Source organism: Heterodontus francisci, chromosome 21 (assembly GCF_036365525.1).
Source record: "Heterodontus francisci isolate sHetFra1 chromosome 21, sHetFra1.hap1, whole genome shotgun sequence".
NCBI classification, from domain to species: Eukaryota; Metazoa; Chordata; class Chondrichthyes; order Heterodontiformes; family Heterodontidae; genus Heterodontus; species Heterodontus francisci.
This window is the reverse complement of record NC_090391.1, coordinates 25262335-25550692: the sequence shown is the minus strand read 5'-3', so window position 1 is coordinate 25550692 and position 288358 is coordinate 25262335.

The following is a 288358-nucleotide window of genomic DNA, read 5'->3' as shown; positions in this document are numbered from 1 at the left end:
CTATTTCTTCTGTGCTTAACAGGCTCGAGGGGGTGAATTACCTACTGCTGTTCCTGTGCATCAAGTTCGAGGGGCTGACTGACCGCCACTTGTTTCTATGCAACAGATTCAAGGGACTGAAGGGCCTCTTCTTCCAATGTAAAAGAGTGAAGGGTTTGAATGTCCCCCACTCCTCCTCTTACTACTCGTTCACTATGTATATGTCTGTAGAAGATCTTTGGGTTCCCTTTTATGTTGACTTCCATGTGATTTTCATATTCTTGCTTTGCCAGCTCCTCAAACTACTGGATCAGCTCAAACTAATACAGTTACAGGTCTGTGACCTTTCTTCAGAACTGGCAAAGATTAGAAATTCATTTGGTTTAAGCAAATGAAGGGCGGGGAATGGAGGGAAGAGAACAAAAGGGAAGGTGTGCGATAGGGCAGAGGGAAGGAGAGATTAATTGACAAAACTGTCATGGGACAAAGGCAAGAGGAGTGTTAATAGTTATTGTGAAAGACAAAACATTAATCTGGAGAGAATGTTCATGGCAGAATAATTAATATGTTTCAGTTTTGCACAGTTGGTCAGCACACGGAAACTGAAACAACAGCAAGTCTCTGTTAAATCCGTGTTCTAAAGATGTATACCTAACATTCAGCTTTGCGTGTATCAGTTTATAAAGATATAATACAATATGATGGCAGAAGTAATGAGCATTGATCAGCTATTGAAAATGAAAATTCAAGTCAGATGCCATACTTGAAGCATTGTGACTGGATCACAGCTCTCCGGCCAGGAGAGTAACAATGTGAGTAGTGGTTGAGGGCGATTTGGGATCACGATCTGTTTTGATCTGAGCCGGCAAGAAAATTATGAGTAGTTTCTGCTGCAGAGATCAGTGCAGCGTCGTGCTTTGGCATAGAGCTCTTCCCGCAATCACGGCACGTGCACGCCATTAGCCGACCCTGACACCAGCGTCCCTCCCGAATACAAGCCCACACTGCAGGGAAACAGCTCTGGGTGCGGCTTCTGCTGAGCTCTGTAGAAATTGCAGGTTGCTGTAACTTTTAAAGCAAGGTTTGCTCCTCGGGGGGATAAATGGGCAGAAGGCTTAGACAATGGCAGCCTGATGTCCAGAGGTGGACTGGAAAGCACCAGATGTCGCAGGCGACTTCAAATTGTTTAGACAAAGGATTGAATTATGTTTCCCAGACCACGATGCTGTGGATGCAGAAAAGAAGGTAAGAGAAACTAGGATCACCATAGGAAGCAAAGGTCTGTGCATGATCAATAACTCTAGTTTGTCTAATACTGACCAGAAGGAGCCATCAAAGCTATGGGCAACATTAAAGAGTCAGATTAAGATTAAACTTAATTTCAGAATGCACTGCCTTGAATATAATTGGTCATCAAGACCAATTTAATAATGAAACTTTAGTCTCCTATGTATTTCTTATCTATTCAAGAGCGGAAGGAGTAAGAAAGCAGGGAACTATAGTCTAGTTGTCCTGAAATGTGTCAGAGTGAAAACCCTAGAATCCATTATTGCGGAGGTAATGGCAGGCTATTTAGAAAATCATAACATAATCAAGCAGAGCCAGCATGGTTTTGCGAAAGGGAAATCATGTTTGACTAATTTATTAGAGTTATTTGAGGAAGTAACACACAAGGCAGATGATGGAGAACCTGTAGATGTCGTGTACTTGGATTCCCAAAAAGCCTTTGGGAAGGTGCCACATTGAAGCTTGTTATACAAAATACTCATTTAATAGGGGGTAACATATTACCATGGAGAGAGGGATTTGTTAGAAGACAGGAAACAGAGAGCAGTGATAAATGGGCCATTTGCAGGTCGTAAATCTGTAATTTGTGGAGTTCCACAGAGATCTATCCTGGGACCTCAACTATTTACAATCTATATCAATAACTTGGATGAGGGAATGAATGTATGAGAGCCAAATGTGTTGATGACACAAAGATGAGCAGGAACTAAGTTGTCAAGAGGCTCTAAATAATCTACCATGGTTTTAGATAGGTTTAGTGAAGACAGAAAATTGCAGATAGGTTATAATGTGGAAAAATATGAGGCTGCCCATTTCGGTAGAAAGAATAGAATAACAGAATATTATTTAAATGGAGAGACAGCAGAAATCTGCTGTACCGAGAGATTTGGATGTCCTGGTACAGGAATCACAATAAGTTAGTATGCAGGTAGAGCAAGTGATTAGGTTTATTGCAAGGGGAATCGAGTATAAAAGTCAATATGTGTTGCTGGAGCTGTACAGGACCTTAGGAAGACCGCATCCGGAGTACTGTGTACAGTTTTGGTCTGCTTAATTGCTTTAGAAGCAGTTCAGAGAACGTTCACTCAAATGCTGTCCGGCAGGAAGAGTTTATCTGATAAGGAAGGGTTAAACAAGTTACGTTTTTAACCATTGGAATTTAGAAGAATGCTGGGTGACCTTATTGAAACATATAAGACCATGAGGGGACTTGACAGGATGGATGCTGAGAGGATGTTTACCCTTGTGGGGGAGCCCAGAACTAGGGGACACAGATTAAAAATTAGGTGTGTCCCATTTAAGATTTTGATCAGGAGATACTTTATCTTTCAGAGTGTCATTCGTCTGCAGAATTCTCTTACTTATAGAGCTGTGGAGGCTGGATGATTGAATATATTTAATGCTACGTTGGATAGATTTTTGATCGGCAAGGGAGTTAAGGGCTATGGGGGCAGACAGCAAAGTGGAGATGAGGCCACAATGAGATCAGCTATGGTCTTATTAAATGGTGGAGCAGGCTTGAATGACCATATGGCCTATTTCTGATGAGAACATAGACCATAGAACATTGCAGTGCAGTACAGGCCCTTCGGCCCTCGATGCTGCGCCGACCTGTGAAACCATCTGACCGACACTATTCCATTTTCATCCATATGTCTATCCAATGACCACTTAAATGGTATTAAAGTTGGCGAGTATACTACTATTGCAGGAGGGCGGTCCACGCCCCTACTACTCTCTGAGTAAAGAATCTACCTCTGACATCTGTCCTATATCTATCACCCCTCAACTTAAAGCTATGTCCCCTCGTGTTTGCCATCATCATCCGAGGAAAAAGACTCCCACTATCCACCCTATCTAACCCTCTGATTATCTTATATGTCTCTATTAAGTCACCTCGCCTCCTCCGTCTCTCCAACGAAAACAACTTCAAGTCCATCAGCCTTTCCTCGTAAGACCTTCCCTCCATACCAGGCAACATCCTAGTAAATCTCCTCTGCACCCTTTCCAAAGCTTCCACATCCTCCCTATAATGCGGTGACCAGAACTGCATGAAATACTCCAGGTGCGGTCTCACCAGAGTTTTGTACAGCTGCAGCATGACCTCGTGGCTCCGAAACTCGATCCCCATACTAATAAAAGCTAACACACCATATGCCTTATAAACAGCCCTATTAACCTGGGTGGCAACCTTCAGGGATTTATGTTCCTGGACACCAAGATCTCTCTGCTCATCTTTACCACCAAGAAACTTCCCATTAGCCCAGTACACTGTATTCCTGTTACTCCTTCCAAAGTGAATCTCCTCACACTTTTCCGCATTAAACTCCATTTGCCATCTCTCAGCCCAGCTCTGCAGCCTATCTATGTCCCTCTGTAACCGACAACATCCTTCGGCACTATCCACAACTCCACCGACCTTAGTGTCATCCGCAAATTTACTAACCCACCCTTCTACACCCTCATCCAAGTCATTTATAAAAATGACAAACAGCAGTGGCCCCAAAACAGATCCTTGCGGTACACCACTAGTAACTAAACTCCAGGATGAACATTTGCCATCAACCACCACCCTCTGTCTTCTTTCAGCTAGCACATTTCTGATCCAAAGCTCTAAATCCCCTTCAATCCCATACTTCCGTATTTTCTGCAATAGCCTACCATGGGGAACCTTATCAAACGCCTTACTGAAATCCATATACATCACATCCACGGCTTTACCCTCATCCACCTGTCTGGTCACCTTCTCAAAAAACTCAATACGGTTTGTGAGGCACGACCTACCCTTCTCAAAACCGTGCTGATTATAGCTAATGAACTTATTCTTTTCAAGATGATTATAAATCCTATCTCTTATAACCTTTTCCAACATTTCACCCACAACCGAAGTAAGGCACACAGGTCTATAATTACCAGGGCTGTCTCTACTCCCCTTCTTGAACAAGGGGACAACATTTGCTATCCTCCAGTCTTCCGGAACTATTCCCGTCGACAATGACGACATAAAGATCAAGGACAAAGGCTCTGCAATCTCCTCCCTGGCTTCCCAGAGAATCCTAGGATAAATCCCATCTGGCCCAGGGGACTTATCTATTTTCACACTTTCCAAAATTGCTAACACCTCCTCCTTGTGAACCTCAATCCCATCTAGCCTAGCAGTCTGTATCTCAGTATTCTCCTCGACAACATTTTCTTTCTCTACTGTAAATACTGACGAAAAATATTCATTTAACGCTTCCCCTATCTCCTCTGTTTCCACACACAACTTCCCACTACTATCCTTGATTGGCCCTAATCTAACTCTAGTCATTCTTTTATTCCTGATAATCCTATAGAAAGCCTTAGGGTTTTCCTTGATCCTATCCGCCAATGACTTCTCGTGTCCTCTCCTCGCTTTTCTAAGCTCTCCCTTTCGATCCTTCCTGCCTAGCTTGTAACTCTCAAGCGCCCTAACTGAGCCTTCACGTCTCATCCGAACATAAGCCTTCTTCTTCCTCTTGACAAGCGCTTCAACTTCTTTTGTAAACCACGGCTCCCTCGCTCGACAACTTCTTCCCTGCCTGACACGCAGTCGCTGCTCCTTGAAGAAGCTCCACATTTCGATTGTGCCGATCCCCTGCAGTTTCCTTCCCCATCCTACACATCCTAAATGTTCCCTAATCGCATCATAATTTCCTTTCCTCCAGCTATAATTCTTGCCCTGCAGTATATACCTGTCCCTGCCCATCGCTAAGGTAAACCTAACCGAATTGTGATCACTATCACCAAAGTGCTCACCGACATCTAAATCTAACACCTGGCTGGGTACATTACCCAGTACCAAATCCAATGTGGCATCGCCCCTGGTTGGCCCGTCCACATACTGTGTCAGAAAACCCTCCTGCACAGACTGGACAAAAACTGACTCGTGTTCTTGTGTTTATCATGTCCAATGAAACAATTAACTTTAACGATATTCCCGTATGTTATAGTTAACAAGCCAAATTTAACAATTAACTACAAATTTATTCCCTTTTGCATTGGTCATCAAGTCTAATTTCTCTATTAACTTTTGCTTTGTTCCTCTATGTCGTAGTTATTGAGCCCAATTTACATTTTATTCTAATTTCATTCTCTGTGTATTGATATCAAGCCTATCTAACTATTATTCTGTTCCCCTGTGCAGTCCTTATCATGTACACATTAACAATTAATTATGGTGGGAAGTGAGGCTGGGCGTGTGCCGATATAATTGTGGGGAATCGCATTGGCATCAATTCCCTGAACTGTCCCTTCACTGGAGAGACTTCTCAGCGCTGGGCACGAAATAGGGTTGGGTGTGGATTCGTTTCCTCCGCCACAGATGCAGTCAACTGATTACAGCCCCGTTTAGGGGCCATTAAGCAGAACCAGTGGCATTTTGCCAGCGTTGGCAAGGCCACCAGCCACCAGCCTGCGGCTACGCAGGAACACTATCGGAGCGAGAGCCTCCAAGGCCCAAGGAGAGGATCACAGGCCGGGAAGGAATCCCTTTCGGCCCACGTGATACCCCTGGAGGGCTTTCCCCGCCAACACTCTGCCACAATTTATTTTAAATTTACTTATCTGCAGATGCCCAGAGATCTCTGATTTGCATCAAAAGTGACAACCTCTTTGGAGGCTGCCTGCGATAAAATCGCCAATCACTGCCTCCCTAATGCTGGCAAGTGGCAAGCTCGGGACCTGCATTCTGCCCCTCCCAGTGTCCTGAAAGTCATTGCAAAATTTAGCCCTTTATCCCCCCGTATTTTACTAAAAGTGGACAAAGTCACTGTTAAGTGTAACTTTATTACCCTGTGTAGTGGTGATCAAGTTCAATTTAACAATTAACTCTCATTTTATTCATCTTTGTTCGGATAAAAGATAAATTAAGCAATTAACTGTGAATCTATTAAGCTTTGTCTTCCTTACTGTGTTTAACTGAAATAATTAACTGTAATGTTAAACATAGAATACAGAACAGTACAGCACAGTACAGGCCCTTCGGCCTACAATGTTGTGCCGAACCTTTAACCTGCTCTAAGACCAAACAAACTACCTACCCTTCATTCTACGATCATCCATGTACCGATCCAAGAGTCGCTGAAATGCCCCTAATGTATCTGCTTCTACTGCCACCGCTGGCAGCGCATTCCACGCACCCACTACTCTCTGTGTAAAGAACCTACCTCTGACATCTCCCCGACACCCTCCTCCAATCACCTTAAAATTATGCCCCCTGGTGATAGCCCTTTCCACGCTTGGAAAAAGTCTCTGGCTATCCACTCTATCTATGCCTCTCATCATCATGTACCCCCTCTATCAAGTCACCTCTCATCCTTCTTCACTCCAATGAGAAAATCCATAGCTTCCTCAATCATTCTTCGGAGGACATGCCCTCCAGTCCAGGCAGCATCCTTGCAAATCTCCTCTGCACACTCTCTGAAGCTTCCACATCCTTCCTATAATGAGGCGACCAGAACTGAACACAATATTCCAAGTGCGGTCGAACCAGGGCCTTATTGAGCTGCAGTATCACCTCGCAGCTCTTAAACTCAATCCCCCTGCGAATGAAAGCCAACACACCATACGCCTTCTTAACAACCCTATCAACTTGGGTGTCAACTTTGAGCGATCTATGGGCATGGACACCAAGATCAAAAAGAGCAGAGGTCCCAGAACAGATCCTTGTGGAACACCACTGGTCACCGAGCTCCATGCTGAATACTTTCCATCTATTACCACCCTCTGACTTCTATGGGCCAGCCAATTTTGTATCCAGACAGCCAACTTTCCCTGAATCCCATACCTCCTTACTTTCTGAATGAGCCTACCATGGGGAACCTTATCAAACGCCTTGCTAAATTCCATATACATCACATCCACTGCTCTTCCATCATCAATGTGTTTTGTCTCATCTTCAAAGAATTCAATAATGCTTGTGAAGTATGACCTGCCCCTTACAAAGCCATGCTGACTGTCTCTAATCAAACCATGCTTTTCCAAATAATCATAAATCCAGTCTCCCAGGATCCTCTCAAATAATTTGCCCACTACTGACGTAAGACTGACTGGTCTATAATTCCCAGGGTTATCCCTATTCCCTTACTTGAACAAGGGAACAACATTTGCCACCCTCCAATCATCCGGTACTACTCCAGTGGACAGTGAAAATGCAAAGATCATCGCCAAAGGCGCAGCAATCTCTTCCCTCGCTACCCGTAATAACCTTGGGTATATCCCATCTGGCCCTGGGGACTTATCTGTCCTCATATCATTCAAAATTTCCAGCACATCCTCCCTCTTAACCTCAATCTGTTCAAGCATATCAGCCTGTTCCACGCTGTCCTCACCAACGACCAGGTCCCTCCCACTATTGAATACTGAAGCAAAGTATTCATTTAGGACCTCCCCTACCTCCTCCGACTCCAGGCACAGTTCCCTCCACTATCCCTGAATGGCCCTACCCTCACTCTGGCCATCCTCCTGTTCCTCACATAAGTGTAGAACGCCTTGGGATTTTCCTTAATCCTACCCGCCAAGACTTTTTCATGTCCCCTTCTAGCTCTCCTAAGTCCATTCTTCAGTTCCTTCCTGGCTACCTTGTAACCCTCTAGAGCCCTGTCTGATCCTTGCTTCCTCACCTTTAAGTAAGCTTCCTTCTTCCTCTTGACTAGCTGTTCCACATCTCTTGTCATTTAAGGTTCCTTCACCCGACCATCCCTTCCCTGCCTCATCGGGTCAAACCTATCAAGCATTCGCAGCAGGTGCTCCCTAAACAACTTCCACATTTCAGTCGTGGATTTCCCTGAGAACATCTGTTCCCAATTTATGCTCTCCAGTTCCTGCCTAATAGCATTGTAATCCCCCCACCCCAATTAAATATTTACCCACCCCATCTGCTCCTGTCCCTCTCCATGACTGTAGTAAAGGTCAGGGAGTTGTGATCACTATCACCGAAATGCTCTCCCACCGATAGATTTGCCACCTGGCCTGGTTCGTTGCCAAGCACCAAGTCCAACATAGACTCCCCTCTCTTCGACCTGTCTATATATTGAGTCAGAAAACCTTCCTGGACACACCTGACAAAAACTGCTCCATCCAAACAATTTGCACTAAGGAGGTTCCAATCAATATTAGAGAAGTTGAAGTCACCCATGACAACAATCCTGTTACTTCTGCACCTTTCCAAAATCTGCCTCCCAATCTGTTCCTCCATGTCTCTGCTGCGATTGTGGGGTCCATACAAAACCCCCACCAAAGTGACTGTTCCTTTCCTGTTTCTGACTTCCACCCATAATGACTCAATAGACAAACCCTCCTCGACGCCCTCCCTTTCTACAGCTGTGATCCTATCCCAGATCAGCAATGCCACTCTCCCACCTCTTTTATCACCATTCCTATTCCTTTTGAAACATCTAAACCACGGAATATCCAACATCCATTGTTATCCCCTTGTATTTTGGTTAACATGTATAAACTGACAATGATCTTTAACTTTAATTGCCCTGTGCACGGTTATCATGTCCAATTGATTAACTAACTGTAACTCTATTCCACAGTGTATCAATTGTCATGTTTAATTCACAATTAGCATTAATTTTAATCCCCGTCTCTTGATTATAATCATATATTCACCAATTAACTTCTAATTTATTCCCCTGAGTATCCGTTACACATGTATTTAACAAGTATTTGCAATTATATTCTTCTTTGCCTGAGTTATCAGATCCAATTTACAAATTAACAGTGAGTTTATTTCCTGTGTACTGGTTCTCAAGTCTAATTTAAGAATTAACTTTCTTTGCAAACTGTTCCTCTTAACATTGCATTTCAAGGCGAACTTACAGTTAACTGTATCCTGATATCCCTGTATCTTGGCTGTCCAGCCCAAATTACAATTAACTGCATTTTTGTACCCCAACACTTGTTATCAAGATCAGTCTCACAATTCGCCATTTTGTTAGCCAGTGCATTTTTGAATTCAGTCGAACAATGAACTGTAACGTTTTTCCTGTGCATATCGCTGATCATGTCCAATTTAACATTGACCTGTAACGTTATCTCCATATTTATTGGTTTTCAAGTCCAACTTTAAAAACATGCTGTAATTTTAATGCTCCTGTGTATTCATTATCAAAATGCATTTTACAATGAACTGCAGCTTTTTTCTGGTGTGCATTAGTTAGAAAGCCCAAATTTCACAACTAGCACTAATTTTATTCTACTTTATTCCTACCTGGAGGGAGGCGGAAGAGGCAATGGACCTGTGAGGAACCAATTGCAAGGGAGCGTGCAAAGAGTGATGCAGTGTCCAGGCCTTCACATACCTGGAGGGAGTTGGGAGTGGCGGTAGCGGCAGTGGTGGATCTGTGAGGAACCAATTACTGGGGAGTGCAGAAACAGAGACTCAGGCTCACAAGAAGACAAGAAATAGGAGCAGCAGTAGACCATGTGGCCCATCGAACCTGCTCCGCCATTCAATATGATCATGGCTGAATGTTGATCTTTAATTCCACTTTCCTGCCCGCTCCACATATCATTTGATTCCCTGAAAGTGCAAAGATCTCTCTATCCCAGCATTAAATGTATTTAACGATGGAGCATCCACAACCTTCTGGGGTAGAGAATTCCAAAGACTCACAACCTTTTGAGTGCAGTAATTTTTCCTCATCTCAGTCTGAATGATCGGCGCCTTATCCTGAGACTGTGCCCCCATGTTCGAGATTCCCCAACCAGCAGAAACAATCTCAGCTTCTACCCCATCAAACCTTTTCAGAATCTTGGATGACTCATGGAGAAGACTCGGAGGGTGAAGTTCCGGACCGGTGAGTATAAAAAACCTACCTCGGAAATTCTCAGCCTACATTCACGGAGAAGACTCGGAGGGTGGAGTTCCGGGCTGGTAAGTATAAAAAACTTACCTCGGGGATTCGCGGTCGACATTCAGGGAGAAGACTCGGAGGGCGGAGTTCAGGATCGGTGAGTATAAAAAGCTTACCTCGGGGATTCGTGGCCTACATTCATGGAGAAGACTTGCAGGGCGGATTTCCGGGCAGATGAGTATAAAAAACTTACCTCGGGGATTCGCGGCCGACATTCACGGAGAAGAATCGGAGGGCGGATTTCCGGAACGGTAAGTATAAAAAACTTACCTCTGGTAAAAGAAAAACTGAAAAGTGACGTCATGGAAAGCTGTGACCTGATTGGCTGGTAGGGAATTTGTACTGAATTTGAAAATAAAACATTGATAAAAATTGATTAAAACTCTAATTAACTAATTAATAAGTAGAACAACTAAACCAGAGGGAGGAGATTACTGTATTTAGTCAGCATTTAATATTTATAATAGGAATTTTGCATTAGGGACTATATAGTTAATTATAACAATTTAGTAAGGATTCAATAAGTATTCATTTATTTCAAATTAATTTATTAATTAGTGCTCGAAATGTCATTTAGAGGGGTGAAGTGCGTCACCTGCGAGATGTGGGACGTCCGTGATGCTTCCAGCGTTCCGGACGACTGCATCTGCAGGAAGTGTACCCAGTTGCAGCTCCTCACAGACCGCATGGATCGGTTGGAGCAGCAACTGGATGCACTTAGGAGCATGCAGGTGGCAGAAAGTGGCATAGACAGTAGTTTTAGAGAAGTGGTTACACCCAAGGTGCAGGCAAATAGCTGGGTGACCGCTAGAAGGGGCAGGCAGTCAGTGCAGGAATCCCCTGTGGCTATCCCTCTCTCGGTAACATGTATACCATTTTGGATACTGTTGGGTGGGATGGCCTATCAGGGGAAAACAGCAGCAGCCAGAGCAGTGGTACCACGGCTGTCACTGTTGTTCAGCATTGAGCGACAAAGCGCAGAAGAGCTATAGATAGAGGGGACTCTATAGTCAGGGGCACATTTAGGCGCTTCTGCGGACGTGAAAGAAACTCCAGATGGTATGTTGCCTCCATGGTGCCAGGGTCAAGGATGTCTCCGAACGGACAGGGGCATTCTGAAGTGGGAGGGTGAACAGCAGAGGTTGTGGTACACATCGGTACTAACGACATAGGCAGGAAGAGTGACGAGGTCCTGCAGGGGGAGTTTAGGGAGTTAGGTAGAAAGTTAAACGACAGACCTCTCGGGTTTTAATCTCGGGCTTACTGTCTGTGCCACCTGCCAGTGAGGCTAGAAATAGGAAGATAGCGCAGCTATACGCGTGGCTGAACAGCTTTTGTAGAAGGGAAGGTTTCAGAAATCTGGACCATTGGGATCTCTTCAGGGACAGATGGGACCTGAACAAGAAGGACGGGTTGCATCTAAACTGGAGAAGCACAAACATCCTGGCTGCGAGGTTTGCGAGTGTCACTTGGGAGGATTTATACTGGTATGACAGGGAGGTGGGAACCAGAGCATTAGGACAGCAAGTGAAATAAATGAGGGGGAACTAGTAAATATGGCCAGTAAGACTAAGAGGAAGAGCAGGCAGGGAGATGTTGCTGGGCACAGCGGGACTGGTGGTCTGAAGTGGATTTGTTTCTATGCGAGAAGTATAACAGGTAAGGCAGATGAAATTAGAGCTTGGATTAGTACTTGGAAATATGATGTTGTTGCTATTACAGAGACGTGGTCGAGGGAAGGATAGGACTGGCAGCTAAATGTTCCAGGATTTCGAAGCTTCAGGCGGGATAGAGGGGATGTAAAAGGGGGTGGGGCAGTTGCATTACTGGTTAAGGAGAATATCACAGCTGCACAGCAGGAAGACACCTCAGAGGGGTCATGCAGCGAGTTAATATGGAGCTCAGGAATAGGAAGGGTGCAGTCACGATGTTGGGGGCTTACTACAGGCCTCCTAACAGCCAGCGGGAGGTGGAGGAGCAGATATGTCGTCAGATTTTGGAAAGATGTTAAGGTAATAGTGTTGCAGTGGTGTGTGATTTTAACTTCCCCTATATTGACTGACACTCACTTAGTGCTCGGGGCTTGGATGGGGCAGAATTTGCAAGGAGCATCCAGGAGGGCTTCTTGAAACAATACGTGGATAGTCCAACTAGGGATGGGGCCGTACTGGACCTGGTATTGGGGAATGAGCCTGGCCACGTAGTCGAAGTTTCAGTAAGGGAGCATTTCGGGAACAATGACCATAATTCCATAAGTTTTAAGGTAGTTTAGTTTAGTTTAGAGATACATCACTGAAATAGGCCCTTCGGCCCACCGAGTCTGTGCCGACCATCAACCACCCATTAATACTAATTCGGCACTAATCCCATATTCCTACCACATCCCCACCTGTCCCTATATTTCCCTACCACCTACCTATAGCAGGGGCAATTTCTAATGGCCAATTTACCTGCCAACCTGCAAGTCTTCGGCATGTGGGAGGAAACCGGAGCACCCGGAGGAAACCCACGCAGACACAGGGAGAACGTGCAAACTCCACACAGGCAGTAGCCGGAATTGAACCCGGGTCGCTGAAGCTGTGAGGCTGCGGTGCTAACCACTGTGCCACTGTGCAGGTACTTGTGGATAAGGATAAGAGTAGTCCTCGGGAGAAGGTGCTAAATTGGGGGAATGCTAATTATAACAATATTAGGCAGGAACTGAAGAATTTAGGTTGGGAGCTGCTATTTGAGGGTAAATAGAAATGTGACATGTGGGAGTTTTTCAAATGTCAGTTTCTTAGAATCCAGGCCCGACATGTTCCTGTGAGGAAGAAGGATAAGTTTGGCAAGTTTCAGGAACCTTGGATAACGCGGCATATTGTGAGCTTCGTCAAAAAGAAAAAAGGAAGCATTTGTAAGGGTTCTCAAATCCATTGAGAAATATAAAGACAGTCGGAAAGAACTAAAGCAAGGAGTCAGGAGGGCTAAAAGGGGTCATGAGAAGTCATTGGCAAACAGGATAACAGGATTAAGGAGAACCCTAAGTCTTTTTATATGTATACAAAGAGCAAGAGGGTAACCAGGGAAAGGGTTGGCCCACTCAAGGACAGAGAAGGGAATCAATGTGTACAGTCAGAGGAAATGGGCGAGGTACTAAATGAGTACTTTACATCAGTATCCACCAAAGGCAAGGACTTGGTGGATGATGAGCCCCGGAAAGGGAGTGCAGACAGTCTCAATCATCTCATTGCAAAAAAGGAGAAGGTGTTGGGTGTCTTGCAAAGCATTAAGGTAGATAAGTCCCCAGGTCCTGATGGGATCTACCCCAGAATACTGAGGGAGGCAAATGCAGAAATTGCTGGGTCCTTGACAGAAATCCTGATTGGCTACAGGTGAGGTCCCAGAGAACTGGAGAATAGCCAATGTTGTTTCTTTGTTTCAGAAGGCTAGCAAGGATAATCCAGGAAATTATAGGCCGGTGAGCCTTACGTCAGTCGTAAGGAAATAATTAGAGAGGATTCTTCGGGACAGGATTTGCTCCCATTTAGAAGCAAATGGACTTATTAGCGAGAGGCACCATGCTTTTGTGAAGGGGAGGTCTTGTCTCACTAATTTAATTGAGTTTTTTGAGGAAGTGACGAAGATGATTGATGAAGGAAGGGCAGTGGATGTTATCTACATGAACTTCAGTAAAGCCTTTGGCAAGGTCCCTCATGGCAGACTGATACAAAAGGTGAAGTCACATGGGATCCGAGGGAAGCTGGCAAGATGGATACAGAACTGGCTCGGTCAAAGAAGACAGAGGGTAGCATTGCTTTTCTGAATGGTGGGATGTGACACGTGGTGTTCTGCAGGGATCAGTGCTGGGACCTTTGCTGTTTGTCGTAAATATAACTGATTTGGAGGAAAATGCAGCTGGTCTGATTGGTAAGTTGCAGACGACATAAAGGTTGGTGGAGTTCCGGATAGTGATGAGGATTGTCAAAGGATACAGCAGGATTTCGATCGGTTGGAGACTTGGGCAGAGAACTGGCAGATGGAGTTTAATCCAGACAAATGTGAGGTAATGCATCCTGGAAGGTCTAATGCAGGTGGGAAGTATGCAGAAAATGGCAGAACCCTTAGGAGTATTGACAGGCAGAGAGATCTGGGCGTACAGGTCCACAGGTCACTGAAAGTGGCAACGCAGGTGGATAAGGTAGTCAAGAAGGCATATGGCATGCTTCACTTCATCGGTCGGGGAATAGAGTATAAAAGTTGTCAAGTCATGCTGCAGCTGTACAGAACTTTAGTTCGGCCACAGTTAGAATATTGCATGCAATTCTGTTCGCCACACGACCAGAGGACGTGGAGGCTTTGGAGAGTGCACAGAAGAGGTTTACCAGGATGTTGCCTGCTCTGGACAGCATTAGCTTTGGGGAGTGGTTGGATAAACTCGGATTGTTTTCACTGGAACGACGGAGGTGGAGGGGCGACATGATCGAGGTTTACAAAGTTATGAGCGGCATGAACAGAGTGGATAGTCAGAAGCTTTTTTCCCAGGGTGGAAGAGTCAGTTACTAGGGGACATAGGTTTAAGGTGCACGGGCAAAGATAAGAGGGGATGTGCGAGGCAAGTCCTTTACACAGAGGGTCGTGAGTGCCTGGAACCTGCTGCCGGGGGAGGTGGTGGAAGCAGTTACGATATCGAGTTTTAAGAGGCTTCTTGACAAATACATGAAAAGGATGGGAATAGAGGGATACGGTCCCCGGAAGTGCAGAAAGTTTTAGTTTAGGCAGGCATCAAGGTTGGCGCAGGCTTGGAGGGCCGAATGGCCTGTTTCTGTGTAGTACTTTTCTTTGTTCTTTGTTCTTTGTTCTGGTCACTGACATTCTGTCCTTCCTTTTGCAGGCAAAGGAGGCCCACAACTGGCGGGTAAACCCCGGACAGGGGAAATCTCAGTCTCCACGATGAATAATCAGAGCAGATACCACAGAGCCAGTGGCACCCGGTGCTGGCGAGGCCATCGAGGATGATGGTTAGTTGCTGCCTTATGCAGCTTCTCCACTGTTTCCTCACCCTCATCCTGAAAGGTGCCATGAAATAGAAACTGCAGATGGTGTGACCCTGGAAATCTTGTTTTCCTCCCCACCACACTGTCCCTCACCCCAACCCTTCTCTTCTGCATTTGTGCTTTCAGATGGTCAGGAAATGATCTTTGCTCGCCTTCCAAAGAGCCAAGAGGAAGAGGAAGAGCAACCCCACCATAGTGAAGGGGAGGCACCGTCACTTCACCTTACACTCACAGACACCAGCTCTGATACTGGCACTGAGTGAACTTTAGAGGCTAGTGTAGAGTCATGATCAGCACGAGGTGAGTCACTGGACACGAGTGGACTGCAGCCAGGCCAGGAGGATAGGACAGCTCGTGTGTGAACTCCCCGGAGGGTGAGGTTATTGTCGGGTTTTGCTGCAGGGGACACAGATAAGGAGCTTGTTGGGTTGGACTACAAGAAACACTGATGATGCACACTGAGGTACTTGGTGCATTGACAGGCCTGCCAGCCAACCTCCACTCACTGTCAAGGAGCATGGATGAGTCTGGCTCCAACATGGCAGTAGGCATCCTGCAGTGCTTGGAGCCCATCCTTTCCACCGTGAAAGTGGTGGGCACCTCCATAGCAGCGCTGCCAGACCGACCCATGAAGGAGCGTCTGCTGTTTCAGCTTCCACAGTAACACTGGCGGAGGCACCCAACATCTTTCAGTGGGTGGTGGTGGTCTGGAACTCACTGTCTGAAAGGGTGGCTGAGGCAGAAACTCTGAGCAAATTTCTGAAATCCTTGGATATGCACCTGCTGTAACCTACAAGGATATGGAGCGAGAGCTAGATGGTAGGATTAGAATGAGTAGTTTTTTAACTGTTACATAGTGTCATAGATTCACAGAGTCATTTCCGGCACAGAAGGAGGCAACTCGACCCATCAAGTCTATGCCAGCTCTTCATGGAACTACTCAGTCCCATCGCCCCATTCGATCCTCGTCGCTAAACAAGTTTATTTCCATCAAGTGACCATCCGATTACCCCTTGAAGTCATTGACTTTCTTTGCTTCCACCACCCTTTTGGGCATTGAGTTCCTGGTCATTACCACCCGCTGTACAGAAATGTACTTCCTCACATCCTCCTGCATCTTTTACTCACAACCTATCAATCTGTGTCCAATAGTTCTTGTACCGGTTTCTAATGAGAACAGTTTTTGCTTCTCTAACTTACCAAGACGTCTTTCAAACGTCAGTTAATTGGAATCCAGGACCGGCATGTTCCTGTCAGGAAGAAGGATAGGGTTGGCAAGTTTAGGGAACCTTGAATAATAAAGGATATTGTGAGCCTAGTCAGAAAGAAAAAGGAAGCATTCATAAGGGCTAGAAGGCTGGGAACAAACGAAGCTCTTGAGGAATATAAAGACAGTAGGAAGGAGCTTATGCAAGGAGTCAGGAGAGCGACAGGGGGGTCATGAAAATCATTGGCAAACAGGAGTAAGGAGAATCCCAAGGCTTTTTATACATATATAAAGAGCAAGAGGGTAGCCAGTGTATGTGTTGGCCCACTGGAGGACAGAGAAGGGAATCTATGCATGGAGCCAGAGGAAATGGGGGAGGTACTAAATGAGTACTTTGCATCAGTATTCACCAAAAAGAAGGACTTGGTGGATGATGAGTCCAGAGAAGGGGGTGTAGATAGTCTGGGTCATGTCGATATCAAAAAGGAGGAGGTGTTGGGCGTATTGAAAGACGTTAAGGTAGATAAGTCCCCAGGGCCTGATGGGATCTACCCCAGAATACTGAGGGAGCCAAGGAAGGAAAGTGCTGGGGCTTTGACAGAAATCTTGGTATCCTCATTGGCTACAGGTGAGGTCCCAGAGGACTGGAGAATAGCCAATGTTGTTCCTTTGTTTAAGAAGGGTAGCAAGGATAATCCAGGAAATTACAGGCCGTTGAGCCTTACGTCCGTGGTAGGGAAATTATTGGAGAGGATTCTTCGGGCCAGGGGTTACTCCCATTTGGAAACAAATGAACGTATTAGCGAGAGGCAGCACCGTTTTGTGAAAGGGAGGTCGTGTCTCACGAATTTGATCGAGTTTTTTGAGGAAGTGTCAAAGATGATTGACGAAGAAAGGGCAGTGGATGTTGTCTACAGAGACTTCAGTGAAGCCTTTGACGAACTCCCTCAATGCAGACTGGTACAAAAGGTGACATCACACGGTATCAGAGGTGAGCTGGCAAGATTGGTACAGAACTGGCTCGATCACAGAAGACAGAGCGTAGCAGTGGAAGGGTGCTTTTCTGAATGGAGGGATGTGACTAGTGGTGTTCCGCAGGGATCAGTGCTGGGACCTTTGCTGTTTTTAGTAAATATAACTGATTTGGAGGAAACTGTAGCTGGTCTGATTAGAAAGTTTCCAGATGACACAAAGGTTGGTGGAGTTACGGATATTGATGAGGATTGTCAGTAGATGCAGCAGGATATAGATCTGTTGGAGACTTGGGCGGAAAAATGTCAGATGAAGTTTTATCTGGACAAATGTGAAGTCATGCATTTTGGAAGGTCTACTATAGGTGTGAAGTATACTGTAAATGGCAGAACCCTTAGGAGTATTGACAGGCAGAGCGTACAGGTCCACAGATTACTGAAAGTGGCAATTGAGGTCGATATGCTAGTCAAGAAGACATAAGGCATGCTTGTCGTCATCGGTCTGGGCATGGAGAAAAAAATTAGCAAGTCATGCTGCATTTGTATAGAACCTTAGCTAGGCCACACTTGTAATATTGCTTACAATTCTGGTCGCCACACTACCAGAAAGACGTGGAAGCTTTGGAGAGGTTACAGAAGAGGTTTACCAGGATTTTACTTGGTCTGGAGGGTATTAGCTATGAGCAGAGGTTGGATAAACTCGGATTGTTTTCACTGGAACGACGGAGGTGGAGGGGCGACATGATAGAGGTTTACAAAGTTATGAGCGGCATGGACAGAGTGGATAGTCAGAAGCTTTTTCCCAGGGTGGACGAGTCAGTTACTGGGGGACATCGGTTTAAGGTGCGAGGGCAACGTTTAGAGAGGGTGTGCGAGGCAAGTTTTTTACACAGAGGGTGGTGAGTGCCTGAAACTTGCTGCCTGAGGAGGTGGTGGAAGCAGGTACGATAGCGACGTTTAAGAGGCATCTTGACAAATACATTAATAGGAAGGGAATAGTGGGTTTTAGTTTAGACAGGCATCAAGATTGGCGCAGGGTTGGAGGGCCGAATGGCCTGTTCCTGTGCTGTCCTCTTCTTTGTTCTTTGTTCTTTAATCTTGTACATGACTATTAAATCTCCGCTTAATCTCATTTGTTCTATGGAGAACAACCGCAGTTTTTCTAACCTAACATTGTAACTCAAATCCCATCCCAGGATTCATTGGAGTAAATCTCCTCTACAGCCTCTCAAGGACCCTCATATCCTTCTTAAACTGTGGTGACCAGAAACAAGGTGCAATCTCCAGTTGGGGCCTAACCAGTTCTTTACAAAGTTTCAGCGTAATATCCCTGCTTTTCTACATAATGACTCTGTTTATGAAGCCCAAGAACCCATATGTTTTATTGACCACTCTCAATATGACCTTCCAACTTCCAAAATCGATGCACATGGAGCCCAAGGTCCATCATTTCCTACACATTCTTTAGAACTGTACCATTAAGTTTATAATGCCTCTCCCTATTCTTTCTGTCAAACTGCATCACTTCACACGTCTATGTGTTAAATTCCATCTGTCACCTCTCTGCCCATTCTGCCATTCTATGTATGTCCTGTTTCAGGCAGTCCATATTAACCTCACTGTTTGACGCACACGCAGTTTTGGTGGCATCGGAAAATTTTGAGATTCTACTCTATGTTCCATTATCCAAGTAAGTAGTAAAAACAGCAATTGACCCAGCACTGAACATGGGGGAACACCATTGACTATCATTCTCTCATCTGAAACAACCAACACGATTCGCTGTTTTCTGCCCTTATGCCAATGTTTCATCCAATTGGACACTGACCCTCCTATTCCATGAGCCCCAAATTGTGTTAACCAGCTGTTTATGTGGTACCCTTATAAACGGTTTGCTAAAATCCATGTAAAGAACATGCACACATTCCCTTCGCACCGCAGCCTCACAGCTCCAGCGACCCGGGTTCAATTCTGGGGACTGCCTGTGTGGAGTTTGCAAGTTCTCCCTGTGTCTGCGTGGGTTTCCTCCGGGTGCTCCAGTTTCCTCCCACATGCCAAAGATTTGCTGGTTGTTAGGTTAATTGGCTTTTAAAAATTGCCCCTAGTATAGGTAGGTGGTAGGGAAATGGAGAGACAGGTGGGGATGTGGTAGTAATGTGGAATTAGTGTAGGATTAGTATAAAATGGGTGGTTGACGGTCGGCACAGACTCGGTGGGCCGAAGGGCCTGTTTCAGTGCTGTATCTCTAAACGAAACCTTCCCTGTTACTTCATCAAAAAGTTCAATTGGATTATTGAAGCATGATGTCCCCTTTTACAAATCCATACTGGCTATCCTTCATTAATTCGAACCTCTTCAGATGCCTGCCTACTTTTCCCTGATTACAATTTCCTCACCTTACCCATCACTGTTGCTAAACTAACTGGCCTGTAGATGCCAGGACTGTCCTTACTCACTTTATTGAATAAGGGTACCACTTTTGCCACTCACAAATTCTCTGGCACCTTCCCCATATGCAAGGAAGATTTGAAGATTATGTCAAGCCCTTCGACAATCTCCATTCCCACATTCTGTAGCAAACTGGAATGCAAGCCATCTGGAACAGACGACTTAACCACACTGAGCATAGACAGCCTTTTTTCTACCCGCCTCTCTAATTTTACCCTATCTATTGCCTCTACTCTCTTTGTTTCTGCTGATATTTTTGCCATATTCCACTGCCTTAGTGAACACTGAAACAAAATACTCTGTTACGACCAGCTGAGGAAGGAGTCTAGGGCTCCCCTCTCAGCCTTTTCCTGGCTTGGCTGTAACAGAGTTTAACTTTTAAAAGCACAGTGTTTTTAACTTCCCCTCAGTCAGCCCTTGCTCAGTGCTCTCCAATTGTAATGGTAAATAAATCAACCAGACAGGTTTTCTCTGATTTAAAGAAGAAATGTGTAAGTTTATGAACCTTAAAACTCCATTGCATTAGTTAAAACTACTAAAAATACATGACGCGACCACACTAGCATGCATACATGGTAAACACACACGCAAATAGCTACAGAGGCGGAGAAATAATTAAAGGGGGGAGGGTTTAATGTAGTAGGTGGAATTTAACTACTGGTTTTGGATTAGATGTAAAGTCTTTGATTGAAGTTAAGTCTTGCAGTTGTCACTGGAGCCCAATGCACACTTTCAAACTTGTTTAGCTCAAACCGAATGGTTGGAGGAGTCTTCTATCTTGAGGCTTGAGTAACTCTGGGGTCCATGGAACATTGCGCGAGAGCGAGATGTGCTCTCTTCTTGTAGTCCAATTGCAGTCTCTTCCAAAAACTGTTCAGTCTCAGGCACAATTCAAAAAACCCCAGGTTGGCCAGCAGGTTAGTCATGGACTAGCTCCTTGTTTGGAGCAGCTCCGCCTGCCAGATTTGTGGATTTTTCCAAGCTCACCAGACAATCTCAATGGGGTGTAATGCTGGCTCAGTGACTCTCAATGTCCCTTGATCTCACTATTGACAAAACCCATCTGGCTAATTGAATCAGGGAGTACTCCCATTGTCTTCTTCATGCAACTGTCTTTTAGAATGCAAATGTGCAGCCATATTGGCAGCCACTATTGTGGTCTTTTTTAAACAAGATATTTCAATATTCAGTAACAGTTAAAAAAATAATGTTCCATATGATGAAATTAATATGTCTCATTTTGGCAAATGTGGTTGCTGTCGCTCCTCCACATCCAGCAGAATGAAATGCGACATTAGGGGGGTCATTTGATTATAAAAATAGAACGAAGAGTATGTTCCAGTATTACATCCCTGGTTTTGTATTCGATACGTCTCCCAATAAAGGAAAGCATTCCATATGCCTTCTTCACCACGCTATCTACCTGTCCTGCCACCTTCAGGGACCTGTGGACGTGCACTCCAAGATCGCTCACTTCTTCTACCCCTCTCAATATCCTCCTGTTTATTGTGTATTCCCTTTCTATTTTTGCCCACTCCAAATGCATTACCTCACACTTCTCTGGATTGAATTGCGTTTTCCACTTTTCCACCCAACCAAAACATTGATACCATGCTGGATTCTACAGCTGTCCTCTTTACTATTACCTACATGACCAATTTTTGTATGATCAGCAAATGTCCCGTAAGTTACTAGTTTCGGGTCTGTATAAGTTTGAGTGTCTGTTTTATTTTGATGGGATGTGATAATTTTAGGATCTGTATAAGTTTGAGGGCCTGTATTTGTTTGCAGGGCTGCATCAGTTTGAACATCAATTTTCACAATTTCCTGAATTAATTATTTAACTGAATCACCACTGTAGGGAGAATACAGCTTCATAGTATTATGAAATAAAAACAAAAAATGCTGGAACCACTCAGCAGGTCTGGCAGCATCTGTGGAAAGAGAAGCAGAGTTAAAGTTTCGGGTCAGTGACCATTCATCGGAACTGACAAATATTAGAAAAGTCACAGGTTATAAACAAGTGAGGTGGGGGTGGGGCAAGAGACAACAAAGGAGGTCTAGATTGGACCAGTCCACATAGCTGACCAAAAGGTCACGGAGCAAAGGCAAACAATATGCTGATGGTGTGTTGAAAGACAAAGCATTAGTACAGATTAGGTGTAACTACACTGAATATTGAACAGCAGCAAGTGCAAACCTGAAAAGAAATAGTGGGTAAGCAAACTGAACAAACTAAGATGACATGAAATAAATGCAAAAAAAGATTGTAAAAAATGTAAAAAAGAATGTAAAAAACAGGAAGAAAAAATAACTAAAAATGAAAGTAAAATGGTGGGCTGTCATGCTCTGAAATTATTGAACTCAATGTTCTGTCCGGCAGGCTGTAGTGTGCCTAATCGGTAAATGAGATGCTGTTCCTCGAGCTTGCGTTGATGTTCACTGGAACACTGCAGCAATCCCAGGACAGAGATGTGAGCATGAGAGCAGGGGGTAGTGTTGAAATGGCAAGCAACCGGAATTTCACCAATGTTGCAACTTCAATGTCCCCATGGAGTTCCTGCAAAGTATAAATAAAGTTTCTGGGGCTGTATCATCCTTACGGAGAGAATGTCTGCTGCACAAAGGTGACAGATCACTTCACACAGAATATGCATCAACCAATTGACATTATCCAGAAAATATATTATATTATCATTGCTGTCATTGTTGTTCCTGGTAGGTGACTGCAACTATTGAAGTTGTGTCAATCGATGTGTCAACTGGTCTCTGCATTTACTCTGTGGCTGATAATGCTACATGTTCGTTTACTGGTAACAGTTATAGAAACACAGAAACATAGCGAAATAGGAGCAAGAGCAGGCCATTCGGCCCAACGAGCCAGTTCCGCCATTCAATATGATCATGACTGATCATCCAAACTCAGTACCATATTCCCGCTTTCTTCTCGTATCCCTTGATCCCATTGGCGCAAAGAACTATATACAGACACCCGACTAGTGATATCATCTCATTAAGTCAAATATCTTGAATTATCTCTGCAGTTTTGTTCCATTAATTCAACTGAAATTAAGTCACGATTTGTATCTCACTGTCTTGCTGCCTCAAGTTATGACCTTTACTCTAATATTGTGGACTGTTGAGTAACACCTCAACACAAGCACATTTCTGAAGGAAGGTCCTACTGGGAGTATCTGTCAGTGTAGAATTGTACTGAGGGTGGGTCATTAACTGAAGTGGAGCACCTGATCCCAGTCAACATGTCTTCCTGTGAGTATCTGTCAGTGTAGAATTGTACTGAGTGTGGGTCCTTAACTGCAGTGGAACACCTGATCCCAGTCACCATGTCTTACTGGGCGTAATGGTCAGGGTAGAATTGTACTGAGTCTGGGTCACTAACTGGAGTGGAACACTTGATCCCAGTCACCATGTCTTGCGGGGAGTAACTGTCAGGGTAGATCTGCACTGAGTTTGGGTCCTTAACTGCAGTGGAACACCTGATCCCAGTTACCATGTCTTACTGGGAGTATCTGTCAGTGTACATTTGTATTGAGTGTGGGTCACTAACAGGAGTGGAACACCTGATCCCAGTCACCATGTCTTACAGCGCGTAACGGTCAGGGTAAAATTGTACTGAGTGTGGGTCACTAACTGGAGTGGAACACTTGATCCCAGTCACCATGTCTTACAGGGAGTAACTGTCAGGGTCAAATTGTACTGAGTGTGGGCCACTAACCGGAGTGGAGCACCCGATCCCAGTCACCTTGTCCTACTGGGAGTATCTGTCAGTGTAGATTTGCATTCAGTGTGAGTCACTAACCCGTGTGGAACAATCTGTTCAACTTTGAAATCATTCTTTCAGGTGACTGATCTCTCCACTGCACGGAGCTGCCTCCACAAGAATGCAAGATCACAAGAAATAGGAGCAAGAGTAGACCACATGCCCTGTCAAACCTGCTGCGCCATACAATATGATCATGGCTGATCTTCGGCTTCAACTCCACTTTCCCGCCCAATCACAATATCCCTTGATTCTTGAGAGGCCAAAACCCAGTCTATCCAAGCCTTAAAACTATTTAAAGTGGAGCATCCACAACCCACTGGGGTAGAGAATTCCAAAGATTCATAACCCTTTGAGTGAAATAATTTCTCCTTATTTCAGCCCTAAATGATTGGCGCCTAATCCTGAGACGGCGACACAGTGTTTTCGGTTCCCGAATCAGCAGAAACAATCGCGGGGGAGGATCCCGTCGTCCTGGTCCATGTAGGTATCAACAGCATAGGCAGGACAAGGAAAGAGGTTCTGCATAGTGAGTATGAGTAGCTCAGCGACAAATTAAGAAGCAGTACTGCTGCAGTCCATATGGGGTAGGTACACCCACAGTGCTGTTAGGAAGGAAGTTCCAGGATATTGACCCAGCGACAGTGAAGGAATGGTGCTATAGTTCCAAGTCGGAATGGTGTGTGGCTTGGAGGGGAACTTGCAGGTGATGGCTTTCCAATGCATTTGCTGCTCTTGTCCCTCAAGGTAGTAGAGGTCGCGATATTGGATGGTGCTGTCTAAGGAGCCTTGGTGCATAGCTGCAGTGCATCTTGCAGATGGTACACACTGCTGCCACTGTGCGTCGGTGGTGGAGGGAGCATATGTTTGTCGACAGGGTGACAATCGATCGGGCTGCTTTGTCCTGGATGGTGCCGAGCTTCTTAAGTATTGTTGGAGCTGCACCCATCCAGGCTCGTGGAGACTATTCCATCACAGTCCTGGCTTGTGCCTTGTAGATGGTGGACAGGCTGTGGCGAGTCAGGAGGTGAGTTACTTGCCGCAGGATTCCTAGCCTCTGACCTGCTCATGTCGCGACTGCATTTACATGGCTACACCTGTTCAGTTTCTGGTCAATGGTGATGCCCAGGAAGTTGATAGTAGGGGATTCAACGATCGTAATGCCATTGAATGTCAAGGGTAGATGTTTAGATTCTCTCTTATTAGAATTGGTCATTGCCTGGCACTTGTGTGGCGCGAATGTTACTTGCCACTTATCGGCCCAAGACTAGATATTGTCCAGGTCGTCCTGTATGTCAACACAGACTGCTTCAGTATCTGAGGAGTCACGAATGGTGCTGAACATTGTGCAATCATCCGTGAACGTCCCCACTTCTGACCATATGATTGAAGACAGGTCATTGATGTAGCAGCTGAAGATGCTCAGGTAAGTACCCTGAGGAACTCCTGCAGTAATGTCCTGGAACTCAGATGATTGACCTCCAATAACCACAGCCATCTTCCTTTGCGCTAGGTATGACTCCAACCAGTGGAGATTTTCCCCCCTGATTCCCATTAACTCCATTTTCGCGAGGGATCCTTGATGCCATACTCGGTCAAATGCTGCCTTGATGTCGACTGCAGTCACTCTCATCTCACCTCTTGAGTTCAGCTCTTTTGTCCATGTTTGAACCAAGGCTGTAATGAGGTCAGGAGCTGAATTGTCCTTGCAGAACCCAAACAGAGCATCACTGAACCGGGTTATTGCTAAGCAAGTGCCGCTTGATAGAACTCTCGATGACACCTTCCATCACCTTCCTGAGTAGACTGATTGGGCAGTAATTGGCTGGATTGGACTTGTGCTGCTTTTGATGTACCTGGATAATTTTCCACATTGCAGGGTAGATGCCTGTTTGTAGCTGTACTGGAACAGCAAGTTCTGGAGCACAGGTCTTCAATACTATTGCCGGAATGTTGTCAGGACCCACAGCCTTTGCAATATTCAGTGCCTTCAGTCGTTTTTCGAAATCACGTGGAGTGAATCGAATTGGCTGACTTCTTGCATCTGTGATGCTGGGGACTTCAGGTGGAGGCAAAGATGGATCATCAGCTCGGGACATCTGACTTGCTGCAAATGCTTCAGCTTCATCTTTTGCACTGATGTGCTTGACTGGCCCATCATTAAGGATGCGGATGTTTGTGGAGCTACCTCCTCCCGTTAGTTGTTTAATTGTCCACCATCATTCACGACTGGATGTGGTAGGACTGCAGATCAGTGATCTAATCTGTTGGGTACGGGATTGCTTGGCTCTGTCTATTGCAGGCTAATTGCGCTGTTTGGCACACAAGTCGCGCTAGGTTGTAGCTTCACCATGTTGACACCTCATTTTTAGTTATGCCTGGTGCTGCCCCTGACATGCCCTCCTGCGCTCTTCATTGAACAAGGGTTGGTTTCCCAGCTTGATGGTAATGGTGGAGTGGGAGATATGCCGGGCCATGAGGTTACAGATTGTGGTTGAGTACAATTCTGATGCTGCTGATGGCCCACAGCGCATCATGGATACCAATATTTGCATTAGCAGATCGGTTCGAAATGTATCCAATTTAGCACGGTGATAGTGCCACACACCACGATGGAGGTTATCCTCATTGTGAAGGTGGGACTTCGTCTCCACAAGGACTGTGTGGCTGTCAGTCCTCCCAAAACTGTCTTGGACAGATGCACCTGCGGCATGCAGATAGGTGAGGACAAGGTCAAGTATATTTTCCCTCTTGTTTCTCTCCCATCTGCCGCATACCCAGTCTAGCAGCGAACACCTTTAGCACTTGGCCAACTCGGACGGTAGTGGTGCTACCGAGCCACTATCGGTAATGGACATTGAAGTCCCCGACCCAGAGTACATTCTGTTCTCTTCTCTCCTTCAGTGCTTCCTCCAAGGAGTGTTAAACATGGAGGAGTACTGATTCATCAGCTGAGGTGTAATCAGTAGGAGGTTTCCTTGCCCATTGTTGTCCTGATGCCATGAGACTTCATGGGGTCTGGGGTTGGTATTTAGGAATCCCAGAGCAAATCCCTTCAAACTAGATACCACTGTGCCGCCACCTCTGCTGACTCGGTCCTGCTGGTGGGACTGGACAATCTCAAGGATGACGATGGTGTTGTCTTGGATATTATCTTTAAGGTATCATACGGTGAGTATGACTATATCAGGCTGTTGCTTGACTGGTCTATGGGACAGCTCTTCCATCTGTGGGACATGCCCCCAAATGTTTGGAAGGAGGACTTTGCAGGGTCAACAGGGCTACATTTGCCGTTTTCATTTCCGGGGCCTTTGTCGATGCCCAGTGGCCCGTCTGGTTTAGTATTTTTTTTATAAACTGCATAGCGGTTACATAATACTCAGTGGTTGCTGGACCATTACAGAGGACATTTAAGAGTCAATAACATTATGGTGGGTCTGGAGGCACATGTCGGCCAGACTAGGTAAGGACAGAAAATTTCCTTCCCAGAAGGATATTAGTGAACCAGTCGGGTCTTTACAACAATCGTTTCATGGTGGAACTATATAACTCATTGGTTAGGCCACAACCTGAGTACGGTATGCAGTTCTGACTACTTCATAGCTATCTTTAGACTAACTTTTAATTCCAGGTTGCATTCGTTGAATTCAAATTCCACCTTCTGCTGTGGTGATATTTGAACCCATGCCCCCAGAGCAATATGCTGGGTCTCTACGTTACTAGCCCAGTGACAATACCACTTTTCCACTCCCTCCTCCTACAGCCCTTGAGGTGCATATCCAGACTCCTTCTGAATTAGTTGAGGGTCTTTGCCTTCGCTCCGCTTTCAGGCAATGAGTTCCAGGCCGTCACCACCCTCTGGGTGAAAAAGTTCTTCCTCATCTCCCCTCTAATTTGTCTACCAATCACTTTAAATCTATGCCCCCTCTTCACTGACCTCTCTGCTAAAGTGAATAGGTCCTTCACCTCTACTCTATCCAGGCACCTCAAAATGTTGTACATTTCAATCAGATCTCCCCTCAGCCTTCTCTGTTTCAAGGAGATCATCTCCAGCCTATCCAATCTTGCCTCGTAGCTGCACTTATCCAGTTTTGGTGACATCCTCATAAGTCTCCTCTCTACCCTCTGTAGTGCAATTCGATCCTTTCTGTAATGAAGCGATCAGAATTGCACACAGTACTCAAGTTGTGGCCCAACCAATGAGTTATACAATGCCAGCATAACCTCCCTGCTCTTGTATTCTGTCCCTCGGCTACTAAAGGAAAGGATTCCATATGCCTTCTTAACCACCTTACTGGCCTGTCCTGCGACCTTCAGTGATCTGTGGATATTCACAACAAGTTCCCTTACTTCAGCTGCACTTCTCAATATTTTCCCATGAATTGTGTATTTTGTGTATTCCTTTACCTTGTTTGATCTCCCCAAATACATCACCTCTTCCTTCTCCGGGTTGAATTCCATTTTCCACTTTTTTGCCCTGCTGACCAGACCATCAATATCTACCTGCAACCTGCAGCTATCCTCCTCGCTATGTAATACATGGCCATACTTTGCATTGTCTGCAAACTTCTTGATCATGCCCCCGACATTTACGTCCAAATCAATAATGTATACCACAAAAAGCGGGGGACCCAGTACTCAGCCCTGGAGAACGCTATTGAAACCGGCCCTTGAGTCACTAAATCACCCGTCAACAATTACCCTTTGTTTGCTGCCACGGAGCCAATTTTTTATCCACCTTGCTGCATTTCCCTGGGTCCCAAGGGAGTTTATTTTTAACCATTCTACCATGTGGGACTTTGTCAAAAGCCTTGCTAAAATCCATGGAGCCCTCATCAACGACACTACCCTCATCTATCTTCCTTGTTACTTCTTCAAAAAGTTCGATCAAGTTAGACAAACAAGATCTTTCCTTAACAAATTCATGCTGACTCTCCTTGATTAACGTATGCCATTCTAAGTGACAGCTTACCTGTCTCTCAGAATAGATTGCAATAATTTTCTCATTTCTGAAATTAGACGGACTGGCCTGTAATTGTTCAGTCTGTTCCACAATCGCTCTTTCAACAGAGGTAAATCGTTAGCAGTTCTCCATTTCCACCAGCACAACACCGACATCCACTGAGGACTGGTAAATGGTGGTCAGACATTCCACTATTTCCTCTCTTGCTTCTTTAAACAGCCTGGAGTATATTTCATCCGGCCCTGGTGATTTATCAACTTTCAAGGATACTAATCCCATTAACTCTTTCTCTCTCCCAATACTTTACACTCGTCCTCTTCAACTACAACATCTGCATAAAGGCCCTCATTTGTGAAGTCAGATGCAAAGTATTCATTGAGAACAATACCAACATCTTCTGCCTCGACACATAGGTTACCGTTTTAGCATTATCGTGGGCCCTATTCACGCCTTCGTTATCCTCTTATTCATAATATATTGGTAAAACATCTTTGGGTTCACCTTGATTTCGCTTGCCAATATTCTTTCATGCCCTCTGTTTCCTATCCTCATTTCCTTTTTGATTTTACCCTTCCAATTGCTCTATTCCTCTCAGCTTTCTGTAGTATTGAGTTCTCCGTGTTGGACATGAACAATGAGAACAAAGAACAAAGAAAATTTACAGCACAGGAACAGGCCCTTCGGCCCTCCAAGCCTGCGCTGATCCAGATCCTTTATCTAAACATGTCGTCTATTTTCTAAGGGTCTGTATCTCTTTGCTTCCTGCCCATTCATGTATCTGTCTAGATACATCTTAAAAGACGCTATCATGCCCGCGTCTACCACCTCCGCTGGCAATGCGTTCCAGGGACCCACCACCCTCTGCGTAAAGAACTTTCCACGCATATCCCCCCTAAACTTTTCCCCTTTCACTTTGAACTCGTGATCCCAGTAATTGAATCCCCCACTCCGGGTAAAAGATTCTTGCTCTACACCCCGTCTATACCTCTCATGATTTTGTACACCTCAATCAGATCCCCCTCAACCTCCGTCTTTCTAATGAAAATAATCCTAATCTGCTCAACCTCTCTTCATAGCTAGCGCCCTCCATACCAGGCAACATCCTGGTGAACCTCCTCTACACCCTCTCCAAAGCATCTACTTCCTTTTGGTAATGTGGCGACCAGAACTGCACGCAGTATTCCAAATGAGGCCGAACCAAAGTCTTATACAACTGGAACATGACCTGCCAACCCTTGTACTCAATACCCCGTCCGATGAGGGAAAGCATGCCATATGCCTTCTTGACCACTCTATTGACCTGCGTTGCCACCTTCAGGGAACAATGGACCTGAACACCCAAGTCTCTCTGTACATCAATTTTCCCCATGACTTTTCCATTTACTTTATAATTCAATATTGAATTGGATCTTCCAAAATACATCACCTCGCATTTTCCCTGATTGAACTCCATCTGCCATTTTTCTGCCCAATTCTCCATTCTATTTATATTCTGCTGTATTCTATGACAGTCCCCTTCAGTATCTGCTACTCCACCAATCTTAGTGTCGTCTGCAAACTTGCTAATCAGACCACCTATACTTTCCTCCAAATCATTTATGTATATCACAAACAACAGTGGTCCCAGCACGGGTCCCTGTGGAACACCACTGGTCACACGTCTCCATTTTGAGAAACTCCCTTCCACTGCTACTCTCTGTCTCCTTTTGCCCAGCCCGTTCTTTATCCATCTAGCTAGTACACCCTGGACCCCATGCGACTTCACTTTCTCCATCAGCCTACCATGGGGAACCTTATCAAACGCCTTACTGAAGTCCATGTATATGACATCTACAGCCCTTCCCTCATCAATCAACTTTGTCACTTCCTCAAAGAATTCTATTAAGTTGGTAAGACATGACCTTCCCTGCACAAAACCGTGTTGCCTATCACTGATAAGCCCATTTTCTTCCAGATGGGAATAGATCCTATCCCTCAGTATCTTCTCCAGCAGCTTCCCTACCACTGACGTCAGGCTCACCGGTCGATAATTACCTGGATTTTCCCTGCTACCCTTCTTAAACAAGGGGACAACATTAGCAATTCTCCAGTCCTCCAGGACCTCACCCGTGTTTAAGGATTCAGCAAAGATATCTGTTAAGGCCCCAGCTATTTCCTCTCTCGCTTCCCTCAGTAACCTGGGATAGATACCATTCGGACCTGGGGACTTGTCCACCTTAATGCCTTTTAGAATACCCAACACTTCCTCCCTCCTTATGCCGACTTGACCTGGAGTAATCAAACATCTGTTCCTAACCTCAACATCCGTCATGTCCCTCTCCTCGGTGAATACCGATGCAAAGTACTCGTTTAGAATCTCCCCCATTTTCTCTGACTCCACGCATAACTTTCCTCCTTTATCCTTGAGTGGGCCAATCCTTTCTGTAGTTACCCTCTTGCTCCTTATATATGAATAAAAGGCTTTGGGATTTTCTTTAACCCGATTTGCTGAAGATATTTCATGACCCCTTTTAGCCCTCTTAATTCCTCGTTTCAGATTGGTCCTACATTCCCGATATTCTTTCAAAGCTTCGTCTTTCTTCAGCCTCCTAGACCTTATGTATGCTTCCTTTTTCCTCTTAGCTAGTCTCACAATTTCACCTGTCATCCATGGTTCCCTAATCTTGCCATTTCTATCCCTCATTTTCACAGGAACATGTCTCTCCTGCACGCTAATCAGCCTCTCTTTAAAAGCCTCCCACATATCAAATGTGGATTTACCTTCAAACAGCTGCTCCCAATCTACATTCCCCAGCTCCTGCCGAATTTTGGTATAGTTGGCCTTCCCCCAATTTAGCACTCTTCCTTTGGGACCACTCTCATCCTTGTCCATGAGTATTCTAATATTTACGGAATTGTGATCACTATTCCCAAAGTAGTCCCCTGCTGAAACTTCAACCACCTGGCCGGGCTCATTCCCCACCACCAGGTCCAGTATGGCCCCTTCCCGAGTTGGACTATTTACATACAGCTCTAGAAAACCCTCCTGGATGCTCCATACAAATTCTGCTCCATCTGGACCTCTAACACTAAGTCAATCCCAGTCAATCCCAGTCAAACATTCCCTTTCGGCTTTATCTGATCGTGTCAGCTCCTTGACATCCACGGGGCTCTAGATTTGGCTGTCTCACCCTATTACTTTGTGGGAACATGATTACTCTGAACCCATTGAATCTCCCCTTTGAATGCTCCCCACTGCTCTGACACTCATTTACCTTCAAATAACTGTTCCCAGTCCACTTGCGTGGAATCACTCCTCAGTTTAGTAAAATTGACCTTGTCCCAATTAAGAATTCTAACTCTGGTTCTTTCGCTGTCCTTTTCCATAATTATGTTAAAACTGACTGAATTATGATCACTACCAGCAAAATGCTCTCATACTGCCAGTTCTTGCACCTGCCTACCTTCATTTCCGAACACTCAGTCGAAAACTGCACTCTCTCCTGTTGGATTTGCTAAATACAGACCAAATAAGCTAATCGGAATGCACCTCAAGAATTCTGCTTCTTCAATTCCTATCACACTGAAATTATCCCAGTAAATATTGGGGTCGCTAAAATTCTCTAGTATTACTGTCCTATTCTTCTTGCACTTCTCAGAGATTTGTTGACAAATCTACTCTTTGGAAAAAAATCAACAGTGACATCACAGGAAAGCTGCAAAGTGATTGGTTAGTGATTAACTGCTGTTAGGGAATAGCTCTAAACAGCTGGCTGAGTAACTCGGTAAGAAAGGTCGACAGTTTAATTTTATATATGGTAAGCATTATTTTAAGTCATCTGACATCAGTGGTAGGCAAAATTCTCGAGTCCATTATCAAAGATTTTATAGCAGAGCACTTGGAGAACAGTGGTAGAATTGACAGATCCAGCATGGACCTACGAAAGGATAATCATGCGTGACAAAACTACTTTAATTCTTCGAGGATGTAACTAGTAGAGTAGATGAGGGGAAGCCAGTGGATGTGGTTTACTTGGACTTTCAGAAGGCTTTCGACAAAGGCCCATGTAAAATTAAAGCACATGGGGTTGGGAGTAGTGCATTGCGATGGATAGAAAATTGGTTGGCAGACAGGAAACAAAGAGTAGGAATAAATTGGTCTTTTTCCTGAATGGCAGGCAGTGGCTCGTGTAGTATGGCAAGGATCGGTGCCAGGACCCCAGCTGTTCACAATATATATTAATGATTTAGATGAGGGAGCTAAATGTAATATCTCCAAATTTATAGATGGCACAGAACTGGATGGGAGAGTGAGTTGTGAGGAGGATGCAGAGAGGCTTCCGGGTGATTTGGGCAAGTTGAGTGAGTGGGCAAATGCATGGCAGATGCAGTATAATATGAATAATTGTGACGTTATCCACTTTGGTCGCAAAAACAGGAAGGCAGATTATTATCTGAACGGCTATAAACCGAGGGAGGGGTATATGCAACGAGATCTGGGTGTTCTTGCACACCAGTCGCTGAAGGTAAGCATGCAGGTGCAACAGGTGGTAAAAGGGCAAATAGTATGTTGGCCCTCATAGCGAGAGGATTCGAGTACAGGAGCAGGGATGGCTTGGCGCAATTTTACAGGGCCTTTATGAGGCGACACGTGGAATATTGCGTGCAGTTTTGGTCTCCTTATCTGAGGAAGGATGTTCTTGCTATTGAGGGAGTACAGTGAAGCTTTACCAGACTGAATCCTGGGATGGCGAGATTGACGGATGAGGAAAGATTGAGTTGGTTCGGATTATATTTGCTGGAGTTCAGAAGAGTGAGGTGGATCTCATAGAAACCTATAAAATTCTAACAGGACTTGACAGGATGTTTCCGATGGTGGGGGAGTTCAGAACCAGGGGCCATAGTCTAAGGATACGGGGTAAATCTTTCAAGACTGAGATAAGGACAAATTTCTTCACCCAGAGAGTGGAACGCCTGTGGAATTCATTGCCACAGAAAGCAGTTGAGGCCAAAACATTGTATGTTTTCTAGAAGGAGTTAGATACAGCTCTTAGGGTGAAAAGGATCATAGGATATGGGGAGAAAGCGGGAACAAGTTATTGAGTTGGATGATCAGCCATGATAATTATAAATGGCAGAGCAGGCTCGAAGGGCCAAATGTCCTACTCCTATTTTCGATGTTTCTATGTTTCCTTCTCCCTCTGACTGCATGTGGGTCTATGGTACACTCCCAGCAGTGTGACTGTCCCTTGTTTGTTCCTAAGTTGAATCCATATGGTCTCATTTGATGAACCTTCCAGCGGATCATCCCTCCACACTGCTCCAATAGATTCCTTGACCAACATTGTCACTCCCCCTCCTTTCTTATCCCCCACCCTATTTCATCCGCCTCTCATCATAGGACAGCCCTCTAATCCCAGGCACTAATTGAGTGAACCTTCGCTGCACTGCCTGCAGTGCAAGTATATTTTGGCTTAAATGTGGAGACCAAAACTGCACACAGTACTCCGGATGTTGTCTCACCAAAACCCTGTACAATTGTAGCAAGACTTCTTGATTCATCTGCTCCAATCCCCTTGTAATAAAGACCAACATGCTATTTGCCTTTGTAATTGCTTGATGCACCTGAAGGCTAACCTTTTACTTTCCTTGCACCAGAACACCGAAGTCTCTTTGAACAACACTACATACAGGTTTCACACCTTTCAAAATATTCTGTTTTTCTATTTTTATGACCAAAGTGAATAACTTCACACTTCCCTGCATTGTAGTATTATTGAGACTGTTTTATTCTGATCAACTGTATTACTTTGAGGTGCTGTATTAATTTGAGCGACACGAGAGGCATAAGTGTATGTATTGGTTTCAGTTGCTGTATTCATTTGAGAATCTGTTTTATTTCGAACTGCTGGAGTAGTTTGACTTGCTGTATTAGTTTGAGGTTCTGAATTTGTTTGAGCTGCTGTATTAGTTTGAGGTGCTGTGCTGGCTGGAGAGATTTTATTTGTTTAAGATGCTGTATTAGTCTGAGGGACTGCATTAGTTTGAGGTGATTTATTAGTTGGAGCTGCAATATTAAATTGAGGCAATGTATTTGTTTGAGATACTTTTTTAGTTTGTGGTTATGTTTTTATTTGAGCGACTGTATTCATTTCAGGGGATTTATTAGTTTGAGGGACTGTATAAACATGTGATGTTGTGTTCATTTGAGGGAATGTATTAATTTGAGCTGCTCCTCACCGTTTTCTAATGTATTAAGGCTTTTGTGACTGCCATAAGCTTTATTTCCCTGTAAGCTTCTAGATAACTGGTGCTCTAGATTTGGCCCTACCACACTTTATCTTTATGGTGACAAGTCAACATTGTGCCTGTAGAATCTCACTTTGGAATTCCTGCCAATAGTTTGCGACAGATTTTCCTTCCAGCTGTGGCTAGTCCGCTTTCGCCAGATCACCTCTCAGCTTTGTCATGGCTGTGCTCCCCCAATTTAGAACTTTCACACCAGCTTTATCTTTAACCTGTCACGAACACTTTGTAGCTTTTCTGTGTCATCCCCACAGCTTACCCTTCCACTTAGATTTGTATCATTAACAAACTTAGATGCAATACTCTCTGTCTCTTCATCTAATTCATTGACATACATTGTAAATGGCTGATGCCCTGCACTGATCCTTGCAGCACTGCACTATTCACTGCCTGCCAACTGGAAAATGCCCCGTTAATGTCCACTCTTTCCTTCCTGACCGTTAAACACTGCCCAAGTTCATATATTACCCCCATATCCATGAGCTCTAATCTTGTCTATTAAACTTTTGTGTGGCACCTTATCGACTGGCTTTTTGGAAATCCAGGTATACTACATCTACAGGTTCCCCTTGATCTACCCGACTAGGTACATGCTCAAAAAACACATAATAAGTTTTTCAGGCAGAATTTTGCTTTGGTAAAACCACGTTGACTTGTTCCAATCATACGGTGCTTTCTCAGTGCCTTGATAAGACTGCCTTAATAATAGTTTCCAGCATTTTCCCAATGATGATGTCAGGTTAACTGGCTTGTAGGTCCCTGTTTTCTCCCTTCCTCTTTTCTTGAAAAGCAGTGTAACATTTGTAAACTTCCAATCTGATGGGACCGTTCCCAAATCTGAGGCATTTTGGAAGTTCATAGCGACTGCATCCACTCTCTCTGCAGCTGTCTCTTTTAGACCCCGAGGGTGTAGGCCATCAGGTCCTGGGGATTTGTCAGATTTTATTCCCGTAAATTTCTCCAATACGTCTTCGCTGCTGATATGAATTTTCTTAATTTCCTCACTTTTGTAGCCCGAGGTTGCCGACTATTTCTGGTATGAAACCTATATCTTCTATTGTCAGAACAGACACAAATTATTTATTCAATGTCTCCGTGTTTTGTGAATGGAATCTGTGATGAAGGGGATGTTTTTTTCTGCTTGTTGAAGTTGTTGTGCGATGTGAAATGCATTGCTGTTTTTCGGCTTGTTATTGAACTGCACCAACTGAAACAGATGTTAACTATTAACTGACAGGTAAACAGCAGCACAGCACTGTTACAGTATTTCAATCCTCTAGATAATAACTTATTCTTACTGTAAGTATAGTCACTGTAAACACTGTCTGGTGCCGATTCATCTCCTTCCCTAGCACGGTCCTGAGAATCTGTGTGTCATGGTATTATCTTGCTGTTACACAGGATGAATGTTTGGCTGTGGTTAGTGACTTTTCCAATTCTGTAATAGAGTCAGGTTTGCTGAACCAGCTTTTATCTGTGATTCAGAGTCTTATCACATATAACCTGTAATGCTCTCTAACCTGAGCTCTGTGAGGTGTGTTCCTGTGAAGAGGGACACATGTAACTGAGGAACATGCATTTTGGGTTTCCATAACACACTGATCTATCCGTCTGCTGTAAATAATATAATCAGTGAACTGTTAATAATGAAATAAATAGTGCTCTGCATCAATACATAACCACTTCAATATCTGTAATATTATTAATGAATTAATGAATAGGATTTATAAAGACATGTCACAAAATCATTCCATGTATCCTCTCTCAAACTTAATAATTCTTTTAATGGCGTCTATTCGCTCATCCCTCAGCCTTCTCTTATGTCGAGGAAAGACCTTTCTGCTTGTATTTCTCTTCCTTCACAAATGACTCCCTGTGTTTTGATCGTATTTCCATCGTCTTGTAACCTTCCATTCTAATTTAAATCATGTGTGAATCTATAGCCCCTTTGATTAATTTATCAAATATCTGTCCTCTTTCTACATTACATTTCCTGGAGTTGGCTAATGTAATCTTGCAATTATTTCAGTTATTTCCTCCCCTCTCATATTCCTCACACTTCTTCAGTCTCTGAATCCTCACCAACAGCTCCATTCTGCCCCTACTGTCCCACAACATGTGTGACTTCCTTCCTTCGGAGCTCGGAGCTGCTCTCCAGATGTCCATTTATATTTCTGTCCATGTCACTCTACCCCTCTCTGCTCCAAAGTCCAGTAAACCCGAGCTGTCCTTTAAATCACAGCAGATGGGATCTTTCCTGCCTCACAGCAGTAGGTCATTTCCTGGCCAATTTCCCTTGACCGTCTATTGTGGGTACATGCAGAGGGGGCCATTTTGGAATTTATTAGTTTGCCTCCACTGGAATTCCTCTCTTTCCCACTCGCTCTGAAGTACACAGACACTGGGATGCTGCAAATCCCTGGCAGAGCGTACCTTGGTCCAATCCTTTTCTTTATTCATTTCATGGGATGTGGGTGTCGCTGGCCCGGCCAACATTTATTGACCATGCTTAATTGCCCATCTGAAGGTGGTGGTGAGCTGCCATTTTGAACTGCTGCAGTCCATGTGGGGTAGGTACACCCACTGTGCTGTTAGGAAGTGGGTTCCAGGAATTTGACCCAGAGACAATTAAGGATCAGAGATTTCGTTCCAAGTCAGGATTGTGGTGGTGTTCCCTTGCATTTGCTGCCCTTGTACTTCCAGGTGGTAGAGGTCGTGGTTTTGGATAATGCTGTTGAATGAGGTATGGTGCATTGCTGATGTGCATCTTGTAGATGGTACACACCGCTGCCACTGTGCATCTGTGGTGGAGGGAGTGAATATTTGTGAACGGGATGTGAATCAATCGGGCTACTTTGTCCAGGAAGGTGTTGAACTTCTTGAGTATTTTTAGAGCTGCACCCATCCAAGCAATTGGAGAGTATTCCATCACACTCCTGATTTGTGCCTTGTAGATGGTGGACAGGATTTGGGTTAATAGCCACAGGATTCCTAGCCTCTGACCTGCTCTTGTTGTCATTGTAATTATATGGATTCTCGAGTTCAGTTTCTGGTCAATGATAACTGTCAGGATGTTGCTCGTGGGGGCTTCAGCGATCGTATTGTCATTGAATGTCAAGGCGAGATGTTTAGAATCTCTCTTGCTGACGACTTTCATTGTCTGGCACTTGTGTGGTGTGAATGTTACTTGCCACTTATCAGCCCAAGCCTGGATATTTTCCAGGTCTTGCTGCATTTTTACACAGAGTGCTTCAGTATCTGAGGAGTCGTGAATGGTGCTGAGCATTGTTCCCCCACCCCCACTCCCGCATTGTGACCAAACGATTGAAGGAATGTCATTGAAGAAGCAGCTGAAGATGGTTTGGCCTAGGACACTAACCTAAGGAACTCCTGCAGTGATGTCCTGAAGCTCAGATGATTGACCTCCAACAACCACAGCCATCTTCCTTGGTGCTCAGTACGATTCCATCCAGTGGAGAGTTTTCCCCCTTATTCCCATTGACTCCAGTTTTGCTAGGGCTCCTTGGTGTCATATTCGATCAAGAACAATCACTCTCACCTAATTTCATGAGTTCAGCTCTTTTATCCATTTTTGAACCAAGGCTGTAATGAGGTCAGTTGCTGAGTGGCGCTGGCGGAACCCAAACTGAGCGTCAACGAGCAGTTTAATGCGAAGCAAGTGCTGTTGATAGCAATGTCCCTGACACCTTCCATCACTTATTGATGAATCAGAGTAGACTGATGGTAATTGGCCGGGTTGTATTCTGCTTTTTGCGTACAGGACATACCTGGGCAATTTCCACATTGTCAGTTAGATGCCAGGGTTGTAGCTGCACTGGAACAGCTTGGGCTAAGGGCGCAGCAAGTTCTGGAGCATAGGCCTTCAGTACTATTGCCAGAATGATGTGAGGGTCCACAGACTTTGCAGTATCCGGAGCCTTCAGTCGTTTGGTCATATCACATGGAGTGAATCGAATTGGCTGAAGTCTGCATCCGGCATCAGGAGGAGGCCGAGATGGATCATCAACTCGGCACTTCTGGCTGAAGATTGTAATAGCAAATGCTTCAGCCTTACCTTTTGAACTCATGTGCTGGGCTTCCCCATCATACACATCCTTGCCGTGTCTGATCCATGACCAACATATGGGAGTGTCAATCCGGTGTTTTGATTCACTGTCAGATCACAGAGGGATTCCAATCCTGGGAGGAGGGAGGCGATTATCAATTCAGAGTGCCTTTGTGAGGAGGGTAATGTCTGATGGAGAAACCTGCCCCGTCAATGGTAAACCTCATATTTATCCACATGATCTGCCTCCTGGATTTGATTGGCGTTTCCCCCCTGTCCCAACCCTTTTAATCCTTGAAATTGGCAGTTTTGAGGTATTGAGCTCAGGCACGGAGAATTATCAATCAATAATTTCCTGTCTCTTTTCCTTCTCTCTCTGACAGTTAACTTACTTGCGATTGTGATCCTGTCCCGGGGAAAGTGCGGACTCTCCAACTGCACCACTCGCTATTTGGTGGTCATGGCAATGGCGGATCTACTGGTCATTATCACTGATGTCATACTGTGGAGGAGCAGTTATTATTTTTTCCCGGGATCTTTCCTGAACATCACCACTGTGTGTAGTGTCATCGCTGCCCTCCGTTATGCAGCCTCTGACTGTTCTGTCTGGTTCACCGTCACTTTCTCCTTTGATCGATTTGTGGCCATTTGTTGCCAGAAGCTGAAAACTATATATTGCACCGAGAAAACTGCGGCTGTGGTTCTTGCGACAACCTGTATTCTGTTCTGTACACAAAACATCCCCGTCTGCTTTCCATATGAGCCTGGAGAGATAATTGACAATGTACCATGGGGCTGCTACCTTAAGCCAAGCTATTATACTGAGCCCGGCTGGATGGCATTTGACTGGTTTGATGTGATTTTAACCCCATTTCTCCCTTTCGCTTTAATTCTGTTGCTCAATACTCTGACAGTCAGACACATTTTAGTGGCCAGTCGAGTCCGTAAGGGACTAAGGGGTCAGAGCAAGGGAGAGAATCACTGTGACCCAGAGATGGAGAGCAGAAGGAAGTCTGTGATTTTACTCTTCACCATATCCGGCAGCTTCATACTTCTCTGGTTGATGTATTTTACATATTTCTCAATTTGCAACATCGCAGGGAAAAATATCGAGGATTACACTGATCCTTCCTATGTCTTTGGACAGATTTCTTTCATGTTGCAGGTTCTAAGTTGCTGCATAAACACATTCATTTATGTGATGACACAGTCCAAGTTCAGAGAGCAGATCATGCACATGGCGAAATATCCAGTTACATCAATTATTCAACTAATTAATAAACAACGCAACTGAGCATAGCCCAGAAGCGGGTCACAGTATTTGCACTCCATGAATGTACAGGAGCTGGCAGCCCTGGTGCCTCAGCTTGGTTTTAGCTCGGATGGAGGAGGCCGAGTACCTACCTGGTCCCCATGTTAGCTGATAATAATTCTCTCTCCTCAACCTCTGTCAGTCTATCCCTGAAAATCTATTGTCGTTGCACCTGCCCTCAATAAAACAACCTTAACCCCTCTGTCCGTGGAATCACCCAATCTCCCTCTTCTCTCCTATTTAAAGTCTTTGAATATTTTGCCATCTCACAAATCCATGTTCGTTGTTCCTGGACGTCTCCATTTGAATCCCTCCAATCATGTTCCAACCTGCCATGTTGGAAAATGGCTCGTATTATCGTCCCAAGGCCTGTGTAAGAGGATAAGTGTGTGTCTGGGTGTGACGTAGTGGCGTGGCGGGGCGGGGGTGGGGGTCACTATCGGGTTGGTAACTGCTGTGTGATGGGTTTGTGTGCTCACACTGCTGGAAATGAGGATGGGCCGTCATCAAGGTTGTGCTCTGTGGACCATCAGTGACTCCACGACAGAATTGGTCTGTCCTCAGTTGCCAAGTCAGGAAGCCGGATGTGTTCAATAATGTGCGAAGGAGGCAATAGACAACCTCATAACGACTCATTTAGTGCCATCCTGGTGTCCATTCACAGAGTGAAATAAAGAATTATCTTAATGCCTCAAATCTGTCACGTCCTTTCCATGTGTGGTCCCTTGCGAGCGGTTGCAATGCCGCTAGTGACCCGAGTAGACCATATGTTAATGAGGGCTTTCGTCACATTGGAATGTTAATGAGGACTGTGGTCACACTGGCATCACACTAAGGGGAAAGGGGGAGGTCAGCAGCTCACCATTAATGTATAATGGTGCAGCGATTTCAGACAATGAGGCTAAATTGTTTGAACAAAGGATCTGTTAATTATTTAACACAAAGCGTGTAAGATTCACCCGTGAGACCCAATGTCTCCTGGACTGGTGCAGGAATCTCCTCAGGCCTTGAGGAGCTAGTGTTCACACTTGGTGCACCCTGAGGGAGCCGCCGGTTCTGGATGGCAGCTTCTCCTCCTCCCTTTGAAGTCACTCTTGTGTCTCTCTGCTCACTACAGAAGGACCAGGAGCTGCAGAAGCCTCGGGGCTCCTTTTCCTTCCTTCATCTTGCCAGTACTGCATTGAGATCATGGTCAGGTTGATGGTGTGCAGGTCTACGCGCATCTCTGGGATCTGACTCTCCATGAAGGTCGCCAAACTCTTAATGAGGAAGCCATGCCCTCATCGGCCTGAGACATGGCAGCAGTCATGGCATGGATAGACTCCTCCATCGTCTACTCATGGCTGCACATGAGCTCTGGCATCTCTGCCAGATGTTGCCTTACCTCTCTCTGGAACTCCATCTCGTCCTGTGTTGTCCGCACCAGAGAGTCGTGATCATCCTGTGTCTCGTCATGGGCCTGGCCACCCACAGGCCTCTAACTATTGGAAGAATCGGCACGGGTGCCTTTGTGGTCCTCTCACAAGCTTGTGACCCTGATTGTGATACCAAGTGGGTGAAAGTATCTGCTGGTGGAGGCTGCAGGAGGCTGGTGGGATGGTGCATCCTCATCCTCAGTGGTGAACGACTTTCCCTTTGTGGTTGTGAACCCCTGCGAATGGCTACCTGCATGAGAGAAGACAAACATATTCAGGTTCAAATGTGCAGATCTGCTGATTCACAACTGTGTTGTCTAGCTCTGCAATATTTATGCCAATGCTGATGGGATGCAATCCTCACTCTCTTGTGCAGAAACCCCAATCTCCCCGTTCGATATTGCCCCGGTCACCCTGGATGCCCACCAGCAAAAAGACCTCTTCCTCGGCGGAGATGAGTGCACATCGACCTGGGAGTTCTCTTCCTGTCCGGGACATTTCCGTCCTGTCATAGCCCTCTAGTCCTGCAAGAGGAAGGATGGAGATGTTTCAGAATGGCATGGAGATCAACATGACAGTTCTGCTCATTTCAACCCCTCATCCCCTTCTGCGGAATCTGATGTCTTTCATGCCGACACTCATTTTCAGGGGGATTAAGGTGGGTGAGCTATGAATGAAGGTGGCCTGTGGCCGGGAGACAGCCATGCATCCGTCAGGAAGAGGCAAGACCTGAGGCACTCAGCCAGCTCCGCGCTGCTACCTTCCCCATGTTGTGCAACCTCCCCCATAGCCACATGCAAAGCTCAAGAAGCTGATTGGAATGCAGCACTCGCCTTTGCCGTCCCTCTTCCTGCACTGGACCCAGTTGCTACCCTCCGCTGTGATGTCCACCCAAGCTTGCTTGGTCAGGCAGGCCTTTTCTTGCCATAACAGGGAAAAAGAGCCTCCTGCCTTTCCCGAGCATGCTGGAGGATAATCTGCCAGTGAGGCCACCCTGTTTCTTCGTTCTGACATCGTCTTCGGCTCTCCTCGGGCATTGGAAGCAGTTCAGAGACGGTTCACTGGGTTGATTCCTGGGATGAAGGGATTTTCTTATGAGGAAAGGTTGATCAGGTTGGGCCTATACTCATTGGAATTCTCTGCGCTATTGAATTTCAAGGTTCATGACCCTTTGAGAAAGAAATTCCTCCTCATCGCTGGCTGAAATGGGCGACCCCATACCCTGAACGTTGCCCCATAGTTCAGATTACCCGACCAGGGGAAACATTCTCTCAGTGTTTCCAATGTGAAACCCCTCAGAATCTTATCTTTCAGTAAAATCACCTCTTTTTCTTCCTAACGTCAAAGTGCAATGGCCCAAACTGCGAAAGCTTTCCTTACATTTAAAATTCTCTGGTACAGCAAGAACGAATGAACAATTTGATATAGGAAAATTGGAATGTTCAGGAACTGATCTTTGGGAGAATAGGATTGTCCTGATTGTCATTCCTAAATATATTGTGATGTCCAATAAACACGGGGCAAATAAGGCCTGTTCTTGCTGTGTGCAACTGACTGGCACTAATTTGATAATGTAATCTGAGAGTCTCTGTGCACGTTTCAATTGAAGCACTTGAAAACATTGTTTGTCACAGAAAAAGCTGTGTTTGATATATTATTTGACCATATCATTGACTTCTCATCTGCAGCCAGGACAAATTCAGATATCACTGAATTCATCGGTACTCTAACTACCCATCTAGATATATCACTGACCACACTTCTACAGTCATCTCTGCTGCCACATTACAGAGGTCAATTCCAAGTGTTTTCCCCACAACCAGCTGTACAACTTGTTCTTTCTGCTCTTCAAAGGCCTGTCTGAGCAACAGCCCAGCTGTTCCAGTGCAGCCACTGTGCTCATGCAAACCATCTTCAAATAACGTGACAGTGAACTTCGGGGCCAAGTCTTGGACATACTTGAGATGCCGAGGGTTCATTTGCAATCAGTTCCTCATGAGCAGGTGAAAATTTCAGTTCAGCTGAGTGTCTCCAAACTGGCCTCACAGGCAGCAACAGTTGTGTCTTGTCTCCTCACTTACCCAGTTCCTTTAGACAAGTATGTCAGTGACGTCTGACGATAACTGGCCGAGGACACAGAATGTGCTATGATCGCAATGGGAGAGCTGCTGGACACGCTGAACAAACATTTACCATTTGGAATCAGCAGAATCTGTCCTGTCAGAGAGAACATGACACAGGATTCCATTCTTCAATCCCTGGATACAGTCTGTCGGCTGCACCAGCTAATAACTCACCCCACGTCAGCAAAGGCAGTGACTTCATTATTCCCACATTTATTTAGCGCCTTCCTCAATCATCTGAACTCCGGGATTAATCTTTCTCTGCTCAGTGGATTTGGTCCTGATGGACAATCAGAGCAGAGAGAATTTACAGTTGCTGCTCAATCATCTGAAAACATCAGCGTGTGTGCGAAATGTGTGGAGGCATGAAAGGAACTGATTGCTCGAACAAATTATGAGTCCGTGCTTAATAACATGGTGGAAAGCGGAGGATGGGACCTGATGATGGATCTCTGCAAGACCCACAAGGGAGTTTGTCCTCCTGGTCAGGGTAATGGTGAAATATGCTTGCCCTAGTCTGACCGGCATTGTTAAACAGTTGGCAGGGGGGATGTATATCATTCAAGACTGTCAAAGAGTCACCATGACTTCGTTCCTTGGAGAGAGAGCTGTTAAATCTCCACTGGTTTCACAGCTGCAGCTCACAGACACTCTGACAAGCAGATTGTTAATCCGCCAGTGACCTAGGCAGTGGAAGCAATAAGGCAAACCCAGTCCTGTCGACCCCGAAAAGCCCTCCTTACTAACATCTGAGGGCTTGTGCCAAAGTTGGGAGAGCAACAGCGTGACATAGTCATAATCATGGAATCATACCTTACAATGTCCCAGACAGCACAGTCGCCATCCCGGGTATGTCTTTTCCCACAAGCAGGACAAAACCAGGAGAGGTGGCGGCACAGTTGTATACACTTCGGATGGAGTCGCCCTGAGAGTCCTCAGCATCGGTTCTAGACCCCATGAAGTCTCATGACATCAGGTAAAACATGGGCAAGGAAAGTTCCTGCTGATTACCACCTACCGCCCTCGCTCAGCTCAGTACTCCTCCATGTTGAAGACCACTTGGAGGAAACACTGAGGGTTGCAAGGGCACAGAATGTACTCTGGGTGGGGGACTTCAATGTCCATCACCCAGAGTGGCTCAGTAGCACAACGACTGCCCGAGCTGGCTGAGTCCTAAAGCTGCTAGACTGGGTCAGCAGCAGGTGGTGAGGGAACCAACAGGAGGGAAATACATACTTGACATCATCCTCACCAATCTGCCTGCCGCAGATGCATCTGTCCATGACACTATTGATAGGAGTGCCACCGCACAGTCATTGTGGAGACAAAGTCCCAACTTCACATTGAGGATACCCTCCTTCGTGTTGTGTGGCACTACCACCGTGCGAAATGGGATCAATTGTGAGCAGATCCAGCAATGCAAAACTGGGCATCCATGAGGCGCTGTGGGCCATCAGCAGCAGCAGAATTGTTATCAACCACAATCTGTAACCTCATGACTCGGCATATCCTAACATTACTATCAAACCAAGAGACCAACCCTGGTTCAATGAAGAGTGCAGGAGAGCATGCCAGGAGCAGCATCTGGCATAGCTCAAAATGAGGTGTCAACCTGTTGAAACTACCAGCAGGAGTACCTGCGTGCCAAACTACATAAGCAGCATGCAATAGACAGAGCTAAGCAATTCCATAACCAATGGATCACATCTCAGCCCTGCAGTCCTGCCACATCCAGCCGTGAATGGTGGTGGACAATTAAACAACTAACTGGATGAGGTGGCTCCACAATATCCCCATCCTCAATGATGGGGAAGCCCAGCACATCAGTGTGAAAGATAAGGTTGATGTTGATGATCCATCTCGGCTTCCTCTGGAAGTCCCCAAAATCGCAGATGCCAGCCTTCAGACATTTCGATTCACTCTGCATGGTATCACGAAATGACTGAAGGCACTGGATACTGCAAAGGCTATGGTTCCTGCCAACATTCCAGCAATATTACTGAAGACCTGTGCGCCAGAACATGCCAGACCCCTAGCCAAGCTGTTCCAGTGCAGCTACATCATTGGTATCTACCTGGCAATGTGGAACGTTGCCCAGGTATGTCCTGTGCACATAAAGCAGGACAAGTCCATCCCGGCAAATACCCGTCCCCCATCAGCCTACTCTCAATCATCATTAAAATGATGGAAGGAGTCATCGACAGTGCTATCAAGTGGCACTTGCTGAGCAATAACCTGCTCAATGACGCTCAGTTTGTGTTTCTGCAGGGCCACTCAACTCCTGACCTCATTACAGTCTTGGTTCAAATATGAACAAAGAGTTGAACTCAAGAGATGAGAAGAGAGTGACTGCCCTTGACATCAAGGCAGCATTTGACAGGGTATGAAATCAAGGAGCTCTAGCAAAACTGAAGTCAAAGGGAATCAGGGGGACAGCTCACCGCTGGTTGGAGTCACACCTAATGCAAAGGAAGATGGTTACAGTTGTTGGCGGTCAATCATTACAGCTTCAGGCCATCACTGCAGGAGTTGCTCAGAGTAGTGTCCGAAGCACAACCATCTTCAGCTGCTTCATCAATGACCTTCCTTCAATCACAAGGTCAGAAGTGTGGATGATTGATGATTATTGCATAATGTTCAGCACCAATCGGAACTCTTCAGATATTGAAGCAGTAGGTGTGGAAATGCAGCAATATCCAGGCTTGAACTGATAAGTGGCAATTAACATTCGTGCCATGCAAGTGCCAGGCAGTCACCATCTCCAACAAGAGATAATCTAAGCATCTCCCCTTGGCATGCAATGGCATTACCATCGCTGAATCCCCCACTATCAGCACACTCTGTGTTTTTTGCCAGCCAGCCAATCTTCTATCCTTGCTAATATCCATGAGCTCCTACTTTGCTCAATAACCTTTTATGTCGTACCTTGTCAAATGCCTCCTGGAAATCCAAGTACAGTATGTCAATGGGGTCCCCTTAATCCACAGCACATGTCACTCCTTCAAAGGACTCCAACAAATTGGTTAAACATGATTTCGCTTTCACAAAGCCTTGCTGACTATATTTTTTATTCATTCATGGGATGCGGGTGTCGCTGGCCAGGCCAGCATTTATTGCCCTTGAGAAGGTGGTGGTGAGCTGCCTTCTTGAACCGCTGCAGTCCATATGCGGCGCAGTGGTTAGCACCACAGCCTCACAGATCCAGTGACCCGGGTTCAGCTCTGGGTACTGCCTGAGTGGAGGTTGCAAGTTCTCCCTGTGACCGCGTGGGTTTCCGTCGGATACTCCGGTTTCCTCCCACCGCCAATGACGTGCAGGTGGATAGATAAATTGGCCATTGTAAAGTGTCCCTAGTGTCGGTCGGTGGTAGGAAATATGGGATTAAAAGGATTAGTATAAATGGGTGGTTGATGGTCGGCACAGACTCGGTGGGCCGAAGGGCCTGTTTCAGTGCTGTATCTCTCTATGACTCGATGACTATCAACTTCCTTGGGGTTAGCATTGACCAGAAACTGAACTTCAGTCGCCATATAAATACCGTGGCTACAAGAGCAGGTCAGAGGCCAGGAGTCCTGCGGCGAGCAACTCATCTCCTGACTCAGCAAAGACTGTGTACTATCTAGAATGCACAGGTCAGTTGTGTTATGGAATACTCTCCACTTGCCTGGATGGGTGCAGCTCCAACAACACTCAAGAAGCTCGACACCATCCAGGACAAAGCAGCCCACTTGATTGGCAGCCCAACCGCAAACTTTCACTCCCTCCACCACTGACGGACAGTGGCAGCAGTGTGTACCATCTACAAGATACACTGCGGCAATACACAAAGACTCCTCAGACAGCGCCTTCCAAACCCGCGACCTCGACCAACTAGATGGACACAGGCAGCAAATGCATGGTAACGCCTATTCCCCTTCAATCCAAACACCATCCTGATTTGGAACTGCATCGCCGTTCCTTCACTGTCGCTGGGTCAAACTCCTGGAACACCCTTCCTAACTGCACTGTGGGTGTACATTTAATGTTGGACACTGTGTTTTGAGTTTTGCAATCATGGGCTGGTTGGGTAAGGCTTGTACTTTGCCTGTTGTGAACAGCAGAAGTAAGATGTTAAATAAAAACAAGAAATGCTGGAACCACTCAACAGGTCTGGCAGCATCTGTGAAAAGAGAAGCAGAGTTAACGTTTCGGGTTAGTGACCCTTCTTCAGAAGTAAGATGTTGTTTGATACGATCCACTCGTCTTTGGGATCTACGGCCTATCCCTCTGGTATCTTATCAGCGGTGGGTAAGGATGCAGGCGGCCTGCCCGCCCTTAGGCCAATTGAGGCAGTTCCGTTAATGGCCACTTAAAGGTCACTTCCCACTGGCACTGGTACTTTACCCGCAACAGAGGTGCACTTTGTCATCTGATCAGTAACAACTGGCAGCTTCCCTGCCGGCTGTGGGGGCACCGATTCGGACACCCTGTACCACATGGAGATCCCAACAGGGGCACGGGCTGCGCCTGCTGGAAAGCACTGGTCGTCTCGATTGGCCCCATTGATCCCCAGTCTCTGCTTCCAACACCAGCGTCCACGGTGCCTCTTCTCGCTGGGTGCAATTCCAGCAGTGGCCAAGACTTCCAATGACGCTGCTAGGACTGAAGAGCTGCCGGCCCTTTGATTGTCTGGTAACTCTTGGAGCCGGGAAATCCCACCTTGATGGGCCGGAGGCCCCGACTGTAGGCAACTAATTGACTGATCCACGTAAAATACTGGCATGCCTTCCAGGGCCCGACGAATGCTTTCCCACCAGGAGATGGAGCCACCACGTCCTGGTGAAATTCCAACCATTAACTCTGTGTCTCTCTCTCCGCACATGCTGCCTGTTCACTGCTTTGATCAGATTTAAAACAGGGTCAGTATTTAGATTTTTCTCAAATGCTTAGACATGGATATTAACAGCAGCAAATATGTTGGTAGCTGGGAGATGTTTCAGCATGTTATGATGCTTGAATGTGTGTATTTGGTTTCCTCACTCAGAAGTAAGAAGGTCGGTGGGAGGGGAATAAAGGGACAGGTGGGGATGTGGTAGGAATATGGAATTAGTGTAGGATTAGTATAAATGGGTGGTTGATGGTCGGCACAGACTCGGTGGGCCGAAGGGCCTGTTTCAGTGCTGTATCTCTGAACGAAGTAAGTCTGATAGGCAGGTTTGGCTTCCAGTCGCACGACGTGGACAGTGGAACAGGCTGCAGGACAAAGTATGTCATAACCATAATCCCGAGGTGGGGTTGTCCAATCGGGGGCTGTCCAATCTCCAACCCCTGGGTGTTCTCCTATCCTGAAGGAATTGTCCCAGTCTGCTGGGAACGTCCAATCGAAGGCGTTTCTAACCCCAGATTCTGGGGTGGTGCAAATCCCAGGCAGGGTGGAAATTTGTTAAACCCTTTGGATGTCTGATCTATAATCCAATATAGGGTTGTCGATCCAGGGTTTCAATTCACCACAGATCACCGAGGGATTCCAATCCAAGGAGGGAGGAGGCAAATGTTAATTCTGAGTGCCTTTCTGCGGAGGGGAGTACCTGATGGAGAAAGCTGCCCCGTCAATGGTAAACCTGTAAAGCAGGTTAAATCAGAGGTTTGAAGCCCCATTAAAATATTTAACATGCTGACCCGCCTCCTGGGTGCTGTTGTTGTTCCCCTCCTGTCCCTCCTCTATTAAACCTGAAAGTGGGCAGTTTGGAGGCAGGTTTAGTTCATGGTTGAAAGTTTTAAGTTTTAACACCTACCTGATTCCAACCTGGTGGTAAAATCCTGCCCGTACTCTCGGACTCCGAAACGGAGAATGTTTGATCAGTAATTTGCAGTCTCTTTGCCCTTCTCTTTCTTACAGTTAATTTACTGGCGATTGTGATCCTGTCCCGGGGAAAGTGCGGTCTCTCCACCTGCACCACTCGCTGCCTGGTGGCCATGCAACGGTGGATCTACTGTTAATTGTCACGGATGTCATATTGAGGCAGATCAGTTATTATTATTTCTCGATATCTTTCCTTAACGTCACCCATGTGTGTAGTGTTATCAATGTCCTCTGCCATGCAGCCACAGACTGTTCTGTCTGGTTCACCATCACTTTCTCCTTTGATCCTTAGGGAAGGGCTGTCGATGTCATATCCATGGACTTCAGCAAGGCGTTTGATAATGTTCCCCATGGCAGGCTGATGGAGAAAGTGAAGGTGCATGGGGTCCAAGGTGTACTAGCTAGATGGATAAAGAACTGGCTGGGCAACAGGAGACAGAGAGTAGCAGTAGAAGGGAGTTTCTCAAAATGGAGACGTGTGACCAGTGGTGTTCCACAGGGATCCGTGCTGGGACCACTGTTGTTTGTGATATACATTAATGATTTGGAGGAAAGTATAGGTGGACTGATTAGCAAGTTTGCAGACGACACTAAGATTGGTGGAGTAGCAGATAGTGAAGGGGACTGTCAGAGAATACAGCAGAATATAGATAGATTGGAGAGTTGGGCAGAGAAATGGCAGATGGAGTTCAATCAGGGCAAATGCGAGGTGATGCATTTTGGAAGATCCAATTCAAGAGTGAACTATACAGTAAATGGAAAAGTCCTGGGGAAAATTGATGTCCAGAGAGATTTGGGTGTTCAGGTCCACTGTTCCCTGAAGGTGGCAACGCAGTTAAATAGAGTGGTCAAGAAGGCATACGGCATGCTTTCCTTCATCGGATGGGGTATTGAGTACAAGAGTTGGCAGGTCATGTTACAGTTGTATAGGACTTTGGTTCGGCCACATTTGGAATACTGCAGACAGTTCCGGTCGCCACATTACCAAAAGGATGAAGATGCTTTGGAGAGGGTGCAGAGGAGGTTCACCAGGATGTTGCCTGGTATGGAGGGCGCTAGCTATGAAGAGAGGTTGAGTAGATTAGTATTATTTTCATTAGAAAGACGAAGGTTGAGGGGGGACCTGATTGAGGTGTACAAAATCATGAGAGGTATAGACAGAGTGGATAGCAAGAGGCTTTTTCCCAGAGTGGGGGATTCAATTACTAGAGGACACGAGTTCAAAGTGAAAGGGGAAAAGTTTAGGGGGGATATGCGTGGAAAGTTCTTTACGCAGAGGGTGGTGGGTGCCTGGAACGCGTTGCCAGCGGAGGCAGTAGATGCGGGCACGATGGCGTCTTTTAAGATGTATCGAGACAGATACATGAATGGGCAGGAAGAAAAGAGATACAGAACCTTAGAAAATAGGCGACATGTTTAGAGAGAGGATCTGGATCGGCGCAGGCTTGGAGGGCCGAAGGGCCTGTTCCTGTGCTGTAATTATCTTTGATCGAGTCGTGGCCATTTGCTGCCGGAAGCTGAAAACTCAATATTGTACCGAGGAAACTGCGGCTGTGGTTCTGGCAACAACCTGCATTCTGCTCTGTTTAAAAAATGTCCCCTTCTACTTTCCATTTAAACCTGCAGCAATAATCAACAATATACCGTGGGGCTGCATTATAATGTCAATCTATTATACTGAGTCCGGATGGGTGGAATTTGACTGGTTGGATACGGTTTTAACTCCGTTGCTGCCATTCGCTTTAATTTTATTTCTTAATGCTCTGACAGTCAGACACATTTTAGTAGCCAGTCGAGTCCATAAGGGACTGAGGGGTCAGAGCAAGGGAGAGAATCACAGTGACCCAGAGATGGAGAGCAGAAGAAGATCTCTGATCGAACTCTTCACTATATCTGGAAACTTCATACTTCTGTGGTTGTTGTACATTATATATTTCTTAACTTGTAATATGACAGTTATATATCTAGAGGACGACATTCATCCTTTTTTTTGGAATGATGCTGCAGGTTCTAAGTTGCCGCACAAACACATTTATTTTTGGGGTGACACAGTCCAGGTTCAGAGAGCAGCTCAGGAACGCGGTGAAATATCCAGTTACATCAGCTATTCAATTATTTAATAAGCTAAACCACTGAAAGCAGCACAGCAGTGGATGCCAGTGTTTCCAGTCCATGCATGTGTAGGAGAAGACAGCCCTGGTGCCTCAGCTTGGTGACTGCTCTGATGGAGGAGGCCGAGTCCCTACCTGGTCCCCATGTTAGCTGATAACAGTTGTCTCTCCTTCGCTTCTGTCAGTCTCTTCCTTAAAATCTGCTGTCTTCGCACCTCTCCTCAATAAAACAACCCATAACCCCTCTGTCCATGGAATCACCCTATCTCCAACTTTTCTTTCCTGTCCAATGTCCTTGCCAGTATTGCTTTTCCACAGATCCATGCTTGTTGTTCCTGGACGTAAATATTTGAATCCCTCCAATCAGGTTCTGCCTGCCACATTCACAAAATGGCTTTTATCATAGTGTCATGGTCTCTGCACGTGGTTCCGATTCTTGGGGACTCTACAAGGGGATCTGGGTTCCTGGGGGCTCTGAAAAGTGTCTAAGTGTGGGTTTGCTGTAGTGGCCGGTCAGTATAGGGTAGGCAAACTGCTGCGTAATGGGTCTGTTTGCTCACTCTGGGCTCTGAGGACCATGAATGACTACGCCGACAGAATTTGCACGTCTTTGGACATCAAGACAGGAGGCCAGATGGGTTTAGCAATGCACGAAAGAGGCAAGAGATAAGCTCATAACAACTCATTTGCAGCCATCCTGGTGTCCATTCACAGAATGAAATAAAGGTTCACCTTAATGCCTCAACTCTGTCATGTCTTTTCCATTTGTGTCCCTTGCGAGTGGCTGCAATGCCGCTAGTGACCAGAGTAGATCATATGTTAATGGCGGCTGTCATCATATTGGCATGTTAATGAGGGCTGTGGTCACATCGACATCGCCGTAAAGGCTAAGGGGGGAGGGAGGTGCCAGCAGCTCAACATTAAGGTATAATAGATCATGAAGCCTAATGATTTGAAGAAAAGCATTTTAAATTATTTAACACAATAAATATATGCCCACCCTTGATGCCAAGAGTGTGGCTATGGTCTATTCTTAATAAATGTTCAGGTGCAGCTGGGCTGGAGGCAGGCTGCTGATAATGATACTCTTGGCCTATGATGACTTTGGTGGATGTCCACTGGCTTTCTGAGGCCTTTAAGGCCCCGGCTGCCTGGAGGGTGTCCTGGACGGTGCAGAACTCTCCTCAGGCTTTGCACTTGCTGGAGCTGGGCTCATTGGCTGAGGGTTTGAGGAGCCAGTGTCCACACTCGGAGCGCCCTGAGGGGAACCCCCAGACGTGGACGGCAGCCTCTCCTCCTCCCTTGGAAGTCTCTGTTGTGCCTCCCTGATCACCAGAGAAGGACTAGGAGCTGCAGAGGCCTCCCGGCTCCTGTTGCTTCTCTCGCCTTGCCACAGCTGCATTAAGCTCATAGCCATGTCTCAGGTGTGCAGGTCTGCGCGTATCTGAGGGATCTGGCTGTCCTTGAGGGGGGCCAAACTCTCAATGAAGAAGACAAGTGCTCATAGGCTTGAGACATGGAAGTAGTCATGGCACGGATAGACTCCGTCATCGTCTGATCATTGCTGAGGAGAAATTCCCATGCCCTCATAATATCCGGGTTATTATAAGATGGCTGAAAATTGCTTAAAAGGCTATCTGGAAGATGCTAATATTCTCAGCTGGTTCATTTCCTTTGAGGATGGTCAGATCAGTTCTTCAGACCCATTGAAGTGTCTGCTCAACCTTAATTTGAGAGTGATCATCTGAGAAGTATGCCTGATCCTGCAAAGCCCCAATAAGGGGCTAGGATTGTACTCCATTACACAACACGGTGGTAGATAAAGTATAATGTGGGGAAATGTGAGGTTAATCATTTTGGTTGTAAGAGCAGAAAAGCATATTTTAAGAGGTGTAAAAATTTAAATGTTGATGGCCAGAATGACTTGGATGAACATGTACAAGGAACATGGAAATTAACCATGCAGGTACAGCAAGCAATTAGGAAGGCAAATGGGGTGTGGGCCTTTATAACAAGGGGATTGCGGTACATGAATAAGGAAGTCTTGCTACAATTGTGAAGGGCTTTATTGAAACCACACCTGGGCTACTTTGCACAATTTTGGTCGGCATATCTAAGGAAGGATGTTTTTGCCTTGGATGCAGTACAGTGAATGTTACCTAGATTGGTTGTTTGGGATGAGAGTTTGCCGTATGTTGAGAGGATGAGTAAATTGGGCCTATGCAGTCTGGAGTTAAGAACAGTGAGAGGTCATCTGATTGAAACTTCCAAGATTCTGAAAGAGGTTGACAGGGTAGACACTGAGAGGCTGTTGACTCTGGCTGGGGAATCTAAAACATGGAGATACTGTCTCAGCACAAGGGGTCAATTATTCAGAACTGAGACGAGGAGAAATATCTTCACTTAGAGGGTTGTGAAGCTTTGGAATTCTTCGCGCCACAGGGTTGTGGATACTTCATCGTTGAATATATTTAAGGCTGAAACAGACGGATTTTTGTACTCTCAGCAAGCAAGGAACATTGGGAGTGGGCATGAAAGTGGAGTCGGTGTTGAAGATCGGTAATGATCGCATTGAATGATGGAAGAGTACGAAGGGGCTAAATGGTCTACTCCCGCTCATACATCTTATGTTCTTAAGGGGTGAATGATCTCTATATGTTTCTATGCAACAGACACAAGGGGCTGAATGACCTGCTCATCCAGTGTAACAGAGTGAAGGGCCTGAATGGCCACACCTTCTCCTGTATGATTGAGTCCAGGTTACCTAGACAGGGGAAACATCCTCCCAACATTTACCCTGTCAAACCTCTCAAACCTTATGGGGTGAAATTCAATTGATTCAATTGTTGCGCAGCCTACCTCAGGGTTCCTTGTGTGCGATTCTCTACTGGTCATTTCCTGCATGGCCTGCGCAGTGTTAATGAATTGGAACGATGAATGCAGTGAGCCTGAAGACCTTGAATGGACATTATACTGACATCAGTGATCCGAGCGGGCTGATGCAACACCAGGATCCCAAATATGGTCAGCGAATTCATTAATCCGTCGTGAAACAACAAGTGTTACGAAGCAAGATGGACCCTGTTCTATTTGAAGGGACAGGCAACAATTTACAGATGAGGTGTTTTATACTTAATTGCGCTGCGGTAAAGTTTTTCGAAGCACTGTGGGGACTTCCTGCAGCAATTTGGAGAGATTTGCTGTCCACAGTAAGGGATGAAAGACCAGTGCCTTGCACAGTTGCAACTCTACCACATGTTCTGCATCATTAACTGGACATGGACAGAAGGAGGCAGAGAGGCGAGGAGAAGGAGGTCTCTCCATAGAAGGCCGTACCCATGAATAGTGTTATGGGATCAGCACTCCTACTGAGCCATGAGTCAGGAGCATTGCCTGAGGAGATTATGGTGTTGGGTCACCTCCTTCATACTAAACTGGAGCCTCAAAGCTCTAACGGCCCTCTAAGATACACCAGAAGATGGATGCTCAGTGACAATGGAAACCCCTTTCCACGTGGCTGATGACTCGCTTCCACCATACCACAACATGAGGTCAGCGGGCCTTCAATGAGAGTAATGGAGTGTCCCGCCACAACATCGAGCAACCTATCAGCCTCCACAAGCAATGTTTTCACTGCCTAGATTAGTCAAAGGGAATCTCTGCAGTACACGCCATAGAGGGTATGCATTTTGCGGTGGTGTGCAGAGTCCTCCAAGTCCTATACGGTCTGTGGGCCCAGAAACTACCTCTTGGGATCTGGAGACCAGCTCGGCAGGAAGAGGATGTAGAGGGAAAGAAGAGGTGGCAGTGAGGTGACCACATCCACCACGTTCAACTGACGGAGATAAACGGACCGGATTGTGAGGCTTGGCTTCAGTTAAAAGCAACCTATTCACTCCAACTTGGAGCAAACACTTTCAGTCAACAACTTTATCCAGCAACACATCGATGACACAAAAGAAATCTGAACTAATACCCATTGCACATCCTCTTAGTGCCTATCCTGTGGGAGATGTTGCCTGCCCTAGTGCCCCTACACAGTCCTACCCCAGTGGCTGCAGCATAGTTTTTGGAAGTCTGCAGACTTTCACTGGGGGACACTGCAGATTTTCTTGCCAGACGCCAACAAAGAGCTCAGGACCTTGAGGGTCTGGATTCTGACTGCGCCACCTTGGCATGGGTGGCATTAGCCTGGGCTAGCTGACTGAAAGGCAACAGCAAGGGCACTGGTGGAGTGGCAGTGGTGGGAGCACGAATGCTGTCATCCTGAGAGAGGATAGCAGGTTCATGCTCCACGGAGCCATTGGCATTCCCACGGGACAGCACCTCAGTAATCCTCATAATCTACTGGAGCACAGATTGCTGGCCTGATATGTGAGCCTGTGTGTCCCTTCGAGCACTGAGATTCACAGCAATGATGGCAACAGTCGAAGCCTGCATGGCAACAACCATGGGTCTCATGAGTTTCCACCGCAGCACTCAAATAGAAAAATAGAATTATAGAAAATTTATAACACAGGAGGATGCCCTTCGGTCCATCCCGTCTGTATGCTTAGAGGAGCAGGGCAAGGCCAATAAAATCAATGAATATTTTGTATCAGTGTTCATTAAGGAAGTGCAATCGGACAACAATATAAAAAAGAGAGTAGAACCAATGGGAAGGGTAAAAATTGAGAGGTGGGTACTATTATGTTGTTTATACTTCGTGTAGATATGTCACCGGCTCCAGAAGGCTTGCATCCGAAGTTGCTCAAGGATGTGGGGATTGAAATAGTGGAATGCTTTGACATATTCTTCCAATCTTCCCTATATACGGGCAAGGTGTCAGAGAACTGGAGGGTGGCAAATGCAACAGCCTTATTCATGAACGTGTGTAAGGACAGGCCCAGCATCTACAGGCCAGTTAGTTTAACAAGAGTATTGGGTAAGGTTTTAGAAATCATGATCAGGGAAGTCGGGAATTAATTAAGGCTGTCTAGCATGCGTTTGTAAAAGGCAGATTATGCTTAACTAATCTATTTTGACATTTTTTGATGAAGTAACAGAGAAGGTTTATGAAGGGAATGATATTCATGTTCTACATATGGATTTTAAGAAAGCGTTTAATAAGGTACCACATAAACGGCTGGTTAACAAAATTGAGGCTCATGCAATAGGAGGGTCATTGTCCAATTGGATAACACATTGGCTTAAGGGCGAGTCGTGTTGGTTGTTGCAGACTGGAGGATGATAGACAGTGGTGTTCTCCAAGGATCAGAGCTGGGACCACTGCTGTTTTTGCCACATGTAAATGACTTGGATTGCGGAATACAGAGTAGACTCTCAGAATTTGATGATGACACCAAATTTGCAGGTGCGGCAAACCGTGAGGATGATATGAGGTGCCTGAAACAGGATATAGATAGGCTAGCAGAATGCGTATGCAGCTGGCAGATGGAATTTAATACTGACAAGTGTGAGGCGGTGCATCTTGGCAGAAAGAATAGCGAGAGGCAATATCGATTTAATGGTACAGTTCCAACGAGTGTACAGGGACTGAGGGACCTGGGTCTGCATGTTCGCTGATCTTTGACGATGGCAGATCATATTGAAAGAGTAGTTCGTAACACATATTGGATCTGTGTTTCAGAAACAGAGGTATTGAGTACGAAAACAGGGAAGTTATGTTGAACCTTCATGAAGATCTCATTGGGCCCAAACTGGAGATTGCGTGCAGTTCTGGTCACCACACTTTAGGAATGCTCCGAGGATCCTTGAAGGGTCCAGAGGTGATATACCCGTATGAGTCCTGCATGTGGATTTTAGTTACAAGGCTAAGGTGGAAAAACTGGGGTTGTTCTCCTGAGAACAAAGGAAATTATATAAGTTAGAGACAGAAAAAATGTTCACATTCGCAACGGGTTCAAGAACTATGGGAAACAGATTGATGGGTTTTGAGCAAAAGATGCAGGGGGAATAGGAGGAAGCAGCGAATGGTAATGACCTGGAACTCACTGCCCACAAGGGTGGTGGAAGTGAAGATAAATAATGACTTCAAGTGGAAATTGGATGGAAACTTGATGGAAATAAACTTGTAGGGCTACAGAGATCGAGTGATGAAGTGGGACTGAGTAGTTCTGTGAACAGCTGACATGGAGTTGATGGGCGAAGTTGCCTCCTTCTGTGACTCTATGTAACAGCTGAAAAAGAGCTATCCAGTCTAATCCTACCTTTCAGCTATCGCTCTGTAGACTTGTAAGTTACAGAAAGTGCATACCCAAGTGATTTTGATTAGATTAGGTTAGAGATACAGCACTGAAACAGGCCCTTCGGCCCACCGAGTCTGTGCCGAACATCAACCACCCATTTTATACTAATCCTACACTAATCCCATATTCTTACCAAACATCCCCACCTGTTCCGATATTTCCCTACCACCTACCTATACTAGTGACAATTTATAATGGCCAATTTACCTATCAACCTGCAAGTCTTTTGGCTTGTGGGAGGAAACCGGAGCACCCGGAGAAAACCCACGCAGACACAGGGAGAACTTGCAAACTCCACACAGGCAGTACCTGGAATCAAACTCGGGTCCCTGGAGCTGTGAGGCTAACCACTGCGCCACTGTGCCGCCCAAATGTGATGGGGTTTTCTGCCTCTACCACCCTTTCAAGCAAAGGGTTCCAGACCCCAACCACCGTCTGTGTGAAAGATGTTGAGAGTCCTCCGTCTCTGTTGCAGTGGAAGCTGAGAACGCAGCCAGCAGACGCTCCATCATGTGTCACTCTGACAGTGCTGCTATGGAAATGCCTTCCACTTCCATGGTGGAAAGAATGGGCTCCAAGCTCTGCCCACTGTCATGTTGGAGCCGGACTCTTCCATTCAATTTGTTAGTGATTGGAGGCTGTCTGGCAGGCCTGTCAATGTATCAACCATCTCAGTGTGCACATCATCAATGTTTTACTGCAATCCACCCCAACAAGCTCCTTATCTGAGTCCCCTGCAGCAGAACCCGTCTGTAACCTTGCTCTCCGGGGAGTTCACAGACGAGCTGCCCTATCCCCCTAGCCTAAATGGAGTCCTCTCGTGCCCAGTGACTCACCTCGTGCTGATCCTGACTCTACACTAGCCTCTAAATTTCACGCAATGCCAGTATCTGAGCTGGTGTATCGGAGAACTCGGGTTGTCGATAAGATTTTAACTTAATTAGTGGGGGAAGGGTTCAATTGAAGTTAAGTTTAAAATATCAAAAATAAACTAGAGAGCAGAGGTGCAGCGTAGTGAAGAAGAGAACGGTAATCCACGTGTGACAGAAAGGGACAGACAGTATAAGCAGAAAAGTGTAGTAGAAATTCGAACCAAAATGAGTTATAATGGGAAAAACTCAAAGCTTAAGGCTTTTGATTTGAATACACTCAGCATTTGTAACAAAAGAGATGAGTTGCCAGCACAAATAGAAATAAATGAATATGACTCGATAGCTATTACAGAGATGTGGTTGCAAGGTGACCAAGACTGGGAGCTCAATATTCAAGAGTGTTTGACGTTACAAAGAAACAGGCAAAATGGAAAACGAGGTGGGGTAGCTTTATTAATAAATGAAGGTATCAGTTTGGTGATGAGTAGTGATTATAGGTGCCATCGATCGTGATGTGGGATCAGTTTGGGTGGAAATAAGGAATACCAATGGGAAGAAGTCAGGGGTGGGAGTCCTCGATAAGTTCCCGAAGAGTTGCCTCACTGTTGGACAAAGTATAAATCTGGAAAAAATGGAGGTGTGTAAGAAGGGCGTTACAATTGCCATGGGTGATTTTAATCTGCATATTGACTGGACAAATCAGATTGGCAGAGGTGACATTGAAGGGGAATTTGTAGAGTGCATCAGGGATTGTTACTCTGAGCAATACGCTGCCGAACCAACCCGGGAACAGGCTATTTTAGATCTAGTAATATGTAATGAGGTAACATTAATAAGAGATATCATAGTTAAGGATCATCTAGGGGGTAGCGATCACAACATGGTAGAATTTCAAATTTAGTTTGAGGGCGAGCAACTCGGGCCTCAAATCAGTATCCTCAACTTAAACAAAGGCAATTACAGAGGTATGAAGAAAGAATTGTCTAAAGCCGGCCGGCAAAATAGACTAAGGGAAGGTCAGTGGATGAGCAGTGGCAGACATTTAAGCAGATATTTCGTAACGTTCAGCAAAAATTTATCCCGGTCAAAAAGAAGGCCTCAATGAGAAGGATGAACCACCCGTGGTTAACAAAGGCAGTCAAGGAAAGTATCCAATGAAAAACTAAAGCATACAAAGCACGGAAAAATAGTGGTAGGCCAGAGGATTGCGATATTTTTAGGAACCAGCAGCGGATGAATAAAAAGCTAATAAATAGGGAGAAAATTTAGTGTGAAAGTAAATTGGCAAGAAATATTAAAAACAAATAGCAAGAGTTTCTACGGGTATATAAATAGAAAGAGAGCAGCTAAGGTGAGCGTGAGACGTGGGAGGTGTTGGGTGTCTTGCAAAGCATTACGATAGATAAGTCCACAGGGCCTGATGGGACCTACCCTAGAATACTGAGGGAGGCAAGGGAAGTAATTGCTGGGGCCTTGACAGAAATCTTTGCATCCTCATTGGCTACAGGTGAGGTCCCAGGGGACTGGAGATTAGCCACATATGTGCCTTTGTTTAAGAAGGATGGCAAGGATAATCCAGGAAATTATGGGCCGATGAGCCTTACGTCAGTGGTAGGGAAACTATTAGAGAGGATTATTCGGGACAGGATTTACTCCCATTTGGAAAAAAATGAACTTTTTAGCGAGAGACAGCATGGTTTTGTGAAGGGGAGGACGTGTCTTACTAATTTGATTGAGTTTTTGGAGGAAGTGACGAAGATGATTGATGAAGGAAGGGCAGTGCATTTTATCTATATGGACTTTAGTAAAGCCTTTGACATGGTCCCGCAAGGCAGACTGGTACAAAAGGTGAAGTCACACGGGATCAGAGGTGAGCTGGTAAGATGAATGCAGAACTGGCTCAGTCATAGAAGACAGAGGGTATCAGTGGATGGGTGCTCTTCTGAATGGCGGGATGTGACTTGTGGTGTTCCGCAGGGATCAGTGCTGGGGCCTTTGTTGTTTGTAGTATATATAAATGATTTGGAGGAAAATGCAGCTGGTCTGATTAGTAAGTTTGCGGATGACACAAAGGTTGGTGGAGTTGCGGATAATGATGAGGATTGTCAGAGGATACAGCAGGATATAGATCGGTTGGAGACTTGGGTGGAGAAATGGCAGATGGAGTTTAATCCGGACAAATGTGAGGTAATGCATTTTTGGAAGGTCTAATGCAGGTGGGAGGTATACAGTAAATGGCAGAACCCTTAGGAGTATTGACAGGCAGAGAGATCTGGGCGTACAGGTCCACAGGTCACTGAAAGTGGCAACGCAGGTGGATAAGGTAGTCAAGAAGGCATAAGGCATGCTTGCCTTCATCGGTCCGAGCATAGAGTATAAAAATTGACAAGTCATGTTGCAGCTGCACAGAACCTTAGTTAGGCCACACTTAGAATATTGCGTGCAATTCTGGTCGCCACACTACCAAAGGACGGGGATGCTTTGGAGAGGGTACAGAAGAGGTTTACCAGGATGTTAACTGGTCTGGAGGGCATTAACTATGAGGAGAGGTTGGAAAAACTCGGATTGTTTTCACGAGAACGACGGACGTGGAGGGGCGACATGATAAAGGTTTACAAAGTTATGAGAGGCAAGAACAAAGTGGATAGTCAGAAGCATTTTCCCAGGGTGGAAGAGTTAGTTACTAGGGGACATAGGTTTAAGGTGCGAGGGGCGAGCATGCGGTGTCCGCCGGGACGCTTGAGGCCTTCCGCGACCGGTGGGCACCGCAGGGACTGGAGTGCATCGTCGACGCCGAGAATGGCAATTTAATTTGAGATTTTTGTTTATTTATCTGGTTTTAATAAAGTTATTTTAAAACTGTAAATATGTACATAACGGGGGCCTGAGGAATAAAGCCACCCCCCCCCCCACCCCCCGACGTGAAAAATATAAAAGGGGCCTGGGGTATAAAGGCCACCTTATATAAAAAAGAAAAAAACGACAAAAAAAAAGGTGCGAGGGGCAAAGTTTAGAGGGGATGTGCGAGGCACGTTTTTTACACAGAGGGTGGTGAGTGCCTGGAACCTGCTGCCAGGGGAGGTGTTGGAAGCAGATACGATAGCGAGGTTTAAGAGACATCGTGGCAAAAACATGAATAACAAAGAACAAAGAACAAAGAAAATTAAAGCACAGGAACAGGCCCTTCGGCCCTCCAAGCCTGCGCCGATCCAGATCCTCTATCTAAACATGTCGCCTATTTTCTAATGGTCTGTATCTCTTTGCTTCCTGCCCATTCGTGTATCTGTCTAGATACATCTTAAAAGACGCTATCATGCCTGCGTCTACCACCTCCGCTGCCGACGCGTTCCAGGCACCCAACACCCTCTGCATAAAGAACCTCCCACGCATATGCCCCCTAAACATTTCCCCTCTCGCTTTGAACTCGTGACCCCTAGTAATTGAATCGCCCATTCTGGGATAAAGCTTCTTGCTATCCATGCTTTCTCTACCTCTCATGATTTTGTACACCTCAATCAGGTCCCCCCTCAACCTCCGTCTTTCTAATGAAAATAATCCTAATCTACTCAACCTCTCTTCATAGCTAGCGCCCTCCATACCAGGCATCCTGGTGAAACTCCTCTGCACCCTCTCCAAAGCATCCACATCCTTTTGGTAATGTGGCGACCAGAACTGCACGCAGTATTCCAAATGTGGCCGAACCAAAGTCCTATACAACTGTAACATGACGTGCCAACCCTCGTACTCAATACCCCGTCCGATGAAGGAAGGCATGCCGTATGCCTTCTTGACCACTCTCTTGACCTGCGTTGCCACCTTCAGGGAAAAATGGACCTGAACACCCAAATCTCTATGCACATCAATTTTCCCCAGGACTTTTCCATCTACTTTATAGTTCACTCTTATATTGGATCTTCCAAAATGCATCACCTCGCATTTGCCCTGATTGAACTCCATCTGCCATTTCTCTGCCCAACTCTCCAATCTATCTCTTTTCTGCTGTATTCTCTGACAGTCCCCTTCACTATCTGCTACTCCACCAATCTTAGTGTCGTCTACAAACTTGCTAATCAGACCACCTATACTTCCCTCCAAATCATTTATGTATATCACAAACATCAGTGGTCCCAGCACGGATCCCTGTGGAACACCATTGGTCACACGTCTCCATTTTGAGAAACTCCCTTCCACTGCTACTCTCTGTCTCCTGTTGCCCAGCCAGTTCTTTATCCATCTAGCTAGTGCACCCTGGACCCCATGCGACTTCACTTTCTCCATCAGCCTACCATGGGCAACCTTATCAAACGCCTTACTGAAGTCCATGTATATGACATCTACAGCCCTTCCCTCATCAATCAACTTTGTCACTTCCTCAAAGAATTCTATTAAGTTGGTAAGACATGACTTTCCCTGCACAACACCATGTTGCCTATCACTGATAAGCCCATTTTCTTCCAAATTGGAATAGATCCTATCCCTCAGTATCTTCTCCAGCAGCTTCCCTACCACTGACGTCAGGCTCACCGGTCTATAACTACCTGGATTTTCCCTGCTACCCTTCTTAAACAAGGGGACAACATTAGCAATTCTCCAGTCCTCCGGGACCTCACCCGTGTTTAAGGATGCTGCAAAGATATCTGTTAAGGCCCCAGCTATTTCCTCTCTCGCTTCCCTCAGCAACCTGGGATAGATCCCATCCGGACCTGGGGACTTGTCCACCTTAATGCCTTTTAGAATATCCACAACTTCCTCCCTCCTTATGCCGACCTGACCTAGAGTAATCTAGGAAGGGAATAGATGGATATGGGGCCTGGAAGTGCAGAAGGTGTTAGTTTCGGCAGGCATCAAGATCGGCGCAGTCTTCGAGGGCCGAACGGCCTGTTCCTGTGCTGTACTGTTCTTTGTTGTTTGTTCTTTGACGCTAGGAGGATTTGACTGGGGAATTGATAATGGGGAAAAGAGAAATGGCAGATAATTTAAACCAATAATTTGCATCGGTATTTACGCTGGAGGACATTTTAAACTTCCCACAGATGTCAGATAAACAAGGAGCTAATGGGAGGAAATATATTGTAACATGCTCTATCACGAGGAACAAAGCATTTGACAAAACTAATGGATCTAAAGGCAGACAAGTAGCCAGGGCCTGGTGGCCTACATCCAAGGGTTTTGAAGGAAGTGGCTGCAGAGATAGTGGGAGCCTTGGTCGAAATATTGCAGAACTCACTGGATTCTGGAAAGGTCCCAGCGGATTAAAAAACTGCTAATGTAATGCCCCTGTTCAAGAAGGACAGGAGACAAAGATCAGGAAACTATAGGCCAGTCAGCCTAACATTGGTCGTTGGCTTAATGCTGGAGTCCGTTATTAAAGAAGAAATAGCAGGAAATTTAGAAAAGCAGAACGCAATAAAACAGAGTCAGTATGTTTTTGTGAAAGGGAAATAATGTTTGACAAATATGATGGTGTTCTTTGAGGCTTTAACAAGCAGAGTTGATAAAGGGGAGATGTCGTGTATTTAGATTTCCAGAAGGCATTAGATAAGGTGCCGCATAAAAGATTATTACGCAAGCTAGGAGCTTATGGAATTGGGGGCAATGTATTAGCATGGACTGAGGATTGGTTATCTCACAGAAGACAGAGAGTCGGGATTAATGGGCCTGTCTCAGGTTGAAAAGATGCAACTAGTGAAGTGCTACAAGGATCAGTCCTCGGCCTCAATTATTTACTCTCTATAATAATGACCTGGAGTAAGGGGTAAAGTGTTAAATATGTACATTGACTGACGATACAAATATAGGTGGAAGGGCATGTTGTGATGAGGACACATGGAATCTGCAATGGAATATAGATAGATTGAGTGATTGGGCAAAAATTTGGCAAATGGAGTTCAATGTAGGAAAGTATGAGGTCATGCACTTTGGTAGGAAGTATCAAAAGGCAGACTATTATTTAAATGGCGATGGACTCCAAACAAGTGCAGCACAGAGGGATCTGGGTGTTCTTGTGCATGAAACACAAAAAGTTCGCATACAGGTGCAACACTTAAATAAGCAGGTAAATGGAATTTTGGCTTTTATTAGCATGGGGTTGGAGTTTAAAAAAAGGGAAGTCTTGATCCAACTGTACAGGGTGTTGTTGAGGCCGCACCTGGAGGACTGTCACAGTTTTGGTCCCCGTATTTCAGAAAGGATATATTGGCATTGGAGGCAGTTCAAAAGAGTTTCACTCGGCTGATTCACAGGATGAAGGAGTTGACTTATCAAGAACAGCTATACAGGTTAGGCATTTATTCATTAGAGTTTAGAAGAATGAGGGGTGATCTTATTGAAACGTAAAAGATTCTGAGGGGACTTGACAAGGTAAGTGTTAAGAAGACGGCTCTACTAGTGCGGGGATCTTGAACTCGGGGACAGAGTTACAGAATAAGGGGACACTCATTTAAAACATAGATGCAAAGGTATTACTTTTCTCAGAGAGTGGTGAATATTTTGAATTCTGCACCCCTGAGAGATGCGGAGGCTAGATCACTGAAGGTATTCAAAGAGGAGATAGATTTTTGAAATATTGGGGAGATAAGGGCAATAAGGAGCTGGCACCAAAGATGAGTTGAGGTCTGGGGCAGATCATCCATGATTCTATTGAATGGTGGGGCAGGATTGAGGGGTCGAATGGCCTACTCCTGCTCTTATTTCTTCTGTTCTTATGTTCTTATGGTGGCTGTTTGTGTAAGGTCAAGTGATCATGCCATCTCTTCACTATGGTGGGGTTGCTTTACGTCTTCCTCTTGGCTCTTTGGAGGCTCAACAGACGTCAATTCAAGGAACAAAGAACAGTACAGCACAGGAACAGGCCATTCGGCCCTCTAAGCCTGCGCCGATCTTGATGCCTGTCTGAACTAAAACCTTCTGCACTTCCGCTGTCCGCATCCCTCTCTTCCCATCCTATTCATGCATGTGTCAAGATGCCTCTTAAATGTCTCTATGGTACCTGATTCCACCACCTCTCCCGGCAACAGGTTCCAGGCACTCACCACCGTCTGTGTAGAGAACTTGCCTCGCACATCCCCTCTAAACTTTGCCCCTCTTACCTTAAAGCTATGTCCCCTAGTAACTGACTCTTCCACAGTGGGAAAAAGCTTCTGACTATCCACTCTGTCCATGCCGCTTATAAATCTAAAGCCCTGGTTCGACCACACTTGGAATATTGTGTTCAGTTCTGGTCGCCTCATTATAGGAAGGATGTGGAAGCTTTAGAGAGGGTGCAGAGGAGATTTACCAGGATGCTGCCTGGACTGGAGGGCATGTCATACGAAGAAAGATTGAGCGAGCTAGGGCTTTTCTCACTGGAGCGAAGAAGGATGAAAGGTGACTTGATAGATGGGTGCAAGATGATGAGAGGCATAGATAGAGTGGATAGTCAGAGACTTTTTCCCAGGGTGGAAAGGGCAATCACTAGGGGGCATAATTTTAATGTGATTGGAGGAATGTTTCGGGGAGATGTCAGAGTTAGGTTCTTTACACAGAGAGTGGTGGGTGCGTGGAATGCGCTGCCAGCGGTGGTAGTAGAAGCAGATACATTAGGGGCATTTATGCGACTCTTGGATAGGTACATGGATGATAGTAGAATGAAGGGTAGGTAGTTAGTTTGATCTTAGAGTAGGTTAAAGGATCGGCACAACATCGTGGGTCGAAGGGCCTGTACTGTGCTGTACTGTTCTATGTTCTATGTTCCATGTCGCTCTCCACCTCCGTCGTTCCAGTGAAAACAATCCGAGTTTATCCAACCTCTCCTCATAGCTAATGACCTCCAGACCAGGCAACATCCTGGTAAACCTCTTCTGTACCCTCCCCAAAGCCTCCACATGTTTCTGGTAGTGTGGCGACCAGAATTGCACGCAATATTCTAAGTGTGGCCTAACAAAAGTTCTGTCCAGCTGCAGCATGACTTGCCTATTTTTATACTCTATACACCGACTGATGAAGGCAAGCATGCCGTATCCACCTGCGTTGCCACTTTCAGTGACCTGTGGACCTGTACGCCCAGATTTCTCTGCCTGTCAATACTCCTAAGTGTTCTGCCATTTACTATATACTTGCCAACTGCATTAGACCTTCCAAAATGCATTACCTCACATGTGTCTGAATTAAGCTCCATCTGCCATTTATCCGCCCAAGTCTCCAACCGATCGAAATCCTGCTGTATCCTTTGACAATCCTCACCACTGTCCGCAACTCCATCAACCTTTGTGTTGTCTGCAGACATGCTAATCAGACTATCTACATTTTCCTCTAAATTATTTATATATACTACAAACAGCAAAGGTCCCAGCACGGATCCCTGCGGAACACCACTAGTCACATCCCTCCATTCAGAAAAGCACCCATCCACTGATACCCTCTGTCTTCTGTGACCGAGCCAGTTATCTATCCATCTTGCCAGCTCCCCTCTGATCCCATGTGACTTCACCTTTTGTATCAGTCTGCCACGAGGAACCTTGTCAAAGGCTTTACTGAAGTCCATAAAGGTAACATCCACTGCCCTTCCTTCATCAATCATCTTTGTCACTTCCTCTAAAAACTCAAACAAATTATTGAGACACGACCTCCCCTTCACAAAACCATGCTGCCTCTCGCCAGTAAGTCCGTTTGTTTCCAAATGGGAGTAAATCCTTTCTCGAAGAATCCTCTCTAATAATTTCCCTACGACTGATGTAAGGCTCACCGGCCTATAATTTACTGGATTATCCTTGCTACCCTTCTTAAACAAAGGAACAACATTGGCTATTCTCCAGTCCTCTGGGACCTCACCTGTAGCCAATGAGGATGCAATGATTTCTGTCAAGGTTCCAACAATTTCTTCCCTTGCCGCCCGCAGTATTCTGGGGTAGATCCCATCAGGCCCTGGCGACTTATCTACCTTAATGCTTTGCAAGACACCCAACACCTCCTCCTTTTTGATAATGAGATGACTCAGACTATCTGCACTCCCTTCCCTATGCTCATCATCCACCAAGTCGTTCTCCTTGGTGAATACTGATGCAAAGTATTCATATAGTACCTCGTCCATTTCCTCTGGCTCCACACATAGATTCCCTTCTCTGTCCTATCGTGGGCCAACCCTTTCTCTGGTTTCCTCTTGCTCTTCATATCCGTATGAAAAGCCTCGGGATTTTCCTTAATCCTGTTTGCCAAAGACTTCTCATCACCCCTTTTAGCCCTCCTGACTCCTTGCTTAAGTTCCTTCCGACTGTCTTTATATTCCTGGTCATCTGAAAACACAAAAGCATAAGGGGACGGTTGGAGTGAGGGAGGGGTGGTGGGGAGGAAAGCAGGAGATCCACGGTCGCACAGTCAGCAGTTTCCATTTCATGGCACCTTTCAGGATGAGAGTGAGGAGTGAGTGGAGAAGGTGCATAAGGCAGCACCTGACCATCACCCTCGATGGCCTCGGCAGTACCGAATGCCACTGTGTCTGTGGCATCTGTCCCGATTATTTGCTGCAACATTTGCTCGAGCATGCTGAGGGTATACAGGCACCCGCCACCTGACCTCTAGTTTACCCGCCTGCTGTGGGCCACCTTCCCTTACAAGAAGGGGACTGCCTTTCCTCTAATCAGGAATGTGTCTTTAAAAAGGGAACACTGCCTGGAGCGCGTGGTTTGTTCAGAACGCTTGTCGGCCTCCTGCAGTGTCCAGAGGCGGCCAGCAAGGTTACATAGAGGAATACAGCACGGGATCCGCTCGGGGCCGCAAAGGGGAAGCTGCAGCAATGAACTGCAGGCTGCTGGATAACCACTGTGGAAGACTCAGGCTGAAGGGAGATGTGACAGTTCACCAGGGATACAGTTCCCCAACTCAGTGACGCAGCCTGGTAGCATTGGAGGCACAATTGGACCCCTGGGAAGACGTAATGTTTCCAACAGGGGGACTCGAGAACATCATGGAAATGAGGCGGGAGACCAATTTTACATGTTGCAGTCGGAATCGGCACGGGCAGGTCATGAATCACCATAAATCACCCAGACACACCAGCTTCTAGCCCAGAGTGCTTTTTAAAAAATTAATTCATGGCATGTGCGGGTCGCTGGCAAGGCCAGTATTTATTACCCATCCCTAATTGCATCTGAGGAGGTGGTGATGAGCTGCGTTCCTGAATATAACTGAATGCCTTACTCAGCCATTTCAGAGGCAGTTATTTTCAACCATATTGTTCTGCGTCTGGAGTCACATGTAGGCCAGACTGGGTAAGGCTGGCAGATTTCCGATTGGCATGTGCAGCAATGTTGAAGACCAACATAACGTCAGATCAGGAGATCTGCACAGTCTAACTCACATATGTCTCTGTTCTCTCATGCATGTAGCTATTCGCAGGCTGCGATGGTCACAGAGGGACAGGCGTCCACCTCTGAGGAGGTGGTGATGAGCTGCGTTCCTGAATATAACTGAATGCCTTACTCAGCCATTTCAGAGGCAGTTATTTTCAACCATATTGTTCTGCGTCTGGAGTCACATGTAGGCCAGACTGGGTAAGGCTGGCAGATTTCCGATTGGCATGTGCAGCAATGTTGAAGACCAACATAACGTCAGATCAGGAGATCTGCACAGTCTAACTCACATATGTCTCTGTTCTCTCATGCATGTAGCTATTCGCAGGCTGCGATGGTCACAGAGGGACAGGCGTCCACCTCTGAGGAGGTGGACCACTCAGAGCATGCACCGTTCCATGACACCAGCGCAGAAAATTTCACCTCAGTGGGTATTTACGCGCCATTAGAATCAGGGTCACAAGCTTGTGGGAGCACCACAAACATGCCCGAGATGGTGGCTGAGGCTGAGACAGCCAAGGCCTTTGACATTCGGAGAACTGTCGGTGGCCAGGCTCATGCTGAACCCCAGGATAATAATGGGCATCTGATGTCGACAGTGCAGGGCATGCTGGAGTGCCAGAGAGAGGTATGGCAACATCTGAAGGAGATGGCAGAAGTCGTGCGCCACCATGAGAGGATGATGTAGGAGTCTTTCCATGTCATGTCTCAGACCTATAAGTACATGGCGTCCCAGTGAAAGGTTGGTGACCCTCATGGAGCCCGGTCCCACTGATGCGCCTAGACTTTCGCACTATCACCTGGGCCATGATCTCAATGCAGCAGTGGCAAGGCGAAAGTAGGAACAGGAGCTCGGAGGCTTCAGCACCTCCTCCTCCTTCTCCAGTGAGCAGGGAGGCTCACGAGAACCTTCAAAGGGAGGAGGAGGAGTTGCTACCATCCCTATCTGTGGGCTCCTCTCATGGCTGTCTGAGTGTGGGCACCAGCTCCTCAGCTCCTAAGCCAGCGTGCCCAGCTCCAGCAGTGCGATGCCTGAGGAGAATCTTGCACCTGTCCAGGACACCGCCAGGTAGCCGGGGCCTTCTAGGCCTCAGGCAGCCAGAGGACGCCCGCCAAATTCATCACAGGCCAAGGTCATCCTGATCAGTCCAGCTGCCGTCGCCGGGATCACCCCGTGTATCAGCACCCGCAAATGTATTAAGAAGACAACAGAGCTTTGGGTCTCACGGGTATGTTTTGTGTTGAATAATTAAAAGGATTCTTGGTTGAAATCATTCGGCTCATTGCCTGGAAGCTATGTGCCAATAATTATGAGCTGTTGACCTCCGCCTGCCCCCTTATGGCGATGCCAGTGTGACCACAGCCCTTATTAACATACCAATGTGATGGGAGTCCTCATTAACCTATGATATACTCTTATCACTAGCGGCATCGCAGCCACTCGTAAGGGGCCACAAATGGAAAGGATGTGACAGAATTGAAGCATTGAGCATGGTGCCTGAGATGTGCCAATTCTGTCCGCAGAGGCACTGACGGAGCTCAGAGCCCAATCTTGACGATGGCCCACCCTCTGTTACAGCAGTATCAGCAAACAGATTCATCACACCGCAGTTGCCAACCCTACACTGATACCCCCTTGCAGATCCTACAGGACGCCAGATCATCTTGCAGAGTCCCAGGAACCCTGACCCCCTTACAGAGCTCCCGGGACCTGAGATCCCCTTGAAGAGCTCCCAGGTCCCCAGATCCCTTTGCAGAGCCCCCGGGATCCCGGGACCCACTGCTGAGGCCCTGCCAATGCAATAAGAGTCATTTTGCAACTGTGCCCTGATTGGAAGTATTCAGGTATTGACATCCTGGAACAACAAGCATGGTTTACATGTTTTATTGAGGAGAGGTGTGATGACAGCAGATTTTAAAAGAGAGACTGACAGAAGCTGAGGCGAGACAACTGTTGTCAACTAGGGGTAGGTGGTGGTGTAGCGGTATTATCATGAGAATAGTAACCCAGAGACACAGGGTATTTCTCTGGGGACATGGGTTCGAATCTCAACACAGCAGAAGGTGGAATTTGAATGAATAAATCTGGAATTAAAAGCTCGTCTAATGATGGCCATGAAACCATTGTCGATTCTTGTAAAAACCCATCTGGTTCACTAATGCCCTGAAGGGAAGGAAATCTGCTGTCCTGACCTGGTCTGGCTTCATGTGACTCCAGACTCAAAGCAATGTGGTTGACTATTACAGGTCCTCTGAAATGTCCTGGCAAGCCACTCAGTTGTACACAACCGCTACGAGGTTAATAAAAAGGAATGAAACCGGACGACCACCCAGCATCGACCTAGGCACCGGAAACGACAACGGCACATCCAGCCCTGACAACTCTGCAAAGTCTCCTTGCTAACATCTGGGGGCTTGTGCCAAAGTTGGGAGAGCTGTCCCACAGACTAGTCAAGCAACAGCCTGACATAGTCATACTCACGGAATCATACCTAACAGACAAAGTCCCAGACGCTGCCATCACCAACCCCAGGTATGTCCTGTCCCACTGGCAGGACTAACCCACCAGAGGTGGGGGCACAGTGGTATACAGTAGGGAGGGAGTTGCCTGGGTGTCCTCAACCTCGACTCCGGACCCCATGAAGTCTCATGGCATCAGGTCAAACATGGGCAAGGTAACCTCCTACTGATTACGACCTGCCGCCCTCCCTCAGCTGATGAACATCACTTGGAGGAAGCACTGAGGGTGGAAAGGGCACAAAATTTACTCTGGTGGGCGGGGGATTTCAATGTCCATCACCAAGAGTGGCTCGGTAGCACCACTACTGATCGAGCTGGCCGAATCCTAAAGGACATAGCTGCTAGACTGGGTCTGCAGCAGGTGATGGGGGAACCAACACGAGAAGAAAAGATACTTGGCCTCGTCCTCACCAATCTGCCTGCTGCAGATGCTGCTGTCCATGGCTGTATTGGAAGGAGTGACCACCACACAGTCATTGTGGAGACAAAGTCCCGCCTTCACATTGAGGATACCCTCCATCGTGTTGTGTTGCACTACCACCGTGCTAAATGGGATACATTTCGAACAGATCTTGCAATGCAAAACTGGGCATCCATGAGGCGCTGTGGGCCATCAGCAGTAGCAGAATTGTACTCAGCCACAATCTGTAACCTCATGGCCGGCATGTCCCCCACTCTACAATTACCATCAAGCCAGGAGACCAACCCTGGTTCAATGAAGAGTGCAGGAGGGCATGCCAGGAGCAGCACCAGGCATACCTCATAATGAGGTGTCAACCTGGGGATGCGAGAACACAGTGCTGCCTGCGTGCCAAACTGCATAGTCAGCAAGCGATAGACAGAGCTTAGCAACCCCAAAACCAAAGAATCAGATCTAAGCTCTGCAGTCCTGACACATCCAGCCGTGAATGGTGGTGGACAATTAAACAACTAACTGGAGGAGGTGGCTCCACAAATATCCCCATCCTCAATGATGGGGGAGCCCAGCACATCAGTGCGAAAGATAAGGCTGAAGCATTTGCAACAATCTTCAGCCAGATGTGCCGAACTGATGATCCATCTCGGCCTCCTCCTGAAGACCCCAGCATCACACATGCCAGACTTCAGCCAATTCGATTCACTGCGCTGATATCAAGCAATGACTGAAGACATTGGATACTGCAAAAGCTATGGGCCCTGACAATATTGCGGCAATAGTACTGAAGACCTGTTGGCAATAAGTGGCAAGTAACATTCGAACCACACAAGTGCCAGGCAATGACCATCTCCAATAAGAAAGAATCTAACCATCTCCCCTAGACATTCAACAACATTACCATCGCTGAATCCCCCACTATCAACATCCTAGTGGTTACCATTGACCAGAAACTGAACTTGAGTAGCGGCACAGTGGCGCAGTGGTCAGCACGCAGCCTCACAGATCCAGCGATCCGGGTTCAATTCTGGGTACAGCCTGTGTGAAGTTTGCAATTTCTCCCTTTGTCTGCGTGGGTTTTCTCCAGGTGCTCCGATTTCCTCCCCACATGCCAAAGACTTGTCGGTTGATTGGTAAATTGGCCATTATAAATTGCCCCTAGTGTAGGTGGTAGGAAAATACAGGAACAGGTGGGGATCTGGTAGGAATATGGAATTAGTGTAGGATTAGTATAAATTGGTGGTTGCTGGTCGGCACAGACTCGGTGCTGCATCACTGAACTCAACATATAAATAGCAGGTCAGAGGCTAGGAATCCTGAGGCAAGTAACTCAACTCTTGACTCCCCAAAGCCTGTCCACCATCTACAAGGCACAAGTCAGGAGTGTGATGGAATACTCTCCACTTGCCTGGATGGGTGCAGCTCAAACAACACTCAAGAACCTCGACACCATCCAGGACAAAGCAGCCCGCTTGATTGGCACCCCATCTACAAACATTCACTCCCGCCGCCACCGACGCACAGAGGCAGCAGTGTGTACCATCTACAAGATGCACTGCAGCAATGTCCCAAGGTTCCTTCGACAGCACCTTCCAAACCCGCGACCTCTACCAACTAAAAGGACAAGAGCAGAAAATCCATGGGTACACCTCCACCTGCAAGCTCCCCTCCAAGTCGCACACCATCCTGATTTGGAACTATATCGCCGTTCCTTCACTGTTGCTGGGTCAAAATCCTGGAACTCCCTTCCTCACAGCACTGTGGGTATATCTACCCTAAATGGACTGCAGCGTTTCAAGAAAGCAGCTCACCACCACCTTCCCAAGGGTAATTAGGGATGGGCAATAAATGCTGGCCTGGCCAGCGTCGCCCAGATCCCATGAATTAAAAAATAATAAAATGGGGACCAGGCTTCCTCCATCCGAGCAGCCAGCAAGCTGAGGTACCAGGGCGACAGGCTACTGCACATTCGTTGGTTGGAAGCACTGGAGCCACCTCTGGGCTTCTCTCAGTTGTGTTCTTTATTAATTAAATCAATAATGGAACGAACTGGATATTTCACCTTGTTCTTGACCTGCTCTCTGAACTTGGATTGTGATGCCCCATAAATAAATGTGGTTGTGCCGCAACTTAAAACCTGCAGCATCCATCCAAATTTCCCAAAGGTATAAAGTGGATCAGTGTAACCCTCGAGATTTGTCCCTTTAATACTGCATGTTAAGAAATATATAACATAGATCAACCACAGAAGTAAGAAGTTGCCAGACATGATGAAGAGTAAAATCATTGACTTCTTTCTGCTCTCCATCTCTGGGTCACTGCGATTCTCAGCCTTGCTCTGACCCCTCAGTCCCTTACGGACTCGACTGGCCACTAAAATGTGTTTGACTGTCAGAGCGTTGAGCAACAGAATTGAAACGAATGGGAGCAATGGAGTTAAAATCAAATCAAACCAGTCAAATCCCATCCATCCAGGGTCAGTATAATAGCTTGCTTTTATATAACAGCCCCTCGGTACATTGTCGATTATCTCCCCAGGTTCAAATGGAAAGGAGAAGGGGGATGTCTTCTAAACAGAGCAGAATGCAGGTTGTTGCTGGAACCACAGCTGCAATTTTCTCGGTGCAATATTTAGTTTTCAGCTTCTGACAACAAATGGCCACAATTAATCAAAAGAGAAACTGACAGTGAACCAGACAGAACAGTCTGTGGCTGCATGACGGAGGACAAAGATAGCACTACACACAGGGGAGATGTTCAGGAAAGATCCCGGGAAATAATAATAAATGATCCGCCACAGTACGGCATCAGTGAAAATGACCAGCAAATCCGCTGTTGCCATGGCCACCAGATAACGATTGTTGCAGGTAAAGAGGCCGCACTTTCCCCGAGACAGGATCCCAATCGCCATTAAATTAACTGTAAGAGCTAGAACAAGGAAATTACTGAACAAACATTCTCCGTTTCTAAACTCAGAGTAAGGGTTCAATTTTAACAGCAGAAATGAATGGGTTGGAAAAGAATTGGCCTTTAAAACTTAAAAAATCTCAACCATGTAGTCAACCTGCCTCAAAACAGGTTTAACAGAGGAGGGACAGGAGGGGAACACCAACCGCACCCAGGAGGCGGGTCAGCATGTTAAATATTTAGTGAGGTGGTTAAGAGACTTCTAGCCTCTTATTTAACTTGCTTTCCAGGTTTCTTCATTGACGGAGCAGGTTTCTCCATCAGACACTGCCCTCCACACGAAGACTCTCCAAATTATCAATCGCCTCCTCCCTCCCGGGATTGGAATCTCTCCGTGATTTGGGGTGAATCGAAACCCCAGATCAACACCCACACTGTTGGGTCATGGATCGGATATCCCAAGAGTTGAACCAACCTCTACCATGCCCGGGATTTGCATCATCCCAGTGCACTGAATAGGACTCTCCTGGGGTTGGACGTTCTCACAAAAATGGGACCGCTCCTTCAGTATAGGAGTATACCCAGGGGTTGGGGATTGGACAGTCCCAAATTGAACAACTCACCCCCGGGATCATGGTTAGGACAGACTTTGTTCTGCAGCCTGCTCCATTGTCCACGTCGTGTGACTGGAAGCCAAGCCTGCCGATCAGACTTACACCCGAGTGGGGAACACAAAGACACACATTCGAACATAATAGCGTGCTGAATCTCTGGACTGACTTCCTCCCATCTGCCAACATATCTGCTGCTGTTAATATCCAGGTCTAATTATTTAAGCAAAATCAAAATACGGAGCCTGCTTTAAATTTGCCAAAAGCAGTGAACAGGCAGCATCTATGGAAAGAGACACAGAGTTAATGGCCGGAATTCCAGCAGGATGCGGTGGTCACAATCATCAGCTGGAAAGTCTCTGCAGGGTCCTGGAAGCCACGACTGTATTTTGTGTGGCTCAGGCAAATAATTCCCTGCAATCTGGGCTTCTGGCCCTCAATGGCAGGATGTCACGTCCCCAAGAGTTACTGGCCAGTCAGAAAGCCAGCAGTTTTTCAGTCCCTGCCACGTCACCGGCAGTGATGGCCACTGCTGGGACTGCACCCAGTGAGGAGAGCGACCATGTATGCCAGCGTCGGAAGCAGAGGTCTGGGCTCACCAGGGCCAATCGACCAGGCCCCAGCGAGGTTAGGAGGTCCATCGAGAAGTCCAAGGCTGTTCTAGCAGGCACAGCCCGAGCCATTGGGAGCCTTTAATTGGCGTAGTGTGTCTGACCAGGAAGGTTACCCCAGCCCGCGGTGGCCGCCAGGTATTACTGGTCAGCCTCCCCACTTTGCAAAGTGTCCCTCTCTCACTGGTAAAAATATAATTGACTGTGGGAAGTGACCATTAACTCAAGGGCCTTGATTGGCCTCAGGGTGGGACCCCGGCTCAGCGTGGGACCCCCGCCTGCCACAATACCAGCTGCTGGTAAGCTATCAGCAGGGGTGGGTAGAGGATGGCCACAGCACCCCCTCACCACCCTACCCCCATGCCATCCCAACTGATAATAAATCTCCCCCACATCTGAATCCACTCCCAGGTGGGGTCGTAAAATTCCAGCCAAAGTTGCAGCTCGAAAAACCTTCATCCGAATTGGAAGTTATTAAAGATTAAAAGCTTTGAATCCATGATTGGATCAAAGAAAAGTTGCGTTCGGAGCAAACAACAAACTGTGTGATCCAGTGGAGGGCAGGAGTGATTCAATGAGAAATGATCTGATGGTGCAACGTGAATGGGACAATTAAAGACAGAGACGATAGGTCCACAGGAAGTGTAAATGGTTACAGCAGATAATCAGAGGGGGATCAACGCTTGAAAAAAACGACAAAGTGGAGAAGGTCTCCATAGCCCAGGAAAGTGACAGAGAAAGTTGGTTAGGCTCTGGGCCTGAGGACCAGCCAGCCGGCCGTGTACAGAAAGGGGATCCTCACCCTAAGCAACAGCCCACACCTCATTCCAGTGACTCTGATGTAGCCACCACCCATTCCAAGCACAGGCCTTCTGAGAAAATAGCAGTGGTTGTGATCGAAAGCTTTTAATCTCAGTGTTAAGTCTAGAAGCTTGGAAAGGGGACAAACGAAAAATACAGTGCTGTTCGTCATTGAGATTAAAAGTGGAACAGTGCAGGAGGCCGAGGATACAGAGGTCAGAGCGGGATGTAGAATTAAGTGACCCGTGAACAAAGGCTGAGGTTCCTGATTGCAGACTTAAATGTAGTGTTCAGGAAGGCAATCACTAAATCTGCATTTTAACATTTCTGACTACATGGTGGGCAGTGAATGCAGCACCTACATTGGAAGAAGTACAGAAGTAAATCCCTGCTTCACCTGGGTGGAGTTTTTTGGGACTCTCGATGGTGGGTAGAATGGAAGTAAAAGGACAGGTGTTGCACTTGCACGGGAACGTGTTTGATGGTGGAGGGAAGCTGGATATTAGGGGTGACAGAAGTGTGAACCAGTGTGTTGTACGGGGCAGGGGAAAAGGAGTGGAGTGGAAGATATGTTTAATGTTGGTTTTAGCTGGACATGGTTGAAATGGCAGAGGATGATGTACTGCGTGTGGATGCAGTTGGAGTAGAAGATGAGAAGGGCAGAATGGAATAGAGTCCAACAGGAAATGGGGTGGGAACAACTGACAGTCTGTGGGATTATAGTAGATATTGGTGGACAGCTGATACCCTCAATTGCAGATAATAAAGTTGAGGCATGGAAGGGAAGAGTCACAGAAGGGCAAGGTGAACGCGAGGGAGGGTCGACAATTAGAAGCAAATTTGATGAAATTTTTCAGCTCAGGATGAAAGAAGGAAATAGCCAGATCACTGTGATAAAAGCATAACATTGTTGATGACGTGATAATAAGATTGTAATAAAATTATTTTATGTTGACTGATACAACATAAATGAGATGTGTGGTGTCCAGTTGCTTAAAGATCTCAAGCAGACTTATTGCAGCTAACGGTTTTATACGATACCTAGCAAACTATTTACAGAACTTGCCTCTGGGTGTTGCAGTTGCAGAGTGACACGCTTTCCCAGTCACTGCCTCCTCGCACTTAGCTCATTTGAATCATAGAAAGTTTAAGGCACAGAAAGAGTACACTTGGCCCATCGTGTCTGTGCCTCCAAAAAAAGATTCACCCATTCTAATCCCACCTTCCAGCATTTGGTCCGTAGGCCTGCAGGCTATAGCACGTGAGGTGCACATCCAGACTTCGTTTGAATGAGTTGAGTGTTTCTGCCTCAGCTAGCATTTCAGGCAGTGAGCTCCGGACCCCCATCACCCTCTGAGTGAAGCAATCTTTCGTCATCTCCTGTCTATTTTTTCTGTCAATCACTTTAAATCGATATCCCCTAGTCACTGACCTCTCTGCTAAGGTTCATCCTATCCAGGCTCCTCAAAGTTTTGTACATTTCAATCAGCCTTCTCTGTTCCAAGGAGAACAACCTCAGTGTATCCAATCTTTCCTCGTAGCTGTATTTCCCCAGTTCGGGAAACATCCTCGTAAATCTCCTCTGTACCCTGTCTAATGCAATTACGTCCTTTACGTAATGAGGTGACCAGAAGTGCATACAGTACTCAAGCTGTGGTTTAACCAAAGGTTTATACAGTTCCAGCATAACCTCACTGCTCTTCTATTCTTTACCTTGGCTAATAAAGGAAAGCATTCAATATTCCTTCTTAACCACCTGATCGACCAGTTCTGCTACCTTCATGGATCACTAAACATTCACTCCAAGGTCCCTTACTTCCTCTACACTTTTTAGTATTTTCGCATTAATCGTGCATTCCTTTTCCTTCTTTAACCTTTCCAAATGTATCACCTCATACTTCTCCGGGTTGAGTTCCATTTGCCACTTTTCTGTCCATCTGACCAGACCATGAATATCTTCCTGCAGCCTCAAGCTATCCTCCTCGCTATTTACTACATGGCCAATCTTTGTGTCGTCTGCTAAATTCTTAATCATGCCCACTACGGTTACGTCCAAATCGTTAATATATACCACAAAAAGCAGGGGACCCAGTACTGAGCCCTGTGGAACGCCACTGAAAACAGCCCTCCAGTCACAAAAACACTCGTCCACATTTACCCTTTGTTTCCCATCACTGAGCCAATTTTGTATCCACCTTGCTGCATTTCCCTGGATCCGTCGGATTTTATTTTTTTAACCAGTCTGCCATGTGGGACCTTGCGAAACCCCTTACTAAACTCCATGTCGATCACATCAACTACACTACCCTCATCTATCCTCCTTGTTACATCTTCAAAAAAAAAATGATCCAGTTGGTCAAACAACATCTTCCTTGAACAAATCCATGATGGCTATCCTTGATTAACCTGTACCATTCTAAGTTTATACTGTCTCTCAGAATAGATTCTAATAATTTGCCGACTACTGAGGTTAGGCTGACTGGCCTGTAATTATTCAGTCTATCCCACGCTCCCTTTTTTAAAAGAGGTACAACGTTCGCAGTTCACCAATCTTACGGCCCCACAACTGTATCCCGTGAGGACTGGAAAATCATTGTCAGACATTCCACTATCTCCTCTCTTGCTTCTCTTAACAGCCTAGGGCACATGTCCTCTGGCTCTGGTGATTTATCAACTTTCAATGATGCAAATTCTATTAATATTTCCACTCGCCCTATGTTTATCACACAGAGTCACAGAGGCATCCAACACTTCACACTCCTGCTCCTTAACTACAATGTCTACATCGTCCATCATTTTTGTGAACACAGACGGAAGGTATACAAAAATAACAATACCAGTCTTCCGTCCCTGTGCATATGTTACATTTTTGGTATTTTACGGGACCTAGTCTCCCCTTAATCTTTAATGTATCGATAACATACCTTGGGGTTCAGCTTGTTTTAGCTTGCAATATTTCTTCATGCCCTCTCCTCGCTTTCCTAATTTTCTTTTTGATTTCAGCTTTCCACTTTCTATACTCCTCTTGGCTTCCTGGAGTATTGAGGTCTTTCATTTTCTTGCTTAACTTACCCTGTAAACACCTTGATGCACAAGGCTGTCTAACGCTTTTTCTTCGTGGGAACATGTTTACTCTGAACGCCTGGAATCTCTCCTTTGAATGCCTCTCATTGCTCGGACACTGATTTACCTTCAGGTAGCGGTTTTCAGTCCACTTTCGTTAAATCACTCCTCAATTTAGTAAAATTGGCCTTGCCACAATTGAGAACTCGAACTCATGATCTATCTCTGTCCTTTTTCATACTTAAGTTAAGACTGAATGAATTATGATCACTGCCACCTAAACACGCTCCCCACTGCCACTCCGTCCACTTGCCCAGCTTCAATTCCTAAATCTAAGTCTAAAACTGTGCCCTCTCTTGTTGGACTTGCTACATACTTGCCAAAACGTTCTACCGAATGCACCTCAAGAATACTCCTCCGTCAATACCCTTCACTTTAAAACTACCCCAGTTAATTTTGGGATAGTTAAAAATCCCTTAATATTACTACCCTGTTGTTATTGCACTTCTCAGAGATTTGAATCTACTCTTCTAGCTCCCTCGGACTGTTTGGCGTCTATAGTACACTCCCAGCAGTGTGACTGCCTCTTTTTTGTTCCTAATCTCAATCCACGTGACCGTATTTGATGAACATTCCAACATATCATCCCTCCTCACTGCTGTAATAGTTTCTTTGACCAAAATTGCCACTACCCCTCCTTTCTATTGCCCCTCCCTATCGCGGCTGAAAAGACTGCAACCAGGAACGTTGAGCTGCCGTTCCCGTCATTCCTTAAGCAATGTTTCTGTAATAGCTATGATATCACACTGCCACGTGTCTATCTGTGCCCCAGCTCATCTGCTTTATTTGCTATATTCCTTGCATTGAAATAAATACCTTGAGCACTGCCACTTCCAGACGCAGCCATTAATTTTCTGCCTTCAACTTTTATTTTTGATTTTGTTCCAACTGAGTCTACCCTAAGGTCTCCATCCCCCAACCAAATTAGTCTAAGCCCTCCCCAACAGCACTTGCAAAACATCCCGCAAGGAACTCCGGCTGTATTCAGGTGCAACCCGTCCAGGCTGTACAGGTCCCATCTCCCCCAGATTCGGTCCCAATGTCCCAGGAATTTAAAGCCCTCCCTCCTGCACCATCTTTCCAGCCACGCTTGCATCTGTCTTATGATTTTAATGCTATACTTACTTGAAAGTGGCACCGGGAACAATCCAGAGATGACGACTTTTGCAGTCCTGCTTGCTAATTTCTTACCTAGCTCCCTAAATTCTGACTGCATGACGGCATCCCTATTTCTACCTATGTCGTTGGCTCCAATGTGGACCACAACTGCTAGTTGTTCACCCTCCCCCATCAGGGTGCTCTGCAACTGGTCGGTGACATCCTTGACTCTGGCACCAAAGAGGTAACATACCATCATGGGTTCACATCTGCAGCTACAGAAGCTGTGGCACTTGTGGTGCCGTGGACATGTCTCTGGCTGCACTCTCCAGTTGAAGCATCACATTCCTCAGCATTCAGAACTGACTATCTGTTGGAGAGTGAGATGCACTCAGGGGTCTCCTGCGCAACCTGCCTGCTTCTTCTTGACTGTCTAGTGGTCAGACATTCACTCTTTCCCTGCATAGTCTTAAGCTGTGTGATGACCACATCTATAAACGTGCTATCCACGTAGCACTTATCCTCACAAATGCACTGCAGTATCGCCAGCTCCTGCTCAAGTACCCATATCCCGAAGCGCAAACTGCTGAAACTGGCAGTACCTCCTGCACAAATGGTTCTCCAGGATCCTAGAAACCTCTTGGATCTCCCACATAGCACATGAGATGCACTGTTGAGGTCATTAGCATACTAATATCCTAAAGGAACATCACTCTTCAAGGCAAACACACAACAAAGGTAAGGCATCAATGAGGCTTCAGAAATGTTTGATGATGCTTTACAAGTCTTTGATAAAGACTTTAATTTAAGAAGCCATATGAAGCTGGAGAGAGCAAAGTTTAAGGAAAGGATACAGAAGCTGTGGAAATCAGTGGACGCTTTGATTACCGATGTCTACAGATTAACTGAGGGATGTAAGTATGGAGAACTGAAGTCGGATTGATCAGGGACTGAGCAGTATTGGGAATAGCTGACGAAACTTCATCAGATATCTTGCAGTCAAAAGATGAAGTCAAGCTCGAAAAAGTGATTCACTTGATTGAACCAGAGTTGGTCTCCGACTTGACGCTAATGGTAGAGTGGGGGATATGCCGGACCATGAGGTTGCAGATTGTGGTTGAATAGAGTTCTGCTGCCTGCTGATGGCCCACAGCGCCTCATGGATGCCCAGTTTTTAGTTGCTAGATCTATTTGTAATCTATACCATTTTGCATGGTGTTAGTGCCTCACTAACTCTAAATAGGAAGACGGCACTTTGTCTCCGCAATGACTGTGTGGTGGCCACGCCACCCCTACTGTCATGGGCAGATGGTGAGGATGAGGTAAGTAGGTATTTCCATCTTGTTAGTTCCCTTACCATATGCTGCCAACTCAGTCTACCACCTATCTTCTTTAGGACTCGGCTAGCTCGACCGGTAGAGGAGTTACCGAGCCACTCTTAGCGATGGACATTTTAGCCCCCACCCAGAGTACATTTTGTGCAATTTCTGCACCCAGTGCTCAACATTGAGAAGCACTGATTCCTCAGCCAATGGATGGCAAAGCTGGTAATCAGCAGGATGTTTCTTTGTCCATATTTAACCTGATACTTTGAGACACCCGTGGGGACCGGTGTCAACATATATCAACAAAATTTCCAACCAGACCACTGGAATGTCTTGGTATGGATTTATTTATTTACAATGGAAAATCCTACATGACAGTGATAGATCATTTTCTCGATGAATTAAAGGGAAAAAGGTTGTACTCAACAACTCCAGATTCTGTCATTCGTAGTTTACAGGAATTTTTTTGCACATGATGGTATTCCTCACGAAGTTGTGTCATACAACAAAGCACTGTTTGCAAGCTAATACTTCACGCAATTTGCGAGAAAGGGGGATTCGAACATCTCACAAGTTTGCCAATATAGCCTCAATCTAACAGAGAAACCAAAAGAGAAGTCAAAATTATAAAGGCATTGTTGAAGATGAACGAAGTTCTTTCAACTGCATTATTGAATCATCGATTTACTTCATTGTTGTGTAGACTATTAGCTTTAGAACTGCTGATAGCATGGAAACTAAATCTCAACTTCCTATTTTACCCAATAAACTACCTCCAGGGCTAGACGACCAGGGTTATCAGGTTATCAGAGAGTACAAGACAAACAGAAGTCTTACAGGAAACAAAAAGCACACAATTACAATAAGATATTTCATACCAGAAACCTACCCAAGTTGAAGGAAAGAGAAAAGGTATGGATACGAGACTAGGAAGAGGATGTGTAACCATCCAGAGAGATAAAAATGATCAGAGATCATATTTAGTACATACTTCAAATGGTATTATAAGATGCAAGAGGGGAAGCAATATTTCTATTCCTCAGAGAAAAAAACAGAGTATTTGGAAGAACCAAATGGTGATCATGAAACCCAGAGACAACAAACTTTAGTCAAGGCCATCCAAGTCGTCACCCAACATTTATGAGAAAGACTACTGATCTTCCAAGTCCAACAAGAACACAATCAGGCTGAGTTGAGACGCCTCCAAATAGGTTGAGTCTGTGGTGTCAGAGACTTGGGGGGAGATGGAGTAGCATGCAAAATCAAAAGGAATGAATGCATGTATGCCAAAAATATATTTGGACAAAGACTTGGGGGGAGACACAAAATATTTGTTTAGGTTCTCTGCCATTTCCTTATTCCACATGATAATTTTCCTCTCTCCACATGCATTTGGCCCACATTAGCATTTGTTAATCTTTTTCTTTTTGCACCTTTATACTTTGTACAGTCCATTTTTATGTTTCTCACTGCTTTACGTTCATATTCTTTTTTCATTTTCTTTATCATTTTGTAAGGCATTTGGATATTTCTTGTATTTTTATTATGTTGTGAGGCATTTATAAATATCGCCTGTCTTTTCGTTCATAAGTACAATGGTGTTCTTAAAAGCACACACACAGGCTTGTTTTCAATCTGAGGAGAAAATATAGCAGAAGTCCGTGACAATGTTCACTCAGGCACGACGAGTACGGGAGACCCTGTTTGGACGCTTGGGTGGAGGGGAAGGAGTGTAGGTACTCGGTAAATAAGGGAGCTTTCCACTCAGTTATCTAATCTTCTTGCCCCATCAAATCACCATGGTCCAATGGATATCCGCACACTTTAGAGAGTTTCACAGTTGACTCTGTGGCTGGGATGGTATCCAAAACCTTACAGGTCTGCGTCAGATCTCTGATTACTAAATGGACCTGTATTCTGGTCAAGCGGTGAGAAACAGGAGTAGGAGTTTTAGGAGAAGACCGGATGCTCTGCCACCAGGTGGTGATAGATATGGGGAGCAATAGCAGGAGAACACAGGATTGTGGTCTTCCCGGGGAGAACCCAGAAAAGGCGGCCCATCGCCTCATTGAGATCGGATGACACCGATGCCCTGATACAGCATCACCCTTTCGAATATAAAGACTTAATTGGGAAAAAGAGCACCTGATTGTGGGAGGGTGGCCGGGACAGAGATACAGGTAGATGTGTAAGCTACAAAGAATGCACCTGCCTGAAAGAGGCAGAGGACGAATTAGAGAAAGCAGTGAAATTTGTAATGGAACTGGGAGATCTCCGACTGAAAGTTATTCACGTCAATTCTCTCATTTGGCCATGAAGAAACCGGATGGGTCATGGAAGATGACAGTGGACTATCGGATGTTGAATAAGAAAAACCCGGCTTGTGCTTCCATGGTTGCCACTGTGGCAGACATAATAGCCACTGTCCTGGTCGATGCCCAGATGTTTACTTTGTTTGATGTAGCGAATGATTTTTGAACCATCCAGGGAAGGAAGGAGGACACAAAATGTGCTTTCACCTTTAAAGGTCACTAAAATACCTGGACATGCTTTTGCAGTGCTTCAATAACAGCCCCTTCATCTTACACCATTCTAGATTTGGTATTCTGCAAGGACTATTTGTCCAGACCACCTCATCCAATATATGGGAAACTTGTTCCTCTTCTCGGACTCTAAAGTGGACCATTAGGAACCCCAGGCAGAATTGCTGGCTTTGTTAAGAGAGACAGGTTTTCAAGTGAACCCCAGAAAGAGGCAGATAGATAGAAGGAAGTCCAATTTCGATGCTTGGTGATTAGACCGGGGAACGGCCCATAGATCAGGTGAGACAGGAAACCATTGAGGTGCTTAACTGCCCGGGATCGATGCCAGCCCTCTGATCATTTTTGTAGGGAGTTTATTGAGGTTTATGGTGAGAACTTAGTGCCACTGTTAGCCCTGCTTTAGAAGGGAGAAGACTGGGGCTAGACACCACAATGTGAGGATCCTTTTCACCAATTGAAGGTAGATTTACCGTCAGCCCTTGCACTGGGTATGGTGGACCCGTCCAGGGAATTTACTCTGGAAGTTGCTCAAAGTGACACCAGCCTAAGCACAGTCCTTATGCAGGAGGCACACAACTTCCAGCGGCCGGTAGCATACCCGGCGTGGGACCTAACAGAGGTAGAGAAGGGATATTCAATATGTGACCATCTACGGGTCACCTTCTCGCCAGTGAAATATTTCGCCGTGTATGCAGGAAGTCAGGTGGTGACACTGACCATACATCACACCCCTACAAGACTATTACTACAAATGTGCATCCAAGACGGGACAGTCTGCAGTGCAAAAGCTGGCAGGTTGACCCTGTTGTTGCAGAACACCATAAAGATCAAGGCACTGTCGGAGCCTCGGCTCGCGGCTAACCTCAGCTATCGATGGGAGAACATCATAGAGGGAGGCTGGAAGGGGTTCCCAGGCAGGAATACTTCCTGAATGGAGAGACATTGATGTGGATAGGTCTAGTTGTGTAGAACAAGGAGAACAGGGTTGTGAAGCATTGAACTGGCTATAAAATTACCACCAACCTCAGAGCCCAACTAGCTGAGCTGGCTGCTATCAACAACATGGTAACCCACCCTCAGGAACTTCCACCCTTCTATAAAATATGCTCCGACTTAGTGGACTGTATTTTATATGGCCCAAGACCTTGGTCAGGCCTCACTTGGAATATTGTGTTCAATCATGGTCTCCTCACATGGTAGGTGATATTGTGGCTTTGGACAGGAGTAGAGGAGGACCAGAAGACTAATTCCCAGAACGGGAATTCTTAGTTAGCAAGAGGAATTAAAGGCGTTGGGAATCTACACCTTAGAGAAGTGTAGACTGAGGGCTGGTCAGATTAAGGTTCATAAGATGCTGAAGGGAATAGATTGTGTTCCAGTTGTCAAAGCTTTCCAATTAAGTAGTTTAGGATGAGTGATTAATAGGAACTGTAAATTGTACAAGGCCAGATGTCACCCAGATCACATTCGATTCCATTTTATTAAAGGTCTTCCGTATACAAGGATGGCAGAGTGGTTGTCGCGTCGGATTTAATATCCAATAGATCTGTGTCTGTTGGGTTCGAGCACCACTCCATGTAGCCATGAATTTCTAATTCCCTGGGTCCTAGAATAGTGTCCGTGGATTGGAAGATAGGAAATGTAACCCTGCTGTTCTGGAAAGGAGTGAGAGAGAAACCAGAGAACTGCGGACTAGTTAGCAAAGAGAAAATCACAATACGTTTAGACAGAGGCAACATGGATTTATCAAAGGGAAATCATATTTGATTTTTTTTTTTAGTTTTTTTGTGTTGTGGTTGTAACTAGCAGGGTAGATAAGGGGGAATAGGTGCACGTAGATTTTCAGAAGGCATTCGATAATATGCCACAAAGTAGGTTGTTTAAAGAGATTAAGACTCATGAGATTGCAATAAATATTGACAAGGATTAAGGATTGGCAAACGAACAGAAAATAGAGAGTCAGAATAGAGGGGCAATTTTGTGATGGCAGTGTGTAACTAGAGGGATGTTGTAAGGATCACTGCTTGGACCTCATTTATTTCCAATCTATATCAATGACAGATGAAGGGACCGAGTGTACATTATCCAAGATTGCTGATGATGCAAAGCTGCGGGTGGTGGTGGGGTAGGGGGGAGAGGCGGTGGTAATAAGCTGTGACAAGGAATTAAAGATGCTGCAAATGGATCTAAACAGCTTATGTGATTGGGAAAGAAGATGGCAGGTGGGAAAGTGTGAAATTATCCACTTTGGTAGGAACAATGGGAAATAATTTTTATGGAAGGAGTAAGCCTCGTAAATGTTTGCAGTCAGAGTGATTGGACGTCCTTGTTGACAAATCACAGATAGTTAGCACAAGGGCACAGCGAACAATTAGGAAGACAAATGGTATGTTAGCCTTTATTGCAATGGGTTTTCAGCTTAAGAGTAAGAAAGTTATGCTGAAATTATATAGGGTTTTGGTGAGACCACACCTGGCGAAACGTGTACAGTTTCATTCACCTGTCCTGAGCAGGAGCAGTGGGAGTGTAACAAAGGTTCACTATATTGAGTCCTGGGATGAGTGGACTGTCCTATGAGTAAAGAGTGAGCAGAATGGGCTGATGAGTTCTGCAATTCAGAAGAATGAGGCGTGATCTCATTGAAACATGCAAAATTGTTAGAGGGCGTGACAAACAAGCTGCTGAGAGGTTGTTTCCATTGGTGGGAGAGTCTAGAACTCAGGGTCATAGTCTCAGGATAATTAGTCGGTCATTTCAGACTGAGATGAGGAGATATTTTCTCAGATTACCCCAGAGGGCTGAGTATGCCTAGTCAATGAATACATTCAACCTGAGATTGAGGGACCTTTCGACAATCAGGGAATCAAGTGTAATGGAAAATCGAGTAAGAAAGTGTAGTTGATGTGGAAGATTATCCATGATTTTTTGAATGGGGAGCAGGATTGAGGGGCCGAATGTCCTACTCCTGCTCCAATTCCTTATGTTCCTCCTGTTGGCCGGGATGAAGTGCAACTATGAAACCCGTTCCTGGTTTGCAAATGGGAGCAAGGTTAAGGGAAAAAAAGAAGCTAATGAGTTTTCTTTACAGAGAGATTACATTAAAGATGGAAAGCAAACAGCATACACAGACATGGATTGAAGACACAGTCATGGATTTACAATTACCTTGCCGTTTGACCATCATGCCTGCACCTTACAGAGTCCCATGGCTCCTAGGCAGTGATGTGTGATTCATTCCTATTCAGTTCAAACAGCTCAGAGACACCTGCGCAGCAATAAAAAGGGATTGTGGAGCAGGAAAAGGATAACCCTCATTTACATCATCTAATCTTTATTCAGAATCTCCACTACCATCTTCAGATTTTCCCCACAACCACTGCTCCTCAAAGGGAAAGAATCGCTGTTATTGCCCCACTTTCTGAGTTTGCCAACTCTTTCATGTCAAACAGTGTCAAAGTGCATCATTGCTTTTGATGTTGTCCTACATAAGCTTTACTCCAGACGCGGTCACTTCGAAAACAAGAAACTCAATCTCAGATGCTGTGAATGTGCAATTGATCTTGTTGAGTGCCAAATTGTGTTGTGTGAGCTGAACGAGCAGCGCGGATAACCGCTGATTGTGTTCTGATTTTCCGCTTCCATGGAAAATGACATTATTGAGAACGTTGAGCAAGCACTCGACGTCTGACAAGACTGATAGTGTGACCCTCCCTTATTACCAGATAACAGGTTTGCAGATTGGCCTTTTAGGACTTCGTGGCTCGAACCTCCGAGCTGTTGAGTCGGATGTGAGAGACCCTCTCCCTCCAAGTCGTGTCACTCAACCTGGGTTCCTGAGCTGAGGGGTGGGGGTGCAGTAACAATCTCAACGAATACGGGGAACGCAGTTCTGATGAATGGTCACAGTTCTAAAATTTTAACTCTGTTTTTCCCTCCACAGACACTGCCTGATATGTCTGAGCTTTTCCAGTATTTTATATTTTTATTTCAGCTGACATGGGAATCAGAAAGGACCTCGGCCTCATCCATCCTAGCAGCCGAGAGACAGTGACGCCGGAGCTGTCCATTCCTGCTCCCTCGCACAGGGTCCTGACTTCCCTTGCGAGCCCCTGGACTGCTCCTGGATGCGCTCCCCCTCACATCCCAATGCAAACATCTGACTCAGAGAGAGAGAGAGAAAGAGGCAGCGGTGAGCAGGTGGGGGAATAGAAGGGAGACAGACTCAATAAAATATGTGCAAATATTAAAACACAGCAATTCACACGAAATTGCCATCATCAGCAGCATTTTGTCTTTTTCTCTGTCTGAGCAGATGTCAGGAGCTAAGAATCGAACCCATGATTGTGGGGGTGAGACTGTGGCTGCTGTTTTCCTCTTGTCCGACATGGGATGCTCTGACTCACAACTTGAAGTCTGGGGATAAATATTACATTCATTGATTGGAAACATTGCGTCCTGCATCTGGGCTGCTATCAGTTGCTTTGTTTATTCATTAATTGAATAATTGATGTTATGGATATTTCACCACGCTCTTGAACTGCTCCTGGACCATGCACTGTGTCACCACATAAATTAATGTCTTTGTGCAACGACATAAACTCCGGAGCATATATCTGATTTGATCAATCGTATATTCAGAATCGTAGTAACCTTCGGGATTTGTTCCTGTAATGCAATAATGAGAAATAGATGAAGTAAGAAGTTGCCAGATATGGTGACGAGTAAAATCACAGTCATCCTTCTGCTCTCCATCTCTGGGTCACTGCGATTCTCTCCTTTGCTCTGACCCTTCAGTCCCTTACGGCCTTGAGTTGCCACTAAAATGTGCCTGACTATCAGAGTGTTGAGCAAGACAATTATAGTGAATGGGTGCAATGGGGTTAAAACAGTATCAAACCAGTCAAATGTCACCCATCCGGGCTCAGTATAATAGCTTGACTTTAGATAACTGCCCGTGGTACATTGTCAATTATCTCTCCAGGCTCTCGTATCAAGTAGAAGGGGATTTGTTTTCAAACACAGCAGAATACAGTTTGTTGCTAGAACCACAGCTGCAAGTTTCTCGGTGCAATATTTAGCTTTCAGCTTCTGGCAACAAATGGCTACAAATCGATCAAAGGAGAAAGTGACGGTGAACCAGACAGAACAGTCCGAGTCTGCACAACAGAGGACAGAGATAACACTACACACAGGGGTGATGTTTAGAAAAGATCCCGGGGAATAATAATCATTTCACGCAGCTTTAAAGGTTCAAATTAAATGGAGGAGCTCGAAGCCCTTTATCAATGGCGTCAGTGCGTGCTGACGCTAGTATTGGCGAGGCACAGCCCGCCCCCTCAGGTCATCGTGGTGGGTGTCCACCTCAGACAGTTAAATGAGTCGTTGCACTGCACAGCACGGTGGCTCCGTGGCATGTCATCGGTGTGGGCCATTGTTTACGTCCGCTGCCAATTTCGGCGGCAGCATTGTAAAATGCAAGCCAGGGAGTGTTGCCGGGCTGGAGGAAATTGCAGAGGGAGGGAGGTTTGCAGGGTCTGGAGGAGGTTACTGAGATAGGGAAGGTTGTACGGAGCTAGAGAAGGTTGCAGAAGCAGGGAGAATTGTAGGTCCTATAGGAGGTTACAGAGACAAGGAGTGTTAAGGAGGCTGGAAGAGGTTACAGAGATAGGGAGGGTTGTAAAGCCTGCAGGAGGTTACAGAGACCGGAATGATTGTGGATACTGGAGGAGGTGACAGGGACAGGGACGGTTGCACAGGCAGGAGGTTGTTGCTGATACACGAAGCGTTGTCGGCGTTGGAGGAGGTTACTGAGACAAGCAGGGTTGTAGGGGCTTGAGGAGATGACAGGTATAGGGAGGGTTGTTAGGCCAGAGAAGGTTACAGGGATAGGGAGGGTTGTTAGGCCAGTTAAGGTTACAGAGAAAAGGAGAACTGTAAGGCAGGAGGAGTTTACCGAGATAGGAGGGTTGTAAGGCAGGAGAAGGTTGCAGAGATAGAGAAGGTTTGTAGGGGCTGGAAGAGGTTACAGAGGTAGGGAAGGTTGGAGGAGCTGGAGCATGTGACAGAGATAGGGAGGGTTTAGGGGCTGTAGGAGGTTACAGATATAGGGAGGATTGTAAGACAGTAGTAAGTGGCAAAAAGAAGGAGAACTGTAGGGCTGGAGGAGGTTACAGAGATAACGAGGGCTCGTGGAGGGCACAGAGGTAGGGAGGGTTTTCGGGCTGGATGAGGACAATAATTGTCATCCCCAACTTGTGAAGCACCAAGTAAGAATTAATTGGGTAATTATAAGTCTTGCATTAGTTGAAGACTGGCTTGACAATTAACTGCAAGTCGCTACCCATGTGTATTTATTATCTGGTTTAATCTAACATTTAATTGCAACGTAAATATCTTGTTTATTGGTTATCATGACCAATTGAACAAGTAACTGTAACTCTACTAACCCTGTGTAATGGTATCAAGTACAATTTTGCAGCAATGTTATTCCCCTGTGTATTGATTTTCATGATCAATTTATCAATTAACAGTAAATATATTTGCCTGTACATTGTTTAGCAAGATCAATGTAAAAGTTAATTGTATCCTATTTCACTGGGCTTGAATTTTCATTTCCAATTTAACAGGTGACTGCAGCTATGGCCCCTATATACCTGTTATCAGGAACATTTTAACAATTAACTAATTTTATTAGCCGGTATTATTGTTATATTCAATTGGATGATTAAGAACACATTTATTCCTCTGTGTATTTGGTGAAATAGCCCAATTGAACTTTGAACTGAAACTTCATCTTTTTGTGTCGAAGTTGCCACAGTTATGTAACAAATAATTATATCTTTACTGCCAGGTGTATTGGTTATCATGACCAATTTTAACAATTTTAGTTCCATCAGTATGGTTCTCAAGCCCGATTTAACAATCAAGTTTGTCTTTATTAGGTATCAAATACAATTTAGAAATTAACTGTAGATTTGTAACCTGTGCACTTGTTATTATGACCAATAAAACAATTAAATGTAATATCACACACATTATATTATTTTTCAACATGAATGTAATAATTAGTTGAAACTTTAATGCTTTGTGCATTAGATATTATGTCCAATTGAACAATTAACTAACTTAATTCCACAAACAAAATATTGTGGATACTGAAAATATAAAATAAAAACAGAGAAATGCTGGAAATACTCAGTAGTTCTGGCAGCACCTGTGGAGACAGAAACAGAGTTAACATTTCAGGTCTGTGACATTTTATCAGAACTGCAGATTCTAATATTATTCCTCAGTGTATCAGTTGTCATGCCCAAATTATCCCAGGTATCCTGGCCAAAATTTATTCCCTCAGTCAACATCACAAAAACAGAGTATCTGCTCATTATCACATTGTTGTTTTTTGGGAGTTTCTTGAGTGGAAACTGGCTGCCATAATTCCTATATTATAACAGCGAATACACGTCAAAAGAAAATACTTCATTGTTTGTAATGTGCTTTGAGACTTCTGCTAGTTATGAAAGCGTTATATAAATGCAAGTATTTCTTGTTTATGTTTATTTTAGCAATTAACTGTAAGTTTATGCCCTCTGTAATGGTTATAAAAACAATTTAACATTCCACTGTAACTTTATACATGCATATTAGTTATCATGTCTAATTCATCGATTAACTCGAAGTGTATTCCCCTGTATGTTGTTATCAAGTCTAATGTAACAATGATTTATACACTTTGTAGTAGTTATGGAGGCCAGTATAAAAATTAGATCTAAAATTTTATGCTGCATAGCAGTTATCTTGTGCAATACAACAATTAGTTTCAAATTTAGTCTCGTGTATTGGTTATCAAGCCTAATTAAATACAACTTTATACTCATGGGTATTGCTTGTCAAGCCTACTTTAACAATTAACCTTAACTTTAAATGCTGTTTACTTGTTATCATGTCAATATTAACAATTCAATGTAACTTTCCTGCCCTCCATATTGGTTTATATGTGCAAATGAAAAATTCACTATAACTATGTAACCTGCGTTTTGGTTATCATGCAAAATATAACAATGAACTGCACGTTTATACCCTCTGGGTATACTCTGGCTATTATTTATCAGGTCCAATTGAACAATTTAATGTGCTTTTATTGCTCTGTGCATTGATCATCATGTCCAAATTAACAATCAACCATAACTTTATTTGCTTGTGTAATAGTTGGATTGACATTGTAAAAAAAAGCTACTTTATTTCCCTGTTTACTGGTTGCAGGCCCAATTAATCAAGTGCAGAAATTAATTATTCTGTGTGTTGTCAAGCTTAATATAGCGATTTGCTGTAACAATGCAACCTTTAGCTTCTTTATCAAAGCCAGAGCCAATATAGCAAACAAATGTAACATTATACACATTGTATTAATTATAGTGATTAGGTGCAGTTTCATACCACCATGTATTGGTTATCAGGTCCAATTTGGCAACGAACTCGAACCTTGCATAATGGCTATCAAGCCCAATTTAACAAGTAACTGTAAGTGTATTCCCCTGTGCATTCAGTGTCATGTACAATGTAATAATTAACTGTAACGGTATTCTCCTGTTTATTGATTACCATGACCAATTTAACCATTAAAAGTAATTTCATTTGTCGTCTAATATGCAATTAGCTGCAACGTTAGTTCCCTGTGTCTTCATTGCAATTTCTAACTTAACAATTAACTGTAGCTTTGTAAACCAGACACGTTTTTATCAAGAACAATTCCCAATTAGCTACTTTTACTAGCCAGTGTACATGCGAGATTCCTTAGAATAATTAAATGCGTATTTATTTTCATTGCATTTTTCTCCATCTCAATTTACTAATTAACTGTAACTGTAAATTTAATTAATTAAATTGGGAAGTCATGTTGCAGCTCTGCAGAAACTTAGTTCGGCCACACTTGGAATATTGTGTACAATTCTGGTCGCCACACTACCAGAAGGATATGGAGGTTTTGGAGAGGGTACAGAAGAGGTTTTCCAGGCTGTTGCCTGGTCTGGATTGGATTAGCTATGAGGAGAGGTTGGATAAACTCGGATCGTTTTCACTGGAACGGCGGAGATGGAGGGGCAACCTGATAGAGGTTGACAAAGTTATGAGTGGCATGGACAGAGTGGATAGTCAGAAGCTTTTTCCCAGGTTGGAAGAGTCAGTTACTAGATTTAAGGTGCGAGGGGCAAAGTTTAGAGGGGATGTGCGAGGCAAGTTTTTTACACAGAGGGTGGTGAGTGCCTGGAATTTGCTGCTGGGGCAGGTGTTGGAAGCAGGTACGATAGCAACGTTTAAGAGGCATCTTGACAAATACACGAATAGGATTGGAATAGAGGGTTACGTCCCCGAGAAGTGCAGAAGGTTTTAGTTTCGACAGGCATCAAGATCGGCGCAGGCTTGGAGGGCCGAATGGCCTGTTCCTGTGCTGTACTGTACATTGTTCTTTATATACATCGTGTATTGTTTATCATGCCCATATCACAATAACTGTAACTTCACACTATGGGTATTGTTTATCATACCCAATGTAACAAATAACTGCAACTGTTCCCGCTGCACTTTAGTTATCATTTCCCATTTTACAATTGAATCAAACATTATTCCCCTCAGTATTTCATACCCCAATATATCAAGGCCAATTGTTTGAACTTTACAGCCCTGTGTATTGAACATCATGCCCAATTTAGTAATTATGTGTAACTTTAATCCCCTCAGCAATGATCATAAAACAAATTTAACATCCAAATGTATCATGTCGAATTTAATAATTAATGGTAAGTTTACATATTTCCCATGTGTTATTTAGCTCCACAGTGCAATTATATGTAACACTGTGTACTGGTTATCATGTCCAGTCCAACAATTAGCGGTAACTTCATTCACCTGTGTAATAATTTTGAGGCCCAATTTAACAATTGATTTTAACTTTATGCTCCTGAATATTATTCTGACAAATTAACAATTAACTGCAGCTTTACTCAGCTGAACATCGGTCATTGAGCCTAATTTAATAATTTGCTTTTAGTTATCAAGCAAAATATAGCGAATAACCCTTAACATATTTATTGAACCCAATTTAACAATCAACTGCAACTTTATACATGAGCAGAAGCAAAATGCTGCAGATGCTGGAAATCTTAAATAAATACAGTTCCAATGAAAAGTCATCAAACTGAAACGTTATCTCTGTCTCTCCACAGTGTACTAGTAATCACATTCAATATAACAATTACCTGCAATTTCAATTCACTGTGATTTGGTTGTCAAGAACAATTTAAATCTAACAATGAACTTTAACATTAAATGACGTATATTTTGAATTTGTTTCATGTTATGTTGGCAAGGCCAGAATTTGTTGCCTATCCCTAATTGCCCTTGAAAAGGTGATGGTGAGCTGCCGACTTGAACCGCTGCCGTTCTTACAGTGCATGCACCTTGAGTGCTGTTAGGAAGGCAGTTCCAGGATCTTGACCCAGCGACAATGAAGGAACAGCAATATAGCTCCAACTCAGGATGGTGCGTGGCTTGGAGGAGCATTTTCAGGTGGTGGTGTTCCCAAGCATTTGTTTTCCTTGTCCTTATCAGTGGAAGAGGTCACGAGTTTGGAAGGCGCTGTATCTGGATCCTTGGTGTGCTGTTGTAGTGCATCCTGTAGATGGCACACACTGCAGCAACTGTGGGTCGGTGATGGAGGGAGTGTGTCTTAATGGTGTGCCAAAAAGCAGGCTGCTTCGCACTGGATGATGTCGAGCTTCCTGAGTGTTGTTGCACCTGCATCCAGGCAAGTGCAGAATATTCCATCACACTCCTTAATTGTGTCTTGAAGATGGTAGATAGGCTTTGGGGAATCAGGAGGTGAGTTACTCTCTGCAGAATTCCCAGCGTCTTACCGACTCTTGTAGCTACGGTATTTATGTGACTGTACAGTTCAATTTCTGGTCAATGATAACCACGAACATGTCGATAGTGAAGGATTCAGTGATGGCAATGCCGTTGAATGTCAAGGGGAGATGGTCAGATTCTCTATTATTGGAAATCGTCGTTGCCTGACACTTTTGTGTGAAAATGTTACTTGGCACTTTTCAGCCCAAGCCTTAATGTTCTCCAGTACTTGCTGCGTATGGACAAGGAGTGCTTCAGTGCCTGAGGAGTTGCAAATGTTACTGAACCTGATAGAATCATCAACAAACATCCCCACTTCTAACCTAATGAAGGAGGGAATGTCATAGATGAAGCCGCTGCAGAGTATTGAGCCTAGCACGCTACCCTGAGGAACTCCTGCTCCTGGGGCTGAAACAATTAGTCTCCAACAGCCATAACAATTTTCCTCTGTGCTTGCTATGACTCCAACCAGTGGAGAGTTTTCCTATGATTGCCATTGACTTAAATTTGGCTCGGGTTTCTTGATGCCACACGCGGTTGAATGTTGCCTTCACATCAAGGGCAATCACGCTCACCTCACCTCATGAGTTCAGTTCTTTTTTCCATGTTTGGACCAAGGCTGTAATAAGCATCATTGAGCAGGTCGTTGCTGTGTAAGTGACGCTTGATAACACTGATAACAATGATTGAGAGTTGATGGGGCAGTAATTGGCTGGATTAGATTTGTCCAACTTTTTATGGACAGGAAACACCTGGGAAATTTTTCACATTATTGGGTCAGTGCCAGTGTTGTATTTGTACTTGCATAACTTGGCTAGGGGGCGTGGCTAGTTCTGCAGCACAGGTCTTCAGTAGTACAGCCATGATGTTGCCAGGAAGCATAGCCGTGGCAGTATTCAGTGCCTCAGGTGCCCTAGTTAGTATGTCAAAATTAACAATTAACTGTAACATTATACTCACATGTAACTTAATTATGTCTAATTCAATACTTATCTGTAAATTTAATCCCCTTCACATTGGATATTAAGCTCTATTCAACAATTAACTGTTACTATAGACACTGTGTCTTAGTTAACAAGGAAAATATACCAATTGATCGCAACTTTATACCCTGTGTCGGACTAAACTCTTGTGCATTGGTTAGCAATTCCAAATGAACAATTAAATGCTAATATTGTGTACTCTATGCAAGACCAATATAACAGTTATCTACAACATTATAACCGTTTTTGTCATGAACGCCCATAAAACAATTACATGAAGCTTTATACCACTGTGTATTGGTGGTCAGGTCGTAGCTAACAATTAACTGTAACTGTTACCTTTTCAAATTTAATCAGTAACTTTAACTTTACACACAGCATATTAGTAATTAGATCCAATTGAACAATTAACTGTAACCTTACAATGAAATGCAATGGTTATCAAGTCCAAATTAATAAGTAATTGCAACTTTATGCTCCCGTGCACGAGTCATCACCCTCATTCTGAGTAGTCATAGAGTCATAGTCATAGAGTTATATGGCACAGAAACAGGCCCTTCGGCTCATCATGTCTGTGCCAGCCATCAAGCACCTATCCATTCTAATCCCATTTCCCAGCACATGGCCGATAGCCTTGTATGTTTTGGCATTTCAAGTGCTCATCTAAACATGTCTTAAATGTTGTGAGGGTTCCTGCCTCTACCACCCTTCAGACAGTGTGTTCCAGATTCCAACCACCGTCTGGGTGGAAATATTTTTCCTCAAATCACTTCTAAACTTCCTGCCCCTTACCTTAAGTCTATGACCCCTCGTTATTGATCCCTCCGCTAAGGGAAAAAGTTTCTTCCTATCTATCCTGTCAATGTCCATCATAATGCAATATGCTTTCCTAACCACCTACCAATGTCGATGGTTTCAGTGTGGGAAATGTGTTGAAACCAGGCACCGGGTAGGTAACACAACCTACAGAACTCCCACTCACGACTGCAGAGAGCAGCACCTATCTCCTGACTACTGTTTATACTGTCTCTTCGTTATTTATTTTTATTAATTCATGGATCTCGGCGTCGCTGGCCAGGCCAGCATTTATTTCCCATCCCTAATTGGCCATGAGAAGGTGGTGGTGATCTGCTTTCTTGAACCGCTGTAGTCCATGTGAAGTGGCACACAAACTGTGCTGTTAGGAAGGGAGTTCCGGGATTTTGAGTCAGCGACAGTGAAGGAACGGTGATGTAGTTCCAAGTCAAAATTGTGTTTGACTTGGAGGGGAACTTGCAGGTGCTGGTGTTCCCATGCATTTGCTGCCCTTGTGCTTCTAGTTTGTGGAGGTCGGGTTTGAAAGGTGCTGTCTAAGGAGGCTTGGTGCAATGCTGCAGTGCATCTTGCAGATGGTGCACACTGCTGCCACTGTGGTTCGATCGTGGAGGGAGTGAATGATCATGCAAGAGGTGCCAATCAAGTGGGCAGCATTGTCCTGGATGGTGTCGAGCTTCTTGAGTGTTGTTGGAGCTGCACCCATCCAGGCAAGTGGAGAGCATTCCATCAACCTCCCGACTTGTGCCTTGTAGATGGTTGAAAGGCTTTGGGAAGTCTGGAGGTGAGTTCCTCACCACAGGATTCCCAGCCTCTGACCTGCTCTTTAGCCATGGTATTTATATGGCTACTCCAGTTCAGTTTATGGTCAATGGTAACCCCTGGGATGTTGATAGTGGGGGATTCAGCAATCGAAATGCATTGAATGTCAAGGGGAGGTGGTTATATTCTGTCTTGTTGGAGATGGTCATAGCCTGGCACATCTATGACACGAATGTTACTTGCAACTTATCTGCCCACGCTTGCATGCTGTCTAGGTCTTGTTGTATTTTGACGCAGACTGCTTCAGTATCTGAGGAGATGCGAATCATGTGGAACATTGTGCAATCATCAGCGAACATCCCGATTTCAGACCTGATGATTGAAGGAAGGTCATATTTGAAGCAGCTGAAGACGGTTGGGCCTAGGACACCACCTGAGGAACTCCTGCAGTGATGTCCTGGAGCTGAGGTGACTGACCTCCAACAACCACAACCATCATCCTGTGACATCTGTCATATGCACCTTTTTTCTGCGCTGTCTTACTCTCTATTACTCTCGTCATCCAGGGAGCTCTTGACTTGTTTGTTCTTTCTTTCTCCTCATGCACATGTAGCTCGACTGTACTTGAGATGTCTCCTCCTTGAAGGCAACGCACTTTCCGTTATAGCTTTACCTGACAATCTTTGATTCCAATTTACCTGGGCCAAATCTGTTCTCAACTCAATTAAATTGACCTTCCCCAATTAATTATGTTTTACTCTATATTACTTCATGTCCTTTTTAACAGCCAACCTAAACCTTATGATTCAATGATCACTGTCCCCTAAATATGATAGTTCCCGAATGACACTTGATCCAGTTCACACACCTCATTCGCCAGGAATAGATCCAGGAGTGCCTCCCTCCCCAATGCGCCAAAAACATGCTGATCTAGAAAATTCTCCTGAACACACTTTATACTCTCATCCCTCTCTTTGCCTTTTACACTATTACTATCCCTGTCTATATTAGCATAATTAAAGTCCTCCATTACCAGTCCATTGCAACTCTCTGTAATATCCTTCCAATTTTTTCTGCATTTTCCTGCTAGTTCTTCTTCTTTGGCCTCCTTATCTCGGGAGACAATGGGTAAGCGCCTGGAGATGGTCAGTGGTGTGTGGAGCAGCGCCTGGAGTGGCTATAAAGGCCAATTCTAGAGTGACAGGCTCTTCCACAGGTGCTGCAGAAAAAATTGTTTGTCGGGGCTGTTACACAGTTGGCTCTCCCCTTGCGCCTCTGTCTTTTTAGGTAGTTAGTGAGCTAAAAATAAACGCAGAAGCCTAATGGGTTCTTAGCTTCAGCCAAATAGAATCTGTCTTGACCCCTCCAGGACATCCACTCTCTCCAGCACTACCAGGTCCTCCTTACTCAAGGGCCACCCCTTCTCAATTCATGTCTTTCCTATATTTCCTGAAAAACTTGTATTCAGCAATATTTAATATCCAGTCCTGTCCTTTTTAAAGCCAGTTCAAGTTATGGTATATTACGTTAAATATTTATCTGTAACATGATCGTGAAAATCATCGGAGGCAGAAGAACAGCTTTCCCCTCCGCAACGCATTTTCACGCACCAAATTCACAGCTTTTGCATTCTTGGATTTGCAGCAAAGCATTTAGGACCACTCTGTGTTAAACACAGAGATGTTAGAGGTCATAGGTTTGGGAGGTGTTATCAAATGAGCTTTGGCAAGTTGCTGCAGTGCATCTTGGGGATGGTACACATTGCAGCCACACGGTGTTGTGGTGGATGGAATGCTGATCAAGGAGGCTGCTATGTCCTGGATGATGTTGAACTTCAGTGTTGTTGAAGCTGCACTTATCCAGGGAAGTGGAGAGCATTCCATCACACTCCTGACTTGTGCCTTGTAGGTAGTAGAAAAGCTTTGGGGTGTGAGAAGGCAAGTCATTCATCACAGAATACCCAGCCTCTGACCTGCTCTTGTAGCCACAGTATTTGTATGGCTGGTCCAGTTAATGGTCAATGGTGACCCCCAGGATACTGATAATGGGAGAGATTCAACAATATTAATGGCAACACACATACGCTTTCTTAACAACCCTATCAAATTGGGTGGCAACTTTGAGCGATCTATGGACATGGACCCCAAGATCCCTCTGTTCCTCCACACTGCCAAGATTCCTGTCTTTAAGCCTGTATTCTGCATTCAAGTTCGACCTTCCAAAATGAATCACTTCACACTTTTCCAGGTTAAACACTCCAGACAACAGCTAAAGTGCTGCATACAGTTCTGGTTACCATATTACAGGAAGGATGTGATCTCACTAGAGACTTTGCAAAGGAAACAAGGTTGTTTGCAGCTCGGAGAAAAGATTGGGTAGACTAAGGTTGTTTTCTTTGGAACTGAGGAGGTTGAGGGGAAATTTAATTGAGGTCTCCAAAATTATGAACGTTCTAGATAGAGTAGATAGGAAGGACATATTTCTATTAGCAGAGAGGTCAATAACAAGGGTGCATAGATTTAAAGTAAATTGTGGAGGGATTAGAGGGGAGATGAGGAGAAATAATTTCATCCAGAAGCCGGTGGCTGTCTGGAACTCACTGCCTGAAAGGACGGGAGAGCAAAAAACTTTCAACATAATTAAGAAATACTTGGATATGCACGTAAAGTGCCATAACTTACATGGCTTCGGACTTAGCGCTGAAGTGTGGGATTCGACTGGATAGCTCTTTATCGGCCAGCACGGACACGATGGGCTGAATGCCTGAGCAGAGGTGTGCCACAATGTGGTCAGCCAATCTGCGTGTGGTCTCCCCAATGTAACAGCGACCGCTCAGTCCTCAAACATGACCCCGAGCTTCCGGTTACTTTCCATCTCACCCCCTGCTCTCATGCCCATATTTCTGTCCTTGGCCTGCTGCTGTGTTCCAATGAACATCAATGCAAACTCGAGGAACAACACCCCATCTTTCGATTAGGCACTCTACAGCCTAGCGGAGTCAACCCTGAGTTCAGCAATTACAGAGCATGGCTGTCTTTTTTCATATTTCTCTTTTTGTTATTATTGTACTTAATGTTACTGTTTTAACCATGTGCCTCTTTTGCATGTTGACAGAACTGCTTATTATTCTGTCCTTGACACTCTCGCTGGACGAAAGCTTTGTTTTTACCACAAGCATTAACACGCCTTTGTCCCATGACAGCTTTGTTATTTAATGTCTCCTGCCCACTGCCCTATCACACCTTCCCTTTTGTTCTGTACACCACCAATACCCACAACCTCGCCTCTACCACCCCACATTCACTTCTTAAAACCTAATTATGTTCTAACCCTTGCCAGTTCTGATGAAAGGTTAACTCTTCTTCTCTCTCCACAGATGCTGCCTGACACTTACGGTTTTTATTTCAGATTTCCAGCATCTGCAGTATTTTGCTTTTATTTTCTCACGTCGCCCAAAATTATTTAGCCAATCACATGTCAGTGGCCTCTGGTTCTCGATCCTTTCACCAATGGGCGGAGTTTCTCTTTATCTACTGTCTTGACGCCTCGTGATTTTGAAGACCCGTATCAAATATCCTCTGAATCTTCTTTTCTGTAAGGAGAAAGAAGCTCCAACTTCACCAGACTATCCACACAACTGCACGCCATCATCGCTGAAACCATTCTTGCAATCCTTTTCTGAACCCTGTCTAATGACTTCACAACCTTCCTGAAGAGTGGTGCCCAGAATTGGATATAATATTCCAGTTGAGGCTGAACCAGTATTTTGTAAAGTCTCGCGATAACTTCCTTGTTTTTGCACTCTCAGCCAATATTTATAAAGCCACGATTCCATATGCCTTTTAACCACTTTCTCAATCTGCCCTATCTCCTTCAATGATTTGTACACATAAAGCCCCAGGGCCACTCTGATTCTGCAACTTAATTAGAACTGCCCTCTTTAGTATAAATTGCCTTCCCATTGCTTCATACTAAAATATACCACTTCACACTTCTTTGCATTAAGTTTAATCTGCCACATGGCTTCCCATTCCACCAGGCTGTCTTTGTCCTCTTCAATTCTATCACTAACCTCCTCAAAATTCACACTTCCAAGTTTTGTGTCATCTGAAATTTTAAAATTGTGCCTTGCACACCTACATTTAGATCACTAATATATATATATATCAGTTAAAAACAGTTGCCCTCACACTGACCCCTAGGGGACCCAACTATATGACTTATTCCAGTCCTAAAAACAACCGTTCATCACTACTGACCTGAAACGGTAACTCTGCTTCTCTCTCCACAGATGCTGCCAGACCTGCAGAGTATTTCCAGCATTTCATGTTTTAAATCATCACTACTCGCTGTTTCCTGTCACACAGAAAACTTTGTACCCATGATCCCATTGTCTTTTTTAATCCATGGGCTTTAACTCTGTTGGCAAGTCTGTTATGTGGCACTTTATCAAACTATTTTTGGAAGACCTTATACAATATAAAAACCGCATTACCCTAATTAACCCTCTTTTTTACCTCATTAAAAACATGATGAATTTAGTTAAACACCAAGTCCATGTTGGCTTTCCTTAATTAATCCACACTTGTCCATGTAACTGTTAAATTTGCATTGAGTTCATCTTTTTCCTTGGTAAACACAGAAGTAAAGTACTCCTTTAGTAGCACAGCCACTCCCTCTGCCTTCATGCATAGATCCTAATCAGCCCCACCTTCCTCTTACTACACTTATACTGTTTATATGCTTTTAGCAGGCCTTTAGATTCTCTTTTATGTTACCTACCAGACGCTCTTCATACTCTTTGACTCTCATTACATGTTTTCACTTCACCTGTGAACTTATATTTAACGTGGTTCTCAATTGTATTGTCAGCCTGACACCTGCCATACACAACCTTTATCTGCTTCATCTTAATCTCTATATCTCTCTCATCGTCTTGGTAGCTCTGGATTTGATTGTCTTACCGTTCCCTCTTGTGAGAATGTACCTTAATGGCACCCAAACCTTCTCTGCTTCAAAGGCAGCCGAAGGATCCTTTACACTTTTGCTAATCTTTGATTCCAGTTTACCTGGGCCAGATCTGTACTTAACTCACTGGAATTGGCCTTCCCTCAATTAAGTTTAATTTTATTTTTAATTTAGATTGCTGCTTCCCCAATAACGGCACTAACCTACACATATGACACTAGGATCAGTGTTCCCTATACGTTCCCCAATTAACACTGATCCACTTGTACTACCTCTTTCCTCAGAACTAGATCCAGCAATGCCTCCTTCCTCGTTGGACTGGGAACATACAGAACTAAAATAAATATGCTGAGAACACTTGAAAATCACTTGCCCCTCCCTGTGCTTTCAACAATTGCTATCATAGTCCAAAATAGGATAGTTAAATACTTGATATTTTCTGCAATTCTACACAGTTCCCTTGCAAGGGGCTGTGTCAGGTGGAGGGACTGTATAGAGTTGAAATGCTGTATCACTGAGTGTGGCTGGTCTTTTGGAGGGGGCTGTATCAGTTAGAACAAAGAACAAAGAACAGTACAGCACAGGAACAAGCCATTTGGCCCTCCAAGCCTGCGCCGATCTTGATGCCTGCCTAAACTAAAACCATCTGCACTTCTGGGTCCGTATCCCTCTATTCCCAACCTATTCATGTATTTGTCAAGATGCCTCTTAAACATCTCTATGTTACCTGCTTCCACCACCTCCCCCGACAAAAAGTTCCAGGCACTCACCACCCTCTGTGTAAAGAACTTGCCTCGCACATCCCCACTAAACTTTGCCCCTCTCACCTTAAACCTATGTTCCCTAGTAACTAACTCTTCCACCTTGGGAAAAACCTTCTGACTATCCACTTTGTCCATGCCGCTTATAACTTTGTAAACCTCTATCATGTCGCCCCTCCACCTCCGTCGTTCCAGTGAAAACAATCCGAGTTTATCCAACCACTCCTCATAGCTAATGCCCTCCAGACCAGGCAACATCCTGGTAAACCTCTTCTGTACCCTCTCCAAAGCCTCCACGTCCTTCTGGTAGTGTGGCCACCAGAACTGCACGCAATATTCTAAGTGTGGCCTAACTAAAGTTCTGTACAGCTGCAGCATGACTTGCCTATTTTTATACTCTATGCCCCGGCCGATGAAGGCAAGCATGCCGTATGCCTTCTTGACTACCTTATCCACCTGCGTTGCCACTTTCAGTGACCTGTGGACCTGTAAGACCAGATCTCTCTGCCTGTCAATACTCCTATGGGTTCTGCCATTTACTGTACACATGCTACCTGCATTAGACCTGCCAAAATGCATTACCTCACATTTGTCCGAATTAAACTTCATCTGCCATTTCTCCAACCGATCTATATCCCGCTGTATCCTCTGACAATCCTCATCACTTTCCGCAACTCCACCAACCTTTGTTCATCCGCAAACTTACTAATCAGACCTGCTCCATTTTCCTCCAAACAGCAAAGGTCCCAGCACTGATCCCTGCGGAACACCACGAGTCACATCCCTCCATTCAGAAAAGAACCCTTCTACTGCTACCCTCTGTCTTCTATGACCGAGCCTGTTCTGTATCCATCTTGCCAGCTCACCTCTGATCCCGTGTGACTTCACCTTTTGAACCAGTCTGCCATGAGGGACCTTGTCAAAGGCTTTAATGAAGTCCATATAGATAACATCCACTGCCCTTCCTTCATCAACCATCTTTGTCACTTCCTCAAAAAACTCAATCAAATTAGAGAGACACGGCCTCCCCTTCACAAAACCATGCTGCCTCTCGCTAATAGTTCCATTTGTTTCCAAATGGGAGTAACTCCTGTCCCGAAGAATCCTCTCTCATAATTTCCCTGCCACTGACGAAAGGCTCACCAGCCTATAATTTCCTGGATTATCCTTGCTACCCTTCTTTAACAAAGGAACAACGTTGGCTATTCTTCAGTCCTCTGGGACTTCACCTGCAGCCAATGAGGATGCAAAGATTTCTGTCAAAGCCCCAGCAATTTGTTCCCTTGCCTCCCTCAGTATTCTGGGGTAGATCCCATCAGGTCCTGGAACCTTATCTACCTTAATGCTTTGCAAGACGCCCAACACCTCCTCCTTTTTGATAATGAGATGGCTGAGACTATCTACACCCCTTCCCTCGGCTCATCATCCACCAAGTCCTTCTCCTTGGTGAATACTGATGCAAAGTACTCATTTAGTGCCTCGCCCATTTCCTCTGGCTCCACACATAGATTCCCTTCTCTGTCCTTGAGTGGGCCAACCATTTCCCTGGTTACCCTCTTGCTCCTTATATACGTACAAAAAGCCTTGGGATTTTCCTTAATCCTGTTTGAGGGGCTGTATCAGTTGGAGCAGCTATATCCGTTGGAAAGTCTCGTTCAGTTGGATCGAATGTGCCTGTTACAGGGGCTGTAACGGTTGGAGAGGCTGTATCAGTCAAACTGTCTCTATTGTTCGGCAGGACCATATTAGTTGGAGGGCATGGGTCTGTTGGATGGTCTGAACAAAGAAAAGAACAAAGCAAATTACAGCACAGGAACAGGCCCTTCGGCCCTCCAAGCCTTCGCCGATCCAGATCCTCTATCTAAACATGTCGCCTATTTTCTAAGGGTATGTATCTCTTTGCTTCCTGCCCATTCATGTATCTGTCTTTATACATCTTAAAAGACGCTATCCTGCCCGCGTCTACCACCTCCGCTGGCAACGCGTTCCAGGCACCCACCACCCTCTGCATAAAGAACTTTCCACGCATATCCCCCCTAAACATTTCCCCTCTCACTTTGAACTCGTGACCCCTCGTAATTGAATCACCCACTCTGGGAAAAAGCTTCTTGCTATCCACCCTGTCTATACCTCTCTGTTGTCTGTTGGATGGTCTGTGTCTGTTGGAGGGACTGAATCAGTTGCAGGGATTGTATCAGTTGAAGGGACAGTGTCAGTTGGAGGTATCGTATTGCTTAAGTTGTTCTATTAGTTTAGAGCGTTATTTATTTTGAGGTGCTGTAATTGATTGCGATACTGCATCAGTTTGTGATGAAAACTGAGTTTCAGATGATGTAGCAATTGAATTCTGCAATGCAAAATCACAAATAACCCACTTTAATCACTTAAATGAATGTCTACAGTTAAAGAGGACAGCAACATCCCAGAGTGCAGTAAAACAACCCTGAGAGAGACACTCGAACAGTGGGGATTTAATGACTGAATTGTCACAGTCGAGTGAAGGACATCATTGCAACAACATGAGATCGAGAGATGGGGCTCATGGTGTTTGAGAGAACAACTTTATTTCCAGGAGATTCCAAGTTTCATTAGTTAATTAATGTGATCAGTGTTTTTCAGTCTTCGGAGTTTTTCCGGCATAATCTCCACGCTAAATATATTTGATCACAATGCAGAATTAACGCGATGTCACTGACCGTTTGTTGAAATTCAAGAAAAAAAATTGAACAATGTTCCAACCCCAACATCCCCATGGAGATTCCGAATGTATAAATTAAAGGATTCCGGAATCGGCTGACTGAGAGTTTAATACAGAGAGAGATTGCCTGAAGAACGAAGAGACAGATCACTTCACAGAGAAAATGATGGAACATTTTACAGTGTCAGGAAAATTTATTACCTAATCCTCACCATCATTGGTGTTCCTGGTAAGTGACTAGAACCATTGAAGGTTTGTAAATCTGCGTGTGAGCTGCTCTCTGATTTTACTCTGTGACGGCTAATGTTCCATGCTGATCTCGTAATCACCATTCTATGGACACCAGATCAGTGATATAATTTCGGTAACTTAAACTGGGGAGATGGTGCTGTAATGTAATGTCACTGGACTAGTATTAATGGGACTATTCAATTGTACTGAGTATGGGTCAGTAATCAGTGTGGAACAACTGATCCCGCTGACCATGTATGTCTGGGATTATCTGTCACTGTACAATTGTACTGTGTGTTTGTCACTAAAATGGTTAGAACAGTCCAGTTCTGTTTTGAAATCATTGCTTTAGGTGACTGATCCATGGATACAGTGTTTTAAAAAATGTAATTGATTACAAATGGGAAGATGTTTGCTGAAGATTGTCACTAAGTGTATAAAATGAAAAGTATTGTTTTGCTCCGTTTCTTATTGAAATGCTCCAACAGGAGCAGAGACTTAATATTTTCTGAGTATAGTTACTGTAAGCACTTTATTTGTTTTGGTTTGGATTAATCCTCTTCCCCCAGTGCAGTCCAGTGAATTTGTGTGTCATGAGTGCTGACTTTCAGAATCTGTCTTCCACTCAGGACTTATATCGTCTTGTGATTATTGAATCGTCCACCTTTGTAATTGAGTTAGGTTTGATGACCCAGTTATTATCCATAAATCAGAGTCTCTAAACATGTAAGCTGTTCGAATCACTGTCCTTAACTCAGATGAGATGTGTCCCTATGAGGAGAGACACCTATAACTGAGGAACAGACATATCGGGTTTTCAGAATACAGGGATCAGACCAAAGGCAGTAAATTATAATACTGGCAAACTGTTAATAGTGAAATCAATTGTAAACTTCTTTAATAAATAAACTGCTTCAATAGCTGCATTATTGCAAGAACTGATAACTTTGATTAATTAATACTCATGTTATGGAATTGCACAAAACTGACAGTGTGGAAACTGGCCATTTAATCCAAATGGATAAATATCTGAGTTTATGCTCCACACGAACCTCTCCTCATCCAAGCCCATCTCACCCTATCAGTATATCTTTGGATTCCTTTCTCCCCATCCAGCTCTGCCTTAAGTGTATTGATGCTTTTCGCCTCAACTACTTCCTGTGGGAGGAAGTTCCATATCATACCCACTCTCTGAAAAAGTCCTTCCGGAATTCCCCATTGCATGCATTACTGTCTATCACATATTAACAATGTCCAGAAGTGGGCTCCCTCAGAAAGGAAATATTTTATCTACTTCTATCCATTTTACATTTCAAAGGCCTCTGTTTGGTTCCCTCCCCACCGCCCCCCCTTCAGCCTTCTCTTATACAAAGAGACTCAGCCTATTCCATAATTCATGATAGTTATAATCCCTGACGTCCAACGTCATCCTTGTACAACCAATTGCATTGTATCCAGTGCCTCACTATCCTTTTTGCTTTATGGGGACCAGAACTGTACATACTACGCTTCATGTGGTATAACTAAGGTTCTATATTAATTTAATATAACCTCTGCTTTTTCAATTCCTTACATCTAGAAATTAATGCCAGTGTTTCTTTTTGAGTATTTATGGTCTTGTTAACCTGTGTTTCTACTGTAAGTTATTTGTTAATCTATCCCTCTGAATGCTTTTGTCCCTCTACCCCATTCAGACGCTACTTTCCAAGGAGTATTTCGGAAGCTTATTGCTCTGATCAAATGCAGCACATCACACGTAGCTTTTTTGAAATTAATGTTCCAGTTAAATTCCCATTGTGCAATTCTGGTAATGTCTTCAGCTGTTTTGCTGCGTTCTTCATCGATATTAACTCTACACTCAATTTTAATTTTCTGTAAATTTTGAATTTCGAACTTTCCCAAGTCCCTATCAATGATGTAGCTGGTGAATGACAGTGGTGCCAATGTCAATGCTGAGGGATCATCACTGCTCACCTACCACCAGTCTGATAAAGGAGCCTTAAACCCCGACTCCGTGTTTTCTATTTCTGCAGCCAGCTTGCTGTCCATACTGCTGCTTGCCCCCTAACTCCATTTGCACTGAGGTTAGTCATGAGTTTGCTGTGTGCTACCTTATCAAAGGCCTTCAGAAGATCGAAGTATATTATTTACTGTATTACTCTTTCTGACATCGTTCAAATAATTTAATAAGTTAATAAAGTATGACCTTACTTTTGGAATATTTGATTGCTTTTTGTTTGTGGGATGTGGGTATCGCTGGCTGGGCTAGCATTTAGTTCCCATCCCTAATCACCTTTAATCTGAGTGGCTTGCTATGCTATTTCAGACTCAACCTTATTGTTGTGGATTTGGAGGCACGGGTCAAACAGACCAGATAAGGACAGCAGATGTTTTTCCTTAAAGTGGATGGTTTTTTTAAACAGTAACTGACAATGGTTTAATGATCACCATTAGTTGATAAGGTAAGGTACCACACAGCAAACTCATTAGGCCAGCTTTTAACTCCAAATTTATTAATTGTTGCGATGGGATTCCAATCCACGTCCCTGGATTATTAGCCCAGTGACAACACCACTGCTCCACGCCTCTCGGTGGGCATTGTAATACTTTCTCTGCCATATCTTGGAATAAGGATACCATTATCATTCCTAACATTGATGTAACACTTACCGCTGTGTTTTACCTCACCCGGCACCTTCCTGTGCACTTACAGGAGAGGTAACACATGCACTTTCACCTCCTTCTTTCTGTTATAATCAGGTGAGGATGAGCCGAAGGGCTCCCCTCTTTTCCCTCTCCTTCTTTGACCACAACAAGTTTATTTCAGTTTAAAGTGGGTATACGTGCCAATACACTGAGTGTTTAACTGTTTGCACGCCGTGATCATGAAAGGAACCAAGTGGGCAGGTTTTCCTTTGTTTAACAAAGAAACAGGCTAGCTTTTTGTATTTAACCTGAATAAGTAATAGAATACAAAACGCTCCAACTATCAGAAAAAGACACACACACTCATAGAAAAATTATTTACAGAGTGGAGAAGGATAGATTGGTCGAATTAGAGTCTGGAGAAACAAAAGGAGTACACAGTCTCTGGCAGTTGGTAACTCACATGGCTTCAGGTGAATTCGGTGGTCATGCGACTTTCCTTTGGTGGTCCTGAGGCGTCCGGTTTGAAGATGGCGATGCTAACTTTGTGGTTCTCCGAGGGGCAATAATGCAGCTTATTTCCTTAAAGTCAGTCTCTGTTTGTCCCTGCTGGAACCTTCTCAAAACGTTCTAACTGGACCCACAGGCTTAATGTATTAATCACACTGAGCATCGATCAGTGAACAGACGAACACAATCGAACACAGGTCAATTAAATCAAGGAACAGGACAGACTGCAGCAGGAGACACACTTCGGTGTTCACTGTCAGCAGGCAGAGTTCGAGGCTTGCAAGGTTTGAGTGATTCATCCCCAACAGTTTAATATTTAGGTTTCCAGCTGGTGGAATAAAAATAAATCCCCATTCGCTATGGCACATTTTCGTGAAACTTCCCACTGTGCAAGGCTCCAATCACTCCTTCCAGGTGAAGCAGCGTTTTGCTTGTACTTCTTCCAATTCAGACACTGTATTCGCTGCTCATGATGGAGCTCCCTGTACACTGAGAGAGGAATAAACGCAGAATGGGTGATTACCTGAAATTCTCTGTTGATTCTGGAAGCTTCACCCTGAGCTTCTGACCATTTGTCACTTAAATTCTACAACCGCTCCCACTCAGATCTTTCTATCCTCGACCTCCTACATTCTACCACTGAAGCTCAATGAGGAGCAGAACTATATTTTTCAAATAGGAATTTATTTTATGTTGGATTCAACACTTAGATTAACCACTTCCGATTATAACCACCGCTCCGATTTTCTGGGATGGCCTGCGCTGGTAATGGAGGATGGCAACACCAGAGCCACTGGGCGGGTTGGAGATTTTTACATTTTAACCTCTGAATCTATACCAACCTACCTGTCATGGTGCTATAATCCTGCCCTAACTGTTTGGGTCAGGCATGGAGAATGATTGATCGGTAATTTCTAGTCTCTTTTCCCTCCTCTCTCTTACAGTTTATTTACTGGCGATTGTGATTCTGTCCCAGGGAAAGTGCGGGCTCTCCACCTGCACCACTCGCTACCTGGTGGCCATGGCAATGGCGGATCTACTGGTCATTGTCAATGATGTCACACTGTGACGGATCAGTTATTCTTATTTCCCAGAATCTTTCGGGAACATCACCCCTGTGTGTAGTGTTATATTTGTCTTGAGTCGTGTGGCCACAGACTGTTCTGTCTGGTTCACCGTCAATTTCTCCTTTGATCGATTTGTGGCCATTTGTTGCCAGAAGCAGAAAACTAAATATTGCACCAGGAAAAATGCGGCTGTGGTTCTGGCAACAACCTGTATTCTGCTCTGTTTAAAAAACATCCCTTTCTATTTTACACGTGAACCTAGAGAGATAATCGACAATGTACCATGGGACTGTTATACGAAGCCAATCTGATCCCGGATGGGTGGATTTGACTAGTTTGATACGGTTTTAACCCCATTTCTCCCATTCATTTTAATTCTGTTGCTCAATGCTCTGACAGTCAGATACATTTTAGTGGCCAGTCAAGTCCGTAAGGGATTGGGGGATCAGAACAAGGGAGAGAATCGCATTGACCCAGAAATGGAGAGCAGAATGAAGTCTGTGATTTTGCTCTTCACCATATCCGGCAGCTTCATACTTCTGTGGTTGTGCACTGTTCTAGAATCCTTATATTACAGTATTACAGGAATAGATCCTGAGAATTACAATCATTCTAAATATCTATTTGAAGAAGTTGGAGATATGCTGCGGAGTTTAAGTTGCTGCGCAAACACTTTTATTTAAGGTGTGACTCAGTCCAAGTTCAGAGAGGAGTTCATGAGTGTCGTGAAATATCTGATTACATCAATTATTCAATTAATGAGAAGCAAAACAACTGAGAACAGCCCAGAGGCAGGTCCCCGCATTTCCAGTCCACGCATGTAATATTTATCCCCAGATTTCCATCAACTGAATGATGGTAAGAATCAATGGGGTTTGAAAATACCCACAGTGGTGGGTGAGGAGGAAGGGAGCAGAAGGAGAGGCAGAGCATCACCTATGGGACAGAAGGCGGAACAGCGGCCACAGTCTCTCCTCCACCTCCACTGGTTCAAGTTTAACCTCTTCTTCATACAAAAGCCAAAATGCTGCCTATGCTGAAAACTTCTCATGATATTTGATTATTATTGCATATGTTTTTTGAAGACACTTCATTGACTCTGTTTGCCTTCCATTACCACTGCCGAGTTACTGCCTCACTCTCTGAGTCAGACGTTGGGGGTGGTTTGGGGAGATTCACGTCAGGACAAGCCCAGCCGAGGGGCTCTGGTGCCGAAATGGAACCTGAGCAGAGGGATCGGGGTCGACAGCCCCAGTACATCAGGTTGGTGGCTGCTCCGATTAACGGGCCGAGTCCCTTCATGATCCCCAAGTTAGCTGATATTGTAATTGGTTTGCTCTCCTCCGGAATCCATGTCGGACGATGCTCGCGTGCTTGGGAGGGTCCCTTGCCTCCGTTAAGCAGTTCGGGGATTTACAACCACAGAATACCAAACAGACTCTCCTTGCTACCCTCGAGGCATCCAGTACTGAGGGAGCGCTGCGCACTCGGAGGGTCAGTGATGAGGGGAGCGCTAAAATATCAGAGGGGCATTACTGAGGATTTGCGGCACTGTCAGATCATCAGTACTGAAGGAGAACTGCACTGTCAGAGTTTCAGTACAGAGGGAACTCTGCACTGTCGGAGGTTCAATGCTGAGGCAACGTGTAGAACTTTTTAATGTTATTATTCCGGTTCAGACACGAACATTACATGAGTAATGGAATACACTGAACAGACACTGAATTAGCAATATAAATTTATTCAATTACTCCATATAGCTAAAAGTCATACGATATAATGCTCTCCCCTTCTATGGAATACATAACACCGATATTTAACAATACCCAAAATATGAAGCAATTGAAATCTCTACAATCACTCAAGAGTGGTCAACATCGCATTGATTGTTGCTTCCTAGTGACTGACCAATTATTGCTTCCCCGCTCGTTGCAACACCGAAGTTTCTCAAAGAGTTTCCATTATCTCTTAATTTGAGGGAGGGACACAACACCACAGCGATAAGATCATAGGTGCACAGGAAATAGGAGCAGAGCTAGGCCATTCGGCCCATGGAGCCTGCTCCGTTCTTAAAATCGATCATGGATGATCATCTACTTCTATGCCAGTTTCCCTCACTATCCCCATACCCGTTGATGCCGTTAGTATTCAGAAATCTATCAATTTCTGTCTGGAACATGCTCAAAGATTAAACTTCCACAGCTTTCTGGGATACAGAAATCTACAGATTCACCACCCTCTGAGTAAAGAAATTCCTCCTCAGCTCGGTCTTAAATAGCCTGCCCCTTACTCTGGACTCACCATCAAGAGGGAACATCCTATCCAGATCCAACCTATCACGCCCTGTCAGAATGTTGTAAGTTTCAATGAAATCACCTCTCATTCTTCAACACTCTCGAGAATACAGGACCAGTTTCTGCAATCTCATCGCATAAGACAATCCGGCCATCCCACGGATTATTCTAGTGAACCTCTGTTGCATTCCCTCTACGGCAAGTATATCTGATATATTTCCTTAGATATTGTGTATTGTACACAATACACCAGGTGTAGTATCGTCAATGCTTTATAAAAATTGAAGCAATACATCTTTATTCCTGTACTAAAATCCCCTTGCAATGAAGGCCAACATACCATTTACCTCCTTACTTGCTTGCTGCACATTCATACTAGCTTTTAGTGACTCATGAAAAGGTCACCTCGGTCCCTTTAGACACCAACACTCCCAACCTTTCAATATTTTACAAAATAGCCTGCATTTTTGTTTCAAATATTTAGAGATACAGCACTGAAACAGGACATTCGGCCCACCGAACCTGTACCGACCATCAATCACCCATTTATACTAATCCTACACGAATCCCATATTCCTGCCACATCCCCACCTGTCCCTATATTCCCATACCACCTACGTGTACTAGGGGCAATTTATAATGGCCGATTTACCTATCAACCTGCAAGTGTTTGGCTGTGGGAGGAAACCGGAGCGCCCAGCGAAAATCCACGCAGACACAGGGAGAACTTGCAAACTCCGCACAGGCAGTAACCAGAATTGAACCCAGGTCACTGGATCTGTGAAGCTGCGGTGCTAACCAAACTTTCTACCAAAGTAAATCTCTTCACACTTCTTCACATTATATTCCATCTACCATGTTCTTGCCCATTCACTTGGCCTGTCCAAATCCCTTTGCTGCCTCCTTACATCCTCCTCACAACTTTCGTTCCCTACTAGTTTTGTGCTATCTGCAAATTTGAAAATATGACAAGTGGTCTCCACATCCAAGTCATTTATATAGATTGTACGCAGCTGTGGTCCAAGCACTGATTGTTGTGTTGTGCCATCAGTAACAGCCTGCAATCCTGAAAATGACCCATGTATTCTTACTCTCTGATCTCTGTCTGTTCACCAATTCTCATTCCATTGCAGTATATTTCCCCCAATCCCATGAGCTCTAATTTCGTTTACTATCCTTCGGTGTAGGACCTTATCCAAAGCCTTCTGTAAATCCAAATACACCACATCCACTGCTTCTCCTTTATATATGCTACTAGTAACATCCTCAATAAACTCCAACAGCTTTTTCAAACACGAGTTCCCTTTCACAAATCCATGTTGACTCTGCCTGATCATATCATTATTTTCAGGTGTCAAGTTATCTCATCCTTTATTGCAGAGTCCATCATTTTCCCTACTATTGATGTCAAACTAACAGGTCTGTCGTCCTCCATTTCGTCTCTCACTCCCTTCTTAAATAGTAGGGTTACATTTGCTACTTTCCAGTCTGCAGAACCCCTTCCAGAATCTATAGAATTTTGAAAGATAACCACCAATGCATCCATCATTTCTAAAGCCACCTCCTTCATTATTCTGTGATGCAGCTCCTCGGGTCTGCAAGATTTGTCAATTTTCAATCAAATTCATGTTTTGAGTACTGCTCCTTTATTGATACCAGTTACTCTCATTATTAAAATCCCTTGGTTCCCTAGTATTTCTGAGAGCTTTTCTGTGTATTTCCCCGTGAAGACAGACGCAAAGTAATTGTTTATTCTCTCCACCATTTCCTCATTCTCCACCACAAACTCTCCTGTCTCAGTCTGCAATCGTTTCCTTTTCACATACCGAAAGAAGCTTTTACATTCCACCTTTATGTTTCTGTCTAGCTTAGATCCATAACATTTTCCCTATCTTTCTAAGTTTCTTGGTCCTCCTTTGTTTGACTCTAAATTACTCCCAATCTTCGGGCATACCAATTTTTCTGGTGACCTTATAAGCCCCTTCCTTTGGCCAAATGCAATCCTTGAACTATTTTGTTGGGCACGGTCGATTCATGTTACTTTTTTTTTCTTTCTTGAGTCTTAGTGGAGTGTCTATTTGCTTCAAATCGTGTCATATGTCTTTAAATACGAGTCATAGTGGCTTATTGTCCAACTGCTATTTGTCTTAGTCCATTGGCTTACTGTCCAACCACATGCTTATCCCTTTGTTTGGGAAATCCCGCCATGATGCTGTCCATCTTCCTTGGACCTCATTCAGCAATTTACCATCATGTGAAGAACAGCTGCAACAGTTGCGAGTTGCAAATGGGTTGCAAGTCTCATCGTTATGCGGGTCAAATTCCAGATCAACGTGTTTGCAGAAGGAGTCAACGGATCATTAAGTTCTGTGTTATCTCACTTTTGTAGGACATCGCAAGACCTCTTGATCATTAATTTGGACAGGCATTTGCTTTAATTGGAACATTATTGCTCCTTACGGAAAGCGTTATCTGGTTATTTGCAATTGCGGCCTCAGGTCAGCTAATTTAATTGAAAAACAAGAAATCCGTCTCTCAGCATAGCTCACCGTTGTTTGCAGGCTGTGACAATGAATATCGCCAACTTCAACAGGAGGTGAATTTTAGTAAACTATTACTGTCTTACACCTGATACCATTGCAGAAAAGCTATTCTGTTCATTCCTTCCCTCATGAATAATTAACCTGAAATGTTTATTTGGAAATGGAAGAAATAAAAAGGCAAGGTAAATAAATGCTGAGCAAAACGGATGTCAACGTTCGGAAGGTAAAACAAGCTAAACATATAACTTTATTGTGGATGAGTGAGAGGAATATCTCGCACTTTGGGTTTTTTATAAGTGGATTTGCTGATGAACCTTGGCATTGACAGGAAGCTTGTTCATGATCGGCAGAACGAGGTCCCGCCCCTGGGTGGAGCCAGCAGCTACACCTGTCCAATAAACTGAAGCCTTTTCCACATCTCGGGGCAGTCAGACACACTCTGCCTGTTTGTTACTACTTGTGACCAATAACAGGAACAGGCCACGAGTTCAACGTCTATCAGCAAATGGAAAGCAAAGAAAAATAATTCTCTCTGACCCCATCCCATTGACAAAGATTTAATGCATGTTATTCAAAATAATTTCCTGTCACATTTTGTGTCAACTTGTTGCATCTGAAGACTGGATTTTGAGTGTTATGAATACATGTCAAATTAACGACTGAATTTCCACTAGTGCACAAGGGGATCAAAACCAGAACCTTGGTGTTATTAACACTGCACTCCAACAACATGTACAAAGCTGCCACACTGAGAAAGCCGTGTGTGGGCTTGAACGCCACGCTGGTTGCTTTGCGGTTTACTTCTCACACTGGGTGACAGAGTGATTGTACAAATAGAGCGATTGTCCTAGGCCCAACCTTCGTCAGCTGCTTCATCAATGACCTTCCTTCAATCATAAGGTCAGAAGTGGGGATATTCACTGATGATTGCACAATGTTCAGCACCATTCATGACTCCTCAGATACTGAAGCAGTCCATGTAGAAATGCAGCAAGACTTGGAGAATATCCAGGCTTGGGCTGATAAGTGGCAAGTAACATACGCGCCACACAAGCGCCATGCAATGGCCATCTCCAGCAAGAGAGAATCTAACCATCTCCTCTTGACATTCAATAGCATTACCATTGCGAAATCCCCCACTATCAACATCCTAGGGGTTACCATAGACCATATAAATACCGTGACGACAAGAGCAGGTCAGAGGCGAGGAATCCTGTGGCGAGTAACTCACCTGCTGACTCCCAAAAGCCTGTACACAAAGCACAAGTCAGGAGTGTGATGGAACACTCTCCATTTGCCTGGATGGGTGCAGCTCCAACAATACTCAAGAAGCTCGACACCATCCAGGACAAAGCAGCCCGCTTGATTGGCACACCATCCACCAATATTCACTCCCTCCACCACAGATGCACCGTGGCAGCAGCGCGTACCATCTACAAGATGCACTGCAGCAATGCACCAAGGCTCCGTAGACAGCACCTTCACAACCCACGACCTCCACCACCTCTAGGGACAAGAGCAGTAGATGCATGGGAACATCACCACCTGCAAGTTCCCATCCAAGTCACACATCATCCTGACTTGGAGCACTATCACAGTTCCTTCTCTGTGGCTGGGTCAAAATCCTGGAACTCCCTTCCTAAAAGCACTGTGGGTGTACCTGCCTCACATGGACTGCAGTGGTTCAAGAAGGCAGCTCATCCCCACCTTCTCAAGGGCAATTAGGAATGGGCAATAAATGCTGGCACAGCCAGTGACGCCCACTTCCCATGAATGAATGAAAAAAAAAATGGACACAGCATATCTTGACACATTGCACAGGGATGAAACTGTATGAAATAAAATCTGAGTGTGCAAATTGAATGGAACCAGAAACGAGGACTTTAATCTATTAAAATTGTTTTCTTAAATTCAACATTACATGAACATCCACATACATCAAACGCCAAGATTTTGAGCCTCAGTGGGGCTAACATGAGTTTAACATGTAATTTTACGAATGGGAATCAGACGTGCTATGATTGCACCACAAGCTCACACACTGGATCAGGTAGGCCACTACTGACAGATTCACTTCTTTAAACCTTGTTTAGATTCGATGAATTTATATTCAATCCTCGTCTGTCCCCCGCTCTGTCCATTCAGTATTTTATTTAAACTTATCCTTGGAGTTCTGCTTCACGGGTGTCAGCTGTTTAATCATTTCCCAGGCACACTGCTCCGATTAATCAGACTTTATTTGTCAACTGCTGCCTGATAATTGTGGCTTAAAAATGGTGAGGACTGGGTGCTTAGTATTCACGGATATAAATTTTTCAGAGATGTTAGGGAAGGAGAAAAGGGAGTTGAGAAGGCACTACTGATGAGGGAAGACTATTTTCCAAAGTGTTTGTTAAAGCAGATGGCCTTGAGGGAACAAGGTCAGAATCTATTTGATTATGATTCAGAAACAAAATTCAGAATCAAGCTACTGGGGGTATTCCATAGGACTCCAAATAGTCAGAAATTGAGACAGAGCAACACATTGACAGGGAAATGACTGAGATGTGAAAAATCTTGGGTGGTGAGTTAGGGGGACATTAGTTACCCAAATATCGATTGGTATAATGATAGAGTAAAGGGTAAGGAGGTGAATGAACTTCTCAAATGTGTTCAGGAGAATACCCTTGACCAGTGTCTTCTTGCTGCAACTCAGAAGGAGGAATTGCTGGAACTGGTGCTGGGGAATTATGTGGACCAAGTGCCTGTGGGGGAACACCAGGGCAACAGTGATTATCACATCATAAGGTTTAGACTGTTCAGGGAGAAGAGCAAGGGAAAATCTAAAGTAGAACGTCTAAATTGGAAGAGGGATAATTTCAATGTGATGAAAAGGGATGCAACCAGGGTAAAGTGGAACCAAATGCTGGAAGGAAAATCTGAAATAGTGATCTATAAGGAGGAGATGTTTCACTCACAGTCCAGGTATGAGAACTGAAGCCAGAGCCAAAAAGATGCATGTCAGGTGAATTCTTCACGTTGAAACTGTATAGTTTGTGTTGAAGCCCCTGCTGGTGGAGCTAGAGTGCAGTCGAGAACCAGAGACTGGCTCTGTCCCACGGACAGTTTGAATCTCACACAGGCATGCGGCCTGGTGTGAGATACATAGCTCGGATCTGCTTCTGAACTCACAGTTCTCAAGGATTGTGCTTGAGCTGTAAGATTTTGATATGGTTAATGTGTTTTCAGTAAACCAGCTGGTTATTTAACACAGTGTGATATCTGCATGCTCAGAATTAAATCAAATATCACAATTCAACACAGTGTAAACAGAACACAAACTTGGTGACGAAGATGAGTGAACAGTATGCAATGCTGCCTGCTCCAAAACCTTCCCTTCCAAAGCCAGGAAATCTTCCTTTGTGTTGGGAGCGATGGATTTCGGAGTTCAAGACCTACTTGCTCACTACGCGGATGGACAGCCCAGATTTCGCAACAAACCTTCCACTTAGGGGCAGATGGACAGTGAGTCTTCAAGCAGCTCACAGAAGATACATCTCTGCTCATTGCAGCAGTGAGTGCTCTCGGAAAATACTTCAGGCCAAAGAAAAGTGTGACGATATCCAAAGGACATGGTGAGTCTATTAAACTACAGGTGACAGCATTGCAGCAATTGGCATCTACATGTAAATTTGAAACACTAACCAACAAACTGTTTTGTAACCAATTCACAGAAAATACTTCAATTCCATAAACTAGGGAATGTCTGCTCATGTAGGAAGATGATTTAACATTGAAAAAAAGTCATAGCCCGAAAAGTCCAAATCGAATCTGCCATGTTAGATTCGACGGGGTTACACACACATGCATCCTTTGACTCAAGGATGCAGACACAGTTTGCCCAATCAGATTCAGCGCAAGGGTTAAGGCCAAGAAAAATATAGCAACCTCACCCAAATGTGCCCCACCATGGTCAGTTACCTGTAAAACTGTGTCCGAATTGTGGAAATGCTCATCGTGACACAACGCCAGGTACAGCTCGAAGGGAAAAGTGTACCACGCATTCAAAGTGGAACCATTTTGTAAAGATGTGCAGGTCATCGAAGAAAAAGACTTCATCGGTTCGACACGTTCGGGAATCTCTTCCTGAGAGTAAGGTACAACGCGTAGATTCCATCACTAAACATAAACCACCAGGTCACTTTAACGAATGCTCAGTCGAGATTGCAGGCAGTGTCACTTTAGAACATTACAGCGCAGTACAGGCCCTTTGGCCCTCGATGTTGCACCGACCTGTGAAACCATCTGACCTACACTATTCCATTTTCATCCAAATGTCGATCCAATGCCCACATAAATGCCCTTAAAGTTGGCGAGTCTACTACTGCTGCAGGCAGGGCGTTCCACGTCCACACTACTCTCTGAGTAAAGAAACTACCTCTGACATCTGTCCCATATCTATCACCCCTCAACTTGAAGCTATGTCCCCTCGTGTTTGCCATCACCATCCGAGGAAAAAGACTCTCACTATCCACCCTATCTAACCCTCTGATTATCTAATATGTCTCTATTAAGTCACCTCTCCTCCTCCTTCTCTCCAACGAAAACAACCTCAAGTCCCTCAGCCTTTCCTCGTAAGACCTTCCTTCCATACCAGGCAACATCCTAGTAAATCTCCTCTGCACCCTTTCCAAAGCTTCCACATCCTTCCTATAATGCAGTGACCAGAACTGCATGCAATACTCCAGGTGCGGTCTCACCAGAGTTTTGTACAGCTGCAGCATGACCTCGTGGCTCCGAAACTCTATCCCCCTGCTAATAAAAGCTAACACACCATATGCCTTCTTAACAGCCCTATTAACAAGGGTAGCAACTTTCAGGGATTTATGTACCTGGACACCAAGATCTCTCTGTTAATCAACACTACCAAGAATCGTAGCATTAACCCAGTACTCTCCATTGATGTTACTCCTTCCAAAGTGAATCACCTCACACTTTTCCGCATTAAACTCCATTTTCCATCTCTCAGCCCAGTTCTGCAGCCTATCTATGTCCGTCTGTACCCTACAACATCCTTCAGCACTATCCACAACTCCACCGACCTTCGTGTCATCCGCAAATTTACTAACCCACCCTTCTGCACCCTCTTCCAGGTCATTTATAAAAATGACAAAGAGCAGTGTCCCCAAAACAGATCCTTGCGGTACACCACTAGTAACTAAACTCCAGGATGAACATTTGCCATCAACCACCACCCTCTGTCTTCTTTCAGCTAGCCAATTTCTGATCCAAAGCTCGAAATCACCTTCAACCCCATACTTCCGTATTTTCTGCAATAGCCTACCGTGGGGAACCTTATCAAACGCCTTACTGAAATCCATATACACCACATCCACGGATTTACCCTCATCCACCTGTTTGGTCACCTTCTTGAAAAACTCGATAAGGTTTGTGAGGCACGACCTACCCTTCACAAAACCGTGCTGACTATCACTAATTAACTTATTCTTTTCAAGTTGATTATAAATCCTGTCTCTTTTAATCTTTTCCAACATTTTACCCACAACCGAAGTAAGGCTCACAGGTCTATAATTACCAGGGCTGTCTCTGCTCCCCTTCTTGAACAAGGGTACAACATTAGCTATCCTCCAGACCTCCGGCACTATTCCTGTCGACAATGATGACATTAAGATCAAGGACAAAGCCTCTGCAATCTCCTTCCTGGCTTCCCAGAGAATCCGAGGATAAATCCCATCTGGCCCAGGGGACTTATCTATTTTCACACTTTCCAAAATTGCTAACACCTCCTCCTTGTGAACCTCAATCCCATCTCGCCTAGTAGTCTGAATCTCAGTATAATCCTCGACAACAAATTCTTTCTCTACTGTAAATACTGACGAAAAATATTCATTTAACGCTTCCCATATCTCCTCTGATTCCACACACAACTTCCCACTACTATCCTTGATTGGCCCTAATCTAACTCTAGTCATTCTTTTATTCCTGATATACCTATAGAAAGCCTTAGGGTTTTCCTTGATCCTATCCGCCAATGACGTCTCGTGTCCTCTCCTTGCTCTTCTTAGCTCTCCCTTTCGATCCTTCCTGGCTAGCTGGTAACTCTCAAGCGCCCTAACTGAGCCTTCACGTCTCATCCTAACATACGCCTTCTTCTTCCTTTTGACAAGCGCTTCAACTTCTTTAGTTAACCACGGCTCCCTCGCTCGACAACTTCCTCCCTATCTGACAGGTACATACTTATCAGGGACACGCAGTAGCTGCTCCTTGAATAAGCTCCACATTTCGATTGTGCCCATCCCCTGCAGTTTCCTTCCCCATCCTACGCATCCTAAATCTTGCCTAATCGCATCATAATTTCCCTTCCCCCGGCTATAATTCTTGCTATGCGGTATATACCTGTCCCTGCCCATCGGTAAGGTAAACCTAACCGAATTGTGATCACTATCACCAAAGTGCTCAACTGCATCTAAGTCTAACACCTGGCCGGCTACATTACCCAGTGCCAAATCCAATGTGGCATCGCCCCTGGTTGGCCTGTCTACATACTGTGTCAGAAAACCCTCTGGACAAAAACTAACCCACCTAAAGTACTCGAACTATAGTATTTCCAGTCAATATTTGGAAAGTTAAAGTCCCCCATAACAACTACCCTGTTACTCTCGCCCCTGTCGAGAATCATCTTCGATATCCTTTCCTCTACATCTCTGGAACTATTCGGAGGCCTATAGAAGACTCCCAACAGGGTGACCTCTCCTCTCCTGCTTCTAACCTCGGCCCATACTACCTCAGTGGACGAGTCCTCAAACGTCCTTTCTGCTGCTGTAATACTCTCCTTGATTAACAATGTCACACCCCCCCCCCCCCCACTCCCCCTCTTTTACCATCGTCTCTGTTCTTACTGAAACATCTAAATCCCGGAACCTGCAACATCCATTCCTTTCCCTGCTTTACCTATGTCTCCGAAATTGACACTACATCGAGATCCCAGGTACCAACCCATGTTGCAAGCTCACCCACCTTATTCTGGATTCTCCTGGCGTTGAAGTAGACACACATTGAACCAAGTTCTTGCTTGCCAGTGCCCTCTTGCGTCCTTGTACCCTTATCCCAGACCTCACTACTCTCAACATCCTGTACACTGGAACTACAATTTAGGTTCCCATTCCCCTGCTGAATTAGTTTAACCCCCACTTAGAACACTAGCAAATCTCCCCCTCAGGATATTGGTACTCCTTTGGTTCAGGTGAAGACCATCCTGTTTGTGGAGATCCAACCTACCACAGAAAGAGCCCCAATTATCCAGGAAACCAAAACCATCCCTCCTTCACCATCCCTGCAGCCACGTGTTCAACTCCCCTCTCTCCCTATTCCTGACTTCGCTATCACGTGGCACGGGCAACAACCCAGAGATAACAACTCTGTTTGTTCTCGCTCTAAGCTTCCACCCTAGCTCCCTGAATTTCTGCCTTAAATCCCCATCTCTCTTCCTACCTATGTCGTTGGTGCCTATGTGGCCCACGACTTGGGGCTGCTCCCCCTCCCCCTTAAGGATCCCAAAAACACGATACGAGACATCACGAACCCTGGCACCTGGGAGGCAACGCACTTCCTATCAATGTTGGCGCAAATGCATCTATTTTGAGTAACAATCTCTACCATCAGTATTTTTCACCCTTCTGTCTCACTTCTGTGACTGACCCTCTTCAAGCTGATGTCAAAATTGCCATTCCATATTTGGGGATCATCACAGTTCCATAGACGTAAAGAACCATCGAAAATGTGCAGCACAGAAGGAGGCCCTCTGCCCATCGTGTCCGTGCCAGCCGAACAAAAACTAGCTGCCCAGTCTAATCCAACCTTTCAGTACCTGGTCCATAGCCTTGCAGGATACAACACTTCAGGTACCCTTTGAAAGAATTGAGGATTTCTGCCTCCACCACCGTTGCTGGCAGTGAATCGAGACAGCCACCCGCCCTCTGGGTGAAACGTTTTTCGTCATGTCCGCTCTAATCATTCTATCAATCACTTTAAATTTGTGCCCCCTGGTAAATGACCTCTCAGCTCGGGGAAACATGTCCTTCCTGCCTACTCAATCTAGGCCCCTCATAAAATTGTATACCTCAATTATGTCACCCCTCAGCCTCGTCTGTTCCATGGAAAACAACCCTAGCCGATCGAATCTTTCTTCATAGCTGCAACGTTCAAGCTCTGGCAACATTCTAATAAATCTCCTCTGTACTCACTGCAGAGCAATTATGTCCCTCCTGTATGCAACAAAAAAGCCACCCTAGACTGCTTCACGTTCTATGTAGCTAAAGGGCGAAGCCTAATGGGGGTAAACATTTTCGGTCGGCTTCCATTGAAACATGAAGAGCCCAACGGAGCACACATTAATTGGATTGATAATGCAGATTATTCACGGCAGTATACTTCCTCATTTACTGGTTCACTAATGTCCTTTAGGGAAGGAAATTTGCTGTCATTACCTGGTCTGGCCTACAAGTGACTCCAGACCCACTGCAATGTGTTTAACTCTGACATGTCGTATGAAATGGCCCAGCAAGCCACTCAGTTGTAACTAACTGCTTCAAAGTCGATAAAAAGGAATGAAACCGGAAGGACCACCCGGCATCGACCTAGGCACCGGAAACGACAACGGCAAACGCAGCCCTGTCAACCCTGGAAAATCCTCCTGACGAACATCTGGGGGCATGTGCCAAAGTTTGGAGAGCTGTCCCACAGACTAGTCAAGCAACAGCCTGACACAGTCGTACTCACGGAATCATACTTAACAGACAATGTCGCAAATACTGCCATCAACATCCCTGGGTATGTCCTGTCCCACCGGCAGGACAGACCCAGCAGAGGTGGTGGCACAGTGGTATACAGTAGGGAGTGAGTTGCCCTGGGAGTCCTCAACATCAACTCCAGACCTCATGAAGTCTCATGGCATCAGATCAAATATGGGCAAGGAAACCTCCTAATGATTACCACCTACTGCCCTCCCTCAGCTGATGACTCAGTACTCCTCCATGTTGAACAGCACTTGAAGGAAGCACTGAGGGTTGCAAGGGCACATAATGTACTCTGGGTGGGGGACTTCAATGTCCATCACCATGAGTGGCTCGGTAGCACCCATACTGACCGAGCTGGCTGAGTCCTAAAGGACATGGCTGCTAGACTGGGTCTGCGGCAGGTGGTGGGGGAACCAACACGAAGGCACAACATACTCGACCTCGACCTCACCAATCTGCTTGCCACAGATGCATCTGTCCATGACAGTGTTGGGAGGAGTGACAACTGTACAGTCCTTGTGGACATGAAGTCCCGCCTTCACATTGAGGATACCGTCTATCGTGTTGTGTGGCACTATCACCTTGCTGAATGGGATAGAGTTAGAACGGATCTAGCAATGCAAAACTGGGTATCCATGAGGCGCTGTGGGCCATCAGCAGCAGAATTGTACTCCATGACAATCAGTAACCTCATGGCCCGGCATATCCCCCACTCTACCATTCCCATCAAGCCAGGAGACCAACCCTGGTTCAATGAAGAGTGCAGGAGGGCACGCCAGGAGCAGCACCAGGCGTATCTAAAAATGAGGTGTCAACCTGGTGAAGCTACAACCCAGGACTACTTGCATGCCAAACTGCGTAAGCAGCATGTGATAGACAGAGCTAAGCGATCCCATAACCAACGGATCAGATCTAAGCTCTGCAGTCCTGCCACATCCAGCCGTGAACGGTGCCGGACAATTAAACAACTAACTGCAGGAGGTGGCTCCACAAATATCCCTATTCTCAATCGTGGGGGAACCCAGCACATCAGTGCGAAAGATAAGGCTGAAGCGTTTGCAACAATCTTCAGCCAGAAGTGCCGAGTTGATGATCCATCTCGGCCTCATCCTGAAGTCCCCAGCATCACAGATGCCAACCTTCAGCCACGTGATATCAATAAACCACTGAAGGCTCTGGATACAGCAAAGCTATGGGGCCTGACAACATTCCGGCAATAGTGCTGAAGACCAGTGCTCCAGAACTTACCGCGCCCCTAGCCAAGCTGTTCCAGTACAGCTGCAACACTGGCATCTACCCTGCAATGTGGAAAATTGCCCTGGTATGTCCTGTACACAAAAAGCAGGACAAATCCTACCCGGCCAGCTACCGCCCCATTAGCCTACTCTCAATCATCAGTTAAGTGATGGAAGGTGTCAGCAACTGTGCCATCAAGTGGCACTTGCTTAGCAACAACCTGCTCAGTGATGCTCAGTTTGGGTTCCGCCAGGGCCACTCAGCTCCTGAACTCATTACAGCCTTGGTTCAAACACAGACAAAAGAGCTGAACTCAAGAGGTGAAGTGAGAGTGACTGGCATTGACATCAAGGCAGCATTTGACCGAGTATGGCATCAAGGAGCCCGAGCAAAACTGAGGTCGATGGGAATCAGAGGGAAAACCCTCCGCTGGCTGGACTCATACCTAGCATAAAGGAAGATGGTTGTGGTTGTTGGCGGTCAATCATCTGAGCTCCAGAACATCGCTGCAGGAGTACCTCAGGGTAGCGTCCTAGGCCCAACTATCTTCAGCTGCTTCATCAATGACCATTCTTCAATCATAAGGTCAGAAGTCGGGATGATCGCTGATGATTGCACAATGTTCAGCACCATTCGTGACTTATCAGATACTGAATCAGTCTGTGTCGAAATGCAGCAAGACCTGGACAATATCAAGGCTTGGGCTGATAAGTGGCAAGTGGCTTGTGTCCTTGATAAGTATGTACCTGTCAGGCAGGGAGGAAGTTGTCGAGCGAGGGAGCCGTTGTTTACTAAAGAGGTTGAAGCGCTTGTCAAGAGGGAGAAGGCGGCTGATGTTAGGATGAGACGTGAAGGCTCAGTTGGGGCGCTTGAGAGTTACAAGCTAGCCAGGAAGGACCTAAAGGGAGAGCTAAGAAGAGCAAGGAGAGGACACGAGAAGTCATTGGCGGATAGGATCAAGGAAAATCCTATGGCTTTCTATCGGGATATCAGGAATAAAATAATGACTAGAGTTAGAACAGGGCCAATCAAGGATCGTCGTGGGAAGTTGCGTGTGGAATCAGAGGAGATAGGGGAAGCGTTAAATGAATATTTTTCGTCAGTATTTACAGTAGAGAAAGAAAATGTTGTCGAGGAGATTACTGAGATACAGCCTACTAGGCTAGATGGGATTGAGATTCACAAGGAGGAGGTGTTAGCAATTTTGGAAAGTGTGAAAATAGATAAGTCCCCTGGGCTAGATGGGATTTATGGTAGGATTCTCTGCGAAGCCAGGGAGGAAATTGCAGAGCCGTTGTTGTTGATCTTTATGTCGTCATTGTCGACAGGAATAGTGCCGGAAGACTGGAGGATAGCAAATGTTGTCCCCGAGTTCAAGAAGGGGAGTAGAGAAATCCCTGGTAATTATAGACCTGTGAGCCTTACTTCGGTTGTGGGTAAAATGTTGGAAAAGGTTATAAGAGATAGGATTTATAATCATCTTGAAAAGAATAAGTTCATTTGCGATAGTCAGCACGGTTTTGTGAAAGGTAGGTCGTGCCTCACAAGCCTTATTGAGTTTTTCGAGAAGGTGACCAAACAGGTGGATGAGGGTTAAGCCGTGGATGTGGTGTATATGGATTTCAGTAAGGCGTTTGATAAGGTTCCCCACGGTAGGCTATTGCAGAAAATACGGAAGTATGGGGTTGAAGGTGATTTCCAGCTTTGGATCAGAAATTGGCTAGCTGAAAGAAGACAGAGGGTGGTTTTTGATGGCAAATGTTCATCCTGGAGTTTAGTTACTAGTGGTGTACCGCAAGGTTCTGTTTTGGGGCCAATGCTGTTTGTCATTTTTATAAAAGACCTGGATGAGGGTGTAGAAGAGTTGGTTCGTAAATTTGCGGATGACACGAAGGTCGGTGGAGTTGTGGATAGTGTCGAAGGGTGTTGTAGGGTACAGAGGGACATATATAGGCTGCAGAGCTGGGCTGAGAGATGGCAAATGGAGTTTAATGCGGGGAAGTGTGAGGTGATTCACTTTGGAAGGAGTAACAGCAATGCAGAGTACTGGGCTAATGGGAAGATTCTTGGTCGTGTAGATGAGCAGAGAGATCTTGGTGTCCAGGTAAATAAATCCCTGAAAGTTGCTACCCAGGTTAATAGGGCTGTTAAGAAGGCATATGGTGTGTTAGCTTATATTAGCAGGGGGATCGAGTTTCGGAGCCACGAGGTAATCATGCAGCTGCACAAAACTCTGGTGAGGCCGCACCTGGAGTATTGTGTGCAGTTCTGGTCACCGCATGATAGGAAGGATGTGGAAGCTTTGGAAAGGGTGCAGAGGAGATTTACAGGGATGTTGCCTGGTATGGAGGGAAGGTCTTCCGAGGAAAGACTGAGGGACATGGGGTTGTTTTCGTTGGAGAGAAGGAGGAGGAGAGGTGACTTAATAGAGACATACAAGATAATCAGAGGGTTAGATAGGGTGGATCGTGAGAGTCTATTTCCTCGAATGATGATGGCAAACACGAGGGGACATAGCTTTAAGTTGAGGGGTGAAAGATATAGGACAGATGTCAGAGGTAGTTTCTTTACGCAGAGAGTAGTAGGGGCGTGGAACGCCCTGCCTGCAACAGTAGTAGACTCGCCAACTTTAAGGGCATTTAAGTGATCATTGGATAGACATATGGATGAAAATGGAATAGTGTAGGTCAGATGGTTTCACAGGTCGGCGCAACATCGAGGGCCGAAGGGCCTGTACTGCGCTGTAATGTTCTAATTCTAATTCTAATTCTAATTCTTAATTCTAACATTCGCGCCACACAAGTGCCAGGCAATGACCATCTCAAACAAGAGAGAATCTAACCATCCCCCCTTGACATTCAACGGCATTACCATCGCTGAATCGCCCACTATCAAAATCCTAGGGACTACCATTGACCGAAAACTGAACTGGAGTAGCCATATAAATACCGTGGCTACAGGAGCAGGTCAGAGGCTAGGAATCGTGAGGCGAGTAACTCACCTCCTGACTCCCGAAAGCTTGCCCACAATCGACAAGGCACAAGTCAGGAGTGTGCTGGAATACTCTCCACTTGCCTGGATGGGTGCCGCTCCAACAACACTCAAGAAGCTCGATACCATCCAGGACAAAGCAGCCCGCTTGATTCGCACCCCATCTACAAACATTCATCCCCTCCACCACCGACGCACAGTGGCAGCAGCGTGTACGATCTACACAATGCACTGCATCAATGTATCAAAGCTCCTTGGACAGCACCTTGCAAACCCGGGACCTCGACCAACTAGAAAGACAGGGACAGCAAATACATGGGAACACAACCATCTGCAAGTTCCCCTCCAACTCACACACCTTCCTGACTTGGAACTATATCTCCGTTCCTTCACTGTCGCTGTGTCAAAATCCTGGAACTCCCTTCCTAACAGCATTGTGGGTGTACCTACCCCACATGGACTGCAGTGGTTCAAGAAGGCAGCTCATCACCACCTCCTCAAGGGCAATTAGGGATGGGCAATAAATGTTGGCCTGGCCAACAATGCCCACATCCCGCGAATGAATAAAAACAAGTTACTGTCATTCTCCATGCGTCGACACATCAATTCGACCAGTTTCACAAAGTTTGAGATGGTTGCCATTTGCAATCCATGCTGAAGTGTCACAGGAGTTGAAGCGACTGGAACAAGATGGTATCATTGAGCGAATCGACTCATCATCGTGGATAGCAAATCTATTCATTGCGTGATGGAAAAATGGTGAACTCCCACTATGCATTGGCCTAAAGGCAGTCAGCAAAGCTTTCATACTGGACAAGTATCCACTTACTGTAATTCAAGAACTGTCAGCGTCATTTCAGCACTCCAGTCTTCACTAGGCGTGACGGCGTTATTTTAGATAACTCTCTAGCAAAGCAAAGCCGATATCTTACAGCTTTTGTTACCCATGAAGGTGTGTTTCAGTACCACAGAATACCATGCGGACTAAGTTCAACTTCTAACGTTATCCGTAAAATAGTTTGATGAAGGTTCACTGACCTGAAACGTTAACTCTGCTTCTCTCTCCACAGATGCTGCCGGACCTGCTGAGTATTTCCAGCATTTCTTGGTTTTATTTCAAATTTTCAGCATCCAGATAAATGAATATTTGCAGCAGTACCCGAGATTGACATTTTAGGTTATCAAGTGACAGCTACTGGAGTAAAGCCTACACACGACAACGTCAAAGTCATTCATGCACGTCCAACACCGGTCAATGTGAAGGAATTGGCATCATTTCTAGGTACTATCAACTTCTATCATAAATTCATTGCTAATTGCGTGGAGCCTCTTCGGAAGCTACTTGGTAAAGGGGCTCATTGGGAATGGACAATCGCACAGCAATCAGCATTTGAAACATTAAAGGCAAAGATCGCATCTCCACCGGTCATCGCGCATTTCGGGCTACATGCGGAAACGTATGTCACAACCGATGCATTGGGAACTGTAATTTGAGCTGTACTCTCACAGTCCATTGATGGATGCAGACGACCGATATCTTATGCGTCACGCCCGTCACGAACGTAAATACTCTACTGGAGAGCGGGAACCATAGCCTGTACCTCTGCACGTGAACATTTGCAGATGTATCTTTTTGGTAGAAAGTTTTCTCTTTGCACCTTTCACTGAGCATTAACTACATTATGGGTTACGTCAGGATCAGTTCATCGACCTCTATACATCTACAGATGGTCAGATCGTCTACTTCAGAATAACTTTGAGTTCGAGTTCCTTATGGGTTCACGCAACTGAGTAGCTGATATGCTGAGCCATAATGCTGTTGCAGATAGTGTTAGTGACAGCAAAGTAACATGCGACATTGAAGACTATGTAATCTCAGTGATTTCACACGTGGCCACGAATCTTGTTACACAAGAGGAGTTGGAGACAGAGCCAGCAACAGACGATATACTGTGGTAATTAAGTCAATACTTCAAATCTGACTGTCCTCGTGATATAGGGGAAGAACTAATCCCGTTTTACAGAATATGCAATGAACTCGCATTGCTTGGCGAAAACTGCATTGCACGTGTTACTTGGGCAGTTATCTGAAAGGCACTGCAGCAATGTGTATTGAATCTTTCTCATGAAGGTCATCTGGTGCTGTAACAATAATCCCGTGAAGCAATCTGGTGGCCAGGAATGGACCGCTCTATAGAAGAGTTCATGAGGAACTGCAAAGCTTCTACACTCAGTGAAAAATCTGTTAAACCACGTCCTGCACATTTACAACCGACACCATGGCCAACGAAACCTTGAAAACAAATGCAATGTAATATTTTTGGAGAAGTGCCAGCAGCCGCCCCCCCCAACCCCCCATCCCCTCACCAACCACCCCCCCCCCCACCCCGCACCACCCCACCCCAAAGAATAAACTTTTTTTTATTGGTGTTCAGGATCTCCATAGCAAATGGCTAGAAATTGCGATAACAAGTTCGATGACAACAACTTCAGTCACTGCCGTTCAGGACCACTTCTTTACAAAATGGGGTTTGCCAGAGAAAATCAGTACAGGCTGTGAATTAACGGAATTGCCAGCCAGTCACAGAAATTATCACCAGCTGCCATCACACGACAATGCGCAATCGAATGGTGGCGTTGAACGGTTCAAAAGGGTGATAAAGGAACGTCTGAAAGCTGGTATGTCAGAGAGGAAAACATTTGAACAATCCACTCACATCCTGCCTGCACCGATTGATCCACGCCACACTCTCAGACTGGAAAGACACCAGCCAAACTTATGATAGGCCATAACTTTTGCTTGCCATTGACCAGCCATCAGTAGCAGTTAACAAGGATGTCAGAGTGAACGCAGATGAAATTGTAAAGCGACAATGTGAAACAAACACATCCTTTGACGAACGTACAGGAACAAGGGAACCACAGTTTAAAGTCGGAGATTGTGTTTAAATCATTCAGCTAACTGACGATTACAAACTTGCTTCATCAGTGGCAGGTTCAAAGCAGATTTAGTAATTGCTCTGTCCAAAGGCTTATCTGCTGCAAAAACAGCAAGTGGAATGCGAAACGATTGATAGGGAGCAAAACAGGATATCTTGAGGATCGTGGTTATGAGGATACATTTTCTTTTCCTAAAATTGACGTGAATAGTACGTCTCATCAAACTGATCAAACAGATCCACAACCTCAAATCCGTAAATCAAATCGCAGAGCTAAGAGTCCTTCCTATCTCAAAGACTATTTCTGTACAAAGAGAAAACAGACAAGTTAAACACACAGGAATAGCTTGATGTCCATATGTTCGTTGTTTAGAATACTTTAATTCATAAATAATGTCTTTAGTCAAAAGGGGCAAAAATGTAGTGCTTAATTGATCTGAGTTTGATTGTATTAGTCTGTCCACTTATCTGTGTTCACCGTATTTGATTGCTTAAGTCTACGGGTGGAGCTAAATGCAGAAATGTGAAACTGAAGGGCACAGCTTCGATCTTGTACCTAAAAACACACTGGCTGCTGTGAGGATACATATACTGAGGTCGTGTAAGAACTGTTATGCTGTAAATAAACCAATTGGTGATTTAATACAAGTGTTATATTTGCATTGCTCTGAGATAAGCCAGATATACATACAAAATGCAACAACCCAACATAAGCACAACACTTTATATTTACTAAGGCTTTGTGCTTCAATACACCATTAACATATTGTTTGCCTTTGCTCCCCGACCTTCTGGTCAGCTATTCTGTAACCTTGTCCTATTTACACCTTCTCCTTTGTTAACACTTGCCCCACCCCCGCTTTACTTTCTTAAAACCGTTTACATTTCTAATATTTGCTTGTTCTGAAGAAGGGTCACTGACCTGAAACATTAACTCTGCTTCTCTCGCCACAGATGCTGCCATACCTGCGGAGTATTTCCAGCATTTCTTGTTTTTATTTCAGATTTCCAGCATCTGCAGTATTTTGCTTTTATATAAACATAATACTATCTATACCCCTTTGGAGATTCTTTGGGCAGAATTTAATCATGCTGCAGCCAGCAACAGTGTGAGCCTGGAATAGGGTGCCGTTCCTGTCCATCACCTTGTTGCCTGCCCCGCCTCGATTACGCGCCATGCTGACAAAATTTATAATGTGGTACAAGTCCTCAATCACGTGGTGGGGTGAAAGGTGAGTTTTTGATCACTGCCTCAGATGACACCGGAGAAGGTGATTGCGCCATATTAAAAGACTGACATTCACTCCTGCCTTAGATTTATTGACAGGTTGGTGCAGCCTACAATTTTGTCTGACTGTTTCCTGCGTGCCACCGGCATACCCCCAACCCCACTCCTGCCGAGGAGAGCAAAAGACAATGTCACAACAAAGACATAAAGTGGCCCCATGGTACTGTGATGCCTCCCTGCAGATTCTCTTCCAGGCTGCAAGGGAATGGTGGCAGATTCTCCTCCTCTTTGATGGCAAGAAGATGTCCTCCCAGCTGACCAAGCAAGCCAGGGTGGAAATCGCAGCGGAGGCTAGCTGCCGTGGAGGTCACCCATCACAACTGGGTCCAGTGCAGGAAGAGGGCCAATGACCTCTTGCCTTCTGCCAAGGTGAGTGATGCATTCCAATCGCCTTTCTGAGCTTTCATGTGTCTACATCGGAGGTTGCACGACATGGTGATGGTAGCAGCCCTGCGGCTTTGGCTGAGTGGCTATGGTTTTGCCTCTTTCTGCCAAATGCATGGCTGTCTCGGCCACAGGCCTTGTTGCATCATAGCTCAGTCCACTTAACTCTCCTGACAGTGAGTGTCAGCATGAGGGATATTGGATTCCCCAGTTGGAGGTGAGAAGCTGAAATGAGCAGAACCATCATGTTAAATTCAATGCCATTCTGAACCATCTCCATCTTTCGTCTTGCAAGACAAGAGAGTACATAATAGGAGGGTGATATCCTGGACAGCAGGATGACTCCCAGATTTACGTCCACTCACCTTCGCCGAGGGAGTAGCCTTGGAGCTGGTGGGCATTCAGGACGGCTGCTCAGCATCGGAGGGGGAGACAGTAGTCTATGTGCAACAGAGTGTGGATTGTCTGCTATTGGCATGTTCATCAATGTTGGAAACCCACATACCACTTGTTTGGCATCAGGAAATCTGCATAGCCTAACACAAATATGTTTGCTTTCTTTCATGTTAGTAGCCATTCGCAGGAGTCCACAGCCACAGAGTGACTGTTGTCCACCTCTGAGGAGGAGGAGGACAACTCAGAAGATGCACCGTCCCATGACACTTTTACCCTCCACCAGCGCAGATACTTTCATCTTGATGGATACCGCTCGATGTTAGAATCAGGATCACGAGCTGGTGAGTGCAGTAAACATGCACCCATGCAGCTAGTTGAGGCTGATACCTGCCTGGCAGGGGAGATACCATGATCAGGGGCCTTTGACCTTGTTCCAGGTAGGTTTTGAGCAAAATGGCTGCAACCAGTTCTAGAGCTTCAGGCCAGAGAGTGCGTAACACAAGTCGGGTGGTGGTGAAGGACATTGAAGGGGGTGTACCTGTTGACGGTACCTTCTTCATTAAAAAAATCCTTATTGATTGCTTTGGATTTCAAGCAACAGATATCTTCTGCCTGCAGGACTTCCCCAGCAATGGACATTTTGATGTGACCTTCAAGAATGTGGCAGGATGCTTCAGGTTCCTGAAGGTGTTCTTGGAGAGGGGAAACCAGGTGCCACTGTATATCTTCACAGTGAAGCTACTCTTCAGGCTGCTGTCGCAACGCGACCGGATGGTGACAATCCAACTCTGCAACGCCCATGTTCTAGTCTTCGATGTACTCACCTTCCTTGCCAGGTAAGTCGAGCTGGCTGGCAGCAGCACGACCCGTTTGGGATTTAGACCAGCAAGTGGCAGGTCAAAGTGACCTTGAAGGTCGGTGCCAATGGAGCCATCATCCACCCTCCCTCTAGTTACACTATCAGGGAAAGTCGATTCTTCTTGGTCTATGTGGGGCAGTCCAGAGTTTGTCGAACCTGTGGCAAATCTGGTCACGTGGCGGCCAACTGCAGCATAGTTGTCTACAAAAACTGCAATAAGGAAGGCCATCAGACCAAGGACTGTAAGTGCTGCAACCTGTGTGGTGAGGCAGGCCACCTCTGCAAGACCTGCCCCAAACGCTACCTCAGTTATACACAGCCGACAATGTCAAAGGAAGAGGAGCCAGCAGGTGGACAAACTAGTCAGTGGCAAGTCAAAAAAGGAAAACCACAAAGAAGAAGCCTCCAAAAAAGGAACAGGTCGCCACCAAAGCTGTGGCAAGAGGAGGCTACTGTCTGAGACAGACTACAGCAGCTCCTCCTCATTGAACGATGAAGGGCCGGAAAGGCAGCACCTGCATAAGAAGCAGCAGAGCTCAACGGAGCTGCAAAATGAAGACTCCCCCCTCCCCACCCCCCTCCCAGTTCCAGGACACTGGAAGCTTTGATGGTTCCAGCGCGCCACATCCCAAATCGCTGAACCCAGCAAGATGCCCAGCACACCCCAGCTCCGGGAGACTGAGATCAGCGAAGCGTCTGGTGCACTCCAGCTCCGGGAAGCCGGGAATAGTGGTGTCTTCGAGGAGCGACAGAGGGGAAATACACCACCAGTCGAAGACAACCCAAGCCGTGCTGCCTTCAAGACTCTCACGATGTCGCCCCAGTGGAACAATCCCACCATGAGTAACGAGGAGGGGCTTGTGAGCCCAACGAATGTGAAACTGCCTGTGTACACTATAGGTATGGAGGAACATACTCAAGGACTGGGACGAGCAAAGGCATTTGGTGTGGTAAGCAATACAGAACTATAAAATGGGTATAAAGATTGCTTCGATTAACGTGCGGAGCATTAAATCCACGATGTGCTTCGACATTGGACTACCTTGCCAATGTAAAAGCAGATCTGCTGTTTCCGCATGAGTGTGGAATTCTGCACCTCAGCACCTCCAGGCAATAGTCGCGATGGTGGTCGCATGGGCCATCGATGTGGTGAGGGGATATGATTTCCGTTCCTCTGACCGAGGTATTCTGCTGTGGGGAGGCAACATCACCATCTCCAAAGTTAAGGAGGTGGTGAGCGGTCGCCTCCTCGTAGCAAATGTTATGGACAACAATGTTCCACTCCGGTTAATCAATGTGTATGCCCCGGTTCAATGCAACGAGCAGACGACCATCTTCCAGCAGCTTCACTGTTGCTGGTGACATCAAGGCCGGTCATTCTTGGTGGAGACTTCAACTGCATCATTAACGCAGCTGGACGATACAGCAGTGACGACAGAAAACTGGGCGCTCGAGGAACAGCATCTCATCTACCGATTAGGCACACTACAGCCTGCCGGACTGAACATTGAGTTCAATAATTTCAGAGCATGACAGCCCCCCCTTTTACTTTCATTTTTAGTTATTTTTTCTACCTTTTTTTAACATTCCTTTTTACATTTTTTACAATCTTTTTTTGCATTTATTTCATTTCATCTTAGTTTGTTCAGTTTGCTTACCCACTGTTTTTTTCAGGTTGTTTTTCTTCAGGTTTGCACTTGCTGCTGTTCAATATTCAGTGTATTCAGACCTAATCTGTACTAATGCTTTGTCTTTCAACACACCATTAACATATTGTTTGCCTTTGCTCCGTGACCTTTTGGTCAGCTATGTGGCCTGGTCCAATCTGCAGCTTCTCCTTTGTTATCTCTTGCCCTACCCCCACCTCACTTGTTTATAATCTGCGACTTTTCTAATATTTGTCAGTTCCGAAGAAGGGTCATTGACCCGAAACGTTAACTCTGCTTCTCTTTCCACAGATGCTGCCAGACCTGCTGAGTGACTCCAGCATTTCTTGTTTTTGTTTCACATTTCCAGCATCCGCAGTATTTTGCTTTTATATTAGAAAACTTGGCGCTACGTCCAGATTCCTAATGGCAAAAGTAAAAGATGCCAAGCTGCACGACATCGTCAGCAAACCTGCAGGTGGAGCGCAGCGTAGATACACCTGGTCAAGATCGTACAGGTCTGCCCATTCCAGGATTGACCTCCTGTTTGTGTCCCGTGCGGTCAGAGCCACCGATGTCACGCCGTTGTTCCTCTCTGACCACTGCCTATTACTGGCCGACTGTCACTTGCATGACGACCAGTGGGTTGGCAGGGGGCAATGCAAGCTGAGTGTTACACTGCTAACCCCAGAGAACATTGAGGAACTCAAAAGGGATTACAAAGGTTGGAGAACCGTGTAACCCCTCTTTCAGTCCCCGGTGCAGTGGTGGGAAGTGATCAAGGCGATGATCAAGAGGTTCTTTATCTTCAAATGTTTTCAACGTGTGGGAGAAAGACAGAGGGAAATGTCCCGGCTTCAGAAAAGAATGCAAAATCTGCTCCGGTTGAAGTCGATGGAGGTCGAGGTCAAAGAGGTTCTCCAAGACATAAGGAGCCAGCAGTCCTCGCTGTTTGCCTCGGAGGCTTCCAAGATCATCTTTTGGTCCAGAGTCCGCTCCATTGAGCAGAATGACATTTGCTTGTGTTTCTCTTCCAAAAAGCAAGAGAGTGGGCTCTGTGATCAGCAGCCTGAAGGAAGAGGATAGTGCTGTGACGTCTTTGCATTCTGACATACTGAGGATTAGCAAATCCTTTTATGGTCAGCTGTGCGACGTGAAGCCCACCTACAGCACGGCCTCCTTGTCCTTCCTGTCATCTATCAGAGGCCTTAAATGACAGCATTTGGGAGAGTCTGTACAAGTCACTGACCCTGGACGAGCTGACAAAAGCCGTCAGCTCCTTCAAGACAAGTAAAACTCTTGGAACCCATGGCTTACTGGTTGATTTGTATTTGGCTCTTTGAGACTGAATCAGCCCAGAGCTGCTGGAAGTGTATGAGAGTATGCTTCTGACCGACAGCATGTCAGAATCCATGAGGAAAGGCATCATCACCCTCATTTGCAAGCGGAAGGTTGAGAGCCGAAATCAGAAATTGGTGGCACATCTCGCTGTTCAATGTAGAATACATGATTCTGTCCAAAGTCATAGCCAGTTCTGTCAGGTCTGCTCTGAAGTTGGTGATTAACTCTGCCCAGACCTGTACTGTATCCGGCAGGAATATCTCTGATAGTCTCACACTTCTCAGGGAGATGAGCGCCTATGTATGGGACAGGGGGTGCAATACTGCCTCATCTTCTTGGAACAGGAGAAGGTTTTTGACAGGATATTGCACACATACATGATGGCCGTGCTCTCCAAAATGGGGTTTGGGGAGGGAATCCACAATTGGAACAAACTGCTCTACACAAACATTAGTCGCACAGTCTCAATCAATGGGTGGAAATCAGAAAGTTTCCCGATCAAATCTGGAGTCAGACAGGGCTGTTCTCTCTCCCCTGTCTTGTTTGTTTGTTGCATCAAAACTTTTGCTGAATCCGTTAGGAAGGATGTGGGCATGGGAGAAGTTGTAATCCCAGGCAGCGGAGGCAGGTCAAAGCCTCCCTGTAGATGGGCGATGTCACTGTCTTCTGCTCGGCTCTGCAGTCCGTTCACAGACTGATGAGCATCTGCGATCAGTTCGAACTGGCCTCAGGAGCCAAAGTAAATCACGGCAAGAACGAGGCCATGTTCTTTGGGAACTGGGCCGACGAATCATTTTTCCCTTCACCGTCAAGGCAGAATAGCTGAAAGTTCTGGGGATATCGATTGGAAGAGGCGGGGTGTGCGCCAAACACTGGAAGGGCCGAGTAGCCAGGGTACATCATAAACCTAGCATGTGGGAGCAGCGTTCTGTCTCCATTGTGGGTAAGAACCTGGTTATCAGGTGCAAAGCGGTGCTGGAGGTGGGGTAGGCCTGGCCCATACCCCTCTCACGCGCTGGAGCAGTCACCCAAGCCATTTTCTGCTTTATCTGGAGATGCAAAATGGACTGGGTCTGGGGAGACATGATGCTCAAACCTCTGGATGAAGACAGATAAAATGAACCCAACCTTGCCCTCATCCTGATGACCACCTTCATGTGTGGCTGCATCAAGCTGTGTGTGGAGCCCCGGTACGCAAACATCAAGAGTCACTACGTGCTAAGGTTCTATCTGTCCCCGGTGTTGCCAAGGATGGGTCTGGTCACGTTGCCAAGGAACGCTCCATCCAGTTGGACTGTGCCGCACCTATCCTCCGTGGACAGGTTTGTGCAGAAAAACTCATTTGACCACCAATCCATCAGGCAGTGGTCTGCACGGAATGCCCTCAAGGCACTACGGGAAAAGGAGATGGTGGATCCGGTCGGATGGTTCCCCGAGCAGACTGCCAAAGTCATTTGGCGGAATGCCTCATCACTGGAACTCTCAAACAAGCAGAAAGACATAGTTTGGCCAGTGGTGAGAAGGGCCCTCCCCGTCAGATCCTTCCTGCAGACCCAAAATCTCACCCCCTCTGCACGTGGCCCTCGAGGTGACTTTGGTGGGAAAGAGACTGTTGCCCATCTCCTTCTGGAATGTGACTTTGCGAAGCAGGTGTGGACAGAGATGCAGTGGTCTTAGTCGAGGTTCATCCCAAGCAGCTGTACTGTACGGACTGTTACCAGGGACACACGCCGAGATAAACATCAACTTCTGCTGGAGGACTATCAATTTGTTGAAAGACGATCCTCGGCATGCCCGCAAATTGCTGGTCATCCAGGGCACAATGTTGTCCACAACTGAGAGTTACAGACGGGCAGATTCCAAGGTTCAGGACTACATGCTGAGGGATGCACTAAAGCTTGGGGCAGTCACTGTAAAGGCTCAATGAGGAAAGACCACTGTCTATGGTCCTCTCGCCTTAGTGAACTGAGGGGCTGGACCCATGGAAAACCCCTCGGGCTGCATATACCAAATATGGCATTGCTGTAAAATGTACATTGCATGTAAAATGGAATGAAATACTCCTGTATTAAAGAGAACTAACTTCATTTGCACTTCCTGGAATGTCAACTTGGTGCTGGTTTGAACTGTTTTGTAAAGTATTTTTTTTCACAGATTTTTATGAATAAAGTATATTTTTTAGGAGAAAAAAAGCTGAGGCCTCCGAAAGTCAGAGGACTGTTGAGCCTCAGGATGCTGAAGACCCTCTGGTGTCAACAGCGCAGGGCGTGCTGGATTTCCGAAGAGAGGTAAGGCAACATCTGCTGGTGATACCAGAGGTCAAGTGTAGCCATGAGCAGATGATGGAGGAGTCTATGCATGTCATAACTGCTACCATGTCTCAGGCCTATGAGCACATAGCTTCCTCGTTGCGAGGTCGGCGACCCTCAGGGAGAGCCGGATCACTCAGATGCGTGCAGATCTGCATACCACCGACCTGGCCAAGGACTCAATTCAGCATTGGTAAGGTGAGAGAAGGAAAAGTAGCCCGGATGCTTTTGCAGTTCCTGGCCCTTCTGTGAGGCGCAGGGAGCCTCGATATGATCTTCAAAGGGAGAAGGAGAAGCTGTCATCCACCTCTGGGGGCTTCCCTCAGGCCGCTTCGAGTGTGGACACCGGCTACTCAGCCCCTGCACCAGTGAGTCCAGCTCCAGCAGCCACAATGGCTGAGGGGAGACCTGCACCAGTCAAGGATACCCCCAAGCATCCGGGTCCATTCAGGCCTCAGGCAGACAGAGGACACTCATCAACATAGTCACAGACCAAGGGTATTCCTGCTCAGCAGCCTTTCTCCAGTCCAGCTGCTGCCACCAGGATTAAGAAGAAGCTTACATGTTTTATGTAAAATAATTAAAATACTATTTGTTCAAATCATTAGGCTTCATTGTCTGAACGCTCTGTGCCTTTATACCTTACCGATGAGCTTCTGACTTCCCCCTTCCCCCTTAGGGCGATGCCAATGTGACCACAGCCTTCATTAACATGCCAATGTGATGTGAGCGCTCGTTAACAGATGATCCACTCTGTTCACTAGTGGCATTGCAGACACTCACAAGGGGCAACAAATGGTAATGACAGAGTTGAGGTATTAAGATGAGTCTTTACATCATGGTGAATGTACAGCATGATGGCTGTAAGTGAGTCATTATCTGTTTGTCTCTTGCCTCCTTCGCACATTGCTGAACCCACCGGTCCTCCTGATTTGGCACCAGAGAACAGACCATTTCCGTTGGTGGAGTCACTGATGCTACTCAGAGCCCAAGCTTGATGATGGCCCTTCCTCTGTTACAGCAGTGCGACGCAGTGGTTAACACCACAGCCACCCAGCTCCAGCAACCCGGCTTCGATTCTGGGTACTGCCTGTATGGAGTTTGCAAGTTCTTCCTGTGCCCATGTGGGTTTTCGCCAGGTGCTCCGGTTTCCTCCCACAGCCAAAGACTGGCAGGTTGATAGGTAAAGTGGCCATTATACATTGTCCCTATACAGGTAGGTGGTAGGACTATAGGGTTAAGATAGGATTAGTATAAATGGATGGTGTGATGGTTGGCACAGACTTGTTGGGCTGAAGGGCCTGTTTCAGTGCTGTATCTCTAAAAGAAAAAAGACAGGTATGAGCCAACAGACCCATCACACAACAGTGGCCATCACTATAACAACCCAGTGACCACACCCCGAACCCAAACCTAACATCCCTTGTAGGGCCCCTGTGACACTGGAATCTCTTGCAGAGACCCTGACGCTATCATAAAAGCCATTTTGTAACTCTGACAGGGTAAAGCCTGATTGGAGGGATTCAAATATGGACATCTGGAATAACAAACAAGGATTTGTGAGATGACAATACTTGCAAGGACTTAAGAGAGGTTGGAAATTGGATGATTCCATGGACAGATGGGTTAATGGCTGTTTTAGTGAGGAGAGGTGTGGTGACAGCAGATTTTAAGGGAGAGTCTGACAGAAGCTGAGGAGAGCGAATAGTTATCAGCTAACATGAGCACCAGGTAGGGACTCCGCCTCCACCATCCGAGCCGCCACCAAGCTGAGGCACCGGGGCTGTCGACCCCTGTACATTCATAGACTGGAAACACTGGGACCCGGCTCCGGGCTGATGTCAGTCGTTTCATTTATTAATTAATTGAATAATTGACATAATCGGATATTTCACCACATTCCTGACCTGCTCTCTGAACTTGGTCTGTGTCGTGCCATAAATAAATGTGTTTGTGCAGCAACTTAGAATCTTCAGCATGAATCCTACTTGTCCAAAGATATAGAGAGGATAAGTGTAATCCTCGAGATATGTCCCTGTTATACTACAAATCGAGAAATATATAACTTACATCAACCACAGAATTATGAAGCTGCCGGATATGGTGAAGAGTAAAATCACAGACATCTCTGGGTCACGGTGATTCTCTCCCTTGCTTTCACCCCTCAATCTCTTACGGACTCGACTGGCCACTAATATGTGTCTGACTGTCAGTGTTGAACAACAGAATGAAAACAAATGGCAGCAATGGGGTTAAAACCGTATCAAACCAGTCAAATGCTACCCAACCAAGTGCCGTGTTATAGCTTGACTTTACATAACAGCCCCATGGTACAGTGTAGATTATCTCTCCAGGTTCAAATGCAAAATAGAAAGGGATGTATTGTAAACAGAGCGGAATGTAGATTGTTGCTAGAACCACAGCCGCAGTTTTCTCGGTGCAATATTTAGTTTTCCTCTTCTGGCAACAAATGGCCACAAATCGATCAAAGGAGAAAGAAACGATGAACCAGATAGAACAGTCTGCGGCTGCATAATGGAGGACATCGATAACACTGCATACAGGAGTGACGCTCAGGAATGATTCTGGGAAATAATAATAACTGATCCGCCAGAGTATGACTTCAGTGAAAATGACCAATAGATCCGCCGTTGCCATGGCCACCAGGTAGAGAGTGGTGCAAGTGAAGAATCCGCACTTACCCTGGGACAGGATCACAATCGCCAGTAAATTAACTGCAAGTGAGAGAAGGGAAAAAAGACTGATCAAACATTCTCTGTGTCTGACCCCAGAGAGTAAGGGCAGAAGTTCAGCAGCACAAATGAATGGGGTGGAATAGGGTCAGCGTTTAAAACTTAAAAATCTGAACCATGAACTCAACCCACCTCCAACCTGCCCACTTAAGCTTTAACAGGGGAGGGACAGGAGGGGAACACGAACTGCACCCGGGAGGCAGGTCAGATTGTTAAACATTTTAATGAGGTTTCAAGCCTCTGATTTCACCTGCTTTACAAGTTTACCATCGAACGGGCAGGTTTTTCCATCAGACGCTACCCTCTGCGACAAAGACACTCCGAAATGACAATTGCCTCCTTCCTCCCGGGGTTGGAATCCCTCCATTATCTGGGATGAATCGAAACCCCAGATCGAAACCTCTACTATCGGGTCGTGAATCGGACACCCCAAGGGTGGAACCAACCCTGCCCGGGATTTGCGCCACCCCAGTGTCCGGGATTTTACTCTCCTGGAATTGAAAGCTCCTTGCGGAATGGGACCACTCCTGCAGGATAGGAGAACATCCAGGGGTTCGGGATTGGGCAAGGGAGACATAAAATTCCAGCCAACGTTTCAGCTCAACAAACCTTCGTCAGAACTGGAAGTCATTCGAGATTAAATGTTTTGAAGCCGTGATAGAGTCAGAGAAATGTTGTTTAGGGTAATAAAGATCAAAGTGGAGGTCAGGAGTGATTCAATGACAAATGGTCTGATGGTGCAAACTGAATGGGATAATTAAAGGCAAAGAAGATGGGTCCTCAGGAAGAGTAAATGGTTACAGCAGATAAACAGAGGGGAATGGACGCTTGAAAAATATGGCTGACAGGAGAAGGTCTCTGTAGCCCAGGAAAGTAACAGATAGTTGAGTAGATCCTGGGAATGAAGATCAGCCAGTCGGCCATGTACAGATAGGGGACTCTCACCTCAAGCACCAACCTGCACCTCATTCACCTGTCGCTGGTGTTGCCACCATTCGTTCCAGGCGCAGAACTTTCAGGAAAATAGGAGTGGGTATAATCTGAAGCTTTTAATCTCAATGTTGAGTCCAGCATCCTGTACAAGGGGCCAATCAAAATCTACAGCGCTCTTCCTCATTGAGCTTAAAAGTGGAACAGTGCAGGAGGCCGAGGAAGAGATGATGGAGTGGGATGTGGAAATAAAGGAGCAAGTGACCAGAGGTTCAGGCTCATGTTTGCATAATTAAAGAAAGTGTTCAGCAATGCAATTGCTCAATCTGCATTTTGTCATTTCCAAGATACAGGAGACTGCATGGTGGGCAGTGAATACAGTAACTACATTGCAAGAAGTACACAAGTAAATTTCTGTTTCACCTGGATGGCGTGTTTGGGACCCTGGACAGAGGGAAGGAAGACGTTGAAAGGGCATCTACTGACTTGCAGGGTAAGTTGTTGGACAGCAGTGGGAAATTGGATGGTGGGGGCGACAGAAGTGTGAACCAGTGTTTTGAAGGGGGCAGGGCATAGGAGAGGATAGGAAGATATGTTTGTGGTTGCTTTTAGATGGACTTGTTGGAAATGGCAGAAGATAGTGTGTTACTTGTGGAGGCGGTTGGAGTGGAAGGTGAGAAGACGGGGAAAGAACAAAGAACAAAGAACAGTACAGCAGAGGAACAGGCCATTCGGCCCTCCAAGCCTGCTCCGATCTTGATGCCTGTCTAAACTAAAACCTTCTGCACTTCCGGGGTCTTTATCCCTCTATTCCCGTCCTATTCATGTATTTCTCAAGATCCCTCTTAAACATTGCTATCGGACCTGCTTCCACCAGCTCCCCCAGCAGTATGGAATATTTTTCCAAAGGAAACGGGATGGGAGAAAGTTCAGTCACGCGATCGTCGGTGTGTTTACAGTAGATATGTGTGGGCAACCAGTCCCCTGAAATGGGGATTGAGAACACGAGGAAGAGAAGGGAAGAGTCAGAGGTGGATCGTGTGAAGGTAAGGCAATGTCGAACATTAGAAGCATAGTCGATGTTTCGTTTTCCATTTCAGAAAAGAGGTGCAATAAGGAATCTGAGTACTTAAGAGTGAGTGAGGGAGAGAGGGATTCTAGTGGAAATGACAAGCGAATGAAGCCAAACTAGAACATTCCAAATGGGACCCTCTAAATGTATCCACAGAGACAGTCAAGGGAAATTGGCCAGGAGACGATCTGCTGGTCAGGAAAGATCCCATTTGCTGTGAGTTAAAGGGCAGCTCGGGTTTACTGGACCTTGGAGCAGAGAGGGGCGGAGTGACATGGATAGAAATGTAAATGGGCATCTGGAGAGAAGCTCCGAGCTCAGAAGGAAGGAAGACACACGTGTCGTAGGACAGTCGGGACAGAATGGAGCAGTTGGTGAAGATTCCGAGACTGAAGAAGTGAGAGGAATATGAATGATGCGTAACTAACTGACAAGAAATAAGTGAAAGGATTCATCAAACAACTACAAGAGATCTAAGGCAGAAAATGGACAGATAATTGATTAAGTTACCAAAGAGCAAAGGGTCCCGGGTCTATAGAGTCACAAATGATTTCAGTTAGAATGAAACGGTATGGATTTGGAAAGGATGTTTCCTCTTGTGATGGAATCTAGAACTATGGGTCACTGTTTAAAAAAAGGGTCACCCATTTAACACAGAGATGAGGAGATTTTTGGCTCTTAGAGAATCGTGACTCTTTGGAATTCTTCCTCAAAAGGCGGTGAAACAGAATCTTTGAAATTTGTTAAGGCAGAGGTAGATAGATTCTTGATAAACAAGAGGGAGTGGGAGGAGTGGGGGTGGGAGAGGGAGGGGATGGTGTGGGAGGAGGGGGAAGAGGAACGGGAGAAAGGGGAGAGAGAGGGTCGGGAAAGGGGAGAGATAGGGATGGGGAAAGTGGGGGGAGAGAGGGAGGGGTAAGAGGGGGAGCAATGGATGTGGAAGGGCGGGAGAGAGTGAAGGGGAAAGAGGGGGCAAAGAGGAAGGGGGAAAGAGGGAAGAGAATGGGAGGGAAAAGTGGGGGGAGAGGGGGAAGGTGAAAGAGTGGGCGCAGAGGGAGGGAAAAGAGAGGGAAGCGATGGAGGGGGTAAGTCGGGGAGTGGGGAGCTGGGAAGAGGGTTAAAAGGAGAGGGGAGAGAGGGATGGGGAGAGAGGGAGGGGGAATGAGCGAGAGGATTGGGAGGGCGAGAGAGGGGGAGAGGCATGGATATAGAGACGGAGGCAGAGAGAGGTGGGAGATAGAGGAAGGTACAGAGAGCGAAGGGAGGAAGACAGAGGGCGAAGGAGGTAGGGAGAGATTTGGGGAGAGAGAGGGGAGAGAAGGAGAGAGGGAAAGGGAATGCGGGAGAGGGAGGGATGGAGAGCGGGAAGGAGAGGGGTGTAGAGGGAGGGAGGGATGGGGAAGGAGAGGGAGGTAGACGGGAGAAGGAGGGGAATGGGAGGAAGAGGTGAGGAGATAGATGGACACAAAGGGAGGAAGGAGTAGAGAGACAGGCGAGAGAGATGGACACAGTGAGGGGAGAGACATGGGTGACAGTTGGGCACAGAGAGAGGAGAGGGAAAAGGGAGAGAGACAGAAACAGACAGGGAATAGGGACTGAGACAGAGAGGGAGTAAGGGAGTGACAGGGATGAGGAGATCAAGACCACACCTGACAGATGGACTTCTATCTGAATTCTCCGCAGTTCTTCATCAAGTGTGCGGACAAACACTGACTACTTAGGCATGCAAAAACAATGTTAGATATCTCACTAAATAGGGGGAAATATGTTTTAAATTGGACTTTGCCTTGATGGCATTATGTTGGCTCTATACCTTATATTGCTCCCATGACCGTGACTGAGTCAATCATTTTGTCAAATGCCCATGGGGCAACATGTTGGTGCCTATCCCTGAACTAATGCAGCAGCTCAAACTAATACACTCTCTCAAACCAATCCATCACCTCAAATCAATACAACACATCAAACTAATAGAGCACCTGAACCTAATACATAAACTCATCTTATACAGTCTCTCAAGCTAATACATCGCAATAAACCAATATAGTTCCTCAAATAAATAAAGCACCTCAAACTAATGCAGCACCTTAAACTAATGCTACCCTTCAAACTTCCACAGTTTCTCAAACTAAGACAGCTCCTCAATCTAATACAGCACTTCCATCTGACACATCACTTCAAACTAGTGCTGTCCCTCACGCTATTATATCACCTCAGCTAATGCATCACCTCAAATTAAAACAGTCCCTTAAACAATACAGCACCGCAAAGAAGTACAGTCCCTCAAAAAAGGCATCACTTTAGCCTAATACAGCCTCTCAACGTAATACAGCCCCTCAAACAAATGCAGCACATCAAACGAATGAAGCAAATCAAACGAATACATGACATCAAATCATGCAGCACTTCAAACTAATTCAGTCCCTCAAACTAATGAATTCCCTCAACCTAATGCATTTCCTCAAACTAATAGTCTCTCAAACTAATACATTGTCTGAAACCAATAGTTCTTCAAACCAGTCGAGCACCTCAAACAAAAAGACCACTTCAAATTAATATATTATCTCAAGTTAACACAGTCACACAAACGAATGCAGCACCTCAAACTAATACAACAACTCAAACTGATAAAACTTCTCAAGCTAACATATCACCTCAATCTAATACAGTATCCCCAAGTAATACACCGCCTCAGACTCAACTTACCGTTTCTTAACATACTACAGCATCTCAAACAAATGCATCACATCAAACTATTTCAGTCCTTTAAAGACAGAAAACATAATTCAGCATCTCACACGAATGCATTGCGTCAAACTGTTGGGCAAACCCCACCTCCCCAGACTGAGACACATGAATATTAAAACATTGCAATCTCGGACTGGAAGGGCATTTGCATAATACAAGACAATGTGGAAACAAAGGGAGCCACTCCTGTTTTTCCAATACACAGAAGTGGTCAAGCGAGTTGTCGTCACATGTCTAGTTGAAGTGACTGTTCCATATCAGGAGCTAGTCACCTGACTAACCTGCTGAGCACCCTGGGAGCTTTTTGAAGTTTGAACAGAGAATGCCGTGTGCTCGTGGACTGAGGACACCTCCTCGCAAAGAACAAAAAACAGTACAGCACAGGAACGGGCCATTCGGCACTCCACGCCTGCGCTGATCTTTATGCCTGTCTAAATTAAAGACTTCTGCACATCCGGGGTCCATATCCCTCTATTTCCATCCTATTCATGTATTTGTCAAGCTGCCTGTTTGACGTCGCTATCGTATCTGCTTCCACCACCTCCTCCAGCAGCACGTTCCAGCCACTCACCACCCTCTGTGTAAAATACGTGCCTCGCACATCTCCTCTAAACTTTTCCCCTCGCACTTTAAACTTTTGTCCCCTAGTATCTGACTCTTCCACCCTAGGAAAAAGCTTTTGACTATCCACTCTGACCATGCCACTCATAGCTTTGTAAATCTCTATCATGTCGCCCCTCCAACCCCGTCGTTCCAGTGAAAACAATCCGAGTTTCTCCAACCTCTCCTCATAGCTAATACGCTCTAGACCTGGTAAACCTCCTTTGCACCCTCTCCAAAGCCTCCACATCGTTCTGGTAGTGTGGCGACCAGAATTGTACGCAAAATTCCAAGTGTGGCCTAACTGAGGTTCTGTACAGCTGCAGCATGACTTGCCAATTTTTATACTCTATGCCCCGACTGATGAAGACAAGAATGCCGTATGCCTTCTTGACTACCTTATCCACCTGCGTTGCCACTTTCAGTGAACTGTGGATCTGGTCGTCCAGATCTCTCTGCCTGTCAGCACTCCTGAGGGTTCTGCCATTTACTGTATACCTCCCACCTGTATTAGACCTTCCAAAATGCATTACCTCACATTTGTCCGGATTAAACTCCATCTGCCATTTCTCCATCAAAGTCTCCAACCGATCTATATCCTGCTTTATCCTCTGACAATCCTCATTACTATCCGCAACTCCACCAACCTTTATGTCGTCTGCAAACATACTAATCAGACCAGCTACATTTTCCTCCAAATTATTTATATATCCCACAAAAAGCAAAGGTCCCAGCACTGATCCCTGCGGAACACCACTGGTCACAGCCCTCCAATCAGAAAAGCACCCTTCCACTGCTTCCCTCTGCCTTCTATGACCGAGCCAGTTCTGTATCCACCTTGCCAGCTCACCTGTGATCCGGTGTGACTTCACCTTTTGTACCAGTCTGCCATGAGGGACCTTGTCAAAGGCTTTACTGAAGTCCATGTAGACAACATCCACTTCCCTTCCTTCATCAATCATCTCAAACTAATGCAGTCCCACAAACTAAGACAGAATCTCATACTAATACAGCAGCTGAAAATATTACAGCACCTCAAATTAATGCATCAGCTCAAGCTAATGCAGTTCCTGAATCTAATACAGTCCCTCAAACTGATGCAATGCCTCAAACTAATAGTTTCGCAAACTAACAAAGTCTCTCAAACTAATACATCATCCCGATACTACATCTCAAAGTAGTGCTGTCGTACAAACTTATACAGTCCCTAAAACTAGTACAGTCACTCAAACTAAAACAGCATCTCAAACTCATGCATCACATCAAATTAATAAGGCCCCTAAAGCTTATACAAACCCTTAAGTGAATAGTTTCGCAAACTAATGCAGCGTCTCACTCCAATATAGAACCTCAAACAAATACAGTCCCTCACACTAAAACATCACCTCAAACTAATACAGTTCCTCAAACTAAGCCAGACCCTCAAACTAAGCCAGACCCTCACACTAATGGGTGGCACAGTGGTGCAGTGGTTAGCACCATAGTCTCACAGCTCCAGCAACATGCGTTTGGTTCTGGGTACTGCCTGTGTGGAGTTTGCAAGTTCTCCTTGTAACCGTGTTGGTCTCTTCTGGGTGCTCTGGTTTCCTCTCACATGCAGGTTGATAGGTAAATTGGCCATTGTATTTAAAAAATGCCCCGAGTGTAGATAGGTGGTAGGAAAATTGAGGGAAGGTGGGGATGTGAGAGGGAAATGGGATTACTGTAGGATTAGTAGAACAACTCCACTGCCTTCTGGGCGTCTCGGGAGAGACCAAGGCTAAGGGGGTAAACCCCAACAGACAACCCGCAGCAGAACCCCGAAGGCACGTTTGGCATGTTTCTGGCAGTTCCCTCAGCCATACCAGTGCCAAACCTCGTGCTCTGCACTCCTTTGGACTGCACCAGGAAGGCCGAGAGCGGGGTTTTGACGCTTGGGCGTCAATACTCGTCAACTCACAACCTCCATGCATCCGCCAGGCATGCGCCATGGAGACGTCACTCCATAGTCGCCTCACAGCGACCAAAAAAACATGCTGTTACGGGTTACAATTCCAGCTCAGTTGTCGACGAGTTCGGACGCCACGGGCTGCTTTTGTCGGTAGGAGAGGTCATCGCATCTCACTGGACAGCTACCGCCCGCCTCAAACCGGGCAGTCCCCGATCAGTGAGGTTCTGTCCCGCCACACTCCATCTGCTTCAATGGGTGTTTGGAGCTCAGGATCATTTCCCGAAAAGTGAACTGTAACACCGCACCAAACAGCACGAGAAAAAAAGGAGAGAAGGTACCAGCCCTTCGTTTTGCAAGCTGGAACGTCAGAACTATGTGTCCTGGCCTGTCGGAAGACCTTAAACAAATCAACGATTCTCGGAAGACCGCCATCATTAACAACGAGCTCTGTAGACTCAATGTGGACATTGCAGCACTTCAGGAGGCACACCTCCATGCGAGCGGATCTCTAAGAGAGCAAGACGACACCTTCTTCTGGCACGGTAGGGATCCTGAAGAACCAAGACAGCATGGAGTGGGCTTCACCATCAGAAACTCTTTGCTCAGCGTGACAGAGCCACCTTCAAATGGCTCGGAATGCATAGTGTCTGTCCGTCTGCTCACCGCTATTGGCCCTGTACACCTACTCAGTATCTATGCTCCGACACTCTGCTCCCCACCTGAAGCTAAAGACCAGTTCTACGAGGAACTCCAAAATATCATTAGTAGCATCCCCAATACCCAACATCTGTTCCTGTTGGGGGACGTTAATGTCAGGGTTAGGCGGACCATGACTCATGGCCCTCCTACCTTGGGAGATATGGCATTGGAAGGTTGAGTGAGAATGGACAGAGACTGCCTGAGTTGTGTACCTATCATAACTTCTGAATCACCAACTCGTTCGTTCATACTTAACCGGGTCACCAGTTTTCGCAGATGCACCCAAGATCACTTGGTTGGCAGCAGCTGGACCTCATCATCACAAGGCGAGCCTGTTTAAACAGCATTCAAATCACACGCAGCTTCCACAGTGCGGACTGAAAACTGACCACTCCCTGGAGTGGAGCAAGGTTAGACTCAAACCAAAGAAGCTACATCACTCCAAGCAGAAGGGCCACCCGTGCATCAGCACGAGCAGAATTTCTTATCCACAGCTGTTACATAAGTTTCTAAATTCACTTGAAAAAGCCCTTCAAAACACTCCTGCAGCAGATACAGAGACCAAGTGGGCTCACATCAGAGACGCCATCTATGAATTAGCAATGACCTTCTATGGCAAACCTGTGAAGCAGAATGCAGACTGGTTCCATTCTCACTTTGAAGAGCTGGAACCTGTCATAGCCGCTAAGCACATTGCACTGTTGAACTACAAGAAAGCCCCCAGCGAGTTAACATCCGTAGCACTTAAAGTGTTGCACAAAGAACAGCCTGGCGCTGCACAAATGACTACTGGCAACACCTATGCAGTCATATTCAGCTGGCCTCTGACACTAGAAGCATCACAGGAATGTATGATGGCATTAAGAGAGCTTTGGGGCCAACCATCAGAAAATTGCCACCCTCAAATCTAAATCAGGGGACACAATCACCGACCAACGCAAGTAAGTGGACCACTGGGTGGAGCATTACCTAGAACTGTGCTCCAAAGAAAATGTTGTCACTGAAACCACCCTCAATGCAGCCCAGTCTCTGCCAGTCATGGATGAGCTGGACGTACAGCCAATAACATCGGAACTCAGTGATGCCATTGATTCTCTAGCCAGCAGAAAAGCCCCTGGAAAGGACGGCATTACCCCTGAAATAATCAAGGGTGCCAAGCCTGCCATAATTTCAATACTCTACGAACTGCTTTGCCTGTGCTGGGACGAGGGAACAGTACTACAGGACATGCGCGATGTCAATATCATCACCCTCTATAAGAACAACGGTGACTGCGGTGACTGCAACAACTACTGTGGAATCTCACTGCTCAGCATAGTGGGGAAAGTCTTCACTCGAGTCGCTTTAAACAGGCTCCAGAGGTTGGCTGAGCGTGTCCAACCTGAGGCACAGTGTGGCTTTCGAGCAGAGAGTTCCACCATTGACATGCTATTCTCCCTTCGCCAGCTATAGGAGAAATGCCGTGAACAACAGATTCCCCTCTACGTTGCTTTCATTGATCTTACCAAAGCCTTTGACCTCATCAGCAAACCTGGTCTCTTCAGACTACTAGAATAGATCGAATGTCCACCAAACCTACTAAGTATCATCACTTCATTCCATGACAATATGAAAGGCACAATTCAGCATAGCGGCGCCTCATCAGACCCCTTTCCTATCCTGAGTGGTGTGAAAAAGGGCTGTGTTCTCGCACTTACACTGTTTGGCATATTTTTCTTCCTGCTGCTCTTTGATGCGTTCAAGTCTTCAGAACAATAAATTTTCCTCCACACAAAATCAGGTGGCAGGTTGATTAACCTTGCTGTTTAAGAGCGAAGAGCAAAGTATGGAAAGTCCTCATCAGGGAACTCCTCTTTGCTGACGATGCTGCATTTACATCTCACATTGAAGCGTGTCTGCAGAGACCCATTGACAGGATTGCGGCTGCCTGCAACGAATTTGGCCTAACCATCAGCCTCAAGAAAACGAACATCATGGACAGGACGTCTGAAATGCTCCATCCATCAATATTGGCGACCACGCTCTGGAAGTGGTTCGAGAATTCACCTACCTCGTCTCAACTATCACTGGTAACCTGCCTCTCGATGCAGAAATCAAGAAGCACATGGGAAAGGCTTCCACTGCTATGTCAAGACTGGCCAAGAGAGCGTGGGAAAATGGCGCACTGACACGGAACACAAAAGTCCGAGTTTATCAAGCCTGTGTCCTCAGTACCTTGCTCGACAGCAGCAAGGCCGAGACAATGTATGTCAGCCAAGAGCGACGGCTCAATTCATTCCATCTCTGCTGTCTCCGGAGAATCCTTGACATCAGGTGGCAGGACCGTACCTCCAACACAGAACATAGAACATAGAACATACAGCACAGAACAGGCCCTTCGGCCCACAATGTTGTGCCGATCCTTTGTCCTCTGTCAAGGACAATTTAATCTATACCCCATCATTCTCCTTTATCCATATACCTATCCAAAAGCCTTTTGAAAGTCCCTAAAGTTTCTGACTCAAACAACTTCCCCGGGCAAGGCATTCCATGCCTCGACCACTCTCTGGGTAAAGAACCTTCCCCTGACATCCCCCTTATATCTCCCACCCTTCACCTTAAATTTATGACCCCTTGTAACGCTTTGCTCCACCCGGGGAAAAAGTTTCTGACTGTCTACCCTATCTATTCCCCTGATCATCTTATAAACCTCTATCATGTCACCCCTCATCCTTCTCCTTTCTAATGAGAAGAGGCCTAGAATGTTCAGCCTTTCCTCGTAAGACTTATTCTCCATTCCAGGCAACATCCTGGTAAATCTCCTCTGCACCCTCTCCAAGGCTTCCACATCCTTCCTAAAATGAGGCGACCAGAACTGCACACAGTACTCCAAATGAGGCCTTACCAAGGTCCTGTACAGCTGCATCATCACCTCACGGCTCTTAAATTCAATCCCTCTGCTAATGAACGCTAACACCCCATATGCCTTCTTCACAGCCCTATCCACTTGAGTTGCAACTTTCAATGATCTATGCACATAGACCCCAAGGTCTCTCTGCTCCTCCACATGCCCAAGAACCCTACCGTTAACCCAGTATTTTGCATTCATGTTTGTCCTTCCAAAATGGACGACCTCACACTTTTCAGGGTTAAACTCCATCTGCCACTTTTCAGCCCAGCACTGCAACCTATCCAAGTCCCTTTGCAGACGACAATAGCCCTCCTCGGTATCCACAACTCCACCAACCTTTGTATCATCTGCATCATTTGTATCGAGGCGGCCAACATTCCCAGCATATGTACCCTACTGAGCCAGCGGTGCTTGAGATGGTTTGGCCATGTGAGCCGCATGGAAGATGGCAGGATCCTCAAGGACGAATTGAACAGCGAGCTCGTCACTCGCATCAGACCCACTGGCCGTCTATGTCTCCGCTTTAATGACGTCTGCAAACGTGACATGACGTTCTGTGACATTGATCACAAGTCGTGGGAGTCAGTTGCCAGCGATCGCCAGAGCTGGCAGGCAGCCATAAAGGCGGGGCTAAAGTGTGGCGAGTCGAAGAGACTTAGTAGTTGGCAGGTAAAAAGACAGAGGCGCAAGGGGGAACCAACTGTGTAACAGCCCCGACAACCAACTTTATCTGCAGCACCTGTGGAAGAGTCTGTCACTTTAGATTTGGCCTTTATAGCCACTCCAGGCGTTGCTTCACAAACCACTGACCACCTCTCTGCGCTTACCCATTGTCTCTCGAGACAAGGAGGCCAAAGAAAAAGTATAAATGGGTGGTTGATGGGCGGTGCGGACTCGATGGGCTGAAGAGCCTGTTTTGGTGCTGTATCTCTCTATGACTCTATAATACAGACCCGCAAACTAACAATGTCTCTCAATCAAATACATCACCTCAAATGAATAAAGCCACTGAAACTTATACAGACCCTCAACCGAACAGTTTCTCAAATTAATACCGCCTCTCCCACCAATATAGCACCTGAAACTAATACAGCCCCTCAAACTAATACATCACATTAAACAAACGTAGTGCCTCAAATTAAGACAGACCCTCAAACTAATACAGCAGCTCAAACTAATACAATTTCTCATACTGATAAAGTCTTTCAAACTAATACTGCACCACTGATGAATAAAACATCTCAAAGTAATGCTATTGCACAAAATAATACAGTCTCTCAATTTAATACAGTGATTCAGATGAAAACAGCACCTCAAACGAATACAGCACCTGAAATTAATAAGTCCCTTAAACTTATGCAGATCCCCAAACTACTACAGTTACTCAAATTAATACAGATTTTCAAACTAATATGAACTCTCACACTCATAGAGTCCCTCACATTAGTACCTCACCTCAAAAATCTGCAGCACATCCAACTAAAAAACAGCACCTCCAAATAATTCAATATCTCAAACTAATACATCAGTTCAAACTAATAAAGCACTTCCAACTTATACAGCATCTCGAACTAATTCAGCCTCTCAAACTAATACCGCCTCTAAAACTAATGCAGGTGCTCAAACTAAAAGATTCTCTACTGAAGACAGCACATCAAACTAGCACATTACCTTGTGCTTTACAATCTCTCAAACGAATGCAGTAACTCGAACTAATACATCACCTCCAACAAATGCAACATCTCAAATTAATGATGTCCCACAAACTAAAACAGAGCCTGAAACTAATAGCCACTCAAATTAATGCAGCACCTCAAACTAATAAAGTGTCTGAAACTAATGCATCAACACAAATAAATACATTACTTCAAAATAGTTCAGACTCTCACACTAATATTTCTGCTCAAATAAATACATTAACTCAAATTAAAACAGTCTCATAAGCTGATAAAGTAACTCAAGCTAATACTGTATCTCAAATACTGCATTGCAAACTATACATTATAACAGGATCTCCAAAGAATACATCACCTCAAACTAATACAGTGTCTCTGAGGAATACAGCCCCTCAAACTAACACAGCCCCTCACAGAATCACTGAAGTGTTGCAGTGCAGAAGGAGGCCATTCCGCCCATCGTGACCATTCCAGCTCTCTAAAAGAGCAACTTCCTCAGTTCTATTCCCTTGTCATCTCCCCATAACCGTGCACATTCCTCCTTTTCATATGCTTGTCTAATTCACTTTTGAATGCCCTCTCATTCTCCATCCTTTCACGAGTGGGAACAGTTCCTCTCCATCTACTCTGTCCAGACACCTCATGATTTTGAATACCTCTATCAAATCAGCTCTCAGCATTCGCATTTCCAAGGAACACTGTTCTAACCTCTCCAATATATCTTCATAACGGAAATTCTTCATCCTTGGAACTATTCCCGTGAATATTTGCTGTACTCTCTCCAATACCCTCACATATTTCCTCAAGTGTGGCGCACAGAATTGGACGCAATGCTCCAGCTGAGGTCGAACTGGTGGCTTATACAAATTTAACATACTTCCTTGCTGTTGTACTCTATGCCCCTGTTAATAAAGCCAAGATACTGGATGCTTTATTAACTACTCTCTTAACCTGTCCTGCCACCTTCAATGACTTTTGCACATATGCACCCAGATCTCTCTGCTACTGAACCCCCTTTTCAATTGCACCATTTATTATCTATTGTCTCTCCATGTTCTTCCTACCAAAATTAATCACTTGGCTGTCCTCTTTATTGAACTGCATCTGCACCTGTCTGCTCATTCGACCAACTTTTCTATGTCCTTTTGAAGTTCTACACTATCCTCCTCACAGTTGACAATGTTCCCAAGTTTCGTATCATCTGCAAACTTTGAAATTGTACCCTGTACACAAATGACTAGGTCATTGATATATATCAGGAAAATCAAGGGTCCTAACACTGATCCCTGGGAACTCCACTACGAATCTTCCTCCAGCCCGCAAAACATTCATTAGCCACTACTCTTTGTTTCTTGCCACTCAGTCAATTTTGTATCTATGTTGCTACCATCCCTTTTATTCCATGAGCTACAAGTTTGCTCACAAGTCTGTTGTGTGGTACTGTGTCAAATGTCTTTTGAAAGTCCATGAACAGCATACAACAGCGTTGCCCTCATCAACCCTCTCTGTTACCTCCTCAAAAAACTCCAGCAAGGTAGTTGAACATGATTTTCCTTAAAGAAACCCATGCTGGCTTTCCTTTATTAACTCACATTTGTCCATGTGACTATTGATTTGCCCCTAATTATTTTTTCTAGACGATTTCCCACCACCAAAGTTAAACTGACTGGCCTGCAGTCGCTGGGCTTATGTTTAAACCCTTTCTTGAACAACTGTGCAACGTTTGCAATTTTCCAGTCCTGCGGCACCAACCCTGAATCTAAGGAAGACTGCAAAATTATGGCCAGTGCCTCTGCGATTCCAACCCTCACTTCCCTCAGTATCTTTGGATGTTTCTCATCCGGTTCTGGTGCTTTATCCACTTTAAGTACAGGTAGCCTATCTAATGCTTCTTCTTTATTAGTTTTAATCCCCTCTCGTGTCTGACTTACCTTCTCTTTCAATATTGCCTGGGATGCATGTTTTCCTTGGTAAAGACAGATGCAAAGTATTCATTTAATTGCTCAGCTATGCCCTCTACCTCCATGTGCAAATCCACTTTCTGATCGATAATTGGCCCGACTCCTCTTTTTAACACCCTTTTACTCTTTCTCTGCCTGGAAACAAAACTTTGGAATTTCCTTTAATGCTGGCTGCCAGTCTCTTTTCATGCTCTCTCTTTGCCTCTCTTATCTGCTATTTCACTTACCCTCTGAACCTTCTTTATTCAGCCTAGTTCACAATATTATTTGTACCTGGCACCTGTAATAAGCAAACATGTTCTTCTTGATATTTACCTCTTTTGTCATGCAGGGAGCTCTGGATGCATTTGCCTTACTTTTTCCCTTCGAGAGAACATACCTTGACTTCGAGAACTATCTCTTCTTTGAAGGTAGCCCGTTGTTCATCTATTAGATTTACTGCCGACTTTTGACTCCAACTTATTTACCCCAACTCCAGTCTTACCCCATTGAAGTCAGCCTCCCGCCAGTTAATTATTATTACCCTGGATTGCTCTTTGTCCATTGCCATAGTCGGCCTAAGCCTTATAATTAATGACCAGTATCCACTAAATGCTCTTCTACTGATACTTGATCCACTTAGCTCACCTCATTCCCAAGAAACAGGTCCAGCATTGTCTCCTTTCTCGTTGGTCTCGCAACATACTGTTGTAGAACATTTTCCTGAACACATTCTTGGAACTTTTGCCCCTCCCTGCCCTTTGCATTAATATTATCCCAGTCTATGTTTTTGACAATTAATGTCCCCCATTATAACCATCCTCTTAAGATTTCACCTCTCTGTGATTTCCATGTAAATTTGTTCCTCCATGTCCTTCCCTCTAGTTGATGGCCTCTCGACAACACCGAACAATGTAACGACACATTTTTATACCCCTGAGCTCAAGCAACATTGATTCTGTCCTCAATCCCTCTGGGGCATCCTTTTTCTTCATCACAGCAATATTCGCCTTAATCAATAACGACCCCCTTCTTATCCCTTCCATATATTTCCTGAATAACGTGTATCCAGGAATATTTAACACCCAGTCCTTACCTTCTTTGAGCCAGGTGTCTGTTGTAGCTGCCACACCATATTTCCACATGTCAATCTGTGCTTGTGCCTTTCCAGTCTTATTAACCACACTCCGTGCATGCACATTAATCCTGATTCAGCTTTATTACTTTCTCCCTTACTCTGACTCCACCTAATAACGTACTACTCCCTTCTTTTATGCTACCTATCTCCCCCAGTATTTTGTGCATCTTGGTATTCCTCTCTAATATTTGCTCCTGGTTCCCACACCACAGACAAGTTACCAGTTTTGCTTCCCTCCAATCTGAGCTCCCTCTCAGGTTCCCATCTCACTAACAATTTAGTTTAAACCATTCCCAACAACACTAGCAAATCTCCCTGGTAGGATACTCGTCCCAGTCCTACTAAGATGCAACCCGTTCCTCTTGTACAGGTCCCACTTTCCCCAGAAACGGTCGTTTTTCATCAGCACTGCAATGCTCTCCTTAGTCAATACTGACACTCCTCCCCCTTTTGTCCCTTTCGTACATTTCCTGAACAACTTGTATCCCGGAATATTTAGCACTCAGTCCTGCCCTTCTTTGAGCCAGGTCTCTGTTGTAGACACAGCACCACATTTCCACATGGCAATCTGTGCCTGTACCTCTCCAGTCTTATTAACAACACACCGTGCATGCACATTAACCCTGATCTCTCAGTACTGCCCTTCAGACTGTGCAGCATTCCCTCCTACACCGGTTCTTCAGCCACATAAATACAGCTCCTCTAACTTATACAACAGCTCAAATTAAGGCAGCAGCTCAAACTAAACGTTGTTCAAACAAATACAGCACCTCAAACGAATCTGCAAGATGTGGTTTTTGCTTTAATTTAATTCTAAGACTTAGGTCAATTACAATTAAATTCTAAGTTGGGAACGGAGATCTGAAAGGGACTTTCAGCTCAGACTAGCTACAAAACCACACGGGTACGAGGGTGCTTTCACAAGTTTTACAGACTTTATTAAGTTTTCCACAATGTTCATCAACAATGACTAATGAGATTGATATGCGCTGGCCCTATTTCACAAATATTTGAACAGACATATTTACAGTCTTGACTGGTTAGAAAGCGAGCAGTCTCGCTGGGGTTATCCACATACTCGCAACCTTTAAACAAAGGATCTTTACTTGGTCCAAGTTAATCCTTTTCATTGCCTCTTGGCATGAGTTGACTTGTACATAACACTATCTCACATTCAAGTGAGCTAATCCATCCTGCTTTTGTAGGTATGTTACAATTTTAGCTAATATACTTAGGGGTAAGATAACCGAGCTCCGACACTACGAGATTAAAATAAGCTCGATCCTACAATAACCCCACATTGAGGGTGAATAAAAATGATCGCTCATAACCAACACATGTCCTGCCAGCTGCAGTCATCTCCAACTTCCTCTATTTCCTTTTCCATTTCTTAATTAATCTGACTCAACGCATTATACCATTCAGAGGAATGCTACTTTTCTTGTCTTAACAGTGTTACATGTTCTGGGAGTGGAGGAGTGTCGAAACTAACTTTGACAAATGCAGGTTTAATGATTTTTTAATTTCATCTGAGGCTTGGATGATCAGATTATCATGATGACTGAAGGAATGGAGGACTCTATCTCCAAGCACTATAGGATATTCAGGTTTCAAAGAAAAGGACTGTGTTCTGCAATGACATATCCCTCCTCCATATATATACTGTTTCTCTATGATGGTAACGCAATATTCCCTGTTGCCTGTTACTCTAACTGGAAATTCCTTTCCCCTTTGTCACTTTTATGGGTGTAGCTGGGTATTTCTAAGTTCCGAGTGAACCCACAATCAGGGGTCGTTCTCTCTGCTACATCATATGGGCAAATCATATCGACTCTACCTTCCTCACGTCCACTCCGTTCTGGCGTTACTCAAGTACTATCCTCCAACTATACCAGATATTCGGAGTGGTCTGAGTATTGGACAATATGTTAATCCTTTTTTTAATTCATTCATGGGATGTGGGCCTCGCTAATGATCCCTAATTGCCCTTGAGAAGGTGGTGGTGAGCTGCCTTCTTGAAGCGCTGCAGTCCATGTGGGGCATTTACAGCCACACTGCTGTTCGGAAGGGAGTTCCAGGATTTTGACGCAGCGACATTGATGGAACGGCGATATAGTTCCAAGTCAGGGTTGTGTGTGACTTGGAGGGGAACATGCAGGTGGTGGTGTTCCCATGCATTTACTGCCCTTGTCCTTCTAGTTGGTAGAGGTCGTGGGTATGGAAAGTGCTGTCGAAGGAGCCTTGGTGCTTTTACTAGCCCGATATTCTCCACACTAAAGATAGGATTTGGTCCAGTTAAGTGATTTAGGGGTAATGATCTGGCCTTTCTCGAATACTGATAACATCCCTGTTGTACCATATCGATGTGAGTTAGACCACGTATTTTGCATATAGTGTACTGAGATTAAATTGCGATAAAGCCGTCAAATGGTTTTCTGAAATCCAAGATGACAAACGGCCAGTTAATACTTTATGCAGATTAGACCGTGTCTGTTCTATCAACTATGACCGATATATTATGCACGCATCACTTCCAGCTGTTTTATCCAATGCATCTCTGTCTCTCCATATTAATTCATTGGTTGTGTGTGGGATACTAGTGTTTCCAGAATATCTATAAAACGTATCATCATGATTCCATCCTCAATCAATTCCTTATTTTTGTTTACCTTATTCATTCTGTCAATACTTCTTGAAACGATTTCTCACTTGTTGAACAGAATAATCTAATGATGCTATATCCTAGTCATTAAATACTGACGTTCTGGAGTTAAAGGCTGTGGCCAAATTATTCACAAGACCTCTCCGTACTCTACAAGTTCTAATCACTCTGCTGAGATTTAACCCACTCATGTTGATATGTTTGCCCCATTGATGAACACCAAGAACACAGAACAGTACAGCACAGGAACAGGCCGTTCGGCCCTCCAAGCCTGCGCCGATCTTGATGCCGGCCGAAACTAACACCTTCTGCACTTCCGGGGCCCATATCCCTCTCTTCCCTTCCTATTCATATCTTTGTCAAAATGTCTCTTAAACGTCGCTATCGTATCTGCTTCCACCACCTCCCCTGGCAGCAGGTTCCAGGCACTCACCACCCTCTGTGCAGAATCTTGCCTCGCACATCCCCTCTAAACTTTTCCCTTTGCACCTTAAACCTATGTCCCCTAGTAACTGACTCTTCCACCCTGGGAAAAAGCTTCTGACTATCCACTCTGTCCATGCCGCTCACAACTTTATAAACCTCTATCATGTCGCCCCTCCACCTCCGTCATTCCAGTGAAAACAATCCGAGTTTTTCCAACCTCTCCTCATAGCTAATGCCATCCAGACCAGGCAACATCCTGGTAAACCTCCTCTGTACCCTCTCCAAAACCTCCACGTCTTTCTGTTAGTGTGGCGACCAGAATTGCACGCAATATTCTAAGTGTGGCCTACCTAAGGTTCTGTACAGCTGCAACATGACTTGCCAATTTTTATACCCTATGCGCGGAACGATGAAGGAAAGCATGCTGTATGCCTTCTTGACTACCTTATCCACCTGCGTTGCCACTTTAAGTGACCTGTGGACCTATACGCCCAGAACTCTCTGCCTGTCAGTACTCCTAAGGGATCTGCCATTTACTGTATACCTCCCACCTGCATTAGACATTCCAAAATGCATTACCTCACATTTGTCCGGATTAAACTCCATCTGCCATTTCTCCTCCCAAGTCTCCAACCGATCTGTATCCTGCTGTATCCTCTGACAATCCTCATCATTATCCGCAACTCCACCAACCTTTGTGTCCTCCACAAACTTACTAATCAGACCAGCTACATTTTCCTCCAAATCATTTATTTTTACTGCAAACATCAAAGGTCCCAGCACTGATCCCTGTGGAACACCACTAGTCACATCCCTCCATTCAGAAAAAACACCCATCCACTGTTACCCTCTGTCTTCTATGACTGAGCCAGTTCTGTATCCATCTTGCCAGCTCACCTCTGATCACCTTTTGTACCAGTCTGACATGCGGGACCTTGTCAAAGGCTTTACTAAAGTCCGTATAGACAACATCCACCGCCCTTCCCTCATCAATCATCTTCGTCACTTCCTCACAAAACTCACTCAAATAATTAAGACACGACCTCCCCTTTACAAAACCATGCTGTCTCTCGCGAATAAGCTCGTTTGTTTCCAAATGGAAGAAAATCCTGTCCCGAAGAATCCTCTTTAATAGTTTCCCTACCACTGACGTAAGGCTCACCGGCCTATAATTTCCTGGATTATCCTTACCACCCTTCTTAAATAACGGAACAACATTGGCTATTCTCCAGTCCTCTGGGACCTCACCTGTCGCCATTGAGGATGTAAAGATTTCTGTCAAGGCCCCAGCAATTTCTTCCCTTGCCTCCCTCAGTATTCTAGGGTAGATCCCATCAGGACCTGGGGACCTATCTACCTTAATGCTTTGCAAGACACCCAACACCTCCTCCTCTTTGATAATGAGATGACTGAGTCTATCTGTACTCCCTTCCCAAGGCTCATCATCCACCAAGTCCTTCTCAAAATATAATTATTTTACTTTATCGTCCTCTTCCACTATGCTTGCTTGTTCCCAATTTTCATTTAATAATATGTTCAGCATTTTATCCATTGCAGTTGCAGTCCAATTTGGGAGAGCAGATCTAAAAGGGGGTTCCAGCTCAGACTGGCTACAAAATGACAGAGGTATGAGGAAGCTTTCACAAGCTTCATAATCTTTATAAACTTTCCACAATAAGCACCAAATCTTGACCCTTAACAAAGGTGAGCAGTTGCATTCGCGATGGAGCACCGGTCCTCAATCTTTGGTTAACTGCAGCACTTTTCTCTTGACTGAAGTCTACCTTCTGTTTTCTTCCTGATGATGATGCGCGCTTAATCTCTTACAAATCCTTATTTTATACACATTTCCCAGCATAGCGCTGTGCCACACTAGGAAAAAACCGCTTTGCGATCATCTTATTGGTCAGTAATTACCTCACTGTCCCTTCATGATGTTACCTTGATCACGGTTGAGGTCACTCTCAGTGTCATTTGAGGGGGGGTGGTGTTTGCTCCATTTTCGAGCTTCTTTGAATCTATGAATTCCTTTACAAAAGGTCATATCTTGATCCAGTGCTGCCCTGCTGTGAGCATTAATGCAGAGTCACAACTTAACTGGATTAATATGTGCTTATCTCGTTTCACAGCTTCGTGACCAGAAAGAGATTGTTTACAGTTTTTTTTGCTAATCGCCTGCCTGGGGTAATCCACAGTTGAACGACATTTAAATAAAGGGTCTTAACCCCTGCCACAACTTCCCAACAACTTGTATGGAACATTATCTAACATCATATTATGTGGTTTTAGAGAGTACAATTTTAACTGATACACTTACAACTAGGCTCCAACAGTCCTATAGTAAAATTAACTTAATTTGCAAACCATAAACTGGTACAGCTGCTTTCTGAAGGAGGTCCAATGAAGATGGACAGCATCAGGGTGGGCTTTCACAAACCAGGCGATCAGCATGTCGTTGTGCATTTTGGTCAAAGACAAATAGCTATTGGACAATACGCCACTGCTGGTCTGATACTTTCTCCCTCCCTAAAATTAAGGGATGCAAGAAACTGTTAGAGAAACATTGGTTTTGTAATCTGAGGGGAATAAGTGATTGGTCAGTCACGAGCAAACAAAAACCAATGTGATGTTGACCGCTTTCGTGTGGTTGTACATATTCCATTTCCTGAATATTTTGGGAAGGAATAATTACAAGTGTGAAGTAGCCAATAGAAGGGTAGAAAATTTATTGCATAATTTTTCGACATATGAAGTAACTCAATATCCATCTTATTCTTGTGTTTGAGCCAGAATAAGAAGATTAACAAGTTCTCCGAGCTCCCTCAGCACTGCCCCTCCAAGAGTGCTGTACTCCTTCAGTAGTGACCCTCGAAGCAGCACAACATTCCCTCAGTGCTGACGCTCCAACAGTGCAGTGCTCCCTCAATGCTGTCCCACTGACAGTGCAGCGATTCCTTTGCACTGCCCTTCTGACTGTGCAGCACTCCCTCAGTACTGACCCTGTGAGAGTGCAGCATTCCCTCTGCACTGCTTCTCCAACAGTGCAGTACTCCCTCAGTATTGCAGCACCGACAGTGCAGCATTCCCTCAATACTGACCCTCTGACAGTGCAGCGCTCCCTCAGTACTGACCGTCCAACAGTGCAGCAGTCCCTCAGTACTGACCCTCCGACAGTGCGGCGCTCCTTTGGTACCGACCCTCCAACACTGTGCACTCCCTCACTACTGTGTACTCTGGGTTTCGGGTGGCAGTGTCTGCTTGGGATTTTGTGGCTGGACCCCTGAGCTGCTTAGTCGAAGGCAAGAGACACTCCCTCTAATCTCACCCCCCCACCCAGCCCCCCCATGCTCCTGCCACCGCTCCACCCGCCGCACGCCCCTAACCCCCACCGCCCACCCCGGTTTCAACTGACCTGGATCAAAGAACAAAGAACAAAGAACAAAGATAATTACAGCACAGGAACAGGCCCTTCGGCCCTCCAAGCCTGCGCCGATCCAGATCCTCTCTCTAAACATGTCGCCTGAATCCTGAAGAGAGAGAATCATTAACAGTATCAGCTAACATGGGGACCAGAAAGGGACTCGGCCCCTTTCATCTGAGCAGCCACCAATCTAAGGCACCGGGAATGTCGGCTCCTGTGCTGAGCCTGGGCATGCTTCCCCGCCCAAGCTCCTCGGCTGCACTTGGCTACACGTCAATCTCCACCACCCTCTCCCCCACATTCATGCAGTGGAAACACTGGGACTCGCCTCCGGGCAGCTCCCAGTTTTATTTTTTATTAATTGACCAAATAATTGATATAACCGGATATTCCACCACATTCTTGACTTGCTCTTTGAACTTGGACTGTGTCACCCCATAAATAAATGTACTTGTTTAACAACTTAAAACCTGCAGCATCAATCCGATTTCTTGTAATATATATTCAAAATCGTTCTAATCCCAAGCAACTTTACCTGGAACACAATAATATAAGAAATTTATAACATTCATCAATCGCAGAATGATGAAACAACCAGATGTGGCGAAGAGTAAAATTATCGATTTCGTTCTGTCCTCCATCTCTGGGTCGCTTCGATTCTCTCCATTCCTCTGACCACTCAGACCCTTACAGAACCAACTGGCCACTAAAATGTGTATGACTGTCAGAGTGTTGAGCAACATAATTAAAGTGAATGGGAGCAATGGGGTTAAAACAATATTAAACCAGTCAAATGCCAGTCACCCAGTCTCTGTAAAACATCTTGGCTCAATGGAACAGAACCACGTCAATTAGCTCTTTCAGTTGCATTATAAAGTAGGAAGGGATATTTATTAAACAGAGCAGAATGCAGGTTTTTGCCAGAGTCACACCTGCAGTTTTCTCAATGCAATATTTAGTTTTCAACTTCTGGCAACAAATGGTCACAAATTTATCAGTGGATAAATTGATGGTGATCCAGACAGGGCAGTCTGTGGTTGCTGAAAGAAGGACATTGATCACACGATACACAGGGGTAATATTCACAAAAGATCCTGGAAAACAATAAAAACTGATCCGTCTCAACATGACATCAGTAATAATGAACAGTTGATCCGCCATTGCCATGGCCACCAGGTAGCGAGTGGTGCAGGTGGAGAGTCCGGACTTGACAGGATCACAATCGCCAGTAAATTAAGTGTAAGAGATAGAATGGAAAAGAGACTGGAAATTAAGTATCAAATACTCTTCATGTCGGACCCAGAAATTAAGGACTCGATTTTAGCACCTCAAACGGGTGGATTAGTGTCAGGTCAGAAGGTTAAACTAGAATAGCAGGGGGATGGGAACCTGAGTGTGGAGACTGAAGAGGAGGAAACAAAGATAAAAACGAAAGACAGAAAACAAAAACACAAAAGTGGAAGGCATTGAAATTAATGGAAAGAAACAAATAGGGCCATAGTGCGAAATAATGCTGAAATGACTATGAATATTAAAAAGACAATCCTAAAGGCATTGTGTCTCAATGTGTGGAGTAGTTGCAATATGGTAGGCGAATTAACCAAACAAATAGATGTAAATGCATATGATATAGTTGCGATTATGGAGACATGGCTGCAGGGTGACCAAGGATGGGAACTGAACATCCCAGAGTACTCGATATTTAGGAAGGACAGGCAAAAAGGGAAAGGAGGTGGAGAGGCGTTGTTAGTAAATGAGGAAATTAATACAATAGTGAGGAAGGATATTAGCTCAGAGAATCATGATGTGGAATCTGTATGGGTGTAGCGAAGAAACACCAAGGGGCAGAAAACTTTGGTGGTGGTTGTATATGGACCCACAAACAGCAGTGGTTATGTAGAGGATGGAATTTAAAAAGGGAATTAGAGACGCATACAATAAGGGTGCAACTGTAATTATGGATGACTTTAATCTGTACTTAGATTGGGCAAACCAAGTTAGCAATAATACTGTAGTGGAGGAATTTTTGGTGTCAGTATGTGATAGTTTTTTGGACATTGAGGAACTAACTGGGGAACAGGCCATCCTAAACTGGCATATTGTGTAATGAGAAAGGATTAGCTAACCGTCTTGAGTGGGCTCCCTTGGAGAAGAGCTACCATAACATGATGGAATTCTTCATTAAGATGGAGTGAGAGAGTTGATTCCAAGACTAGGGTCCTGAATCTAAATAAAGGAAACTATGAAGTTTTGAGGTGCGAGTAGGCTATGATAGATTGGCGAACGTTACTTAAAGGGTTGACAGTGGATAGGCAATGACCAGCATTTAAAGACTGCATGGGTGAATTACAACAATTGTTCATTCCAATCTGGCGCAAAAATAAAACAGGAAGGGAGGCTCAATCGTGGCTTACAAAAGAAATTAGGGATAGTATTAAATCCAGGGAGGAGAAATATAAAATTTGCAGAACAAGTAGCAAAGCTGAGGATTCACAGCAGTTTTGAATTTAGCAAAGGAGGACAAAGGGATTTCTTATGAAGGGGAAAATAGTCTATGAGAGTAAGCTTGCAGAGAACATAAAAAACTGACTGTAAAAGTTTTAATAGATATGTGAAGAGAAGAAGAATATTGAAGAGAAATGTGGGTGCCTTAAAGTCAGAAACGGGGGAATTTATGATGGGGAATAAAGAAATGGCAGACCAATTAAATACATACTTTGCTTCTGTCTTTACAAAGGAGGACACAAATTACGTCCGAGAAATGTTGGGGAACATAGGGTCCAATGAGAAGGAGGAACTGCATAAAATTAGTATCAGCAGGGAAAAAGTGTTAAGGAAATTGATGGGATTGAAGGCCAATAAATCCCCAGGGCCTGATAATCTACATCCCAGACTACTTAAGGAAGTGGCCCTAGAAATATTAGATGCATTACTGGTCATTTTTCAAAATTCTATAGACTCTGAAACAGTTCCAATGGATTGGACGGTAGCTAATGTAACCCCACTATTTAAAAAAGGAGGTAAAGAGAAAAAAAATAATTATAGACTGGTTAGCCTGACATCAGTAGTGGGGAAAATGCTAGAGTCCATTATAAAAGATGCAATAGCAAAGAACTTGGAAAACAATGACAGGACCTGACAAAGTCAACATGGATTTACGAAAGGGAAATCATACTTGAAAATCTAGTGGAATTCTTTGAGGATGTAACTAGTAGAATAGATAAAGGGGAAGCAGTGGATGTGGAGTATTTGGATTTTCAGAAGGCTTTCGATAAGGTCCCACATAAGAGAATAGCGTGCAAAATTAAAGCACATGGGCTTGGGAGTAAGGCACTGACATGGATCGAGAACTGGTTGGCAGACAGGTAACAAAGAGTCAGAATAAATGGTTATTTTCCCGAGTGGCAGGCAGTGACTAGAGGGGTACCGCAGGGATCAATGCCAGGACCCCGGCTATTCACAATATATATTAATGACATAGGTGTGGGAATTAAATGTAATATATCCAGGTTTGCAGATGACACAGATTAATATGTGAACAGCGATAGATTGGGAAATGGGGATGTGCAGCGAGACCTGGGTGTCTTGTGCATCGGTTGCTGAAAGTAAGCATGCAGGTGCAGCAGGCAGACAAGTCAAATGGTATGTTGGCCTTCCTAGTGAGAGGATTCGAGTACAGGAGCAAGGATGTCTTGCTGCAGTTATACAAGGCCTAGGAAAGACCACGTGTGGAGCATTATGTGCAGTTGTGTACGCCTTATCTGAAGAAGGATGTTCTTTCTCAGGAGGGAGTGCAGCGAAGGTTCACCAGACTGATTCCTGGGATGACACGAGTGACGTTTAAAGAGAGATTGGGTCGATTAGGCTTGTGGTCGCTGAAGAATGAGAGGGGATCTCATAGAAACCTGCAACATTCTAACAGGATTGGGCTGATTAGAAGCAGAAAGGATGTTCCCGATGGTGGGGGAGTCCAGGACCAGGGGTCACAGTCTAAGGATAAGGGTTAAGCCATTTAGGACTGAGATGAGGAGAGATTTCTTCTCCCACAGATTGATGAACCTGTGGAATTCTCTACCACAGAAAGCAGTTGAGGCCAAATTATTAAATATATTCAAGAAAGAGTTAGATATAGTTCTTAGGGTTAATGGTATCAAGGGATCTGGGGAGAAAGTGGGAACAGAGCACTTTGTTTGGATGACCAGCCATGATCATATTGAATGGCGGTACAGTCCCGAAGGGCCGAATGGCCAAATCCTGTTCCTATTTATCTATGTATCTAAGTAAAAATGTAAAAATCTCAACCCTGACCCCAACCTCCCTCCAAACTGCTCACTTCTGGGTTTAACAGAATTTAAACAGGCGGCGGGGCAGATAGCCACTCCCAGAAAGTAGGTTGGGAAATGAAATATTTTAATGAATCTGCAAGTCTCTGATTTAATCTGCTTTCCAGGTTTCCCTGTGACACTCCATGTCACATTGAAAGACACCCGGGATTGGCGACCAGACAGCCCCAAGTTTGGAATGCATTGGAATTGTAACACTCTGGGATTGGAGTCTCCATCAGGATCAGTCCCCGCCCGCCCACCTACTCCCCAGTTTTGGACCCCTCTTGGGATATGGCACCCTCCACTCTCCCGCCTGGATTGGACTGCCTGAGAAGTGGAGACTCCTGCTACCCTGACACTCCTGCTGCTTCTATCTATCAATGGTATTTGATCAGAACTGGAAGATATTAGAGACTAACATTTTTAAAGCAATGACAGAGCCAGTGAACAGTGTGATATGGGGGAAGAAAAGAACAATGGGGAAGGTCTGTGATCGGGTAGAGGGCAGGAGTGATTCAATGACGAAAAAGTAGATGGTGCAATTAAAGAATCAGAAGATGGGTCCAGAAGTGGTGTAAGTGGTTTCAGCAGGATGGAAGAGGGAGAGGGAAGCATGGTAAACTAGAAAAGCGGAGAAGGCTCCTGTGGGTCGGAAAAATGATGGAAAATGGTGGGTCGCGCTTAGGGATTGGGTCTAGCTAGTCTCCCGACATCGAGTTCCATAGCGGGGTGGGTGTCGAGGGCAGAAGATAGTTTCAGCAGGTTATGGAGTCTGGTGCCTGGAGGGCCAGGCCCGATCTTCCCGCAGTGGCAAGATTCTGTGGCCGCACCCAATCCATCACCACTGGGCGGCGAGACCAGGCTCTGCATATTTAAAGCCGCACAATGAAGACGTTTAAATACCTGGCATCATACGTGTATGCTGCGATCTTCAGTGTGGCGGCCGATACTTCCATGCCTTTATTTCCCTGTCTGGGGAAAGCAGACGCAACACTGGATAGGAAGGAGGAGTTCAGATTTTTAGGGGCAATGGGTGTGGGGGAAACGAGTTCAAATAATCGTCATGCGTGTAAGGGATGGTGGGAAGGAGCGAACTATGAACCTTGTATATTTTCGTTCAGGTGGGAAGTTTGAAAGGAAGTGGAACAGTGCAGGGAGATAGTTGCCTGGGGACTGGAAACAAGGGATCAGTGTTTTGGCGTCAGGAACACAATATGAATATGTGTTAATGACACAAAAGTAGGAGGTTTGACAAACAGTAATGAAACTGCCAATGTGTTCAGGTAGACATTATTGTATGACAAAAAACTTTATTTTCATTACTTTGGTCCTAACTTGGTATTCTTTAGTTGCCAACTCACTTACCAGTTACTTGATCAAAACCAGCTCAAAATTTGGAACTCCTCCAACTGATCACTGTTCACACCTCTCTATTCGTAATGAATGTTTTGTGAAGATGTTGCATCATCTCTGTTGCTCTCCATGGCCTTGACATTCTTACTAAAGTAATGCACCAAAGCCTGATGACAATACTCGGATTGCGACCTCCTGAAGCTGTCTGCATCTCTCTTCATGGTGACCCTCTCTCATTATCTTGATGACAGCTGAAAATTCTGATATTTTGTCAGTGCCAGCCATGTAAATCCACACATATTGAGGAACGCAATGATGCCAAATCTGATTGCTGGAGATCGCCACTGTTTAACTCCTTCCAGTATAAAAAAACATTTGTTAACCATAGTGCTTTGTTTTCTTTTGGTTAGCCATCATCTGCTCCCCCTCTCAATCTCGCCTTTCTGAACTCTTTAACCTGAGTTCTCATAACAACAAGAACAACAACAAGCTGTATTTCTATAGATCATTGAATCTCATAAAATATGTCAAAGTGCTTTACAGATGTGTTACAAAACAACATTTGATACCAAGTCACATAAGGAGATATTAGAACAGATGAGCAGACGCTTGATTAAAGAGGTGTGTTTTAAGGAACATCTTAAAGGAAGAAAGACAGGTGGTCAGTCAGAGATATTTGTAATAGAATGCTAGAGATTGGGAGCGTTGGCAGCTGAAGGCACACCTGTCAATGGTGGAGTGGTTAAAATTGCGATTACTCAAGAGACCGAAATTGGGGAATACAGCAACCTCCGGCGATTTTAGAGCTGGAGGAGGTTACAGAGATAGGGAGGGGTGAGGCCATGGAGGAATCTATTGGTGCAGATATGTGGTAGGAAGCTCAAATTGGTGTAGAATAAAACACCAATATTGTGAGCAGTCTGTTTCAGCCTCAGACATCTGTCAGGGAGAGGGACGGAGTCAGAGGAAAGAAACTGAGTTTGTGATGGCGACCCTCAACAATGGCTTCTACCTTCCCAGTAATTAGTTGACGGAAATTTCTGCTCATCCAGTACTGGATTTCGGACATGCAGTCTGACAGTTTGGAGACAGCGGACGGGTTAAGGATGAGTAATTGTTCAGTTCGTAGGCAGAGGGACGAAATAAGTTAAGATATCTCAGTGTGAAACTTGGGGTGATAATTGGGTGGGCCGTACAGAACAAGGATTTGAAAAGAGAGGCGTGAGTATTTTATTTCAGTCTTCTACAGTATTAACGATAATCTACGATTTGATGTCTACCAATTTTGAAATTGTATTACTGTTTCCAGTGTCCAGATCATTTAGATTAATCATGAGCAAGTGGTCTCAGCATCCACCTCCCAACTTTTGCCTGTCTGAGCAGCTGTTTTACCCCCGAGCCGTTGTATTCAGTTCTGCAGCCAGCTTGCTATCCATTCTGTTACCGTCCTCTGACCCTACCTGCTCTGACCATAGTCTATTAAATTTATCACATCTGCTGAACTTCCTTGTCTACTCTGTTAATTATTTAAAGAATTTGGGGATGAGGTTAATCAAGCCTGGCCTTCCCTCGTGAAATCCATGCTTAATACTCTTTGTTATATTTTCAGTTTCCAGATCTATTTTCTGCTGTGGAGTATTATGCAATTCTGTCGCATTTCCATACTTCCCCTGCATGGTGTATATGTAATACTGCCATATAGCCTTACTGCCCCTGTGTGGGAAAATTATAGGACACTGTCACATATCTCTATTGCCCCTGTATGGGGTATTAGAGGATACTGCCATATGTCCTTATTGCCCCTGTGTGCGAGAATTACAGGACACTGTCACATATACTTATTGTGCCTGTATGTGGGTATTACAGGATACTGTCATATTTCCTCATTGCTCCTGTGTTATCATGAAGTTGCTTCAGCCTCTGATACTAATCGCTTTCAATCATTAATGCAATGGTAACATTCTCGGTGACCGTCACTGGTGATTGAAATTCCTGTTTCACACGCCCTCCTCCAGCGATAAAAGTCTGTCTCTTTCAGCTGTGTGTGTGTATTCACCTTGATCAATCTTGTTCAGTTCTGGATAACGTCAATTACATTACCGTATTTACTCATCTATTTCTGTCTATGCTTACAGAGTACCCTGTCTTCCACTCTGACTCCCTGTTCCCTCTTTTTCCATGGTGTTCACTTCAGGATGAATTTTAGCAATGTGTCGTCCTCCACAGCGGCATGCTGTGAAAGCGGCAACGTTTTGACACAGACATGCCGCCGCTGAGCCCCCACGATATTACGCACAGAGTCTCATTTAAATGGAGGTCCTTGTGCGGCCGCCTCAATGGCGCATAGGGCCGGCCTCCCTGTCCCCGGCAACGGCAGCCAGCGCCACCGCGCAGGCATCAAATATTTTCAAAGGGCTTCAACTCTTCGGTGTCATTTACATTTTCAAAGGTCCAGGTCTCTGGGAAAGAAAATTAAAATTTGAACTCAACTTTAAATGCCATCTCCCACCCACCAATGGGCAATAAATTGCCCTGTCTCTCCAGAAAAAAATGTTTTATTCTATCCCGAACTTTCACCCCAGAAATCTATCCACTTTCACGCTTAACCCCACCCCACTATCCCTGTAGCCAATAACAAATGTTTCGCTGCTCCCGCAGTGAGAATTTTATTCCTGCCCCCTCCCCACCAGTGTCTCACCTTGGAACTTCAATGGCGTTCCAAAGGCGTGCCTGCCGCGTCTGGTTGGTCGTAAAAAACGGTATGGAATGGCCGCCGTCGGCAGGCAAGTTCATTTGAATGTTAATTAGGCTCATTTTAATATTATAATGAAAGCCCCTCCACTTGGTGGCAGGGGGCCGCACCGAGGCCTCGCCACGCCACTATTATCTGGTCGGGCCTTCTCGGTATCGTGGGTCAAGGCGGGCCACTCCCGCCATCAATTTTATGGGCCTCCCCGTCGTGATCCAAGGCGTCGAGGAGCTGGTAACATGCAGCCCTGTTTCTCAGTCAGTAACCATCCAGCGTTTTGACAGTCAGCAGCTTGGGAGTTCCAATCTGACTCCAGAAACTGAGCACAAACTGGTACCCCATTGAGCCACTGAGTGAGTGCTGCACTGTCAGAGGCTCCAGCTGTTTACATGAGATGGCAAACTGAGGTGCCATCTACCATCTCAGCCGGAAACAAAAGATACCATGGCATTATTTTGGAGAATAAAAGGGAGTTATTCCATGGTGTCCTGGTCAATATTCAATCCCTTAATCAACATCAATTAAAAACTGATTATCTGGTCTTTATCACATTGCTGTTTCTGGGAGCTTTGTGTGTACAAATTGACCACTACGTTTCCTACATTACTACAGTGACATCACTTGGAACGTCCTTCATTGCCTGTAAAACGCTTTGCAACATCCTGCGTTCATGAAATGCAAGTCTCGCTTTTTTCCATTGTTATCAGTGTCATTATGATCAAAATATCGGAGTCGTGAGCACAAAGTTCAAATCATTTTGATTAACGTCATGCAAAACATTTATGACACTGTTTAATAATCTGTATCTCCCTATCCTTACAGATACAAGGCCTTTGATCCTGAATTGATTCCACAATCTAAGTCACTTAGACAATCTCAGCCCAGTTCGGATGAAAGGTCACAGACCGAAAACTTTAACTCTGTTTCTCTCTCCTCAGATGCTGCCTGACCTGCTGAGTATTTACGCTATTCTTTGGTTTGATTTCCGATTTCCAGCATCCAATGTGTGTTACTTTTGTGTTACGTTAAAACTTAAAACTCATACTGCTGACTACAATTTACACTGGTGCCTCCCATGCAATGATTCTGTATAGTGTTGACGTAATTAATCCACACTCCCGGCACAGAGCTTCTTCTGGGGAAGTGGGGAGATGAAAACCAGCAAATTCTGCAGGAATTTCTACGGGGAGAACTAATTCACAAAATTGACCTTTTAAATATCGAATAATTTTGATTGCCTTTCTGGAAAATATTATTGTAGCAACTTAGACATCAATCCACAGCTACATGACTGAGTCAATTATAATTTCATCAGCAGACAGGTCATGTGATAGCTGGATCCACAAGGCATCACAACCATTTTTGTGACTGTATTAAAACCGGGAATCCTGTTACAAAGGCTTTTCAAATAAAGCTGTTGGTGCTTGAAAGCACACAGTTAAACGTGCTGTTTGACCTTGAGAAGAGTGAGGGAGAAATTTACACAACTAAATCTTTAACAAAATAGTTAAAATGCAGTTATGATAGAAATCCTGTGAGGGAATATCAAGTTATTATTGAGAACTATGCTGCTGGGAATTCATTGGAAAACAGAGAAATCAGGTGAGTAAGATGAATAAATCGACACCAGAGAACAAGTCAACATCGAAACTGGATCAACGCTTGTGAAGGTCAATGAGCAAAATCTGACAGTTCCGTGCTTTCACAGATCGTCAGTTCATCGAGTGGAGATATTGGCCTGAAATTCCCGTCATCTGGGGTCGTAAGGGGAGGGGGGCCCGACAAATGCCTGTGGGAGAGGCCTGCAAAACTCCCCAGCCCCGGGAAGTGCCAGTCACATATTGCCAGTTGTGGCGATGACCTGCAGCGGCCCCCTGCCCCCGCCCTCCCCCCGACCCCACTGTTCAGCAACGGGAGCCGAATCTACATATGTAATGCACTACGTACTTTGCCTCATTATGCATTCCACTTCCACTTTGAAAACAGTTTCGCATTTTCAGCTGAACTGCCATGTGTCACTGCCTTCCCGTTGCTGACTGATAAAAGCCGGCGAAACTGTAGTTGCAGTGCTCGGAGTCGATAAAGGTTAGTTTGGCGAGAAAGGGGCACAATTCTACATCTGTGTAGAGAGTTGGGGCAGGGTGGATAGCAATACTGGGGTCACAACTCTGCATACGTGAGGGGAGGTGGGATGGGGGAGTGCATTAAATGGGGCACAAGTCTGCATGTATCAAGCCATCTACTGCATACCCTCCCTCCGTAAAAGGGGGACACTCTATGTTATTGTACATTTGTGTGAGTGAAGGAACAATGGGACTCCAATTGCCCTGTGAGTGGGGAGCGTGACAGAAACGGTAGGCATTTAAAAGTAATCTGGCTGGTGGGCCAATCGATGCAGCAGTTAAAATCTGAATGTGGTCATGTTTTGCCACTCTGAGTGGAAGCTGTGACGGGCAATGCACTGCAATGTCACATTGCTGATGCCTGAAAACAGCTGATGTACCAATTAACATCAATCAGTGCCCTGTTAGGTACCTTCGAAGAAGTGAAGGAAATAAATTAATTTGCATCTTGGAGATGGGTATAGTTCACCCTGTATTCATTAATCCACTTGTCGTGAGGAACCATCTGCACTACAGGCAAAACTAACAGGCAAGTGTAGCCCAAGTAGGAGCTTACAGGCAGGAGCAGCAGCCCACAAGTTGAACACACTATTACAGATTACTGCTTATCTACAGGTCACGAATGACGTACCTGCAGATGTCCAGTGCAAGTATCAGAGACGACTGTGGCGGTGACACATCTCTGTGCCCTTTTAAACGATGACATGCAGCTCATGAGCTTCGGTGGACATGCGATACCTGTGGCTCTCAAAGTGACAACGGCTTTAAACGTTCATGCCTCAGCATCATTTCAGGTACCCACCAGAGACATTTATCGGGTCACACAGTCAGCAGTGCACTGTTGCATCAGGGAAAATAGAGATCACCAAGGAGCCACATGCACGGCGAGCAGCAGCCAAGGGATGTACGTCAACACCTCATTGTTCAAAGGTTCTCCACGCCATGGGAACGATGTGCTCTGCACGTCACACAGCCCTCTCGTTCAACTGTTGTTCAGCAGTCTGCATCTGTAACATCTATGTCTGAGTCATTACTGACAGCAGCAGACTGAGCCACTGTCCATGTTGTTGCATCCGTGGAGATTCACATGGGTAATACTGGCCTGGCAATAATGTTGTTCCATACATTGATAGTTCTGAAAGGTCAATGATATAGTGGTACTCGTCATTCACACAGCGAAAACTACATACATATTAGTGAAGATGATTTAGTGAATTAACTTTATACAGTTTACTGTCACCTGTGCAAAACCATTTGTGTGATGGTGTTTTCTTTAAACATTTGCAAATGCTCCTTCGCGGTGCCATCTTTGTGCACCAGCCTTAATGGAGGAAGGAGCTGAACAGATTTCCCTTTGGCTGTGGATGACTTTGACAGTCGTCCTCTGTGCGCACAAGGCCTGGAGGGCGCCAGCTGTCTGGGGGAAATCGTGCATCACTGCACAACTCTCCTCAGACGTTGTGGCTCCTGGAGCTTGACTCACCGGTGGAGAGGCAGAGGGGCTGGTGTCCACATTGGAATCAGCTTGAGGGAGGACCACAGATATGGTGCACAAGCACGCCACCTCCATCTCAGGGCTCATTTGAAGTCCTCTGCTCTTCCAGAAAGGATGAAGGGAAAGAACAGTATCCATGTCCCAGTCCCTCTCTCGCCGTGCCACTGCTTTGTAGATCTGTGACATCTGCAAGGGATTGCAGGTCAGCGCGTATTAATGGTATCTGGCTCACCAAGAGGGCCACCCCCGTCTCTATGGATGAAGCCAGGCAATCAATTGCCTGCGACACAGCAGCTGTCAAGGCCTGGATGGACTCCCCCTTCATCTGTTCAAGGTTGTGCATGGCCTGTGGCATCTCCACCAGATGTTGCAGTGACTGCTTCTGCAGCTCCAGCATGCCCTGTGCTGCCAAGTGGAGAGGGCGATCAGTAGTCTGTGTCTCAGCATGGGACTGGTCATGTACAGCCCTCCGACTGTCAAGGGCCTGGACTGTCTCAGCCTCAGTCAGCTGCTCAGGTGCGTCTGCAGTGCTCTCGAAACCTTGTGACCCAAACTCTAAGAACGATATAACGCCCACCGAGCTGACTGTATCTGTGCTGCTGAAAGGTGGGGCGTGTCATGGGATGCTGGTTCCTCGGAGAAGTTTGAGGGAGGTGTCGCGGGTCTCCGGGGTCATTCAGAGAGCTGACTTGCAAGATGCAATGAGAAGAGTACACAGTCAGTCTTGATGTTGTACATGTCCACTAATGTCCTTTAACGAAGGAAATGTACTGTCCTTACCTGGTCTGGCCTACATGTGACTCCAGACCCACAGCAATATGGTTGACTCTTACATGCCCTCTTAAATGGCCTAGCAAGCCACTCAGCTGTATCTAACCCATACGAAGTCAATAAAAAGGAATGAAGCCGGACGGACCACCAGCATCGACCTAGGCACGGGTTACGAGAATGGCAAACCCAGCCGTGTCGACCCTGCAAAGTCCTCCTTACTAACATCTGGGGGCTTGTGCCAAAGTTGGGAGAGATGTACCACAGACCAGTCAAGCAACTCCCTGACATAGTCATACTCTTAGGCGGGCGGCACAGTGGCGCAGTGGTTAGCACCACAGCCTCACAGCTCCAGCGACCCGGGTGGAGCTTGCAAGTTCTCCCTGTGTGGGTTTCCTCCGGGTGCTCCGGTTTCCTCCCACATACCAAAGACTTGCAGGTTGATCGGTAAATTGGCCATTATAAATTGTCCTTAGTGTAGGTATATGGCAGGAGAACGGTGGGGAAGTGGTAGGGAATATGGGATTAATGCAGGATTAGTATAAATGGATGGCTGTTGGTCGGCACAGAATTGGTGGATCGAAGGTCCTGTTTCAGTACTGTCTCTCTAAATAAATAAACAAATTCTGTTCTGTGTGGCTCTGTCCAACACTGAGTGGATCAATGGGGTTGAGCTGTGATTTCTAAACTAGATCAGATATATCTACATACACTGAGGAAGCAAGGGCAGAAATTGCAGAGGCATGGACCCTAATTTTCCAAACCCTCTCGGAGGCAATGTGGCATGTTTGAGGAGGAGATTGCAGCATTGGGTAATGTCAGTGGATTAGTAATTCGGAGGTACAGAATAATGTCCTGGGGACACAGGTCTAAATCCCACCATAGCAGCTTGTGGAATTTAAATTCAATTAATTAATAAAACATCTGGAATTGAAACTAGTCTCAGTAATGGTGCCATGAATCTGCCAAGGGTTGTTGTAAAAACCCATTTGGTCCATTAATGCCCTTTACCAAAGGAAATCTGCTGTCCTTACCTCCTCTGGCCTACATGTGATTCCACACTAACAGCAATGTGGTTAACTCTTAACTGTTCCCTGAAATAGCCTCGCAAGCCACTCAGTTCAAGGGCAATTAGAAATGGGTAACAAATGCTGACCTGCCAGCGACGCCCACATCCCATGAAAGAATAATGAAGAATAATAAAGAAATCCATGAGAATGTTTCCAATGATGAGGACAGCTGTGGCTCTTCTCCTTGGCGAAGGGGAGTTTTCATACAGATGTTCGTCATCATGAAAGGTTTGCACAGAATTGATAGTGAGACTCTATTGGGGGAAGGATCCCAACCAGAGGTCAATAGAAGCAACGGTGACAGAAGGAACAATTTTAAACCGAGTGAGTGGTTAGTATCTAGAATGCAGTGCCCGACAGTATGATGGAGCCAGTTTCATTCATGGCTTTTAAAAGCGAATTGGATAATTATCTGAAGAGAAAAAACATTTGATGGCTACAGGGAAAAGGCGGGGGAGTGGAACTAGGTGAGTTCCTATTGCAGAGAGCTGACAGAAATTGAACGGACTCCATCTGTGCTGTAACCTTTCTATGATTCTATTATTCTGAACTGTAATAAGTACAGAATGAATGCATGAATGAATGAGAGAGAGAGAGAAGGAATGCGGGGGAATGGATGATGGAAGAATTTGTCCATGAACCTGAGTAAAAGTGGCTGAGACACAAGTTATCATCGATTTATCAGCAGCAGAACGTTAACATACTCTGAGCTCTGAGATCAGATTGGCTCCCATTCCGTCGAAGTGAGGAAGAAGCAGGTGGGGAATTTCCATCGGGAATTGTATTCCCTCCAATTAGGTGAAGTTGTTATGGGGCCGGAAGAGCGCTGTTGAGAGCATGCTAGATTCAAGAACCAGGATACAATCCGTACTTGCGACAGTTTTAATTTGATGTCTTCTTCATATTAATGAGAGAAAATTAGAAGAAGTTTTCACTCCTGAACCTGTGTCTCTCGGACTAATGGGAGTGAAACCACATCTCACCCTGAGCCTAAATTGGGAAAGCTACTCTATTTAAGTCTAAAGTTAGTGAATCATCTCTTAAGCATGTCTTTATGGCACCTTCACTGTCTCAAAATATCTGGTGCACAATTTTTTCCAGCCAGATTAGTGCCGTGGCAGAGCTTTGTGCAAGGAAAAACATGTTTAACCAATTAATTGGAGCTCTTTGAAGAAGTAACATCAGCTGTGGATAAAGTCAAACTGGTGGATAAACTGTACAGGAAACAGTGAGTAGGCATAATTGGGTCTTTTCATAGTTGGCAAGATGCAACGAGTGATATGCCATAGGGATCAATGCTGCGGCCTCAATTTTTTATAATTTATGTAAGTGATTCGTGTGAGGGTCCGACGGCATGTTTGTTAAATTTGTCGTTTTCTGTTTGCTAGCCGATCTTCTATCCATGCCAATATGTTACCCTCCTGCACCATGAGCTTTTATGTTTCACAATAACCTTTGATGTGGCACCTTATCAAATTCCTTCTTGAAATCTAAGCACAGGACATTCATCAGTTCTCCTTTATCCACAGCATGTTACTTCTTCAAAGAACTCCAATAAATTGGTGAAACATGATTTCCCTTTCACAAAACCATGTTAATTCTGCCTGATGACCTTATTTTATATTCTATGTGTCCTGCTATAAGGTCTTTCCTAATAGCTACTAACATTTCCCCGATTATAGATAATTGACCTGGAGTTTCCTGCTATCCGTTTCTCTCCCTTTTTGAACAGAGGAGTTACATTCGCTATTTTCCAATCCAATGGAACCTTCCCCAAACGATGGGAATATTGTAAAATTGAAACTAACGCATAACTATCTCACTAGCCACTTATTTTAAGACCCAAGAATGAACGCATGATAGGATGGAGCAAATTGGCCAGACTGCATGAATGATCGTGATACCATGATTGAGATACCATGATTGACAAGACTCTGATGCTTTGGGCTGTACTAACTCAAAGCACCGTCCTCGATACATCCCTGGTTATGAGGCTGTACTCGACTAAGAACCAGAACTTGAAAAATGTGTGCAAACATTTGAAATAATTCTTAGAAATTAGTCCGGAGCTTGCTGTTTCTTCAGGTACAGTTAAATATTCTAGAGAAATGATGCATAATTACAGCTACTATTAATGTTCAGCCAGTTTTTAGGCTTGTTAATGATGGAGAATTGAGGGCAAGAAAGAAATTTAATCTCTCCTCCCTTTTAAATAAATGTTTTAACTGATTTAAAAAAAGGGGCGGTGCAATGGTTAGCACCGCAGCCTCACAGCTCCAGGGACCCGGGTTCGATTCTGGGTTTTCCCTGTGCTGAGTTTGCAAGCTGTCCCTGTGACTGCATAGGTTTTCGCCGGGTGCTCCGGTTTCCTCCCACAGCCAAAGACTTGCAGGTAATAGGTAAATTGGCCATTGTAAATTGCCCCTAGTGTAGGTAGGTGGTAGGGAATATAGGATTACTGTCGGGTTAGGATAAATAGGTGGTTCTTGGTCGGCACAGACTCGGTGGGCCGAAGGGCCTGTTTCAGTGCTGTATCTCTAAATAAATTTTAAAAATGAAGTCTATCAGGACCCGTGGACTTGTCAGCCCGTAGCTCCAACAATTTGCTCGGTACCAGTTCACTGGTGATTGTAATTTTCTCGAGATCCTCCCTCCCCTCCATTTCATGATTTACAGCTGTTTCATACATGTTACTTGTATCCTCTATAGTGAAGACTGATACAAAATATTTGTTCAATTCTTCTGCCATCTCCTTATTTTCCGTTATCAAATCCCCAGACTCACTTTCTATAGGACCAATGCTCACTTTGTTGACTTCTCTGCCAAAAAAAAATCAACAGAAACTCTGAATGGTTTTTTTTCTATTTCTCGTTTACTTTCTCTCATATTCCAGTTATTGCCACCTTACCAATTCATTTAGAGATACAGCACTGAAACAGGCCGTTCGGCCTACCGAGTCTGTGCCAACCATCAACTACCCATTTATACTAATCCTACACTAATCCCATATTCCTACCACATCCCCACCTGCCTCTATATTCCCCTACCTATACTAGGGGCAATTTATAATGGCCAATTTACTTATCAACCTACAAGTCTTTGACATGTGGGAGGAAACCAGAGCACCCGGCGAAAACCCACGGAGACACAGGGAGAACTTGCAAACTACACACAGGCAGTACCCAGAATTGAACCTGGGTTGCTGGAACTGTGAGACTGCAGTGCTAACCACTGCGCCACTGTGCCTCCCTTTTAGTCATTCTTCGCTATTTTAATATTTTGCCCAATCTTCTGACCTTACACCCACCTTTGCGCAATTACATGTTTTTTCTTAAAGTTCCATGCAATCTTTAACTTTTTAGAATTGACCACGGATCGTGGGCCCTCCCTTGGAATTTTTCTTTCTCGTGTGAATGGATCTATTTTGTGTATTCTGAAATATCTGTGTCTGTCATTGCATCTCTATTAACCTATCCCTTAATCTATTTTCACAGAATCACAGAATCGTTACAGTGCAGAAGGAAACCATTCAGCCCAACATGCTTGCACTGCATCTCTGAAAGAGCAATTCTCTCAGTTCCATTTACCCTGCCTTCTCTCCATAATCCTGCACAATCTTCTTTTTCATATAATTGTCCAAATCCCTTTTGAATGCTTCAACTGAAATTGCCTCCACGTTCTCAGGCAGCGCATTGCAGACCTTAACCACACGCTGCATGAAAACGTTTTATCCTCATATCACTTTTGATTCCTTTACTGAATAATTTATATCTGTTCCTTCTCATTCTCGATCCTTTCACGAGCGGGAATAGTTGCTCTCTATTTACTCCAACCAGACCCCTCATGACTTTGAATATCTCTATCAAATCACCTCTCAGCCTTCTCTTCTCCAAGGAAAACAGCCTTAACTTCTCCAATCTTCGTAACTGAAATTGCTCATCCCTGCAACCACTCACGTGAATCTTTTCTGTACACTCTCTAATGCTCTTACATTTTTCCAAAGGTGCAGCGCCTAGATGCAGTACTCCAGCTGAGGCCAATCTAGCATCTTATACAAGCTCAACATTAACTCCTTGCTCTTGCACTCTATGCTACTATTAATAAAGCCCAGGACACTGTATGCGTTATTGACTGCACTCTCAAACTGTCCTGCCACTTTCAATAACTTCTGCACATATACACCCTCTGCTCCTGCACCCCCTTTAGAATTATACTTTTTATTCTATATTGCCTCTCCATGTTCTTCCTTTCAAAATTAATCACTTCACCTTTCTCTGCATTGAACTTCATCTGCTACCTGTCTGCCCATTCCACCAACTTGACTATGTCATTTTGAAGTTGTACAATATCCTCCTCACAGTTCACAATGCTTCAAAGTATCATATCATTTGCAAACTTTGAAATTTCACCCTGTGCACGAAGGTCTGGGTCATGAATATATGTCAGGAAAAGCAAGTGTCCCAACACTGATCCTTGGGGAACTCCACTACAAACCTTCCTCCAGTCCGAAAAACATTTATTAACCACTTCTCTTTGTTTCCTGACACTCAGGCAATTCCATGTTGCTACCCGGCTTTTATTCCATGAGCTACAGGTTTGCTCACAAGCCTGTTTTATGGTACTGTATCAAATGCCTTTTGTAAGTCCATGTACACCATATCAAAAGCATTGTGCTCATCAACCCTCTCTGTTTCCTCCTCAAAAAACTCCAGCAAGTTAGTTCAATAAGATTTTGCCTCAAGAAATCCAAGCTGGCTTTCCTTAATTAACCTGCATTTGTCCATGTGAGTATTGATTTTGTCCTGAATTATTTTTTCTAGACATTTTCTCACCACCAAAGTTATAGTGACTGGCTGTAATTGTTGAGCTTATCTTTAAACGCTTTTTGAACATGGGTGTAACAGTTACAATTCTCCAATCCTCTGGCACCAACCTTAAGTCTAAGGAAAATTGAACAATTATGGACAGTGTCTCAGCGATTTCCACCCTCACTTCACATTAGCTCGCTCTGCTTTCGTGCCATTGTAATTGCCAGTATTTAAGTTTAAAATATTAGTTTTCGACCCATTTGTCTTTCCCACACTGAATGTAATATTCAAACATAATATGATCGCTGCTACCTTCACTATGAAGTCATCAATGAATCCTATCTCGTTGCACAATACCAGATCGTGTATAGCCTGCTCTCTGCTTGGATCCAGAACATGCTGTCCTAAGAAACTATGCCGAAAACATGCTATGAACTCTTCCTCTAGGTGACCTTTGCCCATCTGATTTTTCCAGTTTATATGTAGATTAATATTCCCCCATGATTATCTTTCTGACAAGCTCCCTTTAAGTTTTTTTTTCTTTTAGACACTGCCCCACCACGTGGTTACTGTTCGGGACCTGTACACCGCTCCCACAAGTGGCTGCTTGCCTTATCATTTCTCATCTCTACCCAAACCACTTCGACATACTTGTTGCCTGAACTTTCGTCATCCCTCTCTAATGTGCTAATGCTATCATTAATTAACAGAACCACCCCTCCACCTTTTCTTAGCTTTCTGACCCTCCTAAATGTCATGTATCCTTCAATATTCAAATCCTAATCGATGTCATCCTGCAGTCATATTTCTGTAATGACTATCAGATCATAATTATCTATTTTTATTTGCACTATCAGTTCAGCTGTTTTGTTTACAGTGCTACTTGCAATCAAATACAAACTTTTTTTATTATTTTGGAACAGCTAGCTTTGGCTGCTGATTTACTCTTGGATTGCTATTAACTCTGCCTTTGTCGCCTTGTCCGTTTATCTTTTCCCATTTTAATACCATTTTCTCTTGCCTTGTTTCTACTCTTCGTTTTACCATATCTTCCCAATTGTGATCGCTTGCCCCCATTATTTAGTTTAAAAATCTGTTTGCTTCCATAGGTACACTGGCCCCAGCAAAGTTCAGGTGTCGACCGTCCCAACATTACAGGCCTCCCTGTCCTCAATACTGGTGCTAATGTCCCTCGAACTGGAACCTACTCCTGCCATACCAGTTATTGAGCCATGCATTCATTTCTCTAATCTTATTTGCCCTGTGACAATGTGCACATGGCTCAGACAACAATGCAGAGAGATTATAACCTTTGAGGTACTGCTTCCTCATACTGACAATGCAGTATCTTCTTCCCTGTCCTTCCTATGTTGTTTGTGCATACATGGACCATGACGACTAGATCCTTCGACTCCCATAGTAAGCTCCTCTCCAGCGCTGAGCAGATGTCCAGAACCCTGACACTGGGCAGGCAACACGGTCTTCTGGACTCTCGTTCTTTGCTGCAGAGTACAGTGCCATTACCCTCCAAAATACTGTCCCCGAATACCACTGCATTCCTTTTTACTCCCACCATTTGAATGGCTTCCTGTACCATGCTGCCACGGTCAGTTAGCTCAGCCAACTTGCAGCCCAACTCACATCCAAAAAAAGCTGAAAGAACCTCAATCCTGTCGGGCAATCGCAAAGGCTGAGGCCCCTGCACACCTGCCCTCTGGGCTCCCTTAACAGCCTCAGCTGTAGCCACAGTCACCTGTCCCTGATCACTGAACAAATCAGAAGACCCTATCCTCAGAGGTGTGACCGCCTCCCCGCACAAAGTGCCAGGTAACTTTCCCCATCCCTGATGATCCGTAGTGTCTGTAGCTCGGCCTGTAGCTCAATGATTCTAAGCCAAAGCCCCTCGAGCCAAAAACACTTGCTGCAGACGTGTTTCCTTTGGATCACACTGGCATCCAGGAGCTCAGCATGCTGCAGCTGTGATACAATACTTGTCCTGCCATCCTTATTGAATTAATTAACTAATTAATTATTTTATTCAATTATTTATTTTTTTGCATATTTTATTAACCTTACCACCTCGTCTTATACTATTTTAAACCTTAGGAATGGAATTGACCTTAACCACTCACCAGATACTCACCAAACATCTAGCTTCTCCCCCGGTAGTAGAGTAAGTTCCAAATCCTACAGAGTGAAAGTGTCAGAAAAAGCAAAGGAGCACCTGCTTCCACTCCTCACCCAACTCACCAACCTCCCAGCAGTCTGTTAAAGTCGCACTCAGATATCAGATGAACGCTTCATGTGAGAACCAGGGAAGCGAAGAGGAAAATAAAACTGGCAAAAGGAGAATATGAGAATAGAATGGCAGTCAACATAAAAGGGAAGCAAAAATCGACTACAGGCATGTTAATAATTAGCGAGTGGCAAGAGGTAAAGTGGAGCCTAGTAGAGACAAGGAACACAAAATATGCTTAGAGGCAGAGACCAAGGCTAATATACATAATAAGTACTTTATATCAGTGTTCAAAAGGAAATGCAATCTGACAAAATATCAGTAAAGGCAGAGAGAGCAGAGGCAACAGATAAGGTAAGATTGTAAGGTACTAAAAAGACTGGCTATGCTTAGGGAAGATAAGTCACCTGGTCCGGAAGGGTTGCATCCCAGGATGCTAAAGAAAATGGAAATGGAGATGGTGGGAGTGCTTTCATATTCTTTCAATGTTCCCTGAATACCGAGGAGCTGCCAGATGACTGGTGAGTGGCAAATGTGACACCCTTATTCAAGTCAGGGTGTAAGGACCGTCCTAGCAACTGCAGGCCTTTAGCTTAACAACAGTGGTGGGTAAGGTTTTAGAAAGAAATATGCAGTTGAAAAAAATCAACAGACTCATAGAGAGGTTCCAGTTAATTAAGGATAGCCAGCATGGATTTGTTGAAGGCAGATCATGCTTGACTAATCTGAATCATTTTTTGATGAAGTAACAAAGAAAATTGATGGAAGGAATGCAGTGGATGGTGCTTATATGGATGTTAAGAAATAATTTGATAAGATACCACATAAAAGGCTGGTTAACAAAATTGAAGCCCATCGAAAAGGAGGATCAGTGTCAAATTGGTTTAAAAATAAAACAAAAGAAACAACCAGTAAACGGTTGTTTTTCAGACTGGAGGATGGTAGGTAATGGTGTTCCTAAGGGTCACTGTTAGGCCTATTGCTTTTTCTGCAATATATAAATGACTTGCATCTTGTAGCACAGAGTACAATCTTAAAATTTGCCGATGAAACCAAATGTGGTTGTGTGGCAAACAGTGAGCATGATATGAACCGCCTGCAACAGGACTACAATAGTTCTATACAATGTGCTATAGGCTAGCAGTATGGAAAGACAGGCGGGAGATGGAATTTGATACTGACAAGGGTGACGTGTTGCATTTTGGCAGAAGGAATAGGGAGAAGCAAAATATACATTAATGCAAACGTCTAAAGATTTTCCAGGAAAAGAGGGCCTTGGGGCTGCATGTTCATTGATCTTTGAAGGTGGCAGAACATATTAAGAGATTGGTTAGTAAAGCATATGCGATGTTGGCCTTCATAGATAGAGGCACTGAGTACAAAAGCAGGGAAGCTGTGCTGGACATTCATAAACTGGTTAGACCTCAAATGGAAAAGTTCAGTTCCATTTACCACAGTTCGAGAAGGATGTGAGGGTCCTTGAGAGAATGGAAAGGAGATTTACTGGAATAGTTCCAGGGTCGGAGGACTTTAGTTAGAAAGTTATGTGGGAAAATCTGGGGTTGTTCTCCTTAGAACATAGAGGATTGAGGGGAGATTTCATAAAAGTGTGCAAGATTACAGCAGGCTCATATAAGTTAGACAAGGAAAAGCTGTTTCAATTAACAAATTCTACAAGGACTACAGGACACAGATTGGAAGTTTTGGGCAAGAGATGCAGGGATTATATGAGGAAGAACTTTTTTTACACAGCAGGTGGTAATGACCTGGAACTCGCTGCCCACATTGATTTCAGTGGGTGGCCACAGGAGGGAAGCAGACTTGCAGGGCTACAGGGATCCAGCTGGGGAGTTAGAGTAACAGCATTGCTCCATAGACAGTCGACATACACTCGATGGGCCGAATTTCCTTCTTCTATGCATAAATGACTCTGTGAATCTACAATCAGGTGCCAACCCTGAAAGGCAAGAGAGCAGTGCAGCATCTAGTCGGCTGTGTTATATCCCTGGCAAAGCTCCTACCCAGACTTTCTCATGTTGCAGAGCCATGAAGAAGATTGACAGACAACAATGTTCACTTTGAGTGCCGAGAACACTGCACTCAAAGACTGTGTGAGCTCAAACAACTTCTCAGACAAGCTGCAGCGTTGAAGTATTACAGCTTGCAATAAGATGTCACAATGCAATGTGATGTATCACGGCAAGGACTCGAACGCACTCTTCTTCAGAATGGCCTCACATGCCTTGAGCAATGCAGAAAGAAACTATGCTCAAATAGAGAAGGAATGTTTAGCCATAGTTTTCAGCAGATGGGAAGGTCACTGCGCATACTGATCACAATCTACTAGTTCAAATCTTCAGAAAAGCCATTGCAGTGCATCAAAGAGGCTTCACTGAATGACGCTGAAATTATAGAACGATCTGTTGGATTCAGATACTATCCTGGCAAGGCGATATACACAGCTGCCTGGTTGAGTAGAGTCTGCATACATAAACCCTGTCACAGAAAAACTGATCCAGTTTACAACAAAATCGAACGGTTGGATCAAGCAGACTATCTGAGAGTGTGTGATGCGACAGTCATCCAATTGCAAAGATCAAGACTTTGAGGATCAGACACTACAAATACGCTCATCCATGGTGATCAATGGATGGTGAGACGACAGAGCAGAGGTACCAGTCTCACTTCGAGTGTACTTCAATTTCAAAACGTAGATATTAATTCAGAATTGAATTTTCTACAATGGCATGAAAGTCATTGTGCCTAAAGCAATGCAGCCACAACAGTCAACAGTAGAACATGGAACATGCTTCGCTGGTCTTCAGGTCAAACTGACCTGCTTTATCAGAACCCCATCTACAATCTTCAACATACTCTCCCTCCACGGCTGGTGCACAACGTGATAGCAGTGTTCATCGTCCAAAAGAATCACTGCAGCAACACACCAGGGCTCTTTCGGTAGCACCTTCCATACCGACGACGTCAATTACATAGAAGGACAAGGACCTGAAAGTTCTCCTGCAAGTCAGACACAGCATGCTGACTGTTGTCGGGTATTCCCAAGCGCAGAGGCCCCTGCAGTAAATATCATACTGTTTAAATGTTATTTGAGTAAGTAGATTAATATAATCCTAGTGAATATATATACACTCATATACAAGTTGAAAGTATAGCCACATATTGTTACAAAATGGAGTATTTACTCAAGGCATTGTGGGACAAGTTAGGTAGCTCGCAGCTTTGAACCTGGTACGGCTTAGCACAAACACCAAGCAGGGCCCCTCTTATCAGTGTAACTGCAGACAGCACGAAGCAATCAGGAATGCAAGCTTGAATAAGGTAAAAGGATTCATTGTGAAGACTCAGGGATAGTTGATAAGGGGGTCTGGGAACATCACAAGATGATCAGGGGGCTTGCACGATCTGATCACGCAGCCACATGATGCCTAATGAGTAATCTAATTGGTAATATGTGCAATGTATGTAATCAATAACCGTTATGATTGGATCATGTCCAGCCAGGATGGGCTGAGTAACTGTATATCTGTTGTGGAGTTTCCTTTGTTCGGAGGAGAGGCATCTGGACAGACCAGTGACCTGCTCCCCGCCGGCGTAATAAACTGTTTGACATTGGAGCAGACCTGAGTTTCCAGTGATTCTTCCAGATTCATTTCCACTAACAATTGGCGTAGTCGGCAGGATCAGGTGCAAGTCAGCTCTTCTGTAACCCCGAAGGGTCAAGGGGGAGTGGGCTGAATCCTGATCCCGAACTTGAGAACAGGATTCGGCGATCGCTTGATGCTATCAGGAATACCGGGTGAGTGTCTTGAAAGCTTATCCCGGGGCCGGGTGGTGCTTCGCGACCGACGAATGCCAAGTTTGTGAACAGGATCTGAACAATGGTCAAACAGGGGTAGGTAGTTCGTTAAGAGACGTAGGCACTGTCAAGGAGGGTTTGGAATATATGTATGCGTATATATATCATAAGCTTGTTGTATGAAATACGGACAGACTTGTGACCCGACAGTAGCCGGGAGACGGTCTACTACAAGTTGCGCGAGGTTACAAGCGGACCTCTGAGAGTAGAGTCTAACGACTCTACACAAGTATGGCCAGGGGAAAAAAATAGAGCTCGAGCGGGGACCGGAGCGGTCCATTAGCTGCCAACTGGCAGAGTGACCCAAAGGACTATATTTTAGAATTAAAACAAGTTATTGTGTCTTTGATTTGAAGTGACACGAAGGACTATGTTTCAGAGTTAAAACAAGTTACTGTATCTTTGATTCGAATGTGTGATTGTTGGAAGTGTCCACGAATGAATTGAATGTCTGGGATGGACAGCTTGTGTTCTGTGGAACTTGTGTTCTGTAGAATTGACTGTCGTTAACTCTTTGTTGTCTGGCTTTAATGTTGAAAGCATGAGTCTATTAAGTTGTTTGGAATTGAATGAGTGTGAAAAGTGATTGTTGAGTGTGTTCATTTCGATTTACGATTATGCACCCAGGAATGGGATATAAACTTGAATTATATTTTACGTTAACGTTTTATTAGTTTAGAAGATGGTTTTGCAACTGTGAAAAGGCGAGGAACAATTTTCTAAGAGATAAGCTTCAGCCTTGAAGGTCTGAAGATGTTTGGCAGAAATCCAATTTGAAGTTTACAACTCCTGCTTTAATTGGAGTTCCAGTTTAAAATCTGTTCTGGTTTTTTGGACTTTGAATTAAAGACATGTTTTACTGACTGTTTTAAGTAGCAAATGTCAGGAATTGGATATTGGTTTTAAGGGAGAGAAGGATAAGCAAAGGAAATAATGGGAAAGATGAAAGTTTGTGTAAGGAGCTGGTGTTAAGTCTTTTGTTGTAAGAATGTTAAATAACTTTTCTTTAGTTTTTGGTTTTATTACAGTCATTTGAAAAGGCGTCAGAAGAACAAGAAAAATGCCGTAATTTACATATTTTCTTTAAAAAGCACGTTCTGCGTGTAGTTAATATGTATTATAAGTTAATAAGTCTGAATTAAATTAATACTGTTAAGGTTAATTGACCTGTTTAGTTGAAAAAAAAAACTGGAAATGTCATTTGCAACCACACTGAACATTCAAGTTTAGCATTTCGAGCTTTGGGGGAGTCTTAAGTTCCGGACATAAGACTCACTCAAATAACATCGGCAGTTTTGATTTTTAAATATTTATCACAGTAAATAGGAATTTGGAATCAACTTTGTTTTATAAAGAAATCCTTGGATTAGAAACCTCTTACAAAATATGCTAAAAGTTTGGAAACAATTGGAGTTTAATCTAAAATGCTGTCTTTCCTGATGGAGATGGTTTCCTTTGAAGTTGATAAGGTTACTAAAGATTTTGTTGTTGAAAATCCTAAGGGTACCAAAAACCATTTAAAATGGAATTTAGCTCTTTTCCATTAAAACAAAAGGGTTACATAAAGTGACGCAGCGGAGAATGCTTTGCTCCGCCCCCTTGGAGACAAGCAATAAATTAACCTTGCTGCAACTATCTTTATCAATGAGACAAAGTGCTTGAGAAGGATAAATAGTTTCAGGCACTTCTGTCTTTACTAAAAAAAATGCAATATCACCAAATCTTGGCATAAGAAATTGGAATCGATAAACAAAATTAAATTGATATGTGTGGTTAATTAAAGCATTCAAAGGGAAATTTACTGTTATTTGAATTTAGAATAATCTGAGATGTCGAACATCCAGTTTAATTTGACAAGTAATTTAAGGAATTAAAATGTCATCGAATGTTAAAAAAGAACACAAACAATATACACTAATGTCTGGAATCTAACGGAAATGTTTTATTTCTGTTTTAAGGAATTATGAATATTAATTGCAAAGGTTCTCCAGAGCTCAAAATGAAATAGAATTATAACGAATGGCAATTGGCAATCAGATCTGGCTGATGCAAGCGCTAATAAAGGAATTCTGGGCATAAACAAATAGTGAAATAAACAGCTAATTTCCAAGAATATAAATTAACTCCTGGATTCCCCAGGACATGTTCGGTCCCCACAGGTAGACATATATCCCTCGTTAGGGGATACTCACAACATGGACAAGTACTAACACCTGGTGACCACCAGGGCAGTATGTTTAAATTACATATATAACCACTAGTGGCAAATAGGAACGAACCGGACTGCAGTGGCTGTGGGGCATGATGCTAATATCGGGAGAGGAAGAACAAAGATCCAGTAATGGATGCACAACGGATTGATGAGAGCAGTACTAATATGGACTATATGAACTATGGGGCATTGTACAACATGTTGGATGGGAAGTGTATAACGGCGAGTAAACCTACTTGACTGCATGGCTTACGGTGAATCCGGGCAAAAATGCAGTCTCTGTACGGTGTTCCACAGATGACCATGCTAACTGCGTGACCAAACAGAAAGGGGAAGGGGTAACTGAGAGCTGTGTCTTTGGAATTGTTTGTGCCCCTCCCATCCGGCAACAGATGACAAGGAAAGTTGAAAGGAACATGGAAGTGTGTGTGTACATCGAGCCCAGGGGAAGCGTTGTATGATAATGTTAAACATAAGATGGTGCCTGTCCTGGTCAATATCTCAGGGATGCAAATGCCAGGATATTGTATGGAACAGGCAAGAAATATGTATAGTGTATTAAGTAAGGTTGTAATGCCGATGCCATGGGTGCCGTCAGATTTCGAGGTCAGAATCAACTTTATAGGACAAAGAGAGGGATAGTTAATGATGTTGCCACCGGATTCAATTCCGGTGCCTCCATCGTAAATTCATTAGATATACAAGGTCTGAATGAAAAGATAGAACATCTTAAAGGCGTAATGAAGAGACTTTTAAAGAGAGCAGAAAAAATCAGGAGGATCAGACCAATTAGAGGCACATGCCAGAACCGTCAACCAGCTCATAGATAGAGAACGGGAAGATGCCGGAAAATTAAGACAGGAGCAACTCTGTCACGCTTATGGCTTATGGATGGTGGGACAGATACGACACAATCTCGATCAGATCCAAAGTGGGGAGGTACCCGACTGGATAGACAGCCTACATTTGGCTCAGCTGGCCGAGAGAAAACGGACAATGGACAACTGTACATTGAAAGGGCTCCCCAGAGTATATCCAGGAATCCCAGACTGTGAGCTGGGTAAAGATACGGGAGCCGGAATAGTCCTGATGATCCCAATAGTGACATGGGACTCGGGGCCATTTCCCCACTACCAATTGGAAAATATTGGGGTTGTACGTGATAACACCGCCCTCCGTTACTATTTGACAGAAACCTCTGCCATACTCAGGAACAATACACGATATGGAATTTCTCTTACGGGATGCAAGCAGAGTGGAGACATTACGGTATGTCCACACCCGGTGGGGCAGGGAGAATTGGATGAATGTGGGTTTAATCAGACAGACTGTTGTGTCGTCGAGATCATACCTGCCCCCATGTATTTCACAAGAACAGGATACGGAAGTAAAGGGAAAAACTGCGTTTCCACCACAGAAAGTTCCCACCACTACAATAACCTACAATGCCCTATCCCGTTTCCTAATTTTTCCTTTACGCCCTTACGACCAGTCACTATAGGGCAAGCCCGAATTATCCAGGTTCGGTGCAGAGGTGCCATCATGCAGGCGATATGTGCAGCGAAGGCGGATAAAACCTAGAGTAAAGGCAAGGGGGAAAATTCATCTATCTAGGGGAATAAGTCATTTGGATCACATTAATGTGATATAATACGACTGGAATTCCTGAAATCACGTGACTGGCCAGCACGTCCGAGGCAGGGAATACCGGGCGAGTTTAAAGGGGTAAAAAAAAACATTGAATGGTGTCGGTTGAGGAGACTAGGGTTAGTCTCCTACCGAAAGGGGGGATTGTTGTAGGGTATTCCCAAGCGCAGAGACACCTGCAGTAAATATCATACTGTTTAAATGTTATTTGAGTAAGTAGATTAATATAATCCTAGTGAATATATATACACTCATATCCAAGTTGAAAGTATAGCCACATATTGTTACAAAATGGAGTATTTACTCAAGGCATTGTAGGACAAGTTAGTTAGCTCGCAGCTTTGAACCTGGTACGGCTTAGCACAAACACCAAGCAGGGCCCCTCTTATCAGTGTAACTGCAGACAGCACGAAGCAATCAGGAATGCAAGCTTGAATAAGGTAAAAGGATTCATTGTGAAGACTCAGGGATAGTTGATAAGGGGGTCTGGGAACATCACAAGATGATCAGGGGGCTTGCACGATCTGATCACGCAGCCACATGATGCCTAATGAGTAATCTAATTGGCAATATGTGTAATGTATGTAATCAATAACCGTTATGATTGGATCATGTCCAGCCAGGATGGGCTGAGTATATCTGTTGTGGAGTTTCCGTTGTTCGGAGGAGAGGCATCTGGACAGACCAGTGACCTGCTCCCCGCCGGCGTAATAAACTGTTTGACATTGGAGCAGACCTGAGTGTCGAGTGATTCTTCCAGATTCATTCCCGCGAACACTGACGATGACCTATATCACCGTTCCGACACTTGCACTGGTTCCAAATCCTGTAACTCCCTTTCCAACAGCACTGTGCGTGCACATTCATCACACAGACGGCAGCGGTTTAAGAAGGTGAGTTACTGTTGTCACGACCAGGTGAGAAGGGGTCTCGGGGTTCCCTCACAGCCTTTTCCTGGTTTAACTATAAAAGTGTTTAATTTTTAAAAATACAGTGTTTTAGCTCCCTCCTCAGTGAATCCTTGTGCACTGCTTTCCAATTGCAGTGGAAATAAATAAAATCAGACAGGATTTTAGATTTAAACAAGAAAGGTGGAGGTTTACTAATCTTAAACTCTAATTCAGTTAACGACTATGAATACGCAGCATGACCACGCTGCCATGCATACACAATAAACACACACGCAGGTGGAGACAGTAAAGAGCAAAGAACAAAGAACAAAGAACAAAGAACAGTACAGCACAGGAACACGCCATTCGGCCCTCCAAGCCTGCGCCGATCTTGATCCCTGCCTAAACTAACACCTTCTGCACTTCCGGGGCCCATATCCCTCTATTCCCTTCCTATTCATGTATTTGTCAAGATGTCTCTTAAACGTCGCTATCGTATCTGCTTCCACCATTGCCCAGCCCAATCTCTGTTAATTGAATCGGTGAGCAATTATTTTGTCTATCCAAGCACTGTCTCTCAATATGCAAATGTCCTCCAACAAAGTATTTGGTGATATCTTTTTTGAACAAGCATTTCTTCACTCCAGCAACAGTTTAATATTAATATTCATATGACGAAATTATTATGCCTTATTTTGGCAGCTGGGGGTCTTCATGACACCTCCAGACCCAGCAGAATGAAATGCAGTTTATTTTTTTAATGAGTGTTGCATTAAAACGGACTGATGAAAAGATAACTAAAGGAAAACACGCATACATCGCTCTCATTTGTTCAGAAATCCTAACAGTTGTTACAGCCTGTATTTTCTTCGCAGCAGTGCTGCTATAAATTGTCCGTTTTTGGCATCCAAATAAACATGTGATATTGGGGGATTTCCTTTTTCAGTTTTCACATTTCCATGAGTGCTTTGGGTGTCTTTGTTGTTGTTGAGGTCTGCAGGAGGAGGGTTAGATTTAATTAGCCCTAGGTTGCAGTTCTGTTCAGGGGCAGTGGCAGTAGGTGGTTTCACTCTGAACTCTCTTTCAGTGTTTTGGTGAGTCATGCAAGGGCTTTTCAGCTTAGTGGGTGGCTGTGTCCCTTTTTCCTGACTGTTGGGGGGGGGGGGTGCTGGTGGCGGGGTGATTCTTTGCTAATCTTTCCTTTTGTCCTATGGGACAAGTCTGCTTGCAGGTATTTGCCCAGATTCTACTGCACGTCCCTGCGGCATTCGACTAGGTGAGGCATCCCCTCACGGTTTCTCTACGCTCTTGAGGGCAGTCTTTCTCTCCGCACGCACCTGTAAATGCTGTTAGCCACTCTGGTGGGGTTCTTCTGGTGCCTGCATTTACATACGAGCATGTGGGGTCTTATGTATCAAATATTTCGGGGTTGGACAGTAGAGGTTTCCATTTGGGATTTCTCTGACACTTCCTTTAACCTGCCCTCTTGCTCCATTTTTCTTCTTTCTTTTCTAACCTTTTGTCACCCTTGTGCCTGCGTGTCCCCTTTTGCTCTCGGCAGTGGTCACCTAGAGTTCGCCAGCTCTCTGGTGGAGGGTCCTCCAAACACCGATACAGGACTTAGGGGGTGCAGGTTTCACTCTAAGTTGGCGCTTCCCCTCAACCTGGCACATGTGGCACCTCCTACAGTACTCCACTTTGTGGAATTTTGGCCAGTCAAACTGCTGTCTTATGCTGGCTTTGTTTTTTCGTATGCCGACAGTTACAGCGACTGTAACCTCATGGGCCATGCTTAATATTTCTCTCCGGTAACTCTGCGGCGCCACTAACTGATGACCACTGTCCACTCATTGCCCTCAGGTCTGTGAGGAGAACTCCACTTCCTCATCAGTACCTCATTCTTTAAACAGGAGCAATCAGGGACTCCCACTGCTTCACTTTTAGACTGGGCATCCTGTGCTAACTCTCTCAATACTGGGTCAGCTCGCTGATCCTCAGCTAGGGACAATCCATTTAACTCATTCCCTGGGTCTTCTTACTTTCCAAAGAAATTCTCAGACAGACATAGCTCATGGTCATCTGCCTGCAGTGCAAATTCAGTCTCCTCTGGGGGAGCTGGTTTGATCATGGCCTAAGTTACTACACATTCAGGGAAACTGCAGGGGACCATGTCCTGGCACTGCCTTGTTTCTCTGACCTATTGTGGTCTGTCTTTCTGTACTGTGGAAGCTACCACCTTCATTCCCGCCCGATGATTATCTAGGAGCAGATCAACTCCATCCACAGGCAAGCGAGGAACAATCCCTACAGTCACCAGTCGTATAACTAGGTCGCACTCCAAGTGCACCTGGTATAAAGATACGTGCATACACTGAGCTGGTGATGAGCTGCCTTCATGAACCGCTGCAGTCCATGTGGGGTAGGTACACCCACAGTACTGTTAGGAAGGGAGTTCCAGGATGTTGAGCCAGCAACAGTGAAGGAACGGCGATATAGTTCCAAGTCAGGATCGTGTGTGAGTTGGAGGGGAACTTGCAGGTGGTGGTGTTCCCATGCATTTGCTGCTTTTGTCCATCCAGTTGGTAAAGGTCGCGGGTTTGGAAGGTGCTGTCGAAGGAGTCTTAGTGCTTTGCTGCAGTGCATCTTGTAGATGGTACACACTGCTGCCACTGTGCGTCGGTGGTGGAGGGAGTGAATGTTTTTGGATGGGGTGCCAGTCAAGCGGACTGCTTTGTTCTGGATGGTGTCGAGCTTCTTGTGTATTGTTGGAGCTGCACCCATCCAGGCAAGCGGGACGTATTCCATCACACTCCTGACTTTTGCCTTGTAGATGGTGGACAGGCTTTGGGGAGTCAGGAGGTGAGTTACTCGTCGCAAGATTCCTTGCCTCTTTGATTTCATCCACAGTGAAGCAGAGAAAGATCAGAAAGAGTCAGCAGACAACTCAGTTCAGTAGCCAAGTCTCTGAAGCAGTGTCAGACACACACTGAATGAAATAATATTGAATAACATTGAAATCCCAGTTAAACTGAAGCATGTTGTTGGGGAGGAAAGATATTGTGCTGCCGGCGTGCAAAACTAGGGCCGTGAGCTATCTCATTATCAATCACTGAATACACATTCATACCAATATTCCTAGACAGGGTAGCTCCACAAGATGAAATGTTTAACGATGGTCTGATTCCTTCTCTTAGCCCTGACCCATTGATCCAATACATTCAGTACAGCGAATAACCCAGTCACAAAACAAAGTTGGATAAAGAATCATAATTACAAATATAATGCAGCTCCTAGAAGACCAAAAGAGAAAAGACTGAGGACATTTCATCATTCAACTGCTGGAACACAGCAGGCAGCTGTGTAAAACTCTGAGTAATAATACCGGGTGCAGCAGCACAGTTAAAACTGACTACAACATTAACAGCTGAGATAACGCTTACCGGGAACTCCAACAGCTACAAGAATTGGATAGTAAATGTCTTCTATCTGATCGGTAACTGCACGTCCCATTTCAGTGAAAGGTAGTGACTTTTTTTGGCTGGAACCCACAGCTCCGGCAGGGACTCTGAAATGATGCCAATTGGCTTGATTTATACAGGGGATAAATTTCCACTGAGACAGTTATACCCCTGATCATTGCTATCAGTTATGCACACTTGAAAAAAAAAACGCTTCACATCAGCAGCTTTGACTCTGATGTAAGTAATATGGTGGATAATGCACAAACCTGTAAAAGCCCAGGGTATTATTTTAATTAGGCGTCTCTCAGGAATAAAGCTGAAAGTTGTTTTCATACAGGACTGATTCCGCTATAAAGAACACTTTCATTTACACTTTTTATATAATTGTATTGACCATGTTCACACCTGTTGATTCAATTATAAATGTTATTGATTTGTCTGCAGAGTGCACTCAATCCAGGGACAAACACATACATTTCACTCTGTTCCTCCAGTGTTTCCCAAGGAATATACAAAATTTGAGTATCTAACCCAAGGACAATTGGGAACCATGTTTAGAATTGCAGCACTGAAATGACTGTGGATGATATTAATGGATGGACACTGAATGTCTCCCATTAACATTCCTTTCTCTGCTATTCCACTGCAGATGTTACCTGTTTATTCTACATTCGTTGGTGAATCCATTAAAATTTGACTTTTTTCACCGCCTGATTTCATTCTTCCAGTTTACTCTTGACCAGACACCATTCGTATTCCATTAATGTCTACTTATCCAACACTTTGCTGTCCATGTCCATCCCTCAGCTAGTCCTGTGCTCCCATCACCATCTCACTCACTGACCCACATTGGCTCTCATTCCCCAACACTTGAAATTTAAATTATTATTCTTGGGTTGAAATCCCTCCATGGCATTACCTCTCCTCATCCCCAGCAAACCCAACCGTGATCTCTCCATACCTCTGACATTGGCCTCTTTTGATGAGACTGCCCTCGCATGCTTCCATTCTTATTGATCTGACTGTAGTCAGAATGCCTCCAGCAATGGCTACTCTACCGACATCTGCAACTGAGTCCCTGAACTGTCCATTCTCGCCTCCTCCTCTTCCTCATCTACATGCTATCCATTGGCAACATCATCTGCAGACATGGAGTAAGCTTCCACATGTACCTGACAACACCCAGCTCCACCTCTCCAGCATCTCTCCCAACCCTCCACTGCCTCTGTGTTATCAGACTGCAACAATCTGTTTCCCGTGAACTGCAATTGTCACCAATTAAATATGAGTAAGAGTGAAGCCTCCACATTTGGCCCCACCACAAACTCCAAACCCTTGTCACTGATTCCATCCCCCTTCCTCACTGCTGTACCAGGCTGAATATGATGGTTTGTAACCTCTGATCCCTATTCACCCCACACCTGGGATTCTGACCTCGTATCCTCTCCATCACGAAATTCGCTTTCTTTCAACTCAATAGCCTCACCAATCGCCACCCCTACCTCAGCTTATCAGCACCGAAACCCTCAATTACACATTTGACAGCTCCAGACGCTGTGTCCTCTCCTCCAATCTTTCGCCTCTTCATCCTTCTGACACTGACCCCTTCGTGGGACTTTCCTTGCTCATTATCAGTGCTTCCAATCCGATCAGAGTGACAGACTCGACAGCAATGTCTTCTCCTATTCATATCGTTTAAGGATTCCCAAGAATCAATCTTGCTGTATCCCGTCTTGCTCATCCACAAGTTTCCCATTGTTCTCTCATACACAGATATGGGATAAGCTTTGACATGTATGACACCAGCTTTACCCCACGGCCTCTGCTGTAAATCACCCCTCTTTCTCTGCCTTGTTCGTACTCATCTTTAAATCCTTCCTGCCCCCAATGCTTTTAGTGTAATCTCCTACAGCCCTACAATCTCTTCCTCCCCCAACCCTCAGATATTTCTATTATTGTATTGTGTCTGCTTGTGTACCCTACCTCCAATTCTCCCAAACCTGGCAACTATCCCTTCAGCCATCTCGGACCATACCCCAGAATTCGCTTCTTAATCCTCACCACCTTCCACCGGTCTGCTCCTTTGTCAGTCAAAACATCCATTTCATTTTGACTGAGCTGACGGTCGGTCCTTCCAATATACAGGCTACTGGTCAACTTCTATCTGATTTTCGCATTGTGAAATGCTCTGGGACATTTTGTTATGTAATAGGCACCATATAAATGAATCTTATTTTTGTTCTGCCTTAGTGTACCCCACTCTCTTCATTCTATAAACTGTAGCCATGTCGTTAGCTGACTGAGGTTTGGCAAACCATTCATAATCCCTTCTCCGTCCCCTCAATAAAAGAGGATAGAGTGCAGGGAGAGGTTTAATTGAAAACAGCGTGAAGTGCTGTGAGAGCCTTCATTGAAAAAGGCACAGAGTGCAGGCAGAGGCTTCTTGAAAAGAAGGTGGAGTACGGAGGGAGGCTTCATTGACAAGAGTGTGGAGTGCGAGGAGAGGCTTATTGAAAAGAACATGGAGTTCAAAGAGCGGCTAGCCTCTAGCCTATCCAGTATCCTATCCAATTCAGAGCAACGAGCCCTTCGAAGATAATCAAGTCTGACATCACAGGCAAGCAGGTATGTGATTGGTTGGGGAAGAAGCTAACTGTTTGATGAGTATCAGGTAAGTGGTTAAGGTCTATCCTAATCCTAACGTTTAAAATATTAAAGGCACTAGTGGTAAACTTAATGAAAATGTATAAAAAATAAAATAAAATAAATAATTGAATCAAATAATTAAGTAGTTAATTGAAGCACACACAGGATGGCAGGACAGGTGATGTGTCATGCCTGCAGCAGGTGGGAGATCCTGAATGCCAATGTGATCCAGGGCATACACGTCTGCAGTAAGTGTTTGCGGCTCGAAGAGCTACGCTTCGGAGTCATTAAACTGGTGGCCGAACTGCCGACACTGCGGCACAGAGGGAGGGAGAAAGTTACCTCAATACTTTGTACCAGGAGGCGGTCACTCCGCGAAGGAGAGGGCCTTCTGATTTGGCGAGTGGTTAGGGACAGGAGAGTGTGGCTGCAGCTGAGGCAGGCAAGGGAACTCAGAGGGCAGGAGTGCAGGAGCCTCAGCCTTTGCGATTGTCCAACAGGTTTGAGGTTCTTTCAGCTTGTTTGGATGAGAGGGTGGATGAGTAACCTGACCATGTTACCATGGCACAGGAAGCCATTCAAGTGGAGGGAGAGAAAAGGAATATAGTGGTATTAGGGGACAGTATAGTTAGGAGGATTGACACTGATTTGTGCAGCAAAGAGCCAGAGTACAGGCAGCTGTGTTGCTTGCCCGATGCCAGGGGTTGAGACATCTACTCAGGGCTGGAGAGGAACTTACAGTGGAAGGGGAAGGATCCAGTCGCCGTGGTCCATGTAGCTACCAACGGTATAGGCAGAGCAAGGAAAGAGGTTCTGCATAGCCAGTATGAGGAATTACGTGGCAATTTAATAAACAGTACCTCAAAGGTAGCAATCTTTGGATGATTACCTGAGCTACGTGCAAATTGGCATAGGGCAAATAAGAATAGAGAAATTAATTTGTGGCTCAAAGACTGGTGTGGTAGAAGTGGGTCCCGGTCCTTGGGACACTGGGACCAGTATTGGGAAAAGTGGTGGCTGTTCCATTGGGATGGTCTACACCTGAACGTGCTGGGGCCGGTATTCGAGCGAGTCACATAACTAGGGAAGTGGAGAGAGTTTTAAACTGAATAGTGGGGGCAAGCGATAAAATTTGGGAAGACATTGCAAATCAAGGATTGGAGACAAGGCGAGAGAGGAGGAAAATTTTATGGGAAATGATAAATAGACCATGACCGAAAGAGAGAGAGGGTACAAACATAAGAGTAAATCAACAGATAAGGCGAGAGGTTACACAAATAATAAAAGGACAAAACTAAAGGCTCTGTATCTGAATGCACATAACATTAGAAAAAAAAACAGATGAACTGAGAGAGCAAATAGAAATTAATAAGTACAATCTGATCGCCATTACAGAGACATGGCTGCAGGATGACATAGATTGGGACCTGAACATTGGAGGGTCCATGGTATTTAGGAAGGACTGGAAGCTAGGAAAATGTGGACTGTTGGCTCTGTTGATTAATGATGGTATTAACGCAATAAAGAGGGATGGCATAAGTTCAGGAAACCAGGAGGTCGAAGCTGTTTGGGTGGAGATGAGACAGCATCAAGGCAAGAAGTCACTTGTGTAAGTGGTGTACAGGCCACCCAGAATTCACCACACTGCCGGACGGGGTTTAAGGAAGAAATAATGGTAGCCTTCAGAAAGGTAAGACGGTATTCATGGCGGTTGTAACCTACATTTCGATTGGAAAAATCAGATGGGCAGAGGTAGCCTAGATGAGGAATACATAGAATGTTTTCAGGATAATTTATTGGAACAATGCGTTCTGGAACTAGATCTGGTGTTGTGCAGCAAGATAGGATTAATTAAGATGCTCATAGTTAAGGCCCCTCTAGATAGCAGCAATCATAATATGGTTGAATTTTACACTTACTATGAGAGAGAAAAGAGTGGGTCCCCGACCAGTATTTTAAACTTAAATAAGGGCAATTTTAAATTAACTGGCAAATTAGATTAAGGGATAAGTCAAAAGAGATGCGGTGGCAGACATTTAAGGGGATATTTCAGAATACACATAATAGATACATTCCAATCAGAAAGAAAAATTCCGAGGTGGTGGAAGGAGAACCCGCCATACGTTGTTGACTAAAATAGTTAAAGATAGTATCAAACGTAAATAAAACGCATATAATTGCACAAAGATGGGAGACAGGTCAGAAGATTGGAAAGAATATTAAAAAGCACAGCAAAGATTAGGAGCTGTCAGATGAATCGAACAGGTATTTTGCATCGGTCCTCACTATAGAGGATACAGGTAACATCCCAGCATTAGCTATAAGTCAGGATATGGAAGGGAGCAAGGAACTCAGGAAAAGTACAATCACCAGGGAAGTGGTACATTGTTGGAGCTGCTGGCTGACAAGTCTCCGGATCCTGGTCGACTTCAGCCTACGGTGTTAAAAGAAGTGACGAGTGAAATGGCAGATGCATTAGTTTTAATTTTCCAAAATTGCCGATATTCAGGCAAGGTTCTGTTCGACTGGAAAAGAGCTAAAGTAACTTCTTCATTCAAAAAGGGAAGGGGCAGAAAGCAGGAAACTAAAGGCCAATTAGATTAACATCCGTCAGAGGCAAAATGTGAGACACTATTATTAAAGATATTATAGCAGGGCACTTAGAAGGTAATCAGGCAGAGTCAACAAAGTTTCGTTACAGAGAAATCATGTTTGACCAATTTATTGGATTTCTTTGAGGGAGTTACATGTGCTGTGGATAAAGGGGAACCGGTGGACGAATTGTATTTAGATTTCCAAAAGGCATTTGATAAGGTACCACATCAAAAGTTATTGCAAAAAATAAAAGCTCATGGTGCGGGGGAGTGGGGGGGGGGGGGCGGGGTGGGGGTGTGTGCGGGTAACATATTAGCATGGATAGAAGATTTGCTACCTGCAAGGAAACAGAGAACAGGCATCAATGGGGCAGTATCTGGTTGGCAAGATGTAACGAGTGATCTGTGCTGGGGCCTCAACATTTTGCAATGTATATAAATGACTTAGATGCAAGGACCGAAAGTATGGTTGCTAAATTGGCTGATAACACAAAGATAGGTAGGAAAGTAGGTTGTGAAGAGGAGATAAGGAGGCAACAAAGGGATGCAGATAGGTGAATTGAATGGATAAAACTCTGGCAGATGGAGTATAATGTGGGAAAATGCGAAGTTGCCCATTTTGGCAGGAAGAATAACAAAGATGAATATTATCTAAATGGTGAGAGATTGCGGAGCTCTGAGATGCAGAAAGATCTGGGTGCCCAAGTGCATGAATCGCAAAAGGTTAGTAAGCAGGTACAGCATGCACTTAGGAAAGTAATAGAATGTTATTGTTTATCGCAAAGGTAATTGAATACAAAAGTAGGGAGGTTATGCTTCAGCTATACAGGGCATTGGTCAGACAATATCTGGGGTACTGTCTAACGTATTGGTCTCCTTATTTAAGGAAGGATGTAAATGCAGTTGTTGGAAGCAGTTCAGAGAAGGTTTACTCGACTGATACCTGGAATGGGCTGCTATCTTACGAGGAAAAAGTCTAGGCTGTATTCCAATGGAATTTAGAACAGTAAGAGGCGAATGATTGAAACATATAAGATCCTGAGGAAGTCATGTCAGGATGGATGTGGAAAGGATTTTTCCCCTTGTGGCAGAATTTAGATCCAGAGGCCACCGTTTAGAAATAAGGGGTCGCCCATTTAAGACACAGGTGAGGAGACATTTTTCACTCAGAGGGTTGTGAGTCGTTGGAACACACTTCCTCAAAAGGTGGTGCAATCAGAGTCCTTGAATATATTTAAGGCAGAGATGGATAGTTTCTTGATAAGCAGGAGCTGGCTAACCAGCTCGTCAAGCTTGCTCCACCATTCAGTATGTGCATGGCTGAACTGATTTCTCCACAATACCACATACCCCTGATAACCTTTATCGGGGTTATGTGGTCGTGTGGAGTCATCAGTTCAACCATGAACTTACTGAATGGTGGAGCAGGCTCGAGGGGCCGATTGGCCTGCTCCTGCTCCTACTTTGCATGTATCTTTGTTTGTACGTTTGTAATAAATTGCACTCTTTGATCAAGAGTTTGCTCTCTTCTTCGAAAGTTTCCTTGTTTCCTCTGTGCGTGGTTTTCTTCATGTCTCTGTCCATGCTCTTGGGAATGTATATTATTTTAAATAATATACCAAACCTATTACGTTTCTAAACGTTGCCAGTTCTGATGAAAGGTCACTGACCTGAAACGTTACCTTTGCTTCTCTTTTCACAGATGCTGCCAGACTTGCTGAGTATTTTCAGCACTTTTTTTTGGTCTTATTTCAGATTTCCAGCACCTGCAGTATTTTGTTTTTATTCTAATGTTATTGTAAACTTGCTCTCGGTGTTCCAGGTAAGTGACGATACCCATTGAAAGTCTGTAAATCTCTGTGAACTGGTCTCTGCTTTTGGTCTGTGACCGATAACGTTACATGTTAATCGATGGGTAAATGTTATACATATACCCGATCAGTGATAGCATTTCATTATATCAAATCTCTTGAAATATCTCTGCAGTTTTATTACATTAAGTGAAGGTTTGTAGCTCACCGTCTTGATGTATTATCAAGTTATTGAATGCGACCTCAGCGAAGCAAATTTCTGAGGCAAGGTATTATTGGGAGTATCGGTCACTGTAGAATTTTACTGAGTGTGGGTCTCTAACCGAAGTGGAACAAGTTGGTTCTACTTTGAAATCATTCTTTCAGGTGATGATTTCTCCACTGCACGGAGCTGCCTCCACATGAACACAAGAAATAGCAGTTGGCCTGTCGAGTCTTCTCCGCCATTCAATGAAATCACGGCTGATCGTAGGCTCAAACCCAGTTTCTTGCACACACACCATATCCCTTGCTTCACTGAAACACCAAAAATCAATCTATCCCAGCTGTAAATGTATTCAACGCTGGAGCATCCACAGCCCTCTGCGGCCCCTTATCCTGAGACTGTGCCCCCGTGTTTTAGATTCTCCAATCGGTGGAAACAATCCCTCAGCGTTTACCTTCTCCAGTCCCTTCAGAACCTTGCATATTTCAATGAGCTCGCCTCGCATTCTTCTGAACTCCATAGAATAGTTGCAATTTACCCAGCCTCTTAATATCGAAACACCCCTTCATCCCAGGGACCAATTTAGTGAACCTTCGATGTACCACCTCCCATGCAAATATATATTTTCTTAAATGTGGAGACCAAAACTTTCCCCAGTATTCCAGATGTGGTCTCACCAAAACCCTCTTCAATTGTAGCAAGACGTGTTATATTTCGGCACCCCAATCCCCTTGCAATAAAGACCAATAAACCATTTGCCTTCCTAACTGCTTCTTGCAAATGCATTCTAACATTTTGCATTCCTTGTACGAATGGACCCAGGTCACTTTGAACAGCAGCATTTGCAAGCTTCACACCTTTCAAAAAATATTCGGCTCTTCTATTCTTATGAACTAAGTGAATAACTTCACACTTCCTGACATTATACTCCAACTGCTATCTTTTTGCATACTCACTTAACCTGTCACTATCCCTTTGTAGTTTTTCTCTGTCCTTCCCACAGCTTACCTTCCCACCAAGTTTTGTATCATCAGCAAACTTCATCTAAGTCATTGAGAGATTATAAATAGCTAAGGCCCCAGCACTGATCATTGTGGCACTGCCCTATTCACTGACTACCTATGTGAAAATGCCACATTTATGCCAACTCTTTGCTTCCTGTCGGTCAGCCAATCCTTTATCCAAGCTAACATATTACCCCAAATCCATGACCCCCCAGCTTGCTGTTAAACGTTTGCGAGGTACTGAATCGAATGCCTTTTGGAAAGTCAGGTATACTAGATCTACTATTTCCTCTTGATCTACCCTACTAATTACGTTCTAAAAAAAAACTATAAAAAATGTTGAACAGGCTTTCCGCTGTGTAAAACCAGGTTGACTTGTTCAAATCATTCGAGGCTTTCCTAATCGCATTGTTCAGACTTCAATAAAAATTGTTCCAGCGTTTTCCCAATGATGATGTTAGGCTAACTGCCCTGTAGTTCACTGTTTCCTCTCTTCCTCCTTTCTTGAAAAGCAGTGTGACATTTGCCAACTTCCAATCTGATGGGACTGCTTCCAAATTGAAAGCATTTTAAACAATCCTAGCAAACGCATCCACTATCTCTGCAGCTATCCCTTTTATAACCCTTGGGTGTGGGCCATCAGATCCTGAGAATTTTTCATACTTTAGTCCTTAAGTTTCTCCAATACTTTTCTCTGTGCTGAAATTAATTTCCTCACTCTTTTTAGTCCGTCTGTATCTGGTATGGAACTTAGGTCTTGCACTGTGAAGACAGACACAAAATATTTGTTCACTGCCACAGTGTTTTCTAAATGTAGTCGGTGACAAAATGATGTTTGCTATTGGTTCAATACATCGTGTAATAAGTGTATAAAGAGAAATGGATTGGTTTTGCTATGTTTCCTATTGAACTGCACCAACTGAAACAGCTATATATATACTGACAGGTAAATAGCATCACAGCACTGTGACAGCATTCTAATCCTCTGGATAATGACTTATTCTTACTCTTAAGTATAATGACTGTAAACACGGTCTGGTGCTGATTAATCCCCTTTGCCAGCACAGACTTGAGAATCTGTGGGTCATGGGTGTTGAATTTTGTTATCTTGCTGTTACACAGGATGTATGTTTGACTATGGTTAGTGACTATTCCAATTCTGGGACGGATTCTGATATGATGAACCAACTCTTATCTATGAATCAGTCTTTATACATGCAGCCTGCAGTGCTCTCTGCCCTTAGCTCAGTGAGGTGTGTCCCTCAGAGGAGAAACACCTGTAACTGAGAAACATGCATTTTGGGTTTTCATAATGCATTGATATGTTCGGCTGTAGTCAATAATATCATTAGAAAACTGTCAATAATGGAACGAATATTGCATTAATATATATTTCAAAAATTAAACCACTTCAAAATCTGCAATATTATTAATGAAGTGATGAATGGGATTTATAAACACAAGTGACAATATCATCTCCACGTGTTCTTTCCCAAACCAATTTAACATTTTAACATCCTCGATTAGGTCACCCCTCAACCTTCTCTTATGTGGAAAAAAATACCTTTCTAATTGTATTTCTCTTCATTCAGAAATGCTCCCCTGTGCTTTGATCGCATTTCCTTGGTCTTGTTAACATTTCATTCTAATTTAAATCATTTGTGAATCTGTAGTACCAGAAGCCTTTGCTTTTTGATAACTTTATTAATTATCTGTCCCCTTTCTACCTTAATTCTCTTGGAGTTGTTTGATTAATTATTTCAATTGTTTTTTGACAGTTATTACCTCCTCTTTCATATTCCTCTCACTTCTCCAGTCTCTAAATCCTCACCAACTGCTCTATTCTGACCCTACTGTCCCACAACACGTGTATTCTCCTTCCTTCTGAGCTCGGAGCTGCTCTACAGTTGTCCATTTATATTTATGCCCATGTCACTCCGCTCCTCTCTGCTCCAAAGTCCAGTAAACCCAGCTCCCCTTTAACATCATAGCAAATGGGATTTTTCCTGATGCACAGCAGTAGGTTGTTTCTCAGCCAATCTCCCAGGACCGTCTCCCGTGGGTACATTCAGAAGGCGCCAGTTGGAATTTATTACTTTGGCTCCATTCGCTTGTCATTCCCATTGGCATTCCTGTCTTCCTCACTCACTCTGACGCACTCAGGTTTCCTTTTTCACCTCTTTTTCCATTACATTCTTTCGCCCTGAACAGGAAAAAAAAACTACTTTGCTTCTAATTTCAGTCCCTCCCTCACCTTCACATGGTCCATCTCTGACTTTTCCCTTTCCATAGTTCAGCTTCTCTATCTTCATTTCAGGGGAGTGGCAGTCCAAAAATATCTACTATAATCCCAGCGACACTCACTTGTTACCATCAAATTTCCTGTAGGAGTCTATTCCATTTCCCCTTTCACCTTCCAAATTAACTGCCTCCACATGCAATGCCAATTCCCCCATGAACAGCTAAAAACAACAGCAAACACATATTTCCATTGTCATAAGAGTTTTTTCCTTTTTAACGAAGAAATCTGTGTGCCTTTAAGACTGGGAAGACAAATACATTCTTTGAACAGTGACTGAATGTTAACCTGGTATTTGAAATGCAGGCTGGAAATTCGTATCCAAGCAACAGGAAGATTTTACGACAGTCTTATGAGATCTGTGTAAAGTTTTTAATTTCAGTTCTGCAGTGTGAAACAAGAGCAAAGACCAGGTAGCAGTGAAATGGGAGCTGTGATTTTCAGATAGACCAGGAAAAGATTTATTCTCTCTGAAAAATAAGCTTTGCGGTCCATGAAAAGAAGTGCTAAATTTAATGTGTCGTTTCAACCTGCCTGCCCATCACATACTGTTTATCAAACTCACCTGGAGAGATATCGAGTGAAATCCGATTATTCGACTCTGGGATATCTCCACAGTTTGGAATAACCCTCCAGACTCTATCAAACAGTTCCAATTTAAAACTTTTTAATCAACCAGTTGACCATTAGTTTTTGAATGTATGTGTGCGTGTGCATGAAGGTTAGGAAGTATAAGGAGTTATAAAATGTGTTCATACATGTAGATTTATCTCATTATCGTTTAAAACTTGGTTTACTACGAAATATATATTTTTTGTTGTTTAAAGAAACCTGATTTGGTGTGCATTATTCTGGGGGATAAATATAGTGTTTCATTTGGCCAATTACCAGTGGGTGGGAAACTTTACGAATATGCTGTGACAGGTGGAGTTGTGGGACTGAATTCACACTGCATTACTTCCGCCTTGGTCGTGACATCATCCCGTCCTGTCCCCGGCCCATTACAGCACACTGGTTACCACTTCTGTCACCCCCACCTTCCAGGTTCCCTCCCTGTCCGGCACCATCTCGTGCAAGCACATTAGATGCAACATATGGCCTTTCATCCCCTTCCTTCCCACTGTCCAGGGCCCAAATACTCCATCCAGAGGAAACGGGGATTTAATTATGTACCTCTTCTAATGCAGCTAGTGTATTCACTGCCCACTATACAGTCTCCTGCACCTTTGAAATTTCAAAATGCTGATTGTGCAATTGCTTTGCTGATCACTTCCTTTAAGCCTGAAAACGGGACACTGAGCTTGGGTCGCTGGTCCTTTCATTTCTAAATTCCACTCTGACCTCTGGGTCCTCGGCCTCCAGCACTGTTCCTCATTTAAGATCAAAGAGGAACAGCATCGTTGTTTTTGATTGGCCCCTTTACAGTCTAACAGATTCAACGCTGAGATCAACAGCTTCAGATCATAACCAGTGCTATTTTCTCGGATAGCCTGTGCTTGTAATGGACAGTAGCTATACCAGAGTCACTGAAATGAGGTGAAGGCCGGTGCTTGGAGTGAGAGTTCCCTATCTCTACATGACCGACTGCCTGGTCCTCATACCAAGAGTCTACCCAACATTCTCCATCACTTTCCTGGGCTAGAGAGGCCTTCTCCTCTTGGCATGTTTTCCTGTGGACCCATTTTAAAAAAAAATTGTCCCAGTCTCCTTGCACCATCAGACAGTTTGTCATTGTATTACTCCTGCCTTCCACTGGATCTCTTTGGTCTCCCAACCCAACTTTTCTCGGAATCTATCATTGCTTCAAAATCTTTAATCTTGAATAACTTCCAGTTCTGATGTAGGTTTATCGAGTTGAAACGTCGGTTGGATTTTTACGCCCGCTCCCTCTCCAGGCTTGGATTTGGAGGAAAGTGGCAAAAGATGAGTTGGGATGGCAGGGGGCTGCTGTGCTCATCGCCTCCCCACCATTGCTGGTATTTAACCAGTGGTGGGGGAGGTGACGGCTGGCATGCCCACCTGAAAGCCAACAGAGTGGTGAATTAATGGCCACTTAAGGGCCACTTCCCAATGCCACTGTTATTTTACCTTGTGGGGAGACTGCCCAGTGCAACAAAGAACAAAGAAAAGTACAGCACAGGAACAGGTCATTCGGCCCTCCATGCCTGCGCCGATCCTGATGCCTGCCTAAGCTAACAGCTTCTGCACTTCCGAGGTCCATATCCCTCCATTCCCTTCCTATTCATGTATTTGTCAAGGTGTCTCTTAAACGTCGCTATTGTATCTGCTTCCACAACGTCCCCTGGCAGCAAGGTCCAGGCACGCACCACCCTCTGTGTAAAACACTTGCTTCACGCATCCCCTCTAAACTTTGCCCCTCGCACCTTAAACCTATGTCCCCTAGTAACTGAGTCTTCCACCCTGGGAAAAAGCTTCTGATTATCCACTCTGTCCATGCCGGTCATAACTTTGTAAACCTCTATCATGTCGCCCCTCCACCTCCGACGTTCCAGTGAAAACAATCCGAGTTTCTCCAACCTCTCCTCATAGCTAATGCCCTCCAAACCAGGCAACATCCTGGTAAACCTCCTCTGTACCCTCTTCAAAGCCTCCACGTCCTTCTGGTAAAATGGCGGCCAGAATTGCGCGCAATATTCTAAGTGTGGCCAAACTAAGGTTCTATGCAGCTGCAACATGACTTGCCAATTTTTATACTTTTTTCCACGACCGATGAAGGCAAGCATGCCGAATGCCTTCTTGACTACCTTACCCACCTGCGTTGCCACTTTCAGTGGCCTGTGGACCTGTACGCCCAGATCTCTCTGCCTGTCAATACTCCTAAGGGTTTTGCCATTTACTGTATACCTCCCACCTGCATTAGACCTTTCCAAATTGCATTACCTCACATTTGTCCGAATTAAACTCCATCTGCCATTTCTCCGCCCAAGTCTCCAACCGATCTATATCCTGCTGTATCCTCTGACAATCCTCATCATTATCTGCAACTAGACCAACCTTTGTGTCATTCTCAAACTTACGAATCAGACCAGCTACATTTTCCTCCAAATCATTTATATATACTACAAACAGCAAAGGTCCCAGCACTGATCCCTGCGGAACACCACTAGTCATATCCCTCCTTTCAGATAATCACCCATCCGCTGATGCCCTCTGTCTTCCATGACCGAACCAGTTCTGTATCCATCTTGCCAGCTTCCCTCTGATCCAGCGTGACTTCACCTTTTGTACCAGTCTGCCATGCGGGACCTTGTCAAAGGCTTTTCTAAAGTCCATATAGATAACATCCACTGCCCTTCCTTCAGCAATCATCTTCGTCACTTCCTCAAAAACTCAATCAAATTAGTAAGACACGACCTCCCCTTCACAAAACCATGTTGTCTCTCGCTAATACGTTCGTTTGTTTCCAAATGGGAGTAAATCCTGTCCCGAAGAATCCTCTCTAATAGTTTCCCTACCACTGACGTAAAGCTCACCGGCCGATAATTTCCTGGAATATCCTTGCCACCCTTCTTAAACAAAGGAACAACATTGGCTATTCTCCAGTCCTCTGGGACCCCACCGGTAACCAATGAGGATGCAAAGATTTCTGTCAAGGACCCAGCAATTTCCTCCCTTGCCTTCCTCAGTATTCTAGGGTAGATCCCATCAAGCCATGGGGACTTATCTACCTTAATGCTTTGCAAGACACCCAACACCTCTTCCTTTTTGATAACGAGATGACTGAGACTATCTGCACTCCCTTCCCGAGTCTCGTAATCCACCAAGTCCTTCTCTTTGGTGAATACTGATGCAAAGTACTCATTTAGCACCTCGCCCATTTCCTCTGGCTCCACACATAGATTCCCATCTCTGTCCTTGAGTGGGCTAACCCTTTCCCTGGTTAACTGCTTTCTCTTTATATATGTAAAAATAGCTTTGGGATTTTTCTTAATCCTGTTTGCCAATGACTTTTCATGATTCATTTTAGCCCTCCTAACTCCTTGCTTAAGTTCCTTCCTAATGTCTTTATATTCCTCAAGTGCTTCATCTGTTCCTATCGTGTCAGAGCAGCAACATCATATTTCCAAGTACTAATCCAAGCTCTAAGTTCACCTGCCTTACCTGTTATTCTGCTCGCATTGAAACAAATGCACTACAGACCAACAGTCCCGCTGTGCTCAGCAACATCTTCCTGCCTGCTCTTCCTCTTCGTCCGACCAGCCTTATTTACGATGTCCTCCTCGTTTACTTCACCAGCTGTCCTACCTCTCTGGTTCCCATCCCCCTGCCACACTAGTTTAAACCCTCCCGAATGACGCTAGCAAACCTTGCAGTCAGGATATTAGTGCCCTTCCAGTTTAGATGAAACCCGTCCTTCTTGTACAGGTCCCATCTATCCCTGAAATGAGCAAAATGGTCCAGATATCTGAAACTCTCCCTTCTACACCAGCTGCTCAGCCACGTGTTTAGCTGCACTATCTTCCCATTTCTAGCTTCACTGTCACTTGGCACAGGGAGCAATCCAGAGATTACAACCCTAGAGGTCCTGTTTTTTTAACCTACTACCTAACTCCCTAAACTCCCCCTGCAGGACGGCATCACTCTTCCTGCCTATGTCATTGGTACCGATGTGCACCACAACCTCTGGTTGTTCACCCTCCGCCTTCAGAAAGCCCCCTGTCCGTTCAGAGACATCCTTGACCCTGGCACCAGGGAGGCAACATACCGTCCTGGAGTCTCTTTCACGTCCACAGAATCGCCTATCAGTGCCCCTGACTTTAGAGTCCTCTATAACTATTGCTCTTCTGCGCTGTGTCCTTCCCTGCTGAACAATAGTGCCAGCCATAGTGCCACTGCTCTGGCTGCTGCTGTTTTCCCCTGATAGGCCATCCCCCCCAACAGTATCCAAAACGGTATACTTGTTAGAGAGGGGGATAGCCCTAGGTGATTCCTACACTGACTACCTGCCCCTTCCATCGGTCACCCATCTATCTGCCTGCACCTGGGTATAACCACTTCTCTCAAACTCCTGCCTATGATGCTTTCCGCCACCTGCATGCTCATAAGTGCATCCAGTTGCTGCTCCAACCGATCCACGCGGTCTGTGAGGAGCTGCAACTGGGTACACTTCCTGCAGATGTAGTCGCCCGGAACGCTGGAAGCGTCCCGGCCTCCCACATCTCACAGGTGAAGCACCTCGCCCCTTTAACTGTCATTCCTAGCACTAATTAGTTAAGTAATATAAAATAAATAAATACTTATTAATTCCTTACTAAATGATGATACACTTAACTATATTGTCCCTGATGCCAGATTTCTACAATAAATACTAAATGCTAACTAAGTACAGTAATCGCCTCCCTCTGGTTTAGTTACTCTACATATTAATTATTTAATTAGTGTTTTAATCAATTTTTATCAGTTTTATTTTCAAATTCGGTACAGATTCCCTACCAGCCAATCTGGTCACAGCTTTCCTGTGACGTCACTTTTTCAGTTTTTTTCCCCCACTCGAGGCAACTTAACGTGGAAACCTCCTCGCCGTCTGGGTGAGCCTGTCTGATCGGATATCCAGTACTCCATGAAGGGCTCCCAGTTGCACGGGCTGCCCTTGTTGGAATAACCCTGGACCTCTCAATGGACTGCCTTCCTCGCCAGGGCTTGGTCGATTGGCCCAGATGAGAGTCCCAATCTCCACTTCTGAGGCCGCGTCCATGGTGCGTCTGTTCTCTGGGTGCAGTCCCAGCTGTGGTCACCACACTCGCTGGAGCTGCCGGCCCTCTGATTGGCTGGTAACCCTTGTAGGTGGGGCATCCTGCCTTAGAGGGGCGGAAGCTCCAAGTGCAGGCAATGAATTGCCTGAGTCAAGCAAAATACAGTTGTGGCTTCCAGGGCCCGGCATGGGCTTTCCAGCCGGTGGGCGAGGCCACTGCATCCTGCTGAAATTTGGCCATTAACTCTGTATCTCTCTCCACAGATGCTGCCTGGTCACTGCTTTTCTATCAGATTTAAAGCAGGCTCAGTATTTTGATTTCGCTCAAATACTTATACCTGAGTATTAACAGCTGCAGATATGTTGCGGGGTGGGAGAGAATGAGGCCAGAGTTTCAGCATGCTATGATGTTTCAATATGAGTCTTTGGATTCCCTACTTGGAGGTAATCCTGAGCGACAGGCTCGGCTTCCAGTCGCACAACGTCGACTGTGGAGCAGGCTGCAGGACAATGTCCTGACTATGATCCCAAGGGGGAGTTGTCCAATCAGGGGCTATCCAACCCCCAACCCCTGGATCTTCTCCTATCCTGAAGGAGTGGTCCCATTCTGCTGGGAGTGATCAATCCCAGGAGAGTCCAACCCTGGAAACTGGGATTGTGCAAATCCCGGGCAGGGCGGAGGTTGATTCAAACCTTGGGGTTTCCGATCCATGAGTCAATAGTGGGGATGTTCTTCCAGGGTTGTGATTCACCCCCAGATCATGGAGGGAATCCAATCTCAGGAGGGAGGAGGCAATTGTCAATTTGTAGTGTCTTTGTATGGAAGGTGGCATCTGTTGGAGAAACCTGCCTCGTCAATGGTAAACCTGCAAAGCAGGTTCAATCAGAGGCTAGAATTCTCATTAAAATAATTAAAATGCTGATCTGTCTCCTGGGTACAGTTGGTGTTTCCCTACTGTTCCTGCTCTGTTAAACGTGCAAGTGGGCAGATTGAGTTCGTGGTTCAAATCTTTAAGTTTTAAACGCTGATCCTATTCCAACCCACCCATTCTTGGTGGTAAAATTGAGCCATTCAGATACGGAGAATGTTTGATCAGTCATTTCCAGTCTCTTTTGTCCTTCTCTCTCTTACAGTTAATTTACTGGCGACTGTGACCCTGTCCTGGGAAAAGTGCGGACTCTCCAGCTGCACCACGCGTCACCTGGTGGCCACGGCAACAGCAGATTTACTGGTCATTATCATTGATGTCAGTCTGAGGCGGATCAGTTATTATTATTTCCCGGGATCTGTCCTGAACATCCCCCCTGTCTGCAGTGTTATATTTGTCCTTAGTCGTGCAGCCTCAGACTGTTCTGTCTGATTCACCGTCACTTTGTCCTTCGATCGATTTGTGGCTATTTGTTGCCAGAAGCTGAAAACTAAATATTACACCGAGAAAATTGCAGCTGTGGTTCTAGTAACAACATGCATTCTGCTCTGTTTAAAAAACATCCCCTTCGATTTTATGTATGAACCTGGAGAGATAGTTGACAACGTACGGTGGTGCTGATACATAAAGTCAGTCTATTATACTGAGCCTGGATGGATAGGATTTGATTACTTTGATTTCGTTTCAGTCCCATTGCTCCCATTCGTTTTCATTCTGTTGCTGAACGCTCTGACAGTCAGACACATTTTAGTGGCCAGTCGATTCCGTAAGGGACTGAGGGGTCAGAGCAAGGAAAAGAATCGCAGTGACCCAGAGGTGGGGAGCAGGATGAAGTCTGTGATTTTGCTCTTCACCATATCTGGCAACTTCATACTTCTGTGGTTGACTTATGTTATATATTTCACAAATTGTAATATTGCAGGGATATGTCTGGAGGATTACACTGATCCTTTCTATATCGTTGGACACGTTGGGTGGATGCTGCAGGCTATATGTTGCTGCACAAACACATTCATTTATGCGGTGACGCAGCTCAAGTTCAGAGAGCAGGTCACGGATGTGGTGAAATCTTCTGTTACATTAATTACTGGACTAATTAATAAACAAAACAACTGAGAGCAGCCCAGAGGCGGGTCCCAGATTTTTCAGTCTATGAACGTACAGGAGCCAGCAGCAGCGCTGCCTTAGATTGCTGGCTGCTCGGATGGAGGAGGCCGGGTTTAGTTTTGTTTCCCATATTAGCTAATCGTAGTTCTCTCACCTCAGCTTCTGTCAGTCTCTCCCTTAAAATCTCCTGTCATCATTGCTCTCCTCAATAAAACAATCATTGACCTCTCTGTCCGTGGAATCCCCTATCTCCAATATATTATTAATCTCTAAAGACCTTCTGAGAAAAACATGCTTGTCATTCCCTGATGACCATATTTGAATTCCTCTAATCAGATTCCAACCTGCCACAGTTGCAAATTGGCTCTTTTAATAGTCACAAATTGCACCCTCTGTAACCTCGACCTGTCTCCAGCCTTAAACTCAGTTATACTGTAACGACTCTTACAGATATATCACTGACCTCACCTGTTCTTTAATTATCTCTTCATATATTTCACGGACCCCCATTGTACTGTAACTGCACATGCAGATATATCAGTCTGCTGACTTTTACTGTAGATACACATAAAGAAATATCACTGACCTCACTTGTGCTGCAACTACCTTTCAGATATATCACTGACCTCACTTGCACTGTAGCTTCCCATCCAGATATATCACTGTCCTCATTTTGTTGTGCCTAACACGCACGTACTCTTAAAGAATACATGAAATCCGATTGGTGAAAGGGATATCAATATTTTATTCACACACTAAATCATCAAGTGCAAGCTCTCCTACTTGCACAGTATCAAAACTCATCAAAGTACAAGCTCTCACTAACTTGCACAGTATCAAAACTCATCAAAGTACAAGCTCTCACTATTTGCACAGTATACTACCCGTCAAGTGGCCTTTATAGCCACTCCAGGCGCTGCTTCACAAACCACTGACCACCTCCAGGCGCGTATCCATTGTCTCTCGAGATAAGGAGGCCCAAAAGAACTACCCGTCAAGACACGAGGTGATCAGTCTCGGACTGGCTCAGGGTATCTTCTCCAGTGTTCTTCCCTGGAGTTCTCGTACATTCCTCAGTCTCAGTCATGGATTAATTCTTGTTTCTAAGACCCGCCCCTCTTACTTAGTCATAGGGGTCTGGTATAATGACATAATGATAATTCCTATTTGGCTCAGTGAGAACCTGTTCAAAACCTCACAGTTTCCCATTGTCTATTATGAGTTTAATCATACCTGGTGTCCATGACGACTCCTAGTTTCGGGGATCTTCCTCAATACCTTTTCTATAGTCATATCTACAATTCCTCGGTCATCTGTGTGCTGTGCCCCTTTGTACTCATCCCACTTCAGCACAATGTTCATTGTTGTGTTACTGGCCCCTTTGATTTAATTAAATTCAAATATGCTTTTGCGATATGTGTTTTTTTATTTATTTGTATTTATTTATTGATACAGCACTGAAACAGGCCCTTCGGCCCACCGAGTCTGTGCTGACAACCAACCACCAATTTATACTAATCCTACATTAATCCCATATTCCTACACCATCCTCACATTTCCTCAATTCCCCTATCACCTACTGATACGAGGGACAATTTATAATGGCCAATTTACCTATCAACCGGCAAGTCTTTGGCTGTGGGAGAAAACCAGAGCACCCAACGAAAACCCACACGGTCACAGGGAGAACTTGCAAACTCGGCACAGACAGAACGCAGAATTGAACCCAGATGGCTGGAACTGTGAGACTGCAGTGCTAACCACTGTGCCGCTGCGCCACCCATACTAGATGAGTTTTTACTGGGTCTAAAACAACGGATCGGGGGATCTCTGTGTGCAAGCGAGTGTGGATGTCTCCCATTGGCTTGTGCATCAATGCTGGAGACCAAGAAAACACTTGGTTCACATCAAAAGATCTGCACAGCCTAACCCAATATATTAGTGTACTCTCATGCATGTAGCCATTCGCAGAGGTCCACAGCCAGACAGGAACAGCCATCCACCTCTGAGGAGGCAGACCAGTCAGAGAATGCACCGTCCCAAGACTCTCTTACACCCTCCACCAGCACAGATACTTTCACCTCAATGAGAACATCCTTGGCATCAGAATCAGTGTCACAAGCTGGTGAGTGCAGCACACATGCGCCAGAGCAGCTGGCTGAGGCTGAGACAGCCGAGACCTCTGACAGTCAGTGAAGTGTGTGTGGCCAGGTCCATGCTGAGCCCTAGGATGGTGATCAGACTCTGGTGTCGGCAGCACAGGGCGTACTGGAGTTCCGGAGAGTGATAAGGCAAGATCTGGCAGATATGCCAGGGGTCATACATGGCCATGAGTGGATGATGGAGGAGTCTATCAATGCCATGACTGCTGCCACGTCTCATGCCTATGAGCACACGTCTTCCTCATTGAGAGGTTGGCGACATCATGGAGAGCCAGAACACGCAAATGTGCGAAGGCCTGCCCACCATTGACCAGGCCATGAGCTCAATGCAGTAGTGGCAATGCGAGAGAAGGAACAGGAGCTCGGAGGCGTCTGCAGCTCCTGGCACTTCTCCAGTGAGCAGGGAGGCTCAGTGGAGCCTTCAAAGGGAGGAGAACAGTCTGCCATCCACTTCTGGGTATTTCCCTCAGGGAGCTCTGTGTGTGGACACCGTCTCCTCAGCAGCTGCGTCATGGAGCCCAGCTCCGGCAGCCACAATACCTGAGGAGAGTCCTGCATCAGTCCAGGTCACCCGCAGGCTGCCGGGCCCTTCATGGCCTGGGACAGACTGAGGACGCTCTCCAAAGTCATCAGAGGCCAAGGGTCATCCTCCCACTGGGAGCAGACCGTATAGCAACACACACAAATGTATTAAGAGTATAAAGCCACACTTCGTGTCTCAGGAGAGAAGCTGATATGTTATGTTGCAAATAATTAAAATCTATATATATATATATATATTTTGCATCATTAGCCTTCATTGCTGCCGGCCATGATACCATAATTGTGAGCTTCTGAACTCCCCCTTCCCCCTTAGGACGATGCCAGTGTGACCACAGCCCTCATTAACATGCCAATGTGATGAGAGTCCTCATTAACATATGACCTACTCTGGTCACTAGCGACATTGCAGCCGCTCGCAAGAGACCACAAATGGAAAGGACATGACAGAGTTGAAGCATAGCGATGGCCGTTTATTTTGCAGTAGAGAACCACACCAAGATGGCTGTAAATGAGTTGTTTTCAAGTAGTCTCTTTCTTCCTTCATCCACTGCTTAACTGATCGGCCTCCGGACTTCGCACCAGAGGATGTGCCAATTCTGTCGGTGGAGTCACAGATGGTCCTCTGAGCCCAACCTTGATGATGGCTCAGCCTCAGTTCCATCAGGATGAGCAAACAGTCATCACACAGCAGCTTTCCAACCCTATACTGACACCCACCACCACATGCTAAACTACTTAGCCCCATTGCAGAGTTCCTGGGACCCCAGATTCCTTTGCAGAGCCCCCGGGACCCCAGAAACCCTTGCAGAGTTCCCGGGACACTGGATATCCTATTGCAGAGGCCCTGGAGCTATATTATGAGCTGCTTGCAACTGTGGCATTTTGGAACCTGTTTAGAGGGATCCAAATCTGGTATTAGGGAACAGCAAGCATGGATTTGTGAGATGGTTATACCTGCAAGGACTTTGGAGTGGAAAGAGATGTTGGAGTTTGGGTGATTCCATGGACAGAGGGGTTATTTTTTTTTATTGAGGAAAGGTGCAATGGCAACAGATTTTAAGGGTGAGACTGACAAAAGCTGAGGAGAAAGAACTGTTTTGGTCTCATGCAATTGTGGCATTGTCGTGCTGAACTAATGGCCACGTAAGGGCCAGTTCCCGGTGCCACTGGTATTTTACCAGCAACAAAGGGGCACCTTGCCATGTGGGGATGCTGCCCTGTAAAACCTGGTGGCCTCCTTTTGGGCTTGGCTGGGGGTGGGATCTCCTGATAGGACGCCCTGTACCCCATGGACAGCCCAACAGTGGCAGTGGCAATGGCTGGAACAGCCCTGACTGTCACGATAAACCTCTCCGTCCCTGGCTGGTGCCTGTTCGATTGGCCCTGGTGAGTCCTAAACTCTGCTCCTGAAGCCGGCGTCCATGGTGCGTCTTCACACTGAGTGCAGACCCAGAAGTGGTCACCACTCCCCGTGATGATCTGCGACTGAAGAACTGCTGGCCCTCTGATTAGCCAGTAACTCTTGGAGTTGGGACATCTTGCCTTACAGTGGCAGAAACCCGACTGCAGACAATTAATTACCTGAACCACGGAAAATGCAGTTGAGGCTTGCAGGGCCCGGCAGAGTTTTTCCAGCCGGTGAGGAGGGCCACTGTGTCCCAGTGAAATCCTGGCTGTCAACTCTGTGTCTTTCTCTCTCCCCACAGATGCTGCTTGTTCGCTACTTTTATCAGCTTTAAAGTCGTCTCAGTGTTTTGATTTTCTCAAATACTTAGACCTGAATATTAACAGCAACAGATATGTTGGAAGGTGGGATACAGTGAGGCTATGATGTTTGAATGTGTGTCTTTGGGTTCCCCACTCAGAAGTAGGCCAGATAGGCAGGCTTGGCTTCCAGTCGAAACACATGGACAGCGATGCAGGCTGCAGGACAAAGTATGTCCTAACTGTGATCCCGAGGGTGAGTTGTCCAATTATGGGCTATCCAATCCCAAACCCCTGGGAGTCTCCTCCCCTGAAGGAGTTGTTCAGTCCGCTGGGAGCATCCAATCCCAGGAGAAACCAACACAGACACTGGGGTAGTGCAAATCCCAGGCATTGTGTTGACTGGTTCAACACTTGGGGGCAACCAATCCCAGGAGAACCCAACACAGACACTGGGGTAGTGCAAATTCCAGGCAGAGTGGAGGCTGGTTCAACCCTTGGGGTGTCCTATTCGTAACCTAATAGTGGGAATGTCGATCCAGGGGTTCGATTCACCCCCAGATCATGCAGGGTCTAAAAGGCCTGGGAGGAAGCAGTTGGCTGTCAATTTGGAGTGTCTTTGTGTGGAGGGTAGTGTCTGATGCAGACCATGATTGTTGTCGATGTCGTCGTTTGTATTATAATACATAATAGGAAATAACACTCTATTGAATGTTTACATCTTAGACATTGCTTAGTTACAACAACCTATTTTCGTTGTTCACCTTTATACTGGTCCAGAGAAGAGTGTTGTGGAATATAGGTTATATTGGCTTAATTAGGCAGAATTTAGATATAGTTAATATGTTATACATTTTTGACGTAGAGATTGAATAAATGGTCAGTCTTCAAGATTCACTGACATTCCCCTTTAAGAAGGTCGAGTCAGAATTTTCAATGTCTTTCAAGGTCTCTGTTACAATAGAATGTGAAACCGAAACATCTTTTAAGTTGGGAAGTCCATTTCAGCGTTTCTGTTGACCGGGTCTTTGAGGATAAACACACATTGAAATATCTTGTGTGACATCAGTCAGAAGGAGCAATAAACTTAATTGATAAATGTTGTTAAGATGTAGACAGATCGACTCAGAAGGTTAACACGATAAATGGAGTAGTACTTACAGGAACAAGAGATCAAGTACACTCATTTATAAACATTTTAACCAGATAAATGTCGCAACTTCAAGAGTAGGGGAATTCCAGCAGAATATTAAGTGAAGATGTTAGTTAATGATACTACCAAATATGGATCTTAAAAGCAGGAAACACACACACAGAAATGTAACGCCTATTTGCTGAAAGGTCAAATGATACCTTACAAACAGTATAAACATGAGATTTTCTGAAGCAAACATTAGAAGTGTTGAATCCTCAACAATACTTCTCACCCTATGGCTTGCTCGAGGAATTTAAGGTAAAAATTCAGTTTAAAATCTGATAAGACATTTCGCAGTAACATTAGCAAGGTTCGACTTTTGGATTCTATGCTAGAAAGAAGATTATGTGTTACATCTCGTAGTAATATTTGATATTGTGATGTACATAGCCACTTAAAAGTGTTCTGCATTTATAATTCTTGAATAAATGCATAGAAGTTAATAAATCGTCTCCTGTAGTGTTCTGCATGCAACTACAAGAACCCCCCTCTCTGTGTCTCTTTCAGTGGAGAGATATGTATTGAAGAGATTTTCCCAGACCCTTATAATATCCAGGATATTTATGACTTACTAAGTCGAAACCAAATTAACTTAATAAACTAAATAATGATTTATTTAAAAAATAGGCTATCCGAATGATGGTAATATTCTCTGTTAATCATTTTTCATTGAGGGAAAACAAGTTCAATTCTTTGGAGCCAAATAAGTGTCTGTAGGGATCTGTTTGGTGTTTGGTTTGATCTTAATTAAAGGAGATTCACGGGGAATGTGGTTTAGTCCCTCTAAGGGGTTAAAGTCATAATTCACTTCATGGTGACCAGTTACGGACTCAGCCTCCTCATCCGAGCAGCCACCAAGCTGAGGCACAGGCGCTGTCGGCCCCTGTACATTCATGCACTGGAAATATTGGGACCGCCGGGGTGCTGATCTCAGTTCTTCAGTTTATTAATTAATTTAATAATTGATATAACCGGATATTTCACCACGTTCTTCACCTGCTCCCTGAACTTGGACTGTGTCGCCCCATAAATAAATGTGTTTATGCAGCAACTTAGAACCTGCAGCATCATTCCAAATTGACCAAAGGCATAGAAAAGATCTGTGTAATCCTCGAGATATGTCCCTGTAATATTAGAAGTTAAGAAATATATAACATACATCAACCACAGAAGTATGAAGCTGCTGGATATCGTGAAGAGTAAAATCACAGACTTCCTTCTGCTCTCCATCTCTGGGTCACTGCGATTCTCTCCCTTGCTTTGACCCCTCAGTCCCTTACGGACTCGACTGGCCACTAAAATGTGTCTCACTGTTACAGCGTTGAGCAACAGAATTAAAACGAATGGGAGAACCGGGGTTAAAAAAACATCAAACCAGTAAAATCCCTTCCATCTAGGCTCAGTATAACAGCTTGACTTGACATAACAGCCCCACGTTACATTGTCGATTATCTCTGCAGGTTCAAATATAAAGTATGTGGGGATGTTTTGTAAAAAAAGCACAGTGCAGGTTGTTGCTAGAACCACAGCCGCTGTTTTCTCGGTGCAATATTTAGTTTTCAGCTTCTGGCAACAAATGGCCACAAATCGATCAAAGGAGAAAGTGACGGTGAACCAGACAGAATAGTCTGTGGTTGCACGAAGCAGGACAAAGATAACACTACACACAGGAGTGATGTTCAGGAACGATTCCGGGAAATAATAATAATTGATCCGCCACAGTATGACATCAGTGATAATAACTAATAGATCTGCCGTTGCCATGGCCACCAGGTAGCGACTGGTGCAGGTGGAGAGTCCGCACTTCCCCAGGGACAGGATCACAATCGCCAATAAATTACCTGCAAAAGAGAGAAGGGAAAGAGACGGGATTTACTGAACAAGCATTCGCTGTGTCTGAGCCAGAGATGGTGATGTCACTGGACTAGCAATACAGAAGTGGTGATGTCAATGGACTAGCAATACAGAATCCCGGGATTGCCTTGGGAGCCAGGGTTTGAATTCCGCCACAGCACTTGCTGAGATTTGAATTCAATTAATAAATCCAGAACTAAAATCTAATCTAATGGTAGCATTGCCAATTGTTGCAAAAACCCAGCTGGTTGACTAATGTCCTTTCGGGAAGGAAATCTGCCATTCTAACCAGGTCTGACCTACATGTGACTCCAGACTCACAGCAATGAGATTTTAAATTCCTTCTCAAATGGCCTAGCAATCATTCAGTTCAAGGACAATGGTGGATGGTCAACAGATGCTGGCGCAGCCAGTAATACCCACATCCCGTGAATAAATTTAAAAAACCTCAACATTTAAAATGTGAAAATCTCAACCACCTCCAACCTGCCCACTTGCAGGTTGAACAGAGAATTGACAGGAGGGCAACACCAATTGCACCCAAGAGGTGGGTCAGCATGTTAAATATTTTAATGAGGCGTCAAGTCTCTGATTTAACCTGCTTTACAGGTTTACCATTGACGGGGCAGGTTTATCCATCAGAGCGTACCCTCCACACAAAGACAATCTGAATTGAAAATCACCTGCTTCTTCCCCGAATTTTAATCTCTCCGTGATCTGGGGCTGAATTGAAACCCTGGAGTGACACCTCCATTATTGGGTCATGAGTCGGACACCGCAAAGCTTGAACCAGCCTCCATCCTGATCGGGATTTGCACCACCCAATTGTCTGCGAAAGGTTCTCCTGGAATTGGATACTCCCAGCGAACTGGGACCACTCCTTCAGGATAGGAGACACCCAGGGGTTAGGGATTGGACAGCCCCCGATCGGACAACTCAACCTGGGGATCATGGATAGGACATACTTTGCCCTGCAGCCTGCTCCACTATCCATGTCATGTGACTGGTGCCCAGTCCTGGAATTGCACTCAGTGTGAAGAGGTACCATGGACGCTGGCCTCAGGAACGGAGCTCAGAGCTCACCAGGGCCAATCGACCAGGCACTGGTGAGGGACGGAGATGTCGATCATGATGGTCAGGGCTGTTCCTGCAAGAGCAGCCCGTACCACTGTTTGGCTGTCCATTGGGTACAGGGCGTCTGTTCAGGAGCCTGCCCCACTAACGCCATCCCAGTCCAAAAGAAGGCCACCAGCTTTTACGGGGCAACCTCCCCACATGGTAAGGTGTGCTTTCCTTGCTGGCAACATACCACAGGCACCGGGAACTAGCCCTTACGTGGTCATTCGTTCAACACGAAAATGTCTCAATTGGCCGAAGGACGAGCGGACCATGTGCCACCTCCACGCCGCTGCTGGTTAGAATTCAGCAGGGTAATTGATGGGCACGACATCTCTCGCCATCCCAACTGATTTTATACAGCCCGCCTCACAATCCACTCCTGGCAGAAAATTCCAGCCAACCTTTCACCTCGATAAACCTGCACCAGAACTGCAAATTACTGGAGATTAAAAGTTTTGAAGCAATGATAGGCCCTGAGAAAAGTTGGGTGGGGTGACCTCAGAACAAAGTGTGTGATCCAATGGAGGGCAGGAGTGATTCAATGACAAAGGGTCTGATGGTGCAAGGTGAATGGGACAATTAAAGACAAAGAAGATAGGTCCATAGGAAGAGTAAATGTTTACAGCAGACAACAGAGGAGTATGAACACTTGATTACTATGGCAAAAAGAAGGCGTCCATAGCCTAGTAACGTGACAGAGTAATTTCGATCGACCATACGCATGAGGACCAGCTTGTTGACCGTCTACAGATAGGTAATCCTCATTCCAAGCACGAGCCCACACCTTATTCCAGTCACACTGGTCTGTACAAGCAGAGGCCATCCGAAAAAATATAGTGGTTCTGATCTGAAGCTTTTCATCTCAGTTTTAACTCCAGCAGGCTGTAAAGGTGCCAGTGCAGTGGTATTGTCACTGCACTCATAACCCAGGGACCCAGGCTATTACTCCGGGGACATGAATTAAAATCCCACCACAGCAAAGGTGTGGCTTGAATTCAATTAATAAAGCTGAAATTCACAGTTAGCTAATTATGGCCATAAAACAATAGTCATAAAAACCCATCTGGTTCTCTAATGTCGTTCAGGGAAGATGTACTTTAGGGCAAGGAATCAGCTCTGCTGTCCTTACCTTCATGCGAGTCCAGACCCACAGCAATGTGGTTGACTCTTAAAATGCCCTCTGACATGGCCGAGCAAGCCAGTCAGTTGCACAAACACAGACAACGTCAATAAGGAACAAAACCAGACGGATCACCTGGCATCGATCTGGGCACCTGAATCATCAAATTGAAACCCAACCCTGCCGATCCTGCAAATTCCTGCTTTCTAACATGTGGGGGCTTGTACCAAAGCTGGGAGAGCTGACCCACAGGCTAGTCAAGCAGCAGCTTGATATGCTCATACACACAGAAGCATACCTGACAATGTTCCAGATACAGCCGTCACTGGGTATGTCCTGTGCCACCAGAGGTGGCGGCCCAGTGGTATACAGTCGGGAAGGATTTGCCCTGGTAATCCTCAACATCGACTCTGGAGCCACTGAAGTCTCATGGCATCAGGCCAAACATTAGCAAGGAACGATCCTGCTGATTGCCCCTTCACAACCTCCCTCCCCAGCTGATGAGTCATTACTCCTCCATGTTGAATACCGCTTGCAGGAAGCACTGATTTAGGCAAGGGAGCAGAATGTACTCTGGGTGGGGGATTTCAATGTCCATCACCAAGGTTGGTTCGGTAGTACCAGTGTTGGTTGATCCCTAAAGGACATGGCTACTTGACTGGGTCTGCGCCTGGTGGTGAGGAAACCAACAAGAAAGAAATACATACTTGACCTCGACCTCACCAATCTGACTGCTGCAGATGCATCTGTCCATGACAGTATTGATAGAAGTGACCACCGCACAGTCCTTGTGTAGTGTAAGTCCCGCCTTCACATTGAGAATAGTCGCCATCGTGTTGTGTGGCACTGCCACTGTGCTAATTTGGTTGGATTTCGAACCTATCTAGCAACGCAGAACAGGGCTTCCATGAGGTGCTGTTGGCCATCTGTAGCAGCAGAATTGTACTTAACCATAATCTATAACCTCATGGCCCGACATATGTCCTGCTGTACCATTGCAATTAAGCAGGGGAATCAACCGTGGTTCAATGAAGAATGCAGGAGGGCATGCAAGGAGAAGCACCAGGCATACCTTAAAATGAGATGCCAACAGGATTTCTTGCGTGCCAAACAGTGTAAGCAGCAGGCAATAGACAGAGCTAAGCGATCCCATCATCAATGGATCACATCGAAGCACTATAGTCCTGCCGCATCCATGAATCGTGGTGGACAATTAAACAACTAACTGGAGTAGGTGACTCCACAAATATTCACATCCTCAATTATGGGAGTGCCCAGCACATTCGTGCAAAAAATAATGCTGAAACATTTGCAACAATCTTGAGGCAGAAGTGTCGCTCGGTTGATCCAAATCAGCCTCCTCCTGAAATCACCAACATCAGAGATGCCAGTCTTCAGCAAATTCTATATGCTACAAATGATCTCAAGAAATGACTAACGGCACTGGATACTGCAAAGTGTATGGGCCCTGACAACATTCCGGCAATAGTACTGAAGACCTGCGCTCCAGAACTAGTCATGCCCCAAGCCAATCTGTTCCAGTACTGTTACAACATTGGCATCCACCCAGTAACGTGGAAAGTTGTCCAGGTATATCGTGTACACACAAGGAAGGACAAATCCAACCCGGCCAATTGCCCTGCTTCTGTCCATTCTCGATCATCAGTAAAGTGATGGAGGGTGCCATCAACAGTGCCATAAAGCGGCACTTGCTTCGCAATAACCTGCTCAGTGGCGCTCAGTTTGGGTTCCACCAGGGCTATTCAGCTTCTGACCTCATTACAGCTTTGGGCCAAACATGTACAAAAGAGCTGAACTCAAGAGGTGAGGGCATCAATGCAGCATTTAACCGAGTATGGCATCAAGTAGCCGAAGCAAAACTGGAGACAATGTGAATCAGAGGGAAAACTCTCCACTGGTTGAAGTCATACCTTGCACGAAGGAATATGGTCGTTGTTGTGGGGAAGAGGGGGGGGTGGTGGTGAGTGGTAGGGTGGCGGTGGGCAATGATCTCAGCTCCAGGAGATCACTTGCAGGAGCTCATTAGGATAGTGTCCTCTGCGCAGCCATCTACAGCTGCTTCATCAATGACCTCCCTTCAAGCATAAGATCAGAAGTGGGGATGTTCACTGATGATTGCACAATCTTCAGCACCATTCGCAACTCCTTAAACACCGAAGCAATCCGTGTGGATATGTAGGAAGACCTGGACAATAACCAGGCTTGGGCTGTTAAGTGGCAAGTAACATTCGCCCCACAGAAGTGCCAGCCAATGGCTGCCTCAAGCAAGAGAGAATCCAACCATCTCCCAATGACATTCAATGGCATTACGATTGCTGAATCAACTATCAACATCCTGGGGGTTACCATTGACCAGAAACTGAACGGGAATAGGCATATAAATGCAATGGCTACAAGTGGAGCAGTTCAATAAAGCAGCTCCTCACCACCACATTTGCAAGGGCAATTATGGATGGACAATAAATGTTGTCCTAGCCAGCGACAGCTGCATCCCAAGAAATAATTTTAAAAGTTGAAAAATACATTGCTGTTCCTTAATGTACTTTAAAGTTGAATAGTGCAGGTGGCCGAGGATAGGGAGTTCAGAGCGGATGCAAAATTCAACAGGTAAGTGACTGGAGGCTCAGAGTCCTGTTGGAAAATTATAGGAAATGTTCAGCAAAGTAATCACTCAATCTGCATTTCCAAATTTCCAAGGTGCAGGAGACTTCATGTTGGGCAGTGAATGCAGTAACTATGTTGGAAGAAGTACACAATTAAAATCTATTGGAGTGTTTGGCACCCTGGAATGCAGGCAATGAAAGAGCATCTGCTGCATTTGCATAGGAAGGTGCCAGGCGGGGAAGGGAAACTTGTTGGTGGGCGTTACCGAAGTGTGAACCAGGCTATTGCAAGGGGCGGGAGAGAGGAGTCGAGGAGAAGATGTGTTTAATGTTGGTTTTAGCTGGACATGGTGGAAATGGCAGAGGATGATGTGTTGTTTGTGGAGGCAGTTGAATTGGAAGGTGAGAAGAAGGGCAGAATGGAATAGAGTCAGACAGGAAATGGGATGGGAGAACGTTCATTCACAAATGTGAGGTAATGCATTTTGGAAGGGATAATGCAGGTGGGAGGTATACAGTAAAAGGCAGGACCCTGAGGAGTATTGAGAGGCAGAGAGATCTGGGCCTACAGGTCCACTGGTCACTGAAAGTGGCAGTGCAGGTGGATAAGGTAGTCAAGAAGGCATACGGCATGCTTGCCTTCAACGGTCCGGGCATAGAGTATAAAAATTGGCAAGTCATGTTGCTGCTGTACAGAACCTTAGTTAGGCCACACTTAGAATATTTCGTGCAATTCTGGTCGCCACACTACCAGAAGGACGCGGAGGCTTTGGAGAGGGTACAGAGGAGGTTTACCAGGATGTTGCCTGGTCTGGAGGGCATTAGCTATGAGGAGAGGTTGGAAAAACTCGGATTGTTTTCACTGGAACGACGGAGGTGGAGGGGCGACATGATAGAGGTTTACAAAGTTATGAGCGGCATGGACAGAGTGGTTAGTCAGAAGCTTTTTCCCAGGGTGGAAGAGTCAGTTACTAGGGGACATAGGTTTAAGGTGCGAGGGGTAAAGTTTAGAGGGGATCTGTGAGGCAAGTTTTTTCCACAGAGTGGAGTGCCTGGAACTTGCTGCCAGGGGAGGTGTTGGAAGCAGTTATGATAGCAACGTTTAAGAGACATCTTGACAAATATATAAATAGGAAGGGAATAGAGGGATATGGGCCTTGGAAGTGCAGAAGGTGTTAGTTTCGGCAGGCACCAAGATCGGCGCAGGCTTGGAGGGCCGAATGGCCTGTTCCTGTGCTGTACTGTTCTTTGTTCTTTGTTCTTTGTGAGAGTCGGAAGGATTATAGTAAATATTTGTTGACAGCCAATCCCCTGAAGTGGGAGAGAGTGGAGGAAGGGAAGGGAAGAGTCAGAGGTGGATCGCGTGATTGTGAGGGAGGAATGGAAATTCGAAGCAAAGTTTCTTCTTTTTCCAGTTCTGGGTGAAAAAATATACTGGAAAAAGCGGAGAAAAAGGAAAGCTGAGTACGTCAGAGCGAGTGAGGGAGAGAGAAATTCCAGTTGGAATAACAAACAAACAGAGCCAAACTCATCAATCCAAATAGCGCCCTCTAAATGTACCCATGGGAGATGGTCGAAGGAAACTGGCTGGTAAATGACCTATTGCTATAGTCAGGAAAGATCCTGTCCACTGTGAGTTGAAGGACAGCTCGGGTTTACTCGACTTTGGAGCAGAGAGGGGCGGAGTGACATGGGCCAAAACAGAAATGGACATCTGGAGAGCAATTCAGAGCTCAGAAGGAGCTGTTGTGGGACAGTACCAGAAGAATGGAGCAGTTGGTGAAGATTCATAGACTGAAGAGGTGAGAGGAATATGAGAGGGGAGGAACTAACTGATAAGAATAATTGAAAGAATTCATCAACAACTCAAAGAGATTTACCGTCGAAAGCTGACAGATAACTGATAAAGTTATCAAAGAACAAAGGCTTCCGGGGCTACAAAATCACGAATTATTTAAATTAGAATGAAAGGTTGACAAGACGATGGAAATGTGACTAAAATATATGGATTCGTTTGAAAAGGAAGAAAAATACAAACTGAAATGTTTTTTTCTCTGCATAAGAGAATGCTGAGGAGTGACCTGATAAAAGTTCGTTAAAATGATTGATAGGTTTGAAGGTACAAGGAATGATAATGCCACTTGTGATTAAAAACCTCGCTCAGCAATTCATTAATAACATTACGGATGTTAAAGTGGTTTATTTATTGAATCAATGCACTATTTATTTCATTATGAACAGTGTACAAATGATATTATTTGCTGCAACTGGAAACCCAAAACCCAAAATGCATGTCCCTCGGTTAATGGTCTTTCTCCTTGCAGGGACACACCTCACTGAGCTCAGGGCAGAAGCACTGCAGGTTGCACATGCAATGACTCTGAATCATAGATAAGAGCTGTTTCGTCAAATCACAATCCATTACAGAATTGGAATATTCGCTAAGCACAGCCAAACATTCATCCTGTGCAACAGCACATTAACAGAATTCAGCACCCACGACCCACAGATTTCAGGACGGTGTTGGGAAAGGATATTAATCAGCACCAGAGAGGGTTTACATTCACTATACTTCGAGTAAGAACAGGTCATGCTCCACAGGATTGGAATATTGTAACAGTGCTGTGCTGCTCTTTACCTGTCAGTAAATAGTTAACATCTCTTTCAGTTTGTGCAGTTCCAAGGAAACAGAACAACATCAATGCAGTTCACTTTATACACGTATTAAACAAATCTTCAAACAACCGCAAAAATCATCCATTCGTCACCGATTACATTCATGAAACAAGGAGGCATTGCGCAAATGTTTTCGTTCTGTCTCCACAGTAGAAGATATACGTTTCATACCAGAAATAGACGGTAACCTAGGAGCTTCAAAAGTGAGGAAATCAAGGAAATTAACATCAGCAGAGAAAATATAATTATTGGAGAAACTTAAGGGACAAAATTCCGACAGAGCTCAGGAACTGCTACCTTGTATTCTAGGATTCTAAAAGAGATAGCTGCAAACATAATGGATGCGCTAGGTATGATTTTCCAAAATTCCGTAGATTTGTGATGGTCCCATCAGATTGGAAGTGGCAAATGTTACGCGGCTTTTCAAGGATGGAGGGTGAGAAAAACAGTGAACTACATGCCAGTTAGCCTACATCAACATTGGGAAAATGCTGGAGACTATTAGGAATGTATTTTATAATTGGAACAAGTGAACATGGTTTTACTAAAGTAAAATTCTGTGCAGCAAATCTATTAGAAATTTTTGAGGCTGTTACTAGTAGGGTAGAACAAGGAAACCAGTAGATCCAGTGCAGCTGGATTTCAAAAAGCCATTCGATAAGGTGCCATACAAAAGTTTTATAGGTAAGATAAGGGCTCACAGAGTTTGGGCGGAATATATTAGCTTGGATAGAAGATTGGATAACGGTCAGGAGGGAAGGAGTGAGGATAAGCTGTGCATTTTCAAGCTGGTTGGCAGTGAACAGTGCAGTGCCACAAGGATCAGTGCTGGGGCCTTTGTACAATCTATATTTATGAATTAGATGAACAGGCAGAGATTAATGTATCTACGTTTGCTGATGATACGAAGCTAAGTGGAATGGTATGCTGTGGGAGGACACAGGAAGGCTGCAAGGAGATAGTGACAGGTTAAGTGACGCAAATTCTTGGTGGATGAAGGAGCAGTGGGTGACGATTTTGAATATAGTGACCATAATACAGTTAGATTTAGCATTATTATGGAAAAAGACAACGATAGAAGAGGAGTAAAAGTCCTAAATTGGGGGAAGGCAAATTTTACGAGGCTGAGAGGCGATCTGGCGAAAGTGGACAGGAGAAAGCTACTCGAAGGAAAATCAGTGGCAAACCAGTGGGAGGCATTGAAAAGAGAGATTCCATGGGTACAGTGTAAACATGTCTCCACAAAGCAAAAAGGTGGCACTGCCAAATATAGAGCCCCTTGGTTATCTAGAAGCATACAGGATAAGAAAGCAGAAACAGAAAGCTTATGACAGTCGCAAAAATATTTCATACTTTAGAAAGGCTAAAGGCGTGCAGAAAGTGCAGGTATGAAGTGAAAAAGGAATTTAGGAAAGCAAGGAGAGGACATGCAAAAACATTCACAGGTAAAATAAAAGCCCAAAGATGTTTTATATGTACATTAAGAGCAAGTTGATTGCTAAGTAAATGTTAAGGCCTATTAGAGATGTACAAGTAAAATTATGCCTGGATGTAGAAGATGTGGGCAAGGTTCTTGATGAGTACTTTGACTCTGTCTTCACAATAGAGAGAAATAATGCAGATATTGCAATTAAAGAGAAGTGTGAATTATTAGATATGATAAGCATAATGAGAGAGGAATTATTAGACGCTCTGACATCCTCGGAAGTGGATAAATCACCACGGCCAAATTGATAGCATCCCGGGCTGTTCAAGGAAACCAGGGCGAAAATGGCGGATGTGGATGCTCTGAGGATCATTTTCAAATCCTCACCAGATACAGGCGAGGTATCAGAGGATTTGAGGTCTTTCAACATTGTATCATTGTTTTAAATGGGTGAGTGCTTTAGGCCAAATAATTATTGGCTGGTCAGCCTGACTTCGGTGTTGGGCAAATTATTGTAATCGATTCTGAGAGATATAAACTATCACTTAGAAAGGCACGGATTAATCAGTGATAGTCACCATGGCTTTGTTAAGGGAAGGTCGTGTCTTACCAACTTAATTGACTATTTTGGGAAAGTAACAAGGAGGATTGATGAGGTAGTGCTGTGCATCCAGTCTGCATAGATTTTTAAAGGCATTTGACAAGGTCCAGGAGGGCGGACTGGTCAGAAAGTAAAAGCCAATGGGATATGGGGAATGTGACAGGTTGGATCCAAAATTGGCTCAGTGACAGGAAACAAACAGTAATTGCTAACGTATGTTTTTTTGTAAATGGAAAGCGGTTTCCTGTGACATTACACAGGGCAGTGTTGGGTCCCCTGCTCTTTGTGGTATATATCAATGATTGGAACTTAAATGCAGGAGGCATGATTGGGAAATTTACAGATGACACAAAAATTGGACGTGTTGTTGACAGTGAAGAGAATAGTTGTAGACTCCAGAATGATATCAATGGTTTGGTTGAGTGGGAAGAAAATTGGCAAATAGAATTCAATCCAGAGATGTGTAAATATTCGGGGAAGGCAAACAGAACCAGGGTATACACAATAAACGAAAGGTTATTGAGAGGGGTAGAGGAAGTGAGAGAGCTTGGAGTGCATGTCCACTGGTTCCTGAATGTGGCAGGACAAGTAGATAAAGTGGTGAAGAAGGCATATGGAATGCTTTCGTTTATTGGTCGAGTTTTAGAATGCAAAAGTAGGCATCTAATGCTGGAACTGTATAAAACACTGGCTCGGCCACAGCAGGAGTATTGCATACCATATTACAGGAAGGAGAAAATTGCACTGGAGAGATCACAGTGAAGATTTACAAGAATGTTGCCAGTACTTGGATACTGCAGCTTTGAGGAAAGATTGGACAGGCTATGGCTGGTTCCCTTAGAACAACGGAGGCTGAGGAGTGACTCAATTGAGGTGTACAAATGTATGAGGGGCCTAGATAGACAGGAAGGACCAGTTTTCCCAAACGGAAATGTCAATTACCAGGGGGCACAGATTTAAGGTGATTGGTATAAGGATTAGCGGGGACATGAGGAAAAGCTTTTTTACCCAGAGAGTGATGGATGTCTGGAATTCACTGCCTGGATGGGTGGTGGAGGCAGAAACCCTCAACTCATTTAAAAGGTAGCTGTATCTGCACATGGAGTTCTGGAACGTGCGAGGCTACGGACCAGGTGCTGGAAGGTAGGATTAGAGTCGGCGGCCAGTTTTTTTACAGCCGGTGCAGACACGATGGGCCGAATGGCCTCTTTCTGTGTGGTAACTTCTCTATGGCTCTATGGTTCGACCACAAACTACTACAGCCCCTCACATTAATGCAGAACCTCCCACTTATCCAGCCCTTCAATGAAATACAGTCTGTTTAACTGATGCTGCAGCTCAAACTAATGCAGTAGTTCAAAATAAAAGTTTCTCAAACGAATACAGCACCTCAAGCTAATACATTCGCTCATTCCCATATAGTCACTCAAAGGAAAACATCACCTCAGACCACTATCATCCCTGAAACGAATATAACATCTCAAATTAATGCATTCCCTCAAACTAATTCAGTGCATCAAACCAAAGCAGCGCCTCACACTAATACATCAGCTGAAAATACTTCTGCCTCTCAAACTAATACATCTACTCGATTTAAGACAGTCATTCAAATTAATGCATCAACTCAAACGAATACAGCACCTCAAACTGATACATTCAAAGAACAAAGAACAAAGATAATTACAGCACAGGAACAGGCCCTTCGGCCCTCCAAGCCTGCGCCGATCCAGATCCTCTCTCTAAACATGTCGCCTATTTTCTAAGGTTCTGTATCTCTTTTCTTCCTGCCCATTCATGTATCTGTCTAGATACATCTTAAAAGACTCCATCGTGCCCGCATCTACCACCTCCGCTGGCAATGCGTTCCAGGTGCCCACCACCCTCTGCGTAAAGAACTTTCCACGCATATCCCCCCTAAACTTTTCCCCTTTCACTTTGAACTCGTGTCCTCTAGTAATTGAAACCCCCACTCTGGGAAAAAGCCTCTTGCTATCCACCCTGTCTATACCTCTCATTATTTTGTACACCTCAATCAGGTCCCCCCTCAACCTCCGTCTTTCTCATGAAAATAATCCGAATCTGCTCAACCTCTCTTCATAGCTAGCGCCCTCCATACCAGGCAACATCCTGGTGAACCTCCTCTGCACCCTCTCCAAAGCATCCACATCCTTTTGATAATGTGGCGACCAGAACTGTACGCAGTATTCCAAATGTGGCCGAACCAAAGTCCTATACAACTGTAACATGACCTGCCAACTCTTGTACTCAATGCCCCGTCCGATGAAGGAAAGCATGCCGTATGCCTTCTTGACCACTCTATTTACCTGCGTTGCCACCTTCAGGGAACAGTGGACCTGAACACCCAAATCTCTCTGGACATCAATTTTCCCCAGGACTTTTCCATTTACTGTATAGTTCACTCTTGAATTGGATCTTCCAAAATGCATCACCTCGCATTTGCCCTGATTGAACTCCATCTGCCATTTCTCTGCCCAACTCTCCAATCTATCTATATTCTGCTGTATTCTCTGACAGTCCCCTTCACTATCTGCTACTCCACCAATCTTAGTGTCGTCTGCAAATTTGCTAATCAGTCCACCTATACTTTCCTCCAAATCATTAATGTATATCACAAACAACAGTGGTCCCAGCACGGATCCCTGTGGAACACCACTGGTCACACATCTCCATTTTGAGAAACTCCCTTCTACTGCTACTCTCTGTCTCCTGTTGCCCAGCCAGTTCTTTATCCATCTAGCTAGTACACCTTGGACCCCAAGCGCCTTCACTTTCTCCATCAGCCTGCCATGGGGAACCTTATCAAACGCCTTACTGAAGTCCATGTATATGACATCGACAGCCCTTCCCTCATCAATCAACTTTGTCACTTCCTCAAAGAATTCTATTAAGTTGGTAAGACATGACCTTCCCTGCACAAAACCATGTTGCCTATCACTGATGAGCCCATTTTCTTCCAAATGGGAATAGATCCTATCCCTCAGTATCTTCTCCAGCAGCTTCCCTACCACTGACGTCAGGCTCACCGGTCTATAATTACCTGGATTATCCCTGCTACCCTTCTTAAACAAGGGACAACATTAGCAATTCTCCAGTCCTCCGGGACCTCACCCGTGTTTAAGGATGCTGCAAAGATATCTGTTAAGGCCCCAGCTATTTCCTCTCTCGCTTCCCTCAGCAACCTGGGATAGATCCCATCCGGACCTGGGGACTTGTCCACCTTAATGCCTTTTAGAATACCCAACACTTCCTCCCTCCTTATGCCGACTTGACCTAGAGTAATCAAACATCTGTTCCTAACCTCAACATCCGTCATGTCCCTCTCCTCGGTGAATACCGATGCAAAGTACTCGTTTAGAATCTCACCAATTTTCTCTGAGTCCAAGCATAACATTCCTCCTTTGTCCTTTAGTGGGCCAATCCTTTCTCTAGTTACCCTCTTTCTCCTTATATATGAATAAAAGGCTTTGGGATTTTCCTTAACCCTGTTTGCTAAAGATATTTCATGACCCCTTTTAGCCCTCTTAATTCCTCGTTTCAGATTGGTCCTACATTCCCGATATTCTTTCAAAGCTTCGTCTTTCATCAGCCGCCTAGACCTTATGTATGCTTCCTTTTTCCTCTTAGCTAGTCTCACAATTTCACCTGTCATCCATGGTTCCCTAATCTTGCCATTTCTATCCCTCATTTTCACAGGAACATGTCTCTCCTGCACGCTAATCAACCTCTCTTTAAAAGCCTCCCACATATCACATGTGGATTTACCTTCAAACAGCTGCTCCCAATCTACATTTCCCAGCTCCTGCCGAATTTTGGTGTAGTTGGCCTTCCCCCAATTTAGCACTCTCCCTTTTGGACCACTCTCGTCTTTGTCCATGAGTATTTTAAAACTTACGGAATTGTGATCACTATTCCCAAAGTAGTCCCCTACTGAAACTTCAACAACCTGGCCGGGCTCATTCCCCAACACCAGGTCCAGTATGGCCCCTTCCCGAGTTGGACTATTTACATACTGCTCTAGAAAACCCTCCTGGATGCTCCTTACAAATTCTGCTCCATCTGGACCTCTAACACTAAGCGAATCCCAGTCAATGTTGGGAAAATTAAAATCTCCTATCACCACCACCCTGTTGCTCCTACATCTTTCCATAATCTGTTTACATATTTGTACCTCTATCTCACGCTCGCTGTTGGGAGGCCTGTAGTACAGCCCCAACATTGTTACCGCACCCTTCCTATTTCTGAGTTCTGTCCATATTGCCTCACTGCTCGAGTCCTCCATAGTGCCCTCCTTCAGCACAGCTGTGATATCCTCTTTGACCAGTAATGCAACTCCTCCACCCCTTTTACCTCCCTCTCTATCCCGCCTGAAGCATCGATATCCTGGGATATTTAGTTGCCAATCATGCCCTTCCCTCAACCAAGTCTCAGTAATAGCAATAACATCATACTCCCAGGTACTAATCCAAGCCCTAAGTTCATCTGCCTTACCTACTACACTTCTTGCATTAAAACAAATGCACCTCAGACCACCAGTCCCTTTATATTCATCATCTGCTCCCTGCCTGCTCTTCCCCTTAGTCACACTGACTTCATTATCTAGTTCCTTACAGGCTTTTGTTACTACCTCCTTACTGTCAACTGACCTCAATTGGTTCCCATCCCCCTGCCACATTAGTTTAAACCCTCCCCAACAGCGTTAGCAAAAGCACCTCCAAGGACATTGGTTCCAGTCCGGCCCAGGTGTAGACCGTCCAATTTGTAATAGTCCCACCTCCCCCAGAACCGGTCCCAATGTCCCAGAAATCTGAACCCCTCCTTCCTGCACCATCTCTCAAGCCACGCATTCATCCTGACTATTCTTTCATTTTTACTCTGACTATCACGTGGCACTGGTAGTAATCCTGAGATTACTACCTTTGAGGTCCTACTTTTTAACTTGGCTCCTAACTCCCTAAACTCTGCATGTAGGACCTCATCCCGTTTTTTACCTATATCATTAGTGCCTATGTGCACAATGACAACTGGCTGTTTTCCCTCCCCCTTTAGAATGTTCTGCAGCCGATCTGAGACGTCCCTGACCCGTGCACCTGGGAGGCAACATACCATTCGGGAGCCTCGTTTTCGACCACTGAACCGCCTATCTACTCCCCTTACAATCGAATCCCCTACGAATATAGCCCTTCCACTCTTTTTCCCGCCCTTCGGAACAGCAGAGCCAGCCACGGTGCCATGGACCTGGCTACTGCTGCCTTCCCCTGGTGAGCCATCTCCCTCAACAGTATCCAAAACGGTATACTTGTTTTGGAGGGAGATGACCGCAGGGGACTCCTGCGCTGCCTTCCTGCTCTTTCTCTGCCTTTTGGTCACCCATTCCCTTTCTCCCTTAGCAATCCTAATCTGCGGTGTGACCAATTCACTAAACGTGCTATCCACGACCTCCTCAGCATCGCGCATGCTCCAAAGTGAGTCCATCCGCAGCTCGAGAGCCGTCATGCGGTCCAACAAGAGCTGCAGCTGGACACACTTCCTGCACGTGAAGGAGTCAGGGTCATCAGCCATGTCCCTGAGCTCCCACATTGAGCAAGAGGAGCATGATACGGGTCTGAGATCGCCTGCCATTTTTAATCTTAAGTTTAAACTTAGTTAAATGAAAAAGGAACGAAAAGTTTTTACCAATCACAATAAAACCAGAGAAATCGAAAAAGCCTTACCTTATAAACACCCCACCGAGTCCTTTTTTTTGGTTAGAGGAGGAGGGCGGGTGGGAGACACTACAAGTGTGGTCTCTCGGGTTCAGAAACCGCCCAAATATATAGTGTTTTACTTACCCAGCAGCCCCCTGTCCTCCGCCGAAAAACAAAAGGAAATTAAATTTACTTTCAAACGGACTTTCCCAGCTGCTCACTCGCTCACACGCTGCTCCCGAAAAAGCTGCTGCACTGAAAGGAAAGTTATTTTAAACCGCCCAAATATATAGTGTTTTACATACCCAGCAGCCCCCTGGCCTCCGCCGAAAAACAAAAGGAAATTAAATTTACTTTCAAACGGACTTTCCCAGCTGCTCACTCGCTCACACGCTGCTCCCGAAAAAGCTGCTGCACTGAAAGGAAAGTTATTTTAAACCGCCCAAATATATAGTGTTTTACTTACCCAGCAGCCCCCTGGCCTCCGCCGAAAAACAAAAGGAAATTAAATTTACTTTCAAACGGACTTTCCCAGCTGCTCACTCGCTCACACGCTGCTCCCGACAAAGCTGCTGCACTGAAAGGCTTCGAACCTTCGAACTACGACAATTTCTGAAACTGATGAAGTCTCTCAAACTAATACAGCACCTCAAATAATACGGCACCCCAGATAAATTCAGTCCCTCAAACTAATACAGCATCTCAAGCAAAAACAGCCCATCAAATTAAGACCCAGCCTCATACAAATAAATCTCCTCAAACTAATAACATGTCTCAAACAAATGCATGCCTCAATCTAATATAGCAGCTCCAACTAATACATCACTTCAAACTAATACAGTTATCAAAGAAATACAGTTCCTTAAACGAATACAATCTCTCCAACTAATAGTGAAACTCAAATCGATACAGCACATCAAATTAACATTCCCTCAAACTAATATAATCCCTCAAACAAAGAATGTCACTCAAAATAATATAGTGCCTCAAACTAATATCGCAACTCAAACTCATGCAGAGCCTCACACTAAAACATGACCTCAAAATAATAAAGCAATTGTAAATAATAGTCCCCCAAACTAATACAGCACTTCAAATTAATACAGTTCCTCAAACTAATAGTCCCTCAAACGAATATAGCAGCAAGAAATAATACTGTCCCTGAAATGAAGAAAGCACTTCAAACGAAAACAGCACTGAAATTAATATAGTTCCTCAAAATAATACAGCCCCTCAATCTAATACAGTTAGTCAAAATAGTATTTTCTCTCCACACAATGCAACAGCCACAATATTCGAGTAAAGGCAATAACTTGATAATACAGCAAGACTGAGCTACAAGTTGAGGCTTAATTTCAGTTGAGGTAAAGTGATAAAATTCAGAGATAATTTGACTTAATGACATGATATCACTGATCGGGTGTCTGTGTAGCAGCTCCCAGTAGATCAACATGTAACTTTATGAGGCATAGACCAAAACCAGAGACCAGCTCACATACAGATTTACACAACTTCAATGGTTATAGTCACTTACCAGGAACACCGACGATGGCGAGGATGATAAAGTATATTTTCTGGACATTGCTAATTGGTTGATGCATTTTTATGCGAAGTCATCTGCCACCTTCGTGCTGCAGACAATCTCTGTGTATTAACCTCTGAGGTGATACAGTCCCAAAGCCTTTAATTTATACCTTGCAGGAACTCCAAGGAGACATTGAGGTTGCAACTTGCATCAAATTATATATAGATATAAATTGTAAACAGATTATGACAGACGAGTTAAGTCCCCGATGTGATGGAATATATTTACTCAAGGCCGGACGGTTCTGATCACATTAATTAACATGTGATAATTCGAATCTGTATTCTGCCAACAATGTTGATGTTCCTGAAAACACCATCATACACATCTGTATTTCTCATATTGATTCAGTGATGGCTTTCACTCTGCTGTGACTGTTCAGTAATTAAATTTCTAATGTCAGTGTGCCCTGCCAGGGCTGCTATACTGTATTCTAGGATATGGCTGCTCGCTTTAACTGTGACAATTCAGTTAAATAATTAAAGAAGGAAATTGTGCAAATGTGAACTGAAATTGATACAGCCCTGCAAACTCAGATAGCCAATTAAATTAATGTAACCTCTCAAACAAACACAACCTCTCAGTTTAATACTGCACCTCAATCTAATAGTGTCTCAAACTAGTATGTCACCTCAAGCGAACGCAGTCCCATAATCTAATACAGTCCCTCAAACTAAAGCAGCGCCTCACTCTAATACCTCAGGTAAAACTACTACGGTCTCTGCAGAGTGATACAGTCATAGAGTTATAGAGCACATAAACAGGCCCCTCGGCCCATCGTGTCATCTGCGAACGTACTGATCATACCTCCCATATTCATGTTTAAATCGTTAATGAACACTACAAACAGTAAGGGTCCCAGCACCGATCCCTGCAATACACCACTGGTCACAGGCTTACAATCGCAAAAACAACCCTCGATCATCACCCTCTGCCTCCTGCCAATAAGCCAATTTTTGATCCATTTTGCCAAATTGCCCTGGATACCGTGGGCTTTTTCCATATTAACCAATCTCCCTTGCGGGCACCTTATCAAAAGTTTTACTGAAGTCCATGTGGACTACATCAACTTCTTTACCCTTATCTACACATCTCGTCACCTCCTCAAAAAATTCAACTAAATTTGTGAGACATGATCTCCCCCTGACAAAGCTATGCTGACTATGCCTGATTAATCCCTGCCTCTCCAAGTGAAGATTAATCCTGTCCTTCAGAATTTTTTCGAATAGTTTTCCTGCCACAGATGTTAGACTCACTGACCTGTAATTACCTGGTTTATCCCTGCTACCATTCTTGAATAATGGTACCACATTCGCTGTCCTCCAGTCCTCTGGCACCTCTCCTTTGGCCAGAAAGCAGTTGAAAATTTGTGTCAGAGCTCTTGCTATCTCCTTCCTTGCCTCACATAACAGCCTGGAATACATCTCAACTGGGCATGGGGATTTATCCACATTTAAACCCGTGAAACAGCTAATACTTCCTCCCTTTCAATGCTAATTTGTTCAGATAAATCACAATCCCCCTCCATGATCGCTGCACCAACATCGTCCTTCTCCATCGTGAACACAGATGAAAATAAAATAATTCAAAATCATTAAAAACCTCACCTACGTTCCCCGGCTCCACACACAGAGTTTGACATTTTCGTCCCTAATGGGCCCTACTCTTTCCCGGGTGATCCACTTGCCCTTAAAATACTTATAAAATGCCTTGTGTTTTCCTTTATCTTACGTGCCAGTGTTTTTCATGCCCCTCATTGCTCTCCTAATTACTTTTTTCAAGTACACCCCCACGCTCCCCACCCCCCCCCCCCCCCGCCCCCCGCCCACTTGCGATACTCCTTTCGGGCCTCCACTGTTTTCGACGCTCTGAAACTGTCATCAGCCTCCATTTTTTCCTTATCCAATCCTGTATCTCCCTTGACATCTACGGCTCCATAGAATTATTGGTCGTACCCTTCAGCTTTACGGGAACATGTTGGCCCTGCCCTCTCACTATTTCCTTTTTGAATGACTCCCACTGGTCTGATGTAGTCTTTACTGCAATCAGCTGCCTCCCAGTCCACTTTGCCCTGATCCTGTTTTATCATATTGAAATCGGCCTTCCCCCTATTCAGTGCCTTTATTTCCAGTCCCTCTTTGTCCTTTTCCTTAATTACTTGAAACTTACAGAGTTATGGTCACTATCTCTGAAATGCTCCCCCACCGCCACTTCGACCGCTTGTCTGGTTTCATTCCCGAGGATTAGCCTCACTACCAGCCCTTCTCTTTCAGGACTTTCTACGTCCTGGCTCAGAAAGCTCTCCAGCATGCCGTTTAAGAATGCCTCTCCTTTAAGCCGTTTGCACGAAGACTATCCCAATTAATATTGGGGAAGTTGAAATCCTCTACTATTATTACCCTATTAGTTTTACACCGCTGTGAGATTTGCCGACATGTCTGCTGCTCTATCTGTCCCTCAAACTAACACATCACCTCAAATTAATCCAGTCACTCAAACTAATACGTCACTTCCAACTAATACATCACCTCAAACTATTAAGGTCTCTCAAAATAATACAGTCATTCAAACTAATACAGCATGGAAAACACAAACAGCCCATCGAATGAATACCCCACCTCATACAAATAAATCTCCTCAATCTAATAAAGTTTGTCAAACTAATACGCACCTCAGTCCAATATAACAGCTCCAATTCAAACATCAACTCAAACTAATCAGCACCTCCAACGAATATATCATCTCAAACTAATACAGTAATCAAACTAATACATCCCCTCAAACTAAATGGCTTCTCAAACGAATGCAGCACCTCGGCCGAATACATTCCCTCATTCTCATAAAATCCCTCAAACTAATGCAGCAGCCCGAACTAATACAGTCCCTCAAGCGAAGACAATGTTTCAAATTAATGCTGACCCACAAACCATCATCGTCCTTGAAGCTAATGACGTCACTCAAAGTAATACAACGCCTCAAGCTAATACAGAACCTCAACTTAATGTAGGTAATCAAAATTATGCAATACCGCAAAGAAACATAGTTTCTCCAACTATTAAAGTCCCTCAAACTATTACAGTCCCTCAAATTAATAGTGTCTGAATCTGATAAAGTCTCTCAAAATAATAAAGTCTCTAAATCTAATACATCACCTCAAATTAATTGATCATCTCAAACTTCTACAACATCTCGAACTAATACAGCACCTTCAACTAATAAAGAGCAAAGAACAAAGAACAGTGCAGCACAGGGAAAGGCCATTCGGCCCTTCAAGCCTGCACCGATCTTGATGACTGTCCAAACGAAAGCCTTCTGCATTTCTGGGGTCCGTATCCCTCTATTCCCATCCTATTCATGTATTTATCAAGATGCCGCTTAAACATCACTATCGTACCTGCTTCCACCACCGCCCCCAGCAGCACATTCCAGGCACTCACCACCCTCTGTGGAAAACACTTACTTCTCACCTCCCCTCTAAACTTTGCCCCTCGCACCTTAAACCAATGTCCCCGAGTAACTGACTCTTCCACCCTGGGAAAAAGCTTCTGACTATCCACTCTGTCCACGTCACTCATAACTTTGTAAACCTCTATCATGTCGCCCCTCCACCTTTGTCTTTCTAGTAAAACAATCCGAGCTCATCCAACCTCTCCTCATAGCTAATACCATCCAGACCAGGCAACATTCTGGTAAACATCTTCTGTACCCTCTCCAAAGCCTCCACATCCTTCTGGTAGTTTGTGACCAAAATTGTACACAATATTCCAAGTGTGGCCTAACTAAGGCTCTGTGCAGCTGCAGCATTACTTGCCACTTTTTATACTCTATGCCCCAACCTATGAAGATAAGCATGCCGTATGCCTTCTTGACTACCTTATCCACCTGCGTTGCACCTTTCAGTGACCTGTAAACCTGTACATTCTGATGTCTCTGCCTGTCAATACTCCTAAGGGTTCTGCCATATGCTGTATACTTCCCACCTGTATTAGACCTTCCAAAATGCACTACCTCACATTTCTCTGGATTAAACCACATCTGCCATTTCTCCACCCAAGTCTCCAACAGATCTATACCCTGCTGTATCCTCTGACAATCCTCATCATTATCCGCAAACTCCACCAATCTTTGTGTCATCTGCAAAGTTACTAATCAGACAAGCTACATTTTCCTCCAAATCATTTATATATACTGCAAACAGCAAAGGTCCCAGCACTGATCCCTGCCGAACACCACGAGTCAAAGCCCTCCATTCGTAAAAGCACCCTTCCACTGCTATCCTCTGTCTTCTGTGAACTAGCCAGGTCTGTATCCATCTTTCCAGCTCACCTCTGATCCCGTGTGACTTCACCTTTTGTACCAGTCTGCCATGAGGGACCTTGTCAAAGGCTTTACTGAAGGCATATGGACAACTATATATTCAGTCCGTTAACACCATTTCTGTTCAAATGCTTTGTCCTTCAACACACCATTAACATATTGTTTGCCTTTCCTCCATGACCTTTTGGTCAGCTATGTGGCCTTGTCCAATCTACACCTTTTCCTTTGTTATCTCTTGCCTCACCCCCAACTCACCTGTGGCATTTTTAATATTTGTCAGTTCCAAAGAAGGGTCACTGACCCGAAACGTTAACTCTGCTTTTCTTTCCACAGATGCTACCAGACCTGCTGAGTGGTTTTAGCATTTCTTGTTTTTATTTCAGATTTCCAGCAGCCACAGTATTTTCATTTTATTATCCATATAGACAACATCCACTTCCCTTCCTTCATCAATCAACTTCATCACTTCCTCAAAAAACTCGATCAGGTTCGTGAGACACGACCTCCCCTTCACAAAACCATGCTGCCTCTCGCTAATAATTCCATTTGTTTCCAAATGGGAGTAAATCCTGTCCCGAAGTATCCTCTCTAATAATTTCCCTACCACTGATGAAAGGCTCACAGGCCTGTAATTTTCTGGATTATCCTTGCTACCCTTCTTAAACAAAGGAACAACATTGGCTATTCTCCAGTCCTCTGGGATCTTACCTGCAGCCAGTGTGGATGCAAAGATTTCTGTCAAGGCCCCAGCAATTTCCTCCCTTGCCACCCACAGTATTCTGGCGTAGATCCCATCAGGCCCTGGGGACTTATCTACCTTAATTATTTGCAAGATGCCCATCACCTAACGTACTACAAGCAGCAAACGTCCCAGCGCTGATCCCTGTGGAACACCACTAGTCACATCCCTCCATTCAGAAAGGCACCCTTCCACTGTTAATAACGTTTGTTTAACTAATACAGTCATTCAAACTAAATCTAATGTAGCAGCTCGAACGAATAAGTCGCCTCAAACTAATACATCACCTCAAACTAATACATCACCTCAAATAACACAGTCCCTCTAACTAATGGGTTTCATAGAACATAGAACATAGAACATTACAGCGCAGTACATGCCCTTCGGCCCTCGATGTTTCGCCGACCTGTGAAACGATCTGACCTACACGATTCCATTTTCATCCATATGTCTATCCAATGACCACTTAAATGCCCTTAAAGTTGGCGAGTCCACTACTGTTGCAGGCATGGCGTTCCATGCCCCTACTACTCTCTGAGTAAAGAAACTACCTCTGACATCTGTCCTATATCTATCACCCCTCAACTTAAATCTATGTCCCCTCGTGTTTGTCATCACCATCCGGGGCAATAGACTCTCATTATCCACCCTATCTAACCCTCTGATTATCTTATTTGTCTCTATTAAGTCACCTCTCCACCTCCTTCTCGCTAACGAAAGCAACCTCAAGTCCGTCAGCCTTTCATCGTAAGAACTTCCCTCCATACCAGGCAACATCCTAGTAAATCCCCGCTGCCCCCTTTCCAAAGCTTCCACATCCTTCCTATAATGATGTGACCAGAACTGCACGCAAAACTCCAGGTGCGGCCGCACCAGTGTTTTGTACAGCTGCAGCATGACCTCGTGGCTCTGCAACTCGATCCCCCTACTAATAAAAGCTAACACACCATATGCATTCTTAACAGCCCTATTAACCTGGGTGGCAACTTTCAGGGATTTATGTACCTGGACACCAAGATCTCTCTGCTCATCTACACTACCAAGAATCTTCCCATTAGCCCAGTACTCTGCATTCCTGTTACTCCTTCCAAAGTGAATCACCTCACACTTTTCCGCATTAAACTCCATTTTCCATCTCTCAGCCCAGCTCTGCAGCCTATCTATGTCCCTCTGTACCTTACAACATCCTTCGGCACTATCCACAACTCCACCGACCTTCGTGTCATACACAAATTTACTAACTCACCCTTCTACACCCTCTTCCAGGTCATTTATAAAAATAACAAACAGCAGTGGCCCCAAAATAGATCCTTGCGGTACACCACTAGTAACTAAATTCCAGGATGAACATTCGCCATCAACCACCACCCTCTGTCTTCTTTCAGCGAGCCAATTTCTGATCCAAAGCTCGAAATCACCTTCAATCCCATACTTCCGTATTTTCTGCAATAGCCTACCGTGGGGAACCTTATCAAACGCCTTACTGAAATCCATATACACCACATCCACGGCTTTACCCTCATCCACCTGTTTGGTCACCTTCTCAAAAAACTCAATAAGGTTTGTGAGGTACGACCTACCCTTCACAAAACCGTGCTGACTATCGCTAATGAACTTATTCTTTTCAAGATGATTATAAATCCTACAGTCTCTCAAACTAACACAGTCCCTCAAACCAATGCAGCACCTCAAATTAATAGTAACTCAAAGAAATATATTAACTCAAACTAATAGAGTCCCTCGATCTAATACAACCCCTCAAACTAATGCAGTCTATCAAACTAATACATTAACTCAAACAAATACAGTCTCTCAAACTAATACAGCCCCTCAAACTAATGAAGTCTAGGTGGCACAGTGGCGCAGTGGTTATCACTGCAGCCTCACAGCTCCAGCGACCCAGCTTTGATTCTGGGTACTACTTGTGTGTGTTTACCAGTTCTCCCTGTGACCGTTTGGGTTTTCGTCGGGTGTTCTGGTTTCCTCCCACAGTCAAAAACTTGCAGGTTGATAGGTAAATTGTCCATTATAAATTGCCCCTTGTATAGGTAGGTGGTAGGGGAATTGTGTGGGTGTGAGAGGGGAAAGGGATTAATGTCAGAATAGCATAAATGGGTGGTTGGTCGTTGTTCACAGACTTGGAGAGCCAAAGGGCCTGTTTCAGTGCTGTATCTCTAAATAAAACAAAAATAAGACATCCCATGAAAGTGATACAAACCCTCAAAGTAAAACATCCTCTCAAACTAATACCGAGCTTCAAAATATGTCAGTATCTAAAACTAATACCGAGCCTAATCTAATGCAACATCTGAAGCTAATGCATTAACTCAAACTAATAAATCCACTCAAACTAATACAATCCCTTCAACTGATAAAACAACTAAAATGAATGCAGACCTTCAATCTGATACAGATTCTAAAATTAATGCAGCCCATCAAACGAATACAGTCACTCAAACTTATACATCACCTCAGAATGATACCGTCCCTCGAACTAATACATCACTTCAAACCAACACAACACCTCAAATTAATACATCACCTTAAACTAATAGATTCTCTCAAACTAATGCAGCTCCTCAAATAATACATCAGCTCACACGATGACAGCACCTCAAATTAATACGACACGTCAAACTAATAGATTCTCTCAAAATAATACAGCCCCTCAAATGAACACAGTCCGTCAAGCTAATACAGTCTATCAAATGAATACAGCACCTCAAACTAATACAGCAGCTCACACAACGACGGCAGGTCAAATTGATACAGTCCGTCAAACTAATACAGCACCTCCAATGAATACAGTCCTTCAAACGAAGACAATACCTGAGGTTAATACTATACCAGAAGCTAATACATTCCCTCTAACTATTAAAGCTCCTCAAAGTAACACAGTCTATCTAACTAATACAGCAGCTCACTCTAAAGTAGTTTATCAAGCGTCTACAGCACGTCAAATGAATAAAGCACCTCAAACAAATACATCACCTCAAAGTAATACAGCACCTCAACCTAATGCTTCATTTCAAATTATTACAAAACTGCAGACTATCACAGGAGCTGAAACGAATCCATCACCTCTAACTAATAATGACCCCCTAACTAAAACAGCACCTCACACAAATACTTTCTCTCAAACTAATACACCTTCCAAATCAATACAGCCTCTCAAAATAATACAGCCCCTCAACCTAATGTTTCACCTCAAAGTAATACAGAACCTCAAAACAATTTAACAGCTCATACAAACTCGTACATCACCTTACTCTAATATATCACCTCAAACTACTACAGCACCTCAAACCAACACAGGCCTGCACCTTAATACATTTTCTATGACTGACGCAGCAACTCAAACAACTGCAGCAGCTCAAACTCAATCATTTTCTCAATGAAGATCGTATAAATACAGAGGCCTGGGTTCAGCCTGTAAACAGAGTGCTGATTGCAAGCTGGGTGGGGAGATTCGAGTTTAGTGAGTGGCGAGTTCGGTGAAGAGGGGAGGAGGTGCTCCATTTTACTACTTTTTGGACTCCTTTTTTACCCCTCCAATATTTGATTCTTGATTGGGTGTAGTGGATGGAGCTGGTGGTGAGTACCTGGTAAGCTATTCTACTTATAACAAATAGTCTGTGAAGTTTAGGTATGGTTGGACAGCTCTACCGAGTGGAATGTACAGTCTTTGGCATGTGGGAAGTCATGGACGCACAATGTGTCCTAGACAAACACATCTGAAGGAAGTGCCACCGGCTGCAGAAGATTGAGCTCTGGGTTTCAGAACTCGAGTGGCAGCTGGAGTCACTGTTGCGCATCCGTGAGGTGGAGACCTATGTGGAAAATACATTTAGGGAGGTGGTCTCAACGCAGGTTTGGAACTTGCAAGCCGATGTGAATGGGTGACCACCAGGCAGTCGAAGAGAATCAGGCAGGTGGTGCTGCAGTCCCCTGATATGATCTCATTCGCTAATTGGTTTTCCATTTTGGATACTGGTGAGGCTGATGGTTCATCAGAGGAGTGTAGTCAGAGCCAAGTTTGTGGCACCACAACTGGCTCAGCTGTACAGGAGGGGAGGAAGAAGAGTGGAAACGCAGTAGTGAAAAGGGCTTCGTTAGTTAGGGGAACAGACAGGCGTTTCTGCATTGGTAATGGTGATTCCAGGATGGTGTGTTGCCTCCCTGGTGTCAGGGTCAAGGATGTCATGGAGCAACTGCAGGACATTCTTTTAGGGGAGGGTGAACAGCCAGAGGTCCTAGTCCACATTGGTGACAATGACATAGGGAAGAAGGGGGGATAAGGTCCTGATAGCCGATTTTAGGGAGCTCGAAAGGAGATTACAAAGCAGGTCCTCAAAAACAGTAATCTCAGGATGACTCTCTGTCCCACGTGCAAGTGAGCACAGGAATAGGATAATTGAGCAATTGAGCACGTGGCTGGAGAACTGATGTAGTAGGGAGGGTATCAGATTTCTGAAGCATTGGGACCGGTTCTGGGGCAGGAGGGGCTTGTGCAAGATGGACGGGTTGCTTCTTAGCAGGGGCGGGACAAATATCCTCACAGGGAGATTTATTAGTGTTGTTGGGGAGTGTTAAACAAAATGGTCAGGGGGATGGGAACCTGAGAGGGGGCTCAGATTGGAATGAAGTAGGTGTATGGGTACCAGGACCAAGTATCAGAGAGGAATGCCAAGGTGCAAAGAACACTGAGAGAGAAAGATAGCACGAGAGTAGGGAATTGTAAATTATAACGTGGGGTCAGAGTAAGGGAGAAAGTAATAAAGTCTGAATCAGGCTTAGTGTGCATGTATGTGAATACATGGAGTTGGTTAATAAGACTGGTGAGGTACTGGCGCAGCTTGCCATGTGGAAAAATGATGTTGTGGCTATAACTGAGACCTGACTCAAAGAAGGGCAGGACTTGGTGTTAAATATTCCTGCATACATGATGTTCAGGAAACGATTGGAAAGGCAAAAAAGGGGAAGGTGGCGGTATTGATTAAGGAGGGCATTCCAGTGCTGCAGAAAAGGAATGTTTCAGAGGGGTCGAGGACAGAATCAATTTGGCTGGAGCTGGGGAACAGAATAGGTGCAGTTACAATGCTTGATGTTGCCTGCAGGCAATCAGCTAGTGGGAAGGACGTCGAGGAACAAATTTGCAAACAAATTACAGAGAGATGCAAAAATTATTGGTTAGTTATAACGGGGGACTTTATTTATCCAAATATAGACTGGGATAATAGTCGTAAAAAGGAAGAGAGAGGCAAGAGTTCCCATGGCGTGATCAGAAAAAAATGTACAACCGTTTGTTGCTATTCCAATGCGACAGGAGGCACTGCTGGACTTGGTTTTTGGGAATGAAGTGGGTCAGTGGATCAATTATCAGTAAGAGAGCATTTAGAGGATAGTGATCTTTGTAGCTTAAGTTTAGACTGACTAAGGAAAAGGATATAGAGCAATCCAGTGTCAGAATCATTAACTGGGGAAATCCAGCTTCAATGGGATAAGAATAGAGTTCGGACGAATAAATTGGAGTCAAAAGCTGGCAGGAAAACTGATGGATGATGAATGGCTACCTTTACAGAAGAGATAGATTGGGTACAGTCAAGGTATGTTCCCTCGAAGGGGAAAAGTAGAGCAAACAAATCCAGAACTCCCTGGATGAAAAACGAGGTAGAGATTACGATTTTAAGAAAAAGTATGCTGATGCCAGATGCCAGATAGAAAATACTATTGATAACCAGGCTGAATACAGAAGGTCCAGAGGGGAAGTGGAAAAGCAAATAAGAGAAGCAAAGATAGAGAGTATGAAAAGAGACTGGCAGCTAGCATTAAGGGAAGTACCAAAGTTTTTGAGAGGAATGTAAAAAGTAAAAAGTTTGTGTTGCCGATTAAGGACCAGAAAGTGGTTTCAGACGAGGAGTCAAAGGGCAAAGCTGAGGTATTAAATGAATACTTTGCATCTGTCTTTACCAAGGAAGAAGATGCAACCCAGGCAATATTGATAGAAAAGGTAAATCAGACACTAGAGGGGTTTGAAACTGATAAATAGGAAGTATTAGATAGTCGTCTGTTTTTAAGGTGGATAAAGTACCAGGTCCAGATGAGATGCATGCAAGGGTACTGAGGGAAGTGAGGGTGGAAATCGCAGAGACACTGGCCACAATTTTCCAGTATTCCTGAGACTCAGTTTGGTGCCAGAGGACTGGAGAAATACAAATGTTACACAATTGTTCAAACAAGGATGCAAATATAAGGCCAGCAACTACAGGCCAGTCAGTGTAACATCAATATATTTGGGACAACAACCAATAGTAGCATGCATAAATCTGAGTTAATTAATGAAAGTCAGCATGGATTTCATAAGGTAAAATCATGTTTAACTCACTTGCTGGAGTTCTTTGAGGAGGTAACAAAGAAGATTAATGAGGACAATGCTGTTGATGTGCTGTGTTTGGACTTCCAAAAGGCATTTGATACAATGCCACACAACAGATTTGTGAGCAAACCTGTAGCTCATGGAATAAAAGGAACAGTAGCAACATGCATACAGAATTGGCTGAGTGGAAGGAAACAAAGAGTCGTGGTCAATGGATGATTTCCAGGCTAGAGGAAGATTTTTAGTGGAGTTCCCCAGGGATCAGTGTTGTGACCTTTGCTTTTCCTGATATATATTAATGGCCTTGACCTTGGTGTCCAGGGCACAATTTCAAAATTTGCAGATGATACAAAACCTGGAAGCATTTTGAAATGTGAGGAGGATAGTGTGTAACTTCAAAAGGACATAGACAAGCTGGAATGGGCGGTCAGGTGGCAGATGAAGTTCAATGCAGAGAAATGTGAAGTGATTAATTTTGGTAGGAAGAACATGGAGAGACAATGTAGAATAGAGGATACAATTCTAAATGGGGTGCAGGAGCAGAGGGTCCGAGGTGTATTTGTGCATAAGGCATTGAAGGTGGCAGGTCAGGTTGAGAAAGTGGTCAATAAAGCATACAGTATCCTGGCTTTATTAATGGTGACAAAGTGTACAAGAGCTAGAAAGTTATGTTGAACTTGTATAAGACACTACTTTGGCCTCAGCTGGAGTATTGCGTCCAGTTCTGGGCACCGCACTTTAGGAAAAACGTGAGGGCATTGGAAAGTGTACAGAAAAGATTCACGAGAATGGGTCCAGGCATGAAGAACTTTAGTTGTGAAGATAGATTGCAGAAGTTATGATTGTTTTACTTGGAGAAGAGAAAGCTGAGTGGTGATTTGATAGAGGTATTAAAAATCATGTGGGGTCTGGACAGAGTAAATAGAGAAAAACTGTTCCCACTCATGAAAGGATTGAGAACGAGAGGGCACAGATTTAAAGTATTTGGTAAGAGAAGCAAAAATGACATGAGGAAAAATGTTTTCACTCAGTACGTGGTTAAGGTCTGGAATGTGCTGCCTGAGAATATGGTGAAGGCAAGTTCAATTGAAGCATTCAAGAAGGAATGAGACTGTTATATGAAAATGAAGAATGTGCCGGGTTATGAGAAAAAGACAGGAGAATGGAACTGAGGGAATTGCTCTTTCGGAAAGCCAGTGCAGACACGATGGGACGAATGACCTCCTTCTGCACTGTAACGATTCTATGATTCTGTGATACTGTGATCTCTAACGAATGCAGCACTTCATGCTATTTCAGTATCTTAAATTAATACAGCTCCTGAAATTAATACAGCACTACATCTACAACTTCACATTAAACTAATACAATCCCTCAATCTAATAAGGCTCTCAAACAAATGCATCACCTCAAACTGATAGAGTCCTTCAAACTGATACAGAACTTCAAATACAGCACCTCAAACAAATGCAGACCGTCACACGAATACAGTTCCTTCAATTAATAATACATTACCTGAAATTAATACAGTTAATCAAGCTAATACAGTCTCTCAAGCTATTACATCGCCTCACACTAATACAGCCGCTCAAAATAAGTTTCTCAAGCTAATGCATCACCTCAAAAGAATGCAGTCCCTCAACCTAATACAGTCCCTCAAACTGACACAGACCCTAAAATTAATGCACTCTCGCAAACTAATAAATCACCTCAACCAAACACAGTCACCCAAAGCTACTCACGCTATTTTATTTGTTCATGGCATGTGGACGTTGCTGGCTAGGCCAGCATTTGTTATGCATCCCTCATTGCCCTTGAACAGAGGTCATTTAAGAGACAACCACATTGCCGTGGATCTGGAGTCACTTGTATGCCAGACCAGATAGCCAAGGCAGAGACCCTTCCCTCAAGGACATTAGTGAACCACAAGGGTGTTACAACAATTGACACTGTTTTCATGGCCACCATTAGACGAGTTTTTAATTCCAGATTTATTAATTGAGTTCAAACTTCATTACCTGCTGTGGTGAGATTCGAATCCAAGTTCCTAGAGAATTAGCCTGGATTATTAATCCAGTGTCACTAGCATTATGCCACATGCCTGCCAGAAGCAATGCAGTCTCTCCAAGTACTACATCACACGAATATATCATTTCGAACGAACATCATCCCTCAATCTATTACAGCATCTCAAACTAATACATCACCTCAAACCATTGCAACTTCTCAAATGAAATAAGAACCTCAAACTAATAGAGCACCCCAAATTAATACAGCACCTCAAATCAATACAGTCGCTCAAACCAATACATCATCTCAAACTAATATAGCCTCTCAACCTAATCAAGTCACTCAAACTTATACAACGTCTCCAATTAATACAACACCTAAAACTATTGCAGCCCCTCAACCGAATAGAGTCCCTCCAAATAATATATCATCTTTAACTAATGCATTACCTCAAAGTATTTTTTGTTTCATTCTATTTTGGGATCTGGGCATCGTTGGCTAGGCCAGCATTTATTGCCAATACCTAACTGCCCTTGAGAATGTGGTGGTAAGCCGCCTTCTTGAACTGCTGCAGTTCATGGGGCTTCTGTGCACCCACAGTGCTGTTAGGAAGGGAGTTACAGGATTTTGATCCAGCAACAGTGAAGGAACGGCGATATAGTCCCAAGTCAAGATGGTAGCTTGCAGGATAACTTGCAGGTGATGATGTTTCCATGCATTTGCTGTTCTTGTCCTTCTCGGTGGTTGAGGTTGTAGGTTTGTAAGTTGCTGTCCAAGGAGCCTTGGTGCGTTGCTGCAGTGAACCTTGTAGATGGTACACACTTCTGCCACTATGTGGTGGACAGAGTGAATGTTTGTGGATAGAGTGCTAATCAGGTGTGCTGCTTTGTCTTGGATAGTGTCGAGCTTCTTCAAGAGTGTTGGAGCTGCACCCACCCAGGCAATTGGGGAGCATTCCATCTCACTCCTGACTTGTGCCTTGCAGATGGTGAACAGTATTTGGGGATTCAGGAAGTGCTTTACTCACTTCAGGATTCCTAATCTCTGACCTGCTCTTGTAGTCCTAGTATTTATGCGGCTACTCAAGTTCAGTTTCTGGTCAATGCTAACCCATAGGATGTTGATAGTGGGGGATTCAGCGATGGTAATGTAATTGAATTCCAGGGGAGATTATTGGATTTTCTTCTTGCTTGTGATAGTCATTGTCCGTCACTTGTGTGGCGCTAATGCCATTTCCCATTTATCAGAACAAGACTGGATATGGTTCAGGTTGAAGGACATGTGCCCCGAGATGGATGAAGATAAATAGATCAAAGGCACACGCATAGGGGTTCACTGTACAGACAGTAAGGGGTTAAGTGTAACACACCGAAGGGTGAGCTGTGCTGACCCTAACGGGTAAACTGCAACACACAGAGGAGTGAGCTAACTGAAATTCTGACTCATCAAGAGACTGAGAGAGCCATGCTCAATGGCACAGGTCAACTTCTATTACACAGAACAATTAGTTCCTGCCAGGAATGAAAGGAGAATTCACATCCCAGACAACCTTGGAGCCAGGTATCCATCACCATTGGAAGTGGAATCACACAGCTTTCTGCTGTGTAAACAGCAGAAGCATTTACAATGTCCGTATAGTCATGTCTCGCTGAGGGAATGTAATAGACCATGGTAAAGTGGTGATAAGCACCGGACGACTCGACGGAATGGTAACATAATCTGTACCTGTGATATGTATCATCATAAAAGAGGACGAGATCGGTGTGCGGACAGTGCAGAGACCAGTCCTGCAGTCAACACCGGAAATGGTCAGTTGTTTGGGTGATTATAAGTTTCCGCCAAATCGTCGAGGGGTTTGTGTTGTGAGGTATTTTCTAAATTTTAATCAACCTTGTATGGGCGTTTGTACTGTGAGATAGTTTTGTTAATCCCGGTCAAATCACAGAGGGGTTGGCACGTGTGGGGGCGTTAGGGTGCGGGAGGAGAGGGGCAGTGGATGTTGTGAGTTTAATAAGGGAACAAATCTGAGGTTGAGACAAACACTGTGTCACTGTGTTCTTGTCATTCCTGGAGTCCAAGAACTATAATGAGGAGGAAGGGGAACGGAATCTCTTGCAGATCCTGGCAGGTCGTATCAAACATAAGAAATCAAAAGAAAAGGTGATTTACTGCACTTGCAAAAACAGAACCAAATTCACATCGGGAGGGTTCAGCAGTTAGAAGAGGATAAAAGGAATTCGAGAGTTGGGCAAGTGACAGAGGCTTAGTAAACTGGGTGACAAAAGATTTAAGTAAAGAAAGGTGGGAGGGGAAAGCACAGAAAGAAACTTCAAGCAATGCAATAGAATATCTGCAATGTCTTGTCACCAATTGTAAAATATCGTGAAGGGCTCAGCATGAGGAAAGTGCCTGGAATTTAGAGAGAGTCAACAAGGACAAGGGCCCGGTGAAAGATATAAAGATGGCAAACAGCTTAGCTCAAAATCCGGGATATGAAGAATCGGATCACGGGCCTTGTAGTAAGGAAAATCGTAAGCTGAATCGAGCAATATCCTGGGCCGGGGTATGCCTTGTCTTATGGCACCGGGGAATGCTGGGGAAGACTGGGATGAGGAGAGATAGGCGCCTGACGATGGAACTCAGTAAAGTGAGTGTCAGTCGGTTCCCCAGGTACCGGGACCGCCGAGACTGATGTGCCCCCTGTGACAGCAAAAGTACAATCGGCACCTGGCAGCCGGTAGTCCGTCGCTGTTGCAGAGTGATTACCTGCTCCCCTATAGGTCCCTCCAGTTATCGGAAATGCTGGCCAGTGTGCAGAAGCTGAAGCTTGGAGGAGATGCCTCTGTTTAGTTTGCCAATGTCGAGCAGGTTGGGGGAACGAATAATTGTGACGAGAACAAAATGAAGAAGCCGATATTGCTCTCCCTGGATGGCAGGTTGTAGCAGTCTGTCAGCAACCAGTAAGTTGTGGGGGCTGGGGGAGAGGGGTGGGTGGTGGGGGGATCACCATGAACGTTTGAATGACGACATTTTAATGGCTGGGATATAACCAAAGCAGCCCATTTTGCAGATTGAGCACACCAGACAGCTGGCAGGCAAGGCGCCCGATGAATTCACTGATAGACTTTGGCCCAAGATGTGAAAGTGAGTGGGGGAAATCTAGCTGAGCAAATTTGATTGGGGCTCTCAGGAATCATTGATTAAGGGTTATACTGGCTAACAGCTTGCAATGGATCACAGCAAGGGCGGTTTGACCCGAGAATGAGACAAATACAGAGTCAGGCGTGCTGAGGAGACTGATTCTGGCTTTGAATCCGACTGGAGGGGGGAAGATAATAAACAAAAGGAGAAGGTGCATCGGATGAAGAGAAACTTGGGTGGTAGAAAGGAATGGAAACAAGTACGGGGATGGGGGTGGGGGGTGATGTCATACGGACAGGACACAGTCATGTTTAACTTGTGTGAAAACAGGACACTGGAGCAGAGAGTACAAGTTCCCAAAAGGGGGGAAACCAGGATACAGGGCTCCCTCAGGCATAGAGATCGTGGGTAGCAGAGGCACAGAAAGAGAGGATAAAAGTCCCAGCAAAACCTCTGGAGGCTACGTTACAGGATATCAGAGGCTAGGACTAGGAAAAGCTGGACACTGCTGTGTGCAGCGAAGGTCCCAGCGTACCCGCACCTCCCCAGTGACGAGGGTCATGGGCAAAGACATGGGAAAACTGGAACTGCCGTGTGCAGCGAAGGGCCCAGTGCTTTCACACCTCCCCAGCAAGTGGACTGGTGGAGTAGCCCGATGACACCGGGGCCTCCAGTACGGTGATTCACTCATCAAATCCGACCACTTACCCCTGGTTGAGCAGAGTCATGTTTAAGTTGGTGGGCTTTACCGGTTATGCGCAGACTGGGCTGGGATCCATACCATTGTCTATAGATTTAGGACCCCTTGTCACGAGGTCGGAATGTGACCTGATGAAGTGGGAACATCCCGACACGGGAGTCCTTGGAGCTGATTTCGTGCTGTCCCACTGTGTGATTGTGGATATGAAAAAAACACTGTCTACAGCGGGCAGTGGATTTGGATAAGCCAGAGGAGATCTTCGTCATCCCGAAGAATGAAAAGGTGAAAGGTCATGCGTGCAGCATGAAACTGAAGGGAACAATTTGTGAGCAGCATCCAGGCAAAGTATCGAGTGTAATTATCTGGCCATGTGCACCACTCAATCACATGTCTGTGGTAGGATAATGAGGATAGAGGTGAAGTTACATGGGCATCCATTGTCACAACCTCAGCAACAGTAGTGTTTTCCCCAGGAGGCAGAGAAAGACTTGGAATCTGCATTGAACTCCTTGGTGGACCAATAGCCAACGGGTTCTGGTCCATCCCAGGAAGACAGGAGGATCAGTATAAAGTTGCCTTCACATTCGGGAGGTAACAGTAAAGGTGAACGTGTCTCCCACAACGGTCTCACATCATCGATTTTCCACCAATGCATGGCCGATGCCTCAAAGAACTTTAATCAGCTCAACCAGTTGATACATATGTGGACGACCTTTTATTATTTTCGGGGAATGCAGAGGATGGCGGGTCACCACTGGACGAGCTATTGACTCTGTTGAAGGAAACAGAGTTTAAAGTGGACCCCAGTAAAGCCCAAATTGGACAGGAGAGGTAAAATTCCGAGGATTGACGATGAGGGCAGGGGAAAGAGCTGCAGCTGAGGTGAAAAGGAGGTCAGTTCAGGAACTACCCTCCACAAAGGATGTTTGCGGGGTAAGGTCCTTTCTGGGAATAACGGGTATTGCAGGCCATTCATTAAAGGCTACACAGCGACGCAGCTCCTTTGCTCAGAGTCCTCAGGAAAGGAATGGGATTGGAATGGGATGAGAGTTTACAGGAGGCACTTACCCACCAAAAGGAAAATCTCCGTTCTGCACCCGCACTCGGAGAGGTAAATGGGAATGAGGATCTTTATCTGGAGGTAGCAGCTACTGGGGATAGATTGCGTGCAGTGTTGCTGCAGTTGGCCAATGACCTACTCCTCCCAAGTCCTGACGGATGCAGAACGTGGCTACTCAAATTGGGATGGACATCAGTTGGTGACCTATTCGGCCGCCAAATGCTTCCAATTATTCACGGGCTCACCGTTACTGACCCTACTGACATTCCCCTCCCTGACAACAGATGTTAATGTAAGGTAGGATAAAAGATGGGTCAGTACATAACAACCGCATTGCCCACTGCTGCTTCCCCAAATGAACCTTAGGGTAGACAGAGTGGCAGAACCTGAACTTGCTCTGAATATGATCTCTGCAAGGATAGAACATGTCATACAGTGGTGCAGCACTGAAATAGACCCTTTGGCCCAACAAGTCTGTGCTGACCTTCAATGACCCAATTATACTAATCCGACATTAATCCCATATTTCCTACCACAACCCCAACTCCCCTCAACTTTCCTACCAGCTACCGACACGAGGGGCAATTTACAATGGCCAAATTAATCTATCAACCTACATGTCTTTGGCTGTGTGAGGAAACCGGAGCACCCAGCAGAAATCCACGCAATCACAGGGAGAACTTGAAAACTCCACACAGGCAGTACCCAGAACTAAACGCGTGTTGCTGGAGTTGTGAGGCTGTGGTGCTAACTGCTGCACCACTGTACTGCCCAGTGTATGCTCACTGAAAGGTGTGTGGGATGTACATGTGGGTTTTCTTGCCGGGGATCATCCGGCATGGAGAGATATCTATGTGAAGGGGACCAGCACGGAAACAAATAGACAGTGTGGAACAGCGTGTGGAATTTATGACCCGGGGCCAGGATAAAGAAAGTCATACCACTTCCCAGCTCGCAGAGTGCACAACAAGCCGAGCTGGCAGCTGTAGAGTGTGCGGTTATGCACCCCGAGGAGTTCCCAGTTGCCGACACCCGATGCACAGACTCGATGTTCACTTGCAATTCCTGCAATATGGGCCAAGCGAGGTTTCAATTCTGCAGATAACAAACCATTGGTGGCAGCACCACAGATGGAAACAATCCTGGGCATTACGGGTAAAAACAAAGGGGATTATTATATTATGTATCTCACAAACAACTGTGGTCCCAGCACGGATCCCTGTGGAACACCACTAGTCACACGTCTCCATTTTGAGAAACTCCCTTCCACTGCTACTCTCTGTCTCCTGTTGCCCAGCCAGTTCTTTATCCATCTAGCTAGTACACCCTGGACCCCATGCGACTTCACATCCTCCATCAGCCTACTATGGGAACCTTACCAAACGCCTTACTGAAGTCCATGTATATGACATCTACAGCCCTTCCCTCATCAATCAACTTTGTCACTTCCTCAAAGAATTCTATTAAGTTGGTAAGACATGACCTTCCCTGCACAAAACCATGTTGCCTATCACTGATAAGCCCATTTTCTTGCAAACGGAAATAGATCCTATCACTCATTATCTTCTTCAGCATCTTCCCTACCACTGACGTCAGGCTCACCGGTCTATAATTACCTTGATTTTCCCTGCGAACCTTCTTAAACAAGGGGACAACATTAGCAATTCTCCAGTCCTCCGGGACCTCACCCGTGTTTAAGGATTCAGCAAAGATATCTGTTAAGGCCCCAGCTATTCCCTCTCTCGCTTCCCTCAGTAACCTGTGATAGATACCATCCGGACCTGGGGACTTGTCCACCTTAATGCCTTTTAGAATACCCAACACTTCCTCCCTCCTTATGCCGACTTGACCTAGAGTAATCAAACATCTGTTCCTAACCTCAACATCCGTCATGTCCCTCTCCTCGGTGAATACCGATGCAAAGTACTCGTTTAGAATCTCCCCCATTTTCTCTGACTCCACGCATAACTTTCCTCCTTTATCCTTGAGTGGGCCAATCCTTTCTGTAGTTACCCTCTTGCTCCTTATATATGAATAAAAGGCTTTGGGATTTTCTTCAACCCGATTTGCTGAAGATATTTCATGACCCCTTTTAGCCCTCTTAATTCCTCGTTTCAGATTGGTCCTACATTCCCGATATTCTTTCAAAGCTTCGTCTTTCTTCAGCCTCCTTGACCTTATGTATGCTTCCTTTTTCCTCTTAGCTAGTCTCACCGTTTCACCTGTCATCCATGGTTCCCTAATCTTGCCATTTCGATCCCTCATTTTTACAGGAACATGTCTCTCCTCAACGCTAATCAACCTCTCTTTAAAAGCCTCCCACGTATCAAATGTGGATTTACCTTCAAACAGCTGCTCCCAATCTACATTCCCCAGTTCCTGCCGAATTTTGGTATAGTTGGCCTTCCCCAAATTTAGCACTCGTCCTTTTGGACCACTCTCGTCTTTGTCCATGAGTATTCTAAAACTTACGGAATTGTGATCACTATTCCCAAAGTAGTCCCCTACTGAAACTTCAAACACCTGGCCGGGCTCATTCCCCAACACCAGGTCCAGTATGGCCCCTTCCCGAGATGGACAATTTACAAACTGCTCTAGAAATCCCTCCTGGATGCTCCTTACGAATTCTGCTCCATCTAGACCTCTAACACTAAGTGAATCCCAAACAATGTTGGGAAAATTAAAATCTCCTATCACCACCACCCTGTTGCTCCTTCATCTATCCATAATCTGTTAACATATTTGCACCTCTATCTCACGCTCGCTGTTCGGAGGCCTCTAGTACAGCCCCAACATTGTTACCGCCCACTTCTTATTTCTGAGTTCTGCCCATATTGCCTCACAGCTCGAGTCCTCCATAGTGCCCTCCTTCAGCAGAGCTGTGATATCCTCTTTGATCAGTAATGCAACTCCTCCACCCCTTTGACCTCCCTCACTATCCCGCCTGAAGCATCGATATCCTGGGATATTTAGTTGCCAATCATGACCTTCCCTCAACCAAGTCTCAGTAATAGCAATAACATCATACTCCCAGGTACTAATCCAAGCCGCTGCCCAAATATATAGGACTTACTTACCCAGCTGCCACCTCGCTCTCCCTGTCGCCGCTCCAAAAAGAAACTGCCAAAACATATAGGTAAGTTTATATAAGTTGTATACTCACTTACCCAGCTGCCACCTTGCTCTCCCTGTCGCCGCTGCAAAAAGAAACTGCCAAAACATATAGGTAAGTTTATATAAGTTGTAAACTCACTTACCCAGCTGCCATCTCGCTCTTCCTCTCGCCGCTGCAAAAAGAAACTGCCAAAACAAAAAGGTAAGTTTAAATAAGTTGTAAACTCACTTACCCAGCTGCCACCTCGCTCTCCCTGTCACCGCTGAAAAAAGAAACTGCCAAAACAAAAAGGTAATTTTATATAAGTTGTAAACTCACTTACCCAGCTGCCACCTCGCTCTCACTGTCGCCGCTGTAAACTTACTTATCATGGCCCTTACATTCACATCCATGTCATTAATATAGATGACAAACAACAGAGGGCCGAGCACCAATCCCTGTGGCACACCACCGGTCACCGGCCTCCAATCTGAAAAACTGAAAAATGTTCTACAAGTGTTGGAGGCCTTACCTTCCAGAACATTAACCACCGCTTGGATCCTGGTGAGGGAGATGTTCACTCGATAGGGACTGTACCAGATAGTGGAATCAGATCAGGGGAGTCATTTCATTGGACGAGTCATGCAGGCCGCCCTGAGCCCTCCAGGGATGCAGGGAAAATGGCATGGGGCACACAACCTGCAATCATCCGGTACAGTGGAGAGGATTAACTGGACCAAAAAAGAAAGGCTTAGGAAGGAGATGGGGGAGGAGCCAAAGAAATCGAACAATGTTCTGCCTCGAGTTCTTATGAACAGTAGGGGAAGTCTCTCCAATAGCACAGGCATTTCCTGCATGAGGTGATGATCAGATCAGCGATGAGATCCCCGACTCATGTATTGGTGCCCATCCTGACTGAAGCTCATACAGGGAATGTCAACAGGGCTAGTTTTGTAAATGATCGATATGAGACTAACAAAAGTCCATTGGAAAGCAGTGAATAACATTCAGTGAATAGCAGTGAACACCACCAGAAGAATAAAATGTTGTTGGAACCCCAGAAAGCACAGGAGAGTTAGCTAGGAGACCCGGTCATGGTCAGACATTGTGCCAGGTTTGGGGCATTAGAATCACAGTATATGGGGTCCTACAATATTGTGGACAAGGCAAAACCTATGGTATATGCAGTGCAACTTCCAACCTGGATAAACTGGCTCCATATTAAGCAGTGTAAACTCCATGATCCCCAGGAGAAGAGGGCAAAACAGGTCAGGATCCGGGAACAATCATGAGTTTATTCAACGAAAGTCTTCCTCCCATGTTGTGGGATGATAACGACGACCCAGAGAGAGGGCAGTAAAAAGAAGTAGTCGGACACCTCGACCCAGCGTGCCCTGGACTCCTCCTCACACAACAACCCTGAATCACAAGAAGTCCCAACCTGGAAGAAAGGAAAAGGGGACGTGGTAATTGTAGCATTCGGTGTAAATATGTACATAACCTAAGTCTGACCTATGAAGGAAAACGTCTCACAGAATAACACTGTTTTCTTTTCTTCATTTTTTACAGAAGCTAGTCGAGCCAAGGACGCAAGATGAAATGCACTCTGTGGCTGGGTGTAGTCAAAGTCCTATCAGAAGCAGGAAAGAGGGATTGAAGGGACATCTTTTACTTATGGATGTATGGGAGAATCCAGGTCTACCATAACACAGAGGGGTAGAACACAGGATACTAACGGGATAGCTGCATAATTCCAGGAGGGAAACTTGGCTGGGATCAAGTTCCACGAAGTATTCCAATCACACTACTTACAAATTTGGGGAAGCATTGGTGTCCCGCCCAAAATTAAATATCACAGCCAGCAAGATGTGGGTGAAAGGGGGAAGACAGGTTTTCATAGAATGTCGATGAGCCTCTCCGTGGGCTGGTGGTGGTGGTTACAGAAGGTAGACAAGACGAAGGACGAAGAATCCACGGATTTGGAAAGATTGGGGAACGACTCACCCACGCTGCTTGTGGGACCAAAGGAGGGAATGACATTGTGTTGCGACGAGGATGGAAGGAGAAGCAAAGAGATTATATTCGTTCTGGTGGGTCAGAGCAGAAATGCCAGAAGGCAGTTTCTATCGTTTTTAAACGACAACGGCAAGTCTCTGGATCTGTTATGGACTGGATTCAGAGTTTGGATTCTCGTATGGTCCCAGATTCTCCAACTATCCCCAACGCTACTGAACTGGTAGCGCAAAAAAAAAATGCCCCCACCAACAGCACCAAAGAACCGGGATAAAGAGGTTAGATACCCCATCATGACACCCGAAACAAGGAATGGATTGGTGCTGATTCCAGAGAAGATATGGTGCCATGATGGGCATTTATGAGGTTGCGTCTGTCATTCTTGACAGTGGTACAGTTGCCCAGGTGCTGCCCAGGTGTTGCCCAGCAGAAACAGAAATGCTGCATGGGAAACCGTTTCAGGATATGTTCCAACAATTCTATGAGCTGAATTATGGGGATGGAAGTCAGGGGGATTCATACAAATAAGGCGGTAACAGTCACACTGGTTTGAAGAGACAAAAGAGACAATCAATGATGTGGCTACCGTGTTTAATACAGGGATGTCACTCGTCAGCAGTGTAGATGATGCCCAGCTGTAAATGCAGGTCAATAACATAGAGGATCAGTTAAAGAGAATTCTGGAGAAGGGGAATGAGATTGAGGGACAAGAATTATAGGGAGACCAGGTAATGACAGATCACCTACAAAAATACCAGCTGACCTGGAAGCCGTCGCCCAGAGCAGAAACAATTTTTAAAGGAGGACCGAAACATGTTGGAACGAGGTTCCCAACGTGATGCATGTGATATGTACGGTACCTGGTTGCTAAACGAGGGGTATAGTATGTTACAGCATTTGGAGCACGGTTGCATGCCATCAAGGATTAACAACAGACACCTATGAGTTCTGATGTCAATCTCATGAACACGTGCCAGCTACAGTTGGCTTCTGAAATATACCCAGTCCCAATTGACTGTGGCCAGTATCATCCAACTTTGATGGGGATAGTTATGAGAATGCCAGTGATGGGTCAGACACAGCAGCCAGTTCCGGTAGAACGGGGTGGAAAATATTGGTGTCATTCGAAATGATATATATGTGCAGAATCTTGGTCCACGCCCCCCGCGCCCCCCACCTCCTGCACTGCCGTACCACCCCCTCCCCCCACCGTATGTGGTTCAGTGGTGGAAATTTCTGACCGGCCCTGATCAGGGAAGGGGTGCACATGTCGTGCTGTGTCCATATCACCTGCATGTGTTCGAGTGATCATTATGTGGGTTTGATTCTGAAAGCGCACAACCTATCAACTGTAATATGGAGGTGATGGCTCAGGGCCATGTCCCACCCCAGGTTGCATATGAGGTTAACAGAACCACTGCAACGAGACAATATCGGCGACACAATGATACCTGGTTCCCAGTTCATGACTTGACCTTTTGCTTCAGACCCCAAATAGAGGTTCAAGTAGCAGAGGAAAGAATTAATCCCGATCTCGGATCAGACCGCATTAAAGCTCACAGTGAGCAATACTTTACCCAACCTCCAGGAATGCATATTCCATTTTGGGTATGATACTCCGCCAGAACCCAAACACTTGAAATAACTGGTGAAGGATGGAGAGCTTTTCCAAAACATTATTATACCCTGGAACAGGAAAACAAGGAAACGACAGATAAGATCAAGGAATTAATTACCTGTCCTTGGGGACATATTGTGCTCAACATTGAGGTTTCTCCTTAGATTCGAATTAAATGGCTTTTTCTTTGTTTGTTCATGAGATGTGGGCGTTGCTGGCTAGGCCAGCATTTATTGCCAATCCCTAATTGTCCATGATAAGGATCTGGTGAGCTGCCTTCTTGAACCGCTGCAGTCCATGTGGGGCAGGTACACCCAGAGTGCTGTTAGGAAGGGAGGACCAGGTATTTTCCCAGCGACGGTGAAGAGACCCCACATAGTTCCAAATGAGGATGATGAGTGGCTTGGAGGGGAAGTTACAGGTGGTTGTGCTCCCATACATCAGCTGCCCTTTTCCTTCTCGGTAGTAAAGGTCGAGGGTTTGTAAGGTGCTTTTTAAGGAGCCTTGGTGCATGGCTGCAATGCATCTTGTAGATGGATACACACTGCTGAAGCTGTGCAACGGTAGTGGAGATTGAAGGTCTGTAGATGGTGTGCCAATCAAGTGGGTTACTTTGTCCTAGATGGTGTCATGCTTCTTGAGTGTTGTTGGAGCTGCCCCCACCCAGGCAATTGGAGAGTATTCCGTCACACTCCTGACTTGCGCCTTGTAGATGGTGGACAGGCATTGGGGCGTTAGGAGATGAGTTACTCGCAGCAGGATTCCTAGCTTCTGACCTGCTCTTGTAGCCACGGTATTTATATGGCTACTCCAGTTCAGTTTCTGGTCAAGGGTTACCTCCAGGATGTTGATAGTAGGGGATTCAGCGATAGTAATGCCATTGAATGTCAAGGGGAAATGGTTAGATTCTCTCTTGTTGGAGATGGATATTACCTGGCACTTGTATGGCAGAAATGTTACTTGTGACTTATCAGCCCAAGCCTGGATATTGTCCAGGTCTTCCTGCATTTATGGACAGACTGCTTCAAAATCTGAGGAGTTGCGAATGGTACTGAACATTATGGAATTATCAGTGAACATCCCCAATTCTGACCTTATAATTGAAGGAAGGTCATTAAAATTGTTCAGTTGATTATGGATTTGTATCTGTTTATATTATCATGTAAGATAAAAGAAAAGCAAAAAAGGGGAAAACTAGAAACATTATTTAAAGGGCGACTTTGTGTGATGGAACCTAATTTATAAACTGAACTAAGAAATGTAAGATTTGGCTGAAACCGGTAATGAACTCACAGTCGCAGAAGAATCGAAGGAGGTGATATCTGTAGTGTAAAACAGATATTAAAGTGGGGAGAATTGAAGGGCATGACCCCCGAGCTGAAAGAATTTAAATGGATGGAAACCATCCACAGGTGTAAACTGTACAACACAGAGAGGTGAGCTGCACATATAGTAAGGGGTTAACTCTAACATACAAATGGGTAAGATAATTGAAACTCTGGTTCATCAAAAGACTGGGAGATTCATTATCATGATCAATGGAAATGGGCAATTGCCGTTACATATCACAATTAGTTCCAGCCAGGAATGAAAGCAGTATTGACATTCCAGTCAACCTCAGAGCCTGGTATCCATCACCACGTGGGAGGGGAATCACAATGTTTTCTGTTGTGAAAGCAGAAGAGGAATCGACTATGTCCATCCAGCCCTTTCTAGACCAAGGCATGGAATAAACCATGGTGAAGTTGTGGTAAGTGTTGGATGTCTCAGCTGAATGGTAACAGGATCTGTGCCAGTACTATGAATCATCATAAAAGAGGATGGCATCGGAACACAGGTTCTGCAGTCAGGAGAAGTAGGACAGAGACTGGTCACCTCCAGATCCAGGCCTGCAATTAACTCCCGGTAATGACTAGCTGTGGAGGTGATTGTAAGTTTCAGGCAACTGGTTGAGGGGTTTTTGTTGTGAGTTATTTCGTAAATTTCAGTCCACCTTGTATGGGGCTTTCTACTGTGAGGTATTGTTGTTACTTCCGGTCAAATCACAGAGTCGTGGGGAATGGCGGGGCGAATTTTGTGAGTTCAGTAAGCGAGGTTGAGCCAAACCCCTTGTTCTTGTAATTCCTGGTGTCCAAGAAGTATTGTAAGAGGGAGCGGGAATGGAATCTCTTACAACACTGTGACCGTGGAATCTCGCTTTTGAATGCCTCCCACTCCTTTGCCGCTGATTTTCCTTCAAGGAGTTGCATCCTGTCCACTTTCGCCAGATTACCTCTCAGCTTCATAACATTTTGTTTCCCCTAATTTAGAACTTTTACTCCCATCCCATCCTTGTCCTTTTCTAGAATAATGCTATATCTAACTGTACTATGGTCATTAAATCCAAAATAGTCAGCCATTGCTTCTTAATCTAATTGGCAGCTTTATTTCCTAAGACTAAATCTAGAATTGTGCCCTTTCTCATTGGGCTTCTTACGTGCTGACTAAAAAAGCTATCTTGAATGCAGTTCAAGAATTTTGTACCCTTTGTGTCCTTCACACTTTTTGTATCCCATTATTGCCCTGTTGTTTTTTTTTTCATTCAGAAACGCACCTACATATTTGTTCTTCGATCTCCGTCTCGCTATTTGGGGGTCTATAGTACACTCCTAGCAATGTGGGCGCCCCTTTCTTCTTTCTGAGCTCAACTCATATGGCCTCATTTGTTGACAAGTGGACTCTGATTGGTAGGGGCATTGCCATGGAGAATGCACCGATTCATTTGATGATTCATTTAGTATATCATCCATCTTCACAGCTTTAATTGCTTCTTTAATCAAAAATGCTGCACAGTCTCCTTTACATCCCCTCTCTATCTCACCTGAAAACTCTTCAGTCAGAAATGTTGAGCAGCCATTCTTGCCCCTCTTCATGCCAAATTTCTGTTATGGCAAAGAGATTATGCTGCCATTTGTCTATCTGTGGCCTCGGCTCATTGGCTTTAATAGCTTTACTCTTTGCTTTTAAATGAATACCTTTTAACAATGCCAAATTCCTGTCCTGCACACTTTTAAACTTTGCTTCTTTCAGAGTCACTTCCTAATTTTCTGCCTCCCGTTCCTTGCTCTGTTTTATCCTATCTGGAACAGCCCTCAGGTTCCCATCCCCCTGCAAATCTAGTTTATACCATCTCCAAAAGCACTAGAAAACCATCATGAAGGCCGATCCTGTTCAGTTGTAGACCATCAGGCTTGTACTGGTCCTACCTTCCCCAGGACATGTCCCAATGCCCCAGAAATCTGAAGCCCTCCCTCTTGCATCTCACCAGCCACGGAATCATCTTGCGTATTGTCCTACTTCTATACTCACTAGCACGTGGCCTTGGAAAAAGTCTGGAGATTGCTGCAATTGAGGTCCTGCTTGCTAACCTCTTTTCTAACTCCTTAAACTCAGCATGCTCGACGTCGTCCTTCTTTCTTCCTATATCGGCGGTACCAATGAGCTCTCTGCACTCCTCTTAACGATAGTATATTGTACTCGCCAGATTTTAATCTCTCCAGAAATGGTGGTGGTACTTTCAGCAGTCTAGGTCTTTATTCCTCCTCTCGAACTCTCCTTTAGGACGTTTTTTCAAACCCATCTCTCCATGCTGATATCTCCTTGACTTCCTGTAAAGTATTGCTTTAAAACTCTTCTCTGAAGAGCCATTTCTCTGTGTTATTATATTAAAGGAGTAAGATAGGATTAAAAAGGTTGGGAATGGCATTAAACTGGAAATTGGAGACGCATGCGATAAAGGAACATCTGTAATTATGGGTGACGTTAACCTGCATATATTTTGGGCCAATCAAATTTGCCACAACACCGTTGAGGAGGAATTCTTGGAGTGCATACGGGACGTTTTCTGGACCAATAGATTGCGGAACCAACGAGAGAACAGACCAATACCCCAGACTGGGTATTGTGCAATGAAAGAGGAATAATTGACAATCTAGTAATGTGAGATCCCTTGGGGATGAGCGACCATAATATGATAGAATTCTTCATCAAGATGGAGTGTGACGTAGTTGCTTCTGAGACTAGGGTCCTGAATCTTTGTAAAGGAAACTACGAAGGTATGAGGCGCGAAATTGGCAATGACGGATTGGGAAACGTTACTTAAAGGGATGACGGTGGATAGGTAAAGGCAAACAATCAAAGAGAGCGTGGATGAACTGTAACAATTGTTTATCACAGTCTGGCACAAAAGTAAAACGGGAAAGGTAGCCAAACCATGGCTGACAAGGGAAATTAGAGATAGGATTAGATCCAAGGAATAGGCACACTAATTTACCAGGAAGCACAACAGACCTGAGGATTGGGAGCAGTTTAGAATTCAGCAAAGGAGGACCAAGGGATTGATTAAGAAGGGGAAAATAGAGTACAAGAGCAAGGATGTGGGGTACAAAAAAACTGACTGTAAAAATTTCTATAAGTATGTGAAGAGAAAAAAAGATTGGTAAAGACAAATGTAGGTCCCTTACAGTCAGAAACAGGGGAATTTATTACGGGGAACAATGAAATGGTAGCCAACTAAACTTTGGTTCTGTCTTCACAAAGGAGGACAAAAATATCATACCAGAATTGTTGGGGAACACAGGACTTAGTAAGAGAGGAACTGAAAGAAATCAGTATTAGTAGAGAAATGGTGTTGGGAAAATTGAAGGGATTAAAGGCCGATAAATCCCCAGGGCATGTCTGGTATGCATCCCAGAGTACTTAAGGAAGTGGCCCTGAATATAATGGATGCATTGGTGGTCATCTTCCAAGATTCTATAGACTCTGGAAGAGTTCCTACAGATTGGAAGTCAGCTAATGTAACCACCCTATTTAAAAAGGGAGGTGGAGATAAATCAGGGAATTATAGACAGTAAGTCTAACGCTGGTCGTGGGGAAAATCCTAGTGTCCATTATCAAAGATTTTGTAGCAGAGCACTTAGAGAGCAGCGGTAGAATCGGACAGAGTGAGCATGGGTATACGGAAGGGAAATCATGCTTGGCAGATCTACTAGAACTCTTCGAGGATGTAACTAGTAGGGTTGTCAAGGGGGAGCCAGTGGATATGGTTGAGTTGGACTTTCAGAAGGTTTTCGACAATGTCCCACATAAGAGATTAGCATGTAAAATTAATGTGCATGGGATTGGGTTAGTATATTGTGATGGATAGAAAGTTGGTTGGCAGAAAGGAAACCAAGAGTCGGGATAAATTGGTGTTTTTCCGAATAGCAGGAAGTGACTAGTTGGGTACTGCAGTGATTAGTGCTGGGACCCCAGCTATTCACAATATTCATTAATGATTTAGATGAGGGAACTAAATGTAATATCTCCAAATTTGCAGATGACACAAAACTGAGTGGGAGGGTGAGTTGTGCGGAGGGTGCAAAGAGGCTTCAGGATGATTTGGCCAAGTTGAGTGAGTGGGCTAATGCATGACAGATGCACTATAATGTGGATAAATGTCAGGTTATCCACTTTGGTAGCAAAAAGAGGAAGGCAAATTATTATCTGAAAGGCTATAAACTGAGAGAGGGGAATATACAGCAGGACCTGGGTGTTCTCGTACACCAGTCGCTGAAGGTAAGCATGTAGGTGCAACAGGCGGCAAAAAAGGAAAATGGTATGTTGGCCATCATAGCGAGAGGATTCGAATACAGAAGCGAGGATGTTTTGCTGCAATTATACAGGGCCTTGGTGAGGCACACCTGGAATATTGTGGGCAGTTTGCGTCTCCTTATCTGAGGAAGGATGTTCTTGCTGTAGAGGGAGTGCAGCGAAGTTTTACCAGACTGATTCCTGGCATAGTGGGACTGACGTATGTGGAGAGATTGAGTCAGTTAGGATTATATTTGTTGGAGTACAGAAGAGTGAGGGGGGATCTCATAGAAACCTATAAAACTTGAACAGTTCTTGACAGGGTAGATGCAGGAAGGATGTTGCAGATAGTGGGGGAGTCCAGAACCAGGGTTCATAGTCTAAGGATAGGGGCCTGAGATGAGGAGAAATGTCTTCACCCAGAGAGTGGTGAGCCTGTGGAACTTGCTACCACAGAAAGCAGTTGAGGCAAAAACATTGTATGTTTTCAAGAAGGAGTTCGATATTGCTCTTGGGTTTAAAGGTATCGAAGGGTATGGGGCAAAAGCTGGAACAGGCCTGAGTTGGATGATCAGCCATGATCATAATGAATGGCAGAGCAGGCTCGAAGGGCCGAATGGCACCTATTTTCTTTGTTTCTTTTGGTTTCAGATGCTGCATTACTTTAGGCACTGTATTTGTTTGAGCTACTGAGATATTTTGATGTTCTGTATCAGTTTGATATGTTGTATTGCACTGAAAGTCTATATGATTTTCAGGGGATAATATTGAGGGTCTGTATTAGTATTAGGGATGTATTATTTTGAGATTCTCGAATAGTTTGAGTGCCTGTATTAGTTTAAGGGACCGTATTAATTTGAGCGACAGAATTATTTTCAGGGACAGTGTTAGTTTGAGGGGCTATATTAGTTTGAGGTACTTTATTATTTGGGGTCTCTATGAGGGTGCGAAGCTGTATCAGTTTGAGGAGCCATTTGCAAAATGTCCTTCTTTAATTACTTAAATGAGTGGTCACAGTTAAAGCAAATGACCACTTCCTAGAATACAGTTTGGCAGCCATGAGAGGGCTCACTAACACGAGGAATTTAATTACTGAATGGTCACAGCAGAGTGAAAGCCATCACAGAATCAATATGAGAAATACAGATGCGTGTGATGGTGTTTCAAGGAACATCAACATTGTTGGGAGAATACAGCTTCTAATTGTCATGAGTGAATTAATGTGATCAGAACTATCCAGCCTTTGGGTTGTTTGAATTCAATCTTAGTGCTCCATATATCTCATCACAACAGGGACTTAACTTATATATATATATATAAGATATACACACATAGTTTGATGCAAGTTGCAACCTCAATTTCCCCTTGGAGTTCCTGCAAAGGTTAAATTAAAGACTCTGGGACTGCATTGTCTCAGAGTTTAGTACAGGCAGATTATCTGAAGCACCAAAGTGACAGATCAGTTGATATAGAAAATGCATCAACCGATTAACGGTATCCAGAAAATATATTATGTTATCTTTGCCATCATTGGTGTTCCTGGTAAGTGACTGTAACCATTGACGTTGTGTAAATCTGTGTGATAGCTGCTTTCTAGATTCACTCTGTGATTGATAACGTTACATGTTGGTCGACTGATAACTATTATACAGATATCTGATCAGTAATATCTTTTCATTCAGTAAAATATCCTGAATTATCTCTGCAGTTTTAATCCATTGCCTGAAATGAAATTGAGCCTCAGTTTGTAGCTCACAGTCTCGCTGTATTATAAAGTTATTCCCTTTGCTCAAATATTGTGTACTGTTAAATAAGACCTCAACACAAGCAGATTTCTAAGAAGAGGTATTACTGCGAGTATCTGTCACTGTAGAATTGTATTGAGTGTGACTCACTAAGCGGAGTGGAACACCTGATCCCAGTGCCCATGTATTACTGGGAGTCTCTGTCAATGAAGATTTGTAATGAGTATGGGTCACTAACTGAAGTGGAACAAGCAGTTTCTACCTTGAAATCATTCTTTTGGGTGATTGATCTCTCCAATGCATGGAACTGCCTCCATGCTTTATGAATGTCATCGGTGATGAAGGGGATGGCTTTTGCTGTTGGTTGAAGATGATGTTTACTGAGTTTATAAAGGGAATTGCATTGACCTTGCTCTGTTTCTTATTGAACTGCATCAACTGAAACAAATGCTAACAACAAAGATTGCCGGAACCATTCAGCAGATCTGGCAGCATCTGTGGAGAGATAAGCAGAGTTAACGTTTCAGGTCAGTGACCCTTCATCTCTCAACAGATGCTGCTAGACCTGCTGAGTATTTCCAACATATTTTGCTTTTATTTCAGATTTCCAGCACCTGCAGTGTTTTGCTTTCATTGAAGCAGATGTTAACATTTACTGACAGGTTAACAGCAGAACAGAATTGTTGCAGTATTCTAATCCTCTGGATAGTGACTTATTCTTACTCTAAATATAGTGACTGTAAACACCGTCTGGTGCTGATTAATGTCCTTCTCCAGCACATTCCTGAGAATCTGTGGGTCACGGGGGCTGCCTTTTGTTATGTTACTGTTGCACAGGATGAATGTTGGGCTGTGGTGAGTGTTGTAGACTGTTGATGCTGTTTTTGAAGCTTGTTCGTGCTTTGTCTACAGAACTCGTGGAGTCTGTGTAGTCCGAAATGATAACTTATTTATTGTATTTACACAACTATATACACTGTTACGACCAGGTGATAAAGGTGTCTATGGGTCTCTTTCATCTCTTTCAGCCTTCACCTGGTCTAATTGTAACACGATATAATTTTAACCACATTGTGTTTTGAGCTCCCCCTTTGGTGACTCATTATTCACAGCTTTGCAACTTTCAGGCAAAGACATGAGCACACCAGGTTTTCCTAGGTTTATAGAAGAAAAGAGGCATTTAGTAAACCTTAAATATATGCTCTAATATGGTGAATGTCCGCAGATATACAACACACCCACGCTAGAATGCACTAGCTATACACAAATGCAAATAAAGCCAGAAAAGAGAAGAATAAATAAAATGGAGAGGTTTGAACCAACCTCTGTAGATGTTTATTTTTGAATTCACTGTGCTTCAAGCTCGCCGTCGGGTCCTTGATAGTAGGTAGTATTGCTTTTCGTTAGGTCCCAGTATTCTTCTTAAATCTTGTTCAGTTAGAATGTTTTTCTCTCTTGGGGTTCATACATCTTCAATGGTTTCCGAGGCAGGTGAAAGCGAGTTGAGAGCAGACAAGAGAGATGCATTTTCCAGTCCAGCAGCAAGCAGTTTTGTGATTTCAAATTCCTTGTTGGAAGATCAAATTCAAAAATCTCCAACAGCCAGTTAGTCATGTGACTAAACTGGTCTGGCCACTTCTTCTGTGTATTGGGGAGCAAGGACTGGGTTCCTTGTTACAACACGGTCTGTTTCTATGCGAATGTCTTTCTAGTCAGGAGATTGCAGTTTTAAGTTTTTAATGTTCATGTAATGAAATAATGTGTGCCTCTTGGCAGGTGGGGCCCTGCATGACAACATTTTCCTTAAGCATGCCTTGCATGCGCCTGTCATGATACTTCTTCCCAGCCGATGACACATGATGACTATTACATCGTTATCACAACTACAGTGGTGGGGTTACCCTCACTGTCTCAAATATTAACCCTTTCAGAGCCTTATAACCCATTAATGACTATTACAAGTCTGTAACGGATTAAGGTTTGAAGAACCAGCTCTATGATTCAGAGTATTTGCACATGTAACGTGCAGTGCTCTCTGCACTCAGCTCATTGAGGTGTGCGCCTGCAAGGAGAGACATCTGTAACTGAGTAACATGCATTTTGGGTTTTCATAATCCATTGATCTATCTGATTGTAGTAAATAATTCCATTAATAAACTTTTAATAATTAAATAAATAGTCCACTGCTTCAATAGACATTGCGCTTCAATATCTGTAATATTATGAATGAACTGGTGAATATGATTTATAAATAGTTTGCAGAGAATTACATAAACATTACGGCACTGCAACTGACTATTCCACTCAACTGGTTTCTGTCTGTCCTTATGCTCCACTTAAGCTTCTCCACATCCCTACCTATCTAGCCCTATCAGCATATTCTTCCAGCCTCTCATGTGCTTTTCTAGATCCCCCCTTAGATTATATTCAGCTCAACTACTCCATGTGGTTCAAGTTCCATATTATCACCACTCTCTCAGTAAAGAATTCTCACCAGAATTCCTCCTTGGATTTATTCGTGACTGTCCTGAATTTATGAACACCAGGTTTGGAGACCTCAGAAGTAGTAATATCATCTCCACGTGTTCTCCGCCAAATCTATTTATCATTGTAAGGGCCTCTATTAGGTAACCCGTCAGCCTTCTCTAACCTCGCAAAAAACAGCCACAAGATTTTCTATCTGTCCTGATCGTTATAATTTCTTAAATCTGGTATTATCTTTGTGAAAACAAAATCCTGCTGCAGTGCCTCGATATCCTTCGTGTGATATGAAGTCCGGAACCGTACACAGGACACTGAGTGTGGTATAAACAATGTTTAAATAAACTAAACCTTTTCACTTGTATTTCTCTTCCTTCAGAAATGATTGCCAATGCAGACGGGATCTTTTCTGACCCAGAGCAGTAGGTCCTTTCCCAGCCAATTTCCCTCGACCATCTCCGTCGGTACATTCAGAGGGCGCCATTTCGAACTGATTGGCTTGGTCCTGTTTGATTGTCAAACCAACTGGAATTCCTGTCTCCCTCACTCCTTCGGATGGACTCAGGTTCCCCTTTTCACTTTTTCTCCTGCTACATTCTTTCGTTCTGTACTGGAGAAAAAATCGACCTTGCTTCCAATTTCAATCCCCTTTCCTTTCCCTTCTTCGACTTCTCCAGCTCCATTTTATGGAGTTGGCTGTGCAGCGATATGTAACCCTCACAACAAGCCTGATTAAACTTGCTCCCATTTCCTCTCAGAATATACTCCATTCCCCTTTTCCTTTCCACCATCCACTTCAATTTTCACCACATGCAGCACATCATCCTCTGCCATTTCCACCATGCCCAGCTAAAGCCAACGCCAAACACATCTTCCATTCTTTCCACTCCACCGCCCCTTCCAACACACTGGTTCACACTTCTGTCATCCCCACCATTCAGTTTCCCTCCTCACCCGCACCCTATCGTGCAAGTGCAGTGGATGCAACATCTGCTTTTTCACGTCCTTCCTTCCAGCCAGCATCCCAAACAATCCAGCCAGGTGAAACAGAGATTTACTTGTGTCCTTCATCCAATGTAGTTACTGTATTCACTGCCCACCATGCAATCTCTTTTACCTTGGAAATCACGAAATGCGGATTGAGTGATTGCTTTGCTGAACACTTCCTTTAAGGCTGCAGGCCTCCAGTCGCTGACCCATTTAATTCTACATCCCAGTCTGACTCGGCCTCCTGCACTGTACCACTTGTAAGCTTATTGATGCTCAGTGACGTATTTTTTGATTGGCACCTGTACAACCTGCCTGTCTCAGCATTAGGATTAAAAGCTTCTGATCATAACCACTGCTATTTTCTCAGATGGCCTTGTAATGGATGGTTGCTACGTCAGAGTTACGGGAGTGAGCTGTGGGCTGCTTCTTGGGGTGAGAGTCCCCTATCTGTACACGGCCGACGTCTGGTCAGTGGGAATGCCAGGGTGGGGGGGGGAATGGGAGGTGTTGGTGCCGTGCCCATCGTCCACCCACCGCCCCCCTGCCCCCTTCAGTATCATACCAGTGGTGGAGAAAGTGGCAGTTGGCCGCCTAGCCGTGTGGCTGTTGAGACAGTTGTGTGGTGAATGAATGGCCACTTACGGTCACTTCCCTCGGTCACTGGCATTTTACCAGAGATGGAGATGCAAATAACCAAATGGGGAGGTCGGCCAGTCATAACTGGTGGTCTCCTTGTGGGCTGAGATGCTCCCTATCCTTCGGACACGCTGTACTTCTGGTTGGCCTCACAGTGGCTAGGTCGCCATGGCTGGAACAGCCCTGGCCGTCTCGATCACCCTCCCAGCCTCGCCGGGATCTGGTCGATTGGCCCTGATGAGGCCCGATCTCTGCATCTGAGGCCTGCGTCCATATTGCCTCTTCTCACTGGGTGGATTCGCAGCAGTGACCACCACTCACAGTAGTGCTGCTGTGACTGAAGAGCTACCGGTCTTCTGATTGGTTGATAACTGATGGAGGTGGGACATCCTGCCTTAGAGGGATGGAAGCCCCGACTGCATGCATTTACTTGCCTGAGCCCTCTAAGTTTCAGCAGTGGCTTCCAGGGCCCCGTGGAGGAATTGAGGCCTGTGGGCGGGACCACACTTCCTGGTGAAATTCCAGCCATTAACTCTGTGTCTCTCTCCACAGATGCTGCCTGTTCAGCGATTGTGTCAGATTTAAAGAAGGCTTGGTATTTTGATTTAACTCAAATGCTTAGACCTGGATATTAACAACAGTAGATATGTTGGCAGGTGGGAGGGAGTGAGGCCAGAGTTGCAGCATCCTATAAAGTGTGCCTTTGTGTTCCCCACTCGGAACTGAGCCTCATAGATAGGATTGACTTCCATTCGCACGATTTGGACAGTGGAGTGGGCCACAGGACAAAGTATGTCCTAACCATGATCTCGAGGGGGAGTTGTCCAATCAGGGCTGTCCAATCCCTCTCCTGAATGAGTGGTCTCAGTCCGCTGGGACTGACCAATCTCAAGAGAGTCCAACCCTGGACACTGGGGTGGTGTAAATCACGAGCAAGGTGGAGGGTGGTTCAATACTTCGGGGGGTCCGATCCGTGACCCAATAGTGGGGTTGTTGATCTAGGGTTTCAATTCACCCCAGATCATTGAGGGATTGCAATCCTGGGAGCCGGAGGCGACTGGCAATTCAGAGTGCCTTTGTGTGGAGGGTGAAATCTGCCTCGTCAATGGTAAACGTGCAATGCAGGTGAAGTCAGAGGCGTGAAGACTCATTATAATATTGACCAGGCTGACCCGCCTCCTGGGTGTGCATTTGGTGTTCCCCTCCTGTCCCATCTCTTTTGAACCTGCAAGACCTCATGTTGAGAATTTTAACTTTTAAACACTGACACGATTCCAGCCCACCCAGTCTTCATGTTAAAATCGAGCGCTTCCTCTCTGCGTCAGACATGGATACTGTTTAATCACTAAGTTCCAGTCTCTTGTCTCTTCTCTCTCTTACAGTTAATTTACTGGCGATTGTGATCCTGTCCCGGGGAAAGTGCGGACTGTCCACCTGCACCACTCTCTACCTGGTGGCTATGACAACGGCGGATCTACAGGTGTCATCCAATGCCGGATCAGTTATTATTATTTTCCGGGATCTGTCCTGAACATCACCCCTGTGTGTAGTGTTATCTATGCCCTTCTTCGTGTAGCCACAGACTGCTCTGTCTGGTTCACCATCGCTTTCTCCTTTGATCGATTTGTTGTCATTTGTTGTGTGAAGCTGAAAATTAAATATTGCACCGAGAAAACCGCGACTTTGGTTCTCGCAACAACCTGTATTCTGTTCTGTTTAAAAAACATCCATTTCTACTTTGCATATAAACCTGTTGAGATAATTGACAATGTACCGTGGTTCTGTACTGCTAAGCCAAGCTATTATACTGAGCCTGGGTGGGTGGGTTTTGACTGGTTTGATGGAATTTGAATCCCATTGCTCCCATTTGCTTTAATTCTGTTGCTCAACGCTCTGACAGTCAGGCACATTTTAGTAGCCAATCGAGTCCGTAAGGGACTGAGGGGTAAGATAAAGGTAGAGAATCGCAGTGATCCGGAGATGGAGACCAGAAGGAAGTCTGTGATTTTACTGTCCACTATATCCGGCAGCTTCATACTTCTTTGGTCGATGTATATTATATATTACGCAACTTGTAATGTTGCAGGAATATTTCTCGAGGATTACACTGATCCTGTCTACATTTTTGGACAAGTCGGATTCATGCTACAGTTTCTAAGTTGCTGCACAAACACATTTATTTATGGGCAACACAGTCTAAGTTCAGAGAGCATTAAAGAACGCGGTGGAAGACTGGTTACATCAATTATTCAATTAATTAATAAGTGAAACAACTGAGAGCAGCCGAGAGGCGGGTCGCAGAATTTCCAATTCATGAATGTATGGGAGACGACAGCCCCAGTGCCTCAGCTTGGTGGTTGCCAGGTTGAAGGAGGATGAGTCCCTACCTGGTGCCCATGTGAGCTGAGAACACTGCTCTCTCCTCAACTTCTGTCAGTCTCTACCTTAACATCTGCTGTCACGATACCTCTCCTCAATAAAACAACCCTGAATCCACTTGTCAATGGAATGACCCTATCTCCAACCACTCTTTCCTCTCTAAAGTCGAAGCAGGTATTGTCATCGCACAAATCCATGATTCTTGTTTCTGGGTGTGCGGCTTTGAATCCCTCCAATCAGGGTCTGCCTGCCACAGTTGCAAAACATATCGTTACATTCCCAGGGCCTCCGGAAGGGGATCTGATGTCCCGGGGCTCATCAAGTGTATCTGGGGTCCTGGAAGCTCTGCAAGGTGCTCTGGAATCCTGGAGGGTCGCGGGTTTGGAAAGTGCTGTCCAAGGAACCCTTGGTGCATTGCTGAAGGGCATCTTGTAGCTGGTACACACTGCTGCCACTATGCACCAGTAGTGGAGGGAGTGAATGTTTGTAAATGGGGTGCCAATCAAGCGGACTGCTTTGTCCAGGATGGTGTTGAGCTTCTTGTGTGTTGTTGGAGCGGCAGCCATCCAGGAAAGTGAGTTGCGAGTGTCTGCCCTTGACATCAAGGCAGCATTTGACCGAATATGGCATCAAGGAGCCCCAGCAAAACTGAGGTCAATGGAAATCAGGGGGAAAACCCTCCACTGGCTGGAGACATACCTAGCGCAAAGGAAGATGGTTGTGGTTGTTGGAGGTCAATCATCTGAGCTCCAGGACATCACTGCAGGAGTTCCTCAGTGTAGCGTCCTAGGCCCAACCATCTTCAGCTGCTTCATCAATGACCTTCCTTCAATCATTAGGGCAGAAATGGGGGTGCTCGTTGATGATTGTTCAGCACCATTCGTAACTCCTCAGATGCTGAGCAGTCCACGCAGAAATGCAGCAAGACCTGGACAATATCCAGAAATGTGCTGAATAGTGGCAAGTAACATTCACGCAACACAAGAGCCAGGCAATGACCATCTCCAACAAGAGCAAATCTAACCATCTCCCCTTGACATTCAAAGGCATTATCATCGCTGACTCCCCCACTATCAACATATTTTTAGAACACTACAGCGCAGTACAGGCCCTTCGGTACTCGATGTTGCGCCGACCTGTGAAACCCTTTGACCCACACGATTCCATTTCCATCCATATGTCTATCCAATGACCACTTAAATGCCCTTAAAGTTGGCGAGTCTACTACAGTTGGAGGCAGGGCGTTCCACGCCCCTACTACTCTCGGAGTAAAGAAACTACCTCTAACATCTGTCCGATATCTATCACCCCTCAACTTAAAGCTATGTCCCCTCGTGTTTGCCATCACCATCCGAGGAAAAAGACTCTCACTATCCACCCTATCTAACCCTCTGATTATCTTATATGTCTCTATTAAGTCACCTCTCCTCCTCCTTCTCTCCAACGAAAACAACCTCAAGTCCCTCAGCCTTTCCTCGTAAGAACTTCCCTCCATACCAGGCAACATCCTAGTAAATCTCCTCTGCACCCTTTCCAACGCTTCCACATCCTTCCTATAATGCGGTGACCAGAACTGCACGCAATACTCCAGATGCGGCCTCACCAGAGTTTTGTACAGCTGCAGCATGACCTCGTGGCTCTGCAACTCGATCCCCCTACTAATAAAAGCTAACACACCATATGCCTTCTTAACAGCCCTATTAACCTGGGTGGCAACTTTCAGGGATTTATGTACCTGGACACCAAGATCTCTCTGCACATCTGCACTACCAAGAATCTTCCCATTAGCCCAGTAGGCAGCATTCCTTTTACTCCTTCCAAAGTGAATCACCTCACACTTTTCCGCATTAAACTCCATTTGCCATCTCTCAGCCCAGCTCTGCAGCCTATCCATGTCCCTCTGTAACCGACAACATCCTTCGGCACTATCCACAACTCCACCGACCTTCGTGTCATCCACAAATTTACGAACCCACCCTTCTACTCCCTCACCCAGGTCATTTATAAAAATGACAAACAGCAGTGGCCCCAAAACAGTTCCTTGCGGTACACCACTAGTAACCAAACTCCAGGATGAACATTTGCCATCAACCACCACCCTCTGTCTTCTTTCAGCTAGCCAATTTCTGATCCAAAGCTCTAAATCACCTTCAACCCCATTCTTCCGTATTTTCTGCAATAGCCTACCGTGGGAACCTTATCAAATGCCTTACTGAAATCCCTACATACCACATCCACTGCTTTACCCTCATCCACCTGTTTGGTAACCTTCTCGAAAAACTCAATAAGGTTTGTGAGGCACGACCTACCCGTCACAAAACCATGCTGACGATCGCTAATGAACTTATTCCTTTCAAGATGATTATAAGTCCTATCTCTTATAATTTTTTCCAACATTTTACCCACAACCGAAGTAAGGCTCACAGGTCTATAATTACCAGGGCTGTCTCTACTACCCTTCTTGAACTTGGGGACAACATTTGCTATCCTCCAGTCTTCGGGCACTATTCCTGTCGACAATGACGACATAAAGATCAAGGGCAAAGGCTCTGCAATCTCCTCCCTGGCTTCCCAGAGAAGCCTAGGATAAATCCCATCTGGCCCAGGGGACCTATCTACTTTCACACTTTCCAAAATTGCTAACACCTCCTCCTTGTGAATCTCAATCCCATCTAGCCTAGTAGTCTGAATCTCAGTATTCTCCTCGACAACATTTTCTTTCTCTACTGTAAATACTGACGAAAAATATTCATTTAAAGCTGCCCCTATCTCCTCTGATTCCACACACAACTTCCCACTACTATCCTTGATTGGCCCTAATCTAACTCTAGTCATTCTTTATTCCTGATATACCTATAGAAAGCCTTAGGATTTTCCTTGATACTATCCGCCAATGACTTCTCGTGTCCTCTCCTTGCTCTTCTTAGCTCTCCCTTTAGATCCTTCCTGGCTAGCTTGTAACTCTCAAGCGCCCTAACTGAGCATTCACGTCTCATCCTAACATCAGCCCTCCTCTTCCTCTTGACAAGCGCTTCAACTTCCTTAGTAAACCACGGCTCCCTCGCTCGACAACTTCCTCCCTGCCTGACAGGTACATACTTATCAAGGACACGCAGTAGCTGCTCCTTGAATAAGCTCCACATTTCGATTATGCCCATCCCCTGCAGTTTCCTTCCCCATCCTACACATCCTAAATCTTGCCTAATCGCATCATAATTTCCTTTCCCCCAGCTATAATTCTTGCCCTTCGGTATATACCTGTCCCTGCCCATCGCTAAGGTAAACCTAACCGAATTGTGATCACTATCACCAAAGTGCTCACCTGCATCTAAATCTAACACCTGGCCGGGTTCATTACCCAGTACCAAATCCAATGTGGCATCGCCCCTGGTTGGCCTGTCTACATACTGTGTCAGAAAACCCTCCTGCACACACTGGACAAAAACTGACCCATCTAAAGTACTCGAACTATAGTATTTCCAGTCAATATTTGGAAAGTTAAAGTCCCCCATAACAACTACCCTGTTACTCTCGCTCCTGTCGAGAATCATCTTCGCTATCCTTTCTTCTACATCTCTGGACCTATTCGGAGGTCTATAGAAAACTCCTAACAGGGTGACCTCTCCTTTCCTGTTTCTAACCTCGGCCCATACTACCTCAGTAGACGAGTCCTCAAACGTCCTTTCTGCCGCTGTAATACTCTTCTTTCTTGATTAACAATGCCACACCCCCCCACCCCCCTCTTTTACCATCTTCTCTGTTCTTACTGAAACATCTAAATCCCGGAACCTGCAACATCCATTCCTGCCCCTGCTTTACCTATGTCTCCGAAATGGCCACAACGTCGAGATCCCAGGTACCAACCCATGCTGCAAGCTCACCCACCTTATTCCGGATGCTCCTGGCATTGAAGTAGACACGCTTTAAACCAAGTTCTTGCTTGCCAGTGTCCTCTTGCGTCCTTGTAACCTTATCCCTGACCTCGCTACTCTCAACATCCTGTACACTGGAACTACAATTTAGGTTCCCATCCCCCTGCTGAATTAGTTTAAACCCCCCCCCCCCGAAGAGCACTAGCAAATGTCCTCCCCCCACCCCAAGATATTGGTACCCCTCTGGTTCAGGTGAAGACCATCCTGTTTGTAGAGGTCCCACCTACCCCAGAAAGAGCCCCAATTATCCAGGAAACAAAAACCCTCCCTCCTACACCATCCCTGCTGCCACGTGTTCAACTTCTCTCTCTCCCTATTCCTCGCTTTGCTAGCGCGTGGCTCGGGCAACAACCCAGAGATAACAACTCTGTTTGTTCTCGCTCTAAGCTTCCACCCTAGCTCCCTGAATTTCTGCCTTTCATCCCCATCTGTCTTCCTACCTATGTCGTTGGTGCCTATGTGGACCACGACTTGGGGCTGCTCCCCTTCCCCCCTAAGGTGCCCAAAAACACGATCCGAGATCTTCGGGACGACCATTGACCAGAAACTGAACTGGACTAGCCATATAAATACCGTGGCTGCAAGAGCAGGTCAGAGGCTCGGAATGCTGCGGCGGCTAACTCACCTCCGGACTGCCCAAAGCCTGCCCACCGTCGACAAGACACAAGTCAGGAGTGTGATGGAATACTCTCCGCTTGCCTCGATGGGTGCAGCTCCAACAAACCTCAAGAAGCTCGACACCAACCAGGACAAAGCAGCCTGCTTGATTGGCAAATCATCTGCAAATATTCACTCCCTCCACCACAGACGTACAGTGGCAGCAGTGTGTACAATTGACATGATGCACTGCAGCAATGCACCAAGGCTCCTTTGACAGCACCTTCCAAACCTGCGACCTCTACAAACTAGAATAACAGGGGAATCAAATGCATTCAACACCACCACCTGCAATTTCCCCTCCAAGTCACACACCATCCTGACTTGAAACTATATCACAGTTCCTTCACTGTCGCTGGGTCAAAATGCTGGAACTCCCTTCCTGACAGCACTGTGGGTATACCTACCCCAAATGGACGACAGCGGTTCAAGAAGGCAGCTCATCACCACCTTCTCAAGGGCAATTAGGAATGGGCAATAAATGCTGGCCTGGCCAGCGATGCCTACATCCCACGAATGAATGAATAAAAAGAAATCACATTTGTGTCTCCCATGAAATGATTCTGGACAATGTTGATGTCACTGATGCAGTCTCCAAGCACAGTGCTTCCTGTGGTGAATTGCAGATTTGAAAACAAGAAGACTGCAAGAATTTCCACTGGAAGCACAAATTTACAAAATCTACCTTCTATATATCGATCCATTTTAATTTTCTTTCTGGAAAATAATTTTAGAACAATTTGAACAGCAACCCACAGCGACATGACTTGGTCAAGAATGCGGTCATGCCCAGCAGCTCACGTGACAGCTGGAGCCACAAGGCATCACAACCAGATTTATGACTGGCTTAACACCAGGAATCGTGTCAGAATGTCTTTTCAAATAAAGCTGTTGCTGCCTGAAAACTAAACAGTTAATCTTTGCACTTCGCTGTGAGGAGAGTGGGAGAGAAATTTACAAAACTAAATCCTTCAACAAAATCGTTCAAAAACCATTAAGATGGAAATCCTGAGAGGGAAAGTCGAGTTTATTTTATTAAGGACACTGCTGCTGGAATTTCATTGAACAGCAGAGGAATCAGGTGAAGAAGACGAGTAAATTAACATCAGAGAACGGGTCAACATCAAAACTGGATCAGCTGTTGAGATCAATGAGTAAAGGCTGAGAGCTCCGTGCTGTCGTTGATCATCAGTCCATCAAGTGGAGATATTGTCTGAATAAAGTAATATGTTTCGAACAGATTTTATTGAACTGAGTTGAGTAGACAAGTCATTGAAGAACAAGTAAGTCAAGTTTGAAGTTTTTTTTGGAAAAGCTTTAGTTTATTGTGACGTTGAATTCGAACAAACTAGAACTATATTGAAAATGAGATGATCATTGAAAAACAAACTTCTACTTCAGGGGAAACAAAGTCGAGCAATTCATTCACAAACAAGAAGTCGAGTGAACCGAGAGGGCTCAAACACAGAAAGAATGAATTGCTGAACAGGGTGAACTGCAAACGGAGCGAATAGTTACAATGAAAGCAAAATACTGCGGATGCTGGAAATCTGAAACAAAAACAAGAAATGCTGGATTCACTCAGCAGGTCTGGCAGCATCTGTGGAAAGAGAAGCAGAGTTAACGTTTCGGGTCAGTGACCCTTCTTCGGAACTGACAAATATGAGAAAAGTCACAGATTATAAACAAGTGAGGTGGGGGTTGGGCAAGAGATAACAAAGGAGAAGGTGCAGATTGGACCAGGCCACATAGCTGACCAAAAGGTCACGGAGCAAAGGCAAACAATATGTTAATGGTGTTTTGAAAGACAAAGCATTAGTACAGATTAGGTGTGAATATACTGAATATAGAACATCAGCAAGTGCAAACCTGAAGAAAAACAACCTGAAAAAAACAGTGGGTAAGCAAACTGAACAAACTAAGATGAAATGAAATAAATGCAAAAAATGTAAAAAGGAATGCAAAAAAAAGGAAGAAAAAATAACTAAAAATGAAAGTAAAGTGGGGGGCTGTCATGCTCTGAAATTATTGAACTCAATGTTTAGTCCGGCAGGCTGTAGTGTGCCTAATCGGCAGATGAGATGCTGTTCCTCGAGCTTGCGTTGATGTTCACTGGAACACTGCAGCAATCCCAGGACAGAGATGTGAGCATGAGAGCAGGGGGGAGTGTTGAAATGGCAAGCAACCGGAAGCTCAGGGTCCTGCTTGCGGACTGAGCGGAGATGTTCCGCAAAGCGGTCACCCAGTCTGCGCTTGGTCTCCCCAATGTAGAGGAGACCACACTGTGAGCAGCGAATACAGTATACTACATTGAAAGAAGTACAAGTAAATCGCTGCTTCACCTGAAAGGAGTGTTTGGGGCCTGGGATAGTGAGGAGAGAGGAGGTAAATGGGCAGGTATTACACCCCCTGCGATTGCAAGGGAAGGTGCCCTGGGACGGGGACGAGGTGGTGGGGGTAATGGAGGAGTGGACCAGGGTGTCGCGGAGGGAACGATACCTTCGGAATGCTGACAGGGGAAGGGAGGGGAAGATGCGACTGGTAGTGGCATCACGCTGGAGGTGGCGAAAATGGCGGAGGATGATCCTTTGGATATGGAGGCTGGTGGGATGAAAAGTGAGGACAAGGGGAACCCTGTCACGGTTCTGGGAGGGAGGGGAAGGGGTGAGGGTAGAGGTGCGGGGAATGGGTCGGACACGGTTGAGGGCCCTGTCAACCACAGTGGGGGGAAATCCTCGGTTGAGGAAAAAGGAGGTCATATCAGAAGCACCGTCATGGAAGGTAGCATCATCAGAGCAGATGCGTCGGAGACGGAGAAACTGGGAGAATGGAATGGAGTCCTTACAGGAGGTAGGGTGTGAAGAAGTGTAGTCGAGGTAGCTGTGGGAGTCAGTGGGCTTATAATGGATATTGGTAGACAACCTATCCCCAGAGATGGAGACAGAGAAGTCGAGGAAGGGAAGGGAAGTGTCAGAGATGGACCATGTAAAGGTGAGAGAAGGGTGGAAATTGGAAGCAAAGTTGATAAAGTTTTCGAGTTCGGGGCGGGAGCAGGAAACGGCACCGATACAGTCATCAATGTAGCGGAAAAAGAGTTGGGGGAGGGGGCCTGAGTAGGACTGGAACAAAGAATGCTCGACATATCCCACAAAAAGACAGGCATAACTAGGACCCATGCGGGTACCCATAGCGACACCTTTTACTTGAAGGAAGTGCGTGGAGTTGAAGGAGAAGTTGTTCAATGTGAGAACAAGTTCAGCCAGGCGGAGGAGGGTGGTGGTGGATGGGGACTGGTTGGGCCTCTGTTCCAGGAAGAAGCGGAGAGCCCTCAAACCATCCTGGTGGGGGATGGAGGTGTAGAGCGATTGGACGTCCATAGTGAAGAGGAGGCGGTTGGGACCAGGAAACTGGAAATTGTCAAAATGACGTAGGGCGTCAGAAGAGTCACGGATGTAGGTGGGAAGAGACTGGACCAGCGGAGAAAAGATAGAGTCTAGATAGTTACAATGTGGATTTGCAGGGAGTGGGAATTAGGTGAAGATGGGAAGGAGCTGCTGTGTAACTTCAACCGTAGGACAACTGCAGAAGTACAAGATGGCAGGAATGGAGCTCGCTAAGTAATGAGAACTTTAGATAAACAGACAGTTCGTTTCAATAAATTGTTTGGACATTTGAGAGCCATTGTCTGCACATCCTGTGCCACGTAGGAACTCCAAATGAGGTTAGTGATAAATGTTAGATTCAAAATGCAGTACAGAACCAAGCAGAATACAGAAAGTACAGAGAAGAGCTGAAAAAGGAGATCAGATCAGTAAGGGAGTGTATTTGTAAGGTTTCGCAGGTAACATAATCGGGAACACTGAAGTCTTTTAC